Source organism: Natator depressus, chromosome 7, assembly GCF_965152275.1.
Source record: "Natator depressus isolate rNatDep1 chromosome 7, rNatDep2.hap1, whole genome shotgun sequence".
Lineage (NCBI taxonomy): Eukaryota > Metazoa > Chordata > Testudines > Cheloniidae > Natator > Natator depressus.
The window spans coordinates 74733027-75021384 of NC_134240.1; the positions used below are offsets into that span (position 1 = coordinate 74733027).

General features: G+C 40.7%; 1 protein-coding gene across 2 annotated transcripts; it reads left to right on the forward strand.

Annotated features, from left to right (window-relative positions):
- The first annotated feature begins 13997 nt into the window (after positions 1-13997).
- Positions 13998-234586, forward strand: BICC1 (BicC family RNA binding protein 1). Of its 2 annotated transcripts, XM_074958792.1 has the most exons (21): positions 13998-14249; positions 86960-87006; positions 130450-130519; positions 188542-188621; positions 191798-191956; positions 195293-195346; positions 196564-196758; positions 197943-198194; positions 206527-206658; positions 208347-208533; positions 210282-210440; positions 210832-211028; positions 211296-211437; positions 213243-213399; positions 216725-216890; positions 219095-219134; positions 219771-219925; positions 222821-222977; positions 226723-226883; positions 227799-227898; positions 230648-234586. In XM_074958792.1, exons 1-21 carry the CDS (start codon positions 14051-14053, stop codon positions 230776-230778), a joined length of 2940 nt encoding a protein of 979 aa, XP_074814893.1. In that variant the 5' UTR covers positions 13998-14050; the 3' UTR covers positions 230779-234586. The 2 variants fall into 2 exon arrangements, with proteins under 2 accessions (XP_074814893.1, XP_074814894.1); XM_074958793.1 differs by lacking the exons at positions 13998-14249; positions 86960-87006 and having other exon boundaries at positions 130449-130518; positions 188540-188621.
- Positions 234587-288358: the final 53772 nt, after the last annotated feature.

The window sequence follows — 288358 nt, forward strand, 5'->3', positions numbered from 1 at the left end:
GTCCATTTGCCAGTTCTTCATAGGACTAATGTCTCTAAAGAGCAGTTTTATCCAAGATAATACATTATTGCACCATAATGTATTGAGATGTAGGAAAACAATGACATATTATGATTGCTACACAGTCTGTAAAGGACTAATTCCTTAGCTCTGTGTTGTTTGTATTAGAAAGGATAGCTGGGGAAAAACTGATCCACAGCTTCATATTGTTAAAATTGATGCAATTCCCTACTAAACACCACCTCTATCTATATCTCCCAACTTCTCTCTTTTTTTTTTCTTTTTTTGCACTTTAATAGTAACTTTTCTTTTACCATTTGGGATAAGGATCAAGTCCTGACAACTTTGTGGAGGTGACAAGATATTTGACTATATTTCTGTATTTAGATTTAAAATAATAGATGCCCATCATAATTAATGATACAATAAAATCCTAGCAGCATTTAAGTAATCGTTTCAACAGAAACTCCTTTCCAACCCTTTATCACTATGGGAAGCATATCCTCAACCCTGCTCCACAGAGCCTATCAAACAGATATCCTTGCAACGTCCATGGAAGGTCATCAAGTTCCAGCTATTTCAGAGCAAGGAGGGGAACAAGTTCCAGAGTCTTGACAAAGATTGCCCCTCTCTGGTCTGATGAGGGGTTCTAGCTCAGGCACCCCTGGAACTATGGTAGGAAGGGAGATTTGGCTGAAGGTAATGCTACGGATTCAGAAGCTGAATCATTATTAACTTCTATTGTTAATGACTCTGAATAAATGCTAAATAACTGTTGTACCTAATACGCTCTCTTTTTCAAATGGATTCCATGCCAAGGTGCAATATTTTAAATTATAATATAAGTCTGGGTTAGCTACATGTTTAACTTTACTGCCTGTTGTTTTGTTTATTAATACATCAGTATGAAGTTCGTAGGCCTTTGCAAAGTAAGCTGGGTCAGAGTAATATGGATTTTTTCCTCTTCTCTGGTCAATAAATATGTATTTATTGATATTAAGTGTGATTTTTTTTAAAAAAGGCACAATTGATACACAACACTTAAGCACTTGAAATCTTCAAAGGCACAACTGGGAGATAGGCACATAATGGATAAGCTGGACACCATGTGTCACAATACTAATCATTGTCAAAAAACAGTCAAAGAATACGTGTGACTGTGAGATCATTGGGACAAATTCTGCTATCTTACATGTGTTCAAACCCATTCACTCAATGGGGCTGCGTGCACATAACTGAGAGCAACACTTTTCTCTTCAAAACTATCAAAGTTCTTGGCCATTTATAGTCCATAACCTGATGATAACAATATTGCAGGCTCGTGTCAGGAATGTAGTTCAGTCATTTTCAGTGCTTCCTATCTCTGTCTCTGAGGACTAGTAACATTTACTTCAACAGTATGGCTACATTATCCTAGTTTTTCTTGCCATTACAAGGCTGTTTTTCTTTCTTTTGAGCACTATGAGTCATTTCCTTAGGTTTTTGCTGTTTTGGCTGCAGCATTTTAGGAAAGCAGGTAATTGCCAATGATCCTCTTCTCCACTTTGGTTTTAATTCTTTTGGGTACTAGAACCATTTTTGTATCCTGTTATATCCAAGGGAGTTCATGTAATAAACACTTGGGACCAAATCGTCAACAGACGTAAATCATCCTAGCTCCACTGACAGCATAACTTTGTTGATTTTAATGAAGTTTATACTAGCTGAGGGTCAAGTTTGATCAGAGTACTGTACAGACAAAGTCTTTGCTGACTACTAGGGCTGTTTTCCTTGGCTTTAAAAAATAAAAAACAAGGTTGCACAACTAAACTGTAAGGAAAAAATGTTAAATATTGTCTCCTTGAGATGCACTTTGACTGCTCAATGATCCTTTGAGCATCTTTTACATCCCCCTCCTGAAAACAGATGGTTTCCTGAATCAGGGACTACAAAATGGATTCCCATTACTGTTGTTATACTGATCCACAAGGAGAGGAAGCATGACTTGAACACTGAATACATTGCAAACTAATTTTTACATATAAATTTAAGGAAAAGGAAAAATTCTTGGTTCACTTTTGAAAAAAAAATCATTACAATCTACTCATCAATATTTGGTGTGCTCACTAGATACCACTTCATAATGAATCTGGGGATTTCCAATTATCTTTAAGAGAATACTATTGTACAGACCCTGATCACTCAGAAAAAGACATAGAATTTACCAAACAAAATTCCCAAATGTATAACTTTCTGCTTAGTGTAACTCCATATTATGGCAAAGATGAATATGACCCATTGAATAGTATCTCATTAGCACAGATTTTGCTTAAGCATAAACCTTATGATTTGCATAAAAATGATGTCCTTTGCCTATTTCTTAGCAAACATAACAGCAGACTGTGGTAGTGAGATCTCACATTACCCACAATATAATTTTTCCAAGAAGTACATTTTAGTTGAATATTCTGAAATAATTTCAAGGAATTAAAACTAAATTTTCTGCAGTTGCCAAAATAAATGAACCAAGTGTAGCTTCTAATACATTGCCCTTTGTAAAATTTCTTATTTATTTACAAAGTTAACAAATTCAGTAAGTTGTACACAGTCTCCCAATTACTGGTATCAGCATATATCAAAATTACTAAGGATAGTTAAGACCCAGGCAGACTGTGAACAGCTACAAAAGGATCTCTCAAAACTGGGTGACTGGGCAACAAAATGGCAGATGAAATTTAATGTTGATAAATGCAAAGTAATGCACATTGGAAAGCATAATCCCAACTATCCATATAAAATGATGGGGTCTAAATTTGCTGTTACCACTCAAGAAAGAGATCTTAGAGTTATTGTGGATAGTTCTCTGAAAACATCCACTCAGTGTGCAGCAGTCAAAAAAGTGAACAGAATGCTGGGAATAATTAAGAAAGGGATAGATAATAGGACAGAAAATATCATGTTGCCTTTATATAAATCGGGAAAACCGAGAAGTCTGCTGCTTGCCAGGAGCTAAGATTCCCGATGTGACGGAGAGACTGCCGAGATTCATCAAGCCCTCAGATCACTACCCCTTCCTGCTTCTTCACGTGGGCACCAATGATACTGCCAAGAATGACCTTGAGCGGATCACTGCGGACTACGTGGCTCTGGGAAGAAGGATAAAGGAGTTTGAGGTGCAAGTGGTGTTCTCGTCCATCCTCCCCGTGGAAGGAAAAGGCCTGGGTAGAGACCGTCGAATTGTGGAAGTCAACGAATGGCTACGCAGGTGGTGTCGGAGAGAAGGCTTTGGATTCTTTGACCATGGGATTGTGTTCCAAGAAGGAGTGCTAGGCAGAGACGGGCTCCACCTAACGAAGAGAGGGAAGAGCATCTTCGCAAGCAGGCTGGCTTTAAACTAGGTTCACCGGGGGAAGGAGACCAAAGCCCTGAGGTAAGTGGGGAAGTGGGATACCGGGAGGAGGCACGAGCAGGAGCACATGAGAGGGGAGGGCTTCTGTCTCATACTGAGAAAGAGGGGCGATCAGCAGGTTACCTCAAGTGCCTATATACAAATGCACGAAGCCTGGGAAACTAGTAGGGAGAACTGGAAGTCCTGGCACAGTCAAGGAATTATGATGTGATTGGAGTAACAGAGACTTGGTGGGATAGGAAGGACAGGAAGGGCAGAAAAGGTGGGGGAGTTGCACTGTATGTAAGGGAGCAGTATGACTGCTCAGAGCTCAAGTATGAAACTGCAGAAAAACCTGAGAGTCTCTGGATTAAGTTTAGAAGTGTGAGCAACAAGGGTGATGTCGTGGTGGGAGTCTACTATAGACCACCAGACCAGGGGGATGAGGTGGACGAGGCTTTCTTCCAGCAACTTGCAGAAGTTACTAGAACGCAGGCCCTGGTTCTCATGGGAGGCTTCAATCACCCTGATATCTGCTGGGAGAGCAATACAGCGGTGCACAGACAATCCAGGAAGTTTTTGGAAAATGTAGGGGACAATTTCCTGGTGCAAGTGCTGGAGGAATCAACTAGGGGCAGAGCTCTTCTTGACCTGCTGCTCACAAACCGGGAAGAATTAGTAGGGGAAGCAAAAGTGGATGGGAACCTGGGAGGCAGTGACCATGAAATGGTCGAGTTCAGGATCCTAACACAAGGAAGAAAGGAGAGCAGCAGAATACAGACCCTGGACTTCAGAAAAGCAGACTTTGACCCCCTCAGGGAACTGATGGGCAAGATCCCCTGGGAGAATAACATGAGGGGGAAAGGAGTCCAGGAGAGCTGGCTGTATTTTAAAGAATCCTTATTGAGGTTACAGGGGCAAACCATCCCGATGTGTAGAAAGAATAGTAAATATGGCAGGCGACCAGCTTGGCTTAACAGTGAAATCCTTGCTGCTCTTAAATACAAAAAAGAAGCTTACAAGAAGTGGAAGATTGGACAAATGACCAGGGATGAGTATAAAAATATTGCTCGGGCTTGCAGGAGTGAAATCAGAAAGGCAAATCACACCTGGAGTTGCAGCTAGCAAGAGCTGTTAAGAGTAACAAGAAGGGTTTCTTCAGATATGTTAACAACAAGAAGAAAGTCAAGGAAAGTGTGGGCCCCTTACTGAATGAGGGAGGCAACCTCGTGACAGAGGATGTGGAAAAAGCTAATGTACTCAATACTGTTTTTGCCTCTGTCTTCACGAACAAGGTCAGCTCCCAGACTACTGCACTGGGCAGCACAGCATGGGGAGGAGGTGACCAGCTCTCTGTGGAGAAAGAAGTGGTTTGGGTATTTAGAAGTGGTATTTAGAAAATCTGGACGAGCACAAGTCCATGGGGCCGGATGCGTTGCATCTGAGAGTGCTAAAGGAGTTGGCGGATGTGATTGCAGAGCCATTGGCCATTATCTTTGAAAACTCAGGGCGATCGGGGGAGCTCCCAGATGACTGGAAAAAGGCTAATGTAGTGCCCATCTTTAAAAAAGGGAAGAAGGAGGATCCTGGGAACTACAGGCCAGTCAGCCTCACCTCAGTCTCTGGAAAAATCATGGAGCAGGTCCTCAAGGAATCAATTCTGAAGCACTTAGAGGAGAGAAAAGTGATCAGGAACAGACAGCATGGATTCACCAAGGGCAAGTCATGCCTGACTAATCTAATTGCCTTCTATGATTAGATAACTGGTTCTGTGGATGAAGGAAAAGCAGTGGACGTGTTGTTCCTTGACTTTAGCAAAGCTTTTGACACGGTCTCCCACAGTATTCTTGCCAGCAAGTTAAAGAAGTATGGGCTGGATGAATGGACTATAAGGTGGATAGAAAGCTGGCTAGATTGTCAGGCTCAACGGGTAGTGATCAATGGCTCCATGTCTAGTTGGCAGCCGGTATCGAGTGGAGTGCCCCAGGGGTCGGTCCTGGGGCCGGTTTTGTTCAATATCTTCATAAATGATCTGGAGGATGGTGTGGATTGCACCCTCAGCAAGTTTGCAGATGACACTAAACTGGGAGGAGTGGTAGATACGCTGGAGGGTAGGGATAGGATACAGAGGGACCTAGACAAATTGGAGGATTGGGCCAAAAGAAACCTGATGAGGTTCAACAAGGACAAGTGCAGAGTCCTGCACTTAGGACGGAAGAATCCAATGCACCGCTACAGACTAGGGACCGAATGGCTCGGCAGCAGTTCTGCAGAAAAGGACCTAGGGGTTACAGTGGACGAGAAGCTGGATATGAGTCAACAGTGTGCCCTTGTTGCCAAGAAGGCCAATGGCATTTTGGGTTGTATAAGTAGGGGCATTGCCAGCAGATCGAGGGACGTGATCGTTCCCCTCTATTCGACATTGGTGAGGCCTCATCTGGAGTACTGTGTCCAGTTTTGGGCCCCACACTACAAGAAGGATGTGGAAAAATTGGAAAGAGTCCAGCGGAGGGCAACAAAAATTATTAGGGGACTGGAACACATGACTTATGAGGAGAGGCTGAGGGAACTGGGGATGTTTAGTCTACGGAAGAGAAGAATGAGGGGGGATTTGATAGCTGCTTTCAACTACCTGAAAGGGGGTTCCAAAGAAGATGGCTCTAGACTGTTCTCAGTGGTAGCAGATGACAGAACAAGGAGTAATGGTCTCAAGTTGCAGTGGGGGAGATTTAGGCTGGATATTAGGAAAAACTTTTTCACTATGAGGGTGGTGAAACACTGGAATGCGTTACCTAGGGAGGTGGTGGAATCTCCTTCCCTAGAAGTTTTTAAGGTCAGGCTTGACAAAGCCCTGGCTGGGATGATTTAGTCGGGGATCGGTCCTGCTTTGAGCAGGGGGTTGGACTAGATGACCTCCTGAGGTCCGTTCCAACCCTGATATTCTATGATTCTATGAAATCCATGGTACACCCACATCTTGAATACTGTGTGCAGATGTGGTCTTCCCATCTCAAAAAAGATATATTGGAATTGAAAAAGGTTCAGAAAAGAGCAACAAAAATTATTAGAGGTATGGAACGGCATCTGTATGAGGAGAGATTAATAAGACTGGGACTTTTCAGCTTGAAAAAGAGATGGCTAAGAGGAGGTATGATTGAGGTCTATAAAATCATGACTGGTGTATAGAAAGTAGATAAGGAAGTGTTGTTTACTACTTCTTATAACACAAGAACTAGGGGTAACTACATGAAATTAATAGGCAGCAGGTTTAAAACAAATAAAAGGAAGTATTTCTTCACATAACACACAGTCAACCTGTGGAACTCCTTGCCAGAGTATGTTGTGAATTACAAATTACAAAAGAATCACAGCCCACTATTACTGAAAAATTGCTTACTTTCTAATTTTTACCATATAATTATAAAATAAATCTATTGGAATATAAATATTGTACTTACATTTCAGTGTATAGTATATAGAGCTGTATAAACAAGTCACTGTCTGTATGAAATTTTAGTTTGTACTGACTTTGCTAGTGCTTTTTACATAGCCTGTTGTAAAACGAGGCAAATATCTAGATGAGTTATTGTACTCCCTGCAAGACCTCTGAGTAACCCCTGAGGATACGTGTACCCCTAATTAAGAACCACTGCCCTAAAGCAATGGGTCTGATCTCTTTTGCCTGGCAGCCAAACATGGTTCTTCAAACAGGTCAAGAGGACACAATCAGTATCTCGGGGCAGACACTCTGTCCTGTTCCACTCCCTTTGCTCCAATCAGAGGATGTAAAAGGAAACTACCTGCAAGGCCCCTGTGGTGATTCCCCTGACATCAGAGTCCACAGAGGGTCTACAGTTGGTACAGGCACCTTCTAAGCTTCCCTCCCCACAGCACAAGGAGTGTGTCAGAGGTGGGAAGTAGCCAGAATGTGCTGAATTCCAGCTGGCACCAGCTTGAGCATAGTCCTGGGTTACTGTAATTTGGGCTGGGGATAGAATCAGGGAGCTGCAAGTTGATGTTGTTTCTCAGCTTCTCCTTTCCCCCATCCCCTTGCCCGGGTTGCCCAGTGTAACCATGTGTGGAAGAGAATCCATCCTTTGCTAGGCACTCCCCTAGACTCTGACAGAGATGTTTGAACTCCTAACTCACCTTAGAGGTGAGGCTTTCAGGGGAGTTTGTGGGAAAAGCAATGCATCCTACCTCTTCCCCTTAGCAATAGGGAATCACAAGACATGATTCAGAGAACACACATCCAGCTTATAAACAAATACACATCTTCTTCCAAACAGTTACCCTCAAATCCACAGTTTAGAGTTTTGAGGGACACAACTATCCTCTGGGCCACAGATTGGGCAAACCTACCTTAAGTGGTTTGGTACCAGGTGACCTAAAAGATCATCCCTTGGGCATTACTGTCTCAGCTGAGATGAGCAGCTGAAAAAGGGAGGAGGCCACCAGGAGGGCATTCCCCATGAGAGGGACTGGGGTCTGGAATTTACTCCCTTGTGGTTTGCCAGAGTCTAGGTTTGTTCACATTCAGAACACATGGAAAGGCCCATCTTTTCTCCCAGGAATCTGAGGGCTGGGTGGGTTTTACATCTGTTCGGGAGGGCTTTTATTTGCTGGTATCTTAGCTAGGTGTAGAAGAGCATTCCCTTAAATTGGGCTAGACTGTGATCCCCTTAGACACTGAAATGAATGGCAGCTACAAGTGAAATAAGGTGAGTAAAAGTCCAGCCCATTTTCACCTGTTACTTTTGCAGAGCTTGTATGGGTGTTAATTTATGTTTTAAAAATCCAAATAAATAAATACAATAAGGTGGGCCAAAGAGCCATAACATATGTATACAACCAGCACCAACAAACACTTTTACCTAAAATAAGCAAAAACTAGCATTTATTTCCCCCCATAAAAATATTCATATATATATATATATATTTTTTTAATTCAATATTCCCCCTTTTCTTCTTCCATCCCATATCTCAGAACCCTGGGGCTATTTTCTGTGCCTCTTGGCTGGTTGTAGTCCTCCTATGATTGGCTGAAGCATCCTGGGTTTGTAGAATGTGGAAATGGCAGGCATAGACAGCCCTTGCAAATGCTGCAAGTGCCTGATGCACCTCGCTGAGTTACATGCAGACTGGATTGGCTGCTGCCTGGTGAACGCTATGTACCCTACCTGACTCCTGATAGCATGACATGAACTTGACCCCTAAATGTAATCTGAGTGGGTCTTCAACCATAATCTCAGGCTAGTAGGTTATCCTCTTCAAGCCATAAATGGCCAAATCAAAGTGAACAGGAGACTAGGTTTAGTAGGGGGAAGGGAAGGAAAAAGGAAAGGAGGGGAGCACAATTGTTCCCCCTTTTGTGTGCAGCCAGTATTTAGCTTCACAGTGCAGCTGCTGCCATGAGACAGGCCATAAATCCACTATTTAGTAGTTCTCACTGCCCTGCCAATCCTTCCTCAGGCCTAGTACTGGACCCAAACACTCTCTAGCAGTGATCCTCTATGGATCCAAATTTTGTGGCTCCATGAGATTCAGATCATATCTCAGGATTCATGGATCCTGCTTAATTTTTCCTTCATGGTATCCATTTCACCCCCATTTGTGTATCATGCAATAGACTTTCAATATAGGTTAGGTCAAATTAAAGCTATGTCAAAGGTCCCTTTTATTTATCTATATAGCTATGCTTTTCTGAGATGTGTAGCTATTATGTATATAAGTGGTAAGGAAAAGAGTCTAGAATGAAAAAAGGGAGGAAAGAATGTAGGAAAATAGGAGCAATATGCCAAAATGAGAAAGATCCTGTTATTCTTTTCTTTGATCAAGCTACTAGCCACACAAAAATGGCCAGCATAAGTTGTGTGCCAAAGTCAACTTCAACTGATGTTCTCTCTAGCCATCAGATCCAATATCTGCCAACTTCCCCCCATTCTCCCCAGTTGTATCCACATCTAATATTGTTTTAACCATTAAGAATGTGGTTTTCTACTTAGATTAAGTTCTCTCTGTAACTTACATTTTATCTCTCTGTAGAAATATATGGGAGAAATAGAATATTTTATACAGTACATGACACTATGCTGTATATATAATCAGTACAAATTGTAATAACCAAAACTGGGTGGGTTTTGGGTTTTTTGCCAATTTACATGGCCTTAAATAAAGAAGCAAAGGGTCGTCTTTGTATTTTTAGTAGAAAACCACATCATGAAGGGGGTTTATTTCCAATTTAAGGGAAATGGTTAGGAACTAAATTGGATAAATCATTTTCAAAAAGACCCATAATCTCTTTTATTGTTTATATGGCTGATGAAAAAAATACTGCTGTACAATATGCTGCGTGATATGTACCATAGCCAGATATGTGGAAAAGTAGGAGTGCTCCTTGACTCTAGATGAAAGATTTGAGAAAATGCAAGGGTGGTGAACTCCTACATTGAGAATCTAGGACTATACATTTCACCAGCTTATGGATGAATTCCGTGGAGCAGGGGCAGACAGGGTCAAAATACCTATATGCCTAACTTTCAGAGGTGCTAAGCAACCGTAACTGCCATTCACTTCAAGAGGAATTACAGACACATTTCACTCTGAAAATCAGGCCCATATTGCCTACCTGTACGTCTAGGCATATCCCGGCCTCTATAGCAGCTAAAAATTGAGTCTACTTTGGCTGCTGATGACCTGGGATAGAATAGCAGAGTCCTTTCAACTTCAAGCTGATTTGATGTGAGCACTGACCCCTTCCCCATGTGTGGTACAGAGTGGGATTTGGGTAACATCAGAACTACACTGATCACTTCCCTTTATTTATACTAATTTATAAAATATGCCTTGTGCCTTTTTTTACCTCTCTGAATGCATACTGAATACAACCATAAAATGTACGACTCTTAACCATGAAGTAAAATAATATTTCCCTCTCCAATGAATATTCTTCCAAACTATCCTACAAGCAAATTCTTGGTAAGAGATATGGGTATCACACTGTGTCCTGATGGGTTTCAGATGCTGTCAAATCACTGGGACTTAAGTGCTAGAGTTGATGTTTTGCTACCTGGATGTTTAATAAATGTTAAATCTTAAGTGCTCCAAAAGACATACTGCCAGGATGGCGCGTGGGGAAACAAGTAGTGTCCCAAGTAGCCAGAATCCCCATGTGGAGCTTTATAAATCAAAGTCAACACCTTGAATCACACCTGGAGACAACTAGAACACAAGTGCAGCTCCTGAAGAAGTGACTTTCCACATTTATTACAGCTAACAGTGGATAACAGGTGAGCAATCACTTTCTAAATCAGTTGTAACTTCTGAGCTTGCCTTCAAGACTATTGTAAAGTGCATTACAGTAATTCAATGTAGAAGTCACAAAGGTCTGGACTGCAATGATGAGGTCCGAAACTGAAAGGAAGGATTGCAAACATTGCAGAGTTCAAGATAAAATATGGTACTCTTTGGCATTGACAGCACCTAAGATTCCAGCAAGAGATAGGGGTCAAGAAGAGCCCCTAAACTGTACACTCCTTGAGAAAAGGCAAACCACCATTAACTGAAGCGGAACTATCCCTGCCAAAAGCTCAAAATCTTTCTCCCCAGGCCCCAGCAACGATCATCTTTCAGTTCACTTTTATGTCAGTCCAAATCTTGGCCTGGCAGTGATGTAAGCATACGCACTGCACTATCCAGATATGATGGAAATGACTTGAGCTATGTTTCATCTGCATACTGAAGACACTATAGCCCCAATTGCCTTACTATCTCCATTAATGCTTCCTCAGACTTGTAGCAAAACCGAGGCTTGAGGAACTCCATACCAGAGATACCTAAGAGCAGTTATGAATTACTGTTAGCATTATTGTTTATTTTTATTGTAATTATATATTATTTATTATATGCAAGCATCTATGAAGCCAATTTAAGGATCAGGGCCCTATTATATCCTGTACAAACAAGTAAAAGAAAACAGTCCTGCCCCAGACAGAATACACTCTGTGTCAGAGCTTGTCTATAAGTGGAGTTATTCCAGAATAGCTATTTCACATTAATTTCACTCTCTACTTTTTTCTGGAATAACTTTTACATGTAGACAAGCCTTCAGACAGGATGCAACAAGGGCATAAATGCCCAGAACCACACTATGGGATGCTTCAGATAAGAAAGAAAGGGACCACTCTAGAACAGTATTAGTGTCTTCTAGACCATCCAAGGACAACAATCAATATATCAAAACTTCACACTCGGTGGTTTCAAAAGTTACTGTCAGATCTTAAAGCATCAGCATCTACAACTGATGATTGCCAATTACCACAGTGATGATCTCCCATCATATCATTGAATCATAGATGTAAAAGACAGAAAAGTATTTTAAGTCATCCATTCTCTCCTCCTGCTGGCATATAATGAATTGAGTCCACAATACACATTGTGGGAGGGCAGATACATCAGCTGAAGGCCTGTCAACATGGGAAATGTTTCCAGTTATACTACTCTAATTATACCAATATAGTTAAATCTCTGTAGTTATACCAGTATAACTCCCTGTGTGGACACTTTTATTCTGGAATAAGAATGGCTTTTTTCCCATTTTGGTTAAACTGCTTCCAAAAAGACATAAACTAAATCAGTTTACCTATTACTGTTCTAACTTTTCCATGTAGATGAGCCCTGAGTATATTATTGTATAGCTTTTTTCCTTGATCTAGATGGCAATCAGTTGTGCCTTGAAATCTGAGGATTGATAACCCTTATTTTTTTTAATCCTAACTAGTGTAACCACAGATACATTCTTATTCATATAAATGCATCTTATTTTAATGAACTTTGATAAGTTATTCTCTTAAAGAGATATGTTGAATTTAAAAATCCTGGGCCAGTTTCTTAGCTGGAGTTATGCTAATTTGCATCACCTGCTATGTCCCCATGTGTTGTAAACAAACACTTTTCTTAACTTATATTACTACAAGTTAGAGTATCAAAAGTGAAAGGCATTTAAAAATTTAGTTTATGTCCCACTACTACTATTTTTTATTTACTTTTTGCACTTCTCTCAGTTTCAACAATGAAAAATCAGTGAAGACAATTTCAGGGTGTTTGTTTGTTTGTTACACCTTCTGCATTGTTTGGGTTTTCAAAACTGCAAATGTAATGTAAGAACATTTTTTATGGAGCTTAGGTTTTAAAAGTTTAGATTGGGGGCCAATTTTAAAGTGACATCCCTTTAATTATGTTATTACTTAATTTTTGTATTTTGGAGCAGATTAATTGAGATCAGGCAGTTGACCTTTTCACGGTTTATAATTTTATATCATCTTATTATATCTGCTCTTTTTCTTCTCTTTCCTAAAAGATATAGTCATATAAGCCCTGATCCTACAAACATTTTAAGTGTGTGCTTACTGTTTGAGAAGACTATGGCCCCAATCCTGCAATCACTGTATTGACATATAGTCCCCACACCCTGTGCTTCTAATCCTATTCACTGACTTCTCTGGAGATATCCTATTTTTGCTTGCCCCTATGATAAGGCATCTCAGCAGGTGGGGATATAGATCTCCTCTTTCCTAATAATGGGGTGTCTCCACTTTTGCTGGGATCCTCCTGCCCCGCCTCCTCAGATCAAGATCCCTTTGCCCCCCTGCCACAGGTGGCTCCCTCCAGGATGGGGATCCCTGTGCCCTTCTGATGGGGTATCTCCCCACTGAGATGGGAACATCCATACTCTCATTATGGGTTCTTTTCTCCCCCAACAGGGATCCCTCTATGTCCATTGTGGAGTGTCCACCTTAAGATAAGGATCCCCATGATGGAGTGCACCCAGGGTTGGGGATCTATCTGCCTTATGAGGGGGTGTCCTCCCTCGGGTTGGGGGTCCCCCTGCCCCAGGATGAAGTGTCTTCCCCTGGGGGGGAGGCTCACTCTACTCTCCATGGTAGACTACCCACTCCAAGAGAATGGGGATCCCTCTGCCTCATGATGGGGTGTGTCTCCCATGCAGGATAAGGATCCCCCTGCTCTAATGATGGGGTTCTCCCTCTGGGATGGTGATCCCCCTGACCGGGATCCCCCACCCCATGAAGGGTGCCCCCCAGGATAAGGATCTCTCTGCCTCAACGATGCGGTGACTTCCCTGGGGTTGAAGATCCCGTGCTCCCATTATAGCGTGTTCCCCACGCCCCCCATGGTAATGGCGTCTCTCTGGGATGGGGATCTCCTGCCCCCGATGATGGGGTGACCCCCGCGCTCCCAGGAGGCGCTGGGGCTCCCAGTGGCCAGTGCTGGGTGCGCCTCACCGCGATCCCGGCCCCGCGCCGCCAGGCTCACTCCACCCCCATGCCGGGGGGGTCTCCCTCCCCCGGGATCCCCTGCCCCCTCCCTCGGCACGGGGATATCCCCTGCCCCTCCCGGCGGGCCGCGGGCTGCCCAATGGAGGCGGAGGTGCTGTGCGGACTGCGGGCGGGGTGGGGGCGCCGCAGAGTCGCGGCCGGCCCGGGGACTGGCGCACTCGGCGGGGAGCCGGAGGCAGAGGCGGGCGCAGGCAGCGGCGCCGGGGCCGGGACTCTGGCAGGCAGCGGCTGGGATGAGGCGGGGGGGCGGCTGTGGGGGCAGATAGCGTCCCGCGGGGAAGCGGCCGAGTGGGGCTCGGAGCAGAGGCGGGGGCCGCCCGGCAGCGCCATGGCGGCGCAGTGCGACCCGCTGAGCGGCTACCTGCCGCAGCCGCTCTCCGACCCGGGCTCCAACAGCGAGCGGAGCGCCGACTCCCCGCTGCCCGGCTCCGAGGAGGACTCGGCCGGCCCGCGGCCCCTGCGCAGCCCCGAGTGGGGCGAGGAGCGATTCCGGGTGGACAGGAAGAAACTGGAGGCCATGCTGCAAGGTGAGCGGGGTGCGCGGGGGAGCCCCGGGGCCGGGGCCGGCGCTGGGGCCGCGGGGGGAGCGCTGCCTCCCGCTGCCGGGCTCGCGGGGCGAAGGGGCGGGGGCTGGCGGTGCTTGTGGCGCTGGGGGAGCCGCGTCCCCGCAGTGGGCTCCAGCGGGTCCCCCTGGCGAGCGGCGGCTGCTCTCTCCCCTGGCGGGGGGTGCCCAGCCGCTGTCCCGGGGCCTGCCCCTCTTGCTGGGAAGGGCTGACTCCAGCTGTGGACTCGCCTCTGCCTCCGCAGGGCCCCCCAGGAGCCGGGGCACTTGCTGTTTGACCCCGGGGTGGGGGGCGTAGCATGGCTGCTCCTGCTGGGGTGTTCCAGGTTCTGCGCTTCTCCTCAAAGCGGCCCCTCAGAGACCGCGTCAGGAACGGTCCCCAGAGAGAACACTTGAAATATCCTGGCTCTGACTCTTACTCCCCACCCCCTCCCCGTTCCTGTTCCCTAGCCCTTCCAATCCCAGATGTGGATCAACTCGCTGCTGTCTGCAGATGTCAGGGCTTGCAAACCGAGCTCCTCTTGGGGTGGGAAGGGATTCTTTCATAAAGCGGTGGAGACTGAGCTCTAGTGTTTTCATCCGACCCTCTTGCAAAATTAATCTTGAGTTACCCTCAGTTCGTAAAAATCTCAGTTACTGTTAATACAGGTGTCAACTTCTGCCCCTAACATCACTTCGCAGCTCTGTGGTTTCACCAGCAGCATCCTAACTGTAAACGCTATTAGCATTACTGGTATTGAAATAAAGCCTTGCTCTACGGTGAAAACTGTAAAAGAGGTTGTAATAGGTTTCAAGATAATCTTGAATGTCCTGGGCTACTGGAAATACTTTAAAAAAACAAAAACAAGCTTTAAGCTCATCTAAAGCATTTCAGATTTTTCAGGAATAGGACAGTGTTTTGCTACTTAGCAAAGTGAGCTTTCAAAAAATGGAAGGGTTCAGAATTGCAAGAAAACATTCCATTTCTGGAGTTTTTTTGAATATCAGAGTCCTTTAAATAATGACTATATTCTAAGTTGATCTATATATTTTTCTAATATTTTTCTATTTTAGTAGGAGTATTGCAGTGTAGTTTTTTGAACTGTTATCCATACCATATCACTAAAATAATACATCTAATAGTAAAAAGAAAAGGAGTACTTGTGGCACCTTAGAGACTAACCAATTTATTTGAGCATAAGCTTCCGTGAGCTACAGCTCGCTTCATCGGATGCAGTGAGCTGTAGCTTATGCTCAAATAAATTGGCTAGTCTCTAAGGTGCCACAAGTACTCCTTTTCTTTTTGCAAATACAGATTAACACAGCTGTTACTCTGAAACCTGTCATTATGCAAGGCACATCTAATAGTGTAGTGCTCTTAAGGCAAATGATTTAGAGTTATTTTAGGTGAAAAAATCTTAATAACTTATTAGATACACATGAGTAGTAATGGTTGATAATGTGTGTTTTTGGGTTAGGATTTGTTATACATTTGTCTGTATTGTTTCTTGTGATGAAATCTCTTGCATTTTGTTCCACAATGTTTTGAATTGTCACTCTCTGTGAAAGTTAAGTAAAAAGGTTTTGAAAAAGTATTAACATAAATAGAAAATATTGTTTTAAAGGTGGATGTAACACTAGGTGGGGTATCCTTCACAGTTGTGTAATTTATTTAGCTTTTCTAATACCTTTTGCTCTATTCCAGTGAGAATGGAGCTGAGTTGCAAACTGTTACCTTTAAAATTTCAGTGAGGATAAAGCATATTTGAATTGAATGAGAGCGATTATGGAACTTTTTAAAAGTGCCATTTTATTTTCTTAAATGTTTAGAATGACACATGATAGTTGATCTGGCTTTTTTTTTTTTTTTTTTTTTTATGGAGAGGAGGAACTGGAGTACATTATTAGCATGCATTTAGTATGGCCTCTACAAGCCACATAATTTTATGGCCACTTATAATTGTGTGATGTATAAATACTGTGTACTTGACTGCTAAGGCTGCATTTTTCAAAAATCATAACAGGAGGCTGATAGCTGTTCATCATTTATGTATTATTTCACAAATGAAAATATTTGCTTTTGTGCATGAGAGCAGTCATTCTAAATCTGTAAACATAGTGCTTTTTATTACCTTCTGAATTACTTGGAAGTGCACTCAGTAACTTAAAGCAATGTTAGAAATTGTAATCTGACAACAGGAAAACAAAACGGAAGAACAAAATCTGGTCCCATAATTCATATTCCCTGAATATGATAGTTTATAATCAATGTAATTGGAACTTTGTAATTTCAAATAATTGAAGTTGGAAAAATGGTAGAGATTGAGGATGAGATAAGGAAGAAATGAATTCCAAGTAAATGCACAATTTTTTTGGATATGTTTTGGAGAAAACATTTTATTTTAGCTAGAGTTATGCCAGTAGTGAACCAAGTCCTAAAAATAAAAGCTGTGGGTTTTTTTGTTTTTGCTTTTTAAAGAATCTGTCAGCTAAAATTGTTCAGTTAATTTCCTGAAAATGTTTTACTCATCATGACTGTCATGGAACTTCTGTTTAAATTTTTTAAGACCAGTGGTGGTGGTCCGAAGCGGGGGGAGAGCATGCTGGATGAAGTAACTAGGTAAACTGGATTGTCTGCCCAAAAACTGTGGTATGACTTGCTGATTGTAATGTTTGGAATTCGTTTCAAATGAGATTCTCTCTCTTGGGGGTAGGTTAATCTTTAACCAGTTAATATTTTGTTACTAGTAGAGAAATCTCATTATGTAATAAAGAGTGCAGAGAAGCATACAGTTTTTGTTGTAACTAAATGCATTAATTCTAAACTAACGCTCATCAAAGATGTCTTAAAACTAAATTTTCTAAATTGCACATAGACACTCAAAAGAGGAGGTATTCGTGAAGAAAGGTCACAAGTTAAAAGTGCTATTGGAAAATTGAAGGTTTTCTTCACTTTTCCTCCACCAGTAAAATAAACTTCCATTACCTCATCCCACAGCCTGTGTCTTTCTACTGCCTGAGGTTGTAAGTGTGGGAGGGTAAAACAAACCTCATAGACAGACTCCAGACTGACTATATAGCTGTGTCATCCAGTGGTTAATGCATATGTATAACTTAAGAGAAAAAATTGTGATATTGTATGTTATTTCAGCCTAGGATGCACGTGCCATAGAGTGTTTAAATTGTATCCCCCACACAGCAGCGTATTGAACAATAGTATTTTGAATTCACAGGAACAAGATTTTTTTTAATGTAAAAACTCTGACTTCCATCATATTGAATTAATTTCCAGTAAATTGGTATTGTTGCAGGAAAAAAATAGATGACTTAGGAAATGGAATAAAGAGACAAGAATAATAAATTAGTCTTTTTCCATCAGAGATGGAAGATTGGTAAAATTAAGTTTGTTGGAAAAATTCTGAAAAGATGCTATGGAATAAAGTTACATCTTAAATTGACAGTTTATACTCACAGCACTTCCACCGAAGTATCTCAAAGAGCTTTACAGACAGGAACAAAATCTCTTGACCCTGCTGGATGCTGCTATGCTCCTTCTATAGATGATTAAGTTAAACACAGACAGTGACTTTGCCATAGTGCCCCAGCAAGTCAACGGTAGAGCTTGGAATAATACCTAGAAATCTATATTCACATGACTATGATCCAGCTTCTAGACAATATTGAATTGCCTTTATTTTTTTTTATTTTATTTTTTTTTGTATTGGAGATGACCATCCAGTGAAAGTATAAACTTTAACTTACCAGGGTTCCTAATGGTCTTTGGAACAGAACTACTCTAATGCCTTAGAAATACACCAATAGGAACATATTAAATAGCTCATATGGTCAGATTTCCTTTTTGTTAGGTCCAGTGTTATTGCTTGGGACTCCTAATGATGATATACATTTAGTGAAACTCTATTTTGTATGCATACTTTACTATATACTCTATATAGCATAGTGTACAGATTTTTTTATGTTGAAAATTTTTCAGTGTAGATCTGTGAACAAATCTCATTAGACAGATTATTTTTGCAGAAAGGAAGCAGGAGTCAAACAGTATATCAATGATTCTTTCAGCAGTGACATATTGGAAGAAAATCTTTCATAATACATTTGATGTTGCTGTTGTAAACTAAATTTTAGTGAACACTCAATTAAGTTAATGTTTTGGAATGATTTTCATAATAATTTTTGTGTGCCTATCATCATAACAGCTGGGCACTACAAAAGATTAAATTTATAGAAAGCTGTCCAAAAAGTGTAGTCTGAATAAGGCAGCAGCTATGAATAGATCTACAGACAAGATGGCCTTAATATTAAACAAATAAATAAAAACAAAACTCAAACAAACCCCAACATACATTAATAGATTAGGTGTCTTACTAATTTTTTAATACGATGACCGGTATAATGTGCTTTCTATGTCATACCTCAAAATAGGTTTTGAATGTTGTACACCTGTGCATGGTATATAGCAATGGTTCTTAACCTTTCCAGTCTACTGTACCTCTTTCAGGAGTCTAATATGTCTTGTGTTACCCCCAAGTTTCATCTTGCTTAAAAACTACTTGCTTACAAAATTAGACATAAAAATACAAAAGCGTCACAGCACACTATTACTGAAAAATTGCTTACTTTCTCATTTTTACCATATAATTATAAAAAAAATCAATTGGAATATAAATATTATACTTACATTTCAGTGTATAGTATCTAGAGCAGTATAAACAAGTCATTGTCTGTATGAAATGTAGTTTGTACTGGCTTCGCTAGTGCTTTTTATGTAGTCTGGCATAAAACGAGGCAAATATCTAGATGAGTTATTGTACCCCCTGCAAGACCTCTAAGTACCCCCAGGGGTACACATACCCCTGGTTGAGAACCATTGGTATATAGTATATACATATTTTGTATATTTATGATGTCTGACACTGTAGTATTACAGTAGTAAAACTTTACGTTTTTAGAGAAGTATAGTAGGAAAATTCTGTAGATATCATAATGCTACTTATTTTTCCTTATCCTCTCTTGCAGTGTGGGAAAATATTAGAATGTGTCTCTGTCAAGACATCCCATTTACCACCTTCTTTAAAAAACAAAACACAAGCAAGCAAAAATACCTAAACACACCAAAAACTAGACCCTCTCATGTTTAAGGTCTCACCTTTGTGCCACAGTCCTACTTGACGGAACTCCTCTTTGATCCAATAGATACTCACTTTTTAATATGCACCTTGTTGTCAACAGTGTTGTTGAAACAGTTCAGAAGTACTTTACGTCTGGATAGGCCACTGTTTGGTGCATTGCCTTGTACTCATGTACAGAAAAGGCAGAATACTGTAGCTTTGAACCCTGAAGCCCCGAGAAATTTGCCATTGGTCCCCTTGGGTTTGCGTGCAATAGAACACTGTGTTGAGGTATAACGTGACTTGAGGTAGTTGAGGTTCTTTGAGTTGGTCCTCATGGCCAGTTAGTATAATGTTGAACATGACTTGTCCCTGTCTATGCTGATGATTCCCCAAGACTGTGGTCTATCTTGATTAATTTTCAAAAGGGCAATCCTTATTTGACTGTATTCAGACTTTGTAAAAAGTAATTGATAAGGCATTATTGACTGACTGATTTTTAGGCATCGATGATAACATGTCATTCAGAATTAATATGAAATGTCTTTTCAAATCTCTCAAATAATTGTTGGTAATTTTGCATAGCTTTTTTTTCATTCTCCTCTTTCCAAACTCCCAGTGGGCACAGTTTTTCTTCTTAGATCCTCTCATCTGATTACTTATCCGCTGGCTGATTGGCAGAGTGTGTGTTGCCTGCAAGAATGAATGCTCACAAACTGGGGATATCTTTCTCCAGAGTAAATATCAGTCTTTTCTGACTGGGGTAAGGCAAAAACTTTAATAGTGATGTAGCTCTAATATTTTCAACAGTTCCTCTTAATAATGTTGCTTCTAAGTTAGTGTCTAATGATCATATTTCTTTTGCATTTTGAATTAATATTTTACTGAAAATAAAATGCCGGAGACTGCTTTGTTCAGAATTTATGCTGGTGGATGATTGTGTCTGATATACTTCTGCAATAATTCAAACAAGGCCTGGTTATTCTGTATTTGATCATTTCCATATTTGTTTTTGATTCTCAAATTATCTTTCATGCAAAGCTTTCAGTAATTGGATAAGGAAAATACACTCTTTTCAGTAATTATACAAACAGGTATGAAAGTTTTCTTCTCATACTACCCACAGTCTTATAACAGAGTCTGGTTCTGATGCCAGGGTAATACTGAATTCTCTGTTAATAAATTTTCCCTTTACCATTTTGATTTTATTTATTTTTTATGTGATACTTTAAGTTTGGCTGTCTGGAATATTGAATGCCCAAGAGAACGAAGACTAGGACTACAAAAATCCCAGCAAAACTGTGTTGATGCTCAGCCCTTATGCTTTAATACAGTGGTTCTCGAACTTTTTTTTTCACAGACCACTTGAAAATTGCTGAGGGTCTCGGCGGACCACTTAATGATCTTTCCAAATGCTGTTTGTACCATTAGCTAACTATTGTAAAGTGCTATATAAAAAAACCCTTAATAATAATAAACGTTTTTTTTGTTCTACAAATAAAAGCACACAACTCATATTTTAATATCAGTAGTCTTACCTGTCTAATGCGATGGATGTGCCCTCTCTCCCCCACCGCAGCAGCCTCTGAGCTGGGGCTGGGAAGGAGGGGGGGTCTCTACCCTGCCACAGCAGCCGCAGAGCTGAGGCTGGGAAGGAGGGCCATCTCCCCGGCAGCCGCAGCCCTGGAGCTGGGGAAAGTTGCCTCTTTCTCTGGCTGCTGCAGCCCTGCACACCCCAAATTCCCACCACCCCCTTTTCTCACCCCACTATCCCCTCCCATTACCTTCTATTTCCCCCAAGGCCACCACCTCACCTTATATGTGCGTCTTCTCCAAGGTCCAAACACCTTGTTAGTGGAGCCACGCCTGCGCAACCACATGAATGGAGCTTGTGGACCACTGGTGGTCCATGGACCACAGTTTGAGAACCTCTGCTTTAATACAATCATGGTTTACAGCAGAAGAGTATTCATCCAAGACGTGAGTTTAGTAGTTCGTGTGCTAGGTAGGTGCTTTGTTGGACAATCAAACTCGAATAGTGGGTGCCAGATTTTATAGGTCATAGTACTTGTAGAGCTGGCAAATTGTATAGTATCTATAAAGGTATATGGTAAAAGCTGGATTTAAATTGTGCAATAAAAATGATTATTAAAAATTTCTTTTTAGTATTTTTCATTTGGAAATGAACTGTTTTAAGGTAAGGTGCAAAGATGCTTCAGTGATTGGCAAAGACAGAAATTTATCACATAAACCAATGAGAATCTTAAGAAAAATGAATAATAATGATAGGTTTCTGCTACCTAGAATATGCTGTATAAAGGAACATTTTTGCCATCCTTTGATATAAAGAAAGGTGTACTATGTTAGTAATTTCAGTCATGGGCAGTTAGAATTTGACTGACTTAATGTTGTGACATTTGAAATGTCAAATATACAAGTGTTGAGGGCAGTGGTGCAGAGCAGAAGGCTCAATCTTCCCTGTAATAGTCTTTGCTAGTGAGAACCTCACACTGACTCATTAAGAAGAATAAAATTCAAGATACTATCTCTTTGTAGAGGCTTAAAAAGTTCTTCTACTAAAACCTCTCACTCTTGTAGTTTTTACTTTCCAACGCATAAAAAGTATTCTGGATAAAGACATAGTAGTGTGATAACTGGAACCTTTCTAAAAGCATTTACTTTTGGTGTTAACATACATGTGGCCAAAAAGGTTTTAAATATTTTTCTAGCTTTCAAATCCCAAATGGGCTGACTAGACTTTTCTATAATATAAAATAAAATAAAATAAATTTTATATATATGAAACAATTTTTGGTGACTTGTAGTTTAAAAAGTTCTTGCATTCCGTTAACAATTGTAATAATATCACTTTCTCTAGTTTCTCTGTTTTTTAAGTAGTACAACAGGCTATCATGGTTTGGCATGAACTGCTGAGTTAAGTATTGCTGGCTTGCACATTCCTTTTGGTTATATTATAATCTTTACCTCCATTGGAAAATATGCCCTGTTTTGAGTACTTATTTCAGGCTCTTTGGCTTTGTGCCTGTCTGCTGTTTAGCAATGAAGCATACTTGTTCCTTATTTTCAGATCTTTGTGTAGTAGAATTATTTGTGAAGTGAGTCTTAACTGTAGTGAAACATCTACTTTAAATGCTTGACCATAGAAAATAGTGATGGGCATGCTCTGTACCTCTAAATATCATATCTGAAATATTTTAATTTATTAAAAATAGTTTCTAGCTCTCAATATGTGAGAGTCATAATTAATATGCTGTCTAAAGTCTGAGTGCGTCGCATTCAGTTATTGATGTAGTATCAGGAATGTGATTATATGTGTGATTAAATGTGCAAACTTAAAGGGTGGCTTCTTTGAGAAGTAGCCTTCCTTTTCAAAGTTTCCCACCTCCTGTGTGTAAGCCATGGAGTTATGAACATTTGTAGTGGACAAAACTACTAGATTGTGTTGAAACAGCTGAATGAGTTGAAAGGGGAGATGTATATTTATAAGTTTCATAGAATGAGCTAGAATGCAGTAATTACTTTCATTTTGATCCCTATGTACAATTATTTTAGTGGGATAATGAACTTCTTACATGCAGTGTGACATCTGGATCAGGGCCCTTACAGGCCCTGGACTGAAAGTCCATTGAAATCAGCAGCAATCTTTACATTGACTTCAATGGGTTTTGGATCAGGCCCTTAAACACTTGGCTAGTTTCTTGAAGTCTGAAATATATTATATAAAAGTAGCATTCCTTCCATGTTAGGTCTGATAGTAATGCCCAGGTGTTAATTTTTCTAGTTTAGATCAAGATGACCATTTTACATGGGGTTAATAAAATGACGAGATACAGTGCTGCATTGATTTGCATAACTGATTTATATGAAGCGGGTCTGATTTACCAATGATCTTGTTTTCATTTGAAAAGAATGTCAGTATAGAATGTTTTCCCCAATAATGTGTTCTAAAAACCCTTCTGTTTGGGTTTTATATTGAGGCTTCGTTGGAATTGCAGGAGGTATTTTGTAAAGGCAGAAGTAAGTAATCAAAAGCAGTACCTTCTTTTCTTTTATTTTAAACGTAACATGCTTATTCACTTGGCAATGGAATATAGTGGAACTTCGGCCTTAGACACCACTGTTCAACTTAAAACAACAACAACAGGGGAATCTCTAAAAAGTGACTGTCATCATCACAGCTCTAGTGTGATAACACCTGCTTGCTGATGTGATCTTAATAGATCCCTAAATGCACAGGGAACTGGCCATGATGGTAGCAGTAGTGCTGTGACTGTCACCTTTTTCATCCTTCCTGTGAAGGATCTGAGTATTCAGCCAGCATTGTGGTGCCAGATTGACCAATAATGCTTATGTTAGGGTTGTCAACTTTTAAAAATAATCCTGGTGTGTGTGTCCATGTGTATGTAGAAAGAGTCAGGCCTGGTGAGTAGGACGCAAGGGAATGTAGAGGTGTCTATCTCTTAGTCAGTGTGGGAGGCTGGAGGTGGGTGAGTGGGATTGGATGTTCAAGTGAGGAATGGGATGTTGGGCTGGAAAAGAGAATCAGCTATGCGCTTTCGTGGCCCAATAGCAACACTGCACACTCATGACCATGGTGCTCTTGGTCTCTGTGATGATAGCAGCAGAGAACAGCTATTCCTACAGAAGATTTGTGAAAATAGATTGTGTATGTATAATATATATTATCCAGTTTTCTATATGCTGAGTTGGTTCTCAAGTGGTACATACAATGTAAAATACATGAAGTTGTTGGTTACATGTTTTAGAAATTGGTATGTGTACACATTAGATTTTTTTTGGTTCTTGGACTTTTGCACACCAGGGCTCCTGGTTCCTGAGAATCTTGAAATACAGGTGCTTACATAATAGTTCCCCATGTCACTTCTGACTTGGGAAGTGGAGTGGATGAGCCTCTCACATCAGGTTTTTGGTCTCTTTTGTCCCATTGGATGGTCAGGAATTACTCCTTACCTGACGATGGAAGTGCCAGTGCAGATCATGGGAAAAATCCCACTAATGCCTCTTAAGTGTGCACTTGGAGTGCAGGTGTATAATTGGCGCAGCTGAGGAGCGCACACTTCATGGAGGAACTGGTGCAATACTTAAAACAAAAATACCTCTTAAAATAAACTAAGTCATAACACTGAACTTGCTTAAGTTTGTGAATGTAAAAGGGGGTACATTTAAAATCATAAACTCAGGGTTTGCCAACTTTTAACATGGAAAAATGTTTTATTAATTTAACATTTTAAAAGTTCCTATATTAAACATAACTTTGCAATGCATGTGCAACCTGACATTCTCTAGTCCTGTACATTTTATTTTTGTAGCTTGAGGTTTTAGAGTTAAGCAAGAAAAATGTTATGCATGTAGAGACTGTGCGGTGTTGCTGGGTTTAGCGTTGATTTGGGATCGCTACCTTTTGTGTTTTCTAACTTTGATTTTAACCATGTTCAGTGGCCTAAGTTAGGTCAAAAATACTTGATGAGCTTGTAGGCAGCAAGAATATAGTGCAAGTAAAAATTTCACTTCATAGCCTGAACCAATACTATAGGGTTGTCATATTACAGTACAGTATGAGAGTTGGTGCCTGTCCCCAGAGCAATTTGAAACATCTGCTAGGATCTTGCTGAAGACTTGGTTTGTTTCTCCTACCTTAAAAATGCTGGTAAAATATAAACAGTTAACTTCTTGCATTCTTTAAACATCAGTGTTGATATTTTTTGTGTCATTTCAAAGAGCAGCTTTTTAGCTTTGAAGTGATGTGTATCAACCTTGCAGTGAAATTTGGGAATATGGGATACTGATTTTTATTGGAAATGCAGTCTAGCAAGGATAGGTTAGTGGCCTGGGAGTCAGAGCCAGCCAGGAAACCCAGGCATGCCACTGACTTGATACGATATGATCTTGAGCAGGTCACTTCGTCTCCCACCCTTTGTCTGTCTTGCGTGTTCAGGATGTCAGCTCTTCTGGGTGAGGTTTCTCTTACCATGTGTCTGTATTGTGCGTGGCACAATGTAGCCCTGATCTCTAGGTGCTGCTGTAATACAAGTAAAAAGTTGAATGTATGATTACTGAAAAATGATTGGATTTGGTTGAAGATCTTTCTTTTGAAAAATAACCACTCAGCTGTGGATAGTAGGTTTGCATGCAAGATTCTCATACATTTAAGAGAAAACCCTCTGTTCATTTAAGCAAATACCAAGCCTCAATTTCTCTCTTAGCTTTTTGCCTGCTGGGAACACGTGTAGACATAAGCTAACCATGAGCCTTCCATTTTCCCTTTGCTAAGCTTCTTTACAGATGAGGCCTTGGAGTCTTCATGAAGTCTCATTTCACTTTCCAATTAAGAGGATATGATAGAATGTCTATAAGAATTGTGTTCTATGAAAAGTACGTAATAATCAGCACACTTTCATTCGTCAGTAGGGCCCTACCAAATTCATGGCCGTGAAAAAAACATCATGGACCACGAAATCTGGTCTCCCCCTGTGAAATCTGGTCTTTTGTGTGCTTTTACCCTATGCTATACAGATTTTACGGGGGAGACCAGTGTTTCTCGAATTGGGGGTCCTGACCTAAAAGGGAGTTGCAGGGGGGTCGCAAGGTTATTTTAGGGGGGTCACAGTATTGCCATCCTTACTACTATGCTGCTTTCAGAGCTGGGTGGCTGGAGAGCGGCAGCTGTTGGCCGGGCACCCAGCTCTGAAGTCAGCGCCCCACCAGCAGCAGTGCAGAAGTAATGGTGGCAATACCATATAATGCCACCCTTACTTCTGCGCTGCTGCTGCCTTCAGAGCTGGGCGGCCGGAGAGTGGTGGCTGCTGCCTGCGGGCCCAGCTCCGCAGGCAACAGTACAGAACTAAGGGTGGCAATACTATACCATGCCATCCTTACTTCTGTGCTGCTGCTGGTGGCGGCTCTGCCTTCAGAGCTGGGCTCCTAGCCAGCAGCTGCCACTCTCCAATTGCCCAGCTCTGAAGGCTGACAGCTGCAGCGCAGAAGTAAGGGTAGTCACTGTTCCCTCTAAGCTGTGCGCGTGTGCGCGTGCACAGAGATCCGAAACACCGCACGCACAAAAATTTGCACAGAAGAAATTTTTTGCACGCACGGCCTGTCAAAAATTAGAGGGAACATTGGCTGCAGTACCCCCTACGATAACCTTGTGACCCCATCCCCACAACTTCTTTTTGGTTCAGGACTCCTACAGTTACAACACAGTGAAATTTCAGATTTAAATAACTGAAATCACAATTTATGATTTTTTAAAAATCCTATGACTGTGAAATTGACCAAAATGGGCCATGAATTTGGTAGGGCCCTATTCATCAGATTACAATGTGTAGATATTGAAGGTTCTGTTCCTAGTTCTGTTGATTTTTTTTTTTTTACAGTATTTTTCATCACAAATAGATGTGGTGTGTGTGTGTGCTTCAAATTTTTTTCTAAGAAGTTAGTGGGTATCTGTTGAAGTATGCCTTTAGTTGTACTGTAAAATGTATCATCCTGTGAAGCTAACCCTAATTTTTCCTTCATGACCATTATAAAGTTGTCGGGGGCGGGGGGGTATTGTAAGTGCCAAAATGGAGTGGAGCTTTTTAAAAATAACTTCTTGGCTTTTTTTAAAATGATAGTGAAATGACTGGACTGATGGTATTAGGAAAAGTTCTTTTCCATTTTTAAAACATTTAAGTAAGTATTAATTTGAGTAAACATGTAAGCATAACAGCTAATTCTTTTACCATCCCTTAATTCCCCTGTATAAAAAATTGATCTATACAATATTAAGTGGCAGGTTGAACTATCTGCTCTTCATAGCAACAAGGTGACTGGCAAAAGATGGCAAAAGGTACCCTTTTATGCAGATTTATGTTGCAGATTCTCTGTGCTGCCTGCTTGGTGGAGCAGGGAATCAGGGAACTGGATTCACCCTGGATTCAGCTGGTTAAATTTTGTCGTTGGAAGGTAGTGATGATTTTTACCTTTTTTTAAGGAGGGCTTCAATTAACACTTGAACAAACAAGGATTGTTTAAACATGTCATCTGAGATTAAAGGTGATTCTAGTACCTCTGGAATTGAGAAGTGTGCCAGATAGATCTGGGCTGAATTAGATAGCATTTGAGTAGGTAGGTACAGAGCACAAAATGAAATCAGTAAATAGAACTGATTCTGAAACTCCTCTTTTGGTTTAAAATACCCTGTTTAGATGGACTGTAACAGAGTCCAGTAAAATCTTTCCGAAATAATGAAACTGTCAAAGATCCAGGTTGGGCTACTTAATTTTTTGTCATGTTAGCTTTCTACTGTATAGAGATTTAGGGTTTATCTTTATTGTATACTGTATCTGTAGTGAAGTTTAAGATTGTTACTCCAAAGTTAATATTGATACATATTTCCATAGTTTATTTTAAAAAAGACTTAATTGTCATATTCTTCTTCATAATTTAAAGTAGTGTTGCTTCAATATTGCTAAATATTTACATTTTTTAAATTGTGTTAACCAAGTGTCTTTATGATTGTCTGCTGTGAACCACAGTTGATGGCATAATCTAACCTGTGTTCCCTCACTCTCTAATAACATTATGTGAATGGGAGGCTTTGATTATATCTGTTTTTACTGGCTGTATTCTGTTTACAGTGTGTGTGTATATATTTGTGGCAGTTGAACATAGGAAATTTGGAAAGTTAAGGCCAACAGTCTTAAGAAATGTAAAAAGTGAAATCCTTAGTTTCTAAATAAAACTAATATTAGGTCAATTAAGTGGTTCATTGAAGCATTTTAATGTTATGGAAAACTTTAGTAGACTGAGATTTATTCTGAAGATACTGCTCCTGACCTGTACGCTAAGGTAATTGAGATGCTTGATGGAGCATAAACTGGTACTCTGCAAAACTGTTTGCAAAATAGATGTCATAAGCCATTTCAGATCTACAGTGTGAATAGAATATTTGCATTCTAATACAAAACTATAATAAATAAATTAAAATTAATGGTTTTACAAAAACCTAGTCTTCTGAGAGAGTGCATATGTCCTCTTTTTGGCTGCTGTTTCCTCACCCCTCCACACCATTGAGCTTTCAGGAAAACCATGTGATTGCTCCTTTCTAATGCCAAATGAGTGCCTTTAGGTTGGCAGTTCATAGCCCCGGCACCTCTGGGCTTGCTGCATCAGGTCTGAATGTAAAAAAAATTGCTTGAGTCGGACACCTGATTGCTTGAGCCCGGACACCTCTTTCATTACAAATTAAGCACTGCTCCAAATGTTTGGAAAGCTGAGGTTATAATAAAGCCATGTGGCTGCAACGCCTTCTGTTCCTTTCAGCCACTTTAAAACATGTAAACATTATTTATATTAATTATGTTCTAGGACAAAGAAAACTTGTTCATATTTCATCTGTAAAGCTTACAGTTGTAATGTTATGGGGTGTAGTGTGGTCTAATGGTTATAACATTGGATGCTAATCAATTCAGTTAGATGCTTGTCTAAAAAATCTGCTCTAGGCATTAGTTTGGGGAAGTTCTGTGGCCTGTGTTATACAGGAGGTCAGGCTAGATGATCACAGGGTTCCCTTCTGGCCTTGGAATCTATGAATGAACGAACTGGAAATCAAGTTGTTGTTTTTCCAACTTGCTGTCTAATCATGGAGGAAAAATGCTCTAAGGATAAAATATTTGTTGTTTTTGTTAAATATTTTGTGGGTGTGTATGTTTGTAATTAGTGCTGTTTAAAGTGTCTGGCTATAGGAATTTTGGATATAGAGCAAACATTTGTAAACACTTTTATGTGGCAGAGAGAATCCCAATAAATAGCTTTTCTGGTAAACTGTAAATACAATACGTGTGGGTACACTTTTTTTTTCTTGGAAAAATTTTCTTTAGCAATATATGTAAATAATAGATAAGAGAAAATCTGTTCTTAATCAGGTCCATGTGCAGAAACATTGAGTGAACTTTACAAAATCTTTATGGCTTGGTAAACAAACCTCTGAAATATGAATATACACATGCAGAACTTTTTTTTGGAATTTTTGTTGTGAACACTGAAATATAACAACTGTAGAGCCTATAGAGAGTGAGTGTGTGTGTGTGTGTGTGTGCGCGCGCATGTATATCTGGGTAACTGAAATTTTGGAATGTCATAAACAGTTTAACATATGAGGGTTTATTTCTAGGTCCCTTAGCAACAGCCAGCAAATGCTATTTTTTGGACTAAGGTGTTTAATTTAACACACACACACTTTGGTGGCATCCCTAGATAATTGAACGATTTCTTGGCAGAAATGGGAAGTTATTCCAGTGTTTGAAACATAAGGGATCATTTAAGTTTAAAACTATGAAAAGTGAGGTCAGCTTATTGTAAATGTTTAAATATAATCAGAATACTTTATTAAACAATACTTTTAACATACCTTTACAATTATTCTCTGTTCTTGAAAATGTGTCGAAGCACTTAAAGCCATACATCTATCCTGTCAAATATTATAGTGAGTATTGCTTTCTTGTGAGAGATTTAACACCAGAAAGATCCACGTAAAGTGGCGATGGCAATTCGAGTACACCTATTCGATGAGTTCCTCTTTAGAGATGTGTTTAAATATTGGTATATATGCCCAAGGTGAAACTTATTCTAATTGACCTTGTCTACACTAAAAAAATGTACTGTGCTAAAATTGTTCCTCTCAGTTGATGCATGTCCATCTTGGGTCCACACACAAGCATGGCAGAATGTGAACTCTTCGGGGTCTGGTCTTTTCATTTTTATTTTGTGGGTGCAAAGCATAGCACAATAGGATCCAGATCAACAGTCTGGGCCTTCTGATACTACTGTATTAGAAATAACAATTTGTTTGAGGAGAAGCTGAGTAATGTGTCTAAAAAGAAATGTAGACAAGTGAGACATTTTGACGTTTTGAGTTGACAGAATGACTGTTTTGTTAGCAGAACAACCATACAAAAACAGAAACGCCACACAAATATAAACGCTTGCTAAACTTTAAAACATAATTGGAAGCTGCTTTTCCTGTAAAGTGGTTAGACTTGGCTCTACTTTCCAGCCAGGCTTGTATATCCAGTGGAGAGTTCCTATGAGCTTTGTGCTTAGACCAGGGGTCTCAAACTCAAATGACCACGAGGTCCACATGAGGACTAGTGCATTGGCCTGAGGGCTACATCACTGACAACCCCCCCTTGCTGCTCCCGGCCCCGCCTCAACTCCACCCCTTCCATGAGGCCCCACCCCTGCCCCCATTCCAACCCTTTCCCCGAAGTCTAGTAAAGACCCACCAAATCGACTGCAGATGGCTCTTCAGTTGACCCCTGTACTCTACACCCGACGAGAAGCATAAGGTAAGTCGGTGGGAGATTTTCTCCCGTTGACCCCCCGCGGTAACTCGAGCTAAGGTACGGCGACTCCAGCAACATAGCTGGAGTTGCATAGTGTAGATCGACTTACCGCAATAGTGTAGACATAACCAGAGACCCAGAAGGACCTTCCGCTGAGTATGCAGTTGTATGAGGACATGAACCTTTCTAGTCACATCCCCAGTGTGTAAAGTAGTGGAGCCCTAATATTCTGTTGCTGGTATGCAAAATGAGCCATCTGAGAAATGGTTCCTTCCTGCCTTCTTCCTGTTCCTGAAATAAACTTCAGGAGGTTCTTGCCTTCTGTACAAAGTGAGGGGCTGTGTGTTCCACACTACCCTGCCCTGTGAGGGAAATATCCTGAGTCACAGGTCTGCCAATTCACCATTTTTGTGAATGGGTGGCATCTGCATCCTCCCCACCCATGGGCATCCTTTGATTTCTCATTCTGGCAGGGTAGGCAGGGAGGGGGGAAATGTAACGTGGTAAGCACTACACTAGCCCAATGCAGCAGAACTTCTTCCTCTTCTGTATCAGCATTGGACTAGGAATTCTTGAGATGGGAGAGCTTTCTTTTCTCCCAGCCTCTAGTCGTCTTTCTCTGCACAGGCCAGAGAGTTGAGGAACAGGGAGAGAAGACTAAGGTTTTGGAGATGGAGAGGAAAGACTGAAAGGGGAGAGGAGGTAAGGGCAAGAGAACAGACCCATGGGTAAACTGAGTAGGGAGACCCAGCCTGGAGGCTGAACATATTATTTCAGAAAGGAGCCCCAACCAGGATTTTGGGGCTGATTCATAGTTCTCTTCCACTCCTTTTGCACCATTCAGAGGAGTAAAGGGGCAAAAACCACTGGCAATTCTCCAGTGGGTGTAGAGCTGGCATAGCTGCTCCTATATCTCCTTCCCCACAGTCCGAATGCAGGGGGTGGGGACTTGGCGGGAGCACATGGTATTCCAGCTGGCATACAGTCTCTATGTCAGGGGTCTCAAACTCCCGGCCTGCGGGCCATCTGCCGCCCGCTAACCTCCCCAATGTAGCCCGTGGAGCTCCAGCAGTTTTGGGGCTGGGTCTCTACCTTGGCCCCACCTGCCGCCCCCGGGCACTCCTCCCCCCCCCACCACCCACCAGAGGCCCCGGAAGTGCAGCAGAGCTAAGCAGCATCTGCCTGCTCGCTCCAGTGGCTGCTGGCCCCTCCCTGCGGCCCCAAGGCGGGGCTGTGCCTCCGTGCTGCCCCGGCCCCAAGCACCCTGGGGCCAATGGGAAGGTGTGGAGGCAGTGCCTGGGGGCAGCAGCATGCGGAGGCCCCCCACCCAAGTTGGGAGCCTCAGGTAGGCGCCACACCTCCGACCCCCCTCCCAGAGCTAAGCACTGAGCTAGGCTCAGGTAAAACTAGTTGAATTCCTATTCTGTTCTCTGTGGGGCTCCCACAGTCTGCCAAGGAAGCAGGTGTGGAGCAGCCAGAATTACTTTTTGCTCTCTCCTCTCATACAGCAGGTGGCCAGCGGGGAGCTATTGAGTGGGGGGCGGGGAGGGGTAGCAGGGAAGGGACCATCGCTGATTAGAACTGATGCAGGGGAAGCAGTGGGAGGGCAGCTGAGGTGGGGGTGCTCCTCTCTTCCTCTCATAGTGATGGAGCTGATGGTGGCACTTCGGTCCTGGCTCCAGTAATGCATTCCCAATTCCTAATCCAATGCAAATTTTCTTCTTAAGACATCTGCCCTGGAGATCTGCAGTTTACAGCCCCTCAGCTGTGGGTTGCACATGACTGATTTACATCTTTGCAACTGCTCATGTATGGCTTGGAAATGCTTTTCTGCAAGGCTTGGAGAGAATCATCACATCTGAAAACCAACAGAAGAGAGTAACAAAAAGATAGACCCTTTATTTGCATCTTTTGGAGAATTCCATAACATTTCAATTTGAGGACATAGTTTAAGCACAATTATTTTAGCTCCTGTGAAAGTGGGAGTGGATATCCAACAGAATATATGGCATTGTTGCCATCCTAACCTTACCATTAAAAGGCAGGGCTGTGAGAATTCATCTGCTTGTGCACTGAAAGCTATTTTGATCATAGGAAGACTGTTGGAAGGGGAATTGATTTTAAGGAGAGTCTATCTGATCTTAGCAATAATAATAATATGGTAGTAATACCAAACTCTAGTGCTTTTAGTCAGTAGATCTCACATCACTTCACAAACGTCAGTAGTATTATCCCCCTTTTAATTTAAGTTCATTTTAGTACATTTTCATTTTAATAAGCAAAGGCTCCCTGGTTAACTTTTTGACATGCTAGATCATCTAAACTTACACTGTATCAAGAGTTTATAGACCATTAACTAAAGCTAAAGTAAAACATGTTAGTAATTAGAGCCTTCATACTAGAACAAGCTTTCATTAAAGTTGGTGAGAACTTTCAATGTAACATTCCATTTTCAAATGCAGTTAGCATGTGGAAGAATTCTCCTTTGGGGTGAATCTTTTTGTGATAGGACTTGGTCAAGAACTTTGGGGGGAAATCTCTTCAAACTGTTTGTAGGTATGACTGAGTTAAAGGATACTAAGTACAGTGTAACTGACTATATCATGCCTTGAAGCTCCATCTTTGTAACTCCTGCAATATCTTTATGGCGACTCCTGTATAGTACCCAAAACACAGGCCTACCCCACTTAATGGTGTTTCTGGGTTATGGAGTGCTTGGCTTAAATTTTTCTGCTAGCTGTCTGCATAACGCAAAAACACTGTACTTTAAAAACTGTAAAACCTACCCAGAAGGGGGATTTCTGGCCATTAAAACAGAACAGAAAACTGTGTTCACCCATCCTCATCACATCTGTGCCAACAAATCAGGAGGCTTATCAACCCCAAGAACTCAATATCCAGGGTTTAATAAGCAGTTGTGTCTGTACTTTGCATTATTCTTATCCTTCCCCAATATTATAATGGAGAAGGAAGAGATGCTCTTAGAATGCTATCTCAGAAAATAGCACTGAATTAGATCACATCTAATACATGGTCCTCCAAGGATTCCAAGAGCTAGTTCTTGTAGAACAAGTATCTTTTGTGTCTAAGAAGTGGTATACCTATTCTCATCATAGTATGTGTATAATAAAAGTACTAGCTTATCTTTAAAAAATGCTTAAGTATTGACGTTTCTGGTTGTCTCCTGACTCCCGTGCTAGTCAATGTATAGTTTTCTACACCCTAGAATATTTTCCTCTCCAAATATTGTACGTGCTTAAAACAACATTCTGTAACTGAACACCTTTGAAACATAAGCTTTAGAAACAGGTATTTGTGGTGTAAGATGACAAAACTGTATCAAGACTATCATAGGGGATTCCTTAGAACAGCAACTTCAATTGGAGGCTCTTTAATTCAGTTTGTCTACACAGAATTTCATGGATATGTTCAGTTTTTGTTTACACACAGTCTACCCTTTTTCAATTACAGTTGTTTGCACCACAAAAATCCATAGTTCATGTTATGTGGGACATTTTGAAGTCCATTAAGCTGTAATTGAAATGGAAGGTTAGGAACCTTTTCTGAAAAGCTTATTTTTGCTTCAGTGCTTTGTATATCCTTGCTTTGGATGGCTACAAGTAAAGATGGTCAGAATGTGTTTAGTTTATTTCTGTTACATTAATACTTTGCTGAGTAAATGTTGTCAACGTGACATCAGAACCATTTTTAAAGGTTCAATCAGAACTCGTTAGTGTGTTCCACTTCTGAATTCGTAGCAGATCTTTCGACCCACCTTTGTGAATACTGAACGAGTCTTTGCCGTCTCTGCTAAGAAGGCTACTGTTCTGAAATCTTGCATGCTGTGGGCTGGAGCTTTATTGTCTTCTGCTCTTGGGGGATTCTTGGAGCATGTAGGATTTGAAGACACTGGCTGATACAGCAAAGTAGTTGGACCTGTTCAGAACCTATGATCAGAGACGGCATTTGGGCCCTGTGAAACTAGCAGTCAAGAGGACCACTCCCAATTTGTGGGACAATCCTAGATTTAACATAACTGTGAGGCCTACTGGTATCTGAGGGTATTAATCATCATTAGGCTAGCCTTTGCCTGTGTTAGACAAAGGTAACAGAGGACTGATCAATTTCCATTGGCTGGCCCTCTTCTTTCTCCTGTCCTTGAGTGTGGGAATGCAATTGTGGGGTTGGGAGGCGGGGTAGAAAGAATTTGTGCAGGACAACAGTCGAGGAGAGGAACTTAGATTGTAAAGAGAAGAGTTTGAGAGGGTAGGGTCCTCCTGCAGAGAATACTAGAATCCTAAAGCTGGCCCAGCTTGTGATGACCTTGGTTTCGGGGGACTTGGTGGAAGCCTGAGAGGAAGTGTCAGGGAGATTTTTTTTTTTTTTAAATTTACAAAAATTGAATAATGACACCCACCTTGGATGTTCTGGTTGGCTAGTTGTGCTGGGAATGGAGTTACTACTGTTACAGAGCTAGTTTAGGCTTTCACTCTATACAAAGCAGAAGTTTTAAGTCTGGGTGGGGGGCGGGGGGTGGTTAAGAACTCCCCTGTATGGATTTCAGACTAACAAGAAAAGTAGTACAGAATGGCAATGTAATTTGAAAAGAAGGGTAGCATGAAGATGCAGTATATCTACTTTTCCTGAAATAAGCCTCATCCTTTTTAGGGATTTTTTTTTTTTTTTTTTTTATAATACCACTGCTTTGAAAAGGGAACAAACATGAAATGATGAAACAGGAAGGTTTGATAGAGAGTGAAAACAAAAGGCAAATCATACCCAGATCTGAGAAACAAATACTCAAGGAAGTTCAGAGGAAAAAAAACTTAAAAATGCAGTAACAAATCCAACAACTAAATAATATTTAGGGAGACAGTAATCAAACCCAAACAAATAAGATATGAATGGATATGAATATAAAGTCTAATTCAAACCCTAGTCTGTCAGGTGAAATATAAAAGTGTTCCTTACCATCTGTAGCCAGTAAAGATCCCATGAGACTTCCGCGTCAAAAATTCTGACATTCTAACTACATACACTTTACCTTTTTATTGGTTTGGATATGGTATCTTTTTTCTTTTTGGCCAAAGATATTTAATGATGCTATGTGGTTGAATAATTGCTGTGTTCCAGTGTGGATCTGGCTACTTTCCAGTGATGGATGAAGTAATTCCTGCATTTAGGCCCCAATCCAGCACACATGTACGCATGTAAATAGTACTCCTGGGGGAATTCTGCGCCACTGCACATGCACGGAATTTATGTCCCCCACAGATTTCTCTGCTTCCCCCCAGAAGAATGATTTTCTGACAGGGCAGCAAAGGGAAACCACGAACGGTCATGTGACCCTCCCCAGCAGTATGTTTCAGGTGCCCAGGGCAGCCAGCAGAGAGGTAAATCACTGTGGGACAGGGTCGGGACTGGGGAAAACCCAGCTGGTGGCTCCTTCCCTGCGCCGGGCTCAGCTGCTAGTCCCGGCTGGGCTGCGGGGGACAGGCCTTCCTCTTCCTCTGCATGGCATCCAGGGCCATGGCAGACCCACCCCCAGATTTTTCCCCTGGCTGTAGGAAGCTCTGCAAACTCTGCATTGGCACAAGGGTCTATTAATGAGGAGAGCTCCATGCAGGACATGAGGGTCTTACCCCATATGTGTGCCTACATGGTGATTTTATATGTATGCAAAAATGCACATATTTTAAAATTTTAACTCTGTAGTATTATAGGTTATTGTATTACTCATATCTGATTGGAACTTGGTTGTAATTAAGCAACTGGTAAACTACTGTAAATATTGTCTAATATTAGATGTGGTTCTGCTTCTGGGGTTTTCTATGTACTAAATATCAATACGATTATTCTGAATAGGTTACATATTTGATATGGTCCTCCAGCAAAAGTACATAATTTATAAACAAAAAGGTAAAAACCTGAGGTGTCTATAATGAAGTGTCTCAGCAGAAGGTTTTTTTGAGGTAGTGTGACTGACTTCAGTTAACCTTTTAAAGTGAGAGAACTTCCAGAAGTGATAATTTTGTATTTAAAAAGCTGATTTGAGCCAGTGACATATTTTCAATAAGTACTGCACCCTTAGGATATTTACAGAAACTTGCACATTATTTTCCAGATACTCTCATTGCCCCTTCAGTCTCCTCTTCTCTTGTATTGTGAGTGATCACAGATGAGGCAACACTGCCAAGCAGATTCTGTGTTATTCTTAAATTAGTGAAGACACAGTTGGTTAACACTTTGTAACTGTAATGAACCGTGTGTCATTTTTTCTGTTTACCTGCATTTTCTTGTGATTTTTGTTTTCAGAGGTGAAGTGGTGTGGACATTAGGCATTTTAAACTCCCAGACCAATGTGATCTGCCTTTTAAGGTGACACAGGGATGGAAGAGAAAATGTCATTCTGATTCTTGCATTGTCTCAGTGTTAGCAGAGCTAATCTCTCACAAGGCTGCAGTTTTTGGCCTTGTACCTGAACAACACCTCATTCTTTGGCTCTGGACATACTGGTTTCCAAGACCAGATATGAACATAAAAATGGTCACACTTGATCAGACCTCATGTCCATCTAGTCAAGCATCCTGTCTCTGGCAGTGGCCAGTACCAAGTACTTCAGAGGAAAGAGCTAAAATAATCCTGTAGTTGGTAAATGTGGGATAATGTCGCCCCAGATTAAGTCTCATCCTCATAGCTAATAGCAAATGGTTTAAGTCCTGAAGCATGAAGATGCCTTCCAAAATTTTTGTCATTATGGTAACTTTCAAACCTGAGTTCTTTTCTCTCCTTGTATTTGAGATATTGTCTGCCTAGATGGGTATGTTTTTACAATAGTTTTGGGAAATTAGGTTCACTTTTCAAAGACTGATGACATAAATCAAATAGGTGTTCCCTCACTCTCACAGATCTTGGGAGACAGGCCAGTCCTTGCTTACAAACAGCCCCCCAACCTGAAGCAAATACTCACCAGCAACCACACAACACAAACAGTAACCCAGGAACCTATCCTTGCAACAAAGCCCGTTGCCAACTCTGTGCACATATCTATTCAGAGGACACCATCATAGGACCTAATCACATCAGCCACATTTTCAGAGGCTTGTTCACCTGCACATCTGCCAATGTGATATATGCCATCATGTGCCAGCAATACCCCTCTGCCATGTACATTGGCCAGACCGGACAGTCTCTATGTAAAAGAATAAATGGACACAAATCAGACGTCAAGAATTATAACATTCAAAAACCAGTTGGAGAACACTTCAATCTCCCCGGTCACTCGATTACAGACCTAAAAGTTGCAATATTACAACAAAAAAAAACTTCAGAAGCAGACTCCAACAAGAGACTGCTGAATTGGAATTAATTTGCAAACTGGACACCATTAAATTAGGCTTGACTAAAGACTGTGAGTGGATGTGTCATTACACAAAGTAAAACTATTTCCCTAGGCTTATTCCCCCCACCCGCCCCCCACCGTTACTCTCACCTTCTTGTCAGCTGTTGGAGATGGGCCATCCTGATTATCACTACAAAAGATTTTTTTCTCCTGCTGATAATAGCTCACCTTAATTGATCACTCTTGTTATAGTGTGTATGGCAACACCCATTTTTTCATGTTCTCTGTGTATATATGTATCTTCCTACTGTATTTTCCACTGCATGCATCCGATGAAGTGGGTTTTAGCCAACGAAAGCTTATACTCACATAAATGTGTTAGTTTCTAAGGTGCCATAAGTACTCCTCGTTCTAGACTTGTAATTTCCTTGCCCATTTTCAGAGACTGTTGTTGATTCTTGTGTACCTGGTCAATGAAAACATGGTTTCCAGCTGTTGGTAGTCAACTGATGCCAAGCTTTTTCTGCTGGAACCGCACTTCTGCCTTTGCAACCTTCTGGAAAACAGTTTATTGTGAATATTTTTCTCTTTCTTCCCTCTTTCCCCAAAGATTAGATGTGGTCTTACTCTCTGTAAGTTACTTATAATGGTAGTATCTCCTCCTCGATTATATATAAATATATATTTTAAAATGGCCATGGCAGAAATCTTAAGAGCTGGCAGTGAGTCAATGAGAGTTACAATTAACTAAAACAGCTCTGTCCATGTATGTGAAATTAACTGATTTTTCTGAAGAATGTAAATTGGGAGCAACGTTGTATGGCAAACTCCATAGCGGTAAAAAGCAGTTTTTGGCTTGTGTCATTGGGTCACTGACATTCCTTCCAAATTAATATACTGTAATTTCTATGTCTCTTGGAGAAAGCAGGCTTTTTTGACAGTGGGATTGTGCAGGCATGAAACATATGGAGGATATTTACCAGGGCATGATATTTTGCAGGAAATTTAACATATACTGCATGTCAGGTCACATGTTCTACACTGTCTAAAGTTCTGAAACATGATTTAAAATTCTCTCTAATTGGTCGTCAGCTTTTCTATTGGAGTGCCTTCTTGTGATGATTAATATTTGCATTAATATTAATAAATAATTAATGCATTCTATCTTTAAGTTGTATTAGTACTATATAACCCTTGATGGCATGCAACCCTTACACTGAGTAGTGCATCACTTTGCAAGTGTCCTGTTGATATCAATGAACTTTGAGGAGTAAGGTAATACTCATCATGAGTAAGGGTGGCAGAATGTGATTCTTAGTGACTTGAGTTGGAGTTTTCTGCTTTAGCACAGTGTTTTTGTTTTACTGTGTGTCTTTAACTATACCTTTAGCACACAGCTTTATAGATTTTCGTCTATAGTGGGAAATTACATAAAACATGTCAACATGTTTTTAACATAAGACATGACAGTCCTTGTCTACTCTGCATGTTTAACATGTCAACTAGTCATCATTAATTCTAGGACCCATTCTATGGTTCACGTTGTCATTGACCAGCTGACATGATGTTAAACATAAACATCTTTGTCTGAGGAATGATGTGTTTAAAATTGGTGTTATAAATTCATGCTCTAATGCGATAAAATTTTCTAATGTGGACAAGCCCTTAATATAGCTTAGAGTTTGATTCAGTTTCTTAATTATCCTGAGTTCATGTTGTTTTAGTACTGTATAAACGCTGAAAAAAGCAATCAGGATGATCAATGTTGCCAAAACATGTAGGAAAAATGCATGTTCTAGTGAACACCTTTAAAAGATTCTCGGAGCTGCTAGTAATAATTTGGTACCATGTTTGTTTGACAGTAAAGCAAATTATTTTTAAACCAAAACTTTATTAAAACATCCACATTAATTTTACATCTTGCCGTTCAATGTTTTTGTGTGAAGAAATATATAATGTTCTTTGGCTTAGAGCTCCCACACAGGAACTGGGTGCAGAAGTAAGCCAAAAATTAATTCCTTACTTTTTTATCAGTTGTTTTTCCAGATTTTGGCAGAAATCAAACATTCTTTGTTTTAGTTTTTCACTTGACGTTTTATATCCGTTAAGTTTACAATGCTCATTCTAGCTTATTTGGTATGAACTTAATGTTTTTGATATTGTAGCAGCATTTTTAGAGGGTTTTTTCCCCTTGAAGCTTAAAAATGAAAATAAGGAACTAGAATATAAAAATGTTTAACACTAAGGCATCAAGATAAATCAGTTGATTAACTAAGATTGATTAGCTTCAATACTATGTCTTCTTGTTTGCTCACAATCATTAATTGGAGAAAGAAGTGAATTTTCATTAAAGTTTGCTATCCTGGTTTGCATCACAACTTTAGTATAAACAGAATTTTACGGTATTTTTGACTTAATTGTTTTCATGTGATGTCTGAAACACAATTTATTTGATAGATGAATCTCTATGGTTTTTCATTCAACAAAGTTTACTATGTTTGTTGAGGGGAAAGGGAAGTAGGACAGTTGGGAAGAAGTGGAGACTGTTGATGACATGGTCTTGCCTGTGTAGAAAGGGCTAAACTATATTATGAGGTTGTTACAGCCCTGGTCTTTATAGGCAAGAAAACAGTTCACTTGTCCTGGTTTAGAGTCTAGAATCTGGAAGATGGTATTACTTCAGTTTTTTTTTCAAAAGCTTGACTACTTATAATGTTTTGTGGACTTAAAATTATTACTACACAAGCATATAGGATATAGTTTTATTACACTAAAGATTCTATCATATTCCAGAAGTATTTAAATCTAGAGCTGACATCTGATGATTTAATGAGAACTTTCATTCTATAATTCTAAGTTTGCGTTAGTTGTATATAAATCACACAAAAGGCTTTATTCTCAAATTTTGCTATGCATTTTAAGAAATAAAATGCTTAACATGGTTGATTTGCACCTAATGTAATAATATAACAGAATAATTAGCAGTCTGAGCACTGGTAACTCTCTTTAGACCTACAAATTTAGGATGAGAGGTTTCTGGTGGTTATCCCTGTCTTCAGAAACCAATTAATAGACAAAGAATCAAATTAATTCAAATGTCCATATACCAAACCTTCTAGCCCTCCCTTGGGGTCAGTTTTAAATAAACATTGACAAATTCTCTTACCTCCCGCCACCCATCCCTCAATAACTTGAGTTAAAAGATATGCATCCAAATAGCAAAAAATACTGTACTTGTGTACAAAACCCTCTGTTATGTATGTGACACCTGGGGAGTATCATGCCACCTCTTTCAGATCATTGTCTTTGAAATACATTGCATGCTTGTACAATCCGAAATAATTCCCCTCCCTGTAGTATTGACACCTTCAAGAATTGGTTGGTAGATGTAGCCTTACTCTCTTAATCATCATGTAGCAAAGCAAAATAAGAGACAATAGACATAAGTTTGTGACTCTTGTCCTTAAACACTTTCTTCGTTCACTGTCCAACCTATACGTTAAAGAAATGACCAGGTTCTTTATGCTCACAAGTATATGAGTAAAGAAGACACTGGGAAAACTGGGTTGGAGAGCACAGACAATGGAAGAACAATGGCTCTGCAAAACACTGCTCCCCTGCCTTCAATTCCATAGAACCTCCTGTGCCACAAGTTAACCTTTTATGCACGTATCAGAGCAGGAGTTAATGGTGCTCCATGAAGTACTAACTCCAGTTCCACTACTTCACCCAGCTCTTTGTAGAGGTGAAGTGGGGATGGGTGGGAAAGGAGTTGTCTGGACAGAGAGGCCAAAGGTAGCATGGCTCTAGAGGAAGCTCTGTTGCTGTGGGAGGGGAAGGAGACAGCACATTGCAGTACTGTATGCTTTCCCTACAGATCACAAAGTTTGAAGGCTTTGGCTTCTCAAATTCTTTTTCCTAGAGGGGAATAATCAAAGGAAATTCTTTCAAGTAAAACCTATGGAGTTTTCTGGATTTTTTTTTTTTTGGTCCCTCTCCAATGAGTTTTTCCTGAAATAAACTCTGTGTATGTGTGTGGGGTCGGGGGGTGGGATGGGGATATGGATATGGTGCAGGTTCCGATCGTCTATTTGCATCCATTTTTCCCCTTTTAAAAAAATATTCCTCAAAGACTTACAACAACATACACTTACAGTGAGGGCATATTTGATAAAGTCTACATTATTGCCCTGTACAACCTGAGCAGCTAGTCAAAATTGTGAGCCTTGAGAATGTTCTAGTTTAAAGTAGAAATTGATGAAATTTAGTGGGTTTTTTTTTTGATGCAATCTTGTTTATTTACAAGCAATGTACAAAGTTCTGTGCCTCTAAATGCAGAAGAAACCAAGAACAAAAGGAAGAATTTCTTAGTTTACAGCCCCCAAACCTCTTTAGCCAACACCAGACCCAGAAGCGCTCACTCTAGTTTTCTCCAGGGTCACCTTGTGCTTACAGGTTCCTGCTTGGCTTTCTTGCCTTTCCCTCTCTCTCTTTTCTTACCTGTTCTCTGTTTCTGTGATCTCTCTTCCCACACCGACCTACTCATCCAGAAGCCCGGGGACAGGTTCTCACATACCTTTCATCTTTGGTGGGGGGTTTATGCTTACATTTATGTTAACTGAATGGAATTATTAGAAGATTTCCATTTGGCTGATAATTTTAAATACATTTTAGATAGGTCCTATGGGTACATACGTGGCTTTTGAAGCTGATCTTAAAACAGGCCCCTTTTGCACTGGCCAGCTGCACTATATTTGAAACCTGTTTAGAAAGAATTGTGTTTAAATAGAATTCATACTTGTTTTCAAACATGATTCAAATCCCAGTGGTAGACAGAGCCTTAGTGTCTTACATTCTGGAAAAGTCATGTAGCAGATGGACTTGAAATCAGATTGTTTTTGGCTGTCGAAAGTTTACCCTCTACTGCCTCTAAGCCAGCTGTCTGCTTCCTTAAACACAGCCTTACGAAAAATTCATTCTTGTTTTGATAGCTAGAGGAATGTGCTGTGTGTACATCTAATTCTTCATATATTTAGTATTTCTACCAGGTTTTTTGTCTCGATATTTTTCTAATAGAAAGGACTGTTTGGTTCTTTCACGTTTTAGTCCCTTAAGAATTTTTTTAAAAATTTTAGAATTTTAAATTCTACCTCAGTACAAAAGTAAACATTTGAGGCCAAGTGGCTTTTTTGAGTCAAGAAGGATTAGGAGCCAAGACTTAAATAGTTCCTTCTCATAAAATGTCAGAGTGTAATTGAATCACTTATGTGACTACTCTTTCTATGTTTTGCTTGTTGGTTTTAATGACATTCCAACAAGATGACTTGTGACTCAAATACCCATCAAGATGTAAGGTGGGTTTCTTGGAGACATCCACATCCTTCCTATATGCAATAAAGTGGATGTACCATTTTCTTACTGTTGAGTTATTTGGGCTGCTGTATGGGGCAAAGAGTTTACATTTCTAAGTACAATTTGTCACTTTTCCTACAGCGACCATCCTGGATTGGTAAACAAGACAAATGTGGAAAAATGCAGTTACCATTATTGATCTGTTCTAATAATTGCCAACCAAGTTGTAAATTTTTATAGAAATGTCTACAACTTGCATAGACCATTGGCACCCAGCCACTTGTGCTGATGGGCACATACCTAAGGGGTTGTCTACGCATGAAAACTAATCCAAAACAATATAGGGTATAAATTTTAAAGCAGAATAACTATTCCTGATTAACTTATGTATGGATGCTCTTATTCCGGAGTGTTTCAGTAGTCTACTACAGGTCATGATTTAATGATTGATTCTGCTAGCTAGTTTATTTGAAGTATTTTGAGAACTAAGTTTTGAATAATAACTCTTTAAATTACAAAAAGGATTTGTGCAGAACAAGATACTATGTTTTTTCAGTAGTTGCTGTTGAAGGGTGGTATAAACACACAGAAAAAGATGTTCCTTGAACATTCACATGAAATTCACAGAGATGTGCTGGTGCCATGGGACTTTGTTGTGCTTGCATAAGTAGAGAAAGATGACCAAGGCTTCTTATGGGCAAGACTTTAATAAAAATAATAAAAGACAACCTACTAAGAATTCGATGCTGAACTTTTGCAAGTAGAACTTGTCTGCAGTATACTTAGTATTCTGTGTTTCTGTTTTCAATTTAGAATATATGCATATCTTGATAAGGTAGCTAGAAAGGACACTTATACTTCTCCAGTACTGTAAGTGACTTTCTAGCATTGTGTGAAAAGAGGTATGGAATTTCTGAAACAGTAATGATTGAATTTGAGAAGTAAGATTAATGGAGCTGTTTCACTCAACATTCACTTTAACTTTTAAGATTTGGAACGCTTTTGATAGAAGAGAGATTGAAAAAACTATCCTCAGCAGTTGCATCCTGACATTTAATGTGCAAAACAATCTGAAGCACTGGAATGAAAATACTAGCAATACACTTTAAAGGTTAGCACTGTGTATTTCTCTGTACAGTCATCTGACCTTAAAAAATGGACACTTAGCATGGGGTCACTACTTACTTTTGCCATTACAATTTAAACAATGCAAACTTTATTTTGCATTAAATCATATCTAGAAATCCTAACTATACAACTTGGCATCTTACTTTAATGTTTATAAAAGAAAAACAAAGTTGTTGGTGGTTCTATTTAATTCTGAATCAAGGAGCTGTACACTGTTTTTTTTATCTCCTCTTTTTAAGTATGGAAGCTGGTAATAAGAAAAGATGGATGTAGATTTTGAAAACATTTAGATATAAACAGCTGTGAAAATATAACTCCTTCACCTTTACCAGAATGCTCTGTTTCTGGTGTGCTTTGATCTTCTTACCTAAACAATGACTTCATTTCCTCAGTCTCTTGAAAGCATTAAGATCTTGATAACGATGAATAAACTTTAAAAAGTAGCTTGATAATGTTATGATTTTGTAGTAATAGGTAGTTTGAATAATTATTTGGATTACTTGTTTACAATATATGTGGTAATGGCTGGGGAATTAACACTGATTTCAGTTGCAGTGTGCTACATCGCTAAATTTATGATACCTTGGACATCAAGATTACAAAAGTTCTGTATTAAAAATGAGGTGGACTAAGTAATGATGTACTTTGGCACAGCACCTTTTCAAGTACTACTTTGATGCTCCCCCATCCCATTCTTTATACAATTGTTTTACAGTTTGTAAGTTTGCATGAAATTGGTTCAGGCATTTGAACTCAGTCTGCTTCACAAAACATCCTTTCATATTCAGAACTAAAATTTTGTGAATTCTTTACTTATTTAGCTGATTTTTGTTCAATCCTGGTTAGATTCTTTAATCTCAGTGAGATCCAGGAATTAGCCAATTTGGAACAAAATACTTCCTATATTTTTAAAATCACGAACATTACAAATTAAGAAGTTTTACGCTGTTCCATTGGTCAGTTTATACCTTGAAGTGTAAGGATTTGTATAATCCCTTCCATTTTTTAATTTATAATAATGTAACCCTGGATGTTTTCATTATCCTTATGTATGTCCTTTGTTCAGTGGGACTACTCATACTCAACTTCAACCTTGTAAGTATTTGCGGGATTGGGGTCTTTATGTTTACATTTTTGTTGTTGTAAATTTTACTCACCACTTGCCCTCTGATATTTTGTAGCAGTGAGTTTCACAGTTTGAGTTTGTCTGCTCTGCCCTGCAGTTTAGATAAGGATGTGTGTGAATATCAGTGCGCCAAAGCATGTTAGCAGCTCTTACATAGAGGAGTTTCAGTGCAGCACTTTGGTGCACATTGCTATTCACACCCCTGTAGTCTGAACTGTTGGGCAGTATAGACATAGGCCTAGTTATGTTTTGTATAAAAGATTTCCTTTAGTCAGTTCAAAATCTTTTGCTTTTCAATTTAATGACAATTTCCTCATTCTTATTTAATAAAAGGACATATTGGAGCACCCCATTTACTTTCTCTGTCACTTATTTTGCGTATCTGCTAGAGGGGTCTTTGTTTCAGTAAGAATTTCAGTTGTCTGATGCACTATAAATGCAATCTAGACTGAGTGTTGCACTCTACTCAGAAACTAAAATTCCAGTTAATTAATTTATTAAAGAATGTTACAAATGCATGATCAGACACCTCAGCAGCTACAGATTTTGGGAGTACCACATAAGTACATCAAAATGGGAAAAGATATGCTTACCATTTAGAGCATTAATTGAAAGAGATGAGGGGTGTATGCATATATATTTAAATTTTGTATATTTGTGTGACTATATTTAGAATTACTTTGTATATCAAAAATTATAGTAGATATAGAACATTGAAACTGGACAAATAGCAGAAAATAGACTGTAAGGAATCCTGCATTTGAAGTGGGATGGAGACTAGATGACCAAAAATGTTCTTTTTAATCTTTAATTTCTGTGTTTCACCATGTATTTGAACAATCTCTAGGAAAGTTAATTTGTCTGAGATGATCCTTCTGTTTTCAATCCAGCTGATTAGGACTAAATATGAGGTCACTGTCCAAAGTTCTCAAGTTAAAAATTTGACATCTAAACTACTCATACATTCCCTCCTACTAAGGATCAGGGGGAACCTATATGCCTGCCAAAATGAGTTGCAAACAGTGTTAATACTCCATCTTTTCAGAGGGGAGTCTCTAATCTGGAAACCGCAGGCTGTGGGGTTTTGTTTTGGGGTGTGTGTGAGAGAAATGAATATGTTGCATAAGCAAGTACTTTCTGGATTGCTTGGACAGTAGGAGACTTGTCAGTGTCACTCCCCTGATTACTTATCAAAGAGCAGTGTGAATATATCTAACTCCATAACCCCAACAAGCTCTCTCTCAATCTGTGTTTGTGTTTTTGTTTTGTGTTGTTGCTCCCATTTTATTTGGGATTTTAAGATTGTAGCTCTAGTTTTTGGGGGCAGACGTTTTTTTTAAAAAATTCTCCCCTCAGAGATCAAGGCGCACATGAAATCAGCAAGACAGTTTTGTCAGTTTGACAGTTGTTCATTCTGACAGTGTCTCAATGTTGGGACAGAAAAATTTTCTTTGTAACATAAAGCATGTAAACTGCAGAGAAACAGACTTAAACTGGTTGCTGTGTAACACATTGTCTTTGACCTGAACTTGGCTCCTATCCTTTAACTTCACATCTGTGAATGACTCATAACAAGCAGGGCTATCTGAAAAGAAGAGTATGTTTTTAGCTGAAGCTGTAGAGTTTTTGTTTTATTTTTATTAGAGCCTTGCTACATTTTCTCCTATTAACGTACCATACAGTATCTATTGGTATGCTTATACAAGAAAAAAGCGTGGTTAGACGTTGGAAGAGGGTTGAACGCTAAACAAATGGAAAGAATGCCCTCGGTCCTCATTCTATTGCAAATAGAGCTTTGGTGTGTTTGGCAGTTATCAATGTCAAAATTCTTTCTCTCCTCCTCTCTGCTTTGAACACTTATGAATAGGGCCCTATCAAATTCATGGCCACGAAAAACACACCATGGACTGTGAAATCAAGTCTTTTCTGAGCTTTTACCCTATACTATACAGATTTCACGGTGGAGACCAGCGTTTCTCAGATTGGGGATCCTGACCCAAAAGGGAGGGGTGTGTGTGTGTGTGTCAGAATGCAAGGTTATTTTAAGTGTGTCGTAGCATTTCCACCCTTACTTCTGCACTGTCTTCAGAGCTGGGTGGCCGGAGAGCAGTGGCTGTTGGCTAGGTGCCCAGCCAGCAGCAATGCAGAAGTAAGGGTGGCCATACCATACCATACCATACCATGCCATCCTTACTTCAGCACTACTGCTGGTGGCAGCTCTGCTTTCAGAATTGGGCTCCTAGCCAGCAGCTGCCGCTCTCCGGCTATCCAGTTCTGACGACAGTGCCGCCTCCAGAAGCAATGCAAAAGTAAGGGTAGCAGTATCACAGTACCCCCTATAATAACCTTGTATCCCCCCACAACTCTGTTTTGAGTCAGGACCCCTACAATTACAACACTGTGAAATTTCAGATTTAAATATCTGAAATCATGAAATGTGTGATTTTAAAAATCCTATGACCATGAAATTGACTACAATGGACCGTGCATGGGCCCTACTTATGAAATAATACATATTCCCTTGTATCTAGCAAGGTGTGCCTTCATTATGCTAAGGGACACAGAGCCATTACAATGGGTACTTCAGCCTGCTTGCAGCTTGTGGGCAGAACCAGACTTGTCACTCGCAGCAGGGAAAGGTCTTGCCTCCTGAAGTTCCCGTCAGTTTTGTCTGCCTCCAGAGTGTCCAGAGGCTCTACCAGACCTCCCTGTTGCAGAGCTTTTCTGAGGAAAACTCCAAACATTTTAGTTCAGATTTCTAACAGTGTGGCTCAATAATTCATCTGTTTGATTCCAAGCTGTGTCCCACGTATATATATTTGCTTTTTGTGGAGATTGTACCCTCAGCTTTGCTTCGCTTTCTGAGACACTTGCGGTGATGTGTATTACATGCATAGGAGTATGTACGGCTGTGTACTTTCTGCCTGTGGGTGCGTGCTGGGGCCTGGGTGTGGAGGTTTGTCGATGTGTCTCTCTGCATGCGTTCATCAATGTCCATGCAAGTTTCACAGGGAGAGCTACATCAAGCAAAGCCAGAGGTAAAAGGGGAAGGGTCTGTGTCTTCTACCTCTCCCCCTCATTGAGTGCCTTGTTAAGGAGCTCAGCCTGCTTTCTTTCCACCTCACAGCCCATTCTGGCCTAGGTTACTTCTGCCCATCTCCTGTGGGAAGAAAGAAGTCAGGCAGAATCAGAAAGGCCAGCTCTGCTGGGCAAAATGCATGTACAGTCTGAGCAGCCTAGTCCAGGTGGCTTGCCCTGGCCTCTCTCCCTATGCAGGAAAGGAAGTAGGCAGGGTTGGAAAAACTGATTGCAGGAGCAAATGGTTCCTTCTCTCCCATATCCATGTAAGGAACAACGGCAGAAGGGCTATGTGCCAGTTGGAAGATATCACCTAAGTCCCTAGAGCTTGCACCAGCAGCCACTCTCTTGATTGCAGAGCTCAGCTGCCTCCTCCTCATCATCTTCTCCTCGGGACAGCGGACACAGCATCAATGCTGCCAATATAAGAGAGTGCACTTGGGCCTTCAGGCCTAGTACTCTCCCCTGCTATCACCTCAATAACAGCCTGCCGTGGATTTCCCCTACTGATATTCCAGACTGGGGCCTCCAAGGAAAACTCAGACCCATGTGGTCCAGGTGAATCCCATGCAGAAGAGGAGCAGATCTTCTTATGAGTCCAGAGACGCAGAATGGGCATCTATGGGGGAGAAGGCACAATAAATCCAGCCTCTTTGAAATCAGGGAGATTGCTAGCCACTTGGGAAAATCTTTGAGCTCAGTTTCACTCCCTTTCCAAAGCAGGATTATTGGGACTAACTCCCCAAAGGAGGCAAACTACAAAGTTCCAATCTGAATTGAATTCATCATCAGAAGGGTCTTGTCCCTGAGAGCATGGATCAAGAAGGTAGGCAGCAGCATTATGCGATCACTTGATTATTTTCCTTGATATTATTTTGTCTATTATCATTTTCTCTTCAGCATTTGTAAGTGGTCTGTGTTCAGTATTCTCACAAATGTTTAACATTCAGGAATTTGTTCTTGTCATTAGACAATGTAGAACTATTATTTTCCATATTCTGAATGGATTGAGCTAAAGGTTCAAGCAGTAAAATTAATTTTTAGTTTCTCATCCAAAAGACATCATCAAGCATGTCAGTGCTGATTACTCGGTGGGCAACATCTGGCCACCTTGGCTTCAACAACAGATGACTGAAGAGCCTTATTGCATATTTGAATAACTGAGACATTGAATAGGGGCTGTCTGTACATTATGTAATGCATGATAGAGTGGGTGGGATCTTAATTTTGTGTGTTTGTGTTATAAGAGGGTGAGTGGACCTTGAAAATCTAAAAAAACCTTATGATTTAAGGATAGCTCCATGTAAGATACTCAATGAGTATCTCACAAGACTTATTCTGAGTGTGTGAAATTGAGCGTCACCAATGAAATTAATTGTATAGGCAGCACATCCAGGTGTGGGTGCTAATTTATTAACAAAGCTCAAGCAGGTTTCATATTAGCTGTGTTGGTGAGTCACAACTAAAATAACCTGTGGTGGACCCACATGTTTGATTGTAATTTTAAACCACTCAGCAATATATTGGGTTGTGTGGTGATGCTCAGTTGTACATTGGAGTGAATAAAACACTGTTTATGGAGTTGTTTCCATGAAACATATGACACCCTCCTTGTGCATGTTGCTTCATCCATCAGGCACTAGAAGCGCTTCTGCAATAAGAACAATTCTTTTTCACACTGTCTGCTTCTGAAAGCCATTTCTAACTTGGTACTTTGTAAATTGGACACAGTGTATGAAAAATATCTAGCATATAAGGATTTTCGACTGCATGAAATATATTGCTGGCATAAATACCGCTAGCAAATGTATGGTTACCTTGGTTTTCCTTACTATGGGACATTCTATCCCAAAACCTCTTAATACCAATTTGATGAGCATGTGAAGACTTTCCAGGAGAGCAGAAGTTTTCAAAGCTGAAGCGGATGGAGTAGCAAAATCTTTTAGTAGATGAAGAAAGGGAATTAGCTTCATTTTCATTGTCACTCATGTTACTCATCAAAAGACTCAGTGCTTCATGATGCTGTTGCTGAAGATGAGTAGGAAAATGCACAGAAGAAAAGAAGTTTTGATGCAGACCGATTATCCCCTTCATGCTATTGGACTGCAGCAATCTGTATTTGATAGTAGCTGGACACATCACAAAAATTCAACAAATATTTCTCCATCCTGTCTATATGTGTCGCATATACAGAAGAACAGAACTTGCACTTAGCTTTAACAGTTTTTCCATATTCATGAATAAATTTTTCCATACAAATGTTTTGGCTTTCCGTGACTCTGCATCATTACTGTTATTAATGACTCACTACTTCTGCAATGCTCTTTCAGTATGAAGGATCTCTTGTATTTCAATATACTAATAGCCATTCAGTGCTGTTTCTGATAGTCATTGTTCCAGAAAATTTCAGACAATCGAAATGATTTTGGGGTATGTTGCCCCCCTCCCTTCTAGGAAGGACCTTTTATAGACTCCCAGATCACATGGAAGGGGTGGGGGCCTGAAGTGCAAACATTTGATTCATAAGTAGTGGGAGGAGGAAAAGAGCAGGAAGTAAAGTGCCTCTGCAAACATGTCACCCTCTCCCTCATTAGCATAGAATTTTTGAAGTCATCAGCAAGATTTGGCTCTGTGTGTGTGTTTGGGGGGGGGGGAGGGGTTATGAAGGGGACTCTTGTTGAGAGAGAAGAAATGGGGGGTGGGAGTATTTATGTGGGCATGTCATGTGGGTTGTTAGCTTTGTTAAGGGTGGGGGAGGTGTTAAGGGAGTCTAATAGCTGTGATACTTTTGTTGTTAGGGGAGAGTCTTAGTGGCTGTGCATCTTTTCTCTATGTGTTGGGGGAGGAGGATTAATGACTGAACCTTCCTTTTCCTCCCTGGTTCCCTTCTGAGTTAATTTGTGTGTTTGACTCATCAGTTTATATTGTCAGCTCTTGGGAGAAGAGACCATGTCTTTTAACTTGTTTAATTTGTTGTTTAAGCTGCCATGTATGTTGATGGCCTGGTATACGAATAAATGTATGTATAAAGTTTGTTCTAGGTGATTCCAGCTGATCAAGATGCTCAGCTTTTAGTTATTTTACCTTTTTCCCATCAGGTGGCATTAACATGTAGTAAAGTGAGTGATCAAGACATTTAAGTAGACATGCTAACAGATTGCACTATGATGCAATTGAAAAGGTAGGCTGCTGCCTACAGCAGGACATACTTTCTTGAATATTGGACAATATTTGACCAGGGTCAAATAAGAAGTGGTCAAACTACCAGCTTGCCAAACCTCAAGTGTACACTGGGACTCTTTATCTTGGAGCCACTAGGCCCCACTGGCAGCCTCTTACACTGTCTTGGTAGAGGTGGAACTTTTAAAAACCTTAGATTATAGCTGATCAGAGGAGGACAATTTACAGCACCTCTGGAGGTTTCAAATTTTATATTTGCTCTGCATTGAAACGAAAACAAAACTTTTTTGAATGTTTTTGTGAAAATGGAATTATGTCAAAATGTCTATTTTCAGACTAAATTCTGAGCTTTTTGACTTACTGCTGTTACTAGTTCAGTTTCAGATTCCACTGTTTGCAGGCCTCCTTTAATCAAGGCCAGTTGTTTGTTCATTTAATTGAAATAGTTGGTATAGAAGGTTTAGCCTCCGAGAGGCTCATATTTTGCTAGAGAAATACAACTGGTTTAATTTCAGAGCTTTCTTTTTATCTTCTACATTGCATATATTTTATGAAGTATCTTATTTTATGAGCTATATAATCTGTGAATAAAAATTCCTCAAAGGCCTGGAAAATAGTACAGTTGGAAACTAAAACCATAGGCCGTTGTTAAACCTGAGTACCTGACATTACTCACTTATGCCCATATTTATGCACATAATAAAATGGAGCATGGGAGAGACATTATAATTAGGGCTGTCGATTAATCACAGTTAACTCACGTGATTAACTCAAAAAAATTATTTTTTGAGTTAATTAATCGCACTGTTAAACAGTAGAATACCAATTGAAATTTATTAAATATTTTGGTGGTTTTTCTACATTTTCATATATGTTGTATTCTGTGTTGTAACTGAAATCAAAGTGTGTATTTTTTATTACAAATATTTGCACTCTAAAAATGATAAACAAAATAAATAGTATTTTTCAATTCACCTCATACAAGTACTATAGTGCAATCTGTCATGAAAGTGCAACTTACAAATGTAGATTTGATTTTTTTTTTTGTTACATAACTGCACTCAAAACCAAAACAATGTAAAACTTCAGCGCCTACAAGTCCGCTCAGTGCTGCTACTTCAGACAATCACTAAGACAAACAAGTTTGTTTACATTTACAGGAGATAATGCTGCCCTCTTATTTACAATGGCACCTGAAAGTGAGAACAGGCATTTGCATGGCGCTTTTGTAGCTGACACTGCAAGGTATTTATGTTGCAGATATGCTAAACATTCGTATGCCCCTTCATGCTTTGGCCACCATTCGAGGGACATGCTTCCATGCTGATGACACTTGTTAAAAAAATAGTGGTATTGTTTCATGGTCTCTGTGTGTATATAATGTCTTCTGCAGCTTCCACAGTATGCATCCGATGAAGTGAGCTGTAGCTCACGAAAGCTCATGCTCAAATAAATTGGTTAGTCTCTAAGGTGCCACAAGTACTCCTTTTCTTTCTGAAACCTGTAATTAACTTTGTGACTGAACTTCTTGGAGGAGAATTGCACGTCTCCTGCCCTGTTTTACCCGCATTCTGCCATATATTTCATGTTATAGTAGTCTTGGGGGGTGTTCATTTTAAGAACACTCTCACTGCAGATTTGACAAAACGCAAAGAAGGTACCAATGTGAGATTTCTAAAGATAACTACAGCACTCGACCCAAAGTTTAAGCATCTGAAGTGCCTTCCAAAATCTGAGAGGGACAAGGTGTGGAGCATGGTTTCAGAAGTCTTAAAAGAGCAACACTACAGAACCCAAACCACCAAAAAAGAAAATCAGCCTCCTGCTGGTGGCATCCGACTCAGATAATGAAAATGAACATGAGTTGATCCTCACTGCTTGGATTGTTACCAAGCAGAATCTGTCATCAGCATGGACGCATGTTCCCTGGAACGGTGGTTGAAGCAGGAGGGGACATATGAATCTTTAGCGCATCTGGCATGTAAATATCTTGCAACACTGGCTACAACAGTGCCATGAGAATGCCTGTTCTCACTTTCAGGTGACATTGTAAACAAGCAGTGCGCAGCATTATCTTCTGCAAATTGTAAACAAACTTGTTTGTCTGAGCAATTGGCTGAACAAGAAGTGGGTCTGAGTGGACTTGCAGCCTATACAATTTTGCATTTGTTTTATTTTTGAAAGCAATTTTTTTTACATAATTCTACATTTGTAAGTTCAACTTTCATGATAAAGAAATTGCACTACAGTAGTTGTATTAGGAGAATTGAAAAATACTATTTCTTGTTTTTTTACAGTGGAAATACTTGTAATAAAAATAAATATAAAGTGAGCGCTGTACACTTTGTATTCTGTGTTGTAATTGAAATCAATATTTGAAAATGTAGAATATATCAAAAATATTTAAATAAATGGTATTCTATTGTTTAACAGTGTGATTAAGCGATTAATCACAATTAATTTATTTAATCTCTTGACAGTGCTAGTTATAATACAATCAATAAACTTAAACACGGACACTACAGACAGAGTGAAAGAAGTAGCCACAGATAAATAGGCAGTCTGTTCATATTTCAGGGGAAGACTTCAACAATCTCATAATAAAGTAAGAGTTATTTGTCAAGTGTCTTGGTTGTTTTTGAAATATTCTCCTTCCCCCTCCCACAGATTCTAGGAAGGAAGCATAATTATATAGAAGTCACTAGAACGAACACACACACACACACACACACACACACACACACACACACACACACACACACACACACACACACACACACACACACACACACACACACACACACACACACTTTCTTATATAAACTTTGTGATGGTAAACACATTCCAGATCTCTTAGGCAAAGTTATTTTGTGTGAGGGATGTTATAAAGCATCTCATGGCTATCAAAAGATGAGAAATAAACTTGCAGTTATTCCAAAATGTAGCCATCTTTTCTTTTTCGCCATCTTTCCTCCTTTTATAGGAAGGCCTAGAAGTACCAGTTAGCGGTCCAAGGGTTTATGGGTTCCAGTTACTTTCAAAAACTGATTCCAAGGTACATAATCAAAATATGGCTGCCTTTGGATATCCATCAAATGTCCAGATGAGGTACAATGGGCACATACAAGAAGTTTGTTGTGGTTCTAGCATTATTCTCCATTTTAAGATGAGAGAATACTCTGGAACTAGGAATACTGCTAAAATTTGGAATGAACTTAAGTGTCTCCTAGATATTCTCCAGCAATCCCAGAATTACAGTTAAACATATACCTATTTGAGAGGTATTGAGATACACTGAAGTGTTAGCTCTTAGTGATTTTTATAAGAGGCACATACAGAGAAAGGTAGCAGCTCCCTGACAATTTGGGACCGCTACTCAGAAGAGATTTCTTTTCCTTCAAGTTTTTCCCATTTTAATATTCACATTTACCTACCATATCACTTATATGAGTTTGATGTAAAATGAGAAATTGAACTTTTGGAGCATGAAAATTGGGATATTACCTTTTCCACTTCTGTGAGAGATTTCTTGAAATCTTATGCATTGCAAGTGTTAAGATCATAGGCCAAAATTTTCTGTCTTGGATACTGAGCACCTGCAACTTTTAGTTGAGAACCACAGCTTTCATTGACTTAACACATGAAAACTAGACTGCTTTGGTCTAGGTGTCTAAATTTATGCTCCCAAGTTTTAAAATGTTTGCCATAATGTTTCTCTTTCGATATCTGGTTTAGCTAACTAGATGTTAGACAAATGTATTGTTTGAGATTTCATTCAGAAATGACTTTCTTGGAGCTTCCTTAACTTTTTTTCCTGAGAGAAGGTTAAGACTAAAAAATAATTAGAGCTTAAACAAAATCTTTAAGAAGTATTCTATTAGAGGTTTCCCAAAATAGTTGTGTAAACAGAGTTTGTAACTTACCGGTCTGTTTACCTTAAAACATCTAGAATCAGTGTATTTAATAATGAGAAGGCTCTGTGTAAGATGAAGTTGTTTTTTTTTGTAGTGTGCAAGAAAACCCGGGAGTTGGTTTTGTACAGGAAATCTGCAAAACAGCTGTTCAGCTTTCTGCATACATTGAGAAAATCTTTTAAGCTGGATATCACGGCTACCACAAGAGACAGCTTTAGGTGAAAGGGTGATGCAGGCTTTGCTTGGTTACTTTCTGCTGACTTATTTGTTGTTTTTGTTTTTTGGTGCCCTACGCCTTCCAGGTTGCATGAAAAATTGATAATCTTGTGGATTTAAGTTTCTGAATGTTTTAAAGCTTATTTTTTCTTTGCTACTTGCAAATAATTACTCAGTCTTGTCCAGGCAACATCAAATACCAAATATTTTAAATACTGTATGTTGTAATTGGGGATTTGGGTAGCAGACTATTTTAACTTGATAAACATCAACTGCATTATTCAAGTACCTTTTTTACAAAAATTTGTAATGGTCTTACCTCGCTAGGACACCATCCTGCAGAGACTTAATGCAGAATTGTATACTCCTAGCCCTGGTACGCTACCAACTTATTTCATTATTATTATGTCTATCGGGGATGTGGAAAATCCGTAACTCCTGGTTTAGGCAGTGCTAGGTTGAAGGGAGGGCTTCTCCTACCGCCTCTTGGAGAGGTGGAGTACCTATGCTGACAGGAAAAGCTTTCTTGTCAGCATCAATAGTCAGCATCTTGTCAACTGCGCCAGTTCAGCATCGCTGTAAGTGTAGACAAGCTCTTAGTAGTCTCACTGAAGTTGTGTGTGTGTGTGTAAACCTTTGAAGGTTCAGGATCTATGTCTGCAATTATGTGAGGCTGGAGTGGACTATTGTGCCATATCAAATGCCTCCAAAGCCTAACTGGATATGAATTTCCATTTCATCTGCATAAGGTATAACATAATGTACCTACCTTCCATTTTCAGTATTTCAGTCCTTTACGCTTAACAAGGAAAAAATGAGTTAGAGCCATTCAAAGTAAATACAGTGCAAATAGCAGCTGAGAAAATAGAACTGTTTAAGAAAATAAAAATATAAAAGAAGCACATTAATTAAAGTTGAGTATCAAATGTATCTTAAACAAGAAAATTACATTATCACAAATGGAAGTCTGGTAATCAGTTTGTAAATATGAGGAAGTGTGATGAATATATTTGTCTTATTGATATGTAAGAACTTAAGAATGTCCATACTGGGTCAATCCAGTGGTCCTGCTAGCCCTGTATCCTGTCTTCTGACAGTGGCCAGTGTCAGATGCTTCAGAGGGAATGAACAGAACAGGGCAAATATGAAGTGATCCATCTCCTGCTGCCCAGTGTCAGCTTGCGGCAGTCAGAGGTTTAGGGACATGCAGAACATGGTGTTGCGTCCCTGATCATCTTGGCTAATAGCCCTTGATGGACCCATCCTTCATGAACTTACCTAATTCTTTTTTGAACCCATGTAGTAAAATTTTATTCAAATAAACTAGAAACAATCTGTGCTATATTTCCTATGATGCACCAAAGTGTATTACCTAAAATCCCTCTTTATGCATTGCCTGGTGTTGAAAAAAGCACTTACATGTTTTTGTTTGTGGATGAAAAGGGCTTTCATGTTAGCAAATCAGGAACCTGTCTGAGTGAAAAATTATAAACAAGTATTAGATTTATATTGGTTCTTAACAAAAAAAAAAAAAAAAAGGCATCTCTACCAAGGACGTAAACTGATGCGCTTGATTTGTCCACACAGAATATTCTAACAAGCACTATACACGTTACAACTTTTTAAAAAGAAAACTGATCTACAGAAATTGGTCCAATAAAAGATAATACCTTACCGACCATATCTCTCTCTCTTTATTGAAGGTATAGATTTATAATCAGAAATTTAACAGCTCTCTAAACACCATATGTTGCTGAAAATTGAAAGTGATATTTTGCGTAGTAGTCACTTCTTGTAACCTCTGATATTTGTATATCTGCATATGTATATAAGTGTGCCAGTCTCACATTTTAGCATCAGATAACCATGCAAGTATCTAAAATGTTTGACACACATCAACCCTGGTGTCTATTCTGCCTGCTTCCTACCACAATCCATGTCCAGGTCCTAGTATATGTAGTCCTTTGGGAAGATTGTCAGCTTGTTTCTGCTTATGGATGTGTGTCCTCTATCTTGAGGCAGTGTCCAGACATTTTGTGGGGCCCAGTAAGCCATTCTCTGGGTCCAATTGGTTTGCCATTTTAAGGTGTAACTAGCCTCATTGAATGCACTTCGGAAAATATTGAGCCACAGAATTATAGAGAGAACTTGATCTGTTTAAAAGATTGTATGTTTCTACTTGACTTGTTGTTCTTTTGAGTCTTCATCTAATTTTGTCCTGTTCTTGCTGGCTCTAAAAAGAATAAAATAAGCAGGAGTGTCAGCAAGAACTGACAACACTTATGCAGACAGGTGATGCTTGAACTACCAACAGCCCAGATCTGCACTCGTAGGTCTTTCATCCTGCCTTACTTCCATCACCACAGCTCTGGATCCGCTACTGGGGCAACGTTGACTCCTGCCCAGGCGAGGCAGTTGAGTCCAGGTCCCCCATGGTCACCAGTCCCTACACAGTAGCTACAGCTCCCTTCGATGCCGGAGGCTTTAGAAGCTGCTCAGGACCTACTGCACCTTACGACACTATTCTCACCCCCGAGGAGGGAAGAACCTCAACTGCTGGTGGATCCACTCCCCCTCCCTCCCATGCAGTCAAGAGGGAAGCAGGCTGTGGTGTCCAGGTGTTCCCCCTCTCCATGTCCCTTGGTACCAGCCCACTCGGACAGAAAGCCTACCTGTTCCCCGAGCCCTCAAGGCACCGAGGCTCGACTCCTCCGTGTTCTTCAATCTTGGAGACCTCAGAGTCAGAGTCTGACTCCTATCAATGTAGGAGAAGTAGGAGCTGAAGATCAAGGTCCGGGAGAGACAGGAGTGAGGCCCAAGCACGGCCACAGCAGTGGCGGAATCCACCACAGTGGCCATTCTGGACCCCCTGGGCCTTTCACCAAGGCCGGGGAGGGACCCAAGGACACCGCTCCGCTGCGTCTTCTGTGGCCTCAGCCACCTTCATCCTGCCATTGGCTACGCAGCTTCCCTTGGCACCTACCCATACACCAATGCCTCTGGCAGCGGTACCGTTGCTGACACCAGCCTTGGCTGACGCACCCGACTTCAACGCATGCACCATTATCGATGCTGAGTAAGGTGCAAGCACCGATGATGCTGGCGACAGGCCCACCATCTTAGTCAGCGCCGACAAGGGGATCGGCACCGGTTCAATGGACTGTTCCTCCGGTCATTCTGGTGACGGTGCCAACACTGGGTTCGGAGTTTACAGCCCCAGCGCCAAGTGCCCCATCGGCACCAATGCTGCTCCAAGAGTCGAGGGTCCGCTTGGGGGCGGATGGCAGGGACATCCGCTCCTTATAAGCACTTCCTCTTCATCGTCACCAGACGAAGCATTGATGGGTACAGCCGTAGTAGGGTGCTGCAGCAGTTGCTGCGCAGGGCTTCTCAGGGTCTGGGCATTAAGGCCGAGGAAGTAGTCAAGGAGGCTGATCCCATGGTGGACATCCTCGCCCCCTCAGAACCTTCCCGTATTGCCCTACCACTGATTAAAACTATTGAGGACAGTACCAACACCCTGTGGCAGACCCCAGCTTCCTTGCCACCCACTGCCAAGCGCAATGAGAGGCATTATTTCGTGTCCTCCAGAGGGTTTTAACATTTATACTCCCACCCACCCCCGCCTCTCTTGTTGTTGTAGGTGCTGCTAACCAGCCTGAGAGACGGTTTCCAGGGAGGCTAAGAGACTAGACCTTGTCGGGAGAAAGGTCTATTCTACAGGGGGTCTGCAGCCACTATGGTCATGGCACCTGGGGCGGCCCTGAGAAGGGACTCCTGGCTCCAACTCTTGCGGCTCCCATATGAGATCCAACAGGCTATTCAGGACCTCCCATTTGAGGGTATGACTCTCTTCTCTGAAAAGACAGACGAGGCTACACAGCCTGAAAGATTCTCGAGCCATCCTCAAGTCTTTGGGCCTGCACACTCCCACCACACATCAGAGACATTTCGGACCACAGCTTCCTCCGAGATTCCATCAGCAGAACCGCCATGACGATTCTCGGAGGAGGAACAGGAGTGGCAGGAGGAGGCAACATCCGTCTTCAGGCCAGGGCTGTGGCCGGCCCAAGCTGCCTTCTGGCCCTAAATTGGCCTTTTGAAGGTGTGGTTGAGGACGGCACACCAGATCAGAGACTGGATCTACCCCACCATACCTTTTCCTCCTGGCTATCCCCTTTCTACCATGCATGGTACCATATCACTTCGGACTGCTGGCTGTTCTGCATGGTAGAGAGGGGATACTCCATCCAATTCTGTGCCCTCCCACCCTTCAACCCCCATTCCTCTTCAGGGACCCTTCTCACAAGCAGCTCCTTATCCCTGAGGTGCAATCACTCCTATTGCTAGGGGCAGGGGAGGAGGTTCCTCAGGAACACAGGGGTGAGGGCTTCTATTCTTGGTATTTCCTAATACCGAAAGCCAAAGGGGGCCTCAGGCCTATCCTGGACCTGCGAGAACTCAACAAGTTCATAAAGAAACTCAGGTTCCACATGGTCTCCTTGGCCTCCATCATTGCCTCACTAGATCCAGCCGACTGGTATGCCACCCTTCACTTGAAGGACACCTATTTTCATATCGCAATCACTCAGCCCAACAGGAAGTACCTCAGGTTTGTGGTCAACAGTACCCACTTCCAATTCACAGTCCTCCTGTTCAGGCTGTCAGCAGCACCTTGAGTCTTCACGAAGTGCATGGCAGTCGTCACCGCGTTCTCGCGAAGGCAACATGTACAGGTATTTCTGTACCTCGACGACTGCCTGATCAAATGCCGCTCCAGGACCCAAGTGGAAGCTCAGGTCAGATTCAACAGAGCCACCTTCGACAGCCTGGGTCTACTCCTAAACAAAGCGAAATCAACTCTGTCTCCTGTCCAGAGGATAGAGTTCATAGGGACGGTGTTGAACTCGACCCAAGTCAAGGCAGATCTGCCGCCGGTGAGGTTTCAGGCCCTCAACGATATAATCCGAGGCCTCAGGCAGTTCCCCACCACTACAGCGAGAAACTGCCTGAAACTTCTTGGACACATGGCTGCCTCTGCCTAGGTGGTGCAGCACGCCAGACTCAGGCTTCGACCACTTCAGTCGTGGCTTGTGTCAGTGTATCGCCCAGCCCAGGACAGCTTGGATAGGATCGTGACCCTGCCTCTCCCGGTGCTCGACTCTCTCCGGTTGTGGATCAACGCTCAGGAGGTGTGCTCAGGGGTTCCCTTTGCCAGCCCACAGCAGTTTCTGTCATTGGTGACAGACGCGTCAGACTTGGGTTGGAGAGCTCATCTGGGAGATCGCAGAACTCAAGGCCTCTGTTCTCAAGCAGATCTGGGTCTCCACGTCAATGTCAGAGAGCTGAGATCAGCGCGCCTAGCATTTCAGACACTCTGTCCTTACCTAACTGGACAATGTGTATCAGTCATGACGGACAGTACAATAGCAATGTTTGATATCAACAAATGGGGAGTGCACGCTTCTCTCCCCTGTGCCAGGAAGCACTCATGCTGTGGGACTTCTGTGTAGAACATTTAATACACCTGCAGGCATCGTACCTCCCCGGGGTACAGAACAATCTGGTGGGCTACCTTAGCAGGTCGTTGCACAGACATGAGTGGTCCCTTTGCCTGGATGTCGCAATTTCAATCTTCCAGAGGTGGGGTTTTCCCCAGATAGACCTCTTGCCACGCGACGCAACAGGAAATGCCAACTGTTCTGCTCCTTCCAGAATCACAGCCCGGGCTCCAGCACAGATGCATTTCTACTCCATTGGGGAGGTTCTCTTCTATATGCCTTTCTACCCATTCCGCTCATTCACAAGGTATTCCTCAAGATCCGCAGAGATCGAGCTCAGGTCAGACTGTCAGCACCGGCCTGGCCCCATCAGCACTGGTACACATCTCTCCTAGACATGTCCGTGGGAGCCCCAATTACCTTGCTGCTCTTCCCGGACCTTCTGATGCAAGATCATGGACATCTCCAACACCCAAACCTCCAGTCGCTTCATCTCAAGACATGGAAGCTCCATGGTTAAATCCGTTGGAGCTTTCCTGCTCAGACCCAGTTAGACAGGTCCTCCTTGGTGGTAGGAAACCCTCTACAAAAGCCACGTACCTTGCCAAGTGGAAGAGATTTTCAGTCTGGTTGGTGCAGCACCATTTGCCCCCGATGCTTGCTTCAGTGCACTCATTCTGGACTACCTCCTCCATCTGAAGCAGGAGGGGGTCTCGTTGCCTTCAATAAGGGTGGGTCGGCAGGGCTCTATTTTGAGCACCATGAAGGCACAACTGCAGGGGGGGCCCAGGCCGACCCGACGGATACTCCTATGGAAAAAATTTTCTGGTCACCATGCATGTGCACGCACACACACACACCTGATTGGAATGGACATGAACAACACATCTCGAAGAACAACATGTACGAGAAAGTGAGTAACGTTTTTGGGGTTTTGTTTTTTTTTGGAGCAGTAGCAATCTGTGTAGGTGCTGCTGCTGCTCCTCCTCCTCCTGAGTATATTGCTTGCCTTACCGCTGGTGGAGTGCATAGAAAATCTAGAACCAGATTTGACCTTAAAAGGGGTTAAAATTAAGATGCTAAATATACATACATTTTAAAATTTAGCAACCTTACTTCATTCTGACACTTTATTTGGTGAGGTGAATACTCTCTCTTGTTTGACGTATAAAATGTCCTCAGAGTTTACACCTAAGAGTGTACTGATATTGTGAAATCCAGTGTTGTGCAAGAGTCCGTATGTTGCCCATTCCCATGAGACAAACAGTTCAGAAGAAGAGGGAATCTTGCATGCTCTGGGAGTTCCACAAATATCCTTGTGCACTCTTGGGTGTTAACTCCAGAGAGAACATAAGCATGGCCATACTGGGTCAGACCAATGGCCCATCTAGCCCTGTCTCCCAACAGTGGCCAATGCCATGTGCTTCAGAGGGAGTGAAGAGAACAGGCAATCACCCAGGGAGCTATCCCATGTTGTCCACTCAGAGCTTCTGGCAATCATAGGCTAGGGACACCCAGAGCATGGGGTTGCATCCCTTTCCATCTTGGTCAGTAGCCACTGATGGACCCTATCTTCCATGAATATCGGGTTCAAAAAAGAACTAAAGTACAGTTTTGGCCTTCACAGCATCCTCTGGAATCAAGTTCCACAAGGTGACTCTTCTTTGGGTGAAGAAATAGTTTCTTTTGTTTGTTTTAAATCTGCTGCCTATTAATTTCATTGGGTGACCCCTGGTTCTTGCGTTATGTGAAGGTGTAAATAACATTTCCTTATTCACTTTGTCCACACCATTCATGATTTTATAGACTTATATCATGTCCCACCTTAGTCATCTGATTTCCAAGCTGAAAAGTCCCAGTCTCTATAATCTCTTCTCATATGGAAGCTGTCCAATACCCTTAATAATTCTTGTTGCCCTTTTCTGTACCTTTTCCAATTCTAATACTTTTTTTTGAGATGGGGAGACCAGAACTGCATGAAGTATTCAAGGTGTGGGCATACCTTGAATTTATATAGTGGCATTATAATATTTTTAGGGCTGTCAAGCGATTTAAAAAATTAATCACGATTAGTCGTGCGATTAAAAAATTGGTTTGAGTGCTGCAGCTATCTTTAGAAATTTCACCTTGATATCTTCTTTGCATTTTGTCAGATTTGCACTGAAAGTGTTCTTAAAATGAACAACATGTGCTGGGTCATCATTCGAGACTTCTGTAACATGAAATATATGGCAGAATGCAGGTAAAACAGAGCAGGAGACATACAGGTCTCTCCCAAGGCGTTCAGTGTCAAATTTAATTAACGCATTATTTTTTTAACAAGCGTCATAAGCATGGACTGGTGGCTGAAATATGAAGAGGCATATGAATCTTTATTACATCTGGCACATAAAGAATCTTGCAATGCCACCTACAAACAGTGCCATTTAATTGCCTGTTCTCACTTTTGGGTGACATTGTAATTAATAAGTGGGTAGCATTATCTCCCGTAAATGTAAACACACTTATTTCTCTTAGCAATTGGCTGAATGAGAAGTAGGAGTGAGTGGACTTGTAGGCTCTAAAGTATTACATAGGTTTTGTTTTGGGTTTTGTTGAGTGCAGTTATGTAACAAAAAACCTACATTTGTAAGTTGCACTTTTGTGATAAAGAGTTTGCACTTCAGTACTTGTATGAGGTGAATTGAAAAATACTATTTCTTTTGTTTATCATTTTTACAGTGCAAATATTTGTAATAAAAATAATATAAAGTGAGCGCTGTACACTTTGTATTCTGTGTTGTAATTGAAATATATATATTTGAAAATGTAGACAAACATCTAAAATATTTAATAAATTTCAGTTGGTATTCTATTGTTTAACAGTGCAATTAATTGTGATTAATTTTTTTAGTTAATAGCATGAGTTAGCTGCAATTAATCAACAGCCCTAAATATTTTCTGACTTTTATCTATCCCTTTCCTTGTAGTTCCTAACATAGTTAGTTTTTTTCACTGCTGCTGCACATTGAACAGAAGTTTTCAGAGAACTATCCCCAATGACTCCAAGATTTTTCTTGAGTGGTAACAGCTAATTTAGACCCCATCATTTTGTATGTAAACTTGGGATCATGTTTTCCAATGTGCATTACTTTGCACTTATCAACATTGAATTTTATCTACCATTTTCTTGCCCAGTCACGTAGTTTTGTAGATTCCTTTGTAATTTTTCACACTCTGCTTTGAGCTTTATTATCTTGAGTAATTTTTTATTATTTGCAAATTTTACCTCCTTATTGTTTTACCCCCTTTTCCAGATCTTTTATGAATATGTTGGAAAGCAAAGATCTCAGAACCGATCCCTGGGGGCTCCACTATTTACCGCCCTCCATTTTGAAAATTGATCATTTATTCCTACCCTTTGTTTCCTATCTTTTAAACAGTGACTGATCCATGAGAGGACCTTCCCATAGCTCCTTACGTTGCTTAGGATCCTTTGGTGAGGGATTTTTTTCAAAGGCTTTCTGAAAATCCAAGTGCACTATATCCATTAAATCACCATTGTCCACTTTTTTGTTGATCCTCTCAATGAATTCTAACAGATTGGTAAGGCATGATTTCCTTTTTCAAAAGCCATGTTTGTCTATGCTCATCTAAAAGAGGGCCTTTTAAAGTTGTCAGATCAGCTGGGAACAGTAAAAAAGGTCAAGATGCTCTGTACCTTGAATCTTATAAAGGTACCTCTATACCTTCTGAGTCCCAAAAATGATGGGTCACCATCCGGAAGACACACTTCTGTGTTGGAGGGAGATGTTTGAGAGAACTGTCCAGCCATTATTCTTCCTCCCCGCCCCCCATGCTTGTTATATCATCTGCTGTTCTGTTGCCACCCCTGAGTGTTTAAAAATCATGAGCCATACAAAAAAAATTGATTTATCTCCCCCTCTTCCCCCCCCCTACAAAAAAAAAGTTGTCTGTTTTTTTGCCTTCTGGGCCTTTAAATGATGCTTGGATCATTCTCTGCATGAGGGTTAGAAACATTTTTTTAAAATGTGAGAGCTGAGAATCTCATTTAATCACTTGATTCCAGTAGCTGGGGCTTTAAGAAAAATACCATGTATCAAATAAAATGGCAGGATTTGACATCACTGTTATGGTCTGTCTTCTGCATCATAACGGTTAACTTGTCCGTCTTGTCATGGCTTTAAGTTGTGCTAATTAGTGGAAGTACTTGTAAATTCTCAGAACTCTCATCCTCAGAGTAAGTGCTCTCATCTTGGGGAGGATACACTATACTTTTTCATACATAGGAGGATAAATTCCTACTTCAAAGTGTAAAATTGAATGCCACCTTAACTGGAGTCATAACTGGCTCCTCCATACTGAATAGTTTTAAACACTTTTTTTACCCTTTCTATTTGATCTTTTGAAACACCAACATTCACCTAGAGAGGTGACGGACTATTTCTACTCTGAGTGCTGTCTTTCATTGTTTTCATCTTGTCACATTTTCTTCTGCTGTTTCACTGTTTAAAAAAAAAAAGAGAGTAAATCCTGTGTCCTTTAAAAAGTCTGAAATATGCAGTTCTTGCATCATGAAATTCTTGCTTGATATGTTTGAGTAATAGCTCTTTAAATAAAAATCCTTATAAAGTCGCAAACCATGTGCTATTGATTGATTTCGATACTTAGACCACCTCCAAATGTGTAGTGGGCAGTCACAACATGTGCAGCTGCAGCATGTTCAGTAAATGCAAGTATTCCATGCTGCCTGCAGTTATTTATGAATGGCTTAACATTTTAAAATCACATTAATCAGCTGATAGACCTTTATTTGATGTGATGATTATTTTTTAATGAGCTGTTAAGCTAAATTTTCAGTGGATTTGGCAAGGAAAAACATGATCTGTCATGGAGATACAGTACACACACTAATTCGGCAGAGAGAGGTTCATACATATCCCTTGTACATGTTTGCTTGTATACAACTGTAAACAATTTGTTAAAATGTGCAACTTACCATGTATGTATGTATGTTGTTCCCATTACCAGGTAAGGATTGGAAAATTAAATTTAAATTGGAAATATTGGAGAACTTCAACAAAATGAATCAAAAACAAATTAATGTTACTAAGGAGAGACCAGACATAAAATGTGTACTGTCATAATTAAGAACTATGTTGATACTGACAGTCCACAGGCTCTTTCACACAGTAGTGTCTTTCTTGTGTCTTAAATTAGAAAAGGCAGACTTAAACTTCGTGAGTGTTGTCAAGGGACTAAATAAAAATTTTAGGCCAAATTATTCTTTGCAAGAATGTCTGAACAAATACCCCCTTCCCCCCCCCCCCCCCCAAAATGCAGTCACCCAGATAAATGAGCCTGCGTATATCAGCCAGGTGCCATCTGATTAGGCATGCTAAAAATCCTACCTTACTTTACAGGGAATACAAAACCACTGCAAAATTTGAATAGTCAGAATTCCTCATAGAGGGAAATCAACTATACAACAATGTAAAGTGAGATTTGAGCAATTCCCAATGCTTGGCCCTGTGCAGGGTGGGCCAAGACCTCATTTTACAGTCTAGGTGCCACTTTCCTACAGAAATAGTCTCCCTCACATTGGTGTCTTGTAGCTTACCTTTATAACTTTTATGTAAATAATGACTTGATTCCAGTAACTGGAATTTAAACAAAAGCCTTTTGAGTCTATGGGAATAGAAAATAAAGAACTAATAGTAAAACTTAAATAAAAATCCTTATAAGATTGATATGAAGTCCCAAACCATGTGCTACTGATCGATTTCAATACTTAAGTCACCTCCCCATGTGTAGTGTGCAGCTGCAACACAGGACAGCACTGCTCACAGTTAAAAAAGGAGACCTTTCAATGGCCCAAGACTCTTAGTGTTTCACAAGAATTTGGTTTAGCTTTCCCTTTAGGTGTTCTTTGGATTTTTTGTGGTTAAGCTAATTTCCAGTAATCTCCAAGACCATCACCATGAGATGAGCAATTCATTCCTCCTCCAGACCTTACCCTTACCTAGCGCTGTGTCAGACTTAAGCACATCCGGCTCTCATTTCCAATTTAATCACACAAGCTCTTAGAATATCACTTAGTGGCAAAGACAGTTTAGACTGTAGAAATTAGTACATTAATTTATTTTAAAAAATCCCAACAGCTATTTTTTTTCTTTTTTTTTTTTAAAGGAATCAATTACAATAATTTAAATATTTCAACTTTTATACAAAAGTTTTGAGGTTTTGAATGAGAACAATTTGTGCCTTAGTATAGCTTGATTCTCCTGTCCATGTGTGTGTTCTAAGATTTGTAACAACTTTACCTAAACTTAAAAAAACCCTCTTCAACTGCACTTTCACAGTAACCTTTCAACACACATGGAAATGCAGTAACTTTCTTCACAGTGAATTATGAATGTGTGTTGATGTATAGATGTAAATGTTTCTGGAGCTCTTCAACTGAAATCAGTTTTAAGGAAATATAAATCAGCAATAATGTTAGTCCAAATATAATGCAAAGTAGATAGATTTGGGTGTGGTCATTCTAAAACCATTCTCCATTGAATCTAGATCTTTCTTCCCGATTTGTCTCTTGTTTATCTCAAGATGTCTTAAAGGACATAAACAACAACAACAAAAAGGGATTAAAAGGAAGAGGGAGGGAAACAGCAACCAGTCTATTACTCATAGCCTGGAGTGTCTGGTATGGTGCTTGTGGCTCCAGTTGAAACAGTTCCCATCTGTCCAATTCTTCATTCACAGCCAAAAATTGTCTGATGAAGAGCAGTTTGTTTACCTGAAAAAAAATTTCTGATATCACTCACCTGAGCCTCCCAACTACTGCTCTTCCTAATTTACAAAAAAAGCATACACATTCAAGCTCCTTCCCCTGGGTCCCAAAACCTATTATGCTGCAACCTTAAATACTATGTAGATATGTGAATCTTTGAGAAATTTTCTAATTGGCATGAAACTAAACACTTTAGAAAGATAAAGCTTCTGGAGAGACTGTAGTACATGGGTGAGGTGAAAACATTTACATGATCACATTGGTGGGAAAGGAAGTTTACACTAGCTTTTGAATGTTGGATAGATTGAGAACTGCAGATTTGAGGGCCAAAGGCTATGTCTACTACGCAGCTTTTAGCAACACAGCTGTGTCGCTACAGCTGTGCTGCTAAAAGGCGTGCAGTGAAGCTACTGTTTGACGGTGGGAGAGAGCTCTCCTGACGACAAAAAACTTACACCCGCAAGAGGGGCGTTAGCATTGTCAGCAGGAGAGCACTCCTGTTGACAAAGCACTGTTCACACCAGTGCTTGTCGACAAAACTTGTCTTTCGGGGTGGTGTGCGCTTTTTTTAATGCCTCTAAATGACAAAAGTTTTGGTTTTCACTTGCCAGTGTAGACAAAACCTAAAAGACTGGAGAAGAGATTACATTGTTCCAGTCAGAGAGAACCATGGTGTCAACCAGTGTTTTGGAAGAGGCAAGGGCAGATTTTAGAAATTTATCAGAAAACGGAAAGAATTAGTGAGGGTGTAGGGAAGAGGAGAGGAGTAATCAACAATACCTCTAAGGTTGTAAGCCTGAGTGACATGAAGGATAGTGGAAATCTCAAGTGTAATGGAGAAAGATTTTGTACCTGTAGATTTTCCCATATCCCATAAGGTCTGTGTCTGATGGGTTTGGTCAAAGAAACTCCCTCAAGACTGTCACTAGATGTGCTGGGATACCATTGAGAGCAAACCCCCCTGTCAGAGAAGGCTTCCCTCCACTCCCATCTTGCTGAGTTACACACTCCAGTCAGCTATAGCACAGACCAAGAGGTTGGGCCACGCCCCCCTGCAGTGCACAGAAACTAAGATTCACTTAGCCCAGGGGCTTCACAGTTAACAGGGACTTTCCCAGCACCCAGTATTCAGTCTTTCTGGGAGCCTAAACCCCCAAATAAATCGGTTTTACTCTGTATAAACCTTATACAGGGTAAAGTCATAAATTGTCCGCCATCTGTATCACTGATGCACAGCTGTTTGCTCCCCCAGATATTACTTACTCTGGGTTAATTGATAAGCAAAAGTGATTTTATTAAGTATAAAAAGTAGGATTTAAGTGGTTCCAAGTAATAACAGATAGAAAAAAGTAAGTTACCAAGCAAAATAAAACAAAACACGCAAGTCTAAGCCTAATATAGTAGGAAACTGAATACAGCTAAATCTCATCCTCAGAGATGTTCCAATAAGCTTCTTTCACAGACTAGACTCCTTCCTAGTCTGGGCCCAATCCCTTTCAGATCAATGTTGTGGTTTATGGCCTGGGTCCAGCAATCACTCACTCCCCCCGTAGTTCCAGTCCTTTGTTCCAGTTTCTTTCAGACATCCCTTTGGGGTGGAGAGGCCATCTCTTGAGCCCGCTGAAGACAAAATGGAGCAGCTTCCAGGGCCTTTTATATTCTCTCTCTTGTGGATGGAAACCCCTTTGTTCTTCTGTGCAGAATCACAGCAACAAGATGGAGTTTGTAGCCACTTGGGCAAGTCACATATCCATAAATGATTCAGCTTTTTGCAGGCCAACGCCATTGTTTACATGTTAGTTTGAACATTCCCAGGAAAGCTGAGGTGTGTATTGGCATCTCCCAAAGTCCATTGTCAGTTAAGTGTTTCTTGATTGGGCACTTAGTCAGAATAGTTCTTTCTCAAGAAGCTGACCAAATGCTGCTTTGCTGATGCTCCTTAGAATCAAACACGTTGAGATACAAGTACATAGCCAATATTCATAACTTCAAATACAAAAATGATACACACATATAGACAGAATAATGATAACCAGCAAATTACAACCTTTCCATGCATCCGACGAACTGGGTATTCACCCACGGAAGCTTATGCTCCAATATGTCTGTCAGTCTATAAGGTGCCACAGGATTCTTTTCTGCTTTTACAGATCCAGACTAACAAGGCTACCTCTCTGATACTTAACTTTTCCATAGACACCTTACTTGACCTCCTTTGTACAGGATTTATGCTATAGGACTTTGGTTGCAACAATGATTTATATGGTCACAGTTCATGTCAATAACGTCACACCGTGTTTCCCCATAGTAGTGGTGAGGTATACATCTTCAATATTCCATTAAAATGATGCTCCTTGTGAAATTTCAGATCCTTTTTACATATCACCTAGGATCTTTTCAGATACGTTTTTAGCACATCACTCAGCTTTTCTTGTGAATTGATCCAGCCAACCGGACTTCCATTGAGAAGAAAATCGCGTGGTCTAATACCTCTTTTACCCACACTTTAATTTTGTTAGTGTGCATAGGGAAACTGCCTATTTGAGGAAGCATAATTTTAATTGGCCAGAACCTCTCCAGGCATTACATCTGCAAAGGATGTTCCAGCTGGAAATTTCCTTCAGAAGTGATCTGTCACAGATAATTGAAATCCTTCAAAATACCTGAATGACTATGTAGGAGACAGACAGAGAGAGCTGAAATTGTTTAATAGCATAGATTTAATAGGACAGAGTAATTGCCTTGCACACATTTGGGATAAGCTACCCAAATCTTCATGCCTGATGTATTCACTTACCTCTTCCTAATCTATGCTTTTTAATACCTTCATAAATGATTTATTACCTTTGCTACATTGGATGGGGGCATGTCTCTTTAGTATGATTGCTTAAAGATGCTACCTTAGGAGGGCCTTTTGTAATCAGGGTTTGGCTACACGGGGAAATTGGAAGCCAAGTCATTGTTCCAGAATAGGGTCACTTTTATTCCAGAATGGTTTCCACACAGGGAGTTATTTTGGTATAGCTGTGCCTAGATAATTATTGCATAGCTATTTTGACATAACTATAGGTGGAGTCCATCCCATGTTTTTCACAAATGAGAAATAATACAAAATAAAATGACACAAAATGAAAAACTCACCCTGCAGCAGCAGCTCCTGTGGCTCCTGTCTTTCGGGGCTGGGCCCCTACTCCAGCCATTGTGACTTAGCATAACGAGTCATAGTGCCACTCACTCAAATTTGGCCTGGCCGCCCCTCCATCATGATAGGAGGACATCCAGGCCAAACCTGGGAGTGGCGCTACGACTCTGTGTGCTGAGGTGCAATGCCCAGCCCGGGAAACCAGGCCCAGCCCTGCAGGACAAGGGCTGCTGCTGTGAGGTGAGTGTAGGATGACCTTTCTCTGTAATCTCCCCATCTCCCAGGGCCTTCATCCCCCTCGGAGGCAGGAGGAAATACAATTATTACGAAATTCCATAAAAATAGAGGAGAGGAAAAAAAATTTTTAAAGGAAGAAGAATTTCATGGGACTCTAATTATACTGGTCTATTTCCCCATGCAGACATGCACTGAGTATTATACACATGGTCTGAGCTGTCAGGAAATAAAGCATTCACTTCCTTACCCTCACCTGGTGTCCCTAATCTCTAGCTATGCTGCACCCCAGATCAGCCACAACCCCAAGTCCGTAGCCTCAAGAATGAGTTATTCCTGTATAGGCTCTTTAAAGGAGAGAAGGCACCCCCAATCCCACAGCCTGTTTTCAATCTGTAATTTGGCTGTAAATATTTGCTCCATGCTGAAATTTGGCAGAAAGCTTCTTTGCTAGAGGTGGATTTGTTTTACAAAATGAGAAAAATATTAGAATATGTTTACATAGTACAAGTGGTGTCTGTTAAATTATTGGTTCTGGGTGTATTTTACAGTTACACAACTCTAAAATAATTGACTTTTAAAATATTCTACAAGGCAATAGCCCGTAATATGGCTTTACTGTATTGGTTATTTTTGGTCATGGTGGTTGATTGTAGCTGCCAAATTATGAAGTCTTGAAAGAGATCAAAGGTAATTCAGTGTGGAAATTTTGTTTACAAATGAATTTCTCTCTGTGCTTGGGAAGCACACACTGTAAGGATTGTATTGGCCCTTGTCTCTTGTTTTGTTTTTCCTCCTGTTGCTCCAAATCTGCTTTCAGCATTGCTTTAGACTTTGGTGATTTCTCCCATGCTGGGTTCTAGTCTCCTGGGGAATCTGTCATTGGTCTCTTCTCTTTTCACTCCCCTTTTTATCCCTTTGTGACTGCTGAATCCATGCACACTAATAATCTCTATGCTAATGATTCTCACATCGAACTTGTCACACCTGACCCTGTGTCCATTCCCTCATCTCTGTCTCCTGTATGTCATCCGGTATTACTTGCTGCCAGCTCAAGCTCCTTATTTGTTCTCTCAACATTTTCAAGTACTGTGGACTCTCATCAGGTCCTCTTTTAATTCCCCTCTTCTCCCACTGAGTTGAAGCTGTTAAGACTTACTACTGCTTCTGGCACCATACGCTGAAAGTTAAGCTTATCCAGGCTCTGGTCACCTCCAGACTATAATTACTGCAGTTTTCTTCTGTTCTCTTGGTCTTAACATTATTTCTTTCCACACGCTCAAAAATGCAGCAGCTAAAATTATTTTCCTCACCTGTCAATCTGAGTATGTCTGTCTTCTCTTTGGATAGATCTTCCTCTTTCCTGCCTACCATTATCAAGTTTAAATTTCTCTTCCTTACTTTCAAAGTTGTACATATCACTACCTACCCTGCATCTTAAAACTTGTTTCTTATCATATCCATTCTTCCTAATGTATTCTGTCAACAGCGCAAGCTTCACTGAGCCCTTTCTTTCCTTTTCCCAGTCATGTTTTTGCTTCATTTTCTTATGTAACTTCCCAGTTCTACTGCACCAAGTTCCCTCCCTTTCCTTAGTATTTATCTTAGACCTTTTTTGTCCAGGAGATCCACAGACACTAACACACAACACTGCCAATCACCGCCCTTACTCTACGCCTAATTTCAGTGGTTGTCTGAGGGATACTACAGAGGTGGTGAATTACTTGGCCGAACTGCCATAGCTCTTCAAAAGCACCCACACAACAACACAACTAGCACACACAATAATGAAGCACAGATCTAGCCTCTGATAGCAGCACATCTAACAGACACAAATCAACATAACGTATCCAACAACCAGCATATACAATAACCCCAAATATACAGCCTCACACCACAGACCCCTAATTGGCTATCTGTGCAAATCCACACAACCATCACACCAGTACACAGGATAACCCCAAACATCATTCTAAAGCTTAAAACATATGTTGAGTCAGTCTGAAGCAATGGAAACAGCTAGAAACCTGACTGAGAGGTGTGGGGGGGTTTCTTGGTGGTGTTTTTGTTGGTTTGTTTTGTTTTGAAGAATGTCACCAGGTTAAATTATTATTGGGATTTATGGCCTGTTACCGTCTAATTTTTAAGTTCTCAACCATTTTTTGGCTTTTTCTCACACATGACTTTATACCGGTGTGCTTTGTCATTCCATTTGCTTGGGTGGCCAAGTGTTCTGCTTTGGATACTCATTGTTACTTTATTTTAGTCCTTTGGTTTAAGGTTGAAGAAGTGTGTTGCATGTTATATTTGGTCTCTTGTGTTAATTGCACATACAGCCATTTTGTCTCTAGGTCTCTGGTTTTATTTCAGCCCAGGTGCCTAATAAAAAGTTGTTACCATCTGGTATCTGTTTTGTGAAATATGCCTGCGTTTTTCTTTTCCTTATGGACGAGTGTACACATCACAAAAACCACCACATAGTTGGCACCTTCTTGCAGTTTTAGAAGAAAGGTCAGGGATCTCATTATGAGGAGTGTAACAATATGGCTATAGCATGGGGGTTGTGTGTTGCAGAATCATTTCATTCAGTGAGGAAAGGAAGGGTAAAAATAAGTCAGTCCATTACATATCTACAAATAGTTTATTTCAAACCCCATAAAATTGATCAGTTTGTCTTGATATGTTGATAGCATCCAGTTAGATTATTACCACTTCTATGGATACAGTTTTGTTGAAGAGTTGTGTCTTAATTTGAGCCACTAGCCATCACCTTCAGCTCCCAACTAAAATCTCTCCAAAGCATCATCAAGGATCTACAACCTATCAGATCTTGGGAGACAGGCCAGTCCTTGCTTACAGACAATCCCCCAACCTGAAGCAAATACTCACCAGCAACCACACAACAGAACCACTAACCCAGGAACCTATCCTTGCAACAAAGCCTGTTGCCAACTGTGTCCACATATCTATTCAGAGGACACCATCATAGGACCTAATCACATCAGCCACGCTATCAGAGGCTCGTTCACCTGCACATCTACCAGTGTGATATATGCCATCATGTGCCAGCAGTGCCCCTCTGCCATGTACATTGGTCAAACTGGACAGTCTCTACGTAAAAGAATAAATGAACACAAATCAGACGTCAAGAATTATAACATTCAAAAACCAACCAGTCGGAGAACACTTCAGTCTCTTTGGTCACTCGATTACTGACCTAAAAGTGTCAATTCTTCAACAAAAGAACTTCAAAAACAGACTCCAACGAGAGACTGCTGAATTGGAATTAATTTGCAAACTGGATACAATTAACTTAGGATTGAATAGAGACTGGGAGTGGATGGGTCATTACACAAAGTAAAACTATTTCTCCATGTTTATTTCCCCCCCTCCCCCGTTCCTCAGATGTTCTTGTCAACTGCTGGAAATGGCCCACCTTGATTATCACTACAAAAGGTTCCCGTCCCCCCCCCCCCCCCCGCTGCTCTCCTGCTGGTAATAGCTCACCTTACCTGATACTCTTGTTATAGTGTGTATGGTAACACCCATTGTTTCATGTCCTCTGTGTATATAAAATCTCCCCACTGTATTTTCCACTGAATGCATCTGGTGAAGTGAGCTGTAGCTCATGAAAGCTTATGCTCAAATACATTTGTTAGTCTCTAAGGTGCCACAAGTACTCCTTTTCTTTTTGCTTGCACTAAATTCTTGCCTCCAAGTGACATAGATAAGTTATCATATACTTTTTGTTCCCATAAGAGTGCAGAAAAAGGAAAAATAATTAAATGAAATTTAACTCGTGGTTACTGATAAATTCAGAAGTTTTACTATCAATGCATATTACATTAAGTGCTGTGGGCTGGAAATTCCAACTCCTGATATCCAAGGGTTAAAAATGATGAAGACATGAGCTGCTGAAATAGACCGAAAATCTATGGTAACTCTACATTTAAACAAAACTAAAATTTAATCTGTGTATCTTGGTTTTTATTCCTTTAAAACATGTCTATAATGTAACAGAGAACTCTTCAGAATTAAAATAACATTTAAAGTAGACATTCAAATTCATTTTTCCATATGATATAGGGAGAATTTACAATTGTGTTTTTTCAAGATTTAGTAATTAAATAGACAAAACTCTGTAGGTCATGTCTACCGTAATAGTTAACACCTGGTTCAACTTCTTGCTGTTTTTATTGGAGGGAAAATTTATGATCCTGTATTTCTTGAAAAGGGAAAATATGATCTAAAATATTGCATGGTATAGGGAAATTATAATAAACATAGTAGTACTGCTCAAAGTATGAAATGCTTACTATGCACATTTAAATAGTCATGTTTCAGTAGTTTGGTAATTATTACTGGCATTTTATGTTATATGAAAACTGCTTTTCATATAACACAATAACACTCACAGGCGGGAAGCGGAGCGCCACGGCTGGGATCTGGCATAGTGGAGTGGGCTGGGGCCGCGTTGCTTTGCTTCCCGCCGCTGCCAGTGAGTGCCTGTCAGGAGGCGGGGTGTGTGGATAGGGGTCAGGGGACAGGGAGCAGGGGGTTGGGTAGGGGGTGGGGTCCTGGGGGTGATTAGGGACGGGGGTCTCTGGAGGGGGCGGTCAGGGAACAAGGAACAGAGGGGCCAAAGCAAGTTCGATACAATGCGGTCTCACCTATAACGCGGTGAAATTTTTTTCCTCTCTCGAGGACCAGATTACATCGGGGTACAAGTGTATATGTAAGTTAAATAATTTATCAATCAAAAGTAGTTCACTGCGTGGAAGCCTTCATGTTTATTATTAAAAACATGGGCTGTTCATGTAGTTACACCATAAGGCTAGGTTAGGCCAGTGTGTTACTACTGACCTGGTAAAACTTTGGTTCTAGATAGAGTAGTATCTTGTCATTGGAGTTGCAGAAAGATAGAACTGTTTTCCTTTTCCACAGGAATAATGTTCATGATGATTAGCTCCACCCCAACAGGGAAACTCATGGCTCTAAAGCAGCGGGGGTGGTGGGGCATACTTGTTTTGTTTTTGTTCTTGTTTCCTTGGCTTAAGTCTTCTACAGTAACTCACTCTTTGGATTCCTGGGTCTGGAATTCAAGAATATTCTGAATGAAAATGGGGTTGACAGTGTTTTTGATTGACATTAGAAAGTGTTTACTGTGGGAAGAACATTTGTGGGAAGTAAATTCTAAAGCATTTTTTAGTGACAAGGTAGGTGAGGTAATATCTTTTATTGAACCAACTTTTGTTGGCGGAAAGTACAATCTTTTAAGCTACATTAAGCTCTTCTTCAGGTCTAGCAAAGGAAATCAGAGTGGCTGAGCTAAATACAAGTTGGGAGAGATTGTTAAATATAACAGGTAATGCATGTTGTAGGAGGCCACTTGAAAAGAAGTGGGCAGTGAGAGATTAACACTGCAGTATTTAAAGTTGAATTTTATTTCTCAAAAGTCAGGACATATAAGGGTTAAAATTATTTTAGAATTTGTGTAGATTAGAACAAGAGGGTAAGATTAGGTTGCAGTGAGCTAACTACTTTCCCCCTATAGACACTAATTAACGCTTGTTTGACCATAGGGGTCACTTGGCTGAAACAGTTACAGTTAAGATTCCAAAAAGTTTCCATTTTACTGGCTTGTTTTAAGAAATTTGTATTTTTATGGAATACTTTCCTTGCTTGCTTCCTTATAAAGGGTGGGAGGCTCTTTTGAGAGAGAAAGTGGGTTCGAACAGAATCACTTTGTGATTTGTGTAAGTGAACTCTAGTAGCTTTACAGAGTTCATAAACCCTCCAGTGAAGTTTGTGATATCTGTAAGATGGATAGGGTCAGGGTTTTTTCTTTCCTTTTCCTTTTTCTTAAAATCCTCCCTCTCCACAAAACCAAACAAGGAACCTCTAGGAAATTAAATAGAAAAATAAAGTAACATCTGTAGGGAAGGAAAGGTTAGTACTTCAAGAAAGTAATCAGATTGGGGATATCAAATATGGACAAGAAATTATCATAACATCCTGTCTCAGCTAGTCCTTGTGATTCTGCACCTTGATTATCTTCAGGGATTTTGTTCTCTTCTACCTGTAAGAATAGTTTCAACCATTCAAGCTCTGTCTTTGAACTACTGAGTTAGAATAATGTTTTGAGCCACAGTTGTGCATATCTTCTATGTGTGATAACACAGCAGGGAGAATCATGACCAGATCTCCTGATACACAGCAGGCTATTTATCAGAAAAAAATTAAAATGTTGTTTTATATATGTGATATACACTTGGGGCGCCAGAAATGTAAGCGACCGTGTTACCCTTCTGCCTCAGCAAGAGAGCTTTGCTGGAGCTTTTACTGCCACATCAGTCTGTCTGCCTCACCAGCAAAGTCATCGAGACTCTGTCAGTTTAAATCTTGCCTTGTAGGTAACATTCAGAGAACCCCACTTCCCCAGAGATGTCTCTTTGCAGTGTCCAGCCCTTTTTCATTGACCACTCACAGAAATTACCAAAGAGACTGCACGCACCAGCCTGTCAGTTTAGCTGAGGGCCCATGTTTTACTTTAATACACAGCCCTGAATTGGTTATAGTAAAACTAGGCACAAGGTTATTAATGAAGAACATGGATTTAAGTGATACTAAGCAAGAGAAAAAGAGACGGGTATGGTTGCAAACAAAACAAAAGCCACGCGCTTTCTAGTGTGGAAAGTTTAATTTTATCAGACTATATTTTTTTGGCTTAGCAGCTTTCTTTCTTACTTTGAACTATCAGCATCTCCAGCTCCTCAGGCAGGAGGATCCACTATTCACAGAATCAGGGGGTGCTGACCCTGTGTTCCCTCAGTGATGGATAACACAGGCGTCCCCTTTCTTCCATTTTTTAAGCCCAGAAAACCTTTGAAATGTATTCTTTGAAAAGTTAACCCAGACAAAATTCCTCTTCCATGCTCTTGTTCTTCCAGGTGCAGGCATCAAGCCCCTTCTTCATTCTCTGCTCAACTTGCTTTCTGGATTGGCTTGATCCCTTTGTTTGCATAAGATGCAAATGTGCTCTCATTGTGCTTTGCTTGAAATTAAGTCATGCTGTTTTCTCTCTGCCTGTTAGCTTGATCACTACAGAAAGGGAGAGCCACATTCCTTTCTCAAGTAGTTTACTAACTATTTCCACAATATGCTTTAAGAACATATATTTCCAGCACTCATACCCAACTTTTTATCTGCATCCCTTATGTACATCGCACAATGATATTCTTGACCTGTGTATGTCCAGTTTACATATGCCTACCTTGCAAGACATTGAGTAAATATTCTGACAGTTAGTTGGGTGCGCCCTTTGCCAGTTGGCATAAAGGGGCTCTTAGGGTCACAATATATCACCTTCCAAACATATTATAAATAAATGTATGTGTTGCTTATTGGTAGGGTATTAACTTACATAGAAAATGTTGTAACACTTTAATAAACTCAACAATATCTTGCAAAGACTGAGAAGACAGGAGGGTCATCCATTTCTCCTTCAAAAAATGTCTTGCAATCTTCAGCTTCTTCCTCTGTCTGGATGTCACAGAATCATAGACTTTAAGGTCAGAAGTGACTATTATGATCGTCTAGTCTGACCTCCTGCACAACGCAAGCCACGGAATCTCACCCACCAACTCCTGTAACAAACCCCTAACTTTATGTCTGAGCTATTGAAGTCCTCAAATCGTGGTTTAAAGATGTCAAGGTGCAGAGAATCCTCCAGCAAGTGACCCGTGCCCCATGCTACAGAGGAAGGCGGAAAACCCCCAGGGCCTCTTCCAATCTGCCCCGGAGGAAAATTCCTTCCCGACCCCAAATATGGCAATTAGCTGAACCCTGAGCATGTGGGCAAGATTCACCAGCCAGATACACAGAAAAGTAATAACTCAGATCCCACCCCATCTAACATCCCATCACAGGCCATTGGGCCTATTTACCATGAATATTTAAAGACCAATTAATTGCCAAAATCATGTTATCCCGTCATACCATCTCCTCCATAAACTTATCGAGTTTAATCTTGAAGCCAGATAGGTCTTTTGGCCTCACTGCTTCCCTTGAAAGGCTATTCCAGAACTTCAGTTCTCTGATGGTTAGAAACCTTTGTCTAATTTCAAGTTTAACTTCCCGATGGCCAGTTTATATACATTTGTTCTTGTGTCCACATTGGTAATGAGCTTAAATAATTCCTCTCCCTCTCCGGTATTTACCCCTCTGATATATTTATAGAGAGCAATCATATCTCCCCTCAACCTTCTTTTAGTTAGGCTAAACAAGCCAAGCTCTTTGAGTCTCCTTTCATAAGATGGCTTTCCATTCCTCGGATCATCCTAGTAGCCCTTCTCTGTACCTGTTCCAGTTTGAATTCATCCTTCTTAAACATGGGAGACCAGAACTGCACACAGTACTCCAGGTGAGGTCTCACCAGTGCCTTGTATAATGGTACTAACACCTCCTTATCTCTACTGGAAATACCTCGCCTGATGCATCCCAAGGCCGCATTAGCTTTTTTCACGGCCATATCACATTGGCGGCTCATAGTCATCCTGTGGTCAACCAGTACTCCAAGGTCCTTCTCCTCCTCCGTTACTTCTAATTGATGCGTTCCCAGGTAATAACTAAAATTCTTGTTAAATAAAACGCATGACCTTACACTTCTCACTATTAAATGTCATCCTATTACTATTACTCCAGTTTACAAGGTCATCCAGATTCTCCTGTATGATATCCCTGTCCTTCTCTAAATTGGCAGTACCTCCCAGCTATGTATCATCCGCAAACTTTATTAGCACACTCCCACTTTTTGTGCCAAGGTCAGTAATAAAAAGATTAAATAAGATTGGTCCCAAAACCTATCCCTGAGGAACTCCACTGGTAACCTCCCTCCAGTCTGACAGTTCACCTTTCAGTATGGCCCGCTGTAGTCTCCCTTTAACCAATTCCTTATCCACCTTTCAATTTTCATATTGATCCCTATCTTTTCCAATTTAACTAATAATTCCCCATGTGGCACTGTATCAAACGCCTTTTTGAAATCTAGGCAAATTTATATCCACTGCATTTCCTTTGTCTTAAAAATCTGTTACCTTCTCAAAGAAGGAGATCAAGTTGGTTTGGCACGATCTACCTTTTGTAAAACCATGTTGTATTTTGTCCCATTTACCATTGACCTCAATGTCCTTAACTACTTTACTTTCTCCTTCAAAATTTTTTCCAAGATCTTGCATGCTACAGATTTCAAACTAACAGGCCTGTAGTTACCTGGATCACTTTTTTTTTCCCTTTCTTAAAAATAGGAACTATGTTAGCAATTCTCCAGTCATATGGTACAGCCCCTGAGTTTACAGAGTCATTAAAGATTCTTGCTAATGGGCTTACAATTTCATGTGCCAATTCCTTTAATAATCTTGGACGAAGATTATCTGGGCCCCCTGATTTAGTCCCATTAAACTGTTCGAGTTTGGCTTCTACCTCAGATATGGTAATATCTATCTCCATAACCTCATTCCCATTTGTCATGCTACCATTATCCCTAAGATCCTCTTTAGCCTTATTAAAGACTGAGGCAAAGTATTTGTTTAGATATTGGGCCATGCCTAGATTATCCTTGACCTCTACTCTATCCTCAGTGTTTAGCAGTCCCACTTCTTCTTTCTTTGCTTTCTTCTTCTTTATATGGCTATAGAACCTTTTACTATTGGTTTTAATTCCCTTTGCGAGGTCCAATTCTACTTGACTTTTAGCCTGTCTCACTTTATCCCTACATGTTCTGACCTCAATGAGGTAGCTTTCCTTGCTGATGCCTCCCATCTTCCACCCCTGTATGCTTTCTGCTTTTTCTTAATCACCTCTCTGAGATGCTTGCTCATCCAGCTTGGTCTACAACTCCTGCCTGTGCATTTTTTCCCCCTTTCTTGGGATGCAGGCTTCAGATAGCTTCTGCAGCTTTGACTTGAAGTAATCCCAGGCCTCCTCTGCCTTTAGATCCATAAATTCTTCAGTCTAATCCACTTCCCTAACTAATTTCCTTAATTTTTGAAAGTCAGCCTTTTTGAAATCGAAAACTCTAGTTGCAGATTTATTTTTGTTTATCCTTCCATTCAGTTTGAACTGAATTAGCTCATGATCACTTGAACCAAGTGTCACGGAGTGTGGGGGAGCCCTGGCCCTGCACCCCTCTTCCTGGGATTCACTGTGACTCTCAGCCACCCAGTAAAACGGAAGGTTTATTGGACAATAGGAACATAGTCTAAAACAGAGCTTGTGGGTACAACCACGACCCCTCAGTCAAGTCCTTCTGGGGGGCAGGGAGCTCAGGCCCCAGCCCTGGGGTTCCCTGTGTTCCACCACCCAGCACCAAACTGAAACCAAAACCTCCCCAGCAGGCTCTCTCCTGCAGCCTTTGTCCAGTTTCCTGGGTAGAGGTGCTACCTACCCCTCCCCCTCCTGGCTCAGGTTACAGGCTCTTGGGTATCCCATCCCCAGTGAAACTCCCCTGCCACATTCCCAGGTCAACACTCGCCCCTCCCTGCTGCGTCACACCAAGGTTGTCCCCTACAACCATTTCTTCTATGAGGTCCTCACTACTCACCAAAATCAAATCTAAAATGGCATCCCCTCTAGTCGGTTCAGCAACTATTTGATGAAGGAATCCATCAGCTGTCACATCCAGGAAAATCTGAGCCCTATTATTACGAGCACTCGTCCTCCAGTCTATACCTGGGAAGTCAGTCTCCCAAGATCACGCAATTTCCATTAGTATTTACTTCATTAAAAAATTAAAGAGGGCTCTATTCATACCCAAATTGGATCCCGACGGTCTATAGCACACCCCAAGTACTATCACAGGGGAGGATCTAGTAGTTTTCTTCCCCAATGTGATTTTTGCACAGACAGACTCTGTCTTATCCATTCCATCACTTCTTATTTCTTTACAGTCTACCTCATCACTGATATAGAATGCTACTCCACTACCTTTGCCTTTTATTTCTGTCTTTCCTAAACAGAGCATACCCTTCAATAGCTGAAGTCCAGTCATGACTACTATTCCACCATGTTTCTGTTATCCCTGTAATATCTGGTTTCACTTCCTGCAGCAGTAGCTCTAGTTCCTCCATTTTGTTACCGAGGCTCCTCTCATTGGTGTACAAACATCTTAATTTTTGCTGTTTGGCCTCGTTCACATTCTTTACCTGATTAGGCACGGACATTCTATAGCCATGATCTATTAGACTGGTATCCACACTACCCTTCCTCCTTATTGCCATTCTCCTACCCACGGCTGTATCCTTTCTTACTTAGTTTTCTTCCCTCTCAATGCTAAAATCCGGCGTGGAGATTACCTGGACATCTCCCCCAAATTCCTAGTTTAAAGCTCTCTTAATCAGTTGTGCCAGTATCCTAGAAGTCTATTTCCTTCCCTACTCAGATGCAGTCCATCCCAAGAGAACTGTCCTCTGTCCATGAATGCCTCCCAGTGGCCATACATCCCAAAGCCCTCCTTATAGCACCACTTGCAGAGCTATCTGTTGAACATCATAATCTTGTCACACCTTTGTTTCCCTTCTCTAGGAACGGGCAGAATCCCACTGAAGATCACCTGAGCCCGATTTCCTTAAGCATCTTCCCCAGCCTGGCATAGTCTCCCTTGATACGTTCCAGTGAGAATCTATCCGTATCATTTGTTCCCACATGAAAGACAATCAATGAATTCTTCCCACTCCCGTTAGGTTCCTCCTCAGCCTCAGGTCCACATCCCGTATCTTAGCACCCTGTAGACAGCACACCCTTCTGTTCTCCGGATCATCTCTGGTTACAGGCCTGTCTAGTCTTCTCAGTAATGAGTCCCTAATCATGTAGACCTGCCTTTTCCTGGCAATGGTGCGATTCTCCAGTCTATCCCCTGTTCCATCTGGCTGCAAGTCCTCTTGATTCCTATTGTTCCTGGCGATCCTCTGCAACCCATCCCGTATCCTCCTGGGGCTCATATTTGGTGGTGTTATCTCTTATTGACTCTTGCCCTCTTCCTATAGGACTAGCTGCTCTTCTCTTCTCTTCTTGCCCTCTCACCTTCAGTGACCACTTGCTGTGCCCCTTCTTCATTTTCCATCTCCGCAAACCTGTTCCTGAGCTCTATTTCTCCTTCACTAACCTGTCTTTTCCTCTGCCTGGTTCTCTTAGTCACATGCTTCCACTGTCCATTTTCTTCACCCAGCAGTCTCCCCTCAGAATTCTTCAGTCCTCCTTCCATCTGCAAGTCTGAGCTTTTGCCTTCAGCTGCCTCATGTCTTTGCTCTATAATCTGCTCGAACCCCCTGCTCCGCTCCAACCAACCACCTGCATCTCCAATCCTCTGCTCTTCTCTTCCATCAGCTCTATCAGGCGGCACTTCGTGCAGACAAAACTCTTTCCAGGTACCCCCTCCAGGATCATGTACGTGTCGCAGCTTCCACATCCAGCCATCTTCATTGTGTCTTCCACTACTTGGGTCACTCCCACTGCTGCCTCTGTATCTGTCATAGCCTTCCCACCTAAATCCTGTTAGTCTTCTCCTCCAACAGAACTCCCACTCAAACTCCCCCGTTTACAGCTCTGTTTGCTGGTTCCTGTGCTGCTGCAGCTGTCTGTCAAGGTACTTTACAATGTCAAGGTACTGTACAGTGAGCTGTGGTTGAAGATCTTATACCACACCCACTCTTAATTTTGCACTCTGTATCAGCACATGAGCATTTCTCATGTGCCTAAGCTTTTAGTACTAGGTGCTGATGTTAGGTGTGTTACAATACATTGAGAAACTTTTCACATCCTTAATCACAAATGAAAATGAAATAGATTTCAATAGAGTTCAGTTTGTTAGTCTGTGGGAAGTAGTGAGGCTTAATTCTCTTGTTGTTTTGAGACCTGCAACCTGAATTTTTAAAGACGGGTCTGGTTTATGTCTGCAGAGTTGTGTCCTTCTCAACTTGAGATGATGAAAGAAATATATATAATCAATATGTATTAATTTTGTAGATTGGGTTCTCTGTCATATAGTGGGAGAGTGTTCTCCGAATACTGAAGAGATGAAAAATGTTGTAATTTCTCTTCCATAGTCGAAGGGCAGGCTGTGGGAGTATTGGATCTCCATTCTCTATGTGAACAGTACTCATACGAAAAGCAGAATGACCATTTAGAGTTTTTGCTGTAACACTGTAATGAAGTTTAAAGAGCAAGTAGTTCCAGTGGGAATTCCATCTTAACTAAGTGTTTGTCTGGGAATAATTAACTTTGTTCTGGAATATCCAGTGTGTTTTAAATTGTGTGACGTTGTAGCATAAATAAATCACAAATAATATAAAAACTCTTTATATATCTGTAGCTTGAAGTCTGTTAGTGTTAAATAAAAATACTTAATTAAATTTTTTACCTTGGAAATTCACTGTATAAATATAGCTGTTTCATCATTTATTCACAGCACAAATACCATGAATTATGCATGGGATTCAAAAAGGCTTCTGGTATTTGTGGTGATACATTGACAGTTAAATGAGCCAGGAAGTACCAAGAGGATTACATAAAGGATAAAAATATTTAAGATAAAAGCTTTTAAGGTTAGCATTTAAAAATAGTTAATTTAAAACCAGTTAGTAGTATTGTTGAACATGTTACAGGGTTTACCTTAATGGTCACTGTTGCTTTGCAGTTCACTACTAATCTTGATTTGTAAATCCTGTGTCTTTCTGGTTCTAGACTACTTTTGAGCAGAGATGACCAATTAATCAATCACTGTTGTTTGCATGATATGAATGAATGATTAGACTGAGGCTACAAAATAAATCTTCACTTTTAAATTAAGAGCCTGAACCCATTCTTATTAGTTTCAATAGGAACTAAATACAGCCCTCTGCCAGAACTTAAATCTCAGGCTAGGTCTACAGTACAGCCGGGATTGACGCTCTGAGATTGGTCCACTGGCGGTCGATTTAGCGGGTCTAGTGAAGACCCACCAAATTGACAGCAGGTCACTCTCCAGTCAACTCCTGTACTCTACCCCACACGAGAAGAGTAAGGTAAGTCGACGGGAGAGTTTCTTTCGTCGACCCCCGTGGTGTAGACCCCACGGTAACTTGACTTAAGGTACGTCGACTTACCATCAATAGATCTCATGTAGCGTAGGTCGACTTACCATGGGTAGTGTAGACATAGCCTAAGTTTCCAAAGACAATGGATTGCGTGAACTCATTGTCCTAGATCAGGGGTGGGCAAACTACAGGCCGGATCCAGCCTGCTGGATTGCCACTGCTGCAGGCTCCACGCCACTCCGGGAAGTGGCCACATCACGTCCCTGCAGCTCGTGGGGGTGGGGCGGCAGAGAGCTCCACATGCTGCTCTTGCCTGTCGGTACCTTCCCTAAAGCTCCCATTGGCCAGGAACAGGTTACTGCAGCCAATGGGAGTTTTGAGGGAGGTACTCACAGGCGAGGGAAACACGCGGAGCCCTGTACTCCACCCCAGGGGCCGCGCAGGGACGTGGTGCCAGCCGCTTCCCGGAGTGGCGCGGGGCTGGGAAGGCAGGCAGAGAGCCTGCCCTGGCCCCGGTGTGCGCCGCTACCACCCTGGAGCCCCTCTAGGTAAGCCTCGCTGGGGCAGAGCCTGAACCCCTCCTGCACCCCAACTCCCTGCCCTAAGCCCCCGGCCGCATCCTGCACCCCTCCTGCACCCCAACTCCCTGCTCTGAGCCCCCTCCTGCACCCTCCATCCCCCTGCCCGAGCCCCTTCCTGCACCATGCACCCCTCCTGCACCTCAACCCCCTGGCCTGAGCCCCCTCATACACCCCTCCCCTGCCCCAACGCCTTGCCCTGAGCCCCTTCCTGCACACCGCACCCCCCCCCCTCGCACCCCAACCTCCTGCCCCGGCCCTGCAAGCAATTTCCCCACCCAAATGTGGCCCTCGGGCCAAAAAGTTTGCCCACCCCTGTTCTAGATACTAGTCCCTCTTTATAAAGCTATTTGCATACTAAATAAGAAAAATGAGTAGTTGAACAATGATTGGTTATGATTTCACAATAGTGCAAAACGTTAAAGTGAAATAAATTGGCATGTGTGTGAATTTACCTTTCAGTAGTACTCTGGTCAAATAGTTTTACAGCAGCAAACTTTTAATACTATTTCTTAGATTTATTTTGTTAACAAATGTCATTTTATTCACAGCTGCTGCTGAGGGCAAAGGCAAAAGTGGGGAAGATTTTTTTCAGAAGGTAAGAAACCTCTTTGTTACAATCCTACATTTGATAAGTACAGTAATTGGATACATTATTGTGGGAAGAATTATACTTCAAATTATGGTGAAATTGATATTTAGTTTAGCGCTCTCTCTAATGAATATTTTGATGTAACTTCCACAATATTCCTTAATTTCCTAACCATGGTGATTATTAACCCTTTTTTTATTGTTACCATAGTTTTTTAGTAGAATGTATATTTGGTATCATATGTATAACATATAATAGATTTAATCTGTTTATTACAGGGTATGTATCACAAAGTAAACAGTATAGTAAGTTTGATTGTAAATATGTTCTTTCAGAGCCCATTGTTAGATAGATGTACATACATAGTGAGGGGAAGATGAAATTACATGAAGGCCAACGAACAGCTGCAATACAGAAGACATTGTCAAGTTGTCTTGAACAGAAGTCTGTTTTTTTTATCCTCTTCAATTGAGTTGCATCACCCTAAGAGAAGACTACCTAAGTAACTGAACATGATTGCCCCTTTCCTCCCAAATATGCTGTAGAATGTATATTCTCAGATAGTCATGAGGAGTCCTCTTCTGGAAGTAATATTTTTCTTCCTTAAATCTTTCAAAATGTTCTTGAATTCCAAAACTTTTTATGTCTTATAGTTCATTTTTATCAGCTGATTTGTTTTTGGGAGGCTTCTGCTTCCCATGAAATTAGAGAAACTTCCCAGAGGATGAGACAGCGTGATCTAGAGGTGTGAAACTGGCCTTTGTATTTCATGGGTGAGGACAGGAGAAGATTGTACGCTTTCCTTTTAGGGTCAACAATCTTTAGTTAGGTGAATTTGGTCACGTCTTGAACTGGCAGCATGACCCCCTGAGTGACAATCATGTGAGATAACTTCAAAGAAACAAAATTACAGATATTTTTCCTTGTTACTGTCAGTCTCAGTGCAGCTCTTTGAGTGTCACGAACAAAAGGCATAACTGAACATCCACGAAATGGCAACAATTATTCTGAATATTCAAAGGATGAAATCTTGGCCCATCTGAGGCCAGTGGGAGTTTTGCCACTGACTTCTTCAGTGCGGCCAGGATTTGTTAGACCAGGGGTCAGCAACCTTTCAGAATTGGTGTGTCCAGTCTTCATTTATTCACTCTAATTTAAGGTTTCGCCAGTAGTACATTTTCACGTTTTTAGAAGGTCTCTTTCTATAAGTCTATAATATATAACTAAACTATTGTTGGTTTCAGAGTAACAGCCGTGTTAGTCTGTATTCGTAAAAAGAAAAAAGAAAAGGAGTACTTGTGGCACCTTAGAGACTAACGAGTTTATTTGAGCATGAGCTTTCGTGAGCTACAGCTCACTTCATCCGATTCATTCATGCATCCGATGAAGTGAGCTGTAGCTCACGAAAGCTCATGCTCAAATAAACTGGTTAGTCTCTAAGGTGCCACAAGTACTCCTTTTCTTTTTTCTTTAAACTATTGTTGTATGTAAAGTAAATAAGGTTTTTAAAATGTTTAAGAAATTTCATTTAAATTAAATTAAATTAAAATGCAGAGCCCCCGGGACCGGTGGCCAGGACCCGGGCAGTGTGAGTGCCACTGAAAATCAGCTCGCGTGCCACATTCGGCACGCATGCCATTAGTTGCCTACCCCTGTGTTAAACCTTTTAGTTGCCTTCGGTTTCTGTATTATCGCATGAAACAGGAACGGTCCATCAAACTACTGAACGAAATAGGTGACTGGAGTCCTGCATAGCAGACTTTTTTCTTTATTGTCACTTGAATGGTTGAGTGTTTGATCATTTGTATCAACATGTCCTCTCCAGCTCCTCCAGATTTAAATGATTCTATCCAGATTTAACAATGTTCTGGCTTGTTATACAAAACATACTATACATTATTGCCATAATCTATTTTATAATTCTAGAGTTTTATTAGATGATGTTGTGAAGTCTAACGTGTGTTTAAAAAAAAACAACAAAAAAATAAAAAAACCCAAAACCACCTTTAAGTTGCATTAGTAGTGTTAGACTAGTATAATGCTTCATTGCAGTTTCAAACATTGACAAGACTTGGAACTTAGATTCTAGGATGATTAGGAACAAGTTTTCTTATAAAATACGTTGAGCGTCTCTAAGAGGGAAATTTGCGTGTCTCACAGTGAAGGCGTGTGGTTAGACAGTTGCAGAGACAACACAGAAGATTAAAAAAACTGTCTGATAGCATTTGAACCACAAAGAGAAGAAAAATTGGTAGCAAATGAATGTTAAAGTGAGTTATGCAAATACTTTTTCAAGACCAGTTGTAAATAGTTCTATGAAGGTTATTTTAATTGAGGTCTATATGTCCTGATGCTTTTAGGTTTAGTTGGCTGTGTACTCTGTACTGTAGAGAAAAAGTAGTGTCAAACAGTCTTTGATTTGGAAATTGCTTGGAGCTTGTTTAGTCCATGATGTTTTTTATACAACCAGCTGATATACAAATATTCTATGATTTCTTGGTTCTACCTGATTAAAAAATTATACCAGAATTTGAAGCTCTTGCTGAGAAGTTACTGAACGATAGATTCAGAAAATTGGTTTATTTGTTTTAGGAGTGAAAATTAATGGACAGCAACAAAAGATTAATGGTAGCCTTAGCTTTTATTTACAAATTCCATGCATACACAAGCTTTGATCAGAAATGGGTTTTAACCTTATTGCTAGTACAGTCCAGACTTATCCTCTCATGCCTACTTTTTATTCATAGATTGGAAGATGAAAACAAGCTTTCCTGTATTTTTAACAACTAGTTGCTTCCTTAACTTTGTATGAACTAGCTTGAATGAATAGTCATTGAACTGAACTAGTTAAATAAACCAAAATAAAGAAAATATCCTCCCTGCACATGCAGAAAAGACTACTGTTCTCAAAAGCTGTTTTAGGATTTCAACAATCTCTGGTTCCAAGAAGAGATGACCTGTGCGTGCTGATAGTTGGGGGCGGAGGTACAGAGTGAGGGCAGCCGGCTTCAGCAGTGTTACTGGGCATACTCAGTCCATGTGAGCATGCTCAGTAAAAGCCAAGGGGCATGTGACCCTGTGAGCCTCCTCTCCTCCCCACGCATCACCTCTGGTTCCAGTCATTTCCAACATTTTGGTGGTTTGACTCTATAACTTCAGCAGCAAACATGTACTGCTTAATATTGCTCTTTAAATTTAATGTAAATGATTTTAATATATTAATATTATATAGTTTAATTTATAGTAAATTTAGGCCTTAATATAGCTTGTCACCATTTCACATTTTAATTTTAAATAGGTTCATTTTTAAATATAAACTTGTATTTATATTAAAAAATCTGTTTTTATTAAATACAATTATCAATTTTTATCCACACTGAGCAGTAGCTTTTGCAGAATCCTTTTGCAGTGTGCCGATTGATTCCACAAAGCTTCTATCTAGAATTCATTTCTTACCTTTACAAAAGTATTCTTTTGAGTCCAGATTAGACTGGATTTTCCATGCAGGGGAGCAGTACATTTGTTCACTTTTCAATTAGTAGTAATCCACCCAGACCTCCTTGTCATTGCTAGCTAGTTTCTTTTGTGGGAGTCTGTAAAGACCGTATCATAAAGGTGAAAAGAGGTTACTTACTGAAGTAAGTTTTGTTCTCTGCGTGTATTACCACCTTTATGGATACCTATTGACGTGATCTTTTGCCCTGGAGATGTAAAGGCTGTGTCACGGTTATACAGGATCCAAGGGACAGTTGGCGAAGAAGGACATCTATTCATGTTGTTTTCGAATGCTGGAATGGAGGGCCTCGCCATGCTCTCAGAATGGCTGCTTTGAAATCATTCCATGGTAGGGCATGTGATCTTAGTATGGATCTGTGAAGGTAATACATTTGGAGAAAGCAAGTTACTTCAGTGACTCTCTTCCCTCCCCCCCCCCCATTATATTCCATTTGCAGATATATATTTTGTTTTATTTGAATGGCACATTTTCCATGAGAGACAAGGTGGATGAGGTAATATCTTTTTTTGGACCAACATCTGTTGGTGAGAGAGTGATTTGAGGAACAGCTCTGTGTAAGATCAAAAGCTTGCGTCTCTCACCAACAGAAGTTGGTCCAGTAAAAGATATTACCACACTCAGCTCGTCTCTTCAATATCCTGGAACCAACACCACATTTTCCATGTTCTGTTTCTACTTCTATCACAAAGAGGAACAAGGAATTTGTAAGGAATGTTTTCCTTTAGATGTGGAAGAATGGGATGTAAATTGAGTAAAGATTCTTTGGGGCTAAGTATAGTTTGAGCTATATAACTTCCTTTTGAAATTCTGTAGCAATTGGATTAAAAATATACACACGGTTACCTTAGTGATTTGAGGTGCATATTTTGCCAGAAAGAACAGATTTTCATGATTGTCACTGAAATAATATAAATTACACTCTGTGACATTTTAAGGATCAATGGGTGCTGTCACCAGTGCCCTGTAACCTTAGGGGCTTTTATGCTGTTAAGCTATGGTTCAATTCCCTGACACCAGTAGCCTGCTCACAAGCACAAAGTCTCATCTTGGCACCAGCATAGTTTCTCCTAGCAAGGTGACACCAACAGCCCCTCCCATCCAGCCTCCTCCCCGAGCTCTGTAGTACCAGATACTTGAACTGTCTGTCTCCCTCTGTTTCATCAACTTAGAAGGAGTGAAATTAGCCCTCCAGCTTACTTTGGTGCACACACTTGATATGGTTTACACACCAGAGACCAGCTTGGGGTAAAAATAAACAAAGTTTATTTAACAGAAAAACCACACGTTCAGAGATGAAATAGTAATGGAAAGCAAACATACACAAGTGACACAGAAAATAAACATGAAGAAGCAATCTCAGGCTTTACACTTTCATATTAGATGAAATCGCTTTTTTAATAAAAGTTTTACCTATTGTCTTTGAACAGTTTAATTGCATATCCCCAGATAGGGTGACCAGACAACCCTTTTTAAAGGGACAGTCCTGAATTTAAGTCCCAACTTCTTCTTACAAATGGGCAACTTGTCCCATATTTTCTGTCTCCCCCTTCCCTACCCATCAGTACTGATGGGTTCTGCTGCTGGCCGGATCCCTGCTCACCAGTTGCCCGCCCACCAGCAGTGAGTGGGAGGGTCCAGTGACTTACGATGGGGGTGGGTGTGCAAGGCTGGTGACGGGGCTGGCTGCTCCCCCGCCTGGTCTGTCAGCTCAGCCCCAGCTGCATGCTGGGTCTCGGCCAGCAGGGCCTTGCCCCCATCTTGTTTTTGGCCGGTGGTGGCTGCATGCTGTGGCAGCTGGTGAGTGCAGGCAGTGGCGGGTTACGTGTCGCCTCTGCTGCCCACCCCTTTATGTGCTCCCCCTCTTGCTGTCCTCTCCCTGCTTTGCCCCATCCCACCTCTCAGCTTTGCTGTTCCTCCAGATCCCCCCTGGCGGGGCACTGAGCGGAGTTCTCCCATCACTGAGCGGAGAACCAGCCTCTGGTTGGTGCGCTCAGCTCATCAACAGCCTGTTTGGCAGGCTCCTTCCTTCCTCCACTGTCTCTGGCTGGGCTGGCGCCTTGGGAAAGCCCAAGACCCTCGGGCCTGGTATGCTGGCCAGGAGGAGCCAAACCCTGCATGTGTCAAAGTCCCGCATAGTGCTGGCACGGGGAAGCCTCTCTACCCCTCAACTTAGCTCTGGAGTGGCGGTGGGGGGAGCGATTTCCAGCCTGTTAACGCACCAACACTGCAGGCTCCACAGCAGCCCCGCAGGCAGGGGCTAGACACACTCTTCCCCCCCCCCCCACCCAAGATCCTGCCCCCAGGGAGCGTGTGGCTGCTCTGTCCCCTAGGCACCCTCTGCTACTGAGCCACCTGTCTCCCTGGGTTTGCTGAAGCCTCTGCAGCAGGGTGGATTTGATTTAAATCAAATTGATTTAAATCACTAATCACGAAAACTTGATTTAATCATAGTTTTCTACATAAAAGTGCATTCTTGTTGGTTGTTATAACCTTAATACATATTCTTCACAACTCAGAGATAGATATAGGTTTCATTTTTAGAAGGTACATACTATACGTTTTTAAACAGTGATTTATTTTGAAAACGTTTCAGATTAGTTTTACAGCTATATCAGGAAATGAATGAATGATTGGTTATTTCATTTACCAAAGGCAATTGAAGCAGATAGTTCACCTCCCAATGACTTCATAGAAGATTTTCTTGCCATGCTGTATTAGGAGGAGAACATCACCAGACAGACATTTAAATTGTTTTATTTAACTAAAACAACAACGTTAAGTATTCTGGATTTTTTTCTTCAAGAGCAAACATATAATATTTTAACAAAACAAGCACATGTCCCTCATTTCTCACATTTATCTCCAGATGACTTCTCCTTTTCCAGATCTATTCTGCCCCCCACAATCTTCTATTCATTCAACTTTTTGAAACTTTGCCCTTTGAGAGAGGTAAGGGAGTGACTCTGTGTACACAAACTTGCAGAGGGACAGTAGAGTTGATGTCTGTTTCTCACCTCTATATATTTATTTATTTATTTATTTATTTATAACAAGCATGTTTCCTCTGGAGACACAAATCCACACTTTGAGAACTGCAAAACTAAGCATCTCTGATGGTATCTTCTAGACTGAGCACTGAGTCCCATTGGGTAGATACAAAGATTAACCTTAATAATCTGTACAGAAGCCTGGGGAACCCCATAAGATTGGGTTCCCTAATCCATGAACTGTTGTAACTCATTTACAAAACTTTTCTTAAATACTACATGAATATAGTGTCCCATACTGTAGAATTAGAATTTATAATCCCTATTCCATGATGAGATATCTTTGAACTATAATGTGTCTTAATTAAAACTATCTTTAGGTCAGATTTTTGAGGAAAAAACCTATTTAAATAAAAATCCAATTTTTTTAAAGTCATTGATTTTTATCCGTCCTGCCCTGCAGTCAGGTTCCCTGGGCCCTGGTGCACAATGCATCCTCAGGGCTTAATCCCTTCATGCTTGCAATGTCGCCAGGGGACAGGAGGCAGCTGGGTTATGTCAGTGGCCAGCAGCAGCCTGGAGGTGTTAGCTGCCTTTCAACACTATGTGAGCAGGAAGGGACAAGCTGCTTCCAGCCATGGAGGGGTGGGAGGGAAAGAGATGAACTCTTCAAACACAGGGTCAGGTCATCCCTTCCCCTCCCTTGCCATGGCTGGAAGCAGGTCCCGTCCCTTCCCTCCCACACAGTACCAAAAGGCTGCGGCTGGGACCCATATTCTGGTGTGAACCCTGGCAGAAATCTGGGGCATGGGAGTCATGTGACCCTCTTGCCTCGGGAAGACATGGCACCTGGTTCCAGGAGAGGCGCGTCCATCCTGGGGGCTCAACCAGGCATAGAGGGTGGAGAGCACCATGCAGGGAGGGTCAGGTCCGTCATCGTGTCTTTCCCCTTCCTACCCCTTTCCTCCCTCCCCATGTGAGAGAGGTGTAGAGAGTTCGTGTGTGTCACCTCTCCTGTGTGAACCCTAAAGCTTTAAAGATAGGTAAATAAAAATAACCCAACTATGCAGTATGTCTTTTCAACAGGGGCCCAGTTCCTTGATGTTAATTTGAACATTTGTACTGCATAGTTCTGATTGATTGATGTTGAACTTGCTTAAATATCAGTAATTTTACCAGGTGTCCCATATTCAGCATAGGGAAGTATGGTCACGCTGCCCCCAAATGTGGTGGGGATTTAGTGTTCATGGACAGCCTCCCACATAGAGACTGTTCCTCAGGCCATGTCTACACTACGAAAGTACTCCGATTTTACAGAAGTCGATTTTTGGGAACAAATTGTATAAAGTAGAGTGCATGCGTCCATGCTAAGCATATTAATTCGGCAGTGTGCATCCACAGTACCGTGGCAAGCATTGACATTCTGAGCGGTGCACTGTGGCTAGCTATCCCGCAGTCCCCGCTGCCCATTGGAATTCTGGGCTGAGCTCCCGATGCCTGATGGGGCCAAAAATTTGTCGTGGGTGGTTATGGGTAAATGTAGTCAGTCAACCCTCCCTCCCTCCATGAAAGCAACAGCGGACAATCATTTCGCGTCCTTTTCCCTGGATTGCCTGAGCAGACACCATAGCACAGCAAGCATGGAGCCTGTTCAGCTCACAGCAGCAGTTATGACCATTGTAAACACCTCGCACGTTATCGTGCAGTTTATGTAGAACCAGCATCTGAAAAACCAGGCGAGGAGGTGACTGCAGCACGGTGATGGGGACACGAGCACACTTTTCTCTAAAACCGTGGTCCCCAGCAATTTGGAGATCATGGTGTTACTGAGGCAGACTCATGCTGTGGAACGCCGATTCTGGGCCTGGGAAACAATCACAGAGTGGGGGACCGCATAGTGTTGCAGGTCTTGGATGATTCCCAGTGGCTGCGAAACTTTCGCATGCGTAAGGGCACGTTCATGGAACTTTGTGACTTGCTTTCCCCTGCCCTGAAGCGCAAGAATACCAAGATGAGAGCAGCCCTCACAGTTCACAAGTGAGTGGCAATAGCCCTGTGGAAGCTTGCAATGCCAGACAGCTACCGGTCAGTCGGTAATCAATTTGGAGTGGGCAAATCTACTGTGGGAGTTGCTGTGATGCAAGTAGCCAGTGCAATCATTGAGCTGCTGCTATCAAAGGTAGTGACTCTGGGAAATGTGCAGGTCATAGTGGATGGCTGTGCTGCAATGGGATTCCCTAACTGTGGTGGGGTGATAGACGGAACACATATCCCTATCTTGGGACCAGACCACCAGGGCAGTCAGTACATAAACCGCAAGGGGTACTTTTCAATGGTGCTGCAAGCACTGGTGGATCACAAGGGACGTTTCACCAACATCAATGTGGGATAGCTGGGAAAGGTTCATGATGCTCGCATCTTCAGGAACTCTGGTCTCTTTAAACAGCAGCAGGAAGGGATTTACTTCCCAGACCAGAAAATAACTGTTGGGCATGTTGAAATGCCTATAGTTATCCTTGGGGACCCAGCCTACCCCTTAATGCCCTGGCTCATGAAGCCATACACAGGCACCCTGGACAGTAGTAAGGAGCTGTTCAACTATCGGCTCAGCAACTGCAGAAAGGTGGTAGAATGTGCATTTGGACGTTTAAAGGGTCGCTGGCGCAGTTTACTTACTCAGACCTCAGTGAAACCAATATTCCCATTGTTATTGCTGCTTGCTGTGTGCGCCACAATATCTGTGAGAGTAAGGGGGAGACGTTTATGGCGGAGTGGGAGATTGATGCAAATCTCTTGGCCGCTGAATACACACAACCAGATACCAGGGCGATTAGGAGAGCATGGCAGGAAGCACCGCACATCAGAGAAGCTTTGAAAACCAGTTTCGTGACTGGCCAGGGTACTGTGTGACACTTCTGTTTGTTTCACCTTGATGAAAACCCGCCCCCTTGGTTGCCTCTAAATTCCCTGTAAGCCACCCGCCGTCCCCGCTTCAATCACAGCTTTGCAAAGGAAATAAAGTCACTATCGTTTAAAAAATATGTATTCTTTATTAATTGATTATAAAAACAGGGAGATAACTCACAAGGTAGCCTGGGTGGGGTGTGGGAGGAGGGAAGGAAAAGGCCACTTTAAAACTTCTTGAATGACAGCCTTCTGTTGCTTGGGCTGTCCACTGGGGTGGAGCTGTTGGCTGCCCGGAGCCGCCTTCCCGCCCCCCTCCCCTGCGTTCTTGGGCGTCTGGGTGAGGAGGCTGTGGAAATTGGGGAGGAGGGAGGGCGGTTAAACAGGGGCTGCAGCGGCAGTCTGTGATCCTGCTGCCATTCATGAACCTCCACCAGGCGTTGGAACATGTCAGTTTGATCCTGCAGTAGCCCCAGCGTTGCCTCATGCCTCCTCTGATCCTCCTGCCGCCACCTCTCCTCACGTTCATCGGCCACTTTCCTGTACTTTGCTATTGTGTCCCTCCACACATTTTGCTGAACCCTGTCAGTGCCGGACGACTGCATGAGCTCAGAGAACATTTCATCGCGTGTGCGTTTTTTTCACCGCCTTAACTGAGAGAGCCTTTGGGACGGAGGCGGGAGGCTTGAAACATTTGCAGCTGCTGGAAGAAAAAGAAGGGAGTGAAGTATTTAAAAAGATACATTTTACAGAACAATGGATATACTTTCACGGTGAACAACACTATTCATATTACATAGCACATGTGATTTTGGTACAAGGTCGCATTTTGCATCTTATATTGAGTGCCTGTGGCTTTGGTGTTAGAGATCACACATGCAGTGCCGGGCAACAGAATTCGGCTTGCAGGCGGCCATGGTAAGCCACAGTCTTTCGGCTTCTGCAGCCTTCATAACAGTAGCGCCCTCCTCTCCCATACCAAACAAAACCCGTTGAATTGGCCATTTGGTGCTGAGGTTTTCCTGTTTAACGTGCAGCAGCAGAAACCAAACTAACCCCCACCCCATCCAGTTCTCTGGGATGATTGCTTTACCTCTCACCCCACCACGTGGCTGGTATCAGGGACGATCCCTCATAGCCAAACGCGAACAGCTCAGCACCAATGGCCCCCCACCTCCCACCACGTGGCTAACTGCGGGGAGGGTTTCTTTTCAGCCACAGGCAAACAGCCCAGTAGGAATGGCCACCTCTGAATGTCCCCTTAATTAAATTCCCCTATTTCAACCAGGTTACCATGAATGATATCACTCTCCTGAGGATAACACAGAGAGATAAAGAATGGATGTTGCTTGAATGCCAGCAAACACCAGGACCATACGCTGCCAGGCTTTGTCATGCAATGATACCAGATTACTTGCTACTAGCATGGCGTGGTAAAGTGTCCTACCATGGAGGAGAGAATAAGGCTGCTCTTCCCAGAAACCTTCTGCAAAGGCTTTGAGTACCTCCAGGAGAGCTTCATAGAGATGTCCCTGGAGGATTTCCGCTCCATCCCTAGACACGTTAACAGAGTTTTCCAGTAGCTGTACTGGCCACAAATGCATCCCAAGTCCTCAGGGCTACTTAATCATTAAAAAACGCTTGCTTTTATAACATGTATTGTATTTAAAAAGGTACACTCACCAGAGGTCCCTTCTCCAGCTTTGTTGGGTTGGGAGGGTATTTCAGTCAGGGTGAGAAAAAGATCCTGGCTGTCGGGGAGAATGGTGTGTTGTGTGCTCTCCTCAAGCTCGTTGTCCCCCTCTTCATCTTCCCTGTACGCAAAATCCTCAGGCCTGGCGGAGAGTACCCCATCATCGGAGTCCACGGACGGGGTGAGGTAGTGGTGGCAGCCCCCCCCCTAGAATTGCATGCAGCTCAGCGTAGAAGCGGCATGTCTGGGGCTCTGTCCCGGAGCATCCGTTTGATTCTTTGGTTTTCTGGTACGCTTGTCTGAGCTTCTTAAGTTTCACGCGGCACTGTGTTGCGTCCCTGCTGTAGCCTCTGTCCCTCATGGCCTCGGAGATTTTTTGAAATGTTTTGGCATTTCATCTTTTGGAATGTATTTCTGATAGCACGGATTCCTCTCCCCATACAGTGATCTGATCCAGTACCTCCTGTTTGGTCCATGCTGGAGCTCTTTTTCGATTCTGGGACTGCATGGTCACCTGTGCTGATGAGCTCGCCTGGCCAAACAGGAAATGAGATTCAGAAGTTCCTGGGGCTTTTCCTGTACACCTGGCCAGTGCATCAGAGTTCAGAGCACTGTCCAGAGCGGTCACAATGGTGCACTCTGGGATAGCTTCCAGAGACCAATACCTTTGAATTGCGTCCACACGAACCCTAATTCGAAACGGCGATGTTGATTTCAGTGCTAATCCCCTCAGGGAAGAGTACAAAAATAATTTTTAAGAGCCCTTTATGTCAAAAAAAAAAATGGTTTCTTTGTGTGGACGGGTGCAGGGTTAATTCGATTTAATGCTGCTAAATCCGACATAAACTCGTTGTGTAGACCAGGCTTCACTGTCTGGATTCGCACTTTCTGTCCGAAGCCTGCTTTTAAAAGGCATTTTCCTTTTTTCTCTGTCCATGAAGACTCATAACTATTCAGAGTAGGGAAATTTCCTCTTGGTTTGATAGCTGGATGTCTTAATCTCTCCCCATTAAATCTAATGGCCCGTCATTGTCTTTTCCTGGGCTGAACAATGGATAGTTACTTTGAGCTGGTTTCCTGGGCCTGGAGGTTTTCGCCTTCCTCTGTAGCATGGGGCACAGGTCACTTGCTGGAGGGTTCTCTGCTCCTTGAAGTCTTTAAACTACGATTTGAGGACTTCAATAGCACAGATATAGGTGTGAGGTTTTTTGCAGGAGTGGTGGGTGAAATTCTGTGGCCTGCGTTGTGCAGGAGGTCAGACTAGATGATCATGATGGTCCCTTCTGACCTAAATATCTATGAATCTATGAATCTCTCTGTGAGGTGTGGTTGGGTTATGAGCACAGTTTTATATATACATACATAGGTTCATAACTACAGTTTGCATACATATCTCATAAAGACCATCTAGTACAGAACATTAAAGACTTTACTTGGGGTACTTTTCTAGTACGATAATACAATATGCAATCAGTTGGTTCACCTGCTCATTTTGGGGGTTTTAACCTTCTGCTCTCCCTTTGGGATCTCTGGACCATGATTGTCACCTTGTCTCCAAGTTTCACTTCAAAATATTAGTGTGTATGAAGGACAATTATGTGTCAGCAATGAATATTATTCCTTGAGTAACCTACCTCTTTTTATTTTAAGCTCGGCAAACAAAGCTAAGCTGCAGTAATGCACACTTCATCTTACACTTCATTAAGTTTACAGCACTACTTTTTTTCCCACACTTGTTTTTGCTTGTACAAAATAGCTTACGGCCTCTGAAGCCATACATAGACTATTTCCTGGGGGTGGGGGGGTTGATTGGATTACACATTTGACTTTTGTATTTGGATACTTTCCATATGGTAGTCACAGTCTTAAAATAAATAAATAAAGCATGCTTACGGGTACCGTAATTGTAATGAACCTCATGGTGATTGTACAGTAGTCGGTGCCATTGGTTGTTATGTTTGATTTGTTTCTAAGACATTACCAAGATTGTTAATCTAGTAGGAAGTGTGTCCTGATTTATCTCTGTGTGTACATAATATGTAGGATCTGCATGTAAGGATATTAATAAATCATCCTATAAAATGTGGGTATTATTCATATAGCAGGATGAGACTACTTTGATAATATGCTTATTCAGTCTATCTTCTGTGGCTTATAGAAAAGTTTAACTAAAAAAAATTACACATTATGTGTATTTCCTTGCACACAATACTGTATCTAATCAAAACACATGGAAACTATCTTCAGAGTTAGTGGTTTTTTTTTTTTTTTTTTTTTTTTACAATTCTTTGGGCAGTTGTTCATGGTTTACTAACTGTCTGTACAGTTTCCTTTCATTAGTCTTCACATTTTTCCTTTCTCTCATGTGACATCAATAAAGCCAAGTTTGTGGAGGGATACGTAAAGTATCTCATATGTACTTCAAGTTATATGGGTCGAGAAGGAAAGTGATCAGTGGCATTTCAACATGTTTCAATACAAAGGCTTCAAGATACTTTGAGAATTATTTAATATAAATTTAAAACTGTAATATCATAGAATCATAGAATATCAGGGTTGAAGGGACCTCAGGAGGTCATCTAGTCCAACCCCCTGCTCAAAGCAGGACCGATCCCCGACTAACTCATCCCAACCAGGGCTTTGTCAAGCCTGACCTTAAAAACTTCTAGGGAAAGAGATTCCACCACCTCCCTAGGTAACGCATTCCAGTGTTTCACCACCCTCCTAGTGAAAAAGTTTTTCCTAATATCCAACCTAAATCTCCCCCACTGCAACTTGAGACCTTACTCCTTGTTCTGTCATCTGCTACCACTGAGAACAGTCTAGAGCCATCCTCTTTGGAACCCCCTTTCAGGTAGTTGAAAGCAGCTATCAAATCCCCCCTCATTCTTCTCTTCTGAAGACTACACATCCCCAGTTCCCTCAGCCTCTCCTCATAGGTCATGTGTTCCAGTCCCCTAATAATTTTTGTTGCCCTCCGCTGGACTCTTCCCAATTTTTCCACATCCTTCTTGTAGTGTGGGGCCCAAAACTGGACACAGTATTCCAGATGAGGCCTCACCAATGTCGAATAGAGGGGAACGATCATGTCCCTCGATCTGCTGGCAATGCCCCTACTTATACATCCCAAAATGCCATTGGCCTTCTTGGCAACAAGGGCACACTGTTGACTCATATCCAGCTTCTCGTCCACTGTCACCCCTAGGTCCTTCTCTGCAGAACTGCTGCCGAGCCATTCGGTCCCTAGTCTGTAGCGGTGCATTGGATTCTTCCGTCCTAAGTGCAGGACTCTGCACTTATCCTTGTTGAACCTCATCAGATTTCTTTTGGCCCAGTCCTCCAATTTGTCTAGGTCCCTCTGTATCCTATCCCTACCCTCCAGCGTATCTACCACTCCTCCCAGTTTAGGGTCATCTGCAAACTTGCTGAGGGTGCCATCCACACCATCCTCCAGATCATTTATGAAGATATTGAACAAAACCGGCCCCAGGACTGACCCCTGGGGCACTCCACTTGATACCGGCTGCCAACTAGACATGGAGCCATTGATCACTACCCGTTGAGCCTGACAATCTAGCCAGCTTTCTATCCACCTTATAGTCCATTCATCCAGCCCATACTTCTTTAACTTGCTGGCAAGAATACTGTGGGAGACCATGTCAAAAGCTTTGCTAAAGTCAAGGAACAGCACGTCCACTGCTTTTCCCTTCATCCACAGAGCCAGTTATCTCATCATACAAGGCAATTAGATTAGTCAGGCATGACTTGCCCTTGGTGAATCCATGCTGACTGTTCCTGATCACTTTCCTCTCCTCTAAGTGCTTCAGAATTGATTCCTTGAGGACCTACTACATGATTTTTCCAGGGACTGAGGTGAGGCTGACTGGCCTGTAGTTCCCATGTAATGCATTTTTAAAAATGCATTACAATAAGAACTTTCTCAGAGGGCATATTGGCATAGGCCTTGTGAAGAGTGGAGGAGGGAAGTGCCTGTGTCTGCAGCTTAGAGTAGTAACGTTAGGGTCAGATGGGTATATCATGTGTACAATACAATGCAACTTTGTTTTTTACGATTTTTTTTCATGTAAACTGTACTCTCCAAAACACAGATAAGAAGGGTGGGAAGGGGAGAGAAAGTGAGGTAATAAGCAAGGGAGAAAGATATTTCAGCTGAGTGCTGAAATGACTGAGACAATGAGGGAGAGACACAGAAGGGCTGTTGCAGATGTCAGGAGCTTCAGATATGGAGGATTGCATGTAGGGGAAGAGAAGAGATCAGTGGTGGAGGGATTGAGACACCCTTTATTTTTTTGCAGATGGCCCAACAAACAGCTAATGGATTGTTGCTTGGAGGTTTTAGCTGAACCCCTACCAAATCTCTTTTCTATAGCTGGCCGGGTTTTAGGAGACCCATGAGCTCCTGTGACAGGGCTCAACAGCATGGGCGGTGGGTATCAGAGGGGGCGGGCTGGTGTTTGGGCCGGCTGGGGCTTGGGGCAACTGGCCAACAGCTTGGGGCAGCTGGGGTGGGGCGGCCGGCAGCCTGGGATTTGGACTGGGACTTGGGGCAGCTGGGGCGGGGCTCCTCAGGCTGGTGGTGGTGGGGGGAAGAAGGGGAGGGGCTTCGGGTGGAAGGGACAGGGCTGGGGGCTAGCCGCCATGAACGGGGAGCTCACTTGCCACCCGTACTCAACAGGCAGGGATTGAACTGAGTCAGCTGAAGATGTTATGTTTTATATAATGTGTGGCCTGATGGGCCCATCATTTTCTGCAGAATTTACTCTTTCAATTTAACTGAAGTTTCTAGTGAGATTATGAGGGTAATCTATCAAATGTGAGCTGGTTCAACACTGACCTCCTCCATCTTCCTACTGAAACAGTAGCTCTTAGAAGTGTGAACTGCACCATTCAACTGTAACTTGAAGGTTGAACACTGGGGCTTAATGAAGGCAATTTAAAAATCACCAGGAATTATTTCACTGTTGAGCAATTTAGCAGAAATATCATAGTATTGGTAATGGACCTTGTGTTTCTAGAATAAGCTACCATTCTCTCTCCACCATCGTGCACTCGGCTACAAAGAGCAAGCTAAGTTGCCATCCACTATCATGTTACTAGCAGGCGTGTTACAGCCTGTGTTTAAATTCAATTTCCTCCTATCCTTAATTAGATATGAGAGGATGTAAAATAAACAATCTTTGTACATTACAGCTATTAATTTTTCTGTAAATAAGCCACTTATAAAAACAATGTGTTCTGGTATATTAGTGGTATTTGTTCTTGTGGCCATGCAAATAGCTTTGTTGGATACATTTTGGGATGATACCCCAGATGCCTTCCATTGAGCTTTGTTCTGTACTATGTCTGTGGGCTGTTAAAACTGCAAAATAAGTCAGTCAATCCATTAATCCTCTGTTCCTTTATGTTCAAGAACTTCTGAAAAATTCTATTTGTGAGTGACATTTGCTGAGCTTTTTCCATCAAAACATTACTTTGTAAGAAAAGAAGTAAAGAATGCACCTTCAATCATTTTCAAGTTACCATAGTGTTGGCAATAATTCTTAATCTGCATAGTTTGATTAGACCTTGTTCAGAGGCATTCAACGTTGATAATGATGTGAAGAGAGCTAGGTAGATGGTGGATGCAATTGAGTAAAGTAACAGATTTCCCTCATGATCTGAGCACCCTCTTGCTGCAACTACTACTATGCTTGTTGATGTGCAGCTCAGTGACAACCATGAAGTCCTAGATAGGCATAAATTGGTTGGTTTCACTATATACTTCTCATGTAAATGATGTTTATGGAACTTGGTATACACAGTATTACGTATTTATTCCACACCTTGAGCCTGATCCAGATGTCACTGAAATCAGTAGGAGTCTGTTTATTGTTGACTTCAGTGGCATCTGGATCAGGCCTTATAAAACATGAATGGTCAGAAAAAGTCCAGTCTCTGTTTCAAGAAGCTGCTTATTTATGTAGTACTAGAGAGATGCAGGACACTTCATATGGAGTGAAGAAGGTGATGTTTCCGATTTCACAATCCAAGAGCTTACAATCCAAAATGAGAGCATCCAGACAGGAGTTGGTTTTGTGGGGGCAAAGCAATAGAGCAATTGGAGACAGGGTAGTATTTAGTGAAACCGTTGACATCTAGTTACTTTTTTCTTTGAGTTCCAGGCAGACCATCAAATGTTTCAGGATCCCACATGCTCCTCACTGCAAGGGTCCAACTTGCATATGGTGTTTCAGACATTCAAAAAAATTTTAGAGCCTCTGTATGTAGCAGTGGGTCAAATTCTCTTGGGGTATTATGACTGTTTCATTCCATCCTGGTTCAAGGCAGGTGTGTTCTGTATGGCTTGTTTTTTCTTTCTGGGTTCACCATCCATTATAATTGTGAAAGAAAGATGCTTAATCCATTTTCTTGTGCCAGATATTTACTTCACAATTACTGGAAAATTTGAAATCCCATCTGAGTAAGAAAACAGCTAACTCAGCTTTTTTAAATGTTTACCCATTTAATTGTCCCATTAGTATTCTGCATGATGTTGCTGGTTTGTATGCATTATATATAGATGCTCTATTCAAAACCATAGAGGAAAAATCTGCTTATAGTGGCTTAGACCTTGGGATGCCAAGGTGTGGTTTTTTTCCTTTGCTGTTCACACTTATCACAGTAGAGTGTTAATGAAACTAAAGAAAAATTCTTCAGTGTTTTTTACATGATTTGTGATTTTCTTTTTCTGAAACTACCCAGACCCAAGCAAAGAGCTGTTGTTGGCAAAGGTTGCACTCATAATTTTGAGAATGCTGCAAAGTGGTTGCTTAAGACAGGATATTGTCCACTGTGTTAATGTAATATATAACAATATAATTAAAAGGACATCAGAGGGCTTACCTATGACTTTCTCTTTTAGAAGCAGTATTTTCCAAGAAGTATTTTCCATAAACCAGTTTGTAATCAAATGTTGGAAAAACAGTAGCAGTTCAACAGAAAATGTAGTGATTGAAATGTTACTTGAGTGAATAGTAAATAAGTATTCCTAATCTCATCTTTCATCACATTGTCCCTAGCTCAGTATGTTTTCCATAAACAGTAATTTAGGGCAAAAATACTATTTTATGTGTGTTGCCTTTGGTAATTATGTACAGAGGGCAGTAGCAAAAGGATTATGGAAGCTGACACTCATTAATTAACACTGTAAAAGAGAGTGCTGTAACTTTCCAAAACTTTGATCTTTGGGACTGATTTTCTATTTTGGAGGTAACTCTTTTTAAATAAGTTTGGGCAAATTCCCTTTATCTGTTCTTGAGTTATGGTAAGATGGAAAAATGCAGTTACTATGTGCATATGCAAATACACTTGTTTGATATGTGTGTGTATAAATATATTAACTGCAGTATGTTATGCTGTCTGTATACACACAATAGATCAACCTCAAAGTTGACCTTTTTTGCTTTTAGGGTAGCTTATAAAAATTTCTGAAACTTCACAAACTAAAAATCAACAAAAAGAAAAGGAGTACTTGTGGCACCTTAGAGACTAACAAATTTATCTGAGCATAAGCTTTCATGAGCTACAGATCACTTTATCGGACGCATTCAGTGGAAAATACAGTGGGGAGATTTATATACACAGAGAACATGAAACAATGGGTGTTACCATACACTCTGTAAGGAGAGTGATCAGGTAAGGTGAGCTGTTACCAGCAGGAGAGCAGCGGGGGGGGCGGGAACACCTTTTGTAGTGATACAAGGTGGGCCATTTCCAGCAGTTGACAAGAACATCTGAGGAACAGGGGAGGGGGGGAAATAAACATGGGGTAATAGTTTTACTTTGTGTAATGACTCATCCACTCCCAGTCTCTATTCAACCCTAAGTTAATTGTATCCAGTTTGCAAATTAATTCCAATTCAGCGTCTCGTTGGAGTCTGTTTTTGAAGTTTCTTTGTTGAAGAATTGACACGTTTAGGTCTGTAATCCAGTGACCAAAGAGATTGAAGTGTTCTCAGACTGGTTTTTGAATGTTATAATTCTTGATGTCTGATTTGTGTCCATTTATTCTTTCACATAGAGACTGTCCAGTTTGGCCAATGTACATGGCAGAGGGGCATTGGTGGCACATGATGGCATACATCACATTGGTAGATGTGCAGGTGAACGAACCTCTGATAGTGTGGCTGATGTGATTAGGCTCTATGATGGTGTCTCCTGAATAGATATGTGGACAGAGTTGGCAATGGGCTTTGTTGCAAGGATAGGTTCCTGGGTTAGTGGTTCTGTTGTGTGGTGTGTGGTTGCTGGTGAGTATTTGCTTCAGGTTGGGGGATTGTCTGTAAGCAAGGACTGGCCTGTCTCCCAAGATCTGTGAGAGTGATGGGTCGTCCTTCAGGATAGGTTGTAGATCCTTGATGACGTGTTAGATAGGTTTTAGTTGGGGGCTGAAGGTGATGGCTAGTGGCGTTCTGTTATTTTCTGTTCTGTTCCCCAACCCCCCACCCGCTGTTCCTCAGACGTTCTTGTCAACTGCTGGAAATGGCCCACCATGATTATCACTGCAGAAGGTTCCCCCCCCGCTCTCCTGCTGGTAATAGCTCACCTTAAGTGATCACTCTCTTGTTACAGTGTGTATGGTAACACCCATTGTTTCATGTTCTCTGTGTATATAAATCTCCCCACTGTATTTTCCACTGAATGCATCCGATGAAGTGAGCTGTAGTCCTCCTTTTCTTTTTATCTTGAATATAGCAGCTACACTGTTCTAGAATCACAGAAATCATAGAAATGTAGGTCTGGAAGTGACCATAATAGGTATGTAGTACAACCCCCTGTGCCTGACGCAGGACTAAGTATTATCCAGACCATCTCTGACTGACAGGTTTTTGTCTAACCTGTTCTTAAAACCCACTGGTAGAAATTTTCTGACTTCCTTAGGTAATTTGCCCCAGTAGCTTAACTACCCTCACAGTTACCTTTTCCTAATGTCTAACCTAAATCTCTCTTGCTGCAATTTAAGCCAATTACTTCTTGTCCTGCCCTCAGTGGTTAAAAAGAACACATTATCACCCTCCTCTTTATAACAACCTTTTATGTACTTGAAGACTGTTATCATGTTCTCCCTCAGTCTGCTCTTCTCCAGACTAAACAAGACCATTTTTTTAATCTTTCCTTTTAGGTCTTGTTTTTTAGACCTTTACTCATTTTTGTTGCTCTCCTTTGGACTTTCTCCAATTTGTCCACGTCTTTCCTGAAGTGTGATGCCCAGAAGTGGATGCAGTACTCCAGCTGAGGCCTTACCAGTGCTGAATAGAGTGGAAGAATTATTTCTCATTTCTTGCTTACAGCTCTCCTGCTAATACAGCCCAGAATGAGATTTGCTTTTATTTATTTATTTTTACAACCGTATTACATTGGTGACTCATATTTAGTTTGTGACCAGATCTTTTTCTATCACTATTCTTTCTTAGGCAGTTATTTTCCATTTTATATTTGTGCAATTGATTATTGCTTCCTAAGTGTAGTACTTTGCGTTTGTCCTTACTAAATATCATCCTATTTATTTCAGACCATATCTCCAGTTTGTCAAGATAATTTTGAAGTCTAATCATTGAGTGCTTACAACCTCTCCCAGAACGAAATAGTACGAGTTTTTTTTTTTTTTTTTGTGATCTTTGTGTTTGATACCGTGGCGTTCCCCTCTGGTGTTATCTGGACCGGTGATCTGCTAGGCCACTCCAATCCTTGACTCTGGGAGCCAGCCTTCCCCTGCTCTGCTGTGAGAACCCCCTCCTGGGCTATTCATGCACAGCCTCTGGCATGTAAGCTGCTCCCAGCTACTTCCAAATGAATGACAATAGCCAGTATCTCTGGTCCCAGACACAACCCTAGGAACCTCTGTCTTGCAGTGTCCAGTTATGCATGCTGGACGCTGCAAGCTTATATAAGTTCGTCAGTTTAACAAAGAAATTGATATGTACCAGGCTTGTTACCCCAAAGGGAGTCTCTGACACACTGCCAACCAAACACACTGCTTCAGGTAAAATAAACAGATTTATTAACTTAGATAGATTTTAAGTGATTATAAGGCAAAGCATAACAAGTCAGATTTGGTCAAATGAAATGAAAGCAAAACTCATTCTAAGCTGATCTTAACACTTTCAGTGTCCTTAAAAACTTAGATGCTTCTCACCACAGGCTGGCTGGTTATTTTTCAGTCAGACTCTCTCCTTTGATCAGCGTTTCAGTCGCGTGGTGGTGGTGTCTGTAGATGTAGGTGGAAGAGAGAGCATGGCAAAATCATTTTATAAAGATGAACATGGGAGTGTAGGGTGTTCCCCCGAGGTACAGAGCATCACAGATACCCAATATGATACATGATCACAAGATTGCTCAAACCTTATTAGACATAATGAATGTTGAGAATAAATATAAGATGATTTAATTTAAGTTCTTGATGGTTATATTCAGTTTTTAGTGCCTAAACCCTTTAAAGGGAATATTTTTTCATAAAGGTTCTACTAAAGTATTAAATTTACAGGAACACCCCACTCAGGATTGGGGCCCTGTTGTGGTAAGCATTATACAAACACGTATTTAAATATGGCCCCTGCTCTAACGATCCTACCTTAAATAGAGATTGTGCTTGAGGTTTTTTTTGCTGTGCATTTGATGCAGCAAAAAACACTCAGTCCAAGGAAAGTGTTTAGGTCGCTTAAGATAACTTTGTGCCCTCCAAATGTTTGGGCTTTATGGCCACTGGCATTACACAGACAGTCGTGGAGCATTGCCTCAAAGCCTCCCAGGGTTGTCTTGTGGGCCACATCATAGAGTGTTACACGAGGGATGGAGCTGTCTCTTCTGTGCCAGGACTTCAGGGGGTCCTTAGGAGGCAGCCTAACCAGCTCCCTTTGCAAGGTCTGTGCTGTGAGAATCCTGTCCCAGCAAGAGCCAGGGCCACTTTGTGAAGCAGGAGGCTGAGATTTGCACTCTGTAGGTTTTCTTTCCCCATAGAAAAAACGGGAAGGGGGTGGATAGGAATATGGTAGAGGAGTAAGGTCCAAAAAAACCTTTCCATAGATGATTTGGGCCTCAACAGAAGATACGGAAATTAATATAATGGTTTTTGGTTTTTGTCTTGTAAAATAGTACTGTTACTCGTATAATGGTCTTATAAAAATTAGTGTGTATTTAGTTCATGTGTAAAACATTTTTTCAAATGTGATCATCTGTTTTGAACATACCAGTTCACACTGAAGGAGTCATCTTATTAACTTTATCTTATGATTTTTAAAAATGTATTTAATTAGGAAACAGAATGTGGAAAGAACTAGCTTTCTTTAGAGATAATATCTATAAGCCATAGTGGAAAGGGCAGAAAAAATTTAAACCTAAGTGTTAAAAAGCAATGTTAATGTGGATAGTAACATATATTTTTTAAAAAAGAAAAGCTGCAAATCCATTGGAGAAGTGGATACAAAGTTGTTTCACTGTACAATAGGGTAGGTTCTAGGACAGGGGTGGGCAAACTTTTTGGCCTGGGTTTCCATTGGGTTTCCAAAATTATATGGAGGGCTGGTTAGGGGAGGCTGTGCCTCTCCAAACAGCCAGGTGTGGCCTGGTCCCCGACCCCTATCCAACCCCCCCTGCTTCTTGCCCCCTGATGCCCCTCCTGCCCCATCCAGCCACCCATTCTCCCTGTCCCCTGACAGCCTCTGGAACCCCTGCCCTTGACTGCCCCCCGCCACCCCATCCAACTCCCCCTCGCCTTCCTGACTGCCCCCCAGGACCTCTGCCCCCATTCAACCCCCCTGTTCCCCGCCCTCTGACTGCCCCGACCCCTATCCACACCCCTGCCCTCTATCCAACACGTCCTGCCCCCTTACCGTGCTGCCTGGAGCACCGGTGGCTGGCGGTGCTACAGCCGCGCTGCCCGGCTGGAGCCAGCCACGCCACCGCGCAGCACAGAGCACTGTGTCAGGTCAGGCTGCACTGTCCCAGGAGATCACAGCCCCGCTGCCCAGAGCGTTGGGCGGTGGCCCAGTGAGCTGAGGTTGCGGAGGATGGGGGCTAGCCTCCCGGGCCAGGAACTCAGAAGCTGGGCAGGAATGTCCCATGGGCCGTAGTTTGCACACCTCTGTTCTAGGAGCTACCAGGATCTCTGAACCTGGTGCTGAAATTGTATTTTGAAGCATTGTACAACAGGTGTATCACAAAATTTTTCCTCATACAGCAACAGTTCACTAGAGAGGGCACTCTTTTTTTCACACTAGTACAACTACATTGAAGACTGCCCTTTATTACACTTGATAGAAAAATAGTCTGTGTTTAATGCAAATTTAAAACAAGGAGGGATCTGACCGAAGCAAATGGGCCTCTTAAGTAAACTCTCCCTCGGAAGTTTTTGTACTCTTCCTTCCTTCCTTCCTTATCTGATATATTAAAAATTGGATACAAATTAACATCTACCTTTGGGTACCTACTCCCCTAAAATATGATGTCTGTATTGCCCAGGATTTGGGAGCATTCCTCTGCATACACTTCAGATAATGTGAAGCCTAACAATAAGGGAGTGTGCTACTAAGCAAATGTAGTATCAGAGAAACTTTCTTCATTTCTCTTTGCTGTGCTGTTACATAATTTTATAAATCCGTAATTGGGATGAACATTTTGTAATCTGAAAGTTTGTATTCAAGTTGTGTAAGCAACCTGTTTGATATCTTTTTGATTTTAATATAGAAGGTAAGTTAACTTTGTGACACATGATCAGTCCAATAATTGTTGATGATTCCAATTATTGCCCAGTATTTAATCAGTTTCCCTATCTAGTTTAGACTAATATAATCTCTTCTTAATCCCTGGTAATATAACTGAGCTCTGAATGAATGCTACAGTTTTGAGAAAATTTGACATAGCAAAGATTCTGGTTTTCTTTGTGTTGTGTGTGACTATCACACTATATTTCTCTTTGCCTATATACCCTGATCTTGTTAGTAGACATTTTTAAGGATTATGGTGATTGATGCCCTTAAAAAATAAGTACTATATAAAACACCTGCTTTGGTTAATTTTATGATCTGCCTATTTTTATTCTTGCAACTCATGAGTCTGTCTAATATTTTTAATTAAAAGCCATGGATATAGGTTCACTTTCTTTGCTGCATTTCCCATTTTTTACTCTATTTTTAAATCAGAACTATAACCAGTTTAAACAATGTAGTGAAACTTGGCTGTCTTTCATTATCATTTCCGTAAGTACTGAAATATCACATTGTAACTACTCCCATAAAACAAATGGCAGATATCCCAAATTACATAGAAAAAAATTACCCCCCTTCACCATATTGACACTTTTTGCTTCAATAGTAGAATAAAGCCACTTTCATCAAGTCTCTTACATCAGTGCACTTTAAAATCCCTGGACTAAAAGTTCAGATTTTCAAAATGATAGTTTTTTATTTGTGGTGAGAAGTTTAGGGGAAAACATTCTCAGTATTTGCTTTGAATTCAATTAGAAATAGTATAGAAGTGCTCATTCTGAAAATGTTACACATTTTTAAATAATGGTTAACTTAAATACGTGGATATGGATGAGCCAGGCATCTGAAAACTGTCAGTTTAACATGCCATGGGCATTGTGTTTGTAGAATTTAAAATGGATAAGTAACTTATTTTAGTATGCACACAAGCCAAATAGTCTGATTGAAGAAAATCTGTGTCTGGCTTCTACAATACTGAAGCAAACGCTTTGCCTCAAAAGTATTCAAAAAGCATTATTTTAAAGCTATGCTAATATTCATTCTTGTTCATATCAAAGGCCATATCGAGTAGCCTGTAGCTTATTTAAATATTGTCCTTCGCATAGACTGAGATTTAAAAAAAAAAAATCCTAGATACCGTAGAACCTCAGAGTTACAAACACCTCAGGAGTCGAGGTTGTTCATAACTCTGAAGTGTTTGTGACCCTGAACAAAATGTTATGGTTGTTCTTTCAAAAGTTTACAACGGTACATAGACTTAGTCCAGCTTTGAAACATTACTATACAAAAACAAAATGTTGCTTTTAACCATCTTAATTTAAATGAAACCAGCACAGAGTGAGTGTTCTTATCTTGTCAAATCTTAGTTTTTAAACTTTCCCTTTATTTTTTTGTAGTTTACATTTAACACAGTACTGTGTTGTACTTGCTTTTTTCTTTTTGGTTTCTGCTCCTGCCTGATTGTGTACTTCAATTCCAAATGAGGTGTGTGGTTGACTGGTCAGTTAGTAAATGTGGTGTTTGTAACTCTGAGCTTCTACTGTATTCGTGTATAAATTCCTCACAAACCAGTAGTTTCATAGTTACATACAGTTAAAGGCCAGAAGGGACCATTAGGTTATCTCGTCTGCCCTGTATATACAGGCCACTAAATTGCATCCTGATACCCTTATATTGAGCCCAAAGGCTTTAGTTAGACTAAAACATTGCAGCCCTCAGAAGGCCGAATTCAGTGCCACAGGTTGAGGGCAAGGGAGACCAAGGTGTATTAACTCCTTAAGCCCCTGCAGTGGCAAGGAATTGATTAGGGGAGATGTGCCCTGATTCCAGCCAGTGAACCACACGCCTTGCTACAGAGGAATTCACAAAACCCCAAAGGCCCCTGCAATTCTGTCCTGGGGGGGGGGGGGGGGATTTCTTCTTGACCTAATTGAAGGTCAGTGTGACCCTGAGCACGTGAACAAGACACACCAACCAGGAATTAAGAAAGAGGATTATCTGTAATACTGTGTCCAACTGTTGCCAGTCTGATGCTTCAGGGAAAGGGGTTGAGGGGAAAGCACTCTAGACAACATTAAGAAAATTGTACCTCAGGGCAAAAATTCCTTTCTGACTCCTGCAGGCTAAAGCCCTTAAGCATGAGGTTTGATTATAGTCATTATCTTAATTCAGCGCTGCTACTGTTACGAACATGTTGAGGACAGTGCAGGCAATCTTGTTCTCCCTATGGCCCATGAAGGAAGGGAATGAACAGAGGGATTCATAGTTTGGTATGTGTCACAATTAAGTATAACTTGGGAAATAAGACCTCAACCCTGCAAGACATGCATTCAAACGGCCCTTGCACCTGAGTGAAACCCCATCTTCATTAGTGCCCTATATGTGATGCAGGGGTCTTCCTGCAGAGGCATTTGCAGAATTGGGAGCTAAATCTTTTCTCTTGTGTTTAAGGCTTTGTAGAGTGTCTCAAGAATTTTCATAGAACTTCAAGTGATACAGCAGCTTATTTGCTAATCCAATGGAGCCTGAATAAAGATTGGACAATATTTATCTAAGATGATTTCCTGGATTATGTTGGGGTATGTGGGGGGCATCTGGGAAAAGCTGGATCTTTGTCATAAAGTTAACTCTTTCTGTGGGTCGTTGCTTTAAAAATTTTATCAGAGGATTATTGGATCCACACTTTTATATTTTATAGTGTAACACTTAACTTATGCTTTGTCACTCTGCCTTTTCACCATTTGGGAGATTGTATGTTTCTTCTACACAAAAGCATTAATTTGTAAATTTGATTCAGCTTTGCAAAGTTTGGGGATGCTTTGGGACCACCTAGTATAACTGATGCTTAGAACTCTGCATTTTCTTTCCCTAGAGAGACAAAATAATACTTAAAATGTGGAGGCAAACACTTCATGCTGCAGATAAAACACCTCTAATATGGGTTTATAATGTAACTATAAAATGGTGATTTGATTATGGTGATTATACATGGCCACAATAACATCACGTTTCCTATATCAAATGGAGGTATTCAGCACTTTCACTGATTAAAAATGGCTTTCTTCTGTTTTAGGAGTTCCAGATCATCTGTATTTCCTCTGGTGAGGGTCATGGAGAGATGGTGTGTGTAAAAGATAAAATAACAGAGCTTTTCTCTTTAGAATTAGCTTGTTTGTGATCTTTGCAGAATAAATATAACACACATTGCCCCCAAATGACTTGCTGAAATGTGTAGAATTATCACAGTAAAACTAAATGGGTATTTGGTTGCTTGTGAAAATAATCTTCCTTGTAAAGTTATTTAAAGCACCTTTTAAGCAAAGAAAAATATAAAACGATATTCATGTGGAGGGCTGTAAGAAGAGCTGTGCAAAACATTACTAAAGAAACTCAGGTCAACTTAGGTTTGAGATGGGAGTTCACTTACTGACCCTAAAACTCAGGCCAGTTTTACAAAAAGAACACAGATTTGGGCTGAGTTCTGGACTGAGTTTTACTGGCTCCTCTGTAATTCTTACATTTATATTTCCCCACCAGATCTCAGAATCTTTGTTCCCATACCACTGATGTGGCTTCTCAAACACCAGGTCTCTTCAGATGGCACTGAGTGGTTGTCCCTCCTTCCCATGTACTGTATTTAAAGTGGTTGCTGCCCTGTCTCCAATGTAGGTAAAAAGGTTTGGGGGTGAGTTGAAGATCCTCTTCCCCTGATACTTTAGCACTGAGGAGAGGACACTTGTGCTCCTATTACCCAGGCCTGACTATACTGATCGTATGTCCCATGACGATCTTGGTTTGTAGGTTGGGAACTCACATTCTTTGGAATGTCTGTCGTGTGCTTTTTAGGGTGGTGGATGATAGTGGGAACAGGAGGAGTTGTTCTTTCTGCTTTACAATAGGAGCAGGTTATGCCCCCTTGCAGATCCAAAGCATAAAACTTTCCTTCATTTTGGATGGAGCCTTAGCTATTACAGGTAGATATCCATCCTCAAAATTAAATATGTGGAGCGTAGGTTACTAAAGACCCCTTGAGAAAGGAAGGAAAATGTGTGCTTCTATATTTTTGATGACTGACTAATTTGGAGGAAAAACCCTGAAGGAGGCTTGATAGTGTCTGGTTTGCTGATTTAAAGACCCCAGGGCCTTTGAATCACCCTCGGAGCTACCAGCTGCAGAGGTGGCTGGGAGCCTTGGGGCTCAGGGGCAATTTAAAGGGCCCAGGGCTCCAGCCGCTGGTTTTAGATTTGGAATTGCCAGATACCCATTTTCCCCACCTCCAATCCATCCAAAATTCCTCTGAAAAATAATTTCTTACCTAGCACTGTGACTGTATTCAGCCTGCCCTACAATCTCTCCATTGCCTCTTCTGTCTCTAGCATAAAAACTCAAGCTCCTGATTTTGTCCTTTAAAATTTGTCCACAACTTGACTCGCTCCTGGCTCTCTGCCTTTGTCTCCTTTTATTCCCCTCTCTTCCCAAGATCTTTCTTCAAACCAATCTGTCTGTTTGCCCCTTCTGCATCCTTTCCTCACATTGGTCTAGTATTTCCTTCTTTATCTTCCACCATAACATCTCCCAATCCTCCTTACATCCTTTCTCAAAACCTACTACCTCTAATTTAGAAGATGGAAACCGAGGAGGGAGCCTAGCCTACAACATGGCCAGCTAACATGGCTTCAAGCATGTTTGCTTCCATCTTGCCAGGGCTTTTCAGTCATTCAGCGGTATTAAGCTGATGGCAGTAACGTGATAGACAAACAAGAAACCCTTTCACCCACGAAGACAAGACTTACCCATACCGCTCTGGATAGAAGGGTTTGGTGGTCTTCAAGGGTATGTCTATAAGGCAATTAGGCACCTGCAGCTGGCCTGTGCCAGCTGACTCAGGCTCATGGGGCTCAGGATAAGAGGCTGTTTAATTGAGGGGCAGATGTTTAGGTTTGAGCTGGAGCCTGGGCTCTAGGACCCTCCCCTCTCACAGGATTTTAGAGCTGCAGCCCAAGCCCGAATGTCTATGCTGCCATTAAACAGCCCCTGAGCCCTAGTCAGCTGGCATGGGCCTGCTGGGGGTTTTTAATTGCAGTGTAGACATATCTCAAAATAAAATACAGGTTAAATCAGTTCAGCTCATTTGGGCTAAACATTTTTATACAGCAGTGTAAAGACATAACATTGCAGCCAAGTCTTGAGGGCTTTAAGGGAAAATAATAGAATTATTTTTAATTATTGATTTTTAGAGATGTGAAATATGCAGATACTGTAGGAGCGGTACTGCAGTTACACACAGATATGTATAAAGAGAGAATACAAAAATGCATTGTATTCAAAAAGCATTTAATTTATATGTAGACCCATTTATTGGGGTGTAAAGAAAACAAATGGGTTCATTTTAACAGTAGAGAGGGGTAAATAAAAATGGTACAAGAATAAAGTAAGGTGGTTGATAGCTTACTATAAACATAAAAAGTTACTTTACAATCAAAATCATATTGGCAAGTTGGCAGACAACTGAATATATAAATGTCCTTTCAAAATTGCCAATAGTTGCTAGGTGAACTAAACAAATATTTCTTTACTGAAATAACGTAACCTTTAGTAACTGCTTTCTTAGTTTAAATTTAATGATTCTGCCATGAAATTGGATCAGCTCTAGTGTTTGAACTGAATGTTTAATATATTGTTGGATAAAATAGTTTTAATAAGCAGAATTTGTGTTCTGCTCCACAAAGTTCTATGCTACGTATTTTTATTTTGTCACTAATGGATTGTTAAAAACTGAAACACAACTAAAAGCAAAACCCAAATCCCTCGTCTTTAAAGGTGATTAAGACTAAGTGCTATAAAATCCACAGGCAGCTGAATGCCCTAACATTCTATTTAGATGCTACACCAAATTCTTAATTTGCATGATTTACCTTTTGATTCTTACTGTGACCTCCTGTCAACATTCTACAATAGACAGCCGGTGATATCAGAAGCATTGCCAATCAGTGCTGGTATGAAGGATCTGCCTATGTGGAAACAGTTAAGTCAAATTTGGCTGATCTCTTAAGATAGTTTAATAGTGTGTACACAATGTTAGGTGCACTCAGTATTGAATAAAATTTAATTGACTGTGAGGTTGGAGTGTTTGTAGTCATCATTTTAATCACTTGGGTATTTTTACCATTGATTTTAAATCAGGTTGAGGTTTTGTAAAATGACTTTTTGCAATGTGTGATATTGTAATTTTAGATCATAAATGGATAATGAACTAAATTATAAATGTTGCTTTTTTAAAATTGCCACTCCAGGTAAGGTGTCTTGCTAGAATTTTACAAAACTGTTATAGGCAAAAAACCAAACCAAAAAAAAACAAAAACAAACCCCACCACACAGCATTTCAGAAATAGGGTCTTTAATTTTCAAACAATTAAACAGGGATGCAACTTTACTCAGATGAATAGTCCTGTTGGGCTTAGAGTAGTGCTTAAATTAATTGTGTGCATTTTTTGCAGCATAAGAAAAGCATGAGTATTTTTATTAAATATTTCTATGGTGTCATCTTTGTCATTTTGAAGCAAATTGCTTCAGTGTTAACAATGAAAAGTTATTTAAATTTTCAGTACTTTAATGGATTCATGTGAATTTTTTACGCACATAGGTGAAAGTTTTGTTATGAGTTCCTAAGTCCATATTTAGGCACCTATGATTAATATTGTTAAAAGTACCACAGTGATTTAGGGGCACAAGTCACATTGGCTTCAGACTACAAATTCTGATCAAGTATTGCTTGATGAAAGCATTTCAGCTTTCTTTTGTTTATTTCACTGTGTTGGAAGGTAGTGTTGGTTGCCAGTGTATTGTGGGCTATTTTGTGGCTATACTACAATAAGGCCATGTCTACACTACAAAATTATGTCAAACTAACTTATGTCAGTGTGCAGCCATTGCAGTTATTAAATTGCTTGTGTGTACACATTTGGCTCCTTGTGTTGGCAGTGTGCATCCTAACTAGGAGTGCTTGAATTGATTGTATTGTCAGTGTGGGGCATTGTGGGACAACTCCTGAAAGCCACTAACAGTTGACATAAGCAACATCGTGTTGGTGCTGACATTGCGTCGACCTAATTTAATCAGCTGTGACTCTATGCCACTCGGGGGGAGGGGGGGGTTGTGTTATTAAATATGCATAGCATGGCACTTACGTTGGGGGGAGCCAAATTTAAGTGAAGACATTTCCGCAGCTAGGTCGAGACGATGGAGGTTGCATCGACCTAATCCTATAGTGTAGACCAGGCCTAAGGAAGTTAATGAGGACCTGATCTTACCTTTTTCACCACAGATGAGCATTTGAAGTGTGAAACTTTGTGCTAATTGGCCATGCTACAGCCATCACAGACATTGAAATAGTATTATATCACAGATTTCTCACCTGAGCTGTGGTGGTTGCCAGGAACATCCACCCTGCATCCATTTCTGTTGATGTTGCTTTAGAATCACAGGTTATGACCATCCCCACATGAGTGGCATAAAAACCAATCAGCAGGGATATGAAGTATTTTATATGCAGGTATTATATGTTCTGTTCAATTCTCCTCCTGTTGTTACAGTTAGAAAGTTTTTTCTAAGATTTAATCTAAATCTGCTATGCTGTAGTTCGAACCCATTGGCAAGAGAACAACTTTTCTCCATTTTTGATAGCAGCCTTTCAAGTATTTGAAGACTACTATCCTGTCTCCCCTTAATCTCCTCTTTTCCAAACTAAATATACCCAGTTCCTTCAGTCTTTGTTCCTATGGCTTGCGTTCCATCCCTTGGATCATTGTTGTCACTCATCTCTGGAGCCTTTCCAGTTCCTCTACATCCTTTGTATACATTGTTGATCAAAATTGGTCACTGTGCTTCAGAAGAGGCCTAACCAGCACCTACTAGGAATGCTTTGTTCATAACAAGTTTTAAATGTACCTTTTGAAAGGTAAAAGATATAACTAATGAATCTTTGGAGGTTTAACATGTCTACAGGGAATTACAAATGTTAATAGTAAGAACCTTTGTTTTATTATACATATTGTGCCAAGCTATCTAAATAAAGCAGATTATTTGGTTGTATTTCTTCACCTGCAAATGTTAATATGCACCTGTTTGATGACAGTGTTTCAGACTTGCATACAAAGACCTAATGTTTAGGATAACAGTAAAATAACCCTTCCAGTAAAAGTATTTATTTATGAAAAAGCATAGTTACCTAGTTTTTAAAGGCCATAAAGATGTCACTTATTTCTCTTTCCTATGCTGTTTTGCTGTTACTGGACTTTGGCTCTGCTGCTGATTTGCTAGGTAATCTTATGCAAGTCTCTTAACTTCCTGTGTCTTAATAATTATATCAGTTGTACAAAGGGGTATGTTGGAATTATTGTGAAGCACTTGAATGAAAACTCTACGTAAATGGTGGTATTATGAGCAGATATGGACTTTATGAATGTAAAAATGGATTACCCTGAGAATAAATATTGACTATGCTAAAAAAATGTTAATATTTGTTTGAAAACACTACTGTTGGGAAGATACATGGGGGCCTCTTACCCACTTTGAAATGTCTCCCCTCTTCCTCCTCAAAACTGAAAAAGGCATTCTCTTTGGAGCCATGCTTCCATTGACCAGACCAGCAATTACATGGTGTGTAGATGCCAGTGTCCTTCCAGGAAGGGCCGGACAAAATAATCTTGGTGGTCAGTTGAACATGTAGACAATAGATGTATGGCTACATGCCCTGCAGATGTTTTAATAAAAAAAAATCTTTCCATTGAGGCCATGAATTTCAACAGATTGATACATTTATATTTTTCTTTTAAAATAAAATCATAAAGGGAAGATGAAGTTGAGGAATGGGGAAACCACTACAGTATTTATTTCAGAGCCACGGAGCAGATATCTGGGAATCAGAAAGCACAGACTTGGATATTCTATCATAGGCTTATCAGGGATGAAGTTAGCTGCTTCCACCGAGGTTGCAATATATGGTTAAAATTGTTTCAGATCTTAAAGTTTGGACAGAGAGAGTGACAGAAACAGTGATTCATTACACAACTGGCTTTGATCAGTCTTGACGCAGGATTTTTCTGTTTTATGTTGTTTGGCCGAATGATTTGAGGTTTTTTTAAAAAAAACCCTTTATTATTGAATTTTCCATAGTTAAAATACATATAATTGAAAGCATGAGAACTTTAGAGAAGATACATTTTCTCTGAATCCTTAATATCAGGAAACGGTGCAAGCCTATACTTGACAAAGGAATATTGAGCAACACATAATCCTGAAAAAAGAAAAGGAGTACTTGTGGCACTTTAGAGACTAACCCCTTTTCTTTTTGCGAATACAGACTAACACGGCTGTTACTCTGAAACCTGACATAATCCTGAATCAGTGAACAAAGGATGAATGGAGATTAGGTTTAGCTACTGGAAACTCAGTAAAATACAGTTGGACTACTACACAAACCCCTATATTTTTTTCTCTTTCTGATTTGAACTTTTATACAGTTAATGTCCCAAGTAAGGGTATACCAAAATAAGTGATTGCCTTTCTTCAAACAACTGTGTATAGGATGTCTAGCTTGGTATGGTCTTACCTACCTAAACTTAAGAAACTGTGGGTTGTCCACCAAGAGTTCTAATAGGAATATTTTAGTGTCTAGTGATGATTCGTGTTTAGTAATCTTATTGAGACCCTGAACATGTGTCTAATATAGTTTATATATGTACTAGATGTATATAATCATCTATGCCCACTCCAAATGTGTGCGAGATTCTTTGTTGTAAAGCAGACATCCTCTCCTTTTTTCACTTTTTTGCATTTTCCTTTCTTTATAGAGATTTCTATAAAGAGATTTCTAAGGTGCTTAATCACCACTGTTTGAGGCAATGTTAAGATGACAGTAGTAATTCAGGGAGAGACCAGGTTATTTGAAAGGAAACAGTGGAAGTTGTATAGAAAATATTTAGCAAATCAAATACTGTAATTCCAGTGAAACTGCAATGTACTATTCTGATGGCTTTGTAGATTTTTCAATTCTGTCTTTTGCTTGTTTAGTAATATATTTTATTTTACTGTGTTTTTCTATATACTAAAGGGTTTTTTTTGTTTTATGGATGAGATTTTAAAAAGTATTTAGTGTTTGAGGACCACATTTCTTGGGCTCCCAACTTAATATCTTTAAGGGGTCTGAGTTTTAGGTGTCTCAAGATGACTAGTCACTTTTGTACATCTTGGCCTACAACTTTTTATTTCATCATTAAGCGCTGTCTAAATTTCTGCCAAGAATTTATTTAAATTTTCTTGAATTCTGCTTATTGCAACTAAAATTATAGGGCTATTAAGTAAAACTTCTTCTATTCTTTCTCAAAGTACTAGACTCTGTTATCCATCTGAACAAATCTGTGTTTTTGTTTTCTGAGCGGAAGATTTAAAAGCTCATGAGATTACAGTTAACTTTTCTAGCTTTTTGTGATCAGTTCAGCTTTCTTAGCTTTCTTACTGATTCTGCTCACAGGAATGGAGTACAGTGTGGGAAATCCTCATGCTTGCAAAGAAATCAATGCTCTGTGATTAGGGTTTGCACTGGTGTCAGTCAAGTTTAGGAACCAAATATAATAGTTTTTCTTCAATGAGAAATGCAGTGAGTTACTTTCAATATATTTTTGGACCATCAACCTTGAGTTTTCCTTTAAGTAGTGGATGCTTTGCAGTAGCAGTTGAGTAGAGTGGAGTCTTGCAATGGTGGATTCTGCTTGTCAGTGTCCTATAATTCCCAACCTTTAAAAGAGAAAATGATCCTGGGACAATTCTAAGGAAGCTGGGTCTCTGAGGCCTTCTTTGGGATGATGGGAAGGAAGAGGAAATCTTAGGGTTCAAATTTAGGAACATAGGAATTTCCATAACAGACCTGTGGTCCTTCTTATCCAGTAACCTGTCTTTGACAGTGGCCACCACCTGATACTCCAAAGGCAATGTGCAACAAACTCTGATGTGGGCAGTTATGGAATAACCTGCCCATAATGAAAATTTCTTTCTAACCCCATTCCAATGCTGTCTTATATTCTGACAGATATGAGGGTTTATATCTCTTCCAAACTTCCAGGGTAGGGGTTTTTTTTTTCTTCATTCCTACTACTGTAACTCTAGATGTTGTTTTTAGCCTCATAAATGCAAAATACTGTTTTGAATCCTGCTGAGTTCCCAGTCTCAGTGACATATTGTTGCAATAACTTCCAAGGGCTGTCTGCTGTGGCTTTTTTGTTTTTGTGTTTTTTTGAAAAACCCTTCTTTTATCAGTTTTAAATTTGTGGCCTTTCAGTTTCATGAAATGTTCCCTTATTTCTTATGTTCGCAGGAAGGATAAGATTTTGTCATGCAGATCACGGATTCTGTGACTTTCAGAAACCTCCATGGCACCCTGGGGTGGTGGGGGCCCCACAGCTCTCAGCTGCCAGGGTTGTCGTCAGACTCACAGGATCCATGCTCTCTCTGCTCCACTTGGTCCCTGGGAGTTAGCCCCCTTTGATGTGATAGCCCTCCCCGATGGTTGCTCTAGCTCTTTGGAGTTATGCCCTTTGGCCCCTCCACCTTCTGGGGCTGCACCTCTGAGCCTGCAGCATGCCTGTCTCTCTCCGTAAGCCCCCTCAGGGAGTCTACTTGCTCTGGACTCCCAGGGCCTCAACACGCAGAGGGAGCAATGAGACCCCTGACACTCAGCCAGTGTAAAATGTAAGGTCTTATTGTATGTTTGAACACAGCACAGGAAGTTCTCAGGGCCTCAAGCATAGAAAGTCCAGAACCCTCCATCTGGGTCTGTCCAGCATCCAGGTGGGCTCAGGCACCTCTTTGTCATCAGTCCAGAGGCATCCTCCTTACAGCCGACCAGGTTTTCTATTATCTGTTCCATCCCCTGGTGAAGCCCCATCCAATCAATCAATTCTTCCACTGACCTGAAGAAAACCACTTTCCTGGTTTATTTGGCATAATAATTGATCATCTGACAGGCAAGAAACCTAAGCAGAGCTGTAGCCCTGCAACCAAATTGCCTGCAGCCTGCACGATTACCCTGCTTGGGACCCAGACAGTTTTCCAATTTACATAATTCAGATAAGCAGGAATCCTTTTCCCCTACCCACACCTTTCCAAAACAATTCATCTTTGTAGTAAGTGAGTGAAACACCCATTGACCTCTCTAGAGTTGCACTTGCTTACACAAGTATTGAATTTGACCCTATATGTTTAGTAATTTAAATACTTGTGTAATTAAAATGCAAGTAAATACCCATATTATTTATTTCTTGCCAGTGTTTGGCTGATCTGGTTAAATTAGAAATCTACTCCTGCTTCTCTCTTGCTTGTTTTCAGCGTAGTGTGCAGCTCTATATTGATCCCTGCCTAATAAAAGCCTTCCATTGCCACATCCATCAGCCTCTCCCGAGGACAGTCCTGCACCAGCATCAACTTCCTGGACACAACAATCAGCTTCAGCAGTGAAACCATACAGACAACTATATAGATAAAATCCACGGATCACCACACCAACATTCTCAGATCCAGTAACCACTCCAGACACACCAACAAATCTGTTGTCTACAGCCAGGCACTCAGATACCAACAGCGTATGCTCTCAGGAGAAAGCTTGGGATACACACCTTAACACATCTAAACCTGCTTTCACCAAACAAAGACACTCCACCAGAGTAGAAGATTGCATCGTGAAATGGGCCACCCAAATACCCTGAGAGAACCTACTTCAATACAGCAATAAAATCCCACTGACTGCACCCCCATAGTTGTCACCTAGCCCCCCACTCTGGAACCCGTATGAGGTGTCATTAAACAATTACAACCATACTCGATGGGACCACATCATAAAGTAAATCTTTTGCAACCCCCCTTTCTGGCCTTCAAACAACTCAGCAGCTCATCATCAGAATAAGTTCCCTACAGACTGGGACTCACCAACTGAAATCGGCACCAGACCTGCCAGAACAACAGATGCAAAATCTGCAGACATATTTCCAGTGCTGTGATGATCAATACCACCTGTGGCACAACTTTTCAAGATCCATGGGTTGTTCTCATGCCTAAGAGCTCCAATAACAACTATGTGGGTGAAACCTGACAATCACTGTGCTCTCAAATGAACTCTCACAGAAAAATAAAACAAATACAATATCACCCAGCGACAAACACTTTTTACAAAGTGGTCACTCCATATTTGACCTCTCAATCCTTATCCTCACAGGGAACCTGCACAACACCTTCCAAAGATGAGTCTGATACCTTAGATTCATAACTTTGCATAATAAACAGTAAAAATCATGGTCTTAATAAAGACACTGGATCTATGGTTTATTAGAACAATCTATAACCTACTAACCCCTCTTTTTTTGGTCCTGTGACTGCAGAGGTGTTAACTGGCCACTTAACTTTGAATGATCCCTTAAAACGTGTTAAATATTTATGCTAAATAATCTGTTCCACCTTGTTTTAGCTGTGACTTTCCAAGACCAGAAGAAAAACTGTGCCACTCAAAAGCTTGTCTCCTTCACTGGTAGAATCGGTCCAATAAAAGATATTACCTCAACCACCTTGTCTCTTGATTGCCACATGCGACTGAGCTTTTGTGGATTGCTTCTCAATTTGTTTCAGGAAAAAAAGTATCACTAGATGGCTAGCATTTTAGCTTCTAAAATGTGAGACAACCATGAAACCAAAATAAAAGACTGTAATGTAAGAGGCAGAATCTCACTATGGCATAATTCTAGGATCAGTCTGAATTTAACTACTTTATGCTTGATAAATAGTAAATCTTCATCTTTCCTTTTTCTAAAATTCTGTAAGGCTCTTGCAGTTCTACTATAGAATTCAGTTAAAAGAAATTAAAGCAAATGAACATAAAATATGTAATGTTCATAATTTGTTTTTATGCAACCTCAGTTTATCTCTCCAGATTGTAAGAACTAAACTGTACTAAAGTAGGTGACTGTCTGGTGTATGTGTTTGAAGTTTACTTTTGATTACAGGATGATTACATCAAGAAATGTAATTTAAATTCCTTTAAAGCTGATTGTTAGGAGTAACCCACGGTCATTTCTGGAAAGAAACGAATGAAAACAGGAAGCTTTTTAGGTAGTAAAAATAGTTCACAAGACTAAAACAAATGTGAAACTGAACGAGTGTATTGCTGCAAAAATGAAGAAAGAGATAAAACTGTGCAATGAAGAAGCATGTTCCTTGGTGTGTAGTTGGGGCCTTCGCTGCCCCCAGTAGTAGGGTGTGGTCTGAGGGTGTCCCTTCTGGTATCCGCTCCAGCTGTGACCAGCGTTGTTTCTCTCTCCTCCCTCCACCCGTTTTTGTTCCGGTTTGCCCTGCCTCTCTGGCCGGTCTGGGACTGCTCATATTGATCAGCATAAGAAGCAAGACTTTCTGCTGAGTCCATTTTTTATCCCATAAACACTGTTCTGTTTCTTCCCTGTACATATTCAGAAATTGCACCTGAGCCATCAAATCACACATTCCCTCAAAGCTAGTTACACCCCTTCCTTTGACCCATTTATCTAACAGATCCTTCATCTGGTTTAGATAAGCCACATTACTTAGTCCAGGTCCTCTCTTAAGGGCTCTAAATTTTGCTCTGTAAGTTTCAGGTGAAGTTTCTGAAATTGCTTTAAAACCAAATCCTTGAATTTATTATAGTCAGAAGCCTCATCAATAGGCATCTTATTGAATAAGTTCAGAGCTCTTCCAGTCAATTTTGCTACCAATGTGGTCATCTTGTGAGCTTCAGGAATTTTATGGATTGTGCACAGTCTCTCAAAGGTGAGAAAATATTCAGCAATATCACTGGATTCATCATACTGTGGACATAGTCACTCCCATTTGTAGATTGTTGGGTAAGGATTGTTAGGGTTAGCCGATATATTCTGCTGAGCCTTTGCTTTCTTCATCACCAGTGCATGCTTCCACTCTTTTTTTCCTTTGCCTCCATAGCTCTCCTGTGGGCAGCCTCTTTGGCTTTTTCTGCCTCTTTCGCTGCCTCCATTTCTTTGTCCTTTGCCTCCATAGCTCTCCTGTGGGCAGCCTCTTTGGCTTTTTCTGCCTCTTTTGCTGCCTCCAGTCTGGTTAACTCCAGTTTGTGTTGTGCCTTGGTTTCTGTCATCTTAGCCTCTCTGTTTTTAACTAACTTTACACCTGAGAATTAGAAAGAAAACCACGAAACAAACAAACAAAAAACCTGGCCTGTAAAATTTTGCTGTGCTGTAATCTGATACCTATGTTCTCTGATAGCTATTCTCAGCCTACAGAAAAATCCTTTTAAAAAACCTCTGTCTCCAGGCAAATAGACAGAAAAAGCATCCAGCTGCTCTTAGCTTAAAAAAACAAACAAAAACCTTTTCAGGTCTATGAAAAACTTGAAAAACTGCAGGAGGTTAACTACCCTGCCTTTAGGTAGAGAAAACTCCAGCTCAAAAAAGAAAGATCCCTTTTGTTATGCCTGCTGCTCTGTACCCCCAGGCAGAGACATAGAATTTACAAAACCTTTTAAAATCCTGCTGTGCTTCCAGTTCAAAATAAATCTCAAAATGATCTCAAAATGATCCCACCGCTCTGCCACCATGTGAAGGTTCCTTCCCCACTCTGAACTCTAGGGTACAGACGTGGGGACCTGCATGAAAGACCCCCTATGCTTTTTCCTACCGGCTTAAGTTAAAAACTTCCCCAAGGTACAAACTTTGCCTTGTCCTTGGACTCTATGCTGCACCACCAAGTGTGTTAAACAAAGAACAGGGAAAGAGCCCACTTGGAGACATCTTCCCCCCAAACCCTACACCCCCTCTCTTGCGGAAGGCTTGATAAAAATCCTCAGCAATTTGTACAGGTGAACACAAACCCAAACCCTTGGATCTTAAGGAGAATGAAAAAGCAATCAGGTTCTTAAAAGAGGAATTTTAATTAAAGAAAAGGTAAAAGAATCACCTCTGTAAAATCAGGATGGTAAATACCTTACAGGGTAATCAGATTCAAAACATAAAGATTTTGCCTAGAGGGATCCTCTAAGTTACAAAAAGACACAAAAACAAGAATATACATTCCATTCAGCACAGCCTATTTTACCAGACATTAAACAAAAGAAAATCTAATTAATTTCTAGCTAGATTACTTACTAACCTTTTACAGGAGTTCTGAGCTGCATTCCTGATCTGTTCCCGGCAAAAGCATCACACAGACAGACAGACACACCCTTTGCTGCGCGTGCCCCCCCACCGCCAGCTTTGAAAGTATCTTGTCTCCTTGTTGGTCATTTTGGTCAGGTGCCAGCGAGGTTATCTGAGCTTCTTAACCCTTTACAGGTGAAAGGGTTTTGCCTCTGGCCAGGAGGGATTTAAAGGTGGTTACCCTTCCCTTTATATTTATGACAGTCTGACATAAAGATATACAGGGATTTTCTTCCTGATATTGTTCCAAACACAGGATTCCAAATTTTTATTGAGAAGACAAGGGAATAGTGATGTGTAGTGTTTATTCCAATGAGTTTTTTTCTCCCACTGGCAGCCACTTGTAGAGCTGATCTTTCTCTTTAGCATCCCACTCTCCTTGTTTTAGTGTCTTTTTAACTCTTTCCTTCCAGCTAATCATATATAGTGAAAACAAGAATAAACTTATCAAAGAGAGATTCAAGAGATAGTGAGTAACAGTATTGGAAACAAATGGTTACATTATATAATAAAATCATAACAGGCTTGCTAGAGACTAAACTAAAGAAGTTTCTCACCCAAAGCTGTTTCCAGTGTTTTCGACCAAGCCTGGTTGAGATCCCACTTTCATGAAGCAAATGTGATGTCCATTCACTTCCTAAGTGAGGGATGCCCATGTCATCTTTGCCTCCCAAATATAATCGAAGAAATTTTTGAAGTGAACCTCTTCCCTCCTCCCCCCCCCCGTGTTTTTCTTCTTGTTAAATTCTTTCTGAACTATTTTTTTTGTAATCTTTCATTTGCTTTCAGTTCAGACCATTGATAGAACCATTGTGAATGAGAACACTCAATTTACATGTAAACGAATAGATGGATAAACATCCTGTGTCTGACAGAAAACCTATTTTTGCTGGTGACCAACCTCCCGATACAGATTTAAAAAACATATACTGACTCCTTACATACATTTCACAGTGATATTGGATGACCGATGTGATGCCAGCTTTTGTTTGAGACCTCACATAACATTCTTAGGTGAACCAGAATGTACATACCAGATTAAGGAAATTCCTATAACCACTCTACACCCCCTTGCCAGTTGGCATTATGAGGTTCTTGCATCACAGTGGTCATGGGCTCCAGTTTTCTGAAATAACCCACCTAAGGGACTGAAAAATGAATTTATTAAGCAACTTTTCTGATTTTTTTTGTTGTGATGAGTAAAGTTCTCCTTCCTCCTTGCCCCCCAGAAGCACAGGGCTTGGCCATCACTGTCTGTATGGAGGCCTTTTGTCTCTACATTGACTCCGAGTTAAGCGGCTTTAACACTGTCTGCAGTGGAGCTGTGCTGTCAGAGGCTCCCGTGATGGTCGCTCTCTGCAGAGCCCTCCGTTGGTAGACAGGGACACTGAACAGAACTCATATAAGTTAGTGCTGATTTGCCTTTGAAGAGAAGGTGGCAGAATGTGGTTGGCCTTTCTAGGCTCTCTTCGGCTTCAGATCCCGAATTTTATCATCTGGCTAGAGAATGGCTTCCACTAAATCGGGAGGGACTGGAAGAGCATAGCACAGTATCATTGTTTCCCCTTCTGTACTTGAGTAGACTTGCCTATGTTTTTAAACGGTCTGCTAGTTCATTTTTTTTTAAACTTGTACGTTCTTTGGTAGTTCCAAAAGTGATGACCACTTCAAATAATGAGTGAGATTTCAAACTGAAATTTCAAACGGCTATGTGCTCCAGTCTTTCCTTTGTGGAGTGAAATGCATACACATGAAGTCAATGTGAGTGAGAGTTTTGGTTGATCTATAACTCAGATTTTTTACCAGTGGATTTCTTCACATCTGGACTGGAGTCTGCTCAGAAATATGTATATATTCCTGATAGAATTTCACTCTGTTGGAAATGTCGTCCTCCAGCTGAATTTTATTATCTCATAGTTGCTGAAACACATACAAAGTGTAGTACAGTGAGTCCTGGCTAACATCTTCACTTTTTCCACATGGTGTGCTAATCTAGAAATTGTGACTGTAGAGGAATTCTATTATTGATTTGGGCAGCAGAGAGTATACACTTAGGAATTCTTAAATTAGTGTGTCTGTCCTGGACGTGACTACTATTCGGAACCAATGAATGTTGGAATGTTTTCTGGTTCTCTTAATATATTAGTTTTCCTTTTTGCAGTGGTCTGGTTATTTATTTTGGGAATTTAATTTTTATATATATATATAAAATTCATTGTGGACAGTGCCAAGATTGATTCAGTTGTACTGTTTGGCATTTTTTTTTCCAATTGCTGATTGGAATTTTTTCTTGTCAAAACATCTTGCTCAATAAATACGTACTTTAAAAAATTCTTTTTGTATAAAAAAGTATTCAAACCACTTACTGTAAAGTTGCATTGTTTGAGTTATAAAAATATTGCTATTAGTATAATTGAAAAGGAAGCCATTAAAACCATATGAAATAGTACATATTATTAAATAGTAAGGCATGAGAGCACAATAGCAAATCACTTACTGAACAGTACATAGCCTAATCCTCTACTGGAGTAAATTGATGTTGTTCCTTTGAAGTGAGTGCAGTCACATCAGATGAGGATGTGGCCCAAAGAATTGGAATTTTTTTGCACGATAACGTGTGTATTTTTCTGTTAATGTTCAGAGTGTGAACATTTTATAGGCAAGTTGCATGCCACATCAGCTGACTTCAGAAAAATAGGAGTTCTAGCACTTTAAAAGGATGCATGAGCTACTAAATCCAATACGCAAAAGATTTTTTTGGACTATAAACTGTTCTAGGGATAAAATTTCTTCTTCAAATTTAAAATAGCTTTTAAATAGCTTTTTCTAGCATTTAAAATTAAAATGAATAGTGAAACATAAACTTAGGCAGTATATTCTGAATTCAAGCAGAAGTAATTTAGTCTTTAAGCATTCAAAATGAGCCTGTTAAAATGTAAAAATATGTTTATACTTGAATGAAGAAAATAGATTTTTTTCATATAGTTTTAAAGCCAAGAAATTGTCACTATGGGCCTGATCAAACTCCCACTGAAGTCAGTGGGGTCATTCTTTTCACTCCCAGTGGCAGCTGGATGAGGCCACTGAAGTGTGACTTCCTTGATTCCTACTTCCAACCTTTTAGGCTGTCTTGAATCATGAGACATCCACCTCCTGTCCTCACAAACACGCAAACCCTCCTCAAAAACCCCTTATCATTAACTGTACTTTTCAAATGTATTTACTAGGGCAAGTGTAAAAAAGATGAATATGATCTAACTAAAAAAGGAACAGTAGAAGATACATACAGAATGATGGGGGGAAAGTTGCATTTTAAATTAACTTTTTTTTTTTTTTCTTCTTTTAACAGATTATGGAAGAAACAAACACACAGATTGCTTGGCCATCCAAGCTGAAGATTGGCGCAAAGTCAAAAAAAGGTATATTTGCTTGTTTTACTTCCTTATTTTAAAAAGATTGAAATTTTTTTTTGTGAAAGACAACACTGAAGTGACAGCATTTAATTTAATCACAGATGAGGTGATTTCTTATAATATTAGACCCTAAAGCTTTGTTTAATCTTCTTTTATTTTTCTTGGATACGTGTTGATTCTCTACTCATTTGAATTGTCTTGTAAGCTTTAGAAGTTTAGCTGACATTGTGTAGCAAGCTATTTTAAATTACAAAGTAGTCTAGAACTCTAAATGTGTTCAAAGCTTTTGACTGGCTGTCAATGTAATCATGGCTATGTCTACAAATTTAGACAAAATTGTAAAGTCCAAATTAATACAATATAAGCAGTGTGACTTTTTTTATGGAACTGGACACTGATTGTGTTTAAGATCAGTAGTTCAAGGAATCAAACTGTTGTTGGAATGATGAATGTGTGTGTCACCTGATTTCTTATTGAAGCAATACTTGAATTAAAACTCTTTCACAGTGCTGAGGGTATTTTGGTTGACGCCGGTGCACAGATGAAGGTAAACATGAGAAAGCCAAGATGGATTGTCCGTAAATCTATTTGAAATGTAAAGGAAATATTTGTCAAAAGGGAAGAATATTGATAGATGGACTTTTTCAGTGTTGCAAACAATTAGTTAAACATAAAATAACCACAAAAAGCAGTTGATGGTGGCAAAGTAGAAGATATCAGAAAATGGAGTTAGGCACGCACGCTTGCAAACTTCTTAAAATCTCTGATACATGGTAGACTCTTAAACTTTCATTTCATAAACCAAAATGGTCATATTACCTTAACCTTTTAAACAGGGAAGAACTCATGAGAGGACGAAAAGGTCTGTTCATAATTGTGCAGGCTCTATTTTTTTACGAGCCAGAGAGACCCAGCCTAAGAGAGTTTTTCCCCTTTCCCCATATGCTGCATGGAGACACAAAGCACATGGGGAAAGGGGAAAAACTCTGTGTGTTTAGAAATGCATACTGCTTGAGGAAAGAATAGCTAGATAGAAAGCATAAGGGAGAAATTTATTTAGTGGTAGTCAACAGGTGAGGATCACATAGGTAGGAAAGGAATGCTTACAATCAGTGGTAAAAAGCAAAGTCTCCATGAAGACCTGTTCTCCACCTGGATCCTGCTATAGCCTGAGCTGTAAATAAGAAGGGGAGAGGGAGTTCTTATAACAGAATTAAAAAAAAAAAAAAGTAAAGGGAAAACAGTACATGTAATACTGTTTGGATTTTAATAAAATATTTGATATTGGGTCATATCTTATGAAGTCTTTCATGCAAAATTAATTCATATCTGCTTGGATAGCCACACCGTTATGTGGAAATCTGGCTGAAAGCCATGAACAAAGGATAGAGCAATAGCAGTGTATTGAGTTCTGGGTTGTGTTTGGGGTTGTCATGGTTACCAAGCTAACTGCACTGCTGTCCCTTCTTGGGGTGAAGCCCTACAGGTATTATGTATCAGGCCCTTTTCCTGTCTGGGTGGAATTCTGCAATTCACCCATTTTCAAACTAGGACCTGGGTACAGTCTCCTGGCTACCAACTGTGACAATTCCATAAGTGTAACGGGTTAGACCCTGCAAGCGTTTCTCTTCAGGAGCCTGTAATAGCATACATCTGCAGTGAGACGGAAACAGTTTCTTCAAAACAAAGCCTGATTTATTTTGCCCAACAGGTAGGTTCACAGTGCTTTGAGGAGTTGATTCTAAAATAAGCACACATGCTTCCTTACCTAAGCGTAACCTCTCCATCCACAGACATCTCAGGCATATCAGGCTTATTCTCCATCTCTGAGTTGGGAGGAACATCCTAAGATGCTTCCGCCTTGTCCCTAATCTCTGAATGTTTGACTCTCAGCCTTTTCACTCTCGCCTCCTGGCCAGGAACTCTCAGCTTACCCCAAATTCTCCTTTTTCTAAGGTCTGTGAGCTTTTTGAGTTCTTTTTCATCCCAGGCTTAGTAAAGAGCAAAACGTCCTTGCTGCCTTGATGGGAGCCAGGTGGGTATATTCTCTCACCAGTTGATGGTCCAGTTATCTTAACTCCTTTGAAGCTGGGTACCTGAGAGGCTGTCATATCTGTGTCATTGCGCCTTTCCTGCATGGCTGCTCAACAACCCCTTTACAGCTTTGATTTAGCTCTCTTCATTCATATAGGGTAATATCACACAATCGAACAGGGAAACAGTCACAGATAATAGCCATACGAAATAATAACATGGGGAACAGTGCTAAGTGTAGGTGACTTGAACATCTTGATTAATGAACTAGGAGAAGAAATAAAATGTACATTAATGAAGTTTGCTTATGACATTAAATTTGAAGTAAGGGTGAATGCCATTGAGAGAAGAGAAATACAAAGGGTCATAGAGATTAGAAACATGAGCAGAAAATAACAATGAAATCTAGCTTGGAAAAAATGCAAACTAATACAACTGAGGAAATATAGTCCAAAGCATGCACACAAAATGAGAATGAGAAACTTGGAAAATCTTAATGCCAAAAGAAACGTAGGGTGGTGGTAGATTGCAAATGAGACATTTTTGCAATGTGATACACCATTAAAAATGGTTAGTGTGGGTTTTGGGCTACAGGTTGTGAGCAGCATCAGGGCTAAAGACTTGCATCCTCTGATCAGTCATTGTATACGTGGGAGGTTGTGTACATACACACAAGATAGTACATTACAACAATATGTAGGGAGAGAGCCTATCCCTTGTGTTCCTAAATTTTAGATAGGATGGACCACATTTTAATAGTCCACACTGTTTCCCATCCCATTTACATTTGAATAAATTGCCCATTTGCAGCCACAGCAATTGTTTATGCGGAAAATAATACTGGCAAAGTATTTGATGTATCTTGACTTCATTTCATAAAATTTAGCAGCTGCAACAGAGAAGGAGAGTCAGCACAGTGTAACCAGCCAACTGTCTGTGAACGGACTCAATGTTCTGAGACCTGACTGTAGCCCATCTTCTTGACTGGGAAATGAGTACCTAATTAGCAGTCACTTTGTTGGGGAGGAACAGAAGTAAGCTTATAGAAAAGAATTGTTGATCCACAGACTGACAGGCAGAAAACTTAGTACTTTGAATGGAGTTAAATGTGGTTCAGGGCATCTTATGCTCTAAATCCTAGGATGATGTTTCGCCATCACCAAATTAGTAACTTTTACTAGTAAAGATGGCCTGAAATTTTGGTAGGCTAGTACTTGGTAGATGTATTTTGTGGCCTTTTGTTAGTGATCTAAAAAAAAAACCCTATAATCAGGAAAACATTCTAATTCCTCATTGTATGTTCATATATTGTGTTCTTTTCAATCTAGCATGAAAACAATTTATGGTTTACGACAGTATTTTTTCACTAATGTTGTATCATCTGGCTTTTATGATCAGCAGTTATTAATACTATTCCAGGAATGACTGGTTGTATATTGTCTTGTTAATATTATTAGACATGAGCATTAAAACTTGTCATGCAAAGTGTACATAATAGGATGCATCGTGGTTCAGTAGATAGGGCATGGCAGTAGGAGTCAGGAGACCCAGTTATATTTTCTGGTACTGCAGGAAAGTTGTGATGTGGGATAAACCAATGCCCAAAGGTTAAGTGATCTGAAAAAGGGTAAGTCACTTAACCTCTTTCTTCTTAGGCTGTGAAAGATGATAAAGCTTTGCGATCCATGGTCAGAAAGTGCTACATATGAGATGATTATTACTAAGGATAGTAATTTAATAATACATGACAGCAAACTTGATATACACCCCCATAAATAGTTGATTCACAGAATATTTTACTTTTGGACCTTCCATCTGTTTAGAATGTAAGGAACTACTGAAGATCCTGTTTTTAGCAATTTTGTTAAAATATCCTGTATGACTTCACAAAAGCCAGAATTCACAAGTTAATTACTGACTCTCAACTGTTCTATAAAGATCAAAACAGAGGAATTTCCTGCTCTAACAAGTAACAGATGCTTTAGTGTGTGTTTGTTATGAAGAGGAGCTGAGGATAAAACATTTTGAAATACATGTGTTTGTTTATTTTCCAAACAAATATAAATTTTCCAAACATTAAAATAAGTTTTGAGGGAAACCATGTGTTCAGATTTTGTCACTTAGAAGTAGTTATTTGTAAATTTTTAAGAGAGAATGAGAAATGAGTGACAGACGTTCGTAATGATAGGATGCTGCATAGTCCCTCACTACTAGGGGATATAATGGGCAGAATTTTTTCTTGTTTATTCATGTGTTTTATTTGCACATTTTTGGGGATAGTGAAAGATAGAGGTAGAATCTGATGTATTCTTGAACATTGTTTTGTCTAAGTCAAGGAAGCTAAAATGTGCTCTTGTACTTAAGACCAAGTTACTTTTCTTGAAGCAGGTATTTCACACGTTTCAGGTTTTTATTAATTGGGTGATTAAAGATCTGTGAAGGTATTACTGCTTTCCCTGCCTTCGTTAATGCGGTGGTATTCTGTAGAGGTGCCCCCCCCCCTTTTTTTTTTTAAAGACATCCGTTCTTGGATTCAGCAGTGCCACTCAGGCTGGGACTCTAAATTCTGAGTGGTAATAACTTAATTTATATACATAATATGGGATTTCCCCCACGCTGTTAATGCTTCTCTTTACTTTTTCATTCCCCTGATTTTTTTGTGACTTTATTTGTATCTGAACAAATCCTGCGCTCATAAAGAAACAGTAATGTGATTGGTGGGTTTTTTTTGTTTGTTTGTTTGTTTTTAAAAGTCTAAGCACTTATGGGACAATTTAATCATTCCAAGTCTCATGACTTTTTCAAGACTGGCAGTTTCACCCGAGCTTTGTGGTCCTTTGTGACACAGGAACACCAAAGCTTCTTTTCTGAGTGTGACTTTTGCGAGAGCCTTGAAGAAGAGTACATGCAGTAGGGCTTGGGCATCTAAAGCTCTGACCTGGTGAGACTAGTCAATCAGCAGGGAGAGATGAGGGTGGAGGAAGATGCCCCTTACTAAGGAGTCAAGGGTCAGGTAAGAGTGAGCCAGTGGGAAAAAGTAATGAGAGAAAGTGGGGGAGTATGGGGAGAGTCAGGGTGCAGGGAGGGCTCTGAGTACTCCTCACTCCCCTAACTGCTATGCCAACTGATCAGTTACTCTCTCCCACTGACCATATTACTGCCAGCTCCCTCTCTCCATTCTTGCCCTGCCCCAGCTCATCCCACTGCCCAGAGCTCTTGCTGATCACCAAAGACCCTACTTTCAGTTCAGCCTTCTAACCTTGCTCCCCTACCCTAGTGGTTACTTAAGAGAGGAAAGTGGATTTCTAAACCTTCTATCCAGTAGGGAGACCAGCCTCCATTTTTGTGTTTACATTGTGTGAATATAAATTTTCAAAGTTGAAGTCTCTCCCAAGTTGAGGCAAGAACTTCCCATAATGGCCCCAAAAGATTATTTAATTATATGCCACAATTATTAATCTAATACCATGATTTTTGCCAGAGGATATCACCATGATTTTGAATTGTTGGAGTTGGCACGCTTACTGATGTGCACACAAACTTCCATTAATGTTAGAGGGAGTTGCCTGTGTGTCAGCAGCAGAATATAGACTTTTTGAGTTTCCACTTTTTTATGGTCATTTAAATTCCTTTGTTCAAAATCCGTGAAGTAAGCAAATTGTGATTTTAGTTGGATTCTTGTAATTCGAGCACACTACTGTTTCATCAGTGCTGCCAAATTTGCAAAAGAATTTGAAATTGTGTAAAGTTCTTCTCCTCATTATGAGATTCATAATTAAGAGCACACTTCCATAACTTCAAAATAATGAAAAAGTAATTTTATACATCCTTAAGAATGCTTTGTGAATGTAATTGTGAAGAGTGATATGAGTTGTTGATTTATATTTAATTCTAGGATAAGGTTTTTCAAAAGCACCCATATCCTATTTTCAAAAGTGACTGAGGCACTTTGGAGCCTAAGTTCCAAGACTTTCAATGACACTTGGGATTCTAAGTGCCCAAATCACTTTTGAAAATTAGACTTAGGTATTGTCTGCATGGTATGGGTATGAATTTACAGTGCACCAACTCGCCATGCGGTAACGTCCTGTGTGGACACTGCTGCAGTGTACTGAAATTCCCAGAGTTCAGCTTTAGCTCACAACTATTTGAAAGCGTAGTACATCAAGCTGCACACTAGGATTTTTAGCATGCTGTAGCAGTATTCATGGGATATGTTGCTGTGTGGCAGACTGGTGTGGTATAAATTCAAACCTGGCTTGCCACTAAGTAACTATCCATATAGATGAACCCTTAGGCTCCTAAATCGCTGAAGTGGGTTTGAAAATGTTACTCCTAGTCTTTTTTTTTCCTCCCTTATTTGGTGAATATTTTCTTACCATTTCCCCCTTGCCCCCCTACACTTTTCTTTCACACAGTGGTGGTGGTTGTTCCCTGGTAGCTCCTACCACTGGCATCTCCCGTACGCGATGTGTGAGGTCATGCTGTGTGGAGGACGTTGTTTTCAGTGTTGAGCAGGATGGAGCAGCTGATGCTTGGCAGGCTGGATCTGGCTTTCAAGGGGGCCCTTGCTGCCTCAGGGCCCCCTGCGATTGCAAGAGTTGCATGTGCCTAACACTTCCACTTTTTCTACAGATCTCAGTGTCTAGTTTTTCTTTAGCTTCAGATTATACACACATTGATCTTTCTTCTGTTTAGCTTGCCGTGGCTTCTTTTCTCAGTCTGTATCTGCCTTGTCGCCGCCTCCTGTTTCATTCCCCTTCATCCTTTAATTTGAGATCTTCCCCATTTTTCCAAACCTTTTATGCTGCCATTTATTTTTTTAAAAAAAAACTTGACAAATGTTTCTGGTCCTCTTTCTGTGTCTTATTTCCCCTACCTGTTCTCATTTCTGCCTATTCCCCCACTTATTTTCTCTACTGAAGACTTCATTCTCTAGAAGTGAGTGAGTCCCAAACTCCACCACTTCCATTAGCATTCTAAGCAGGGAGACAAAGTACTAAATACATCTTGTGATTGAACTTCCCTCCAAGCACAAGTGTAGTTCAGGAAAGCTTGCACTATTACAGCTTGAGCTGTGTATGTTTAATGGATAAACAAGTAATTTGTTAACCCGGGCACAGTTGTCAATCCAGCAGTTCATGTAAAAAGAAGTAAAGTAAAACAAAAATGCCCTCTCTTCTCACCACCACCAGTGTTGTTCTCTTTTCCGAACAGGAAAAGAATTAGGGAAGACTCATATGACCCTAAATCCAATGTACTTAAAGAACTGCTGCTGCCATGTTTCTGTGAAGAAAGGGGCAGGCCTTGGGTAGTTATTTGTGGAGGGATATAGTAAATATAACATGGATTTCTACCCTAAGAATATTAGAAGGTTTCTGCGAACTTGTATACCCTAGTGCAGCGGTTCTCAACCTTTTTATTTCTGAGCCCCACTGAACAGGCTATAAAAACTCCATGGCCCAGCTGGGCCACAACTGTTTTTCTGCATATAAAAGTCAGGGCCAGCATTAAGGGGTAGCAAGCAGGGCAATTGCCTGGGCCCCCACACCACAGGGGGCCCCACAAAGCTAATTTGCTTCAGGCTTCGACATCAGCCCTGGATGGTCGTGCTCAGGGGCTCGGGCTGCAGTCCTGCACAGTGGGGCTTCAGCTTTCTTCCCTGGGCTGTAGTTAGTCTAACACCAGGCATGCCTAGAGTAGCACCTGAAACCTGCTCGGCTCTGGTTGAGACCCATTGCCCTAGTGCACAGGCAGAGGAGATGTCAGGAAAGAAGCACTCACAAGAAGTAGTATGTCTGATGAAGTAAAGTATTGGAGGAGTGCATGAGGAGGAAGAGAGAGGACCTAAAATACAATTGCACTGATGGTATAAGTGAGGGAAATGAATCACTGTGGGTTAACAATGCTGGCATTCCTATCCCTGCAGTTGTTTGAGTTTTAGTAGATTTTTTTTCTTCATTCAGGGCCTAAATCTTAGATACTGTAGAGAGAGCTCTTAGACAGCTGACTAGCCTGATGATTTCATTCTGTGGTTATATTGATTAAAGGTCACATAGGGAAGACCCAGACCAAATATAGTATGGCCATTTTTGTTGCTGACTTGATTTTGATCTGTTAAGAGGTATAGTAGCAACTCTAGCCAAGTTCAGAAAAATACTACTGCCATTATTAGCTGTACAGAACAGGATTCGATTGGTTATTGCCGTGACAATAGCAAGCATAGACATTTCTTCTTCTTGCTTATGCACAGAACAGATTAATTCAACATCATTTATGCCCTGATGTCCCCAAAAAGTCAGGTGAGCAGGCCCTTGGCTTTTCAAGGAAAAATTCATATTAAAATGCAGGAAAGTTCTTTCATCATTGAAGAAGCAATACACTGTAAAATTAAAGTCTGATTTGCATGAAACTTGATAAGTTTGAATTTAGAATGAATGTAGGGAAGAGGGTTTGTTTGAATTCTTTTCAGAGTAACAGCCGTGTTAGTCTGTATTCGTAAAAAGAAAAAGGAAAAGGAGTACTTGTGGCACCTTAGAGACTAACCAGTTTATTTGAGCATGAGCTTTCGTGAGCTACAGCTCACTTCATCGGATGCATAGCATATCGTGGAAACTGCAGAAGACATTATATACACACAGAGACCATGAAACAAAACTTCCTCCCACCCCACTGTCCTGCTGCTAACAGCTTATCTAAAGTGATCATCAAGTGATCATCAAGGAAGGCCATTTCCAGCACAAATCAAGGTTTTCTCACTCTTCCCCCCCCCCACACACACACACACAGACACACATACAAACTCACTCTCCTGCTGGTAATAGCCCATCCCTCTTTGAAACCTCTCTTTATAATGCGCATGATAATCAAGGTGGGTCATTTCCAGCACTAATCCAGGTTTTCTCACCCCCCCCACCCACACACACACACACCCCCTCCAAAAACCACACACACAAACTCACTCTCCTGCTTCTGCAGTTTCCACGATATGCTATGCATCCGATGAAGTGAGCTGTAGCTCACGAAAGCTCATGCTCAAATAAACTGGTTAGTCTCTAAGGTGCCACAAGTACTCCTTTTCCTTTGTTTGAATTCTGTAACCCTTAAATTCAAATATTGAACGAGAGCTTCTCATCTGAGTTATTCCAAAGAGATTTTTTTATACATATGCAAACATCTGAATGTATATGAGTGAATTGACCATCTGCTGTTGTGATATAATTTTCAAATATAGCTGAACTCTAATTTAATGTAGTTCAGAAAAGTTCTCTTCGGTATTTTTTCCTAATAAGTACTTAATCATTTTTTCAATCACTGTATGTAAAAAGAGAGACTGTAAACAACAAGGAATTTTCAATTATATCAAACTGGTGATTTTTAATATTTGTGATATTCTGTTTGTAATGAAGTTTCATATATAAAAGCCTGGCTTCCATAACAGCAGTTCAGCATGATAGCTTGGCCAGTTTTTAAATGTCACATGTACAAACACCTCTTAACTTACTCACGTGTTCCACTAACAGATTACATCGTTTCTTAAAAGAAAAAAATGCATCCCTTCTCATTATGCAATATAGGGTTTTTTTAGTGAGTAACTGGAGTGAATCTCAACTTCCCTCAGAACTGACTCGGAAAAGAGCCAACAACTGATTCACCAACTCTACTTTCTGCTGCATGTTCCTTGGTTCCTCTTTCAAAGTACGGACCAGCCAAACTCTGCTGAGACCTAATAGGTTCACAACAAAAGATGTCTGGCGATAGTTCTATTTTTAAAAAATTAGATAAACAGGACTGTGAGGTGGCAACAGATGTGTAGGAAAGTTTTGCCACAATGAGAAATGTCTCTAGGGAATATTTAAGTAGTCTGGGACCCTAACGTTATACAAACATCTGTGTCAAGTTTGTAACACTGCAGATCTCGTGGTATCAATGAGATTTACTGTTTATAATAAGAATGATTCTGATAAATACAAATCACAGAGAAAATAACTTTTTTCTGTGGTCATTGGGAAAACTTTTATTTAAAAAGAAGGTACCTCAGTACTCAGTGGTTAATTTTGAAAGTTCCATGCCTGCCTTGATCAGATCACTAGGCTATTTATTGCTTTAAAGAGAAGGCAAATTGCCTCAGTTTGCTGTTCCTCTCCTTCTCTCCCCAATAATTTTCTGTTTCACATCCCTGGAGATTCTCATCTGTTGGGGAAACCCAGTTACAACACAATAGTTCCCTGGCAATTAAACATGAGTTGATCCTCTTTTGTGTAGGGGACTGAACTACATTTCAGTCATGTGAGGGCATTATCATTTTATAGCTGGGAGCCCCAACGTGGTGGTGGTTTGAAGAGTATAATAGTAGAAAAAAGATACAAGGAAAATATACTAAATTGAAGATTATTTTCCAATTAAAGACTCAGTTGTATTATGTAATTGGAAACTGGGTGAAAATATTTGTAAAACAACTTTCCAATTTTTATGCTGTTCTAAGATTAAAAGTTTACTATTTTTTTCAAAAGGGGGTGAAAAGGAGTTAGCATGGTCTATTTATAGCTAAATTTAACACTGATTACTTGCAGATCACTTCTTCGTGCATTGTACAGAACATACAATAGGCACTGCACTTATAGGTTTCAGAGTAGCAGCCGTGTTAGTCTGTATTCGCAAAAAGAAAAGGAGTACTTGTGGCACCTTAGAGACTAACAAACTTATTTGAGCATAAGCTTTCGTGAGCTACAGCTCACTTCATCGGATGCATGCAGTGGAAAATACAGTGGGGAGATTTATATACATAGAGAACATGAAACAATGGGTGTTACCATACACACTGTAACCAGAGTGATCACTTAAGGTGAGCTATTACCAGCAGGAGAGCGGGGGGAGGACTTTTTGTAGTGATAATCAAGGTGGGCCCCTCGGGAAGTAGTCTGAATGTTGAACTGGGATACACCCCTGTCAAGGTTCCTTCCCCACCCTGAACTCTAGGGTACAGATGTGGGTACCTGCATGAAAACCCCCCAAGCTTACTTTTTACCAGCTTAGGTTAAAACTTCCCCAAGGTACAAACTATTTTACCCTTTGCCCTTGGACTTCCACTGCCACCACCAAACGTTTATCTGGGTTTATTGGGAAAACGTTGTTTGGAAACGTCTTTCCCCCCAAAATCCTCCCAACCCTTGCACCCCACTCCTGGGGAAGGTTTGGTAAAAATCCTCACCAATTTGCATAGGTGACCACAGACCCAAACCCTTGGATCTTAGAACAATGAAAAAAGCATTCAGTTCTTGAAAAGAAACATTTTAATAGAAGAAACAGTAAAAAGGATCACCTCTGTAAAATCAGGATGGTAAATACCTTACAGGGTAATTAGATTCAAAACATGGAGAATCCCTCTAGGCAAAACCTTAAGTTACAAAAAAGACACACAGACAGGAATAGTCATTCTATTCAGCACAACTTAATTTCTCAGCCATTTAAAGAAATCATCATCTAACGCATATCTAGCTAGATTACTTACTACGTTCTAAGACTCCATTCCTGTTCTGTCCCCGGCAAAAGCATCACACAGACAGACCCAGACCCTTTGTTTTTCTCCCTCCTCCCAGCTTTTGAAAGTATCTTGTCTCCTCATTGGTCATTTTGGTCAGGTGCCAGCGAGGTTATCCCAGCTTCTTAACCCTTTACAGGTGAAAGGATTTTTCCTCTGGCCTGGAGGGATTTTAAAGGTGATTTACCCTTCCCTTTATATTTATGACAACCCCTGGAAGGGGAGTGGAGCTGTTAACTGGCCCAGCTGGAGAGCTGGGGCCAGAAAGGGTGAAGAGTCTCCACGGAGGAAGCCCTGGGAACCCAGCCCCATATCGGGGTCGAGGAACTATTTGAAGGCTAACCCAGAAGGGGTTGTGGGACTCTCTAGAGACCAAGTCTGGGGAGGGCTGCAAAGATACCAGTGAAGGGGTACTGGGATAGGCCCCTGTTAGACTGTGTACCTCTGTAGTGTTCTGTTTGTTTCACATGAACTGTATGTGGCTTGGCAGAGGTGTTGAAAACTTGCCTGAGAAACCATGACAGAAGTTACAGAAACACTTAATTATTTGATAGCAATTCTGTAAATGGAATTTTTTATTTACGTTGATTTCTCAATAGCATGAGCACGAGTGATAACATGGTTACCATGTTAGAAATTTGCTAATTACACTTCCATGCAGGAACCAGTTTGATGAGAGATTCCAAAGAATGGGGTTCTCTGGATCACTGAAGTTTAGCACATCACAAATGTGATACACTTGATCTATGGAGCAGGACATGAGATGTGCAACAATTAATTCAGTGTAGGATACGGACGCTCCCATCATCATTTATAGGGTTGTCAAGTATATTTAAAAATAGAAATCCAAGTGAGAGAACTGAAAACCTTCTATAGGCAGCCCCCTCTCTCTTATACCAAGTGGGGGTCCCGATCAGGTGCCTCCATGGATTTCATCTGTGGAATTGTGGCAGTGGGGAGATGCAGTTTCTGAAGGTCCCAGGCAATTTAGGAATTTGTAGGTCAATACTAACATCTAAAACTCCACTCAGCCACAGCCAGCCGGTACAGATCACTGTACACTGGTTGAATATGTTTAGAACATAAGAACGGCCGTACCGGGTCAGACCAATGGCCAGTCTAGACCAGTATCCTGTCTTCCAAGAGTGGCCAATGCCAGGTGCTTCAGAGGGAACGAACAGAACAGGTAATCATCAAGTGATCTATCCCCTGTCGCCCATTCCCAGCTTCTGGCAAACAGAAGCTAGGGACACTTCAGAGCATGGTTTTGCATCCCTTCCCATCCTGTCTAATAGCCATTGATGGACCTATCCTCCATGAACATTTCTAGTTCTTTTTTGAACCCTGTTATCGTCTTGGCCTTCACAATATCCTCTGGCAAAGAGTTCCACAGGTCAACTCTGCATTTTGTGAAGAAATACTTCCTTTTGTTTGTTTTAAACCTGCTGCCTATTAATTTCATTTGGTGACCTCTAGTCCTATGTGTTATGAGAAGGAGTAAATAACAGTTCCTTATTTCCTTTCTCCACACCAGGCTAGATACTCTGCTTAACATATATGTTGTCAGTGGTTTAGTTTTTAAAAGACTTCAGGTGCAGCCTCAACTGAATGGTGTTTAATCTTGAAGTAATAAAAGCATTAACTGTAGCAAAAAGAAAAGGCCACAACCTCCTAGCAAGAAGTAGATGAAAACAGCTATCTTGCACAGTACAGAAAGATGTCCATCCAGCAATAATAGAGAATGCAATTTACTTCTGTATGAGGTCTTTCATGCAAATTTGGGCATCCATAATTTGCTTGACTTATAAATGCCAGGCAGACATCTAGTCTGCCTGTGAAGATTAGATGATGATATTGTAGAGCAAGAATACTAGAATTTCAATTTATTGTCACCAAGGAAGGAGCCTATATGGAAACATTCCAGACACTCTATCCATGTGGAAACTGCCTAGCAAAGTCTCTGCTGTTTTCCTTGGAAATATCAATAATGCTGAAGTTAGGATATTTGTCACATCATTTCAGTTTACATAGCCAGACATATATGACGGTGGCATAACACAAGATTTACCTCTTGATTGATTAACTTGTTAATGATAACAAACTGACTTGTTTGGCTGAAGTGCTGTAATTCTTTCTAACTGCCAATTTATGTTTAAAAAAAAAATGTACTGGAACAGTGTTTGATTAGTCTAGTATTGCCAGCCTCAAGCATTCAAAAATCATGAGACTGGATTAATGAGATTTTTAAAACAGTATGTTTGAGCTTTTTATTTGTCTTCTGGGATGTGCACTTTTAGGGTTCATACCTTCAACCATGAGGTCTAGAAATTAATTTTTTTAATGAAAGCTGAGATTCTTCTGAATTCATGTAGCAAAAGGTCTAGAGCTTTAAGAAGAACATCAACTATTGCAAGACTTGTGATATTCAGCAGTGCTGGACTACATAGCCATGCAAGCTAAAAGGCTTGTTGTGCTTTCTGGTTGCAATACATCATCAGGTATGTTTGAGTTAAGGTGGGGGTAATATGAGCATTCCTGAACTGCATCTTGCAGTCTTTTTTTTGTTTTTGTTTTGTTTTAGTATGTGTGTGTGACATACAAGCTACTGTTACAGAGAACACATCTCTAGAGCCCTGCATGGTTACAAAATTTGTGTCCACATCCAATCCGTAAAAATGGTCAGAGGATATCCTCATCTGCAGATATAAAGCAGATATCCACAGATTTGCAGGCCTCTAGAAACAAAATTTGTATCCGCATCCAGTCCACAAAAATGATCCACAAATATCTGTAGATAGACACTTTGGAAAATGTTGGCAACTCTCTTTAGAATGTCTTCCATTCCTTTTGGACTGGAAGTTAACTGAATATAGGACTACTTTTCCAACTTCTTTCACTTCGTATTTTGCCACATGGTTTCAACTTTTACAATCACGTAAGCTGTTGCATCATATAAATCTCTAGTTAAAGACAATATAGTTACTGTGGGGGGGAAAACCTCTGGTACTGTTTAATACTAGGAAGCCTTAAATGCCTTGCAAAAGTGTATTCAATATTTTGCACTTTTTCGTTAGCAAACTTTATACTCAAATAATAATGCTCAAATAAATTAGTTAGTCTCTAAGGTGCCACTAGTACTCCTTTTCTTTTTATACAAATATATGATGAAGTTTTAATCGTCAGTGCTGTTTCCTGGTAGATTTTTGGGTAAGGCTGAATGGAACTACTAATCACACTACCAAAGTTTAAAGCTAGTTCCAATAAAAGACCAACATTTTTTTTATACATATGACTGTCAGCTGATCAGTGAATAATATCCCTGAAAAATACATTTTCTAAACCCTAGATACCAAATTTTTTCTTATCTTTGGATATTTATAAGTGGTGATTAAATCCAGAGTAGGCTTATCATTTGTTCCACCACTGGGTTTGAAAAGGTTTATGATTTAAAGTAACAACAAACATCAACAGTCCAGTCTGAGTGTAGGAGAAAACTAAGTGGTGTTTGCCAGTTAGGATTTGTGCTGGTTCCACTTAATTTAGCAGGTCATGGAACAAGAGAGACTATTGAGAACTTTTGAAAAACTGCTTTACTGATCTCTTTTTAAATATAAAAGCCTTTTTGGTTAAAAGCATGGGACAAGAAATGCATAAATGAAGTCACTTGTTAAATCAATTGTTTCTTTTATCCTTACAAGCTGATATGGTTTGTATACTTTTTAGCACAGGTAGCTACTAGGCACTTATTATCAAGGAATGTGTTTTATCTTGTAGAATCAAAATCAGGAAATATGGGACATATAGCTCACTAAATTTAGATAAAATAGCCAGATCTTAAATTCAGCTGAGATTGGAGCATTCCAGTGTATGCCAGCCAAACCAGTATGTGATTTTATATTGTCCATGATATTTCTATGGTGTTGACGAGATGTTCATGTGTGTGATATAAGTGAAGCTTACAAGAAATGCACTGACTAATATTCAAGGTTTTTTAAAATTACTAATTTAAGGTTATAAGTATGGAGGCTTGTTTGTGTAATCTCCTCCTATCTTCTCTGTCCCCCATTTTTTAATCTCCCTCGTCTCATTGAATCATCTCTACATCGTACATCAGTTTCTTCTGGGATGGGAAGGTATTCTTGGTTACTATTATGTGAAACATCCAACAAGCTGTTGTATCCAGTACAAATATTTAATCGTTGCTTAGCTGTGGTGGTGATAGCCATGTGATAAACTGCATTTACAATTCAACTTTGACTAGGACTCTGCTTACTAACCCTTATTCTAACCTCCCAAGTTGCAACTTTAAAAAAAAAAAAAAAAAAAAAACCTCAGGTCAAAAAATGTTTCCTCCCCAAATGTGGAATTTGATAACAAAATTACATTGACCTGGTGCTAGGGTGAGCAATATTCAGTCCTGCACTAGTTTGGTGTCCACTTCAGTATCTCATGATCCGTCAAAACTAGGAAAGAGGAGCTTGATACCACAGGAAAGGACAGCACCCCTGCTTTATGATGGGGGTACACAGTACTTGTATCTAAGCCCTTGAACATCCTTCATTTTTGTACTTTGCAGTTAATGTTTGCATTACATATTTTAGGTATTTTTAACAGTGATTTGCTTTTATAATTTTACTTTTAATTTGTCTTTTCATAGGGTTAGAACAGTTGGTCATAAGTAACTAATACACTAGCTTTACAGATAGAAGGTTACAAAACTAGTCAAAATGAAAATTTTAAGAACGTGCAAATATTTCTAAAAATTTTAGATAATGTAGCGTGTTCAAAACACACAAAGGAATAATATGGCATAATTTTTTTCTTTCTGAGTTTGGGATAGCAGAATTATTCATGCATTACTCAAACAGTACCAGTAAAACTTTCAGCTGCACGACCCCATTATGTTTTTATTTGACACACTTCTTACAGAAAAAAGTGTTTTAGAAATGTTTTAATTGTATTTTTTTTTATCACTAGTGTTTCATTTCAGATTCCTGAAACTTCTCCAGGATGGAATATTGATCATCCTGCATCTTAATAATTTACTTTTTTGGTAGAGGAAAATTGCGTATTTGGAAAACCAGGAGGGAAGGTGTTTATACTTTTTCCAAAAATAAAACCTCAAAGGTGTTTGAAGCTGCTCAAAAGTTGGCATTGTTACACGTAGTTCTAGCAGAGAGGAATAAGGTGGTGATGAAAGGTATTCAGAAGTGTATGATAACATGTGATAAATAATTGCATTTATCTTCATCACGTCTTGGGTTTATATGTAATCAGCTACCTGGCATTTTCCCTGGGATGGACTTAGAGCCAGTTTACCCAGCTCCTAGGGCAAGGGGTGTGGCCAGGATGAAGGGGGCATTGTCAGACAGCTTGTGTAGTTGCTGTCGAGCATTCTGGTCCCTTTGGGCTCTAGACATTGAGTGTACTGTCCTCGAATGCGGGAGAGGGGATTCCTATGCAGAAATGCTGCCAAGATTGGCTTCTTTGTGGCTCCCTGCTTCGTCTGGGCTCGTTGCTTATTGAGGAACTGGATATTATGTCTTTAACTCTGATTTCAGTCCTTTCCCAGCTAATCTATAACAATTGAATGACTTGCTGGATGTGAACACAAACATAATCTTAGCACTATGTAGATTTTTCAGCTTTTCAAAATCTGGTGGTTTTGTGTAATGCTCACTCTGGTTGATGTGGCTAGACTACTTTTAGCTCTTCTAGATGGCTGTAAAGAATAAAAATAGATTTATTCTGTTATGCACATGTGACTGCCCTCTTTGGGATGGAAAATCACATAATTTCATGATCTTAAATTTTGCAAGACATGGCATTCCAATACAGTTTTGTCGCTATGCAAGACCACAGGATGGCAAATTGTCTAACAGAATATTTGTACATTACATAGTCTCAAAAGTGCTTTTAAGTATTTTTGATATTGCACAATTAACTAACTTTTTTGGAGACAAAACAATGAGTTATGAATCAAGTTGCCATGTCCAAAGAAGAAACTATGGTCCAAGTCAACTCTTGCCTTGACTTCTACATTCTGGTAAGGGAATTATGCATGAAACTCTCCACACTCCACGTTGATCATTTTACTGATTACTATAAGTGGGGCTGGAAGCATGGGCTACAATTAAAGTAACCTGAGGTATTCCATTTTAAAATCCGAATTTCAGTTTCTTAGAACTTTGCCAAACGTTAACCATTTGGGCTGAAATTTTCTATGCTGGGCATCTATCTCAGGCTGAATTTCTTTTTGGAAAATTTAGTCACAATGGTTTGGCTGTCTTTCTAGGACAAGGTTAAGGAAAAATCCATTTTGCTGGTTGTGTAAAAATTAAATAAATTTGAGACTTTCTTTGAAATGCGTTAGCACTTAGGGTTGCGAATTTGGGTTGGATGTATTCCTGGAGATTTCATCATATGACACACTCTTTAATACCGGGAGACTCCAGGCCAATCCTGGAGGGTTGGCAACCCTACAGTTCATGCTTTGGAGCAGAGGCTTAATGTCAGAGATGTGCCTCTTCCTGTTCTTGTGAAAATCCATCCAAATTTTGACGAAGTATAAGTGAAAAATCACAGTTCACGCTTGCTCAGGAGAGACCAAACAGTTAAAATCTCAGAAGATTCAGTTGTCACCGGGCATAATCAATCACCTCACAACTTGTGCGACCTTAGTTCTTCCCTTAATTTTTTCCAGAGAGCCCCCGCCTCATTCTGTGTACAAAATGGATAGTACTCAATAAATGTGCACCTGTAGGGTATTTTTTTCCCCATTGTTCAATGTGTTGTCCTATGTTATATTTACTGCACACTATTCAAACCCAGTTACAAGAATAGAATTATTAATTTCCTCCTGGGCTTTTCTGTGGCACTCATCACTAGAATATCTGGTTTTCACAAATATTAATTTATCGAGATCTCTGTTGATGTAGGGGGTGGCTTCATCCCCATTTTAGGGACACAATTAATGACCGTCTCTGGAAAAGTTTGTTTTAAGCGACTTACTTTGCATCATATAAGAACTCTGTGACAGAGGCAGCGATAGAATCCAATTCTCAAGAACATCATTTAGCAATCTTAACCATGAGATCGTCCTTTCTCTTCCTGCAGTTTTGCCCCTGCTTCATTCACTTCCCGCTTCTGCAACAAATGAGACAGAGGTCTTATAGACCACAGCCTCCTTTTCTACATAATTCTGATTCTTCCACAGGGCAGGTCCTTCTTGTGCACTAAATGGGGCAAGAGTCCTGTGGAGAAAATCTACTTAAAGAGCGTATTACAATATACATACACAAGGGGGCCAAATTAATGTTGCACAGGCTTAATTCTGGATTTTCCTAACTTCTGAGTACTTGACTTTGCACCCCTCGTGTTCTTTTAACATAGTTTTTTGTGTTTTGTTACACAAAAATTATAAGCAAATAGTGGTTGTGAGAACTGATAAAACTAGAGACGGAAGTCCTCTATCTGCTGAACAGATTAATTCAAACATCATTTTAAGCTTCTCCAGATCACCCCAATAACATATCTTCTCTTTTCTGCAGGGACCATCTTTAGGATAAAAAAGTTGTCAGTCTCCACACTCATTCAGTCCTTTTGAATGAGGCTGCCATTAAGGATTCCAATTAGTATTAATTTGAGTGTTGTTTTAGGGCAGTAGGCATCTGTCTGATATAACAGAGCCCACCAACTAATTACATGTAAGCCTGCAAACAGCTGTTGTAGGGTACTTTTAAACTAACTCCACATGTTCCTCCAATCGCTATGTGAAATTGGATCACAGAACGTTAAAAATGAGACCACTTCATATGAGATTGGTATGTCCCATGATTTTTGATTTCCATATGTCTAAGATCTTATTCCATAATTTATTAATGTTGACATTTTTGTGCTCCAGTTGTACAATTTCCAAACATACCTAAAGGGAAGGATGTTGTTAACTACTTTTAACGTAAGTGAAATAAAACAAGGAGTCAGCAGCTGTGAAAACAGTCTAAACTGCACGGTTGTGGTCTTATCTCTCTTGCTTTACTGCATACTTAACGTGTGTCTCTTAGTCTCCATGGCTACCTGCTAGGCAGCTGAATCCTCTAGCTTGGCATGCCCTGGTGTCAGAACTCGCTAATGGAAGGGGAATTCAAGACTACTGGTTTATTGAGGCCTGTGTTCTTTTGTCAGCAGAATTTTTTAAAGCTGTTTAGTTTTGGTTCCCAAGGTATAAAGTGTAGATCTGACTTTATAGCAGTTCAGCAAGGGTTTTTTAAAATCCTGGCATTTAAATGGTTTTTCCTTATTCGTCCCCATGACAACAGAACTGTTGCTGTAGGTATTCTGTGTCAGTTTTGCTGTGGATTATGCATGAAACAAAATTCCTTTACAGCTCTCTTTTGGGTCCTCCCTTCACAAAAGCCAAAAAAAGGATTCATTCTGATTTTAAGGTGTCTTATGGTCTGATAATATTGTATTTAATTATCATTAAAATTATGTAAACATTAAACTTTTTATTAAATCAGTAATATTTTTGTGTGTATACGAATAGACAAAAACAGGCACAGCCTATGGCGTCTCTTGAAAGAATCTAAGACCACATGAAGAAAAAAATCTTGCCAGTTAGGCATAAAACCGAAAACTCAGAAGAGCTGGTGCAGACTTCTGTGGGTTTCTTAAAATAATTGTTCATGTTCTTTAGTGTGTAAATTCAACTTACAATTTTAAGTGTTGGGTTTTCTTTACTGGTATAATTATAATTTCTTGGGTTTCCACACTGATAAAAAGGTAACAAATTTAAAAAGCCAACCATTTTCCAAAAACGTCAATCACTGAGTGGTAAATGCTGGTATAGAATGGCTTTTTGAAACATTCATTTTATAAGATGTGTGCATTGTTTTGGGACTCAATCCTGCAAGGTGCTGAGCACTCTGCTCCTAATCCAGCAAAGCACTTAAGCACATTGTTTAACTTGAAGCAAGTCTATATTCCATTGATATAAATGGGACTTATTTAAGCATGTGCTTAAGTATTTTTCTTTATTTGTTATAGTGGTTGTCTTTTTAGATTGTGAAAAGGGACCATCTTCTCTAGTGCTGTTTGGAACAATTCTGAAAACATTTTTTGTCAATTTTCTGATTTGTTAAAATCAAAATGTTTTGCATAAATGGTTTGTTCCTGGTCTCCTGCCAGCTTACTGCCCAGCTCCTCAGCAGCCTGCTGAGCCAGGAGCCTGGGAGGTTGGGAGTCAACATTCCCAGGGCTAGTGGCCTCCCTGCAACCTACCAGGCTCCCTGGCTGCCTGTCATGGAGTCAGGGACACTGGAAGTCCTAGTAGCTGTGGACTGAACTTGACATAGTTCTTGTCAGTTTCAATGCTGCTCATCTCTGAACAGCAATGGTAAAACTGGCCATCATTTTATTGTCAAGTTAACAAGAGTCTGGTCAGTTTCACACTGCTGTGCAGTGATGGGCAGCAGTGAAAATGACAAGAATTATATCAAGTTCAGTGTCCTGCTTCCAAGGTCCCAGCTCTACTGCGACTTACCCGGTGGGCTGCCGGGGATCCCAGAGAGCATTTTTCATTTTGGAAACACTATGTTTTGATGTTTCTGAAATAAATATTGTGGAATTTCAGTTCCACAAAAATGTTCAAGTTTGTATATTATCCAGATTTGAGATGAAAATATTTCTGAAAAAGCTGGAAATTTTCCCAGAACTAAAATTAGGTTTCCTGGCCAGCTCTAGTTTCCAGTCTTGTATGCACAATGCCCAGCACAATGGGCTGCTGATCCTAGTTGTAGCCTTTAGCTACTACCAGAATAAAAATAATAAATAAGTGCTTTGCTGGATTTAGAGTTTGACTACTCAGCAGCTTCTAGGTAAACAGACATTGGTATTGTATTTTTGTTTTACAGTTAACAATTTTTGTTTGGTGTAAATCTAACTCACAGTACTATCAACTTTAATCGATTTTGATTTTTTTAGTGAATATATGAGTTAGAAATTTGAAGTTAAGTTGTTACTATCATCTGAGCTTTATTGGTCCTTTATTGTTGCAGATGCTTATGTATACAGAACAAATTTTTGCTTAGTTTTTCACATGGCCAATAATTTTTCAGGTTAATTCAACTAAGCACTATGGACACATGACCCCTGCAATTAATGCAGTACATAGCTTGTAAAAAATGGTGGTATAATATATTTTGTGTTTTACACTTGGTCACATCTTGAACATGGTGTAACATAAGTCACAAACTTCATTTTATTTGCTGTAATTTTTGAAGAAAAATGAATAAAAATATCTCACTAGTTTTATGCTTTTTAACAGAAATACTTGTCAATTTATAATTTAATATGAAGTGAGTTGGCCTACTAAAATTATGAAGCAGCAGTTAAGTTTTATGTATTACCATCTGTGGGCAATGTCCTGTTTTCACACTGTCCATTTTCACACTGAATGTATTTGAGTACATTTCCACATGTCCAGATCAAAGAAGGTAAGGCTAGGTTTGAACTCTCAATCTGGATTTTGAAGTTCAGAAACTCTGCCACAAATCTCATCATATTTTTCATGTGAACATTTGTTTTAAAACTGTAATTTCACGCAAACTCAAATGCATGAGTGTTCACAGGAAGTAAGTTTTAAACAAACCATTGTTTGAGTCATACCGCTGGTCATCTGCTTCGTTACTGACTATAGTTAGTGATGATAAATTTCCAGGTTAGTAAATATAATATGCTTGTTATATTTTGTATTGGAGGGGACACTGCTTGACACAGCTGGAGAACAGAGGTCCCATAATAGATTACTAGAGCTATGGTAGCGATTTGGTTAAACAAGCCAGGCATATATATTTCATCACATTCTTCACAAATAAGACAAAGTGCACGTGCACACAATTACTACTTGTGAATCTAAAAAGACAGTATTTAACTTCTGCACTTTATAGGAATGAGGGCAAGGCCTACATGGCCCATAAATGAAAAGGTCTATAGTATTCTAAAATTCTGTACTCCTGCTTTTCTACTATCACTGTCAAAATATCTACCTCCCACAGAGAGACTCAAAGCCTCAGTGGTTTCCTCAAATTTTTCTATTGATTATAGGTGTTAAACTCATCTAATAGGGAACAGAAGCAATACCATGTGACTTGTGATCTGTGGCAACTAATCAAAACAGATCCTATTTCAATTATAGAGTAATAAATACTCAAACTGTTTGGAATTGGAATACAATTAAAATATGTAAAATAATGTAAAATATTTAAAATGCGAGTAACTTCAACAAAAAAGATCGGAGATTTTTTTTTCCCTATAGGAGTTCCCGGTTGGCCCAAGCATGCGTTCTGTGCCAACTTGGGCCGGACACCAAGGCTATATAGGGATGCACGGATGAATAGCCCTCTGTTCCCTCTCTCTGCCTTTGCCTGACATGGAGCTCTAGTGTGCCCACCTCAGCTATTTTGTATTCTTCTTATAGTTAGTGTAGTTAATTGTAAGCTCTAGTAGTGAGAGGATAGGGGTTTTTTTCTTTTCTTTTTCTCCCTGGGGAGCCTTGTCTTCCTGGCAGAGCATGCCTGGCTTGCCAGGCTTCAGACATTGCCTCTCCTGCCAAGAAACTCTGCCTGTGAGCAATGGCCACTCTGAGTGAGTGTGTCCATTGTCTGGGGGAGTCACGCATCTGCCTAGTCCTCAAGTCAAGGGCTTGGAAGACAAGGGAGATTGAGCTTAGACTGTTAATGGTGGAGCGCTTGCTTGACCAGTGTCTGAGTCAGGTCAGGAGCCTCCTCCTGCCATATATCTGACTCTGGGCACATTCAGGGCTCCTTACACCTTGTCACAGGCTTCCCCTAAGAAGAGGAGGTCGTTGGAGGCTTCTGAGAGGGCTCCCAAAAAGAGGAGTATGGACTCGCATCTGAAGGAGCCTGCTCTGAAAAAGCCCACATCCCCGCAAGATCTTTGGTCTCTAAAGCCTTGACCTCTTGGCTTGGTACTGTTTGAGTTGAAGGACTCCTCCTCCGGTACCAGCAGAGCTGGAAAGTTCCAGAGCTCACGGGAGAGACATGGCTCCAACAGAGCTTTGGAAGTCTCTACCAGGGATAAGGATGGCAAGCGTAAGCACCCTGGTTTGGTGCTGTCCGGCTCGATCCCGCTATTGGCACCTACCCATTCAGCACCCTCAGTACCAAGCAAGCAATGGCGCTAGATTACATTGACGCCTGTGTCAGTATGCCTGCCATTGATGGTACTGTCAGCTTCAGTTACTGCATTGGTAGCGATGGTCCCTACTCAGTACCACCAGAGTTTAGCTGCATGAGGGACCTGTCCATAACAGATGAGCTGGAATCCCCACTCCTCATGGATATCAAGCGTCTTTTGGTATTGAAACCTGTTTCCAGGCTGCTGCTGTCCTCTGATACTTCAGGACTCTCCATCTTTTTCTGTGGGGGCTCCTCCATTTAATGATGTTGAGGAGGATGAAGGGGACTTCCAGTCAGTCTCTTCTATTCCAGTCCAGGGTTCCCCAACATATCCTGTGAGGAACTCCATTCTTTGACAGTCACAGGGAAGATCACGACCATCATCAAGGGTGGTGGAAGCAACCCTGCATGCCAAACCCATTTCCATATGGGCCCCCACAATGACTACACTGGGATTCTTGGGCTGCTTACCGACAGCAATACTCCAGGCTACTGGTACTGTCTCAAAGGGAGACTAGGGTTATTCAGTCCTTTCCTCCCCAATCAGCTCCTTGCCTCCCTCTCCTACCCCACTCCCCCCACAAGAGGAGACGTTTGAGGATAAGGAAGCCAGGGAAGATGAAGATGCCACCCCCAAACACCCATTTCATCCTCATCTCTAGATGAAGCAGTTATGTCTCCATCACCTTCCATTGCTGACGATTTTTGGCAATTTTAAGACCTCATAAAGAAAGGGTAGCTTATACTCTACAAATTCCACTCAGAGAGGTCAGGGATTCACAGCACAAGCTGTTGGATATCCTCCATCAGCATCATTCTCCAGGATGGCGTTACACATCAACGAGGTGCTCCCAGATCCCACTAAAACTGTGTCACAGACACCCACTACATAGGTTTCAGCACATACATTTTCGAAGCACTACACTTTAATCCATTCTATCAGATCCAGTGTGTCTCTGGATACTACAGCATATCTTCAGTTCTGGACCCAGTCTCTGAAGCTCCCTCCTCTCTTTGGATAAACTTCTTGGAAGTCACCTGAAGTGGAGCACTTATAGGGACAGTACTCAAAGAAGGATGAAACGTTATTCACCTTGTGCAGTAACTGCAGTTCCTAGAGATGTGTTCCCCTTATGGTGATCCACTATCTGTCCTTCGTTCTCCTCTGCTTCAGACTGTTCTCTGTGGAGACCTTTGGCTGAAGAAGGAACTCAGGGTGGTTTGCCCACACATCCCTCTATATTCTCAGTGTCCAACATGAGGAGGCATAGGGCACATGCTCGGGCTGAACGGGCACTGCCAGTGGAAAAATCTTGGATCAAGAGGTGCATGTGCACCTGAAGTAGTGCACCCATAGGGGGACACATCTCGAAAAACTGCAGTTACTGCCCAAGGTGAGTAACCTCTTCTGTCCATTCTGTGCACTCTGGGCATGCTGTCAGTTGCAGAATTGTAAAAGCAGACTTAACTATTGAGAAATATGGATGTGGCCACTTCACAAAGAAATATAAACTTTTAAAATGTAATTTATTCATACTGAAAAACTCTGCTCAGAAGCAGCATCTGCTGTTCAGTGAACACTTGCTTTTTGCCGAGTTTTTGAGCAAGGTTGAATGAAGCCCAGAAAAGTTAAGTTACTTTGCATAATCAAAAATGACTGACCTAGATTCGAAGTTGGAAACCAGGACGTTCACTTTCTTTTGTTTGTTCTGACCAGTAGATTATATGAGCTCCTGTAAAAGACATTAGGCTGAATATTTGAACTTAAGAATGCTTAGGTTTCAGAAAGCCTTTCTTTTGACATGATACCTACAGCAAATTTACATTGGTGAAAGAAACTACATCCATAACTTCAAAGTACAGCACTGCTCCTGCTGTCTAAAGCATTGGCTTTAGAAAGTTAGAGAAGCTGCTTCAGATGTAGTCAAGTTGCCTTGATCATGAAATATTAGAAACTGTTTTTGAAACAGTAGATCAAAGAATGGAGTCTATACAGGAGATCAAAGCAGCCTCCCTGGTTTGCCTTCCTTTGGTCTTGAAGATAGGTTTCCTCAGTTTACATGAGCTAAGACCAAACAGTGTAGGTAAGAAAAATTGTAGCTGAAAATGGCATAATACTTCCAGAAAACAGCTATGTAGTCCTTCTCAGTCAGGGGCTGCATTACTGGCATAATGGGCTGTGGCTCCCGACCAGGGTAGTGTTGGCACTCCCACAAACCACTGTGGTATACTGTTGGAAGACCGGAGTACAATATGTGTGCTAAGCAGTTGTTGACAGGCTGTCTATCAACAGAAGGAATTATCCCACAGATAAGTTATGGCAGACTGGGAAGCCCAATCACTGAAGCAGTATTTTTCTTCTTTGGAAAGAAATTTCATGTGATGTGTGATGTCATGACATTAACTCCCTTTATCTTAGGAGCTGTAAGGAGAAAAGTCTCTCTCTCTCTCTCTCTCTCTCTCTCTCTCTCTCTCTCTCTCGGTGTTGTGATGTCTTGAGGGAAGATACCATAACCCCCTCTTAAAAATTACATTTAAAAAATTATAACTTTTGAAATCCAGTTTTATTCTAATTACAGCAAGATTTTCCTTGACCATGTTTAGGAAGCACAATGAATGCTAGAATAGCCATTTTAACAATTCTGCTGATCTGCTGAGAAATTGGTGGTTGCCTACATTGCTTCCCATTTTCTAGAATCTTTCAGCTTGTTATGCTGACCCCTGAATTTACCAGGAGCCTTGAAGACCCTTTCACTGTTTTTAACTTGTATTTAACCAGTATTTGCCTTCAGTTTTTACTTTTGTAAATGATTGTACGTAACAGCTGAGTTAGACATTTGTTTCCTTGGACATATTAGAACATAGCGCTCTGCACACTGAGAGCTTGTCTTCATGCAAGTTACTGAACAGCAATCCAGAGCATAAATCTATAGTGCCCAATCTTGCCACTCAGTAATGTCCCGTGTGGTCACTGCTACACTGAAGTGAAAAGTCCTGAGTATGGCATCATGTACTGCCCTTCGAACCAGTAGTACATTAAGCTGTACTCAGGGACTTTCAATGTGCTATAGCAATGATCACAGGTGTTTCTGCTTGGCAAACTGGTGCACTATAGATTTATACCAAGGATTGCCATGTAATAATTAGTTTGTTTTTGTTTAAGGGTGAAGATAGGAAACATAAGATGCTAAGAATAAAGAGGAAATTATAACTGAATTCTACTTTCAGTGATTACCTAAAAAATAAATTGAGAAATATCCGTCAAATGAAATTTTTTGTAACCCAGGTAGAATAGAGATTGGAGGAAAGGGAAATAAATTATAAATATATCTACAGGGACAGAGAGGGAGAACAAGAGCACTTGTGCTCTGGAAGGGAGAACAGTAGTCTTGATCTTTCCCAATAAGACTTTTTTTGGCTCGTTCCAAAGGAGAACAAATGAGATTTTAAAAAGTAACTACAAAAGGTATTGTAGGAAGGGTTAAAAAGTAAAATGAGTTATAGGGTAAGAATAACAACATGTTAATTAAGCATTTAAGCAAAAAACAGAATAGGTAATTCCAGTGGATGAAGTTATGAATAGGTTAAGAAAAATTACAAGTAAGAAAGTAAAGGCGGGATAACAGTAGGTTTGAAGAAAGATGATACTTCTGTTCAGCTGATGTATTTAAAAAAAATACTTTAGTGTCTGCAGTGGTGGTTTAAATAGGATATCAGTAAAGGGAAGACATTCTCAAGTGATCAGTCTCTGCAGTTAACCCTTCAGTTGTCGACTCTGCAAGAATCCCAGACCATTCTTCAATAACTTCTGCTGACATGGCCTATCACAAGTACAGCTGCTGTTGACTTCAGTGGAAGCTGCAATTGCTCAGCACGTTTGGGTGAGCAGGCCACTTCTATTTAGGAGCCTAAAGTTATTCAGCCATGTTTGAAACTGTTGGCCTTAGTGTTCTGTTGCCATCTGCTGGCTGGGAGTAACGATGACACAAGTGTCTGGACTGTCATAGAAAAAATTAACAGGTTGGGAATCCTTTTCTTGATGCTGTTTTTGTTTCTTTATCCCTCCCCCCCTTCTCAAACAGCTCAAACCATATATATCAGTACTACTTCACAGTTCTACTGTCAGCTATCTCACAAACAGTGCTCAGATATTTGTAAGCAAGTGATAGGAATTTTACTCAGACTGTGTGACTAGTCCTGGTCCTGCCAGGTTCCTCACTACAGTAAAGCAGTGCCCACAAATCCTTGTTCACTCTCCTACAGAGCACATGTGCAACTGCCTTTGTGAGTCAGGAGCACTTTGAGCAGCTGTTCAGCAGTGCTCCCATTGGCTGCTTGCTGCCTTGCAAGGAAAAGAGGTGCAGGAGCAGAGAGAGATGGAGATTTTGACTGTTGCACTGGGTGCTTCTCTGCTGTGCTGTGAGTGCAAAAGGAAGCTTGCAGAGTGGATGAGGATAGGTGTATTCCACTGAGCTAAAGCAGGACCAATATACACACTGTCCTCGCCCTAGAAAAGGCCCTGCAATGCACATTATGAATTTGCTGAGCCAAGGAGTGGGGAGGCATTCATCGACTTATTTCGGGGAGAACTGTAGTACCTATTTGTTGAGGTGGGGCAGAACTGTGCAGGATTATTTGTTTGGGAGGATTTAGAGGAGGCATGGGGTTAACTCTCTGAACGGGGATGGACAGAGGCACAGGATCAGTGGCTAAGAGGGAGACAGATGGTTTGAGTGTGGCTGGGGATGTAGAGAATGCAGAGTTTGAAAATTTATATATGAAAGTTAGGAGAGTCTCAAGGGCAAAGAAAGAGCAAGGGAGAAAGATTAGAGAGAGAACAGAATATGTGGAGGGTGGGTGCAGTAATGAAGAAAAGGGATTAAAAAAGGGAGATTGGGGAATGACTTTTCATGTCTTGCGCCTTGTGTAGTCATTCTGCCAACAATGAGTGAATGACGAATTCTGATTTAGAATCATTTTACTCTTACATTGCATTCACTGGGCTCAGGTGCAAATGACTGCCTAAGGTGCCTAAGGGGACATAAAAAAAAATTGACATGGGTGATGTGGGGAAAGAGCTGGGAAAGAAGGCCAGGAATGAAAACTTGGAGAATGTGGGTGTGGAAATGAGTGAAATGAAAAGGGGACAGAAAATTAGGGAGGAAAAGATTGAGAGAAGAAATATAGGAAGGGAAGTCATTTGCAGGAAAACAGAAGTCATGCAGACAATGCAAGAGTTGTGTAAACCGCAAAATAAAAAGGGACACTATTTTTAAAAAAAAATTTAAAGTTATGTAGCAGTGAGTGGTGGAGAAATATCAAATACATTATTTGTGGTTGGTATATCTTTGCATGGAATGGAAGAGGGACAAGTGGAAGAAATGGAGGCATGATGTTTTGTTTGTACAAAGCATATAAAAATAACTGGCATGGTTAAATGTTTTTTCTGTCTGACAGGCAATATGCAAATATGTTTGCAGCAGGTTCAGTGTTTTAAAAGAAAGCCATCATCTTGAAATCTGGTCAGTGTCACAAAGTGAGTTAAAAGTAGAATTTCCCTCAGAGAACCCATGCCCCCGAGTCCTCTTCCCAGTGTTGTGTTTTTTACAGTCACTGGTTCCTATTTTTAAATGTTTTTCTTCTATATCTTTTTACTGTGTGCCACACACAGGGGAAGTAGACCTGACAATATTGTGGAAACAGTGGAACTGTAAAAATTGAGAGAAAATAGAGATTTTTTTCCCCTGTCATTTTACGGTCACAGTGATTTAGGAGTTACTTATCACAAGAAAAAATGGTGAGCTTTTGGCTTAAATATTTAGTGACAAGTCTTTACATTTAACTTCAGAAGGTTTTTACTTCTAAGTATTGGTGTAGAACTTAAAAGAAGAAAGCCTAGTTATGCTTTAGTCTCTTAGGATCTCTTTAGTAAAGCAGAAAAGTCTTTTTAAAGTGGATGTATTCTCTGTCTGAAGGAAGTCCAAAATCTTCTACAGTTTACTATATTTTACTCATAATTTGCCAAAGGTTGACAACTTCTGCAGTGTACATGCCCCAAACTGCAGGGAGCAAAAAGAATATCTCATCTCTGTCTGGAGTGGGTGGTCCTTCATGTCAGAGCTGAGGCATAATGCTGGAAAAATTCTACTGCGGTGTGTGTGCACGTTTTTGGGGATAAACAAAGATTCTGTCCCTCTACTTTAACTTCAATTATCATTGCTCCAAATGTTCACTTTCCATTTCATCTAAAAAAAATAAGTTTTGAGGTGACCTACAAACTACTACATATTATATAGTATTTTCTATCTTAACTTCTGTTTTCTGTAATAGCCGTTTGAAAACCCTAAATATTTTCCTTGACGCGTCACTAAGGCCATCAGTACTTACTCTAGTGCAGATCAAAATTTAAAGCAAGTCTCCCGCTGACATCATGTTTATTGTTTGGAATGCCAGATTAATTACAGTATGTATTGCAGCCTTTGTATTATAAGCTACATCTGCTTTTTGTTAAGTCTCTCTCTAAATAAGAAACTATCAGAGCAGTGTTTTAGTCTGCAAAAAAGCCTAATATGTTTTAAAAATTAAACAGTAGTTGTGTTGCCATCACAAGTTTTTGTTGCTTTGTTTTTTGGAAGAGTTGCCACAGGCATAGGTGACCCCCTCTCTATTTTGCAAAGCATAAATGAAAAGAAATGAACAGGAAAGATGAGCCCAAGATTTAAGACTTGGCCCCTCCAATCCATGCTGATTTACTTCTGTCCTGAGCAGCCAGATGTGCATCCATCCACAAAATGTATTTGTGCTGGGAGCAGGCAACGTATGTTAAATGAATCTTCGGTGGGCCTGCTGCCTGAGCCTCTACATAGGTGACCCTTGGCTGGTATTTGAAAGGATAGCATTTAATTCCCTTACACATAACGGTGCAGTGGGAAGGAGACAATTAAGTGACTACTTTCAGAAATGAACAGTCCTATATCTTCTGATTTGTTTCATTCACTCGTTGCATCTTGTCTCCTGTTAAACCGCAAACTGTGTTACAAGGCACTGTTTGTGTACACACAACACCTAGCACCATGGGCCCTTATTTTTCTGTCATACATTATGATTATTTGTAAGTAATCAGGGAAGATGTAGTTATAAGAAAATAGTATACAGCAGTGTGGTTCTAAATGACCTGTAGAGATGAAATCCAGGGAAATAATGCAGATGAACCAAGTTATAGTTAAGAAGGTGGCAGAGAAACCAGAATGTTTGAAAAGGAGTACTTGTGGCACCTTATCTCTAAGGTGCCATAAGTACTCCTTTTCTTTTTGCGAATACAGACTAACATGGCTGTTACTCTGAAACCAGAATGTTTGAGAATTTATACGAGCTATAGCTGATCATTGCTCTATTTAAGCAGCATGACCAGATGTCCCAATTTTATAGGGACAGTCCCGATATTTGGGGCTTTGTCTTATATAGGTGCCTATTACCCCCCACCTCCTGTTCTGATTTTTCACACTTGTTGTCTGGTCACCCTGTATTTAAGCGGGAAAGGGGGACTGGACAGCTTTCCTTGTATTCTGTGGGGCAGAGCTAACTTCGCTTTTGAAAGAATAGCACTGAATTATTAGTTTGTTCTCAGGCCAGGAGATTGGGGCGGGAGGGGGAATCTGGGGAGAGCTGAAATGCAAACTTAGACTTTCTGTAACAGAAATGAACGAGGCGCTTAACACCCAGAGAGAGTTTGGCAGTAAAAATAGTAGAAACTAAAACTTTGAGTGACGCACAAACACCGTTTTGGTTAAGATACTTGGGAAACAGGGTCCGGTGAAAGAAGCATGAAGGATGGCTGCAACCTGGCCAAGTCAAGGCTGGGCTCAACTGTCCAGTGTTAATTCTGTTAGCAACTGGGGCTTTCAGCAGCTGCAGGATCTCTTACTATACAGTTGTAAGCACATGCTTTCCCCAAACTGACTTAGGGCTTGTCTACTCTGGCACTTTACAGGGCTGCAACTTTCTCACTCAGGGGTGTGAAAAAACACCCCCCTGAGCACAGCTAGTTTCAGCGCTGTAAAGCGCCAGTGTAAATAGTGCCCCAGTGCTGGGAGCCACACCCCTCATGGAGGTGGTTATTTAGAGCGCTGGGCGAGCTCTCTCCTAGCACTATGCCGCAACTACACAAGCCACGTTAAAGCGCTGCTGCACCAGAGCTTTAATGTTGCTAGTGTAGACTATCCCTAAGTCTCTCACCATCTGCAATTGGATTCTTCCACATACACAGCCAGGAATTGGTCTTACCCATTCTCCCCCATTAAAATTCTCTTGAACTGAAGACATGTCTACACTGCAAGTGCTACAGCAGCATGGCTGCTGCTACACCGCTGTTGTGAAGATACGTACTACAGTGATGGAAGGGGTTTTCCATTGTGGTAGTAAATCCACCTCCTTGAGAGACAGTAGCTTGATAGGCAGAACTGCAGTGCACTGGCCATGAAATTTTTAAGTAGGTAGACCTAAGTTTTAGTAGGAAGACCAGACTTAATTCTGAGACTCTCAAGCATACACTACAGCAATTTAAGAAAATGGTATTGCTGAAGCTGATTGGTTACTGTGAATCAGTTTCTCTGAGATGAGCTAAATTATAAAATGTGCTGTTCCAGAAGTGCAAAAGGGAGGAAAAAAAGTGCTGGTGGAAATAATTCATTTTGAGAAGGACACTTATGTCAGGTTTAGTCTGTCTACATTTAATGTGTCTCGTGGACAGGATTCACATTTAGAAGACACACGTTTGCTGTGGCACTTGAGGCTCTGGCTCCAGTTGAGTTCAGAACAATTCATGTTGATGATCATGCAGATAATCACTTGACTCTGCTCCAAGCCCTTGCAAGCACAGCACAGAGCACAAATGAAGTAATGAAAATAGCACATTGTGCATTAGAGAGACTAATAGTGAAACCCCAAAAATGTAAAGTTTAAGGTGGAAATAATGTTCTAGTGGCTAGGCCATTGGGGTGCAGGAGACCTGATTTCTTTCCTGATGAGCCACAGATTCTGCATGACCTTGGGCAAATCACTTAATCTACCCTGTGCTTCTGTTAATGGGGATGATGATGATCTGCTACTGAGCACCTTACACTCATTAATAGTGATGATGAGGCCATATAAGAAACTACATAGACTAGACAATACAGCACTTAAGGCACATAATTCCTCTCCTATACAAACTCTCCAAACTCCTAGGTGCACACAAATGCCTTCTAAGCTTTCACAGCAGTACCAGTACCATTTAACTTAACACGAAGTGATTGTAGTTCTGAGACTCTATGCCCTGAGTTTAAATTTTAAAATGTCCAAAGTTAAGTTATGGGAATTACTGTCAAAGAGAGACCGTCAACTTGAAATCTAGACAGTCTCAATAAATGTGTTTAAAGCATTTTCAGGTACCATACATGCTGTGGTCCCCTTCCAAATTTTGTGATTTTTTACAACTGCATTTCCTTTAATAAAAAAAAAAAAGTATACGCTATTAACCAGGGGTCTCAAAGTACCAGCCCGCGGGCCATCTTCGGCCCAAGAACCTCCCCACTGCGGCCCGCGGAGGAGAGATGCAGGCAGAGACACTACTGGGAGAGAGGGACAGAGACACCATCATTAGTTCCCAGGCAGAGTCAGCCATGGAGGCAGCATCACTTTTTTTCCACAATGAATATAAACAAGTCAAAATACTGAACACAACTATCTGATGCACACCTTGCTGCAATCCTGAAGGTTTCAACTGCTCAGTCACCAAACATCAACAGACTGACAGAACTGAAGCGTTGCCAGGTGCCGGGCAAACACTAAAAACTCTCTGGCAGGCGAAGAATTATATAAAGTTGTATGACAGTCTTATTAGTTCTAAGAAATTCAAAATAAAAAATACAATATAAACATTTTCTTTTCTGAATGCCATCTTCAGTGACATTATTGGCCCGTTGGGCGGATTTGAGGACTGGCACTGGCCCTAAGGTAAATTGAGTTTGAGACCCCTGCTATTAACTGTGCAAAGTAAGCAAACTGAAACAATAGAGAAATATTTTCCACTTTTATTATAGTAATTTAAGGTATTGCTAATAACAATAGTAAATAAACCACTTTCATACAGAAGCATAATTTTTAAGTTTGTGTCTTCTAAATAGATTTTCCTATATTTTCCTCTGTGTAAATTGTAGTTTCTTAACCTTCTGAACTAACAGTAATTTAAAAACCATCTATAACTGGTAATATTTTGAAATGCTCATTGTAGTTCAAAATACATTTTTCAAAGTTGATTCTCCAAAATCAGAAGTAAAGGTGATTTGGAAAAAACATGGCACCCTGCAAACAGATTTGGTCATCATAACCCTTGCTGAGCTCTAGCCAATGGATAAACGTGCAGGTAACCAGAAAGCTGACGTGTTAGTTTGCTGTACTTCTAATATGTACAGGGAGTAGAACTGCTACTGAGAGAATCCAGATGAATCCAGACTTGGAGATGAATGTCTGCTATACAGTAAGACCTAGGAAACCATGTTCTCTTTTCTTTTACCAGGAATTATTGTATTGTATTATTGTTTTTCAATGCTCCTACATGGCTGTAGCAGCCCACAGGTTTCTTTTAGTGCCATATTATAGTAGTACTCCTCAGTGCCATTGTATTCTCATATGGCACAATGTGCAGAATCAGCGGACAAGCCGAAGTTGTAAGAGGTTTTTAAAATTTGCAAATTACGTTAAGCTTTGATTCCCCCCCCCAGCCCCGAATGCTGTTGACCCACTCTTGATGGTTTTTGGTTTTGGTTTTAACCGAAAGGTGCAGTTGGTCACAGCAAAAATTCTGGCTGAATATAAACAGACAAGATGCAAGGGCTGTAAAATTCAGGATGGAAGGAAATCACTGTGTAATTAATGAACAGGGATCAAGATGATTTATCTAACTTTAGGCAAAAGTTCAAGTACGTTTAGGAAATATAGGAGTAGGTAATTGAGTACTGATATAGCTGAGTGAAACAAAAACATCTAAATCATATATTGTCTCTGCCAAATACAAGGTCCAAAAAGTTTTAAATTATACATAATATAGTATATGCTGGCCAACAGTGTAGCCTAACGAAAAGCTTTAATGGTTGGGGTTTTTTTGTTTTTATGCGGTGTATAAAGGGAAGAAAGTAGAGTGTAGAATTTTTGGTACTAAATTTAAATTCTGCTCTCCAAAATATATATATATAAATATATATTATCTCTTGTGAAATCAGTTGACTTTTACATCGTGATGTCAAATCTGCATACTGGTATGCTGAAGCAAATCCTCAAAGCATAAGTAAATTTAGCATGTGCGTATGTATAATATATACACATATATATATACTCTATTCCTAGTTTTGTTCTTTATTCATGTTAAAGTTTGACATAATACTTATTAGACTGAAATTGCAGTACTTGGCCAAATCTACAAGTATACTTGGGAAACTGTTTTAATGTATCAAAATCACTTACCAAGTCAATTGCCATATATGCTGTACATGCACATATGCTTTACTTTATATATATGCTTAAAAAAAGTGGTTGTGTTGAAAATGCATTTCCGATTGGTAAAACACATGGGCAAATCCAGGAATGAGAGTATATTACAGGAGAGCACCCTGCTTGGAGCAAAATGGCAGGGATTGGGACAGACTTAGCTGCCAAGACTTCCCCTACCTTAGTAGCTGACCTTCTGAGCCTCCCACCAGGCTACTCACCTGTACCTTGCTAGGGTCCTCCATTTTTGGTATTGGCCTTGTCTAAATAACTATTTGAAAGAAACAGACATGTGTGCCTATCTATTGTCAAACATTTAAGGACTATTTTTCTGCAGGGCTGAGGTCCAGAACTTTTCATGTATATAACACTATATAGTAGCCAGTATTACACATACCTAGCAAGTCATTTTTGATGGGGATAAGCAGACAGTTATGAAATTTAAGTGAGATGATGATTTTTTGGGAATTATTTAATGAAAAATTAGCTCTATGGCTATTAATGATAGACACTATATATGTAGTGCAAAAGCATGGTACTGATGAACACAACTGATAATTAACTATATACACATTGAAAAACAGCTTATGAGCACGTACTAAAAATTGAAATTAATTTCAGTAATTTTATCTCTTGGCTGCTTTACTATACAGTATTATCTTTTAAACTCTTCATTGTGTAGTCTCTGTAAATTGTTAATTTTTTCTCACTACATCAGTCAAAGCATGGCTAAGTATCTCTTCTGCATTAATGTATTCCAGGCGAAAACCTACTTGAAAGGAATGTTAAGGTTGTAAAGCAAAATAAGTAAAACTTTATGGATCTTATTTCAGTCCCCTCAAGCTGGGGTTGGAAGTCAAGGTGGGATCTTCACTCCCCTCGCACCTGCCAGGCAGAACTGGGAACTGTAGCTCTGATCTGGGCTTTCCACCCTCTCCTTGTAAGGGAGAATGAGGTCAGAGTTTCTGTTCTTCAGCTGAACTGTTCAACAGACTCTGCAGGGCAAAATTCACTGAGCAGTGTACCCAGCTAACAAGGTATTCCAGCATGCACTTTACTGGGACCCCTGATACACAACATTTGCACTTCATATTAAAAGAAGGTAGGACTTCTTCAGGGCTCTGCTTCCTAGTATATGCCATTGCTCATAGTGGGGAATGAGGCAGAATCCATTGAATTTTCCTAAACTGTGCTCACGCATTCAACCAGTGTGACACTGGCAAACCATTGAGAATACAATGCACACATCAGTGTGCATGTGCAGGTTTCCTTTGAATAGCCTTTATGGCCTTCAAGAATCATGAACAAGGCTCCCCAAGGCTTTGCCTGGGCAAGGCTTTAAAGTCACATTGTATCTAAGAGTTTGGTAAAGGAAAGGCAGTGTCTATTGTTCCGAGTTGGTCAAATTAAAGCTTAGGCTCCAGTTAACAAACACGTTAGCTAACACACCTTTAAATTCTAGTCCAGACAAAGCCTGAGAAACGCATCTGTAGCCTGTGGACTATCTTCTTACCAGATTTCAAGTTTCTGCCTCCAACCAGGAGAGGCTACACCTATTCAATAAGCAGATTGTAAAATGCTTTTTATATCAGTAAAACGTACATTTCCCTTCCACTCCTTTTATTCTCGAAAATGCCTCCTTAAATACTTACTCATGCATAAACCTCACTTCTGGACTGAGCACAGAACAGTCAAATTTCAGCCCAAATGATTAAACATGATAAACAACTAAACATGACCTACAAAAAGGAAAATGCTTGTGCAACCTTAATTGTAGTTGTTGCAACACTCTCTGCCAATAACCAGCTCCAGATGCTTGGGACTTGGTATCAAATATTATCCATCTCCTGCACTCCAGAAAATGTATTTGTGACATATGTGGAAAATATAAGCTAATGAGTTGAATTTAGTTCTTTGTATTACATTGTAGATTATTTTTGTGATGGTGCAATCATATGAACGTAGTTTATTTCCACATCTCTCTGTCTATTGGGCTTGTCTGGAAGGCAGTGCTCTTATTCAACTTTTTAATTTTGAGGAAACAGGTTATTCTGTTTTTTCTCAAGGCTGATCTTACAGTTTGGCCTCTCTAGTGGAGGTGAAGGAGACAGTCAGCAGCCTCTGACATAAAAGGTAGTACTGCTCCGTGAAGTAGCAGATACACATGACAGTAATTATTTATTTTAGTTTATTTCTTTGTATCAAAGTGACTATTCAAAAAGTTTAGACACTTAACTTTAGAATACATAATTCATATAGAATTCTTAAAATAGTAAACCCAAGATAAAGCAACCTACGTAACAAAACAAACCCAGGAATTCAATTTTTTTTTTTTTAAATTGGCTTTTTATGTGGAACCAATGCCAATCATCTGTGATGTAATTCCAAAAAGAAAAGGAGGACTTGTGGCACCTTAGAGACTAACAAATTTATTTTTTAGTCTCTAAGGTGCCACAAGTCCTCCTTTTCTTTTTGCGGATACAGACTAACATGGCTGCTACTCTGAAACCTGTGATGTAATTGGTTTCTGTTAGGTTCAGAAGCAAAAGATTTAGTCAATTCCTGAACACGTGTTCCCTGTATTGAAGCATGTTGATTGGTTTTTTTTCCAGACAGTAATCCAAACAGTCTTCCAAAAAGGCTGGTATTACATTACTGATTATTGGTTTTGGCTCATCTGCTGTTAGCAGTTATGATACCATAACGGACTCCACTGCAGGGTGCTTCTGCAAGTTGTGTGGTACATCAGTTCCTTCTAGATGTCTGATAGTATTCTGTGTGTACCAGGAGTTCAGAGGCAAACAATGTAGGCATTCCACGCACTAGGATCCATGACTCTAGGCCTTGGTGAGGCCCCATTAACACTTTCAAGGATACTTTATTAGGACTGTCATGGGGTGAATACTCGGGCATGGTAGGGAAGCTCAGCTAACACTTGCTAACTGCCCCTAAGAGCAGTCCAGTACAATGTCTAAGGATAACCATGTCTCATGGGACCCCTCAGACTCCTAAAGCCTGGAATATTAGCTCCACTCTCTCCTTCTGGAAGTAATGAGTCTCTGGGCTGCAGGACTTCTAGACAGATCTCCATTCTTCTGTCCATGGACTCCTCTTTGCTGCTGTTCATACATGCAGTTGTCCCACATCTCCTGCTTGCTGCCCTGTATTTTTCTGCTGCTACTAGCCCCTGGCAGCAAGAGGCAACAAGCTGCTTCTTGACCCAGCTGTTGAGCTGTCTGCTACTCAGCTTACTGCTCACACAAAGCCTTTGGTTCTCTGCTGAGTCTCCTGACTTCAGGGTGTTGCATCCTTTTCCTGTACTCTTGGCATTTATGAAGCTCTCTACTTGCTAGATATTGAAGTGGTGGATAATGTAGTGCCTTATGCTGACTAGATTATTTCTCTTCAGCTCATTTGAGTTGGGATAGGTATCTGTAATGAGCCAAGAGGTTTACTGCAGTACAATGTTACACAGAAACAGGAGCACGTGTTATAACTTTCCTTGCCCTAAAGATGGCAAAAATAGCTTAAAAATGGGGTTTTGCCTAGTTTTCTCACTGGACTTTTGAGGAAGTCTCTTTTGTAAAAGATGATACTCTTGAGCATTACAGCAGAGAAAATCAAGTTTGAGCTTTTCTTAGAATCATAGAGATAGAAAGGACCGGAAGGGTCACGTAGTCTAACCCCTGCCAAGATGCAGGATTACCTTCTGCTCTACATACCAATCACTTAGATTTTTTTTTAAATCTAGTGATAAGTAACATTGCAATTGTCATGATCATAGTCCTTGCACATAAGGGGACAAAATCAAGTCTTCTTTTTATTGAAAAGCACACTATAATACTGGTATTTAGATGTATGCTTTGTTAGGTATGTGAGGTAATATAGTTTATTGAACCAATTTCTGTTAGTGAGAGATGCAAGCTTTTGAGCTTACACAGAACTTTTCTTCAGGTCTGGGAAATGTACTCAGAGGGTATGTCTATACAGCAAAGAAAAACACGTGGTTGGCCTGTGCCAGCAGGCTTGCGGGGCTCAGGCTGTGGGGCTTTTCATTTCACTCTGGGGTGGAAGGGTCCCAGAGCTTGGGCTCCAGCCCAAGCCCAGAAATTTACACAACAGTGAAACAGTTCTGCAGCCCCTGAGTCAGCTGGCACTGGACAGCTGCAGGTTTTTCTTTGCTGTGTAGACATCCCAGAGTGTCACAGCTAAATACAAGGTGGAGCAGATTGTTTAACGTAAGTAGTTAACACGTGTTTCAAGGTGAAGAGGACTGTTAACATCTCTCCGCTTATGGGGGGGAAAGGAGAGAAAAAAAGATGCGGAGGTTAGTGGGTATTCAGTCCATGATTTTTAGTATCTAGCAGAGTAATAAATGTGAGCTCCCACCCAGGCTCATCTTTTGAAGATATTGCAGATGAGGACTCAGAGATAAGATATAGCGTGATTGCTTTTGTAGTGGTTTTGGCTTTTACCATGTTTTCTGTGTGAGTTCAATGAACAGCGTAGTGGTCTCATTTCACCCATATAGTTGTTACTGGGGGCATTTAGTGTATTGGATGAGGTATAGCACATATTGTGATAGGCATGGATCTTGAAAGGTATGTTGAGGGGGGAGGTTGATCATTGTGGCAGCGGAGATATTTTCTACAGATTTTGAGGCGTCTGGTGCCTCTTTGACTTAGTGTGGCTTGGTCTTCAGGGAGCCTGCTTCTCATGATGAGTTTGGAGAGGCTGGGGGGTTGTTTAAAAGACAGAAGACCGGGTTCTGGAATGATACTTTTTCAGGATGTGTTTCCCATTGAGTATGGGTTGTAATTGTTTGTTAATACTCCATATGAGTTCCAGTATTGGATGCAAGGTGATAACCAGGGATGTGCAGTTTTAATTCTGTACTGAAACAGGTTTTCTTGGGTTATTTGGGTGGTCTGTTCCATATTGTGATTTACTTCTCTGGTGGAGTGACCTCCTTTTTGTGAAAGCGGTTTTAAGTGAGTTAAGGTACGTATCATGGACTTTCTCCCCGGAGCATATTCTGTGGTATCTAAGGGTATGTCTACCCTACAGTTAAAAACCCACAGCTGGTCCGGGGCTCAGACAAAGGGGTTGTTTAATTGCGGTGTAGACGTTCCGGCTCAGGCTGCAGCCCAAGCTCTGGGACCCTCCTACCTCGCAGGGTCCTAGAACATGGGCCCCAGTCCAAGCCCGAAAGTCTTCACCTCAATTAAACAACCCCTTAGCTCCAGCCACATGAGGCTGAGTCAGCTGGCAGGGGCCAGCTGTGGGTTTTTAATTGTAGTGTAGACATACCCTGAGTGCCTGACTGTAGATACCATGTTTCTAGAACAAGTTATCTAGATCCTCATTTTCCACCAGTACGGAAGATAGTATATCTTCTGCCTGTCAAATAATTTTTGTTGTTGTTTAACCAATGAATAATAAATATGTGCTTAACAGGATTCATATATTGGAGATGAAACAAAAACCACTGGCGATACTTTGCTGTGGCTTGCTGTGAGGATTGAATTTTAAGGCCTTTTCTACTTGACTAGATCTAGAATAGAATTTTGCTTTCAGCTTTTTTTATCCAAGATTGTGCTACTTAAGGAAATTGCTTTTTTGGGCTGCATAGGTAAAAGCAGGCTCCAAAAAAAAATTACTATCCAACTTTTTTTTTTAACCAGATAATTCAAGGATAATAAAATTGAAAAAACAGATCTCCAGGAAGGGAAAATAAAACTTTGAAAAAATATCTGTCCCAAGCCCAGTGGAAGCCTATTAGGGCAAAGAAAATTGTTTGTTTGTTTGTTTTTTTCAAATAAAACCAAAAAATTGTCCGTCTGTAGCATTAACCACCCAACTGCCTAATGAAGACCCAAGAATCTCCCACTTTAATATTTTTCATGTTCTGTCTGGTTTTGTTACAGCTTAAGTTGCATTGGTCTCAATATTCTCTGCTTCATGATTTCTCCCAAAGCCTGTTTTTTTGTACACTAACACAGGGTTAATTGTAATCATTCAGTCAGCAAAGCTCAGCTGTATTGGTCATGTCTTGCAGTGAAGAAACACTGGAATGCAGTTAGCTGGAGTAATAAGACAGTAGGAAGCATAGCAACAGAGTCAGAAGCATAAAGATTCAAACTAAATGCTCTTGGGATGGATAATGGGAGCAGCTATGAAGCCGATTGGGTCTAAGTCACTTAGACCAGGGGTGGCCAACCGGTGGCTCCGGAGCCGCATGCCGCTCTTCAGAGGTTAATACGCGGCTCCTTGCATAGGCACCAACTCCAGGGCTGGAGCTACAGGCGCCAACTTTCCAAAGTGTTACAGGGTGCTCACTGCTCAACCCCTGGTTCTGCCCCAGGCCACTCTGTTTCCCAAGGCCCCCGCCCCTTCCCCAAGTCTGTTGCGCCTCCTGCACACCACAAAACAGCTGATCGTGGAGGGCAGGAGGCGCAGGGATGGAGGGTTAGGTGCTGATTGGCGGTGCTGCTGGTGGGTGGGAGACACTGGGGGCGGGTGGGGTTGCTGACGGGAGCTGCTGACATGTTACTGTGGCTCCTTGGCAGTGCATATTGGTAAATTCTGACTCCTTCTCAGGCTCAGGTTGGCCACCCCTGGCTTAGATTCATGTCATAGGAGGTGCCGTAACTTTTAGTGATTTTTTTTTTAAACAAGATACAGCTACACGGATTTTTTGCAAATGCAAACATAAAATTTAAAATTAAAATAATTTGCAGGCTTAAACCTCAAAATCTTGAGTTCAAAAAATAATCCACCCAGAAAAAGGCTGTAATGGAAAATGACAACCATTATGAGTTGCATAAGGGACATTCTCCATTATTTAAAAAAACCAGCATTTTTAAGTATGTTGTTTTCTATTAAATTTATCCCATAGCAATGTTATGTTTTTTTCACATTTTCTCTTCCCTGCATTGAAGTCCTGTGTTTTGAGGTATATGGTGACAACTGACCCTTAAGTAAAGAATTTGGAATTCATTGTTCCCATTCTTAGATAACAAGACATGACAGGGTTTTTATCGTACTAAGATATCGCCTCACTTTGCGTGGTTTGTCAGGCACAAGGCAAAGGAGTAATCATCCAAGAAGTGGGAGTATTTCAGCATGGCATATGCCCTCAAGGGTCTTAATGCAATTATAAAGTATCCCCGTCAATATTATTTGTGGAAAAACATTGTAATAAATAATTTGAGCTTTTTAAACATTATGCTAAAAAACGGTTCTGAATTGAAAATTATATAAGCTAAAGAAATTGAAATTAAAAATCTAACCCTTTAATGATTGCAATTAATTGATTGATTCTTCTTTCTTCTTTTCAGGTTTTCTCCTTCTCCACCTTGGCCGCATTCTTCTCCCTTCAAATCTGGCCATTTTGACTGTCTTTTTATATTACTTTCCTTTGTCTTAGGTTCTGTTAACTATTTCTTGTCTTACCTCTACCTGTGTTTTAAGAGAAGTCTTTTCAACTTCATTTTCCTTGTCACTGGATCCAGAAATCCAGTCATCAATAGTTTTCTCTCCAAAAATACTAAAATATACAGGTAATCAGTTTAAGCTTGCTTAATATTTCTGGCTGTCTTTTTGATTCTTTTTTGGAATTCTAAACTTTTCTCTAATTTGTTGCTGTGCCTTGATATTTCCATGCCTATTGACAGGTCTGAACGTAGGATTTGCTAATATATTTTATAATAAAATTATTACTCTTTTTACAGGGGCTGATTATGCAGTTACTGTTTTCAGTAATGTGATCACATTAAACAGCCACATTACTTAGTGTGCTCTTTGGATATTCATTTAAAAAAAAAATCTAACGTGACTTCGATGTTGAAAGTTTTGACAAACACCAAATCATTGTTTGACAACTGGCTACCCAAATCTAAATGCCACAATGCATTTCGTCCAGTATTTAGCAATTTCTCCTGTTGTTCTAGTCAGTCTCCTTTGCAAGAATCTGAATGATACTCTGATCAGTGTATAGTGTAATGGGGGAAACAGCAGACTTCAGTGGGTGCAGGATTGTTGTAATGTAATGTTTTCCAGAGTTTAATGTTCTTAGGGTGTTCAAATGACTAAGCAAGGAAATCCTTTATTGAGGGGTTGCACCTACACTGTTTTCCATGAAATGCTGGCAGAAGCAAATGGAAAAGGATTTATTTTTCCTTCCCAGCTTCATTGTGATGCTCCCTGCAGGAGCAGCACAAATATTCTTCTGAGGATGTTCTGTCGGGAGAGACAAGTAAGAGGGAAAGCAGGGAGAAAGCAAAGACATGAGGGGAGAGAGAGAGTAGGATGCAGCCCTTCAAAATTTAATTTTTCTTATCCACTCAGTCACCTGCTTGGAGTTTAGACTTCTTCACGTAGTACGTTTCATAATCTTCAGTCACAATAAATGGACCTTTTTCTATCCGAATGCTGTGAGCCTTACTTTTAATTTAACTGTGTAACTCAAAAAATTGTAATCACATTTGTCTAGAGACTTGCAAATCCTCCGTCACCATAGATTGAGTGCTTCACAGACATTAATGAATTTTTCCTCACAATATCCCTGAGGTAGGCCTGTGTTGTTCTATTTTGGGCGGGGGTGGGGCGGAAGGGGGTTAAACAGATTGTGATCGAAGACACCATGCGATTAAGCAATTTGTCAGAGATCACACAGGAAATCTGTGTCAGAGGCAGATCCCCCAAGTCACATTTCAGTGTCTTAACCACAAGACCAGCCTTCTCTTCTAAGATTTTATATTGTTTATTCTGTTTTAAAAAGTCAGGGCCTTATTGCCATTTACACTAAGGCTACTTTACAGTGCAGAGTGGGATAAAGGAGCTTTAGTGTAAATGAGAATAAGTCCTCAGTTTGAATAATAGAACTGTTTTAAAAATAGAAAAAAATGTGCTATAGTGTTTGGGAAAAGTAGAACACTAACACAGAAAGGTCCTGAGGCACCTGTTTCTCAGCTTGGGAAGGCACCAGACCAATTTGGGGGACTGGAATAGTGAGGAGAAGAGAGAAAATGAAGGCGGCTTGTTGTCCGACATCTCTGGCTAGTGGAATTCCACATTGCAAATATTAACATAGAAACTAGTGAATCAGACCAGTGGCGCATAGACTCGGATATCAGGGCCAACAACAGTGGCCAGTACCAAATGCTTTAGAGGAAGGGTCAAGAAATCCCATAATGAATAAGTATGGACTAAGCTGCCCAAAAGGGATGCTTTTTCCTAAGGCCTATCAGTTATTTGGTGACCTTTGCTGTGAATCATGAGTGTTCTTTACACTCTATATACATTTTATGTAACCATGGATGTTCTCATCCATATAAATGTCTAATCCTGTTGAGAACCACTGTATTAAGCACTTGGCACCAATAAGTCACGTCTTGTGGCAGTGAGATCCGGGGATAACTATATATTGTATTCAGGTTTATTTTTTTTAACTTTTAAAGACTTTTCCTTTGAAATGTCTTGCCTTTCAATTTCATTGATGTTCCTTTTTTCTTATATTTATATTTTCTTATATTATTTGTATCCCATTTCTGGTATGCTCTTATGAGATGGGATGATTCTGTGGGATAGAGACATCCATCTTCTTGTGTTTGTACAGTGCCTAACACAGAACAACTTCAGTTTTGTCTGTGGCCTTTGGGTGCTACGGCAGATTAAATGTTTAAATAATAACTGAGTAGCATTCCTGGTGAGGGCATACCTTCCATTTACATAGTGGTGTTTGTTTTCAGTATGGTCTTGTTCTTCATACTCCTTAATATACTGTTTGGTTTGGACCACTGTTGATCGCTGAGCAGATGTTTTCATTGGAAAGATGTTTTCATCCTCGAGAATGCCTAAGTCTTTCTTCCTAAATAGCTACATGTCCATAGGTAGTTCAAATTGTATGTAAACAATGAAAACTACTTTGAATTTCTCAATACTGAATTTCATCTACCATTTGCAGCTCAATTGTCTAACTTTTCAGGACCTTCCGGAGTTCCTCCAAGTCTCGTATAGTCATGACTAAGCTACCTGTTATTTTTAAAGCATTCAGTGTTTCGTCTCTAAACAAATGATACATAATCCTTGCTCTGAAGAGCTTGCAATCTACATGTAAATCTATGTTAGAAACTTTAGTCAGTTAGGGGTGTGATTATTTGTGATGTTTCTATATTGGCAAAAGCTGTGGTTTGCTGGCATAAAAATGCTTTTGCTGGAATAGCTTATTCACTTGCTGAACTGGCATAAGATATACTGCCCAAAGCACTTTTTTGACAATGGAATCTGCATCTGTACTAGGAGGGTTTGCTAGTATAGCTATACCTGTGTAGCTACACCAGTGCAAAGCTTTCTGGTGTAGACCAGGCCTAAGATAGGATACAAAAAGGGGAGAGTACAAAGGTTACAAAAAGGCTTAGGGAGTTAAGTCTGTCATGTGTGAGCCTTTAATATTAGCAAGAGAGAGATTTTACTTTAATTTAAATTAATTTTAAATGTATTTTTTAAAGGGAGAATATAGATGAGGTAAGAAGGGTGATGGAGGAGGAGTAATGTCAAAGCAGGAGAGGATGGAAGGAAAGAGGAGATGTATGGGAAAAAGGAGAAACATTGTGGATGGAGAAGACAACAGGAGGCAGAGTGGTGCAATACAGACATGAGGATTCAGATAAGATCATTACCTTGTTGTTAATGGGTACTGGAGTCCTGGAAGGTCCATTATTCTGCTAAAAGCATATAGATTCTGGTATCTGTAAAGCAGGAGAAACAGTATGATATTTTTTGCTGGTACTGCACCCCTGAGGGAGCCGAGGGCTTTGGAGTGCTGCCCTGAAAGAATCTTTGTAGTGATAGGTGCTACTGGAACTGGTTGCCCTTCAGCTGGAGGGATGTGGGATGTGCATGCAGGCTATTCTGTTTATATATTGAAACTTAGTCTTAGGGGTGAAGCGTTTTGTTTGAGTTCTTTTGTTGGATTGGGCTCTTGCTGGGGCTGAATTGGGGAGAGGATTGGTGAGAAGGAGTCTAGGGATTGTGGGAATGAGCAAAGAAAGAAGTAAACTGAGGAAGTCGGAGTAGAAGGGGATGAAGAGGAAGAACAAGCACAATAGATAGTATTAATGTATTGGACAATTAAAGGCTTCTTAATGGTCGGAGAGGTGGGAAACAGAAACCCCATGTCAAATGAAGCAAATAAAAAAACAGTACCCAAAGTGCAAGTTTCAGAGCTGAGTACAAGTGTCAGGAGGCTACAATGGTCTACAAATGGAATAAAGGGCAGCAGGAAGGCCCTGACTTATACCTTATTCCTTGTCTGTGACTGTTGCTGACTGCTTGAGGAAAAGTTCTGAAGGGGCTGGGGCTTTCCAAATTCCACCTGCTTGAAGTAGATTAAGGGGAGATGAAGGTAGCTGGGTCCAGTTCCCAGCACTGGTCTCTGAGCCCTGAGGGAGCCTGGGGCAGTTGGAATGCCTTGACTTGCCTTGTACACTCTTGACTGTGCTTGTGTAGCACTGTAAATTGTGCCCACTTTGCTAGTCTCCCTGTTGTGTGCTCATTACTGAACAATCTGTGGGCAAATCCTTTCAACGTTGTTCCCACATATGCCCCAGTACAGCCAGCCATGGCAGTGGCTCATAAATACAAGGCTGGAGGGCCAGGCAGAAGAGTGCTAGCCCAGACGTCACATTCTCCTGGACTCAGCTCAACTACAAGAGCACATGAACCGCCCCCCATCCCCATAGAGCTGCAAGGGGGGAGGGGGAGAGAATGGTGGGTGGGAGCAACAGCAACCCACTTCAAATAGGGAATGCAACAAACTGAAGAATGTTGTGAACAACTTCCTGAGGTGATCCTTAAATTCATGTTACTGGAGCTTCCTACTATTTCATGTGATAAATTTGACTGCTCACTGAATAATATATGCAGTTCTGTTAGACGTAAACCCCCCATTCTTCAGGAGGGAAAACTGCTGCTGACGTTAGATTAACCCTTTAACTACTTTTGACAGAAAGAAAAATAGCCCCCACTAAAATAGTTCATATTGAAAGCCCCATTTTACTTTATTTTGGAAAGGGTGGAAGTATTACTACAATTATCAAACACTTCATAAGAAAAATCTTTCCCAGCTTTGTAACGTGTATCTTATGTTTAAGATTATCTCCATGCAGCTGGTAAGCTTTTCTCATAAAATGATCAAGTGTTTGAACCATAACACTGGGTTGCTTAACTCCAATGTGGTTAAAAGCTTTATACTCAAAAACATTCAACGTATTCTCTAAACTGAGATCCTTTTCAATAAGAATGTAGGATCCCCACAATTGATGTTCCTTGTGATAGAAATTCTTTTGAATAATTGTGAAACACTGTATCTCAAAATAGCACCCTGTAGCCCGCATATTCATCTATCTTTCTGTAGTAATAAATCTGTTTTATATTTTACATAAGAGCATGTTTTGGTTGTAGTGCTTGGGAAATCTCAACTCAGCCCTGATCTACATTAAGACTTTAGGTCGAATTTAGCAGCGTTAAATCGATGTAAACCTGCACCCGTCCACACGATGAAGCCCTTTATTTCGACTTAAAGGGCTCTTAAAATCGATTTCCTTACTCCACCCCTGACAAGTGGATTAGCGCTTAAATTGCCGGGTCGAATTTGGGGTACTGTGGACACAATTCGACAGTATTGGCCTCCGGGAGCTATCCCAGAGTGCTCCATTGTGACTGCTCTGGACAGCATTCTCAACTCAGATGCACGATTGTTTGCCGTTGCTCTGACGCAGGGAGAGGCGACTGACGACACGGCTTACAGGGTTGGCTTACAGGGAGTTAAAATCAACAAAGGGGGGTGGCTTTACATCAAGGAGTATTTCAGCCAGGACTTCACGGAGGGTTCCAATAAGAAATGGTGCACCTAAGTTATTGTTCTTATTGGAACAAGGAGGTTAGTCTGGCCTCTGATTGATACATGGCTAGATTTACCTTGCTGCACCTTCTCTGTGAGTGACTGCAGTGTGACCTAGAGAAATGAGTCCCCTAGACGGGGGGGGGGGGGGTTTGCAAATGAGTACAAAACAAATCTGGTCTATTTCTTGTTTGGATACACTCCATCTATCTTTTACATCTTTGGCTGGCAGCAGACAGTGCACAAGGACTGCATGCCATCCACATCTCTTGCCTGCCCGACAGAAGATGGTGCAATAGGACTGCTAGCAATCCGTATCACCTGCCTGCTCACCATAAGATGGTTCAATAGGACTGACTGCAGGACTAAAGAGAATGACCTGATCAAGTCATTCCAAATTTAGTCCCTGCGCCCATGTCTGCCCAGGCGCTCCAGATCAACCTCACAGAGGCGACCAGGAGCACCTCGGACATGCCGATGACGGCTACCAGTACTGTTGCACCGTCTGCTGCCACAAGGCAATGGTTTGCTGCTGCTGTGTAGCAATGCCGTACCGCGTCTGCCAGCACCCAGGAGACATACGGCGACAGTGAGCTGAGCGGGCTCCATGCTTGCCGTAGTATGGCGTCTGCACAGATAACTCAGGAAAAAAGGCGCAAAACGATTGTCTGCCCTTGCTTTCACGGACGGAGGGAGGGAACGGGGGCCTGATGATATGTACCCAGAACCACCCGCGACAATGTTTTAGCCCCATCAGGCATTGGGATCTCAACCCAGAATTCCAATGGGCAGCGGAGACTGCGGGAACTGTGGGATAGCTACCCACAGTGCGACGCTCTGGAAGTTGACTCTAGCCTCGGTACTGTGGAAGCACTCCGCCGAGTTAATGCACTTAATGCTCTTAGAGCAATTTCTGTGGAGACACACACACTCGAATATATAAAACCGATTTCTAAAAAACCGACTTCTATAAATTCGACCTAATTTCGTAGTGTAGACATTACCCTCAGTTTACAAAGGCTGGTGTATGTCCTCTCTGCATTGAGAGAGGGGCAGACTGGGTAATAAATGTACACTGATCAGGCTTCTGACGAGGGCAAGACGGTACAGCTCTGGGGTAGAAGACTGGGGAGCTGGGGGAAATTGGCTGGTGCCTTTCTCTGTGAGATTCATGAGTGGCTCTGGGAGGATTCAGGCAATCTAGCTGGGTGTGGTGCTCCACATACTGTTGCGCTGAGTGATAACAGTGCCTGGAGGGGTTTGCTGCTTGTCACTAGCAAAGCATTGTGAGAGACAGCCCAGGCTGGAGAGTTAAGGGGACACAGCAGTACCCCAGTTCCAGGTTGTACCCTGGGGATCCCGTCACAATCATATCTTCCTGTAGGGCACCAATCCATTTCTCAGGACACACCAGCATCATTGGTATAGCCCTGATCCAACTTTGCATAAGTGCTTTGATGGATCAGGATCTGTTGAATCTACAGATATCCAGTGAAGGCTTTATTATGCCTGTGCACGTTGTATACCATTACAAATATACTAATTCCATCTGTTGTACACTTACGCCTGACAGAAAAGTTACTCTCTCTCTGTGTGTGTGTGTGTTTATAATTCAGAGCTTTGTCCAATGAATTAAGATTTTTTTCTAAGGTTAAGATTGTTTTTTTGATATACATTTAAATCTGGGCTTTATAGCCATTGGATGAATAAAGGAATCACAGTTCGTGAATTATTGTATGAAAATGAGTTTATATTCAGCAGTCTGTATCTGACATAATTTCTACAACAAATGGGCATCCCTTGTCATCTGTAATTGATGGACAATCTTATATTTATAGTGCCAAAAAGTAACAACTCCTTTGGAACAAGGATTTTAAAGGAATTGGCTCCTAGTTGATGGCAGCAGTTGCCAAAGCATTTAGAAAGGCAGAGCATCTGAATTTGTAATTAATACTTTGTACAAAGTGTGTAGTAAACCATGTATTCATTGGTAACAATTTGAAGGCTACGGAGTGGGTGGGTGTGTGTGTGTGTGTGTGTGAGAGAGAGAGAGAGAGAGAGAGAGTGTGAAGTAATCATTTAACATACCTGTTAGCATATGCTATTTTTTGTTCAGGAAAAAATGCTTCTTTTTCACTCCCATCCAGTGATAGAGCAGTTCTGAAAGCAGTCCCAATGGGCAAATGGTCCAGTTTTGGGAGTTTTCTATAAAATGTGCACAGCCACATGGAAGGATGAAATTGGGGGTGAAATCCGGACTCCACTGAAGTCTATTGGAATATTTTTCCACTTGCTAGACTGACAGTTACAGTAACATATTCAAAAAAGTTACTTTTCTGTTGGGGATATAATTTTAATCCATATTTTTAAAATAGCCCCTGTAGCTAGCATATCTAATGTGATTGGATTTGTAGTTTGGTTGTGTTTTTTACATGGTTGGTATGGTAATGATATTGTAGCAAACCTCTGTTGTGCATTTTAATTTTGGGATATAGGAATTTTATTATTATGGTGAAAGGGGCAAAGATGCGGTACTCTTAGACATGTTATTGTTATATCTGAGAGTGTCTATACTTAAACCACTACAGCAGCCCAGCTGCAGCTCTTTAGTGCAGACGCTACTGATGATGATGGGAGGTGTTCTCCCATTGACGTAGTTATTCCATGTCTCTGAGGGACAGTAGCTAGGCTGATGGAAGAATTCTTCCATCAACCTAGCGCTGTCTACACTGTGGATTAGGTTGTCATAGCTATGTGTCTCAGGAGTGTGGATTGCATGCTGTGAAGTGACTGTGCAAGAACAGTATATTCTTATTCAGCAGCTCCGCTTCTTCTACTTGTTCATATCTGTTGGCTGTATTTAGTAAAATAAGCTTTTTGTTAGCAATGCAGAGCAAAAAATAGCAGTAGACATGTGAACTGAATTCTGTTCTGCCTTGTACATAATCAAGAGCATTCTTTCCCAGGTTTCAATAGCTGTGCCAGTCTCTTTCAGTAGCTTTGTACAGGTGTAACTAATGAGATTACACAGGTGTCACTGAGAGAATAATTGGAAGACACTGGAATTGCAGAGATATGATGAGGGAAGAATTTCATCAACACAATAGTAGTGATGAAGAATGAGAAGCAAAGAATCCAGCTTGATTTTAGTTCACAATTTGAGTTTGGGACTAGCATGGAGAGAGACAATTTTTTAAATTAATTTTTAAACTGAGCACATTAGATCTGGAAATCATTGATGCCTCTAAAGCTCCCATTGGCTGGGAACTGCAGCCAGTGGGAGCTGCAGGGGTGACACCTGTGAATGGGGCAGAGCCCAGAGCCACCTGGCCGTGCCTCTGCGTAGGAGCTGGAGGGGGGGACATGCCACTGCTTCCGGGAGCTGCTTGAAGTAAGCACTGCCCAGAGCCTGCACCACTGATCACCTCCTGCGCCCCAACCCCCTGCCCTGATCCCCCTCCTGCCCTCCAGACCACTCAGTCCCAGTCTGGAATCCCCTCCTCATCACCCCAAACACCTCATCCCCATCCCCACCCCAGAGCCTGCTCTTCCAGCCGGAGCCCTGATCTCCCCCTCCCACCCTCCGAACCCCTCTATCCCAGCCCAGAGCACCTCCTGCACCCCCAGTCAGAGCCCTCACCTCCCCCCCAACCCCTGTCCCAGCCTGGAGTGCCCTCCCGCACCTCAACTCCTCATTTCTGGCCCCACTCCAGAGCCTTCAACCCGTCCTGCACCCCAGTCCCAATTTCATGAGCATTCATGGCCTGCCATACCATTTCCATACACAGATGTGACCCTCGGGCCAAAAAGTTTGCCTACCCCAGAGCTAGGTTGACAGAAGAATTCTTCCATCAGTCTGTCTGTGTGAGGACTTAGGTCTGCTTAACTATGCCACTCAGGAGTGTGGATTTTTCATGGCACTGAGCAACACAGATATGCTGACCTAATTTTCTAGTGTAGAATAGGCCTTAATCAGAAGAATTTTTCCCGTTCTTCATGACTCTCTTAAAAGAAAAATAATTCAGTAGTGGGTAGACTTGTGAGCTGAATTCCATTAACACCACAGAATGCATGCTGTCAGGACTTGTTTGCAGTGCTGCTGTAGCCATGTTGGTCCCTGGAGATGAGAGACAAAGTGGGCGAGGTAATATCTTTTATTGGACCAACTTCTGTTGGTGGATGAGACAGGCTTTTGAGGTTCACAGAGCTCTTCAGGTCTGAAAAAGGTAACTAGAACGTCTCACCTAAATATTAGGTGTGACAGATGTTGGAAGAAACCACTTAAAATGAAGTGAGCAATTAACACCCTGTAGTCAGAGGAAAAAGGAGGGCTAGTAGGTTACAAATTGTTGTAATGAGCCATAAAACCAGCGTCTCTATTGAGACCCTGGGTTTTAGTGTCTAGCAGAGTTATGAAATTTAAATTCCCATGTTTGTCTTTTCAAGGTATAGTACAGGTTTATTTTGAGAATGAAGACTGAGAGGGCAGATATAGAGTGTTTTCACCCAATGATGATAAGGTGTTTTTGTCTTCTATCATTTTTCTGTATGAGTTCATTTGAGAGCGTAATGATTGTCTGATTTCAGCGGCATAGTTGTTAGAGTATTTGATACGCTGGGTGGGGTACAGCACACTCTGTGATAGGCATGGATCGTCATAGCAGTGGAGATATGTCTGCAGGATTTGCATCTGTTTTGGCAGAGTCTGGTGCCATTTTGAGTTGGTGAGTCTTAGTCTGTAGGGACCTTGCTTCTGACGATAAGCTTGGTGAGGTGGTGGGGAGGGAGCAATGAAGGCCACAAGAGGGGGTTTGTGAAAGATTTCTTTCAGGATGTGGTTGTTATGGGTGAGAATGAAATGGATAGTTTAAGGTAAATATGTGAGTGTTGTCCATTATTTTGTAGGTATTTGAGGCATGCAGTGATGCTGTTATGTTGAGGGAAATTGGTGTATTGGAACATGACCTCCATGGTAGCAAGGATAATGTTCTGAGGGAGAACCTTAATATTGTTGAGTTTCTGGAGGAAGTTGGTTGTGTCCTGGAGGAAACTGACCCTTTGTTTAGTGAGTGGTTTGAGGATTGTTTCTCTGAGTCCTGATATTCCTTCATGAAGAATGCCATGGTCGGATATGGTGTTTGCCTGGGTTCTCTTGTTTGTATATCTTGGGAAGTATATAGAAGATATGTGGGGTGAGTACATGGGAGATGAGAGTTTCTCTTGGAGTTGTTTGGGGAACGATTTCATGATATCCTTAAATTCTTATGTGAATTGTTATGGGGGTGCGGGGACGTCTTCTTTGAGTTCTTTATAGTAGATGTTGTCAGAGAGTTGTTGGTTGGCTTTGTTAATGTAGTCATCATGATTGAGAACTGTGATGGCACCCCATTCGTCTGCTGGTTTGATCAGTATCTAGTGGTTGGATTTCAGGGCTTGTATAGTTGTCCTCTCAGTGGTGGAGAGATTGTGGTGGATGTGCTGTTTAAGGATTTCACTGGCGATTGTTTTCAGGAGGTAATTGATGTCATAATCAAGTGTGTGGTTTTGTCCACTGGGAAGTGGCCAGTCAGATGATTCTTTTTTCTTATGACTCTTGGTGGGGATGTGGTAGATGTGGGTGATGGACTCTATTACTCGTCCTTTGTCCTATGACTGTAGAGGTATTATTTGCCCACTTCATTTTAAGTGGTTTCTTTCTATGTGTTAACCCTTTATGTTTAACAATCTGTCACACCTTGTATTTAGCTGTGACACTCTAGTTACCTTTTCCACGCTTGAGGAGATCTGTGAAGCTCAAAAGCTTATATCTTCCACCAACATAATTGGTTCAATTAAAGACATTACCTCATCCAGCTTGTTGTTAGGACTATCTGATATATATATTTTCAAAATATCCAAGTTTTCCCTCACCTGCTCTTCAGCAATGACAATTCAAACTTCATTTCTATTGTTGAAGACACTTTTGGAGTCATTAGTTTCATTCTCCCTCCTCCTTCACTAATGGGCTTATTTCCTCTTTAGTTCTTGTTTCCTCAAAGGCGTTGCAAAAGCGATTCTTAGGCCTTTACTCCTTTTCCTACCATTAACTAACTCACTGTTGTGTACTTGTTTATTGCCCTCTGCCTGCCTCCCCTCATTCCCCCAAAAGCAATAACTCATTCAGTATTTTTGTGTGGTGTCACCACTGTTTCATTTTCAGTGTGTGTAAACTTCATAACTAGGCTTCACACTACTCAATATTTTTGCCAACAATCTGGAAGAAATCACTGTTGATTAAAATTTACAAATGAAACAGACTATCAGAGCAGTAAAAATGATGGTGATAGGGCAGTCAGAGAGTGTGATCCGGATCGCTTGGTAAGCTGGGTCTCTTCAAACATCAGTTTTACTACAGTAATATGCAAAGTTATACATCTAGGGACAAGGAATGCACACCGGATCTACAGAATGGGGAACTGTACCCTAGAAAGCAGTGACTCAAAATGATTTTGGGGTCATAGTGGATAAACAACTGAACATGAACTCCAAATGCAGTGCTGTTGCAAATAGGGCTGCTAAGATCCTTGGGTGTGTATACAGGAGAGTAGTAAGGTGATTTTACCTCTATTTACAGCATTGGTGATGGTGCTGGAATACTACATCCAGTTCTGATGACCACATTTTAAAAAGGATGTTGAACATTTAGGTAGGGTACAGAAAAGATAAATACTATTCAGGGGCTGGATGCCTCATAGTGAGAGACTTAGAGCTCAATCTGTTTATTTTATCAAAAAGATTGGCAGGAAATTTGATTAGTAAGTACATTCATGGGAAGAAAATACCAGGTATTGCAGCGCTTTAATCAAACAGAGAGAGGAATAACAAGAACCAGTGACTGAAAGCTGAAGACCGACAAATTCAAATTAGAAAATAGGCACACATTTTTAATATTGAGATTCACCATTAGATTAGACAAACTACCAAGGGAATTTATAGATTCTCCATTTCTTGTTGTCTTCAGATCAAGACTTGGATGTCTTTGTGGAAGATATCCAGTAATCAATAGAAATTACTGAGCTCAATACAGGAGTAACTGGGTGAAATTTAATCACCTGTGATATACAGGGGGCTAGACTAGGTGAAGATCTAATGATCTTCTCTGTTCTGAGTTTAAACTCTCGGAATCTATGAATGAATTACCTGAGCAGTTCCTGGATAATTCAGCTTGCCACTTTTCAGTATTCAATGATTCAATGTCACAGGGCAGATATTGGTTTTCACTGAACTTCTTAGTTTCAGTACCTGTACAACTGTCTCAGGAATGATAATTACAAGAATTAGAATTATAACAGTCAGGTGCAAGACATTCCCATAAATTGCCCTTCCCTGATGGAAAGAAAGAGAGGGCTGAGTCTAAAAGGGTGAATTCTATAGACTAGCAACATATGCACATTCTTAATCTTATATTGTCATTGTGGGAAAATCTTGTAAAGGAGATTAAGACTGTAATCTTGACAGATTTTATAGACTGTGAAAATGGTATTGAGTTTCAAAATCTCTAACGGTGTCTTAGTTGAGTTTTCTTGTTTTTTGGATTACATTCTGTAACATACTTTGTACCCTAAAAAGAATAAAAACAAAAATAAAGGCTGAAAGTATAATAAACTTGAGAAATTTGTGAGTCTGAGAACACCAACAAAATCTAAAAAGCCAAAGGAAATGAAAAATGGAGATCCCCGCTCCCCCAATCTATCCTCACCTAATTTTTCGCATGTTAGTACTGTGTCTGCCTGTCTCTGTTTACTGTCAGTTGAACAGTACTAGCTCATTTGGGTTTCACAAGGTTTCAGGAGATACCAAGATGGTGACCTCAGGTACCTTCTGTCATTGATCAGAAGTGTGTTGAAATACATTGTTAAAAATTATTTATCCACTTTTCAGTAAAATACAAGTATCCTTTTATGTCATCTCTAAGCGGATACTTGTAGCATTCATAATGTGCTGGGATCTCTGCTTCTAAGAATCATTGCTTGTAGCAGCTTTTTCAAACATTTTGAGCTAAAATATATTTGAACCACTTTGGTTATGCCGAACATAAAACAAGAGAAAAAAATAAAGAAAATGCCCTTTAAAAAATTGGTGAGGTGCTCAGTACCACCGTTGTGGAAAGTTTAGAACAGCAGGATTTCTGAGCTTCTGTAAATGCCACGAGTGCACACCACATTTTTGTGACTGTTTTCCATTAAAAAACAAAACTATGCCTGTTTAGGTCTGATTAGAACTCAAAATGTTGCATTTTTGTGATTTCTGTGCAATTTGGCAGCAAATTATCTATGCCTCCAGCGTTCCTTTCTCCTCAGTTGAACTTTTTCAAAACTTGTTGAGATAAAACCTGCTCTCTCTTGTTTTGGAACATAACAGTATCCAAGCATTGCAAATTCTCTCTTTTGAGTTGTAAACCTTTTGTACTCAGTTGAAAATAAAGGATGTTATGATTGACTGTTTTAAATGTCTGGTGATAGAAGAAAGGTAGGTTTATTCTGTTTGTTTCCCCTCTTCCACTGAAAATTTGAATGCCCATACATATTACAAAATGTTGGATGGCTTTTGTTAAAATGCAGTACCAGGTGTAATCACATTCGTATGCATTGTGCAACAGTGGATTTAGAAGTTCCTTGAGCAAGTGCAAATTCCACTGTGGGGGAAAGGGCCACACTACACTGTGAATAGGCATAGTCTCATTTTTAGGAGAAAAGAGACAAGACCGGATCCAAACTACAAAATCCAGATCCAACACCTGAAAATTCAGGGTGGTTTGGTTTGGGCCCATTTCTGTTAGGGAATATTGGATTATGGTAGTTCACATTTCCAGACACCAGATGGTGCTGCTCTTCTACTTAAGGTGTCCTTTTCAGTTAATGGACACTGGGGTTAGTTCCAAGTCCTGTTTAACTTCCATGAGCCAGATTCTCCAATGACCATTTTGACTGATTAAGAGTTTCAGAATTTAACCCCCTGGTTTTGTTTGTCATTGTACTCTGCTTGATAACTCTTTGGGGATACATCATCATCTCATATTTCATTGATGATTTAAAAACTCTTATGGTCAATACCTAAGTTTTTACATCCAGTACTTTAGGTCTGATTAAGCAAAAACTTCAGTAAGGTGATGCTCAGTATTGAATGCCTCCTAAATGTGTAAAATATATTTTGTTCATGCATGAATTGTTACTAATGGTCCAAGGGAAGGAGCTTTTTATGTCCATTCCAATGCTTTGCGATTAGGTGTAATGACTGACAACAACAGAATAGAGATCTAATAACTACGTTAATTGCATAATTAAGAGTTGGTAAGCATCCACAGATTAGGTTCTGTGTGGAAGAAGCATAAACTGGCGTATTAAAAAAAACACTGTGACATCAAATGGCTATGGGTTGCCCATTACTATCATTCAGCAAGAGAAGTTTTTGGTACAGTTTTGTTACATGTCTACACTGCAGTAGATTGCTTTGTAATATCACAGTAGTAATATGTAATTTTGCATTTTTTTAAAACCGAGTTTGTTACTATGATATTACGGAGCACAATAAAACATGTGGGAAGAGTGAATGAATTGATTATTAACATGCTGGAGTAATTTAGCCAATGCCAAAAGAGTGTGGTACTCTAGTTCACCTCTAAAGTTTAACATATCTAAAGTAGCTGTTCCTTTTTAAAAGGAACAATGAAAAGCTTTTTTTAAATTTAAAAGTAGGTTATTTGTTTAATGCTTGATTGTGAAAGAGTAAGTATTTGGATAGATTTTTCCCCATGTCCCTTGTTTGTTGATCTTTTTTTCTCTTTATTTAGATCCCCATATTAAAGTCTCTGGAAAAAAAGAAAATGTTAAAGAAGCTAAGGAGAAGATCATGTCTGTCTTGGACACAAAAGTAAGAAGAAAATTAGTTTAAAAATTGAGTCCTGGGCCGAAATCCTGTGCGCAGGCCCCTATTTCCATGCCATAGTGACGCTGAATTCTGCAGCAACTTACAGTAAATTTAAAAGCAGATGCTTTTATTAAAATTGTACATTAAAATGAATAATATGATTAGTAAAGTGTCCCTTGGGCAGGGGGGGTGGGTGTGTGTGTGTGTGTGTGTGTGTGTGTGTATGTATTGATACTGAATTCAATACACTTCTGTTTGAAACTGTTTTTCAGTTTTGTGCAGACTTAAGAAGACTACACTGTTTCTGGTTCCATTCCATTCACATTTGGGGGGAGATTTTCCTTATCATATTGGCTAAAAACTTGAACTGAGTTTTCTCTTTTAAAAAAATGCAGTCAAACTCCACTTCAAGTAGTAGATTGTGTGGCCAATTTTGTAGTAGAGAATTGTGGAACGCATGGTGTGTTTTCCTAATGTTATATTTCAGAAATGAAATGTTGAGTGTCAGAAATTTGACTACAATGAGGCTTACTAAATAAGTGGCTGGGGGAGTCTCTTATGTTCACAGATCAAGTGTTTGACAAAATTATAAATTGACAAGTCATTCTCTCTGCACTTAGATGTTCTGGTGATCTAAGCATTCTATATGTAAATGCTTAGGTGTAGGACAAACACTAATATAACAGAAAAACAAACTGAGAACTAAAATGTTATTTCGAAAGTGGAATTGATATTAAAAATGCAAGGTAATGCTCAAAAGAAAAAGCTAAACTAATCTCACTGAGTCCAAAAAGAAGAGTCAGTTTATTATTCAGGTTCAAAATGCACAGATTCAGCAAGACAGTTTTGACATCTTTGTCTAAATCCCCTCTTTCTCCCTTATCCTCAGTGCTGCTGCTAGCGTTTCAAACCTAGTAGTGGGACATAGGCTGTTGAGTTAAGCCTTGACCTCAAACTGATTGAGAACTTTTCATTTCGTAGGGTAATTTTTAATTTTATGGAGATAATCTTATCCGCAAATCTTTTCAAAGACTTTTCTGTACTGAAAACATGCTGTAGGGCTTAAGATTCCATGATGGTCCAGGAAATAGATAGGTATTTGGGGACTTTTAGGCCCAAGTCTGTGACCACAAGTATACTGGAGAGAATTGTGTATCCTGTTTAAAATTACAAGTCCAATGGAGATCATTATCTTACCTCTGTCCATTTTAAAGCGAGTCCAAACAGGTTTATGAAAGCTAAATATAAAGGCTGGATGCTCATCATAGAGTTGAAAATTTCGTTATATTGTACCTATTAGAATTGGCACTCATTTTGAGCCATGGTGACTTTTAAGTGGGTCACCTTCTTCTTGAGTCTCAACACCAATGGCATGAAGCAAATATGAAGATGTACTTGGGAGAAGTGAGGGTTCAAAGCATGAGGTGATCTCATTATTTGAACACTTTCCTACCTTTTTATGTTTGTCTGTCATAACTCTCAAATGACTTGACTCAGAAACTCCATTTTTAGTATAGTTTGATGGTCTCATCAGCACCTGGTGCCTTTGATTAGTTTTGGGTAAGGCCTTGTGTTGAAATTATTTCAATTATTAAAAGTGGTTTCCATGAGATATGGGCTCGAGTGTTGAACTGTGTATGGTCATGATGGGAGACAAGCAGGGAACCACATGCCAAGGTCAGGAGAAAGATTCACGTTAGCTGGTCAGAGTGTGGGATAGAAGGCCAGGGTCTGGTGGGAGTATGAGAAAGACATACACATAGTAGCTTGAGAGAGACTGCTGATCTCAAGACCACACCTCAAATCCATTAACTCAGCTTTACATGCTCGCACACACTCATTCTTCCATATAGCAGGGAAGCAGGAGGTGGGGACCCACCTGGAAGACAAGGAGTTCCCCATTTTGCCTGGGGAGGGAGAATTGTGTGTGTGTAAGTTACAATTTCCAACCAGTTGCATCAGAAATAGCTGTTCTGATATTTTGAGCAAAAAAAGAAGTTGGGAAATACTCCCTTTGAGAATTGGCCAATAAGAGTGTGTCTAGCTGTTTCACATAGGTAATTTGTTAGCACATACCACCTTTCTATAGCACAGTATACTGCATGTGAGTTTGTGGCAAAGGATTGATTTTAGTTCACTGAACACCTAGTAGACTTTAAACTGCTGTGGAATGAACCTTGTACTCCTCAGATTTCCCCCTACCTCCAGTTTGTCTTCCTCTTTTATGCTTCCCAGGCCAAATGGATAACCCTGATACCCCCCAATATATACGTTTTACAGTGGTCCAGCTGCACAGAAAGTGCCAGAAAACAATTCTTGTTTTAAACACTTTTTAAAAACCATGAATTTATTATTGTGTTATATTCTATTTTTAAAATGTTAGTTTTAATAGTCTGAGCCACATGAACTGGAGCTAGATACTGTATGAGGCCAGCTACTTCTTAAATCTCCCCTCCCCCACCACCAGACTTGTACTGTTCTAATTATGGGCTTCTCCTGTGCGGTGGCAGTCATTTCTGTCTAGATGTCTGGTGACCTAGAGTTCACCAGAGGTCTTCAGAGTAAAACATACTATTTCATTAAACCACTTTGCTTACTTGAGAATGAGAGCTGTCTTTGCATTTAGACTTTAAAAAATTATTTGCATCAGACTACTTTATGCCTTATTTTAAATGGCAGAATTATAGACTCAACCAAAAAAGAACCATATAATAAGAATCCTGAAATCTGAAAGCTAGATTTTAATTTAAGAGAATTAAAACACCATTTTTCTAACTCTTAATCTGGAAGTTTGAAAACTAAAAAGTACATCTTACCTTGAGTAAACTGACACGCATCAATACTTCTGTTGATGTTTCTTAGTCTAGTGCAACTCTCATCCACCTTTCTTTAAAAGTGTTTTGCCATTTGTGAAACAGGTATTATAGGAGTCTAATGTATTTGGGTCCACACTAATTTCCTTATCAGGAAGAAAAGAAAATATTAATGGTTTAGCAATTAACTATAAAGTTCCAGTATTAAACAAGTCTTAATTCAGTCGACAATAAGCCATTGTCAAAATATTCTGGTGACCTAACTGTCTATAATATAGTTGTATACATGTAATTTCCTGCAAAATAGTGATGTTAAACTATTCCACACTGAAAAATCCAATAATAAATAGATGTTTTGGCCTCTAGAGTAATCGAGTCACCCTGAAGATGGATGTTTCACATACAGAACATTCTCATGTGATTGGCAAAGGCGGCAATAACATTAAAAAAGTGATGGAAGAAACAGGATGTCACATCCATTTTCCAGACTCAAATAGGAATAACCAAGCAGAAAAGAGCAACCAAGTAAGTATTTCATATTTTATTTATATTTTTACAGTATATATTTCTAGAGAATTGTTATGGTGGTGCCTGCAGTCAGACAATCTGTTGGAGACGCATCTTCAGACTATCATGGACAGGTATGAGGGTAGCAGAACAGCAGTGAGAAGCAACTGTGGTTACAGTGAGTCATTCTCTGGGAGAGTAGGTCTACATCAAGGATTACTATTCATGTTTGTGATTAGAATTGGCACCTTAATGTAGGAGATTAGGAGAGAGGCTCCACGAAGCCTGCTTTTTGCTGATAGCATGTTGTCCCATGAAGATAACACACTGGAAAGAGGTTTAGAAGGAGGCCCCTGAAGGGCTGCATTAGACGAAAATGGCTTACGAATCAGCCAACAAAAGACAGAATATGTGATGCTTCATTTGAGAGGGACAATGAGAAGCCAGTAAAATTAGGTGGTATAGAGTTAATCTGTTCAACAGTTTAGATGCCTCAGTTCGTTGTTGAGCCATGATGGGAATGTGCATGCAGAGATTAGGAGCTTGTAATGAGGCATAGATTCTTCCTCATCCTTGGTCACCACAGAAACCACTCAGACTCTCTTCTTGTGTGTCCTCTTTGTATAATTTATTCAGGTCCCCTTCAGCAACTCCTGTACAGTGCAATAAAACAGATCTAATACTTATGACCTAATTTCCTTCAGCTTTGTTCATCAGTGCCATGGGAGGAAAAGAGATCTCCCTTCCTTCGGATCTCCTTCAGACTGGGCACAGCCAGCTAGCCCTGTTCTCCCTCCCTGCCCCTTACTTCCCAACACTTCCTTCCTGCCTTTTATCAAGCTAGTCATCTGATGAGCCAATTAGTTCCTTAACTCATCCAGCCTTCCTATCTGATTAACTAATTACTTCCTATTTCCTCAGTCAGCCGTAACCGGAGGGAACTAATTGAGGCCACAGTGATCAGAGTGCTGTCCCATCTGTTAGGCTTCAGCGCTCTGTTACAGAGCCACGTGAAGAGCATGTGGTGTAAATGAAGGGAGTAGACAGGAATTTTCTGCTATAAGAATATGCCAAATAAACTAAAGACCAAAGTGTGTAAGATCATGATTAGGCCCTCTGTGACATTTGAGTCAAAATGCTAGCCAATCAGGAAGAGAAGAACAACCTCTTCCACTGCCAAAATGAGAATGTTCAGATGGATTCAGGGTAAGACAAGAGCTGATAGACTATGCAATGAAGTGGTACAAGCTATGATACGAGAAGCCCTCATCACAGGAAAGCTGAGGGAGTATCTACTGAGATGGCTGGATGGTGTGAGATAAGGGATAAGTTGAACAGAAAGTACAATAGCTAGTCGTCACAGTACAAAGACCATGAGAGAGACACGGAAAAGGATGGTTTGGGATGATGAAGAAGGTCGATGTCAGCTTGGAAGATGCGCTTGACAAGAATGCTTGGAGACTGTGATCGGGTGCTGATTAGAAAGACTGCAGAATCAGCCCCCTGCCATGCCAGCCCCATTTAGGTGAATAAAGAGGAGCTGGCTGGTAAGAACCTGCCCTAATTGGGGAATGAGGGCCAGCTGCCAGCCCAATTTAGCCCAGGGCTATATAAGAGGCTGGAAAGAAGGAAGCTGGGTGGTGGGATGGAGGAGAGCGAGGGAGTGCTGGCAGGGAGAAAGCCCTTCCCTCCTGGGTTCAGACAAGGAACCCAGAGATGTATAGTGAGAAGGTGGTAGGAGACAAACTTGTAAATAAAAGCACCAGTGGTTTCAGAACCCAAGGGTCTCAGAGTGACTTTATCTGGGCCTAGCAGAGGCAGGAGCCAGGAGGGCAGCTGCACTCTGTTACAGAGATGAAGAACAAGAGTCACTGACTCTGATTGAGGGGACAAGGCAAAGTAGTAGATGATCATGATGGTCCCATTCTGGCCTTAAAGTCTGAGTATATATGCTTATTAATATAAGCTGCTTATTCCATTTTAAGGTATTATATAATTATTTTTGTTTTAATTATTTTTTGCCTGGCTTGCATACATTGATGGTTATGGAAATTAACTCTTCATATCTAAATCGGATGTGGAAATCAGTGGATTATTCTAGGTGGACTGAAAGAAAATCTGTTTTTGCAAAAGGTTCTCCTTTATGAATAGATAGGGACAATTAGTATGTGTTTATCAAATTCTTTCAAATATTCAGAGGACAATCATTCAGTATAAGAAAGTGGTAGAGAAGCAGGGCATCTGGATTACTAATGTTTGTTTATTTTTAAAATTTCTAGGTGTTTTTGGCATGTTAAAAGTTATTTAGAAACTAAAGTTCGTAGATGTCTAACAAAAATGAAAACACCTGATGAAAGCAGTTCAACTTTATAGTGGTTATTAGAGTGAAGGTTGATTGTTGAATTATAATACATCAAAAAGAATCTTGCTGTTCTATAATACCAAATTTAAAGATCATTTTTACTTTTCAGTCTGTCACTGTAGCATACTAATAATTTATTCTGGCTTTTTTTTAAGTGGCATGTTCAATAAAACTCCCAGTGGCAACTTAGGATGTCATTTAAAAAAAATATATATTACATGTTCAGTATCAACCTTAAGGACTAATATACAGTTGCAGAACGAGAAGTACTTGTGGCACCTTAGAGACTAACAAATTTATTTGAGCATAAGCTTTCGTGGGCTAAAACCCACTTCATCGGAGGCATGCAGTGGAAAATATAGTACAAACACAAACACACACACAGAGAACATGAAACAATGGGTGTTACCATACACACTATAACAAGAGTGATCAGTTAAGGTGAGCTACTACCGGTGGGGGGGCGGGGAAGAACCCTTTTGTAGTGATGATCAAGATGGGCCATTTCCAGCAGTTGACAAGAACATGTGAGGAACAGTAGGGGGGAAAAATAAACATGGGGAAATAGTTTTACTTTGTGTAATGACCCATATACTCCCAGTCTTTATTCAAGCCTAATTTAATGGTGTCCAGTTTGCAAATTAATTCCAATTCAGCAGTCTCTCATTGGAGTCTGTTTTTGAAGTTTTTTTGTTGTAATATTGCGACTTTTAGGTCTTTTAAAAGTCTATGGCTATGTTGAATTTTGATTATAGTTTCTTCCAGTATTTGTTCGAAGTTTTCAGTATGTTGTAAGAGTTTTGTAGCATAAAAATCAGTATACAAAAGTAACCCTTTACTGGAGGGATTCAGTTTTCAACTACTGTTTTAAAAAATGCCTTAGACACCAACAGAAGTACAATACATATCAAAAATAACAAATATTTGGAGAATTTTTCAGATACTTTATATGAAAACTTGATGCTGTGTTGTCTGTGTTCTGACTTTTTCAGGTGTCTATTGCAGGACAGCCAGCTGGAGTGGAGTCTGCCAGAGTTAGAATACGGGTAACTTTGTATTTCCGTAACTCGCATCTCAAAGACACTGGAGATAGAAGAAGTTGAGGGATAGGAGTGGGAAATGATAGTTCAGTTCTGAGTATTCTAGGATTGACTGGCTCTGTGTTGTGATCCCTATGCAGATCATATCATAAAACCCAAAATTGCAAGAAAATGTCAGCAATATTCACGATGAACATTCGTTTGTTTGGTTTTTTTAATTAGCAGTTCTTAAATAATAAAACAAAATAAGCATAAAGGGCTCATGAGTTGTGTGTACACATGTGTTACAAATATATTAAGAATGTTAGCATTCATGTGGACAAACTACAAAACACTGAAGTGACTCTCATTTAGTCACCTTATGTTACCTAAACTGATTTAAAGCCTGAATTTAGTGTCAGCTATATAAACCAGATTTGATCTTGCAGTCCTTTTACTAAGAATTATGTAGTAAATTCTCCCTCTGCAGAGGTAATTTAGTTGCCTTTGATTGAATTTTAACTGTTATATGCAATAGAAAAAGCTAATGTGATGGACTGTAGCAAAATAAATCCATCCCCACCAATCGCATTCTGCACTCATTTCCCCCATCATAACACTCAATCTCTTTTGATTTTATATGTATCTCACACAACTGTATTTTGAACCATATGACACATTATGGACATTTTAATGTTCTATACTTATACATACATTAAGGCTGTATGTTTGATGGCTATGATGGTTGTGACAGAAACCACAACTTATAGGACTTTTCCATAAAAAGTCATTGTTTTTCTAACCCCAGCCATCCCACTATGGAGCAAGATCCCTGCATGAATTTTCACAAATGTAGCTCAATATATGTATGTAAGTATAGAATAGTGTGGGAATGCCATGGGGTTTTTTTGTTTTTGTTTTTTTTTAACTTTCTTTCGTTGCAAAAAAAAAAAAACTGTGGCTTTTTTGCAATTTTTCTAACAAAGTATGACATTCACACTTTTTCCCCAACAAGGTAATGAATTTTTTCTATTTGTTTCTGATAGCAAACAACTTGCCTTGGATGATGTCACCAAACTTAGGTTTCTGTAAAGAAAGCTCAGGGAGATTGTAGATATTCTAAATGTTATCACAGCGGAGTGACAGAAAATTCTAAATTTTTATTAAAGTTGTGGTAGGCTGAGTAAATGTGATTGTGCTTCGAATACATGCTGTGGTTTTTTTTTCCCTCAATCTCACTCTAGGAGCTGCTTCCTTTGGTACTTATGTTTGAATTACCCATAGCTGGAATTCTCCAACCCATCCCAGATCCTAATTCTCCCACAATTCAGCATATATCACAGACTTATAACATTTCAGTTTCCTTTAAACAACGTTCTCGAATGTACGGTGCTACTGTCATTGTCAGAGGATCACAGAATAATACTAGTGCTGTGAAGGTAATACATTTCACGAAAGTTATTCCAGATATCCTAAATATGTAAAAACTTAGTTGCTTAAATGGTGCCTTGTTGCAATACCCTGGTTGATCAGGAAGGCATTTATTATTATAGCTTTTAACAATTTGGATGCACTGATCTTAAATGTTTTAGGGTGTTGGTTTTTTTTATAAAATAGGATTTGTGTATGTACAGAAGAACATTTTCACTTTGAAACCTAATTTTATATGTTTACTTCAGTTTAAATTTTAAATATATCAGAGACCTTACTCAGGCTTTAGGCACTCTGAGAAATGATTAATATCACAAGCCAAAATTAAAAACTGCTATACCAGAGCAGGGGCCAATCTCACCTACCATCAGAAACAGCAAGTAAGCAAAAAATGTAAACCAATGAACAAACCAAATCCTAACCCCCACATACCTGAGCCCTCCCCAAATGCCTGGTTAAATAGGTGGCCTTGCAATATACCTTAAAGGCCAACAAATTTGGGCTATTTCAGACAAAGGGGGAAACAGTGAATTCAAAAGACATGGAAGGGGCCAATCACTCAGGACATGTTGTTAACAGACTTTTAAGCTAAAAGCAAGGGAGCTCCAGCTTGAGTACTTCTGTGGATGACAGCTGTGGCAGTATGGCACAGAGAGAGAAGGTGGTGTCAAGTAGGTAGGTTTCAAGTCAATTAGGGCTTCATAGACCTAAACAAGGGTCAAATCTTGCAACTAGATTTGTTCAGATATACCCCTATTGACTTCAGTATGACTGCATGTGGGCACAGGTTCCTCCTTTGTGGAACCAGGGGCAGGACTTGAGGCCAAGACATTAAAGGCCAGATTTTTAAAGGTATTTAGGTGCCTAAAGATCCAGATAGGAACCCAATGGGATTTTCCAAAGCACCTAACTTCCTTTGAGTTCAGTGGAGTTCAGATGCAGTTCAAGATAAGTTAGGTACAGTCCAACTCTTTCTGAATTACAGGTTAACTTGATTTCAAACAGAATAGTAAATTGCTTTTTTTTTTTTTTAACATTAGTAAATCCTTTGTATGTTGCTGCTTACTTATTCTGGAATGTGAAATGTGTGGTGTCTAAATCAAGTGTAATCTGATGAAATTCTTATTTTGTATCCACCGCTGTGCAGTTTTGGTTGTTTCTCTATAAGGTATTTTCTCCTATTTGTCTGTAGGAAGGAACAGCCATGCTTCTGGAACACCTGGCTGGTAGTCTGGCGTCTGCAATCCCTGTGAGCACGCAGCTAGATATTGCAGCACAGCATCATCTCTTTATGATGGGTCGAAATGGCAGTAACATCAAACATATCATGCAGAGAACTGGTGCTCAGATCCACTTCCCTGACCCCAGTAACCCACAAAAGAAATCTACTGTCTACCTCCAGGGCACTATTGAGTCAGTCTGTCTTGCCAGACAATATCTCATGGTAAATATTTCAGTGACATCTGTATGAAAAATGTCAAATAACTAAAAGAAAATACCACCAGTTCTTGTGTATTTATGATTCAAATGCAAATGACTTTCTGTACTGGAGCAGAAGAAATAATATTTATTTACATAACAGAATACTGATTGAGATGAGCACTCATCTTCTGACAGTGTGTCTTATGAAATGGTTTCTATGAATTGTAGTTGTCTTCTATCTGATTTTCTTAATAAATGTGTTATACACTATCATGATAAAAGATGCGTTGCCAATAGGAATGACATAATTAAAATTGGTTATGATGGTGATGTTACCGATTAGAAGGCAGAAATTGAGATAAGCAGTTCTTTTCTTCCATTAATGTCCAACCACCTCTTTTTTTTCCCATCGTTTTGTTAGTGTGATAAGTGAGCAGCTTTTCTGGAGCCAGTGAGAGAGGTTGCTCGGCATATGGGTGGACCAAATGATCTTTTTAGGGCAGGTTTCCTTGGAAGTAGGAGATGATCAGATACCTTGGAGACACTTGCTTACGTCCTAGCAGGTTCTACATTCTTTAGTTTTGTGGACTACATTAGCAGTAGAACTGTCAGAAATTTTCCAGTGAAACAGTTTCTTTGGAAAATGCCAATTTGCTGGACCAAAATGTTTTGTTCTGAATCCATTACACATCAAGAAATAGACAGGCTTCCCTTGCAGCTCAGGGGGATGGCAAGCTCCCGTCACTGAGGCATGGAGCCTACCACCCCCTGGAGCCAGGAGTCTGCAGGTGGCAGACTTTCTACTCCACAACAGGAGCCCTGGTTACTGCAAGGATTCTTGGGGCTGCTAAGCTCCATAGCAGCATCCTTGGGAGAGCCCTGTCTGGAGCTGGAACTCTCAGGGCTAGCAACCCTGAGAACCCAGTCAGGCTCACTGTTATGGAGCAGCTAAGTGAAATTGACAGGAATGTTAATTTCCTATTTTGTTTCAGGAACAACATATTTCAGTGTTCTTTAAACAAAATTATTGGGGATCTCTGGTTCACCAGAAATTTGCCTTTTTTTTTTTCCAAATCAGAACAAAAGCAATATTGTGAATAACAATATCCCTTGCAAACCAAATCTCCCTGAGCTTTGGCCAGTTCTAATTAGCAGTACTATTTCTTTAACAAGGCTAACCATATTGGGGGGGATATTTGTTTTGTTTTTACAGGTACAAAGTTAATGAGCCGCTAGTGCGGCTGACTGCGGCCTGTAGGTGGTCTTGTAATACTAAGAACAACAATATTAGTCTCATAACAGTGACAATTGGGGCTTAGGACCGATACAGAACTCTGATACGGTGACACAAGAGGATTTCAAGTAATTAATAGACATTTGGTTAAGGTGTTTAGTAACTGATCATTATTTCTGCAAGTGGCATATTTGTGTTAAACCTCACTGAGAATAAAATGGGTTAGGTTTTTTTAAAAGAAATAACTGATTCAACTAGCCACATCATAACAATCTCTTTAGCCACTTTTTGCGTAATGTTTTCAAGTTTTACAATTAGTTATAGCTATCACTAGTGAGTTTGTTTTAAGGCTTGAATGTTAAGCTTTTCATAGTAAACATAATCTGTAGTATAGTATTCTTTATCTTTACGTTAGTCACAGTTTCTGAGTTTAATAGAGACTTCTAGGAGAGGTATGGGGTATGATCTAGAGCTGTGACTGCCAAGACTGGGTGCATTATGATTGGAGTTTGTTTGTTATCTCATGTGACAAAGAAAATTACCATATCATAGAATATCAGGGTTGGAAGGGACCTCAGGAGGTCATCTAGTCCAACCCCCTGCTCAAAGCAGGACCAATCCCCAATTAAATCATCCCAGCCAGGGCTTTGTCAAGCCTGACCTTAAAAACTTCTAAGGAAGGAGATTCTGCCACCTCCCTAGGTAACGCATTCCAGTGTTTCACCACCCTCCTAGTGAAAAAGTTTTTCCTAATATCCAACCTAAACCTCCCCCACTGCAACTTGAGACGATTACTCCTTGTCCTGTCATCTTCTACCACTGAGAATAGTCTAGAACCATCCTCTTTGGAACCACTTCTCAGGTAGTTGAAAGCAGCTATCAAATCCCCCCTCATTCTTCTCTTCTGCAGACTAAACAATCCCAGTTCCCTCAGCCTCTCCTCATAAGTCATGTGTTCCAGACCCCTAATCATTTTTGTTGCCCTCCGCTGGACTCTTTCCAATTTTTCCACATCCTTCTTGTAGTGTGGGGCCCAAAACTGGACACAGTACTCCAGATGAGGCCTCACCAATGTCGAATAGAGGGGAACAATCATGTCCCTCAGTCTGCTGGCTATGCCCCTACTCATACATCCCAAAATGCCATTGGCCTTCTTGGCAACAAGGGCACACTGTTGACTCATATCCAGCTTCTTGTCCACTGTCACCCCTAGGTCCTTTTCCGCAGAACTGCTGCCTAGCCATTCGGTCCCTAGTCTGTAGCGGTGCATTGGATTCTTCCGTCCTAAGTGCAGGACCCTGCACTTATCCTTGTTGAACCTCATCAGATTTCTTTTGGCCCAATCCTCCAATTTGTCTAGGTCCCTCTGTATCCTATCCCTACCTGCCACCGTATCTACCACTCCTCCCAGTTTAGTATCATCCGCAAATTTGCTGCGAGTGTAATCCACACCATCCTCCAGATCATTTATGAAGATATTGAACAAAACCGGCCCCAGGACCGACCCTTGGGGCACTCCATCTAGACATGGAGCCATTGATCACTACCCTTTGAGCCAGACAATCTAGCCAACTTTCTACCCACCTTATAGTGCATTCATCCAGCCCATACTTCTTTAACTTGCTGACAAGAATACTGTGGGAGACCGTGTCAAAAGCTTTGCTAAAGTCAAGAAACAATACATCCACTGCTTTCCCTTCATCCACAGAACCAGTAATCTCATCATAGAAGGCGATTAGATTAGTCAGGCATGACCTTCCCTTGGTGAATCCATGCTGACTGTTCCTGATCACTTTCCTCTCGTGTAAGTGCTTCAGGATTGATTCCTTGAGGACCTGCTCCATGATTTTTCCGGGGACTGAGGTGAGGCTGACTGGCCTGTAGTTCCCAGGATCCTCCTTCTTTCCTTTTTTAAAGATGGGCACTACATTAGCCTTTTTCCAGTCGTCCGGGACTTCCCCCGATCTCCATGAGTTTTCAAAGATAATGGCCAATGGCTCTGCAATCACAGCCACCAACTCCTTTAGCACTGTCGGGTGCAACGCATCCGGCCCCATGGACTTGTGCACGTCCAGATTTTCTAAATAGTCCCTAACCACCTCTTTCTCCACAGAGGGCTGGCCACCTCCTCCCCATGCTGTGTTGCCCAGCGCAGCAGTCTGGGAGCTGACCTTGTTCGTGAACACAGAGGCAAAAAAAGCATTGAGTACATTAGCTTTTTCCACATCCTCTGTCACTAGGTTGCCTCCCTCATTCAGTAAGGGGCCCACGCTTTCCTTGGCTTTCTTCTTGTTGCCAACATACCTGAAGAAACCCTTCTTTTTATTCTTAACATCTCTTGCTAGCTGCAGCTCCAGGTGCGATTTGGCCCTCCTGATTTCATTCCTACATGCCCGAGCAACATTTTTATACTCTTCCCTGGTCATTTGTCCAATGATCAAGATCAACATATGATCAAGACTAACATACAGAAAACGTAGGAATATCACTTGTAGATGTAACCTCATTGCACTAGATAAATATATACAATTAATGAATACAAATAAAAAATGAAGTTTGTATTAGAGACATAAGTATTGCAAGCCCTTATATTACTGACTTCTAAAACCCCATGTCTGTACTGTTTTGAGCTATTCGTCCTTCATTTACCACCCCAACATACATACTCCATCTGAACTGAAAGAGAGCCTCTAGAGGGAGAGTGTGTGTATGTGTGTACATGGTTATCTGTATTATAAATAATATAATCAAATAGTGTATTGATTCCTGAACAGACATGCTTATAAATATTGGGAGACAGCTATTCTATGTATATCATCAGTGAGCTTCAAAGTATGCTACTCCCATTGTCATTCAAGCTGAAGAAGATAGGGGAGACAGTAGTGCCCCAAAACATAAATAAGAATAACATATAAATTTTCAAATACCCTTTGTTGCATGGAGGAAAGAAACATCAGAAACTATTGAAATGTTTTTAGAATATTGCAAAATTCAACTTTCTGGTGGTAAAACACCGCTAATTTCTGTGTGCTCAAAGCTACAGGAAATCTATAGCCCTTAAGAAGTATACTGACCTAAACTGAGGAACAAATTGAGATTTAGTTTGTCCAACCTGGCATTGTTCCATATGTTTTGAAATATTTACTCATATTTCCAATTTTGTAGCTATAACATGTTTTTAAAAGCAAGCGTTACAAAAAATAAATGGACATTTTTAATGTATGCTAGAGTCCCTATATTTGCTAGGTGATATGACAAAACTGAACATATTTTTAAAAGGAGAAGCTAACGAAATATATGTACGTGTGTGTGTGTGTGTGTGTATATATATATATATATATATATATATATAAAAATACACACACACATATATATATATATATAGAGAGAGAGAGAGAGAGAGATTAAAAATTAGGAGCCAGAGATATTTACTAACTTAAAAGTTTTTAACTACTTTATTTAACCTGGTCAGCTGCATGGCATAAATAGCTGCATTCATTCCTTGGATCTTCTAAAATAAATTTCAACAGTGTTTTTTGGCTCCATTCAGTGGACTCAAATTTCTATATTTTTGAGACTTCTGTGGTACCAGAAGCTGTCTAGCTATAGTCAGATTTAATATTGGCTGCTTCCATCTTTCCTGGAAGCAGGCCAAATAGGTGCTGATGTTGTCTCTGAGCTAGACAATGAAACTAGCTCATGATTTTTGTAATAATGGATTTGATGGCAAAATATACAACAGTGTGAACTGTTTTCCCATGTAGCCATTTCTCTGAGCTTGACAATTTCTATAAGCAAACTTTACATGGCTCCCTAAAATCAACAAAGACAAAATAGGTAGCCTAAGCAAGCTTCCTGTGAACTACTGAAATGCATGATACTGTAAGGGATCGGCAACCTTTGACATGCCAAGGTAAGCCCCCTGGCGGGCCAGGCCAGTTTGTTTACCTGCCGCATCCACAGGTTTGGCCGATCACAGCTCCCACAGGCTACGGTTCGCCAATGCAGACCAATGGGGGCTGCGGGAAGCGGTGCGGGCCGATGGATGAGCTTCCAAAAGCCACAAAGAGATCCATATGCTCAACCCTTTGGGGTAGGTGATATGTATGTTTCTTTTAGGCTATAAAGATTGGATAAACTACACAGTAATATTGATAACTTTTAAAAGCAATTCACCACTCGCAAAATGAAATTGAGAAACTAATATTGTGGATGTAAACTAATTATTTCTATTGATTCCCATATGTGTCCAATGTACTAATTATTTAATGTGACACAAACATGGCAAACAAGATTTTAATAACATGTATTACATTCCTTTTTATAAGATGCATACATTTTGTGTATTAAAAGTTAATTTGCATTATTCTTAAATGTAAATGTTAATATAAACCTGACATTAACACAAGTTGTACACAAGTTTACTCACCGAAAAGGCCATGATTTATATTGATATATAAATTGCAGGTACCCTTAAATTCTGACTTGGAAAACCTTCCACATTCCAGATGTGTGCTAATCAGAGAACTACATCACTTTGCCACTAGCTTACACATTTTGATCTTTATGAACCTCTAGTGTCCAAATATGGCCGTTAAGATAATGTCCATATGAGAAACTGGTAAATGGCAAACCATAAAAGAAAAGCAAGTGTATATTGTGACTCGAAATAAAAACTTATTGCTATCTTGAGTTGACAGAGTTGTTTTGTTTTTTTTTTTTAAAGAAGTCAACAGTTAAAAGCTCAGCATGTTGTCTTCTGGGGGGTTTGTTTGGTTTTTCCTATTCATCTGTCTTTTTCTCAGTATTTAGTATCACTAATCAGTAGATCAAGAAACTTAATTTCAATGACTGCATAAAATAATTTTATTTATGATCCATTTGCTCATAACATTAGAGTATTAATTTATTTTTCATATTGAAAAGTTAGTTTTGTTTCTTTAATCTCCCTCAAAGAACACTCTCTGGTCCATGAAAAAACCTGCTTTTTTTTGTGGGGAAGCCTTCCCATTTAGCATTGGCTTCCTTCTGGTTGGGCATATTTGCTTTCTTTCCTTTTTTCCAATACCATCCCCCAGGTGTTATAAACATAACAAAACTACAGTCCAGCCACCAAATCATGTTGCACGCTTATTAAAACTTACTTCCAGATTGTAAAATTTCAATTTTGGGCTGTTTTGTTTTCTTGACTTTTAGTTGAATTTGTTTATTCAAATGCTTATTGAATAATTACATTTTTGGCTTTACAAAAGCTGTTGGAAAATCCAAGTATGACATGTGCTCAGCATTTTTCTTACCACAACAAAATGGGTTATAGTGGGGATTATTGATTTGAATGTGTTATTCATGACTATGGCTTCTTCAGCCAAGTTGACTTTCTGAAGTCAATCTGTTTTTCATAGTCTTCCCAAAGTTGGTCCCCTAAAATAGTGTGGTTTTCTGTTTGCTTAAGCTTCAATTAGTTATATGGACCAACCTGTAAGTTTAGACCATCTTGGATTATTATTTTGAAGCACTCTTATCTGCTTTTCATTTCTCCCGATATCCCTTTTGAACTTTGGTGAACTTGGAAGGTATTTTCTTTTATACATTGTTAGTTATCTGAATATAATCTCTTTAAAAAAATTAAACATATGCCAGGGTTTTTTTTAAAAAAATAGGTGCCTAAATTCAGGGCTGCAAAGTCCATATTCAAGTACCTATGTGAGTAGTCAGATGTTTCAAAAGTGCTGGGCACCTACCAGCTACCAAAATAATATTTTCATAAATGAAGGGCTAGGTTTTAAGGAAATGAAGGGAATGGAGTATAAGTAGTTTGGTAGGGAAGTGCAAAGGTTGTAAAGCAAAAGAGTCAAATATGACAAAATACTATGGCAGAGATTTTCAGAAAGAGCTCTCCGTATTTATACACCTAAATAAGTGGCTTGGCTTCCTGCTTCTGCCTTCACTTTCTGCTCTAAACTGCTGAATAGTGTAATTTTACTATATTGAACTGCTGCTGTTTTCCTGGTTGTATTGCTTGGTGGATGAAGTGATTCTTGTACAGTCTATGGAGACTTTGAAACCCTTTGGAACGAAAATATAAATGTGTGATTATGCAGAACTGATATTGTTGGGGTGACTAATCATGTTTTCTTTCCTTTTTTGCACAGTATGCAGCACGCATTTGCTACTTTCTACATGATAATTGTTTTCTTCTCAGTGTTGTCGTATTTTAAAACCTCTTGAATTGCAAAATTGTTGCAGCTTAATCTCTGAAAATACAGATTTAGCTACTCAGTGGTGAGGCAAAGGGAAATTTTATTAAAGATTTTACAATCCAGAGGGATTTTCTTTTTCACAGTTATAACATTCTTTTTCCCGTCACCCCAGCTATGATTTTAAGGTTAACAATATGACCAAATAATGGTACTGCTAACTATTCTCTTGACAATAGTTTGTGGCAATTAGACAGTACATACTTTCAAAAGTCGATCCTTCCAACATCCTATAATTTTGGATAGTGAATGTATATAACCCATGAGTTAATCTTTGTTCACTATGAGGTGAGATTCTTACTCAACAAACCATCACATCCTCAAAATGTCAAACTGTCAAACTCTCTGAGGAACAAGAAAAGGAGTACTTGTGGCACCTTAGAGACTAACAAATTTATTTGAGCATAAGCTTTCGTGGGCTACAGCCCACTTCATCGGATGCATAGAATGGAACATATAGTAAGAAGATGATAGATACAGAGAACATGAAAAGGTGGAAGTAGCCATACCAACTATAAGGGGATAATTAAATATCTTCTTACTATATGTTCCATTCTATGCATCTGATGAAGTGGGCTGTAGCCCACGAAAGCTTATGCTCAAATAAATTGGTTAGTCTCTAAGGTGCCACAACTACACCTGTTCTTTTTGCGGATACAGACTAACACGGCTGCTACTCTGAAAGCTCTCTGAGCGTTGGTGTTGTAGGAGGTAATACTGATCTTGTAGAATTTCATTCTTACTGTTCCAGTCAGATCTGCTAAGATCTTGAGCTACATAGGACAGGAAATGTTGACCGTTGTGTTTTAGCCGATGTTGTATTTGGTACAAGGGTACTTTATCATTTGAATTTAACTTTCCAGGGTTGCCTTCCTCTTGTGCTGATGTTTGATATGAAGGAAGAAATTGAAATAGAACCACAGATTATAACTCAGCTAATGGAACAATTAGATGTCTTCATCAGCATTAAACCAAAGCCAAAACAACCAAGCAAGGTTGGTGAAAACCTAACCTATTTTTTGTAAACTATTAAGTATGTTCTCTGTACACAAAACCCCCATAACACTATATGAAATATTGAACACTTCATTCCTGGATATTGCATTTAAAGGAGCCATTCACTGTTTTGTCTTTTCTTCACTTTGGTACTTCACTGGTGACACGACCAAATTCTGTTCTGTTCAAAGAGGTGCCATCCTTTGATTTCAGTGAAGCTGTACACATTAAGAGCAGAATTTGGCTCATTAGATTTAAGCTGAGTATTTTCTAATCAAAATGCCTTTTTTCAGTGAATTACAAAAATGTCTTCAGGTTGAGTGTTCCATACTATACTAGCTCTGTTCTACAGCAGGTTTTTTTTGTATTAAATATTTGACAAAATTTGGATCATCTGATTTGTGAGCTGTAGCTCACGAAAGCTTATGCTCAAATAAATTTGTTCGTCCCTAAAGTGCCACAAGTACTCCTTTTTCTTTTTGATTTGTCTAAGTGACTGATCCTGCAAACCCTTCATAGAAGATAACGGAAGTAGTCACAACTAAAATTGCTCTTGAGTTGGTTTACAGGATTAAATCTTAAGTCAAACAACTCCCTGTTATTTTTAACAATCTCTAGGCCTATTCTGATTGGCAAAAGAGAAGTCTTAGTTCATATCATTTTTTACAGCGTGTAATGGTTGAATTAAGGACACCTGTCCTTTTAAACTGAGGACACCTGTCCTTAAACCTACCCAGTTCATCACTTTCAGATCCTTGTCCAATCAATCCATTATGTATAAATGCTTGAAAACAAACTGTAAAATGTCAGGTGAATGTTCCATTGTATCAGCAGCTTTCATTCTAAATGTAGGAACATTTCAAGTCAATAAAAGGGAATAATCATTTTCATTTCGTACTCCTAGGCTCCTATATTGACTTCAATAGATAGCATTTAGTGCAAATAGAAGAGAGACATGTTTTTTGTTTATTGCATGAAGCATGTTTCTTGTAAATGTAATGGGAAGCAAACATGAGACTCCTATATCTAACAACCATCTCTCTTGGCTACCCTCTATAGAGCTTGGACGCTTACAGTAGCTGTTAGAAAGAGCCATTCCATCATCCTAGTCAGGCCATAATTATCCTTCCTAACTTTATTAGCTTCATTTAATTAAAAAAATGAACAATATTCCTGAGAGAGACTGTTTTCACTTTTAAAGATGAACAAAAACATTAAGAAAAATGTTCTAACCTTGCCACAAACTGCTGAATGCCTGAAAAAGCACTAATGGATATTGTGTTTCTGCTATTTTAAGTTGTGTTATGACTTTATTGGGGGGGGGTGTCTACACTGTTTGTAGATTATACTGGCATAATTGTTCTGGCATAGCCCCATAGTGTAGAAGCAGCCAGCACTGACAGAGAAGGGGTTTATCTATCGGTGTAGGAACAGCCACCTCCCCAAACAAAGTTAGCTATGTCGACAGAAGCCCTCTTCCATTGACATACCGGCACCTACACTGGGGGTTATGTCAGCAAAGCTACGTCGGGTCACTGTTGTGGCTTTTCATATCTCTGACCAGCATAGATCTGCTGACATAACTTTTCAGAGTAGACCAAGCCTGTGGCTCTGAAGCATTATTGTAAGATTGTGTTTTCTTGAAATTATATTACACCTTCATATCAGTTTCATTTCTTTTTTGCAGTCTGTGATTGTAAAAAGTGTCGAACGAAATGCCTTAAATATGTATGAGGCAAGGAAACGTCTCCTGGGACTTGAAAGTAATGGAGTCACTATAGCAACAAATCCATCTACAATCTCATGCCCTGTTGGCCTCTCGTGTCCTGGTTTGGACATCTTGCCCTCAGCAGGGTTAGGACTCACTGGACTTGGTATATACTTTACTCTTGCTTTATAATGTTTGAAACACAGTTCACACATATTGGGAAGTACAGGACCAGCTATACTTTTGAATTATGAGTAGCATTAGATGTTGGGAAATTCAAGGCACACCCCTGACATTTCAGAAGTATTTGTCATTACAAACAACCTCCAATATTTTAGTAATGGATAGAGGGAATAATTTCAGTGTATCCTCTGAAAGATGGAGAAGTTTAGACATTTGAAAACTAAACTCTTTATACTTTAAGTTGAATGGGTAAAGGGAGGTACTCCTTTTCAGGTAGGGTAATACCTGAGAGAGATTATAAGTCAAGTGTGGCACCCCATTTATGGCTTTCAGAGAAACCCTTATCCAAATGAACCCCCTTATTCCTGGAGGTATTATGACTTGTCAAATAGAAACTTAAGCGGTGAACAGGGAAAAGACTCCTTGACTACATGTAGGTAGTCTGCCATTTAACATTACTTAAAGATTAGCCTTAGGTAGCAGTAATATTTGTTTCTGACTGTAGTAACTAAATATTGAATGACACTGTTTCTTCAGAGATAAGGTGGATGAGGTAATATCTTTTATGTTACCAACTTCACTTGGTCCAATACAAGATATTACCTCACCCACCGTATGTCTCTAATATGCTGGGACTGACACGGCTACAACAACACTGCAAACAACTATTTCTTCACTCGTATGTTGTTGGCACTTGTCTGTCAGTATAAAACCTAAGCCAGGAGTGTTTATATTTTCCATCTCTTTCTAGAAGAGAATTATTGTGCCATAAATAATCCAGGAAAATTAGCTTTTTGTGTTTAAAAGCTATAACTGCTTGATCTCTTTGTTCACCAAAAATATGTATAAGCTTATGTATTATGTTTTTTTTCCACCATACTTGGGTTCTCAAACCTTCTCCATGCATGACCATCACTGACAGGAAAGGGGTCAAACAAGTCTTATTTTCTTTTGACTCACAATCCAGCAATCCTTTATGGTTGCATCCTAGAATCCATGCTTGTGTCTTGGAGTCTTGGCTTGTGCCATCTGTTTACATTTTGATACCATGCTCCTCATTCATGATACCAGCCTTTTACAAATTTACAAAATGTGGGGACTTTTGTGGATAAATTGTGGATGTTGGATGGGGTTATGTTTTTTTAGGGGTGATGAGGTTTGCTGATGGAGGGAGGCAGCATGGATATGCCCCTTCCTCTCTCCTTCCTCCTCCACGTTTGCACCACCCTGTGTTCCAAGGAAGGCACAGCTTAAAGAAAGTGAAGAGCTGGCTGTGAGGAGGGCTGTAAAGTAGCTGTTACCTCCTCATCACCCTTACCTCCTCATCACCCTTAAGCAATGCTTCCCAGAAACAGTGGAGAGACATGAAAGGAAAGAGTGAGAAGCTGCTTTTGGTGGCTGTATGAGCAGCAGCAGCAGGCAGAGGCACTTAAGTACTGTAGTGGTGGGAGCCAAATTGATAGAAGGAGCAGACATTTGCCTTCCTTTTGTTTAGATTACTCCTGCAGGTCCTAGCAGCCACTGGATTTTGGTGATTCCCCTTGCCCTATTTGCATGTGCGCACTTCAAAAATCCCTGTCCTAATTGGTGTGATGCTCTCTCAGCAGAAATAGCACTGTAATCTTTTTAAGTATTTTAAAAATCAACACCAACACTTAATATAACCTTTAAAAAATGTTCTTTACAATTCCTATATAAACAAATGCATAATGGATATAATTGTTTTGACAGGTCTTTTAGGTCCTACTGCCTTATCTGTCAACACCTCTACTGCTCCAAACTCTCTCTTGAATGCCCTTAATAGTTCTGTTAGTCCTCTACAGAGCCCAAGTTCGGGCACACCCAGCCCTACGTTATGGGCAACATCTCTTGCCAACACAAGTGCCACAGGTCAGTAGAAGTTAAATAGAAATGAAATTAGTTCTTAGTCACTAGAAAGAAAACCGAAAAAGACACACCCATTCATTCTTTAAAGTCTCTTACACTGAATAATTCTTGTCTTCTATTTTCTTATAAATGCATGAATATCCAAATACTATGAAGATTTTTAAACTAACATAATTGTGTTTTTATAATGTCACATGCAACTTTGTAGGTTTTTAAAAAAAAAATGGGGAAAACGTCTTATCCAAAGTGTTGGATCATGCATTACGTAATTGGGTTTGGTTGGTCATTTTCAACATAATTGTAATTCAAAGGTTTTATATAAAATTCAGCTTTTATTCAGCCTGATGTACTCAATTTGTCAGTGAACCAGAATATGGCTTCATTTTTGTTACAGGTTTTTCTGCTATACCACATCTGATGATACCATCTACTGCCCAAGCCGCTTTAACTAGTATTCTACTATCTGGAGTGCCTAATTATAGTCAGAACACTCCATCTCCCCCCCCTGGCTTGACTCCCGTTGACATTCATGTCAATGGCATGCAATCTGAGAACAAAAAGGGTTCAACTTCTTTAAACGGTCATGTAAAGGTAAGTGGCGTGATGTTCGGTCTGGACAAGATGATCTCAGTTTGCAATGAGCTTCCTCTGAAAAAACTCTAGGAAAAAAACTTTGCTTTCAGCCATTGTGACTCTTTAAGATCATTTATTTCAAATTGTAATTAAAATGCTCATAAAATGTAACTTGAAAAACATTAAGCCAAATTATCCCACCTAGATCCAAATAAGAATCTTCCGCCTGCCTTAAATAAATCAGAAACCAAGATTTATTTAAACGTGTTCTTCTCATAATTTCAGACATCAAATATCAAGTATGCTGCACTATCTGCCTCAACACTAGGAGAAAATGTGTTGAGCACAAACCACAGTGATTCATCAAGGCAGACAAATAGTCATAGCACCTCAGAACAAGTGACCACCAAGTCAAATACAGCGGAAGGTAAGTTTTGGCATTTGACCTGTGTTCTTCTGGCTGGTAATGGTATTAGTTTGACAGTGTTTGTGCATTTTACAGACAAATTGTGAAAGGTAAGATTAATTTTTGAGCCAGCATTTTATTCTCAGCGACATTGGAGGAAAGCATGCCCCCTCCCCAAATACATGTTGTCCAATGGATTACGTATTGTCTGCACATAATAGTTGCACAACTTTAACTATACTGGTAGTTAAAGCTAGTGTGGATGCAGCTAGACTGGTATAAATTGGCTTACACCATATATAGTTTATTCCCATGTGGGAAGGGGAGTAAGCTCTGTCAGTGTAAGCACATTTGTAGTAGTATAAGTGCATCCATGCACAGATATAACCATAGCAGTTAAAAACTCACCCCCTTAACCTACATAGTTCTACCGTTACTAAAACTGTTCTGTAGATTAGGCCTAACAGTCATTGAATCATGGAACTTTTTGTGTGTGAGGGTCTGGTGAAACCTCATTTGAAATGCTGCATACAATTCCAGTCAAGCCTGTTCAAGAAGGATAAGTTCAGACTGGAACACGTGCAGGGCTACTGGGATGATCGGGGAGTGGAGAGCCTACCTTAAGAGAGGAGAGTAAAAGAGCTTGTCTTGTTTAGCCTAGCAAAACAAAGGCTGGCAGGGGATATGACTTCCCTTTCAAATACTTCAAGAGGGCAACATTAGGAAGGGAGAATAACTATTTCAGCTAATGGAAAATATTGGCACAAGAATAAATATGTATAAACTGGCCATAAATAAATTTAGGCTAGAAATTAAGAAGTTTCTAACCATCAGTGGAGTGAGGTTCTGGAACAGAATTCCAATAGTAGTAGGGGGGTGAACAACCTAATTAGTGTTAAGGTGGAGTTTGATAAATTCATGACAAGGATTATAGGGCAGGGTTACTTGTGATAGTGGTGGGGGACTGAGACTGGACTTGATGACCCAAGAGATCCTGGCCAGTTGGCTGTTTCTGTTTCAATGATTTAATTGATTAATTTAGTTGTTTAGTTCTTACTAAATTAATTTAGTAACTTTCCATTTTTTAAAAAAAATCCGCTCTTTAAAAAAAAGCTATTAAACAATATTGTGGCGACAGGCTACATTTCTCTCCAGTGAATACTGAGGTCACTCAAAGCTAGTCTGTTCTCTTTTGTTAGGTTCATGGTCATCCTAATGACTTGACTTAAAATGTATATACACCAGTAAAAAAGAAAAATATTTGAGTAGTGAGAATTTAAACCCAAGATATTTGTGTGTTGTTCATTGCAAAAGCAGTACTAGTTTCCAGTGGAGAAATTTTCAACTTGACATTTGGGCTAAGATTTTAAATAGTAACTGGTGATTTTTGGGTGCCTCAGTTTTTGATTGCCCAGCTCAAAATACCTTAAAAGCTTCTGGATTTTTAGAAAGTGGTGAGTATCCAGCTTCTGAAAATCATTCCCCTTAAGGTGTTTCAGACTGGTCCCAGAAACTGAAGTCATCCAAAACCACTAGTGACTTGCAACCTTAGGTAACTTGAAAAGATATCCCTTAGTTTTATAGTACACATACTATGTGAATGTATGCTCCTAATTCTTTATGCATATATGAAGTATAGTTGTGTGCTTTCTAACTTTGAGAACATTAGTACATCTTTAAATGCTAACCCTTTATATGCCTTTACATGTGAAATAGTTTTAGTTCTATGCAAATTATTGCTACTGATTTTCTAAATATACTGTACAGCAATGATATTGGTATATGAAAGGGTTTTATTTTACAGCTCTTTTTTCTTGGTCTTGTAGGCTGCAATGATGCTTTTGTAGAAGTGGGCATGCCAAGAAGTCCATCACATTCAGCAAATGCCAGTGATCTGAAGCAAATGATGAGTTCTTCCAAACAGTCCTGTACTAAGAGGCAAACAGTAGAATTACTGCAAGGAACCAAAAACTCTCACTTACAGTATGTTACATTCACGAGTATAGAATCATAGAATTTAGAGATGGACTATAATATTTAGCATGTTCTTTGGGGTGAGATGGGTGGTTCCTTCATTGATGAATATTGGAGAATAATTTTTTAACCATATTTAATTTAATAAACTATTTGTTTTATAACAGTCCCTTTAAGTTGTTAATATTGTAAACATTTTTGACATCTAAGAATTCCTCCCTCTCCATCTGCCTACCAGAAGTCCTTGCTTTCTCCAAGGCTGGCTTCTCTGAGGAGCTTTTTGTACATTTAGTTCTGTAATATTTTGTGTGTGTTTTGTAATACCAATAGATTTTCATAGCTGACTTTAATTTGCTGTGACAAATACAGTGCTTGAGATTTGTTTTCTTAGTGAAAAATAATCCTCTGGAAATACTTACATTTTCAAAGCTTGAATAAAGACAAAGTTTAAAAACAGAAAATTAGCAATGGAAAAAGCCTTTTGAATAATTTTTCCAATGCAGGAATATTCCTTAGTACCCATATATTGTTTAGTGTTTTCTCCAATGTATTTTTAAATTACTTAAATGGGTTTTCAACCACTTCTCTTTAGAATCTAGTCATAATAGACTTCACTGTTAGGAAATAATTAGGGCTGCCGATTAATCGCAGTTAACTCACGCGATTGACTCAAAAAAATTAATCGCGATTAATCGCACTGTTAAACAATAGAATACCAATAGAAATTTATTAAATATTTTTGGATGTTTTTCTGCTTTTCAAATTATATTGATTTCAATTACAACACAGAACAGAAAGTATACAGTGCTCATTTTGTATTATTTTTATTACAAATATTTGCACTGTAAAAATGATAAACAAAAGAAACAGTATTTTTCAATTCACCTCATATAAGTACTGTTGTGCAATCTCTTTATCGTGAAAGTGCAACTTACAAATGTAGGTGGGTATTTTTTTTGTTACATCACTGCGCTCAAAAACAAAGCAATGTAAAACTTTTTTGCAGTGCTACTCAAAGTGGTGGTCCGCGGACTGGTGCCAGTCCGCGAGCCATCGGCTGCCGGTCTGCCCGCCCATTGGGGAAAAAAAATTGCTGGTCCCCCACATCAGATAGCTTGAGAAGCACTGCTTTAGAGCCTACAAGTCCACTCAGTCCTACTTCTTTTTCAACCACTCAGAAAGAGAAACAAGTTTGTTTAAATTTATGGGAGATAATGCTGCCCACTTCTTAATTACAATGTCACCTGAAAGTGAGAACAATGTCACCTGAAAGTGTTCACATGGACATGTTGTAGCTGGCATTGCAAGATGTTTACATGTCCAATGCATTAAAGATTTTTTGCCTCTTCATGCTTCAGCCATTGTTCCAGAGGACATGCTTCCATTCTGATGACGCTCGTTAAAAAAATAATGCATTAATAAAATTTGTGACTGAACTCCTCAGGGGAGAATTGTAAGTCTCCTGCTGTGTTTTACATGCATTCTGCCATATATTTCCTGTTATAACAGTCTCGGATGATGACCCAGCACATGTTGTTCATTTTAAGAACACTTTCACTGTAAATTTGACAAAATGCAAAAAAGATATCAATGTGAAATTTCTAAAGATAGCTAGAGCACTCAACCCAAGATTTAAGAATCTGAAGTGCTTTTCAAAATCTGAGATGGGTGAGGTGTGGAGCATGCTTTCAGAAGTCTTAAAAGAGCAACACTCTGGTGCGGAAACTACAAAACCCAAACCACCGAAAAAGAAAAGCAACCTTCTGCTGGTGGCATCTGATTCAGATGATGAAAATGAACATGCGTCAGTCCACACTGCTTTGGATCGTTATCGAGCAGAACCTGTCATCAGCATGGACGCATGTCTTCTGGAATGGTGGTTGAAGCATCAAGGGATATATGAATCTTTAGCACATCTGGCATGTAAATATCTTGCGATACCGGCTACAACAGTGCCATGCAAGTGCCCTTTCTCCCTTTTAGGTGACATTGTAAACAAGAAGCGGGCAGCATTATCTCCTGCTAATTGTAACCAAAGTTGTTAGTTTGTGAGATTGGCTGAGCAAGAAGTAGGACTGATTGGACTTGTATGCTCTAAAGTTTTACATTGTTTTATTTTTTTAATGCAGGGTTTTTTGTACATAATTCTACATTTGTAAGTTCAACTTTCATGATAGAGATTGCACTACAGTACTTGTATAAGGTGAATTGAAAAATACTATTTTGTTTTTTACAGTGCAAATATTGTAATAAAAATAAATATGAAGTGAGCACCGTACACTTTGTATTCTGTATTGTAATTGAAATCAATATATTTTGACAATGTAGAAAACATCCAAAAATATTTAAGTAAATGATATCTATTATTGTTTAACAGTGCGATTCACTGCGATAAATTTTTTAAATCACTTGACAGCCCTCGAAATAACTCCCTCATTCAGCCTAAATTTTAATTTTCTCAGCTTATTTATTTTGATTTATAATGATAGTTGCCTCCACCCAGTAGTCTCAGTATATATATCTCATTCTAGTTACACAGCTTTGGAACTTCCTGGACAATTCCTGCTGATCAAATTCAAGTATCTAGACTTACTAATTTTAAATATAAATGTTTGTTTGTTTTAGTATTCAGAATCCAGGCAGTCTATCTGGGGTACTTTTCTTACTAGGCATTCTTTAGAAATCTAAAGTACAATTGCTTTTCTGTTCCTCAAAGTAAGCGGAAGACTATAGCTGCAGTTTGTAGAGAAAAGTTGATAATACCAGATGCTTTTGTAAGTAAGTGGGACTGAAGTTATAAAGAGGTGGTTTTCCCTTGCCTTGCTTCCGATCACAATTCACTTTATTGACCATAAGCTACAAGGCGTTTCGGTTTTCTAGGGAGAAGGGGGAACTTGGAGCATTTTCGAAGGCTTCACTTGAAACTCTCTCTTTTTGGCAATTCAGGGAATTTCAAGTTTAATTTTGATTCTACTGAGGGTAAACTAGATCAACAAAAATATCTGAATTGGAGAAAAAATGGAATCTGCTGGGGAAACTATTAATGAAATCCCAGAAAAACATGTAGCCATGGAAAATAAAGAAGTGAGCATGAAGACACACAATCTTTAGTTAACACAGCAACACGTGTGTCTGAAAAGAACAGTTGATGCCTTAGAAAATGTTTCTTAAAAATGTAATGTTTGTGTACTGGTTTTTCTTCAGATTTACTATCAACTTTCTGGCGAGAGTAGTTCATTTATTCATTGCACTGAATGCTCATTGTTTAAAACAAAGAGTAGTGATTGAAACCATTACAGATAATTCTGAGGAACAACTGCCTTTACTTTTCCAGCACCACAGAGAGATTGCTTTCTGATTCTGAGCTGAGTGCTTCTGAAAGTCCCGTTGCTGATAAAAAGGCTCCTGGTAGTGAACGAGCAGCGGAGAGGGCAGCAGCTGCCCAACAGAATTCTGAAAGAGTGCGCCTTGTTCCACAGTCGTCATATGTAAATATGCAGGTACCTATTGATACACCCAAATCTAGTGCATTGTTACCATTGATAAATGTCCAATGTAATGAAGTGACTGGCTTGGCTGGCTACATGACTTTGTCAATGTTTGGATTGTAGACAAAAGCATTGAACAGTGTTACCCCCTTCAATTTCCTCCCACAGCATGGTGCATTTTCAAACTGATAATGTAAAGCATAAATATGAGCTTACATCTAATGTTAGATAAAGACAAATTAAACTGTATCTAGGAATATGAGAAGATGCAGAAGTTGAAGTTATCTTTCTTCTCTCCAACCCTTCTCTCAGTTCTTTTAGGCTGAATCCAGTTACCAGTTCATTATAAGAGGCATTGCCTGCTAATAGCAAAAAACCATATGTGTATAAAATGTTCTTTAAACTTTCTTCGTGGAGGTTTCTAGGCTTTTTTGGCTGTGTGTGGATTTTAGATATTTTGTGACATGATTTGATGGAGAGAATTATTCAGCCTTCTCAAGTAGGCAATCAAATACATTTGTGACTTTTATAGAACTTTCCTATCTAATTGGATTTATCCAATCACATTCTTGTATATGCACTCCAAAGGAAGTATTAGAGAGCAACAAAACCTGCTATTCAAACACAAAAATCTCCTGAATATTCTTCTCAAAATTCTGATGAAAGAAAAGAATAAATGTAATACAAATATAAGCAGGGAATAAACTTAATTTCATAGAAATGTAGGTCTGGAAGAGACATGAAGAGGAGGTCATCTAGTACATATCCCTGGCTGAGTAAGAATTAAGTATATGTAGACCATCTCTACAGATGTTTGTCTAACCTGTTCTTTAAAACGTCCAGTTACAGGGATTGTACAACCTCACAAGATAATCTGTTCCAATAATTAACTATCTTGACAGTTAGAAAGATTTTCCTAATATCTAAGCTAAATCTCTCATGTTCGCTGTATGTGTGTGGACACACACGTAAAAATGTTATGGCTTTGAGAAGAGACATGTTGTTCATAGAAATGCTACTTGAGACTTTTCATAAGACATGTCAACATGCATTTGTTTCTTTATGTCTGTTAGTGAAGTCCTGCCTCTGGCTTTTGTCTACACAGGGTCATTGTACGTGTGTTTTGTCTACACAGGGTCACCAGCAGAGCTATATTGGTATAATTATACTGTTATAGTTATGCTCGTGTAACTCCCTGTGTGGACACCCTTATTCCAGAATAAGAGTGCCTTTTTCCAGTTTAGTTTATTTCACTTTGAAAGTGGTATAAGGCAAAATGGAAAAAAGCTCTCTTATACCAGAATAATTGTGTCCGCACAGGGGTTATACTGGCATAAAGTTAGCAGTATCGTCATACCAGTATAGTTCTTCTGGTAAATTTCTCTCTATAGATGAGCCCTTTACATAGGCCTCTGTGGCAAATAGATAGTCAATCACTGGTTGAGATTCAAAGCGTTCACCTTTACCATGACCAAAGTTCTAGTCTTCCAAGGGGAAAAAATATCTTTGGATCATTCCAAAGCCCTGCACAACATCAGATATCCCTTTACTAATCAGACTCTGCAAAATAATGCCTTTTGTAATGCATATTTGTGTGAACAGATTTACTGCTCTGTAATGGAAAGAACAAATGTAATTTACTAAAGAATTAGCATCCAAAAATTAGAAACATTTTTATTCCTCTCATTATAATGAGCAGTATAATGACATGTTTTCCTGTACTACATCAAGATATTTATCTGAATAAGGGAATTTAAAATGAAGATGGAAAAGAATCTAATCTGCAAAAGGTATAGTCCAGAGAACTTTGTGCAGAAAATTACTACTTAGTGTACTTGTTTAATTATTGTTTTCCTATTATAATTCTGACTTGTTTCCTCTAGAGTTTTAAACACTTCATCAACAGACAATTCAAAAAAAAGATCTCAAGTAATGCCTTGTAAAAACACTACCTATGCAGACTTCACATACTGCTACAACTCACATGAAAGTGGGAGAGAATAATTTACAGTACTAATTAGCTAGTTTTGAATGAATGTTTTATGTATGTCAGGCTTTCATTGGACTACTGTTACATTGTTGTGCGGTGCTTAACGTTCTTCCTAGATGAATTCATGGACCGTGATCAGAATCTTTGTTTTTAGAAAGAGCTGTGCACAGGAATGACATTTACTTAGAGCAGCAATTAAGACATTTTGTGTCTGTTTAATTTTTAGGCATTTGACTATGAACAGAAGAAGCTATTAGCAACCAAAGGTATGCGAAGAAACGGTGACTTCTAACATGCATCTATTTGTCAGTACACTGGTCAAATGATTTTTCTAAGGTTCAGTTTTGCAGTTTTTATATGTTTTTAGCTACAATGAAAAGTTCATAAGTACAATGAACTCAGTGTATTTCTGTCAAATGTATTTTGTGGATATTTTGATACTAGTTTATAGACTATTATTAGTACAAATTCAGAAGTTATATGGTAGTTACATTATTAGAGTATATAGACTGCTAGTAACACTATAGATCTGAAACCTTCTGGTATTTGTAAGAACTTTGGGGATAAATTAGTATCAGACTAATTTTAACAAGCACATTGCAACTCATTTGGAAAATGGTTGCTTTTTTCTTTAAACATCATGGACCTGATTCTCTTCACTTCCTTCCGCACAGTGTTTACTACTCTCTAGCTTCAATAGACTTACTGCTGTCTTACAGTGGTTTAAGAAAGGGTGGGAATCAGGCCCCACTGGGGATCTGAGATGCTGAGAATGTACTGTTCTGTGGGCTAATGTGATCCATTTGTGTCCAGAATGTCAGTATTTGGCCTGAAAGATGCATTTATCTGTCAATGCACTGAGCTTAATGCTTATAAATGTCTTTTTCTTTGTATTTTTTAAGCTATGTTAAAGAAGCCTGTTGTAACAGAAGTGAGAACTCCAACAAATACATGGAGTGGCCTAGGATTCTCCAAATCTATGCCTGCAGAAACAATCAAGGAACTAAGAAGAGCTAATCATGTATCATACAAGCCGTCTATGACCACTACGTATGAAGTATGTAAAATTACAGAACATTTTAAATGTTTTCAGTAAATTGCATAGGCATTTCTTAAACTTCAATGTTTATATGGTTGTAAAAGGCAATCTTGTAAATAAGATTCTTAACAGCATTAGTGCTTGAAGATACTGCATAATCTCTTCCAGCAAAAAGCTCCTTGTATCTGGGAATAATGGGAATAGAATAGAATAATGGGAATTCCATTGTTAATCTTCAGTTTTTAAAAAATCTGTTCCCAACAATTGCTCTTGTGGAACAAATTAAGAACAACACAGGAGTGGGATGATTTGGTTCAATGCATCAGTAAAGGGAAGCAGTATCTTACACCACTCATTGAAATCTAGCCTAGTTGGTTGCTATGTTTCATGAGGAAAAAAACAAAACATTCCTTTAGTATGAAAGTAAACTGTAATATAGCTTGCTGCGGATCAGTAGAGTGACGTTTGTGAGTACAGGGGTACGTTTGTGAGTACAAACTTCCTTTGTCCCTGGGAGTTGCTGCACTGGGATTCACTCCTGTGCAAGGAGAGTGGCACCTCATCCCTTAGGGACTCTGCTGGGAAAGAGCAGCTGTAAACTTCACAGAGGGCTTACTAGAAGGCCTAAAGTCAGAGAAGGCCCTGTCCTCTGCTTAAACTCCATTATTTGTAGTAATTCTGACATTGTTTTCCATTGCATTATGCTGGTGTAACCCTGTCCAGCCCTACCAAAGCCTACCTCTTCTTTATTTCCACCCTCATTCATGTTGTCTAAATTCTAGGTAGGTGGGCTCCTTGGGCAGGGACCTTGACTGACCTGGGAGGCACCTTCCCATACTACTTTGGGTGCAGTACACATATTAAACCACAATAAAGGTGTGGCATGGAGCTTCCCCTTTGGCATGCATAAAGTTAACATATGTCTTTCAGATATATGTGGTAGGTTTGCAGTATTGAATGTGTAAGCCAGAAACACGGAAGAAGAAAAATGTAAAGCAAAACTCAATGCCAATTTTCTGATAAAATATACTGCTAACGTTACTTCTCAGCTATCCGACTGATTTGTCTTTGTATATTTGTTAAGCTGTTTCCCATTTTCTCCAAACCATTATACGCTCACTGTTTCTACAAGTTTATTAGCAGAGACATTATTCCAGAAGAAAAAGGTTTTGGGCCTTAGTCATTTGGAGTCTGACCAGGCACAAACCACATCCTCAGCTCTTTCAACTGCTAAACTCTTATTTTTACAATGACTCCAGTTCCCATTTTGGTATGTGCTGTTATGCAAACATCTGGGGAAAATAAAAATCCTACATCTCTTGTAATATATTCCCTGCTTCCCTTTGGCAGTTTTCAAGACTTTGTTATTCATATCAGAAAGCACTACTGGTCACTTTACCCCTTACATTTTCATTCTTGATGTGGCCCAGAAGGGATATGCTGAAGAACTGCTCTTCAGTAAATAGCAATTGTCTTGATATCCAGTGCTAACGTTTGGGAAATCCATTTGCAAACTAAGCTCACTGGACACATTTGTTTCTCCCTGTGATATTTTACTTTGTGTTTTATTTCCCAGCATTGCTAGCTCACATTTTATTGTATCACAATTTGTAATCACCACCTTGGTCAGACATATTGTAGATAGTCCTTTATTTTCTTTTAAAACAGACTTGGATTCTGTCCCTTCTTTCACTCCATATTCACCACACTGTCCACCAACCTAATTTGTCCACCTGGAAAATAGTTCTTCTTTTCTTTCCAGTGATGGCAGTTATCCTCTGTCATTTTAAATGTATTAAGGAACAGCTCTATTAAACTCCTGTGATCCTTCCTGCTGTTTGTTAGAAAGGGTTGGTGAAGCTGGTGGGAATAAGCAAAATAGTGCTAGTTTGGAAGGCTTACAGGAGTGAGACTGTACAGTAGTAACTTGTCACTTGTACTCTTTGCTTTGGTCTTGTTCTCATCTACAGTTCCAATTAACTCATTCACTCATCACACTCTTTATTGTCTGAGAAGCTCTATAACAGATAAACTCAAGAGAGAAGGTTTCATCTGGAGCTTTGTGGAAATGTATCCTTTTCCCCAGTCAGGCTTCACCCCATGCATAGTCCATGTATACTCTGGCTGCTGTAAAACAAAACAAACACAAAAACGTCAACCTTTACCAGCCCTTATACCATCCAATTCCAGATACTGAAACAGGAATTAACTGCAGCATCTCAGATTCTACTGTCTGGTTAATGTTGGTTTCAGAGTAGCAGCCGTGTTAGTCTGTATCCGCAAAAAGAACAGGAGGACTTATGGCACCTTAGAGACTAACATTTATTTGAGCATAAGCTTTCGTGACCTGCAGCTCACTTCATCGGATGCAATCTCCCCACTGTATTTTCCACTGAATGCATCCGATGAAGAGAGCTGTAGCTCACGAAAGCTTATGCTCAAATAAATGTGTTAGTCTCTAAGGTGCCACAAGTCTTCCTTTTCTTTTTGTGGTTAATGTTGGTAATTTCTGACTTATTAATGTAAACAATCAAATTTAATGTATAGACTGCAATTAGTACTGAGGTAATGTGGGCTACTTGTATGTTACTTCGAGATGCTAGGTAGATAGCTGTGTGAGAGGAAGAGACCATAGAAAAATTTTTGTGACAAAAGGTTAAGAATTTAGAGCATTTTGATATGAAGCTAGTGTTTTTTAAAAAGTAACTTCTGCTTAAACTTATTACAAAAACAGCAGTTCTGTCTAAATGCATAAATTGTAATAATTAGTTGGTTCATATTTAACTGCAGGCAGCATATTTAAAATTGTTGAAAAGCTGTTGTGTTTAACTGGGCTGCTTCAGAGAAACATACTACAATTTGACAGTTAAACACTTCTGTTTCTGCAGTAATTTTCCTTGTGGTCTCTTGCAGGGTTCATCAATGTCTCTCTCACGTTCCAGCAGTCGGGAACATTTGGGAAGTGGTAGTGAATCTGATAACTGGAGAGATCGTAATGGTATCGGTCCCTCAGCTCATAGTGAATTTGTCTCGTCAATTGGCAGCCCCAAGCGGAAACAAAACAAATCAAGTAAGTAATATCTTGTCAATGCATTTCATCAGGGAATATAATCATGGGATTTGGGAGATTAAATTTTGATTTAATTCTGGGGTCCTGAATTTTTAAAACTGTTAAGTATTTACCTTAAGGAATTGAAAATACTTAATTGTGTTAAAAAAATTTTTATGTTTGAAAAAGTACAAAGTAAATAAAAATCTGTATAATACCACACAAAATGTAAAAAAAAAAAAAGGCAATTCAGATGTAAAACGTTGAAGGTAAATAATACAGTATAGCCACTTTTTTTTTAAGCGCCTTGCTATCTTCTTTTCTGTGAAAGTTTCTGTGAAAACAGAGTTTAAAAGAGCTCATCCTTGGACGCTTATGATTCTGCTGTGTTATCCAGATACTGCAAAATACTAGCTGAATCTGATGGAGGCTTCCTGACAAAAGTTATGACTTCTTCCAGCTGCCCTACTTAAAATTCATCCTTTGATGAATTTTAAGACATAATTATACTGATTTTTAAGTAGGGCCACCAATACATTTGGCAGGGCCTGGCAGGTTCCACTGGCCACCTGTTTCCTTGGATCCAGCCTGCAAATCTTAAAGATTTTTTTTAAACAGATTTTAAACCAGTTTTCTATGAAAATTGTTTTACGCCCAAAAGCAGTTTGCAACTAGTCTCAGTCTTTTATGAATAGATTGATCTTATTGTTTTTTGCCGGGAGAGAGGAAGGGGTGGAGCAAGAAAGTGAAGAATGGGAGATTTAGATTTATAATAAGTTTCATTAATGTTTCGGGGTGGGGTTGATGAGGACAGAAATATTCTGCTATTCTTTGTTTTAATTATTTTTGTATTATGGTTTTTCTTAATCCGTGCTAAAAAGCCTAAATCCCAGATACATTCAGTAAGAATTGCACGTTTTTAGAAAAAATAGTTTAACTTAAAGAAGGAAATGTTGTTGCTCTTTCCTAGCATTTTTAATCATTGACATGGTATTAACGCAGTGATGAATTACTGCATGTGGTATTTCTACGGTGAACATAATAAAAATGAGCTTAATAGCTTATCTTCAATATCAAGCTCCCATAGTGTCTTGAAGTCAGTTGTTTACACAGGGAGGTCCTAGTGTAATCAAAATTATAAAATAAATGCATTTTAATCCTTTCTTAAACTTTAATAAGACAGTAGCCTTTAAATTCTAAAAGCTGCTCAGTCCATAGAAGCAGTAGCTTCTTTCTCAGAGCCTAAAACATCTGCAAAAATGTACTTTTTTGTTTTGATTAAAAAAAATAACCTTTCTTCCCCACACTTGGCTGATAAGCCTTTTATGGTCAATATGTGACAAAAAGGGTACAATAACTGTGTGTCCTGGATTGTGCTGTTTGAGATCTACAAACTTGAAATGTAATTTTAATCCTTCACTTTTACTAATAGAATTGAAGAATTTTGACACATTGTACAAATCTTCTTCAAAAACTTGGGCCTATCCAGTAAAATTATCTAAGGTTCCAACTTTACGTTATCTACTGAACTGTTAATGTATTTTAGAAAAGAGAACAAAGAATCACTGAGCGCTAAAGTGTTCTACTTTTTATAGCCAGGTAAGTCCTCAGGAGGCAGCAGCCAGTCTAGCTGAGGGAATCATTTAATCTCGCTCTCCTCACTCTGACATCAGTCCTGGGGGCAGGGCCTGTGGCCTCCGGAGATAACAGCTCAGTGAAATTAATGGCATATAAAAATAACTATGGTAATGCAAGGGGATGTGATTGCACACTTTGCTTGTGAGCTATACTACTATGTGCTACAGTGTGCACCATGTGACTCCAGCTCCTTTGTTACAGGCAACACTGGTACTAATGGACCTTGTTTTCAATTGTTTATAACTTTGCCAAATTTAAATTGTTCAGGCTGAAATTCTGCAGGCCAGGTGTTTGCCTCAGGAGCTGTGGGAAGTGAGAGACTAAAAGAGGTAGGAGCATAGGGGATGAATAGAGGCAGGAGCCAAGTTGGTGCAGAGAAGGGGATAGAACCTGTAAGCAGAGACAGGATAGTGGGGGCCATGGACACAAGCAGTAGGTTAGGTGGAAGTAGCAATAGCTAAGGGTGTAAGAGCAGAAGAGAACCAGGAAGGTACTGCAGGGCCTGGGCAGAAGGATCTATAATTAGTAACATATTCCCTACAGAACTTACAACTGAACACAGGATTCTTGAGTCTTATCATTCCTCTGCTATCTAGCAAATAGCTGTGAAAGCCACTGGCAATGTGTCTCATTGCCCTCTAGTAGAAGGCCCACATAGAAGATAACAGCCTTCTACTGCTTCCTGTTACTCATATCAGCTCAAGTGGCAGAGGACTATGCTGTGGATCTCCCTGCTCATGACCCATATGGGGGTCAATACAGTTCCACGTGATGGAATTTTCATAACACGTTATGTTCAGAACTCAGGTCCAATCCCCTTTAGTTGCAGTTTCGAGTGCTCAGCATGTCTGCAAATCAGATCTCAGGTGTCTGAAATTGGATAGCCAGAAAATGAGAGCAACAAAGTGGCAATGTGAAAATTCTGGTTTACATGACTTGCCCAATTTTCTGCATGTGGCCATTTTGTCTTTCTCATTTTCTGGGTATCCAGTTTGAGACACCTGAGGCTCTGATTTGCAGAAGTGCTGAGCACTCACAGGAGCAGCTAAAGTTGAGAAGAGCTGTGTTTTGAACATTTAAAGTACTAAAAATTGTGCTGAAAAAGCAGGAATTAGGCTTCTCAAATTGGGCACGCAAAATTAGTTCACACTTCGGGTCTTCATCGCCTGTTTCTTGTGCGTAAAATGAGGATAATATAACCACTTCATCTCATGGGGTAATGTCTGTAAAGCACTAAGATGGTACAATGAAACCATCATAGAAAAGCCCAGGTAGAAATTAATAATTCCGCATTCAATGTAGGATTTGGATGGGACACCATGGACCGCATGCTGAATAATGAGAGCAAAAAGAAATATTAAAAAGCTGACCAGTCTGTGCACTGAATGAGGCAGGAGTAGAAAAAATGGCATGTTAGCATGTAAAGACTGTATCATAATTCATGTACACAAAGGGAACCACATTAAGTTTGTACAACTGTAATTGTGGTATTTACTAAGTTTTGAGTGCTTGACTTAGCAACCTTCATGGATTTTTAATGTAGTTTTGAGGGATGTGATATTTATTCAGGTAGTCCAAATATTCCCAAAACTACTATTTTAACAAACAAACAAACAAACAAAAGTGGAGTAGTTGCTCAATCACATGGCTCTCTTTAGCAGAAGAAGCCACAGGATTCCATCCCCAGTCAAACCTAAAGGAGCTGCCTGCATTTGTATAGGGGGCCGTGGAGGCAGGGAGGAGGCGCGTGTGCAGTTGCCTTCTCCAGCATTTGATAGACTGGGGGGGAAATAGAGACCTGATTCTCCCTCCGTCTTTATGTATATTAAGCTCTGAGCCCCATCCCCATTAAAGTTAATTACAGTGAAGCCTGTGTCCTTTTTCATTCTCCTACATGCCCTAATCAATAATAATAAGGTATATTCTGAAAACAGCCACTAGAGTTTCATTAACAAAAAGTTCATTTGAAATTCAACTGGTTTCTACAGATTGCTGTTCTATTCAACAACTGAATGGAATATTCCACTAAACAATAGAATTTGAGGTAATTTGGCGGTTAAAACATTTAACTAAAACATGCTGTTTCAAGTGATTGAAACGTCAAGTGTACATCCTTTTTGCCTTTCAGCTGAACATTATCTCAGCAGCAGTAATTACATGGATTGCATTTCCTCGCTGACCGGAAGCAATGGCTGTAACCTGAACAGTTTGTTTAAGGGGTCTGATCTGCCTGAGCTGTTCAGTAAACTCGGTTTGGGCAAATACACTGATGTATTCCAACAACAAGAGGTCAGTCTTTTAAAGAGGCATCTTAGTTTTTGCTGTATATTTCACAACCCTTTGTGTATCTCCTGAGTGAAATCGCTGTCTCTCCTAGCTGCAGTATTTTCACTGACAATTCTATCAAAGCTGTTCAGTCCTTGAATTTAGAAATGACCATTCTCAGTCCTTCGTAACTAAGTAACCATAACTCAGTCCTAACTAAACAGGTTTCCACTGAATTATCTTGACATATTAATAACATATTAAGCATGGTGTTTGTTAATAAGGATATTTGTGCACACACCAGGTGTGTTGTGAAAGGCCATGTCCTTGAATTCACTTAAAGGGGGCACTCACCAACGGTCTGCTAGCACACATTCTGTTTTGGTTACTGCTGTTAATATTAATAATTATGTTTGAAATAAACTTTCCTTCCATAGAGATCGATGATTAGATCTAAGATTGCCATTTACATTTACAGTAATTTGGGAAAATAGACTCTTAATGTGCAATTAAGTATCATTAACCAACATAATCTTACATGTTTCTGTAAAAATGATACCTTTACTTTTTAGTCTCTTTATTTGTCTTAAATAAAAGTACTAAAACAAGAAGGTATCTGTGTAGTCAAGGGTTGCTATATATATGACGCTTCTGATGCCTATTTTCCTCATTTTTCTGCCATTTTAATTTTAACTAACTGTCATTGATTGGAATTTGGTAATTGTTGGTGTTATAGGCATAATAAAATGAGTTTGTAGAATAAATGTAAAAAAAAAAAGTTAAAGGAAACGTTGTTTTTAGAGGCTACTGGCACCACACTTATGGCTAATATTTTGTGGGGAGTAATTCTCAATACAGGAAAAAAATGGTTGCCTATAGATTGTGGGTTTGTGTGTTGTGTGAATTACCCATTTTAATTTTCTTTGTTTTTGTTCATAGATTGATCTTCAGACCTTCCTTACCCTCACAGATCAAGATTTGAAAGAGCTAGGAATTACTACTTTTGGTGCCAGACGGAAAATGCTGCTTGCAATCTCAGGTGAATAAAAAGCATTTAACATATACATGATGATAAATGTCATGATTTAAATACTGTACTAAAAATATACTGTACTTTTTCCCTTTGGTCAGTTGAATTGTTTTGGTTTGAATAGTCATTAGAGCAGCTCAAAGGAACTGTATCAGACAGAGAATCTGACCCACAGAAAGCACATCTTACCAGCCACTCCTCGTAATAAAAAGGCAGTTTTTAAATTTTGAGAGACTGTAAGGACTGTATAACTTCCACACATCAAATGGGATTCCAGCTGCATAGTGTTGTATTGTTCTATTTAATACTATTTTACTATTTAAATACTATTACTATTGTACTATTAAACTTAGAGCTGGGCAGACAAAGGCAATTCCATTTTGCAAAGGAGTTCAAAGAAAATTTTCAAAATTCCCTGCAAAAGGGAATAGAGCTTGGGGACACTGACTCCAAGACAGTCCATCTGGCACACTGTCCTGAACCTGGGGATCCTGGGAACTCTGCCTACCAAGCAACAGTAAGATTGAGAGCCAAGACTTCCACGCTCTCATTCCCTATCAGCTCACCAGGCTGGCTGCTGAGGAGCCAGGAAAGTGAGCTGGTAGGTAAACAGGCAGGTATGCGATGGAAACCTGCCTGACAGGCCTGTCCTAATGTCTGTTGGAACTTCAGCTGAGTTGAACAATCTGTGCGACACATTTCCATTTCAACAAATGGACAAATTCTGGTGGAAAAAATGGTTTGCTGGATTTTTTTCCAGCCAGCTGTAATTCAAATTTCTTTTATATCTTACTACAATAAAGGAAAATCAAAGTACCACTTTTGAAGATACACAATAGGATAGCAATGACAAACTTGAACTTGTTCAAGGAACTGGAATGGCATAAAATTTCATTTCATATATTGCATAGAATTATGTTTGAGATTCCTGTTTTCCCTTACAGTGAATCTTTTTAAATCCAAGATTGTAAGTTTTATTCTGATATTTTGTGGAGCATGACAGATTTTTTTTTCGTAATTTGCTGATGTCATTCATGAATGCATTTCAAATTATGGCTTAAAGAAGGTAAATGAGTAATGTATTCAGATGAACAGTAGAACTCATCAAAAGTCTGTCTGAATCACTGGCAGCGAAGATTATACCTGTAATGGAGAAAATTGTTCACTATAACAAGGGACTGGGAAAAGTGCTTTCTATGAGTGATGACTCTACTGCAGGGGCAAGCAAACTTTTTGGCCTGAGGGCCGCATCGGGTTTTGGAAATTGTATGGAGGGCTGGTTAGGGGAGGCTGTGCCTCACCAAACAGACAGGCGTGTCCCGGCCCCTGTGCCGGATCTCCCCGTCCCATGCTGCTTGCCTCCTGACGCCCCCCCCACACACACACACCAGACCCCTTCCCCATCCAAACCCCCCGTTCCCTGATGGCCCCTCCCCAGACTCCTGCCCCTGACTGCCCCCACCACCACCCCATCCAACCCCTCCTCTCCTTCCTGACTGCCCCCCCCGGACCCCTGCCCCCATTCAACCCCCCCTTCTCCCTGTCCCTTGACTGCCCTGGGAACCCCTGTCGCTGACTGCCCCCCCCCGCCGCCCCATCCAAACCCCCTTCCTTCCTGACCCACCCCCCCCCCCCGGGACTGTTCCCCACCTTTGACCGCCCTGACCCCTGTCCACGTCTCCCCCCCTCCCCCCCGAACTCCCTGCCCTCTATCCAACCCCCACCGCTCCCTGCCCCCTTACCGCGCTGCCTGGAGCACCAGTGGCTGGAGCCAGCCACGCACCGTGCAGCACAGAGCACCGGATCAGGCCAGGCTCTGCAGGTGTGCTGCCCCAGGAGCTTGCTGCCCCGAGCATTGCATCGGTGGCACAGAGTGGTGAGGCTGTGGGGGAGGGGAGACAGCAGGGGAGGGGCCGGGGACTAGTCTCCTAGTCTGGGCCAGGAGCTCAGGGGCCAGGCAAGAGGGTCCCGCGGGCCGTAGTTTGCCCATCTCTGCTCTACTGAGAGGTTTACACATAGATCTGAATAACAGCCCCTACGCCTATGTTTTATTGGAGGTGGCAGGTCCTTATTATAAAAACATTAGTAATGTGTTAAAAAATGACCAATGTGCTCTGGGGAAATAATTATGTCCAATTTCAGTTATTTATAGTTAGTATACATCATGGTCTGTCACATCAGATTATATAATGTTGTGCACAATGCTGCTCAGTTTGTGATGTGCACATAATGCATTCCTTTTTGTGAAGAATTTGCAGGCTTTGAACAGGATTTTTTCAAGCACTCCAGCTGGGATCATTTCATCATTTTTAGGATGGTTTTGCCTTTTTGTTTAGAATTTGTATACAAAAGATTTTGGCAAAACATTATCTTTTCAGGCATTATGCTTAATCCTAGAAACCCCTCAAATAAGAGGATTAATTTCAAACTTAACTTGCCTGGAAATAAATATGGCCCTCCTCTGCATCAAAGCACTAGCATGGCACCATCATTGAATTCAGAATTGCAGAAAATTATGACAATTAGTACCCTGTGTTTAGCCTGAACAATAATTATTGATAGAATTTCATGGCATTCTTAGTGTCCTGACCAAATACCAACTTGGGTAATGTCTGCTTCTCTAAACTCCCTTTGCAGTTTTCAATTGGAGCTATGGTTCCCCTCTTCTAATGTAATAATGAAATTGCATTATTCAGAGTAGTTTTTCTCCTGAATCATCTCCAAATATTAAAATCCGAATCTGCTGTTTTCCATCTAGAACTGAATAAAAACCGAAGAAAGCTATTTGATCCATCAAATGTACGTGCCTCATTCCTGGAAGGTGGAGCTAGTGGAAGACTGCCACGTCAGTATCACTCGGACATTGCTAGTGTCAGTGGTCGCTGGTAGCACTAAATTGTGGCTCACAAAGTGAATTGTAAAGATGGACTTGCCAATCCTGTGGACAGCTTTCACTGCACACCACCCTCTGCACTTTGGGAGTTTCGGTATCAAGGACCAAAGCATTTTTTCTGCACAAGTACTTGTGCCAAAAAAAAAAAAAAGAGAGAGAAGACACTTTCAGAACACCAAATGTGGATTATGTTTTACTCTTGTAGATTGGACAGCATTTGCAATAATAATAATAATATAGGGTTCTTTGTTTAGTATTTTATTACCTATAACTATAATGTATGCACTGAATTTTTACTTTGTTGAATGAAGGAAAAATGAAGAGCTGGGATGCCAGAGAGCATAACTTTTGGTTTTATCAAGATGGAATTTTCTGGTACCGCTTAAAATAATTATTGAGGTCTTTCTGCACTTTACATGTTCTGTTTTCTTATCCTGTGGGAATTTATTTTCTCTTTCATTTCCATATAAAATATTGTGTTGGCACTTATCAAATTTTGTCAGGTGATCCTGCAATAGTCAAATCTCCTCACTATAATGGTACTAGGATTCAGTCTTTATGTAGATTTTTTTTCTATAGATATCTGAGGAAATGTTCTAAAATCAAACCACTTGCAAGTGGACCAGTCCTATTATCTCCTTATGAAGCAGCCTAGATCTGCTTACAATGAAACGAGTTCACTGTAACAGATGCAATGAAAGACCAAAATGGACCTTGCAATATTAACCCTTTGCAGTCGTCATATTTAACTGCTGCCTGTAATGCTGAAACTGATTTTAATGGTTCTTTCAAAGCAAAGGGCTATTTTTAGTATACTGCCACTAAAGGACATTTATTTATATAAAACTTTTCTTTTTAGATTCTATACACCTACAATATGCATCAGTTTAAACTGAGATCGACTAAAGATTTATGGTAGAAAATGAAAGGCATTCATCAAACTAGAGCTCTGGGCCACCAGTTTGATTAAACGGACAACTAATCTAATTTGACAAGACAGCACTGTTGCCATTTATTATGTGAAGCATATTACTTACATGACTATGCATGCAGCAATTAAGCAACATTCATGAAATAGCTGTAATAGCATCTCTTTTGTTTAATTTAGATTTGTGATGGTCAGCTATGGAAGTATTTAAAACTCCAAGATGAACTATTTCTGAAAGAAGTTATATTCAACAAAGAGTCCATGTTATAAATGGCTAGAGCTAACTATTGCGTTCTCATACTGTGAAAGTCCAAAAAATCTGGCAATACTATTTCTGTGTCTTTTCAGATGTCTTGTTATGGATTGATGAAGGGATCTCGTATAATGAAGGAAATCATAAAGTGCCTCTTTTTCTGCAATGAAATATGAAGTTTCCAAACGTTAATTTGTTGAAAAGCATTCCCCTAGGAAATATTGTGACTTACTTGTACTGTAATGTCTTATTTATGTTCAGTGTACAAGCCTTTTAAGATGGACATAAACCAGTGTCAAGTGCTCTTAACAGAAGGCATCAGAATAACCATTTACAGTAGTTGGTTTTTATGCAAAAATGGGGTGAGAAATAGTTTTGACACTTTCTGTGTATACATCTTCTGAGGTGAGGAAAAAAATCAGTTTTATGAGAAATTTGCACACAAAGGGAATTTTTAAGAGGTAATTGCTTTGAAGACTTAGATGATGAAGCAGTAATAAAACGACCTGTTGCAATTAGCAAAAATTAACTGCTCAGTATGGGGTTCAGCCATATCCACTTAATGGTGTATAGTGGAATAACTTTCACTGCAAATAAAATAGCAACTAACTCTTTCAGTGTTTAATATTGCAGGACAATGCAGTTTGCAAACGCAGAGCTGTAAGCAACAAAGTTGTGCCCAAAGTCTATGAACATATTGGATACTTGTGTGTATAACTCAGGCACGCTCAACTTTATCAAACAAATATGGAAGCATAAAGTGCTGATCCTGGTAATAATCACTCTTCTGCTTATTTTTATACTTGTGAGTCGTCCCATTGACATGAGATTACTTACTTGTTTAAAGTTGAGCACTCGTGGGCTTGCAAGACCTAGGTTTGAAAATCAAGTCTTATATGAACTTGTGTGCTTAGTTTTACATAATATTTTAAAAGTAGATTTAACCTTTAGCAAATCCACTTAGACATTTGCCTACTTAGTTTGTGTAATTTTTTAAGTTCAAACACTTTACTTCCGCAAAAACTCCACGTCGCATTCTTTCATTTTTTTCATAAATACGTAACATGCAGTTTGACAGTATTACATCTGAAAGCTGAAATTCTTACAATATTAAGTTGATGTGGTCTTTTGCTGAGCAGTGCTTATATCATCTATTACCAAAGTGAAGAAAAATTTCCCAGTAAGAACATTATTTTCAGTAGGGCTGCACACAAAACACACACACTGGAAAACATTTTTCTCACTTCTTTTAATTCCATGAAGGGAATATGACAATGCAATATACAGTGTTGTCAGTGTTGTATTATGCACAAAATATTTGACTTGCTAGATTAAAATGTTAGTTTTAAAGCTGTGCCTTAGTAGTGACCAGTTATCTGTAAATATAGAGCAGATACAGATTGTATTTTTGTGGGTTGTCCTTTTAGTGATTTTTTTAAAATGAAAGGTGGAATTAAAAATATTAAAAATGGGAATTTTTTCAAAACTAATCAATTGTTATATGGAAAAAAATAAATGTATGTAACCCCTTGGTATTCTGTTTGGTAAGTTCAATAATTTTTATTTTGACCCAGGTCCAGATGTGGCTGCGTGTTAATGAAACACCAAAACTATTCTCCCCATATTCTGCAGTGTGTTAGTACACCAGGGTGCATCTAAGCCCTGGCTCAGATTAGACAAGCGTGGAACAGATTACTGGCTGCACCGCAGTCCTGACTAGGGTTGCTCTTGTCTTTTGAATTGTTTAATTATATTAAGATAAATTAGCCATGAGGCACATACTAATAGCATTATTATAATATGTAATATTATTTTAGATGTGTTTTAATAACCTATGTATAAATCCCAACAACACCCTCTGCAGGATGCACAGGCCCCCAGTGCCCAGACATGATGCAACCCTACTGTGGGTTGCTAGTAGTACAGAATCTTCTGCACACCTTACACATCGGAGTTAATTTAACCTTCTATTCCTCATCTAATTTCTTTGAATCCTTGACCCCTGGATATGGTTTTAGTACAGTAAAGTCAACACCTTTCAGATATTATATTAATACTCCTCAGTGGTATTTTCTAAAATAGGTGTAAGAGGTCACATATATTTGTGTGTAGAGATACATAAATTGTGTGTATATGTGCATATATATGCTTAATATTCTCAATGAGTAAAACTTTTGTAAAGGTGCCTACATAATAGAACTTGGGATTCCCTTGTGGAGGTGCTTCCAGTGCTCTCTGCTCAAGAAATAATCCAGGACATGGGCCATAATATATTAAATATGTAAAACCTTCCTGCTGTGATGAATATTTTTATCATCAGTTTCTATAATGTAAATACAAAACAGTTATCATGAAAAATATGTATGAATTCCTTATTGGATCTATTTCAAAACTAGCTCATGCATAAGATGCTGTGAACATCTATAAATATGTTCCTTCAGCTTTCTCACTTTCTCCATGGTGGAGCTGGGGGAATTTGGACAAAAGTCGGACAGCCCTCGGAAAATTCGGACAGCCCTTGGAAAATTTTCAAAAGGGGTTCTCTTGGAATGCTTTGAACTCCAAAAATGTGAAATGAATTAATTCCATACTGTTCAGATAGTCAAATCCATACCCCAAGAGTAAATGATATAAATTCAGTGATGAACATTTTTGTCTTTATCAAAAACGAAAGTGGTGGTTAAAGCCATTTAATTTCAAAACTCAGTTCAATCTTAACCATGCTGCTGCTATTGGGATCTCCTCAACACAGATCAATCTCATTTGGTTTTTTTAATGTTTTTTTTAAAACTGTCTCTTTAGAGAGAACCAGCCTTCTGTTGAACAAACTATTGCATTAGAAATACCTGTCACTACGATGTATTTTAAAAAAAACAAAACTTACCATTGCAGAAATTATGCAAGTCATGCCTTGTCCATGAGGTGGCAAAATTTGCAGCTGATATAAAAAAACTACTCAAGATAGCTAAGTCCAAAGCAAATTGTGAAGAGTTACAAAAGGATCTTAGAAAACTGGGTGACTGGGCAACAAAATGGTGGATGAAATTTAATGTTGATAAATACAAAGTAATGCACATTGGAAAACATAATCCTAACTATACATATACAATGATGGGGTCTAAATTAGTTGTTACCACTCAAGAAAGAGATCTTGGAGTCATTGTGGATAGTTCTATGAAAATATCCTCTCAATTTGCCATGGCAATCAAAAAAGCTAACAGAATGTTGTGAATCATTAAGAAAGGGATAAATCGGGGTGAGCAAACTTTTTGGCCCGAGGGCCACAGCTGGGTGGGGAAATTGCATGCAGGCCCATGAATATAGGGCAGGTGGTTGGGGTGTGCGAGGGAGTGTGGGGTGTGCAGGAAGGGGCTTAGGGCAGGGGGTTGGGGCACAGGAGGGGTGCAGGGTGTACAAGGGGGCTCAGGGCAGGGGGTTGGGGTGCAGGAGGGGATGTGGAGTGCAGCAGGGGGCTCAGGGCAGGGGGTTGGGCTGCGGGGGCAGGAGGGGTTGGGGTGTGGGCTCCAGCCCAGGGCTGCTTATCTGGAGTGGCTCCAGGGTGGCAGCAGGTCTAAGACAGGCTCCCTGCCTGCCCTGGCCCCACGGCACAGCTGGCACCACATCCCTGTGGCCCCTGGTGGGGGGGGGGGAGCAGAGGGCTCCGCAGGTACCTCCCCGAAGGTCCCATTGGTCACTGTTCCCCATTCCCGGCCAATGAGAGCTGCGGGGGCAGTGCCTGGAGGCGAGGGCAGTGCACAGAGCCCTCTGCCCCACCCCCAAGGGTCGCAGAGATGTGGTGCTGGCCTCTTCCAGCAGCGGCGCGGGGCCGGCAATCCCATGGTCCGGATCCAAAGCCCTGACGGGCTGGATCCAACCCACAGGCCATAGTTTGCCCACTCCTGGGATAGATAATAAGACAGAAAATATCATAATGTCTCTATATAAAGCCATGGTACGCCCAAACCTTGAATACTGCATGCGGATCTGGTTGCCCCAATCTCAAAAAAGATATATTGGAATTGGAAAAGATACAAAGAAGGGCAACAAAAATGATTAGCTTCCATATGAGGAGAAATTAATAAGACTGGGACTTTTAATCATGGAAAAGAGATGACTAAAGAGGGATATTATAGAGGTCTATAAAATCATGACTTGTGTGGAGAAAGTGATTAAGGAAGTGTTATTTATTCCTTCACATAACACAAGAACTAGGGGTCACCCAATGAAATTAATAGGCAGCAGGTTTAAAACAAACAAAAGGAAGTATTTCTTCACACAGTGCACAGTCAACCTGTGGAACTCCTTGCCAGAGGATGTTGTGAAGGCCATGACTATAACAAGGTTGAAAAAGAACTAGATAAATGAATGGAGGATGGGTCCATCAATGGCAATTAGCCAGAATGGGCAGAGATGCAAAACCATGCTCTGAAGTGTCCCCAGCTTCTGATTGCCAGGATGGGCAATGGGTAGATCACTTGATGTTCATTTCCTCTGAAGCACCTGGCATTGGCCACTGTTCTGAGACAGGACACTGGGTTTAGATGGACCATCGATCTGACCAAGTTTGGCCATTCTCATGTTTTCTTAGGTATGCACCTATTGGCATAGTGCTATTGTATTTTTAAGGTACAAAATTTTCACCCATCATTCATGGATTTAATAATTAGGTGTAAGTAGTCACAGTAATCCTGCATTGATGCACAATAAATGTGTTTATATAAGGGGAAGTGAATTATCTAATGGCTTGTCTTCATGGGGACACTGGAAAATTAATCCAAATTAACTAAATGTGTGCATTTTAAAGTGAATTCAAAATTAAAGTGAATTTAATTCAAGTTAGCCAATTAAGGTTAAATCAAATTAAGGCCACTTCACTTCTGAATAAGTGTGTCCCACATGGATTTACTGCAGTTAAACTTATTCACTTTAAAGTCACACCTTTTAGATAATTTGGATTAATTTTCTTGAGTGTCCCTGTATAGGCAAAACTTTAATTTCTTTACATGTACTTTAGACCTTTCACACATGCATTTTGGATGAAATCTTTTCCCCTCTGAAGTTTTTGTGAGTTTTGCCACAGACTTCAGTAGGAACAGGATTTGTCCCATAGTGTACTTTTCATCTGATACATTTTCTTGCCAAGCTTGTAGTCACTAAGTTCTGAACAGCTGTATAGATGCTTAATGTACCAAGTTCTATGTGCACAAGGACCTCAAACTCTATACATTTCATTTATTTATGCTTTTCCACAACTGGAAAATATAATTGTAAGATTTTGTGCCTCACTTTTATTTTATGTATAGTGCCTCTGATAATTGGCGCATGTGTAGTCGGGATTTTTTACAAGCAGAAAATTTTCTTTGCCATCAAGATGGCGGACTACAGAGTGTTATGGCAGGAAAATTTTGTACAACAAATTAATTTTGCAAAGCCCTGGACAAATTCCCACTGCAGTTTTCACCACTGCAAGGTTAATCCATGCCATTTCCATTGGATATTCTCTTTTATGAGGGGTTTATAATGTAGCTATTTGAATTTGCTTAGGGCTGAAACTATTTTTATTCTTTATTGTAGCACTTTGTTAATAATGAAATCATGCTCCGGTACCAATACAAAAGAGAAGAAATAATTTTATAGTAGCAACACAACCAGCCTGTCACTTGGATCCAAAGGCAATGAGAGGAAGTTTACAGCTATAACAAGGATACACAGAAAGACAGATTTGCTAGTGTGGATCAAATATAAGAACACTATTAAATTGCTGTAACTAAGCTTCAAAAGCTGCTAGAGACGGTAAGATTATCCAAATAATCAGAGAAGTGAAGCTAAGTAAAACTCTTGCAGATAGTGTCCAGTGCGGGTAAGGGATTTTTAAAGCAGCTGTTTTCCGAGGTAACCATGAGCATGGGACCTGGGAGGTTTCTGGCACTGACTCTGCTGGCTTGCCGAGCAGGGCAAGTCCTAAGTCTATCCCAGGCTGAGGCACCCCTTGTCTGTATCCTCTTTCATCCTCACAGTGGGAGGGTGGTTACATTCAATTGGATCCTGTAGGCCAGATTTATGGGTTTAGGCTAAGGGCAGCCAACCTCCTTTCCCATTGCTAGTTTGACTTGCGTCTGGTTTTCCCTGCAGTAGGCTCATAATGCCTGGCAGTTTTGGAGCGGGAGTTGCTGCCATTTCTTGATATAAAGTGGCAGCCTGTGGCTTATATCCATCCTCTTTTGAGTGTTTCAATCTCCTATACAATGAAGAGGGGATCAGTTATAGCACAGGATTCCGTAAATCAATTTATCCAGTTACCTCCCAACTTTAAATTAAAATAAAAATCCTCTCTAACCAGGGCATACAAATGAGCGGTCTGGTGTAGAAAAAGTTTGAGAGCTTGGTTGTAAGAATCAGATGAATAATAGAAACTTTTAAAACCTCAACTAAGCAGTCACTATCTACTGAGGTTCTTCATCACGAGTATCTGAACATCTCCCAGGCATTAATGGATTTTATCCTCACAACAACCCTCTGAGGTAGGGAAATACTATTATCCCTATTTTGTAGATTAGGACTTGAAGCACAGTATAGATTGACTTGCCTGAGATCACACAGGAAATCCATGTCTCAGCCAGTCCCAGGCCACTGTTCTAGTCATTAGTCCTTCCTGTCATCTCTTCATAAAATATGCTAAGACTGTGTATTGCTGTTAGCTCCTGGGTTGGGTCCTGAGTGCCTCTGTTCTGTCATCTTGGGAGAGCAGCTGGGAAACTTCAGCTACTAATTCCCAGATTTGATATATATGGGGTAAAACAGCAAAGGATCAGTGGAGAATCCTCATCTCGGGCATATGCTTCCTCAGTTAGACTTAGGAAGAACTGCTTTTTTTCTCTCTCACTCTTTGTGTTTGGGATGTGTTGTAGGATCTATTTATTTGCTGAAGCTTTTTCTGAATATGTGGTGTGAGCTAGGGGGTTGGGATTTTTTTTTTCATGTGGGGAGTTCTGCTTTTCAGTTGACTTCTTGTTCTTGTTTTTAATATTGTAAATGATCCCAGAGGATGTCAATGAAAGCATATATTAAAAATCTAAATAAAAAAGCAGGACAATCATTTGTCACTGTTTGTTTCCACTGTGATATGCCAATCATAAGAGGACTCAACTGTTCTTAATTAGAAGAGATTTTTCCTCCCCCTTTGAAGAGAGAAAAAGTATTGAAAGGCAGACTCTAAAGTTAGAAAGTAAGCTTCACTTGCTGTTCTTATTTCATGATAGTTCATTTTATTATAAATGTTTACCATCAGCAGCAAACGTACAATAATGGGGAAGAAATTAATCATAGCTTTCAGGCAAATAGAGCTTTCTAAAAAGATGACCCCAGAGCAAATGTAATATCCTATTAATTAAGCAGCTTGGAGTCCTTGTGGGCCTGTGTGTGCAACTTAAAGGCAAATTTTTAGCTGGCCTTACTTCATTTGTTCTGATTTTGTGAAGTGCTTTGGGAAGAGGCTGCTACTATAAAAAGTCTAAATACAATCATTTTATTAAATTTTTCACATCTTTTCACATTGTCCTTTCAAATTAGTCTTAGAGAAAATGTTCTGAAACCTCCTTGGAATTACTGAAATTCCACTTAAGGAAATACAGAGTGAATATGTCTGTACCTAGGATTTGAGTCATTGTAGGCCATAGCCATTAAAAAACAAAAAGAAATATCTCAGAATCTTCAATACTAAATAGAGTCAAAGTAGAGAAGAGTTACCCTCAACAGCAAATTTTGAACTGAACACTGTTGCTTGTGACAATGTAGTAGAATATTATGTTAGTTAAAAATCATTCCTATGTCAACAGTTCTCCCACTCTACTCAAGTCTGTAAGAATGGGACTATTCACTCTGTGGAGACGTACATAACAATCCCAGATGTTTAAGCAAAACATCAAGAAAGATAAATAGCTTGTGATGGAAATTACCCACTTTCTGCCAAGAACTGTTGAAACCTCATGAAAACTAACAGACAGAAAAGACAGAACATAATAAAAAAGCAGTTATATAAAAGCTGAAAACTTGTTGTTTGTAACAATACATGATGAATGTTGAGGAAAACACTGTTACCGCTAATGTAATAATCCAAGAATCATATGAATTAATAAGGATTATTATTAAACATTTATGCTATTATAAAAGGCAGAAAAATTAGTGGCCTGTGAAAGAGGGAAGGTTTGGAGGGGGCTGCAACTTGACTTTTTTGGTGGGCTAAGGGAAAATGCTAAAATGGAAACTAGCTAGGAGAATGGAAGCTGACACATGCCTGGGCAGTGTAGAACCTATAGGGAAAGGGGAGTTTACTACCTATTACATGAGAGCTAATTGCTGTACTTACTGTTAAATAGTAGAGATATTTTAGCAACTAAGTATTAAATAGGAAATTGTACAGATTTTGAAAAATCTCTCTGGGGGTATGTAACGAGGCAGTGTGGTTCCCTGGCACCCCGGAGAGGGACGAGCCCCTCCGGATGCCAAAGTGGGCGGAGCCAGTGGAGCCTGCACCCGCCCCCCAGAGGTCAAGGTGCAGGACAGGAAGTACAAAAGCCCCACCCCAGAGCTCACTAGAGCGCAGCTGCTGGAGAAGCCAGATGCCTGTGGCCTAGATCCCGGCTGGGAGACTCCTGCAGCTAGCGACCGACCCGAGGCCTGATGCCCACCAGACCCCGGAGAAGTGGTTAAGCCTGCCCGTGGCAAGTTACCCAGAGGAGCTGCCAAGCCTACTGCTCGCCGGGTACCCTGAGGAGCCCATGGTGCTTGATTCCTTGGAGGACACCGTCCCGATGCAGGTATCTCTAGAGGGGGAGGTAGGAAGTAGCCGGGGGGCAGCTGACCCTAGTCTGGCTGCAGCACATCCAGAGCCTAGGTCAGCGTGTTGCGGCCAAGAACCCCACTGACAAAGCAGCGGGCCTTCTTCCGCTGCTAGGGCCCCGGGCTGGGATGCAGTGGAGTGGGAGGGCCTGCGTCCCCCCTGCCACCCCAACGTGTGGGTGGCAATCTCCCCCTCTCCCAGGCCCTTCGGAGCCAGGGCCTGGGCTTGTTGAACTTAACTGTTTGCTCAGCCCCTGCCTGAGGGCCTGAGCCATAGACTCTGTACTGCCCCGCCCTGACCCAGGACCTAGGCCTTTCGAACTTACTTGTTTGCTCGGCCCCGCCTGAGGGCCTGAGCCACGGACTCTTTGCGGCCCGCCCTAGCCCAGGGCCTCGGCTTACTGCTTTACGGTTTGCTTCGTCCCTGTCCAAGGACCGGAGCGTGGGGCTCACTACTGCGCGCCAACCGGGTGTGCGTAGCCCTTGTTTTGCCTCTACCACTGCCATGGTGCAAGAGCCCGCAGCCAGACCAGTTCCCCGACAGAACCAGACCCACGTAACGAGGCGTTGTGGTTCCCCACCGCCCCGGAGAGGGACGAGCTCCGGCCGAACCCTTTTACAGGGTATAATTGATGGGAGCAGAATCAAGACTAATTTTGATTATATTCTGCTTAATCTCCATATGAATGCTAAAACCTACCACAAATAGCACATGAATGTAAGAAGGCAAAATAAGATGGAAACAGGGCAAGTAAAAGTGTGAGAACATTAAATTGTGACTGCCTTGAGTACACCTTTCTAACTCTATCCAGTAATACATTTTAGGATGTCAGGAGTAAAGTCACATTTACCTCTGTTCAGTAATGACAAAGTCGCTCCTGACACTGTCCAGTTAGGACCCCTATTCTGAAATATAACTTGGATGCAATATTGTACCCCTGGAAATGAAAGTTCAGTGCTACAAATGCTGATTTTTCAGGTGCTATAAAGTAATTTCTGTTCCAACATCCAGAACATACTGACCAAACTCACAACTTAGGGTAAATGTTATGAGGTTACTGACTGTTAAACTTTGTTTGTGGGATGGAGGGAGACGGGTTGCTGCATATTCATCTTGTGTGGGCCAGTAGATATCTTCACATACAAATAATTTCTGCAGTTCCTGCAATATCTGTTTCCAGCAGAACAGCAACAGTTGCCAACTAAGTAGAACTCAAGATATCTGCCATGTATACAGGCTGCTCTTGTATATAGTCTCTAGCAAAGGGTCACATTCTATCTTTACTGAAACTGGTTGCAGACTCTCCCATGTTGTATCAGCCTTTTTCTTGCATCATATGTACATCCTGCCTCTAATCTTTGAATGTTAAGGACACAGCTGTCATCGCAACCACACACAGCTTCATGAGCTTTTTGCTTGTACAAACACAACATTGCCTACTTTTTGTTTGAAATGATTAATGAGGACAATGTCAAAAGCAGTTAGCAACATGGATGAAAACTTTACAGGATGCTTTTTTTTAACATGATTAAAAATAATGACGGTAGATGAAATAATGCTTCTGGCAATACTAGTTTTCTTGGCTGCTGGTGTTGTCTGCTCACCTCTCGTGGATCTTGGCTTTCCCGTTATTGGCTCCGACTTTCTGCTTTCTCTTGGTTCACAGTCAAGTTTCAGACAGATGCTGGTGGGAAATTTTAGAGCCCTTTAAATTTTCAAGTCAAGATTAAGAAAGCAGAGATTAGTATCAAGGTGCCTGATGCATGTCTTGGAGCACTCCAAAAGTATCAGCAGCCAAGGTACTGATGGTGGCTGGTTGCCAGTGTGCCAAATGAAACCCATGTCTGTGTAAGGGCCACATAAACAATGCCCCCTCTGGTTGTAAGCACAGTTCTGGTAGGTATAGTTGTCTTTAAGTATCCACAAAAACAACAAGGAGTCCCGTGGCACCTTAAAGACTAACAGATTTATTTGAGCATAAGCTTTGTGGGTAAAAACCTTACTTCTTCAGATGCATGGAGTGAAAGTTACAGATGCAGACATAAATATACTGACACATGAAGAGAAGGGAGTTACCTCACAAGTGGAGAACCAGTGCTGAAAGGGCCAATTCGATCAGGGTGGATGTACATTGCGCTACATTGATGACATCTTCATCACATGGATCCACGGGAAGGAGGCCCTTGAAGAATTCCACCTGGATTTCAACAATTTCCACCCCACCATCAACCTCAGCATGGACCGATCCACACAAGAGATCCACTTCCTGGACCCTACAGTGCAAATAAGTGATGGTCACATAAATACCACCCTATACCGGAAACCTACTGACTGCTATACTTACCTACATGCCTCCAGCTTCCATCCAGGACACATCACACGATCCATTGTCTACAGCCAAGCCCTAAGATACAATCGAATTTGCTCCAATCCCTCAGACAGAGACAAACACCTACAAGATCTTTATCAAGCATTCTTAAAACTACAATACCCACCTGGGGAAGTGAGGAAACACACTGACAGAGCGAGACGGGTACCCAGAAATCACCTACTACAGGACAGGCCCCACAAGAAAAATAACAGAACACAACTGGCCATCACGTACAGCCCCCAACTAAAACCTCTCCAGCACATTATCAACGATCTACAACCTATCCTGGAAAACGATCCCTCACTCTCACAGATGTTGGGAGACAGGCCAGTCCTCGCTTATAGACAGCCCCCCAACCTGAAGCAAATACTCACCAGCAACTACACACCACACCACAGAAACACTAACCCAGGAACCAATCCCAGTAGCAAATCTCATTGCCTACTCTGTCCCCATATCTACTCTAGTGACACCATCAGAGGACCCAACCACATCAGCCATACCATCAGAGGCTTATTCACCTGCATGTCTACTAATGTTATATATGCCATCATGTGCCAGTAATGCGCCTCTGCCATGTACATTGGCCAAACCGGACAGTCCCTACGTAAAAGAATAAATGGCCACAAATCAGACATCAGGAATGGGAACACACAAAAGCCAGTGGGAGAACACTTCAATCTTCCTGTACATTCTATAACAGATTTGAAAGTAGCTATACTTGAACAAAAAAACTTCAAAACAGACTTCAAAGAGAAACAGCAGAACTAAAATTCATTTGCAAATTTAACACCATTAATTTGGGCTTGAATAGGGACTGGGAGTGGCTGGCTCATTATAGAAGCAGCTTTGCCTTTCCTAGAATTGACACCTCCTCATCTATTGTTGGGAGTGGACTACATCCACCCTGATTTGGCCCTGTCAACACTGATTCTCCACTTGTGAGGTAACTCCCTTCTCTTCATGTGTCAGTATATTTATGTCTGTAACTAACTTTCACTCCATGCATCTGAAGAAGTAAGGTTTTTACCCACGAAGCTTGTGCTCAAATAAATCTGTTAGTCTTTAAGGTGCCACGGGACTCCTTGTTGTTTTTGTGGTACAGACTAACACGGCTACCCCCGGATATTTAAGTATCCAGTTATTCTTAGCTGAAAGTTCATTAATGAGAGGGCATGTTGAGAAGGGTATGTTTGTTTTTTCATAATAAGTAGCATCTGTCCTTTGCTCTGGGCACCCCTTGACCCAATTTAAAAATAAAGTTACATAGACAGACTCCTGCAAGGAGACATTCCCCCTCTTTGACCAAACAATCGTTTATTCATAGTGAGCATGATTCCCTAATGGCTGGCCACCAGGTTTTGAATATACGCTAGGGGGTTTATGCTTACTACGAATAAAGGTGCCGAGTCTTTGCACTGAGGTGTTAAGAAAATTAGTAACAACATGGTTGCCAATAAACAGGGTTTGTAACCTGTTACCATGTTACCATAAATTCCCCAGTTTTTCATGTAGTTTTAATGGGAAGCAATTGTGGTATCTTAGATAGCAGTGTGTAATTATTGTTGTTAAACAATCCCTTTTGAATGCCAGCTACTAAAATGCAAAGGTAGCTTGCTTGCTTGCTTCCTGAATGGCTGCAATGTTTATACTGAGGCATAATTCTGAAAACTACTATAGCCATCTTTGCATTTGTGCACTTCCATAGTATCCTGCCACTATCCTCTGGAACTGCTGCAGTTCACCACACTCCAGAGCTGCCGAAGTGAGATAAAAGAACAATGAGAACAAGATCATTTGATAATCTAATTCATAGTATAATTTCCTGCTATGTAAGCATGCCAGAGGAAGAAAGAGAGAGGGCGATTCTGGCTTGAACAGTATTGCAAATCAAATTACATTTTAGAAATCAAATTTATGATTTATTACAACAATCTGTAATCCTCTAACCCCCACTTTTATTACCTATGACTGCAGAGGTGTTAACTGGCAACTTCACCTTGAATGGTCTCTTAAATATGTGTTAGCTAGTAGTGCTAAATAATCTGTTCCACCTTGTATTTAGCTATGATGCTCGGAATACCTTTCCCAGACCTGAAGAAGAGCCCAGTGTAGCTCAAAAGCTTGTCTCTCCCACCAGCAGAAGTTGGTCCAATAAAAGATACTGTCTCACCCAGCTTGTCTCTCACTATTCTAATAGTGGTCTTGCCAATGCTGCATACAGAGGCAAGATCACTTCTTTACTTCTGCTTGATATTCTTCCTTTTATACATCCAAGGATCTTATTAGCACTTTTTTCCACTGCAGTGCACTGAGAGCTCATGTTGAGGGGTTCATTGGTGATGAACCCGTAAGTTGTTTTCTGAGTCATTGCTTTCCAAGCCACTGTCTCCCACATTCTAGTTATAACCTGCATTCTTTGTTCACAGATGTATTATCTTGAATAAGATTGTGTTAAAAACACCTTTTGTTAGATGGTGAGCACTTTGCCAGACGATTCAGATCACTTTGTAAAAATAACCTGTCCTCCGTAGTGACTACTCTATAAATATTTGTACCATCTGCAAACTTTACCAGCAGTGATTTTATATCATCTAGATTGTTGATTTTATAAGCCTCATGATGTTTAATCATTACATTATGAATCCTTAAGCTTGAAGACATGTTATCTTTTGGTCTGGTCTGAAAGCCCTTTTATAGGTGCATTTTTACATTACGAAGTTTGAGATACAGTATGAAACTAATTCAATACTATGTAAAAATGTCTTCTCCTTTAGGAAGTTAGGCAGAAGTAGAGTCTTGAGATTATTTTTTAAGACTGGACTAGTTGTTTTAACTGAATATTTTGTGTATACTGGATAGTGTATACTGTAGTTGCAACCCACAACAAAAAATAATCCATGCTCATTGTTTCTCCTTGGAGATTTTTTGATTGAGTCTAAGATTTTCTGAACTTCCCAAGACTTGGCAGGAGCCAAATGAAGTCTTCCACAGCTACTGAAGGGAGGCTGTTTTTCTGTAAACATTATAATTTTTTCCATATCTCTGTACTACCGGTGTTGCATAGAAGAGTCAAAGAGGTGAAAAGTTTTCTCGGTTGACCTCTTTTATAGCTATTCACCAGGGCAGTTTTTCTGTAACTGGATTCTGTAGTGAAAGGGATGGCCCATCCGCTTGCTAGTAAAGTGTGTTTAGAAACATGTTTTGATTTATAGTGACCCCCAAGCCAAAGCTAATAGTGGCAAAGTTACTGTAATTATGTGTTCTTCTTTTGAAGCTTTTCTTCATCACTTGCTATTTTTAAATCCAGATTAGATTTCAAACAGGAATTAATTCAGGGAAGTTTTGTGGCCTGTGTTACGCAGGAAGGCACACTAAGTGACCACAGTGGTGCTTTCTGGCCTTACAATCTATTAATATACTTTTTAATAAGGAACGCTTCTGGCACATTTCTTTCTTCTCTGTAATTACATTGAATATTATACTGTATAATGATCCAAATAAAAAGCAGGATAGCACAAAGATTAAAATGAAGAGTTGGTGAAAAAACAAGTGGAAGAGGGTCAGTGTTTGAGTACTGCAAGAGCTACCATGATATGTCTTATATAGAGCCAGAGCAAACATCACAATACTTTGCTTTCACCTTTAGTGGTAGGTGTAATGACCAATCAGTCGGTGTCAGAGCCAAGCTCTACGGTACAACCGCATTTGCTCCAACCCCTCAGAGAGAGACAAACACCTACAAGATCTCTATCAAGCATTCTTACAAGTACAATACCTACCTGCTGAAGTGAAGAAACAGATTGACAGAGCCAGAAGAGTACCCAGAAGTCACCTACTACAGGACAGGCCCGAAAAAGAAAATAACAGAATGCCACTAGCCATCACCCTCAGCCCCCAACTAAAACCTCTCCAACGCATCATCAAGGATCGACAACCTATCCTGAAGGACGACCCATCACTCTCACAAATCTTGGGAGACAGACCAGTCCTTGCCTACAGACAGCCCCCCAACCTGAAGCAAATACTCACCAGCAACTACACACCACACCACAGAAACACTAACCCAGGAACCAATCCCAGTAGCAAATCTCATTGCCTACTCTGTCCCCATATCTACTCTAGTGACACCATCAGAGGACCCAACCACATCAGCCATACCATCAGAGGCTCGTTCACCTGCACATCTACCAATGTGATATATGCCATCATGTGCCAGCAATGCCCCTCTGCCATGTACATTAGTCAAACTGGACAGTCTCTACGTAAAAGAATAAATGGACACAAATCAGATGTCAAGAATTATAACATTCATAAACCAGTCGAAGAACACTTCAGTCTCTCTGATCGCTCGATCTCTGACCTAAAAGTCGCAATATTACAACAAAAAAACTTCAAAAACAGACTCCAACGAGAGACTGCTGAATTGGAATTAATTTGCAAACTGGATACAATTAACTCAGGCTTGAATAGAGACTGGGAGTGGATGAGTCATTACACAAAGTAAAACTATTTCCCCATGTTTATTCACCCCTCCCCCCACACTGTTCCTCAGACATTCTTGTTAACTGCTGGAAATGGCCCACCTTGATTATCACTACCAAAGGTTCCCCCACCCCACCCCCTGCTCTCCTGTGGTAATAGCTCATCTTAAGTGATCACTTTCCTTACAGTGTGTGTGATAACACACATTTTTTCATGTTCTGTGTGTATATAAATCTCCTCACTGTATTTTCCACTGAATGCATCCGATGAAGTGAGCTGTAGCTCACGAAAGCTTATGCTCAAATAAATTGGCTAGTCTCTAAGGTGCCACTAGTACTCCTTTTCTTTTTGCATATATTGTATATCTTAGAATCTCTTGTCCAAGTGAAAAAGGGAAAGAATTGAGAGTCTCTCTATCTCTGTGGGTATGTCTCTACAGCAGCTGGGTAGCTGCTTCCCAGCACAAGTAGACAGACAGGCTAGCTCTGATTAAGTTAGCGCACTAAAAATAGCAGTGTGATCACACTGGAATGGGTGGTGGCTAGGGTTTGCCACCAGATTACAAGCCCGCCTGATCCCCTGGGTATGTACTCAAGCAGCTAGCCTGAGCTGCCACTTGTGCTCTCAAGGCCACACTGCTGTTTTTAGAGTGCCAGCAAGCAGAGCTAGAGTATGTCTGACTACCTGCACTGGGAAGCATGCTCCCAGCTGCTGTGTAGAAGTACCTTTTGGGAGCCCAAAGCAAGTTTTATAAAATATCACCAAGTCAGTGACTTCAGGAGGTAGAGAACCTTTCATGACGGCTACATCAACTTTGTGTCACTTATAAAGAACTGGGGTGAAATCCCAACCCCAATGAAGTCAAAGGGGAAACTCTCCTAGACTGCAGTGGCCAGAATTTCACCCCTGGTATTTAATAAAGAAGCACTCCTAAATGTTTCCTATCCCTAATAGGGTTATAGTTAATAAGCGAAATCTGCATGTGGCATGTGTATAAAAACCTCCATCTGAAGATCTCGACACACTTTACCAACATTAATTTAGCCTCATGGTAACCCCTCAGGTATACAGTTCCCCCATTTTACAGGTGAGGAATTTCAGAGGCCATGAGATTTAGTAACTTGTTCTAAGATCTGCACTCAGGTATTTTCAGGAGATGGGTGAGGTATCCCACTCTATTAGGGGCCATTCCTCCACTGGTGCGAATTGTCATAGCTCCATTGAAGTCAATGGACTTCAGTATGTATCAGTCTGGATATGCATCTGCCTCGGTAGCTCTTCTCAAATCCCAGTGGTAGCATTGGCAAATTCTAATGAAATAGCTGTGTATTTTGGAATGAGAATATCTCTGTCATTGTCTACATTCTAAAGAATGCATTTTAATTACTGCTAGATTCCAGTGTGTGTGTGTATGTGTGTTGGATGTGGGAAGTTAGATGGACTGTGTACCAGTCCCCAACACTGAGCATACTTTTAGAAACCCATTTATTAATGATATTCTTCTTCATTATTTGTGGTGTTGTAATGCCTAGGATCCCCAGTCATGGAGCAGGACTCCTGTGGTAGGCACTGTACAAACACAGAACGAAAAGACAGTCCCTGCCCCAAAGATCTTACAGTCTGAGGGTTAGACAAAAGATAACAGATGGATACAGACAGATGGGGAAGTACGAGGAAACAATATTGCCTAAAAAGACCAGTCAGACTCAGGGTGGGGGAAGCATAGTGAACAATGCTATGACAGCAAAATTCATGTTAGTTCCATGGTGGCTTTTTTTGTTTTTGTTTTTTCAGTGGGTTTACTTACGAGGGGATCAAGTAGATGGAAGGAAAGGGAAGAGGAACTCGAGGAGACGGATGAGGGAAGAAGTGACACGGCACAAATACTACAGTGATGAGTGTGGTATAAAAACCTACACAGAATAGAATAGGTGTGAAATAAAGCTCCAGTGAAGAGACACTGAGGGAGAGGGTGGGAGAAGGAGGAGGGTTGGAGCAAACGGTCAATCAGCATATGGCACAGAGAGAGAACGTTCTACAGTTTTCGCAGGAATGTCCAGAGGTCCCAGCTGGAGTCTCTGGTGGGCTGCTTTCTGCAGTTTTTCCCAAAGGCCACTGGAGAAGGGGAAGTGAGGCAGCATGTGGATCCTAGTGTCCCCAGATTGTAGGTGTGGGATTCTGGGTCCATGGGGAGCTGGGGGAGAAGGACCCCAGCTGGGCCATATTTTACCCTGTCACCCCAAGGGCAAAAGTCCCTGCTTTGGCTGCTTCTGGTCTTACTGGCTGGATTCTCTGACATGGGAGGACAGATTTATTTTTTTTTTACCTTTCACTGTTCTCACCACAATGCTGTTAGTCTTAATAGATAATCCTGGACATGCCGTGTGTGTGTGTATTCTATAGAACTTTCTGCAAATTCTGCCCCTTGCCACAGAATTATGCTCTAGAATCTAAGCTCTCATTTAAAAAAGAAAAAACATTATGTTTTTAGCCTTCTTGGCTATGAGGTCAACTTTAAAAATGCAGACTGAGTGTAAATGGAGCAGTGTTTCCTCAGTGCCTGCAGATAGCCTGAAACAATAATCCCAAGAGGGTGTGAGCTGACCCTTTCACCTCAAATGGGTGTTAATTTAAAATCCTAAAGATGACTCATATATATATGATAGATATAGATAGTCATGATTTTCTAGATTTGAAGGTCAAAAGGACCATTTTGATATTCTAGTCCGACCTCCTGCATAACACAAGCCATGGGACTTCACTGAATTGATTTCTGCTTCAAATCCTACAGCTCTGATTCAACTACAACATTTCTTTAGAAAAATATCCAATCTTGATTTTAAAATTTGCAGTGATGAAGAATCTATCACGCCCCTGGTAAGTTGTTCCCATGGTTAATTATCCTCACTGTTAAAAATTTGCACTGGGTTTCTAGTCTGTCTGTCTAGCTTCAGCTGCCAGCCATTGGATTTTGTTATACCTTTGTCTGCTAGATTGAAGAGCTCCCAGTTATCAAATTTCTGTTCCTCATATGAGTACTTATAGACTGTAATTGTCACTCCTTAACCTTCTCTTAGAAAAGCTAAATAGACTGAGGTCCTTAGACTTTCACGATAAGGAATGTTTTCTAATCCTTTAATCATTCTTGTGGCTCTTCTCTGAACCCTCTCCATTTTATCAACATCCTTCTTGAACCAGAACTGGATGCAGTAGCATTTGAACCAGTGCCAAATACAGACATAATATAACCTCCCTACTCCTACTTGAGATCCCTCTGTTTATATATCCAAGGACCACGTTAAACTTTTTGGCCACAGCATTAAACTGTGAGTTCATGTCCAGCTGATTATACCCATTGATCTCCAAGTCTTTTTCACATGACTGATTCCCAGGATAGAGTTCCTCATTTCACTGCTGATTATTTTAGAAACATCCAACTAGTCTGTTTATCCCACTATTTAAAGTTGACTACATCCTCTCTCTGGCCCATACACACTTTTTGTACTTATTTAATTGGTACAAAAATTATATGTAGACAAGCTCTAAATTCCAAAAGCCCCCACTCTGCCCCCTAGCCACCTGCCAGTCCTCTAATTTCCCTGACAATATCTACAATGCATGTGTGACTGAATTCTCAATACAAAAATCTGTGGCCTACTGAAAACTCAAATGGAGCAGAGTATAAAAGTTTTAATAGCAACATAAAGAACACCGGAGTTTCTACACTGATTGTATTCTTGTATGGATTTTTAAAACTTTATGTAAATGAAGCTGCTGCAGAATTTCTCTTCTAACTCGCCTCGGTGCTGCAGAAACCAGGAAGATTGCTGCAGAGTTTAGATTGTTTACTGTGGCTGGGAGTATGACAGTAAAAATGGTTGGAGTTTACTTAGTTCTAGACTTACTTTTGAAAGTGAAGGTCTTGCTGCGGGGGGGAACCCATTTCAGCACAATAGGGCTTTTAAAATAATGTAATTGTTCTGTTGATACAGTGCTCTGAATTTTTAAGAAAAGATTTAGGTTTTGTCTGTAACTCAAATAGCCCATTTGCAGGAGACGTGTGCTTACCACAAAACCACTTGTATGTTACTGTCTTTTCATGAGCAGTACATTGGTGAACACGTGCAATGAAACCATATAATTATTATTATACTTTGTATTACTGTCAGGGCTGGGAGCCCCAGGCATGGACCAAGAGCCAATTGTGCTAGGCGCTGTGCACACACAGAACAAACAGATAATCCACTCCCCAGAGAGCTTAGTCTAACTGTGCAGACAGGTATGGGGTCACATGTGTCCATATTTGGGCCACAACTAGGATGCTAATAAGGAGCCCTTTTCCTGCTAATATAATTATTTGAAAAAATAGCATGTTATTGTGAATTTTATTTAATAACAAACACAACAACACTACCCTATTCCAGGGCTAGGTTTGTCAACTGTGTTTAAAAGTACATGACTCTAAAACAAGTATTAGCAAAACGGGGGGAGGAGGAAATGAAATCCCTCCATTCCAACATATTGTTCTGGATTCTGCACAAACTGAGAAAGTGACTGCTTCATGCACATGTGGTGTAACAGTTCCATATGTTTTTAAAGTTCAGAAGCATTCTACATTGATGAGGTTGCTGTGATATAATCAGACCTCAGCGCTGTGGGAGAAGTCAGGCATTATTCACATGCATCATGCAAATCAATAGTAAAAATGGTCACAAGTAATCTTTATTCCCCAATCTGTGCTTATTTGCTACATTTTTGTGCAAACACAACAGCAAACATTTACATTTTAAAAATAATCATTTTAAACATCCGATAGAAGGATTGTCATATGTTTAAAGTCACCAGTACTACTGCAAGAGAGAGAGTTAGAGGTAATAGAGGGCAGAGAGTTTCCAGCAACAGGGCTGGAGCTAGGCAGAGCTTTCTCAACTCCCCTACTGTGGCAGCAGATGGAAAGGTTGGCAAGAAGGAAAGATAGTGCTTTGATAGTATGCCATACTTCAGAGGGCTGGCTGCATCGGATGAGTTGCTAATTAGCTAAATTCAGGTAAGTGCATTAACTAGGAAGAGAGGAACAACAACACACACTGTCAGGATGAGGGGAATGCCAGAGATATGCCAAAGTGGCCACAAAAATGTAACCAAACAGTTAATGGTGTTTTGAGGGTTTTCCCTGCTTTTGACCCTCTGTAACTTTTTCCCAGGCCAGAAAATCAGAATTATGGGTTTCCATTAACTGAATAAACAAAAAACTTCCATTTCAGCTTTCTGTAAACTTCTGCAAAACATGTTGAAGTTTCAGAACTTTGCTGTGTCCTGAAGCTCTGACAAACTGAATGTAAAAGAAATAGCAAAGTGTATCCCTAAGGAAATGACTTATTCATTGCATTTAACTTTAATTGTCTGAGGCTCCTGCTGAAGGCATTATTCTGTAATTTGAGTAGTAAACAAAGTCAGTATTAGAGAGAGAGAATCCATTTCCCTTTCTGTTATAGAAAACTGTCAAAAGCAGGAGAAATATTTTGTGAAACATTTCAAAATATCTAACTTTAAATTTTGCAGCATTGTTTTGTTTTGTAAAACATTCATATTGTCAACTGAAATTTTCTCAGCATTGCTATCTCTCATGATGTTATCAATAGTCATAACGTTCAGTGTTTTTTAAAGCCTAAGCTCCTGAAATCAGGTGATTCATGACAGTCTCAGCTTAAGAGTAATTTTACAGCCCACATGGTTGAGGAGAAAAGCTTTACAACATGATCCCTAAAGGGTTAAAATAAGAAGGCAAATAAAAAGACCCACACTCTATTGTTTTAAATTAGGGCTATCAAGTGATTAAAAAAATTAATCTCATTTAATCGTGCTGCTAAACAATAATAGAATACAATTTATTTAAATTTTGTTAATGTTTTCTACATTTTCAAATATATTGATTTCAATTACAACACAGAATACAAAGTGTACAGTGTTCACTTTATATTTATTTTTGATTACAAGTATTTGCACTGTAAAAAACAAAAGAAATATTTTTTCAATTCAATCTTTTTCATGAAAGTTGAACTTACAAAGGTAGAATTATTTACCAAAAAACCCTGCATTCAAAAATAAAACCATGTAAAACTTTAGAGCCTACAAGTCCAGTCAGTTCTTCTTGTTCAGCCAATCGCTCAAATAATTTTGTTTACATTTGCAGGAGATAATGCTGCCTGCTTCTTGTTTACAATGTCACCTGAAAGTGAGAACAGGCATTTGCGAGGCATCGTTGTAGCCGGTGTCACAAGATATTTACATGCCAGATGCGCTAAAGATTCATATGTCCCTTGATGCTTCAACCACCATTCCACAGGACATGCTTCCATGCTGATGACGGTTCTGCTCGATAACGATCCAAAGAGGTGCAGACCGACGCATGTTCATTTTCATTATTTGAGTCAGATGCCACCAGCAGAAGGTTGATTTTCTTTTTCGGTGGTTTGGGTTCTGTAGTTTCCGCATCAGAGGGTTGCTCTTTTAAGACTTCTGAAAGCATGCTCCACACCTCATCCCTCTCAGATTTTGGAAGACACTTCACATTCTCTGGGTCGAGTGCTGTAGCTATCTTTAGAAATTTCACACTATCTTCTTTGCATTTTGTCAAATTTGCACTGAAAGTGTTCTTAAAATGAACAACGTGCTGAGTCATCATCTGAGACTGCTATAACATGAAATATATGGCAGAATGTGGATAAAACAGAGCAGGAGACATACAATTCTCCCACAAGGAGTTCAGTCACAAATTTAATTAACGCATTATTTTTTTAACAAGCGTCATCAGCATGGAAGCATGTCCCCTGGAACGATGGCTGAAGCATGAAGAGGCATATGAATCTTTAGCGCATCTGGCACATAAATATCTTGCAACACCAGCTACAACAGTGCCATGTTAATGCCTGTTCTCACGATCAGGTGACATTGTAATTAAGAAGTGGTTGGCGTTATCTCCCATAAATGTAAACAAACTTGTTTATCTTAGCAATTGGCTGAACAGGAAGTAGGACTGACTGGACTTGTAGGCTCTAAAGTTTTACACTGTTTTGTTTTTGAGTGCAGTTATGTAACAAAAAAAACCCCTACATTTGTAAGTTGCACTTTCATGATAAAGAGTTTGCACTACAGTACTTGTACAAGGTAAATTGAAAAATACTATTTTTGTTTATAATTTTTACAGTGCAAATATTAGTAATCAAAAATAATATAAAGTGAACACTGTACACTTTGTATTCTGTGTTGTAATTGAAATTGTTATATTTGGAAATGGAGAAAAAATCCAAAAATATTTAATAAATTTCAATTGGTATTCTATTGTTTAACTGTGCGATTAATCACGATAAATTTTTTTAAGTTAATCGCATGAGTTAACTGTGATTAATCGACAGCCCTATTTTAAATATGTCATTATTGTGGAGGGCCTTGACTCATGATTTTGAATTTGGGGGGGGTTGTCGATACTGCTACCACAAAAGCCTATCTGAATATTAACAGTGCCCTGTTTGAAAAGACACCATGGAAGATTTGCTGTTGTCCACTTCTAAAGCTTTATCATCAGTTTGGAAAGGTATTTTCAAGTTTCCTTTTGAAATAGAAAATAAAGTTTTTAAAGGGATCATAGGAATGGCATATGTGAAGGAGCAGATCCAAGATGGTGTGTTAGTATTCCACAGCTGCTTTGGTATGGAGTCAAATAGGAGGTATGTGCCCATCACATCTTTAACGTAGTACGGAGGTTTAAAAAACTTCTAATGTCTGTAAAGTAGCACTGTAGGCCAAATTTGGGTCATACGAACAATTAAAAGCTCCCTATAAATGTCACTCTTTTAATTATTAAAGAGACAGATTTATCCTACTTCATCAAACTGTCGTAGTTGAAGCTGCTGTGTGTCAGTTATTAGCACAATATACTTACATCTGAATTAAGTCACATCTGAGGATAGTGAGCTGTGAATTGTATTTTAAAATCCCTCACTGAGCTGTGAGATGACAATTCTGCCCGGAGGCATCCATCTGGAATCTTAGAAAATCATGAACCAGATGTATTTCATAAGAGTCTGGAAACATGCCCTGTAATAACTTTACAAAACACAATTCTGGCTGAACTAATACCCTTCATTAGGTCAATATAAAAATGGTAGATATTTAGCAATTCAAAGCTTCTCTTTAAAAGATCGATCACATTAAAAAAATACCCACATATTTTAAAGGCCTGTCTTTTCCTTACAAGTATGGTTTAAGAAAATTGCCTACTGCTTATTGAATCTTATATCTTTCTTGAATTTCTCTGATAATTAAGTGGAGAAATACTTTCAATGTTACCATACTATTTTAAAAAGCGGGTGTCTTACAGAACAGAAAATTAGATGTAAGTTAAACATATTTATGGTGAATATGTATAATTGATAAATTCCCTTGAGTATATGGTTCATATATTATAGTCAATTATTTCTATTTTCCCCATCTGGATCAGGTGACTTCTACCAGTTCAGAAAGCGATGTAGAAGGGTACAGGTGGATTTAGGATAACCAGCGTCTTGTAGTTTATTTCTGTGGATGACATTGCAATACTGTAAAGTGCTGAATCGTTAGACCTAAGGAGCTCTTCTGAGAAACGGTAGATATTTTTGGTCTCACCATTGTCCTCATGGGTACACCTGCTTATTGCCAATTCTCTCTATGGTAACATGAAAGCAAAATACAGTGCTGGATACTGAAGATTTAGTGTAAACTCCTGTTGATCCCCCTGCTGCTTGTACTAAGCCTTAAGGAGGATTAAGAGAAGTAATATCCTGACATCAGCTTATTTTTCTTAAATAGTATAGTCTCTCTTTATTTAGTGTTGGTTTTTTTTCTGAAAATACAGTGGGCTGCTTTGGCTGTAAATCTAGGGTTTTAATAAAGGTTTTCATCATATGCTGCTGCTACTTTTTATTGGAAGTTGCAGAGAGGTTTGTGAGTTCATTGATGTGAAGAGGAGGCTCCCCCTGAAAATAAATCAAGTGTAGCCTTTGTGATTCCGGGACGCCAGGGGAGGAAGAAATTTCTTGTGACCATAATACTCAGATAGTTTCCAGAAGATTGTTACACAGTGTTACCATCTCTCACAATTTTATCAACCGTCTTATAGTATTTAGTGTTTTTCCTACAACCCCATCCCCTGGAGTCAAGTAATTACATGAGAATCTCAGCTTTTTTTTTTTTTCCTTTAAAGGAAGTTTCTATCCCTCATGGCTGTGAATAAACGTTTGAATACATGACACAGTGCACCCTAGAGGCTCAGAAGGCAAAGGAAAAGAACCCAAAATTTATTATAATTTTTTTTTAATTTCATGAATTTAAAATCAGTCGCAGGAGTTTTGAGGCCTGACTTGTGATTTTTGAATGATTAGGGTTGGAAGTATTGCAGGGGTTCTCAAACTTCATTGCACCGCCACCCACTTCTGACAAAAAAAAAATGACTATATGACCCCAGAAGTGGGGACTGAAGATTGAGCCTGCCCGAGTCCCACTACCCTGGGTGGGGGTGCCAAAGCTGAAGCCCAAGGGCTTCAGCCCCAGGCAGGGGGCCTGTAATCTGAGCCCCACCCCCCCAGTGCTGAAGCTCTCGGGCTTCAGATTCAGCCCCAGGCAGGGGGCCTGTAACCTGAGCCCTACCCTCCAGTGCTGAAGCCCTCGGGCTTCCAGGTGGTGGGGCTCAGGCTTCAGGCCTGGGCCCCAGCAAGTCTAAGCCAGCCCTGGCGACCCCATTAAAATGGGGTCATGACCCACAGTTTGAGAACTGCTGCTGTAGAGAACTAGGAGTTTAATGGCAATATAACATTAGGTCAAAGACTTGTGTATCAAAGCAAGTGATGGTACAGTGGTAACAGAACTGCTACCTGAATCCATCAGTCATTATAGGCTAGATCCACAAAGGGACTTCGGCGTTGCAACACTTAGCATTGCAACACCTAACTTCTAGGCACCTTGTCACCCACTGGAATCCCACAGCCATGAGTTAGGCACCTAGGCTCCTTATACCGTGCATGAGGAGAGTTAGGTGGCTAGGAATGGGATTCACAGAAATCAGCATACTGAGCAGGGAGCTACCTAAGCTAGCCAATAAGAAATGCTGAGGAGAGGGTGTGGCCTAAACCCTGCCCCTCAAGAGGACCTAAATGCTTAAGTCTGGCCCAGAGGGAGGCACCTACCTCTGCTTGGGATTCTCAAACACAAAACCTCTCCTGCAGTTAGGCGCCTGAAGAAATTTTTTGTAAGAAACACTAGTGGGCGGGGAGTGGGTGCCCCCTTATAATTTTCAGCCCATTGGTTAGAGCACTTCCCTGGGATGTGAGAGCGCTAGTTTCAATTCTCCCCTTGGCTTGATCAGGAGAAGGGAGTGGGTGCCCCCTTATAATTTTCAGCCCATTGGTTAGAGCACTTCCCTGGGGTGTGAGAGCGCTAGTTTCAATTCTCCCCTTGGCTTGATCAGGAGAAGGGATTGGAACTTGGGTCTCCTACATCCCCGGTGAGTGCCCTAACCACTAGGACATTGGGTATTATGCACCAGGGTTCTCAATCTATCCTGCTGAAGCTGTTCCATTGTGTATCAATATTCAAGTAGTCCCTGGAGGCCTGGACTGGAACCTGGGTCACCCACCTCCCAGGTGAGTGCACTACCCACTGGGCTCTAGAGAAGTTTTCACACTCTGTCTTTGGTCCAATGAATATTTAAGAATCAGTGGAACAGCTTCAAGAGCAGAGCTCTGCCCTAGAATACCCTTCAGTCCAGTGTCTAGAGTACTTGCCTCAGAGGAAGGGAGACCCAAGTTCACATTCCTTCTCTGCATTAGGCAGAAGGGAAGTGGAACTGAACTCAGGTTCCCTGCATTCTAGGGCAGTGCACTAACCACTGGTCTGAAAAAGTTAGAAGGGTCGGGGTCAATGTTCCCTCTAATTTTTGACAAGCTGTGTGCGCAAAAAATTTCTTCTGTGCAAATTGTTGGGCTTCTGTGCAAATTTTTGTGCGCGCGGTGTTTCACCGTGTGCGCGGGGTTTAGGATCTGTGTGCGTGCGCACAGCTTAGAGGGTACAGTGGTCGGGGTACCATCATGTTGTTCCCACCATCCGCAGCTGATTTATGTGGGGTTAGGCATGCTCAGAGCAGACAAGATAGGCTGGGGATACCTAGTTTGAGGATCCTGCTGTGGCATAGGCATGAGATAAGCACCTAGACTTGTACAAACTTAGGTGTCTACTAGACTTTAGTTTTCTACAGAGTTAAGTGGTAGCTGAGTGGGGTTTTTGAGAAACTCAGTGGTGCTTAAATGTTGGATTTAGGGGCCTAAGGCATCTAGATGCCATTAGGAATCTCTGTCCTTTTGTGGATGTGGTCCTATGGCCCTGTCTACTAAACACTGGTCAGGAAAGTTATGTGACAACGTCACTACTTCAGTCATGCTTAAATACAGGTGCTGCCAGGGTTTCCCTTGTCAGGAAGGCCTCACCTTGCTATCAACTCGTATGTAAAATAGTTCATATCTAGCAAAAGGAGGGCTGAGGGTTATCAACTCTGACTCCTTCTCCTGCCCTAAACACAGTTTACAAAGCCTTTTTCTTTTATGTGCTTAGTCTGGCATAGAGAATGTGTCCCTTGAAACCACTCCCCCTTGGTGTGGTATCCAATCAGAACCAATGTCCAACTGGAGTCGCCCTGTCTGGGATTCCTTGGCCAGACAAAGGGATTGCTCGCTCCCATCCACCATGTCTTTGAAACAAAACACAGCAATATGGCAATGAAGTAGTACCCCACCCAAGTACTAGGGTTGTTGCAGCAGTTCTAGCTAAGCCCCTCAGACCCCAATGTTAATCTCCCCCCGACCCCGTGTGGAGCTATTAACTTAATTCTCCATGCATCTGAATAAGTGGTTTTTTTGTCAAGGAAAGCTTATGCCCAAATAAATCTGTTAGTCTTTAAGGTGCAACCAGACTTGTGTTTGTGGATACAGACTAACATGGCTACCCCTCTGATACTTAATTTCTTTAACATTTTTTACCTCCTAAATGAATTCTGAGTACAATTCTGACCAACAGAGTTAGTGTTATCTTTTTTATTTTTACAATCTGCACCAAGGATACATCTAAGCAAATTGTATTGTCTGACTGGAATATTAAAGACAGGCCCAGTACATCCTCCGTCCCTGTTAATTTGAAGAATGATAGGGACACTTCACTCTTCAGAACTGGAACTTGGGCAAAATTCTTCTGAAGAAGAAGAATTGTAAAGAACAGTTGTTTAGGTTAAACTATTAAACTCTGAACATTTAAAATATAAAATCTTAAGAGTTTCCTATTCTCCTCCCATGGGGTGATTACAGCTGTCCGAAGTGGGATGAAGTCAACAGAAGAAAGCTTTTGTCTTCCTGTGATTGTATGCTGTCTAGCTGTAGTAATTTCACAAGAGTAGGAATGTGTTTTGAGTCTTATGGCTCCTATTACATTAGGAAAATCCTCCCACAGCATGGGCCTTTCTAAATATCCCTCCTGAGTTACTGGAATGCGAGCCATTCAGCTGATTCCTTGTGGCCTTCAGAAATGGGCTGCAGTCACATGGCCTGACCAGTGGGACTGATTATTGCTGCTTTCTCTAAAGGAGACAGAATTAAAAAATAACAATGAAATAGTTATCTCTGGAAGTGACTCTCTTCCATGCTAAAACGTGGGACAGGATGGCTTTTAAGAGGCAGCACTTTTCATAAATAGAAAGTGAGGACAAGCAAAAGAGATGGGAGAGTGTTTCACACAAACTTTTGGGAGGTAGGTGAAATATTCCCATCTTTTTGACCCGATTCTTTCACACAGACCGTGAAAGGTCCAATTAAGAAAAGACATGCCAGAAAAGATTAAAAAACAAACAAACCCATAAACGGAGGGGAAAAAGTATTCAGCCTTTTTCTGAGGACTTTAATAACCCTAAATATGGTTTAAAAGCATTTCACAATCACACCCTGGCAAAGTGCGTTATGATCATGGCCAATTTCCCTCCCACACATGTGCAGTCTCAAAGGTAATAGGGCTCTGAATGCTGGACAGTTAATGCATTGTAGGAAAATCTGTTGGAGACTGTTGCTCTTTGTTGTGCGGTGCTTGTAGTTCAGAGTCATCATTTCAGAAAAATTCTTGGGGGGAGGGCAAAGTTGTGTCAGTGCTCCCTGCTGAGACTGTGGCTACTTGTGGGGGGGGGGGCTGAGGAGGGGGGGTTAGCCGAGGTGGGCAGGGAGGTGGCGAGCTGGTCCTGTCCCAGGAACAGGGTGGGAGAGGGGGGTCACATCTTACCAATGGCTGACCGAGACAGGGATTGAGGCCCAGCTCTCTCTATGCATAGCTGTAGCCCAGATGCAGCTGCTTCTGCTTTCTGGCTGGCTGGAGGGGAGATGGAGCTGGTGATGACAACGTGGCACTTAGGAGCCCCACCCCACCCCACGGTAGCCTCCACTGGCCCAGGCGAGATAATGCAGCACCAGCTGGTGAAACTCTATGAAAGGCTGGGGGCAAACAAAGATCTGGAGGGGGGGAGGCTGGGCTCTCCTCCCACCCCACCTTACCTCACCTCATGTAGCCCTGTGGTAGTTTATTAATATTTAACACGCTGTCGTGAATAGTAGATTTAATAGACAACCCGCTGGCTGCCTCTTCTGTTGGCTTTTGTTATTGCCTGAGATTTGGCAATTCGTCAAAGCTGAATTTCTCTTTTCTGTTGCCATTTCTGTGGTGGGGATGGGAAAGTCTTGTACAGCGCAAGGGGATGGCCGTCAACTCTGGACCTTGCTGCATGGCATTCTTTCCATTATAACATGATCTCAAGAGGAGCTCTTGGAGAATGAAGTGCAATTTGTTCCTCTCAGTAGCTGGTTGCAGTTAAAGAAACACTGTCAGCTCAGAAATTGCATTTAAAAAAAATCATTGTGTGCTTTTAGGCTGGGGTTTTATTCAGGTTTGAGGCATTTTTCTTTATGCAAATTTTAATGCATATAAAAGATTTTGAAGCCCACACATCCTAGTACTTGTTGCTCATATGCAGAAATCCACCAGGCCTAAGCACTATAGAATCCATGTACATTCTGTACTGTCGTGGTATTGATTCTTTCTCCTCTCCCCCTGAGAGTCCACTGCTTCAAGGAGGCTGATTCCTCCCTCCTCCAGGACAGACCCCCCCCACACACACACACCTGAAGACAGGGAGCAGTTGTCCAGAGAGGGGAAGACCCCAGCCTGCCCCAAAAGGATGCCCCATAGCAAATGGCTCTTGGGAGAGTGGCTCTTTTCACTGCCACCCCACATAAGGGCAAATTTGCAGTGCAAGAGGGTGGGTCCATGGGGTGTGTCTGTGCACACCTTGGGTCCTAGATTGCATTAATTCAGCTGTGGTCTGGGACTTGGGCCCATGCCAGTTACCCTGTTGGTATCTGGGCTGAACAATGCAGCAGAGAATCTAAACCATCCTGAGCCTCCACCCCTTAAAAAAAAAAAAAGTCTTGATAATATGATTTTAAAAATGAAATAAAAAGGGAGAAGAGGGTGTGAAACATCATACAGTACACACTAGGATTTTTTACACAAAACTGTTGTTACCAAATCCTTTCAATGAGACAGATTTGGAGATTAGGACTCTCAGCAGTGGAGTAAGCATATAATATATTGGCTACATGTGCATATGTAACCCACTGGTGAGTCTGAGTCCCTCTCTGTCCACTCTTTCTGATCTATAGGCCATGATTCCTTCACAGACACCAGCTACAGAGCTTTAGCTCAAGCAGGTCCTTAGTCTGCATCTTGGCTGACACATCAGAGATTAAACTATCTATTATAGATAGCTGATATAATTTCTTGATTTCACTGTAATGATGGCTATTTTTATAATTTAAAAGTGTAAGCCCCTGAAATACACACATCAAAAGAAATTCGAATAGCCCAGTGAAATTCTCCAGTAACATACTGACCACATAGAACTCTCTCAAAAAGTATACACCATATAGATTACAAAGCAGAGAGGTTTTTTAATACGCTGACCTTGCTCAGTTATAAATCTCCGAGAAACAGGATGCAGTACTTCAAACTTTTCAAAGTGGTTTAATTGATATGATTTTTCCTCTATATTTTCCAGGGGTCTCTGAGGCCTGAACAGTATTCACTCTGGTTAATTTTGCTTACTGATTTACAATTTCTACCAGTGTTTTGGCATTCCTCCTTGCTTTGAGTGTAAATTTATCCCCAGTGGAATGTCAATGAAAGTTACATTTATAATCACATGGATTTCCACCGGGGATGAATTTGTCCTCATCTGTGTGTTTGTTTTGTTTTTTTGAATGTTTGGAATATTTTGCAAACCTTTAGTAGAAGCATTTTTGGATCTGGGATAGGCTCCATGTAGACTGTTACTCAGTTACTAACTCCTTGCTGCCCAAAGGGACGACCTTAGAGCATTCCTGATATATAAAATCACCATTTACCCTTCTTCAGTACCTTGGGGAAATAAGTAGCAACTGCAGACTCCTACCACCTAAAATGATTAATAATATTATAAATATGTTTTATTAAATGTTGGAAATGTCACCAAGTTAGTTCCAGGGGTGGCTCTGGAGAGGGTACTGTGTCTTTAAATGGAATGGAATGCACTTTGGAAGCTGAGTTTAGAGACAGGAAAAGGAAGTAAGAGCTGAGCTGAGAAGAAGCAAGCATGTGGCTGCAAAGGCACTCTAAGACCTGCCCAGAAATAGTCAAAGGAAGCTTTGAGGAAACTCTTATAAGGGTGATACCCCTGAAGACACACACACACAGGGTGAGTAGCCAAAAGCAGAGAAGGAGGGGCAAGGGGGGAAATATTTTATACTGCCCCACCCCACCAATCTGGGGAGGAGGAAAATACTACCTCAGTGTTTCAGAATAAATAAGTCACTTTGGGTCAAGAAGGAAAAATAAAGTTGTTCCATGGGCAGTAGAGCTTGCCCATTAACTTCAGTGTACTTTCATAAAGTGTACTGTATTTGCTAAGTATTATTCTCCAAGCTTCTTTGCAAAAGCTAGGAGAAGAAATTTGCTCTCATGATTTTGGCTTCCTAGTTGTGCAGGAAGGAGCCCTCATGCCACACATGCAAGGCTGCTTGATATCCAACCACCATGGAGCACTGTCAGCTTCTTGACCCTGAGCCACAAGACCATTTGTGTTTCAAGATAAAACCTGCATGAGATAATGGTAGGCTAGAGAGGCTGAATCCTGTCTCTCTGACGCATTAATAGTAAATCTTTCTAAAGTCATCTCAAGCATGGGCGGCGGGTATCATAGGCTGGGGTAGGCTGTGCCTCCCCAAACAGTCAGATGTGGCCCCGCCCATGCTCTGCCTCCAGGCCCCTCACTCCTGCTTCCTGCTCAGCATGGCTCCACTCTCCCTGTGGGGTGGCCCCGCTCAGGCCACCGTGCCACCTGCCCTTCCGGGGCTGGGGAGAGCTAGCCTAGCCAGCTGTGGGAGAGGGTGCTCTGGCCTCCAGCCTCGGGCGTGGAGGGGGTGGGGCCTTGGGCAGAAGGGGTGGGGCTTGGTGCTAGCCTCCTCCAGCCAGCGGTTCACGTGCCTCCCATGATCTCAAGGTGTTTCTGTGGTTAAGGAACAAACTAAAATGTCAGTTTGGGGAGAATATTTTTCGGGTGGTAACCTTTCCACATAAATGTAAATGGTCCCAGCATTCCACGGCTGCTGTTGTGGCAGTCAAAATAGAGTCCCCATTTAATTTACCATGACTCTTTATAGTATTAGGTACTTTCATAACTTACTATCTCTGGTAGTTGCCTGTTTAAAGTCCCAGTCAGTATAATAGGAATTATTGTGCCCAGCAGAGATATGCAGGATCTCAGCGTTAACTCCATTTATTCTGTATGACGATTAGTTGGTCTGGCAAAATTTCTAATGTAAGGCCTGATTCTTAGAAGTGCTAAACGTTTGCAACTTCCCTTGAAACCAAAGGGATTTGTAGGTGCTCAGCACTTCTCAGGATGAAGGAAATCCAGTGCTCTGCTTAATACAATACAATGACTTTATACCCTCTCCTTGCTTGATACCTATCATGCTATCCAGTTACAATTGTTGGTGGCTCCAATGCTATATTAATCAGCAGTGGAGATAACTGACAGTTTAATAGGGCTCCATTAGGATTTTTCTGTACAGGGCTGCAGTGTCAGGGCTGTGGCTGGCATTGCTTTTATTTAACATCCAAATGGTTGGATTAGAAATTGTGCAATTTTTTTTGATTCAGCCTTTCTCGAAGATATAAAACAGGAGAACTGGGCTGCAGTGCAGGGGAAGCACTTTTCAGAGCCATGTGTATGTGCTTAAAGGTAAACAAAAAGGCAGCCCTACAATCAGAAGGGGCCCCTAAAGCTGTGCAGCATCTGACTCAACTGTTTAGATGCTCGATCAAAGCAAACGACCTTACACACCACAAAGGAAAGAGCAGCTGTGGTGGCACTGAAATGGCAGGCACAAAAGAAAAGTGTGTGTGATATAAAAACAATTTATGTTCCATTTGGAATTATTTTTGATGTAGTATTAATGTAAAAAATATTCAAAACCTTGGGCGCTATTAGGTTTTGACCTGTACGGCAACAGCGTGAATATCTTGGCCTGTGCAGAGGATCTGGTCCTGATCATAGACGACCCCGAGTGTCTCCAACAAATGTTTGACATCACCAACCAGGCTGCCAACTGGGTGGGACTCTGCTTCATGCTAGGAAGGCGCATCCCTGCATATCGATGGCAGTAGTTGGGACTCAGTCCAGGCGACATCTTTTCAGATCCAGGGTGAACCGATGATCTTCGTCGAGGACGGGCAAGCGTACCAACATCTTGGCAGGCCCACGAGTTCCCGCATCCAGCGGACACCTGAGGATACCATCGCGGAGATCCTGCGAGATGTGGCCAGGATTGACTCCTCCCTACTGGCAGCATGGCACAAGATCAACGCCTTGAACACCTTCCTGATCCCCCATATCTCCTTTGTCCTGAGGGGATCTTCTGTGGTGAAGGTTCCTCTAAACGAGACAGACAACACCATCAGACAGCTAGTAAAGAAGTTGATGATTTTTCCCTGGAGAGCCAGCAATAAGCTGGTGTACATCTCGCACAGGCAGGGTGGTGCCAACGTCCCTCTATGGGTGATCTGTGCGATGTTGCAGTGATCACTCATGCCTTCCACCTTCTGATGTGCCCAGATGCCCTGGTGAGGAACATCACAGAAAGTGCCATGCGGGATGTCATCAGGAAGTGAATAACCAGGACCCCCTCCAACCAAGATGTTGCCAGCTACCTGAGCGGCTCTCTGGAAGGCGAATTTGGAAGAGACGGGGGAGACTTTACTTTGCTCTGGACTCGTGCCCACACTGCTACATGATGACTGGAGAAGCGTATTGGCTGCCACTGGACATGGTGCAAGGAACGCCAGGAGCTAGGAGTCCTGGTGCCACAGGTGAAGAACACAGACCATACAATCCTCACTCCAAAATCTACAACCACGCTGGAAAGGACCCTGAAGGATGCCATCTGCTGCCAGTATGTGGAAAACCTGAAGCGGAAGCCAGACCAGGGCAAGGCATTCGAGGTGACATGCAAATGGGACGCCAGCAACCACTTCCTCTCTGGGGGCAGCTTCACCCGATTTGCCAACTGGAGATTCATCCACAGGGCCTGGCTCAACTGCATTCCGCTGAACAGAGCTGTCCACCATGGAAATCGGGACAAGCAATGTAGGAAGTGCGGCTATGCCAATGAGACACTACCCCACATTCTGTGTAGCTGCAAGCCCCGTTCCAGAGCCTGGCTGCTGCGACACAATGTGATTGCCTGGTCAGAGCCATCCCACCACCCATAGGGAAGGTTGACGTGAACTCCACCATCCCCGGAGCGGACAGCCAACTGCAACCGGACATCATCATCAGCAACGAGGACTGGAAGAAAATCATCATGGTGGATGTCACAGTGCCTTTTGAAAACAGGACCCCAGCCCTCCACGATGCCTGAGCTTGAAAGGTGGAAAATACGCCTTTCTGGCCAAAATCTTGAGAGCTAAGGGTTACCAGGTTCAGACACATGCTCTGATTGTCAGAGCCTTGGACCCCAGTAACGAGCAAGTTGCGGGAATGCGGAATCGGTCAATGCTACGCTCGTCTGATGTGGCAACCCATGGTGTCAGACGCCATCAGCTGGTTGAGGGACATCTACATAGAACACATCACTGGACATCGGCAATACCAGGAGGGATGAGCTGGACAGTGGATGAGAAGCACAGTAAAGAAAGTAACTGAAAGACTTCCCTGATAGATTATATTTCCTAAATGGACAACCTACCCTAATTCTCAATTACTGATGGACAATCTCCACTCATTGATACATATTTTGCTTTCCACAACCAAATTTCTGTACAACTTCTCATGAGTGATGTACCCAGATACTTGGATGCTCATATCTAAACTCTGTTCTTAAATTTATTCACCTAAATTTGGGTTATTGCTGATTAAGTACTCTATGCATCATGTGACTTTTAAAAACAAACTCTGTATTTGTGGATAATCTAAGCATTATACACAGATATACAGACAATCTTTTCTCAACCTATGTATTACATAATTTTTTTTACATTAGCTTTAATAAAAATTTTAACTTAAAAATATTCAAAACCTTGGGCACTATTAGCATTGTCTAGAGCGATGAATGGTACAAGCCAGTGACTCTCAACCTTTCCAGACAATTGTACCCCTTTCAGGAGTCTGATTTGTCTTACATACCCCCAGGTTTCACCTCACTTAAAAACTACTTGCTTAGAAAATCACACATAATAATACAAATGTGTCACAGCACACTGTTACTGAAAAATTGCTTATGTTCTCACTTTTACCATATAATTATAAACTTAGTCAATTGGAATATAAATATTGTACTTACATTTCAGTGTATGGTACATAGAGCACAGAACATAAGGACATAAGAATGGCCATACTGGGTCAGACCAAAGGTCCATCTATCCCCATATCCTGTCTTCTGACAGTGGCCAATGCCAGGTGCTCCAGAGGGAATGAACAGAACAGGTAATTATCAAATCTATAAACAAGTCATTGCCTGTATGAAATTTTAATTTGTACTGACTTTGCTAGTGCTTTTTATGTAGCCTGTTGTAAAACTAGACAAATATCTAGATGAGTTGATGTACCCCCTGGAAGACCTTTGCGAACCTCTAGGGGTATGCATTTCCCTGGTTGAGAACTACTGGTATAAACCACGTAGCACTGCCAATAGACCTCAATCCTGAACTGCATCCACACTTACTATATACCAAACTGCGTGCTGATTTGGTGCTATATGCCAGTAGAGAGGACGAGACCACATAACTAACTTTTATTGATGACCGCTACAGAATTTGAACCCAGATATAATTGAGTATACACCACGAAACCTTACATTTATCTACATAAAATCAAGATGCAAAAGGCTGAACTCGGTAGTGTTGGTTCAGTGACCAGAAACATCAGTAATAAAACACAACTGCTCTGACTTTCAAAAGTGCTGAGCACCTGGGTTGAAGGTCTAGTGCTTTAGGGACTGGACTGGGACTCAGGAGATATAGCTTCGATTCCTGGCTGTACTCCACGTGTGACCTTGGGCAAGCCACTTCACCTCTATAGGCCTCAGTTCTTCCTCCGTAAAACACTAGTTTTCTTCCATTCTTTGTCTGGTCTATTTAGACTGAAAGCACAGACTGTCCTTTACTATATGTTTATACAGAGCACTAGCACATCAGTGCCTTGATCTGGGCTGGGGACCTCTGGAGGATACTGTAATAATAATAATAGAGCTAGTAGATTTTTCTTGAATGGTAAATGACTTTTTTTCAAAAATGAAAATCTGGGTGACATTCTACTTCATGTTCTCTGCTAGATCTAGATTAGAGATAGGTCTGCGCTGCAAAGTACTGATCCAGATTTGGATCTGAATTTTCCCCAAAGATTAGATGTAGGGTTTTTGTTTGGCTCCTCATAGGCATAGAGGCCAGCTTCAGTGTATGGATCTGGATCTCAGCTTGTCCAAGATTCAGGAGTATTCAAATCTGTTCAAATCAGGCAACTCCTGGATGGAGTTCCCTGTCATCTACAGCCCTGAGTTGCACTTTTGTCTGTTGTTCTGTGCCAGCTTCCTTTGAACTGCTGTGTAATTCTAAGAAGTCTGAATGGTAGCATCATTTGATCTTGCATATTGTGGCAAGGCGACCCAGCGGGAAGGATAGGGTTTTGTTTTCATGACTAACTGGAACAACTGCTGTATAGTTCATTATATCATCTAGTAAGGATACCATATTTTCAGATCCTCAATTAGCTGTTAAGTTAACCTGGCCCACTTTCCTCACTGTACTTAGGGTGTGTATTTGGCACCAGTTTAATCTTTCTAGGTGCTCCAAATTGCTGCATACCTAATAATTTCAGAAATGTTTTATCTAGAACCAAAATTCTCAACAGAGACAATTTTCTCTGGACACATATTGAGCTGTAACTTAACACATAGCTGTCTAGAAGCTTGGGGCTTGTAAAAATTCTCTGAAGTTCTTAAAATTACATTGTAAAATATGGCCACTTCCAGCATTTACAATTTGAGCAAAAGAAAAACAGGGACTATGCAAGCATTAGTAACTTTTCCCAGCAATAGTCAAATGCACTATACATTTCCTTCTTACACATGAATTAGAAAGGTCCAGATTCATATGAAAATACAATAAAGGGCAAATTAGTTCACTAAATACAATAAAACATTCACATAACAAAGTCCTATTTTTAAATATTTCCCAAATATCACTTACCAAAGTCTATTTTCTTAACCTCAGTGATAGTCCTCTTAAAGGTACATTAAGGGACCAATCCTGCAATGAAGTGGATAAGATTAATGTCGTGACTAAAGGCTTCGAGACTGGGCCACCCTGTTTTTCTCCCAGAAAAGAACCTGCTCTCAGTTCATTTGCTGAAAAGTAAAAACACACCATACATTTTCAAAGAGTTGGTGCTTAACAATTTTCAGCAGGACATCTGCTTGTCTCTACAAAAGTAGACTGGTTTTCAGAGGGTTAACTGTCCCCTTTTTTTATAGCACAAAAAAAAATGCTTGCTTATACAGTTATAGATTATCATCACTCCACTATGACCATCTTTGCTGTAAAGTAATCCATTCTGTAACTGATAAATCTTATTTTTAAAGATGATTCCAAGATCTGTGTGGAAAATTCCTCCCTTATCAAATCACCTCTCATTTCTAGGTATATATTCTAACAGCAATTTAATCAGTTAGTACATGTACTGATAACAACTGACTCAATCAACCATTGTGATAGGAAATGTCAACAGCAGGTTAGGTAATCTCTGTTTACAGGATGATTTTGAAATAACAGGCATTTCAGAGTCATGACTCAATTTGGTTTAAATAGCCAACTTCTTAAATTGGCAAGTCAGAACAAATTATATGTTGACTAATAAATCTATAAAAGCAGTAAGAAATTATAAAATGAACTCCTAATGCTGTACAATTTCTGATCACTCAGCAAAGCTTAACACTCACTGGAATACACAGTTTTCTAGGAATATAGGCCCTGGTCTGAAGACTTACACATGTGCTTATCTTTATGTACTAAAATGCTCACACACAAGTCTTTGCAAGATTGGGACCATAGTTAGGATCCTATTTTCTCGTAATGTTGAGTTGCATACAGTTTTCTCTTTTGCTTTGGGGGCTGACATAAGTTTTGCAAGTGATGTATGTCTACATCCCTAGATATAGAATTGTGGTTTGTATGTGCCCATGTTTTGTAATGTTCCTACACTAATTACTTTGAATCCTGTTAATGTTTGTAATCCCTGAGTTTGCATACACTTTGTATTTCAGTTTACATATACTGTTCTTAGTGTTTGCCTTAGTCGTTTGTAACCATACTTTGGAGTAGAGATGAACCTGAACAAAAACCTTGAGTCCAAACACCCTCAAACTTCGGTTTGTTCAAAATCTAAATGAGAATTTACCTGCCTTTCACCATCTCTACTGTAGTAGAGTTGTTGTGAACTTTCACGGTTGATTTTGTCTGTGGCGGAGCAGCTCTTGGAAGCAGCATAGCCCAAATGTTCACAGTTGGTTACCCAAGGTTAAACACCTACCCCCCACTTTAGGCAGCTATATAAGTGGAGTGATTGACTGTCAGAGGTGGTGTTTACCTACAGCTCCTATTAAGTCACTGGGAGCTGCGGGTGCTCAACATCTCTGAAAATCGGGCCACGCTTATCTAAGTGTCTAACCTTAGTTACCCAAGTTTGAAAGTTCTGGTTCTTCTTCGAGTGATTGCTCGTGTGCATTCCACTAGGTGTGTGTGCACGCACTGCGTACATGATCGTCGGAAGGTTTTTTCCCCAGAAGAACTCGTTGGGTCGGCTGTGGAGCGCCCTGGAGTGGCACCTTCATGATGGTGTATATAGGTCCTTGCCAACCTACCAACTGCTCAGTTCCTTCTTACCGCCAGTGACCGTCATTGGAGCAGCTCAGTCTCTTGCATTTGCAAGTGCCAACCTAGTGGTTCCTTTTTCTTAGTTGTAAATAATTTCATAGAGTCGTAGTTATAGTAGATTGTAGTTTCATAGTTAGCTAAGCTTACTTTGGGGAGTCCCCCCTCCTAGTTTTCCCCAGACACCAGGGCATGCCTCGGTCGAAGGGGTTTAAGGTGTGCGAGAGGTGTGGGAAACCTGTGCCCAGAGGCGATCTGCATGGTTCTTGTCTTAAAAGCCTGGAAGAAGGTCATCAGATAGACAAGTGCTCAATTTGCTGGAGCTTTAGACACAGGATTAAGAGGGAGCAGGACTATCATTTGAAGCTCCTCCTAATGGAGTCGGCCCTCTGCCCTCAGCCGGTACTGGAAATGGCACCGGCGGCATTGATGTGCCTTGGTGGAGGACACCTCGGTATCGAGAAGGGACTCCTCCAAGGAGCATCGGCACCACTCCCCAGCTCGTAAACCCAGTTCTAGCAGGTGGCACTGTTCGTAGTCCCTGGTGCCGTATAAGAAGAAGGCGGCAGACAGGGGTCGTTCCCCCATCAAGAAGCCACAAGAGGATTCCAGCAGGGTGCGTCCCACATCGGGACACCCATGGCCTGGCCCTCAGGACCCGGCACCATTGACTCTGGCCCCGCCCGGAGGTCCTTCAAGTCAGGTAGCAGTGGACTCCCCGGCTCAGGAGAAATTGGAGAAAGAACTTGATCTCTCCTCCCCTCCACACCAGATACCTTTAAGGCAGCGCGGGACCTTATTGCCATGACAGCACAGTCCCTCGCCTTGCAGCCGTGAACACCAGCACCGATCCAGACATAGGCTCAAGTTCTGGCACCATCAGCAGCACCGATGATGGCACCTTCTGCAGCATCTATGGCGGCGCAGCATGTGGCACCGTCTCTGGCACCTTTTGCGGCACCACCCCCTGTTCACCGGGGCAAGCCCATAGTGTTACGGCGACGTTCTCCATTGCCCTGGTACCGCTCCCTGGCACCATCGGGCTCTGCCCCGCACCATGGTCAGCCTCAGAGTACTGTTCCGAATTGGAGGCTGAGTCTTCTGTCTTCTGACACAGCCGGTACAGCACCAGTTCCGGCAGCACAGAGTTGTGGACTCTTCGGCACCGATGGTATCCTGGCCACCCCAGTGGCAGGGCTGCATACAATGTCCCTTTTGGACTCCTTGGGCCTATCAGGCTCAGGGACAGGGCTGCAGGGCCGCATTGGTGGCATCCGCGCCCTGTGTTCCCACCTCAGTGACATCGGTGTCATGCCACACCCACAGGGCTCTGGAGGACCCCCCATGGGACAAGGATCCTGGGCTTTCACACCCAGGCACAGCATCTGAGCCAGCACCACCAGTGGTACTGGAGCCATGTCCAGTCACAGGGTGGACCAACACACCCAACCCAGCCTCTAGGGAGCCGTAAGGTCAGGAAGACCCAGTCCCATGGACCACCTCCTCCTCTTCACCGGACAAGGCGGTGGCAGGCACCACCACCACCCTCCTGGCGATGGACACCAGGGCGCACCAGGACCTTCTTAGGACGGTGGCCCAAAACCTAAACCTCCAGGAGAGGAGTCGGACCCGATGGTGGACATTCTTGCCCTGGAGGGTCCATTTAAGGTGGCCTTGCCCCTGATAAGAACTATCCAGAACACCACTAAGGTGCTCTGGCAGACCCCATCCTTGATACCACCCACTGCTAAAGGGGTGGAGAGAGGTACTTTGTCCCACAGAAGTGGTATGAACACCTATTCACCCACCCCCAACCGGGGACTCTAGTGGTTGATGTGGCAATCATAAGTAGCAGCAGGGACTGCCAGGTCCCACTCCAAAGTCACTGGACACTGAGAAACTGGACCTTTTTGGCCAGAAGGTCTACTCAGCCAGGGGGCTCCAGCTTTGAGTTGCCAACCAGCAAGCAGTACTCAGCCGATATGCTTTCAATTCCTGGAGCGCATTGGCAAAAGTTTCAAGAGTTGCTCCTGGCTGACTTGTGCCAGGAGTTTAATGCACTTCTAGGGGAGGACAGGGAGGTGTCAAGAACCTTCCTCGAGGCTGTGTTACACTCGGCAGCCTCGGCAGTTCGGACTATGGCCACTGCCATTACTATGAGACGTAGCATGTGGCTGCAGGTGTCGGGGATACTGGCGGAGGTCCAGAACACCATTCAGGACCTGCCCTTTCACTGTGCAGGCTTGTTTGCCAAAAATACGGACTCCCGCTTGCACAGTCGTAAGGACTCGCGGGCGACCCTGAAATCTTTGGGGATCCACACTCTTGCACCCCAGAGAAAGCCATTCAAGCCTCAGCCCCCTTCCCACTTCTACTCTGGGCCCCTGAGGTGGGACTCATCCAGGAGACGGGGCAGAAATAATAGGAGGTACCTGTCACAGCCCTCCTCAGGCCAAGGCCAGGGTTCTTCCAAACAGCCCCCTGGCCCAAAGCCAAACTTTTGAAGGTGCGCCCGAGGACAGAGCACCAGTATCGAGCTTGGATCCTTTGCCAAACCACATGCCAAGCTTTCCAGGCCCGTCTTCAGTGCACATGTGTGTCGATGCTGACGGACAACACCACAGCGATTTTCTATGTAAACAAACAGGGTGGTGCTTGCTCCTCTCCCCTGTGCCAGGAAGCCCTCGGGCTGTCGGACTTTTGCATCACCCACTCGATACACCTAGAGGCATCATATCTTCCGGGAGTGCAAAACGAGCTAGCCAATCGCCTTAGCCGCTCGTTTCATGGTCACAAATGGTCCCTCAGGGCGGACATCACTCTCGATTTTTTCAGCGATGGGGCATTCCCCACATAGATCTGTTCATGATGCGGAGCAACAGGAAGTGCGAGCGGTTCTGCTCCTTTCTGAACCACAGCCCAGGCTCCATTGTGGATGCCTTTCAACTTTCATGGACAGGTCACCTGCTGTATGCGTTTCCACCCTTCCCTCTCATACACAGATTCCTCCTCAAGACTCGCCAGGACAGGGCTTAGTTGATCCTCACAGCGCCGGCGTGGCCCCACCAGCACTGATTCACCATGCTGTTGAACCTCTCAGCGGATAGACCAGTAACCTTCCCATGTGCCTGGCCCTCATCACACAGGGCCACAGCCGTCTACAACACCCGAACTTGGAGTCCCTCCACCTCACGGTGTGGAAACTCCATGGTTGGACTCACTAGAGCTCCAGCATTCAGACTCAGTTAGGGAAGTTCTGATGGGAAAAAGGAAACCCTCCACATGCGCCATGTACCTGGCGAAGGGGAAGCAGTTTTCCATCTGGTCTCTGCAGAAGGGCAGCCCTTCGCAGCAAGCATCAATTCCTCTTGTTTTGGACTACCTACTGTATCTGAAGCAGCAAGGGTTGGCAATATCACCTGGTGGCCATTTCAGCCTTCCACCTGGGACAGCGGGTAGGTCAGTCTTTGGGAATCCCGTGGTGGGCCGGTTTCTCCAGGGCTTGGACAGGCTTTATCCTCAGGTGTGGCAACCCATCCCTCAGTGGGACCTCAATCTGGTCCTGTCCATGCTCATGAGGCTTCCTTTCGAGCCCATGACGACCTGCCCTCTGTCCTACCTTTCCTGGAAAGTGGCCTTTATGGTGGCCATAACCTTGGCCAGAAGGGTCTCCGAGCTCAGAGAACTGACTCCCGAGCCCTGCTATACCATCTTTTATAAAGACAAGGTGCAGCTATACCCTCACCTCACATTTCTGCCAAATGTAGTGTCCCAGTTTCATGTGAATCAGGACATATTTTTACTTGTGTTCTTCCCTAAGCCACATGCCGGTAACAGAGTGTGAATGCTCCATTCCCTGAACATCAGGTTTGCCCAAGCCTTCTACATTGAGTGCACAAAGCCATTTCATAAGTCACCACAGCTCTTTATTGCAATCGCCAAGAGAATGAAGGGGTTTCCCATCTCTTCCCAGGGCCTGTTGTCGTGGATCATGTCCTGCATCAGAACGTGGTAGGACCTGACTATGATTCCAGCCCCTCCTCTGATGGTACACTCCACAAGAGTGCAGGCTTCGTCCGCAGCATTCCTTGCGCAGGTCCCTATTCAGGACATATGCAAGGCAGCAATGTGGTCTTCCATCCACAACTTCACGTCGCGCTACGCCATCACCCAACAGGCGAGGGATGATGCAGCCTTTGGCAGGGCAGTCCTGCACTCAGCAACCAGGTGAACTCCAATCTCTCCCCTAGGGAAACTGCATGGGAGTCATCTACTGGAATACACATGAGCAATCACTCAAAGAAGAAAAAACGGTTACCTACCTCTCATGTTGGTCATGTCCATTCCAAGTCCCTCCCCTCTGTCAGCGTATTCTGGCAAGAAGGAACTGAGCAGGTGGTGGGTTGGCAGGGACCTATATACACCGCCAACCCGACGGGTACCGCTAGGGGAAAAACCTTCCAATGATTGTGCACTCGGCTCATGCACACACACCTATTGGAATGGACATGAGCAACACATCTCGAAGAACAACAGTTCTGAGAGGTAGTACTGTTTTTTATTTAGGGATACTGAAGTCTGTGACAGTCTCATTTTTCATCAGCCTGTTCCTTTCTGGCAAACGCTGTTATCATAAGCTTCTTGTGTCTTTCCAAGCTGTGCTCTAGAATGCATTTGGTCTAAAAGCAGCCCCATGTAGTCACAACATTTAGATCCATTGTTATTTCAGTCACAATGCAGCACAGGGAAGTAGTGAGCGTGGATGAGGGTGGGGGCAGATTTCTCTCTTTAAGACTATAATTTCAGTCATTCTTCATCAGACTACGTCTCCAGCCTCACCACCAGCCATAGTCATTGCCAGCTGTTGCCCACAGAGCTGCACCCTTTGCCCTTTCCCATTATTGTCCCCACAACATTTCCTTTTGTTATTCCCTACAGGCAGCTGAGAAATTGGAGCTTCAAAGCAGCAATTATGATCACTGTCCTTCTAAAGTATGGTTTCTCCCCAACCACATGGCCAGCTGTTGCCATTACCACTCACCAGCTGTTATTTAGATTTGTGCTGTCTGAATCACAACTGTTCTTTCTTCAGGCCTTGTAAACTACCAGCTATTTTGAAATGGAAGAGGATTATTCTCTCCTGTCTCATCTCCTATACAAGGCTGGTGGACTTGTGTAGTTCGTTAATTTACTCTGATTTAGAAGACAAGCATGGAAGATATATGGGCCCAAACTCTTCAGAGTAGGATCTCAGTTTTTAGGTATTGCTCCTCCACTGAGCTTCTGGTGCTTTTGAGGTCTCTCGATCACAAACTCACTGCCACATGGATACACAGTAGACTGCTCATATCTCAGCAGAAATTCCAAACTAGCAGCTGCTGTAATGTGCTACTTTGCGTTGTAAAGGCATCAAGTGTTTTCAGTCTAGCTCAGATATGAAAATTCAACTGCAGATCATGTATCAAATTACAAAGTGGTACCTACAGAAGTGTGGGTAGACTGAGTAATTTGCTACCAATTATGGTTTGTACTGTGTCTGGTGAAAAAAGATAATTGCTGAAATGTAGCCATCTCAACCCATGTCTCATGTATTCCTAGACATCAGATTTGTTGACCTGCCCACATTGACAGTATCACAGGTTTTGAGGAATGAAGCTTCCTTCCAGAATAGGGTGAAATCTGCATTTCATTGGCAATCTTTCTGCTGATTTTCAGAGAACAAGACAGCTATTTTGTTAGCATGTTTTTAATCAGTTTAAATTCACAAGCCTGTCAGATGGTCAGTAGCTGGAATTTACTTGCAACTGTTATCATCTGCTAGCTGTGAAAAGCAAACAAAACTTTAAGCTACTTAAGGAATGGAATATAAAATAATACTGGAAAAGCTTATGCTGTTACATAAATGATTGGTGTGCTTGTGGCTAGAATATTGCATTCAGTTCTGAGCACCTTATTGAGTGGGATGAGTGTCTTGTGATTAAGGTCCTAGGTTTGGATGCTGGAGATCTGAGTTCACTTCCTGATTCTGCTACAGAGTTCCTGTGTGACCTTTGCCAAGTCACTTAGGGCTAGTTTCACAAAGGAATTTAGGTGTGGTCATGCTGAGTGTTGCCACATCTAATTTTTAGGTGCCAAGAAAACTGGAGTTAGATGCCTATGCTCCCTAGACAATGAACGGAGGGAGACAGGTGCCTCAAAATGGGATTCACAAAGGTCAGCCTCCTAGGTGGCTCCTTGCCTGGGCTAGCCAATGGGAGATGCCAATCCAAGGCTACAGGGAGGCACCTCCCTCTAGTTGGGATTCTCATCTGCAAACCCTCTCTTAGTGTTAGGTGCCTCTGCCATTTTAACAAGAAGCTGGGGGGAGAAGTACCATCTCCCTCATAACTTGTAGCCCAGTGATTACGGTTCTCACTGAGATGTGTTAGAACCCCCCAGTTCAAGTCCCCCATCCACCTCAGAGGAGAAGGGATTTAAACTGGGATCTGCCACCTCCCAGGTCTGTGCCCTCACCACTGGGCTATAGGATATTCTGATGTGGGGACTCTCCCACTTTTCCCTTGAAGCTGGATCACTGTGGATACATTTTTTTAAAAGGTAATTGGAACCAGGGATGCTGGAACAACTTTTATAGCGGGGGTACTGAGAGCCATTGCACTGAACTGAAAACCCTGTATATAATGGAAACCACTTCAAGCCAGGGGGATGTGGCAGCTCCCCCTGTTCCAGCACCTGTGTTTGAAAGAGGATGACTGGATCCTGGGTCTTCCACCTCCCAGGTGGAAAGTCAGTGTTCTATCCACCAGACCACAAAGTCATTCTCATGCTCTCTCTTTGGCCCAATAATTCTTTTATTATTTGTCCAAACTGGAAGAGCTTCCACAGGACAGACTGAGAGAGCCCCATACGTCAGAATATCCTATCGTACCCTCGTACTGCTGCTGCTTTTTGTAAGCTCCCCTATATGGGGGCCTGATTCTGGGATTTAGGTTCCTAAAGCTGCAGTTGGGCACCTAAATCCTTTTGTGAATCTAACACTTAAACTCTCACATCTCCACATGGGGATAATAGTACTTCCTTTCTCCCAAATCTTGTCTGGGTTGTCTAGTTATATTGTAAGCTCTTGCAGGCAAAAACTGCCTCTTGCGAAGTGTTTGTGCTGTCTTGTTACAATGAGGCTCCAATATCAGAGAGGGCCTCTAGATGCTACTATAACAAAAATAATAATAGCTTTGTAAACCGTGGTTTTTTGGGGGGCGGGGTGGAATATTTGCTGTATTTCCACTAACAATGTAAAGGATGGAATGGATGAGGACAGGCAGAGGATTATTTTATTCTGTGTTTTTTCATATATAGTTGGGAGCACAATATGCCTCTTCCCCACCCCCACCCCCCCCCATGAACCATAAAACATAGCACAATGTCAGCTTTCCATGTCAGATTTTCCTTCCTGTATTATGTTGTGTGTATTGAGATTTTTAGTTAAAAAGAGTAAATAAAGCGTGAAAATGAAATTTTTGCTAGCGTGTAACTTGTGCACCCTTTTTTACCAAAAAAAAAAATATTTCTGGGATTTTTTTATTTTTGCATTGAGTTTTCATTGACAATGGGGAGCTTCTCATGGATCTGATCCTACATTCCTGTGCATTAACCAGGTCACAGTGTTTCTAGACCCAGGGAAAAGCAGTTTACCAAGCACTTATTTCCCATAAGAAGGTGAATTTATTTCTCTATGCCTGAATGTAGTCCATTAGAAAGATGTAAAAATGTCTTGAACATTTTTAATAATTCTGTTCAGAGAGTATTTAGGACCTTACATTGAGACAAATTAAAATGCATTGGGTGGAATTTACCTAATCCACATTGCTAAACCCTTATCCAGGGGTGTTTGCATATTGCAAAGGGCTTTGCACAGGGTCTCTGCACTAAGGTGAATCTCACCCCTTAACTCAAAAAAGTGTGAATATTTTTAAAGCAATATTTCCTCATCACATAAAAGGAAAGGTGCTTTCAGCGTGGGCTTCTTGGTGAGGGGCCCCTTTCCTTGGGAATAGTCTACTCTCAACCCTAAAACAACCTAAATCTGTTGACCTTCCAGGCATGCTCACCAACAGAAGTTGGTCCATTAAAAATAAGCCCATCTCTTTGACAGGCATTGGTGGCGGTCTGAGGCAGTTGAGAGTGGGAGGTTTGCCTGGTGAGAGTGGAGAGTCTAAGTCATTCAGAGATCCCAAGGCTAGAAGGGACCATTGGGAGCAGTCACTCTGACCGCCTGTATAACAGGCCAGAGAAATTCCCCAAATAATTTGTACAGCAGATCTTTTAGAAAAACATCCAGTTTTGACAATCGCACTGGTCTACTGACTGATAACTAGATGAGGTGCACTATGGTGGAAAGAAGTGGTGGTGGTGCTGCTGCTTTGGCGGATTAAAATGTTGTAAATCATATAGTAGTGCTGGTTTTAAATGAACTTCAAGAGCTCCCAGAGTTTCAGACAGGGGCCTTGTGGTGTAGGGTTTCTTTTAGTGTGAAATCCAAGAGTAAGATTTTATGAAGCTCCTACGTGAGTGAAGGAGCACAAACCCTACGGAAAGGCTTTTGAAAATTCTACATCAGATAAATACATTTGTTACGTTTCCCAGGGCAAACTAGTTCTGATGAAATATGAGCTGATTTGAGCATTTGCCAATGCTCAACGAACTAGGTTAAAAATAATAATCGTTTTCATTTCTCTGTGAATCCTGATTTTCATCAGGGTAAGAAGCAAAGTGCTAAACAGTTGAAAACAAATTTCTTCTTGAGATACTTCTACCATGACCAGATCCAGGAAGCAATGCAAATCTCACAAAAGAGTATGTTCTTGTGAAATTTCCAGCCAATTTCTGGTTAAGTTCAGCAGCCAAACGGAACCTCAAGACTGAGAATTTGTCTGTAGCTAAATCCTCCCATTTGTTCTCAAATTACCCTTTTGGGCTGTCATCAATGGTTTTTGAAAGACAGAAGAAAACTGGCAATTCAGCTATTTATTGTGCAGGTTGCTGAGAGACGCACAAAGTCAAACTCATAAATCAGTCTGCTCTTTGGAGATACATGCCTATACCAGAGCGCAAATTAGGTCTTGTGTGTATGCACCAGATTTTGTGTAAAGAGGCAGCGATATATCTGTAGTACTTGGGTTACTTTGCTGCAGAATTGCATCATGCATATGTGTGTAGTTTGCCATCTACTAACACACCATGGTTGTCTTTGGTGTTGCCTTTTTCAAAGCCTTTCCCTGTGGTTATATATTCACAATTAAGCTTTTTATTTCCCAAGTGTATTAATTTAATATATATAAATATGTGTAGAGTGGATAAATATCACCTTATTACTTCTAGCACCCCTAGGTGCCTTTGTATTTTTCATAACCTCTCAGGCATTTAGCATTACCTCTAGTTTAGTATCATTGTGAATGGAATGTGCTCTCTACTTAATTTTTCAGGTAATTTACATAATTTAAAATAGGATCCAAACTCACTCTTTGGGGACTCCATTAGATGCTTATCCCTATCCATGTAGACTCTTATTTATAATTATACTTTTTTATGGCCTTCTTTGTATCCATTTAATTGCATTTCAGTCAAAGTCAACTTAATTAATGGTTTCCCTTAGGATATCTTCCAGCACTATATCAGATTCCTTACAGAAATGCATAAAACATGACATTCTGTCCAATCCATTTGTTTTTTTCTACTTTTGCACTTGTGTTTAAAATTGCAATAATTTTCAGTACAGCCAGGTGCTTGTCCGGCAACATTTATCTTTAATATGAACTTATGGTGTTTGATCATTATGATACTTTTCACCTCGACCTGATTCTGGGTTAGCATTTCATGCTCTGTGTAACAAAGCAGCTATTTCCTTGCCCTGCCACCTGTTGAAAGTCCGCTTTTGACACACAGTTTTGGGAATTTTACTCTTCAAGGAAGACGCTACCAAAATTTCTAAACATCTCCCTGTGGGTGGGCAGGGAAATACCTGAGCAGGAAATGTCTATATAAGACTTTTTTCCCCTATAACTATTTGTTTGACTATTTTACAATGGTTGCAAGTTAACATCTCAAAAAGGAACTCCCTTAAATATCCTCTTCAGTTATTGGAACTGCAGCAATTGCCAGTCTCGCTGTCATCTTTTGTCAGTTTTTTATCTGCATGTTACCAAAATCTCTGGGGATCTGACCCTGCTTCCTTTTAAAACCATGGGAATTTTGCCATTGACTTCATTGGGAGTAGGATTGGAGCCTAATGCTTGCTTGGCCTGAGCCCTTTCATTATTTTATCAGATGAAAAAATCAATTCAAAATTAGTTTTTCATTAAGATTACAAATTACTGGCATTAACTATACAGTCATCCTCGCTGATGGCCAATGGAAATTTCTTATTACATATAAAAATAGCCCTACTCATCTTTACTACACTTAGTAAGTGATATTTCATTATGCTACTGTGGAGCTCCTGGACATTAATCTCTTACTTAGCAACCTACATTTGGCCTCTAGAATATCTCTTACCTTTCCCTATGTCACTAGTACCTACATGTACCACAACATCTTGCTTCTCTCCAGCACGTCCTCACCCTTATAGCACATACTAGTTCATTTTTCCCTTCCATGTTCATTATTTTGGTTTGCTCCTATATTGTTTTTTCGATGTATGCTGTTACTTCCTTCTTTTTTCACTTTTCTGTCTGGCTCAGTTTGAATCTGAGCAGCCAAGAAAGTAATTTTTGGAAGAAGAGAAAGTATTGCTCAGGTCTAACGGGGTGGAAACTAGGCAAGCATTTCTGGGCAAGCAACTCAAGATTTCACCAATCATGACAGCATTGTGCAGGTAATGTCTAATCTCTGATTAAACTAAAGAGACATTGTCAAGTTGTTTTTTCCCAAAATGTGCTAGGAAAATAGGAATTGCTAATCTGAACCAGATTAGTGGATCCACTGTTCCCGTATTCTGTCAGAGAGAGTAGAGACATCAAATGCTGCAGAAGAAGATGCAAGAATGTAAGATGCAAGACAATTATGATGCACTTTCAAATCCTTACAGCATATTCTAGTTGTGAAAGTTCCGCTTGTCCCTCATAACTTTGGAGAGTCTTTACTCCATCAGTGATTTTTTTTTTAAAGAGAGAGGCTGTTTTCTATAGGAGTTTTAAAAATATTTTCTCTCGTGTGCTAATTCTACTAGGTTACATAATCCACACATAAAATATATGGTAGGCAGCACACTCTATTTCTAGTACTTGCCACAGCATCATCCAATTCTTAGGAAACCTCATGGTATTTCAATCAGTGAACTGTGGCAAATGTCTTTCTCTTGGCAAGTTTGAAAGTTATTTGTGAATGTGGACTGCTCAGTAAGGCCCCAATTCTGTAATATGCTACATGGGGGTGGAGTCCTGGGGCTATGCAGAATATTGTGGGAACAGGGCCTTAATCAGCACATGCTGGGGGGGCTGGGTAGCTCTGGCATTTCATTCCTCGTTCTTCTACCACTTCTATTGGCTCAGCTCTCTCTAGATATTCCTAGGTTTGAATGCAGTTGGAGAAATATACTGCAAAGTTGTTAAATAAGAATGATAAAACCAGTTTCATAAAGCTTTAAGTCCTTGAGGATTAATTCTGTAAGCGCTTTAGTTGAAAGCTTGACTGCATGATGTTTACCCTTGAGTTTGTATTAAATATTTTAAAAAGGAGCTTTTGGTTGAAAAGTATTATTTAAAACCTTTTGTGACTTCCAAACCTGTTTTCTGTAACCCTTGATATTTGCAATGCCTTGCACTGAGCATGTTTAAGGTATGTTAGGTGATTAACCACCACAGAGGATACAGTAGATGAACACTAGCTTAAACCCAAAGGCATGAGCATCCAACAGGCAAATTGTGGCAAATCCTCCTTTTTTAGTCATCACATTCCAATTATGAAAATTTACTCCATTTGCACACAAGCTGAGTAATTGACTTTTACCATCCTTCGTCCCTCTGCTTCACCTGTGCATGTACACACATCCATGTGAATACACTGAAGAGCTGAACTGTGGAATTATTCTTGGAATAGCTCCCTCCTGAGTGTGTTTCTTCTGGGGATAATGTCCCAGCACCAGCCAGCCAATGTTTCTGAGAAATGCTGGTACCCCCTACACTATGGAAAGACCAGAGGTGGCAGAATGCGTGTCTCTTTTGCAACTAAGTGTTTGCAGGAACTGTAGCCACAATTTCTGTCAATCTATTGAGCCCATTTAGATGAAGGGTATGTCTGCATATAATACGCTTTGCTTATTATTTTGTAATGATGTTGAGGGTACAGCAAAATGTGTGTGTTTTTTCTTCTTGCTGCTGATTATGCTATCCATTCAACAGGTTTGGTTGCCTATAAGCTTTAGTTAATCGCTGGTGTAACTCCATTGACACCAGAGTTGCATTTAGCCATATGTACTCAAGTGACCAATGTTCCAAGACCCTCAAGCTCACTTTTCATTAATGTCTTGCTGATAATATATGCAGCTAGCTGAAAGGAAAAAAATGTCTCCCATTGTTTCATTTGAAGAAGTTAGTTAAGATTAATGAGATTATGCCTCTGTCATGGAAAGTGTAATAATTGAACATCAAAAGAATGGCTTTATCATTTTGATGATGAACAAATTATTAAAGTCAATTTCAGGATTTTTTTATCGCAGTAAGACTACTGGGCTTCAAATTCTAACTCTGGAAACACCATACGCAACAGATTTGTCACGTCACTGACAAGTAAAAAGTATAGTAAAAGAGGATTTTTTTATTTGCCTTTTTTAAGTTCTTTCCCTCAGAATGTCTGGTAATTTTGTTAATACATGTAGTAAAGAAGCTGGTAGCATTTCAGAAGCCAGCTTTTCTTGGTTATATTAAATCAAGCCAGATTTCAAAATATAGGTCACATAAACAACAGAACTGTATTTATGTATTAATTCCTTATTAGTTAGTCCCAATTCACAATGTAGTTTAAACTCTGGAAGCAACAATTGTTTAAAAATAATAGTACAATTTTAACATGAAGTTCGTACCTAACAGGGGTAAGTATTTTATCTGAGAATCAGGCTAGTCAAACTGGGCTATAGACAACTCCCTCTAGGTTTCAGATCAATGTCCTATAAGAAAATAATTTACTATCCTCTTTATAACAGCATCCTCTCATAGTGACCTGGGGGGAGTCCTCCATTGCTTGAGTGAGACCTGTTTAATAAGGGATTCAAAATTCACTTTCTCTCCTATACTTTCCTCTAAAGGTAGGGATAACAAGGGTTAACATAATGAGCTTTTTTTTAAAATACTGATGTCTAAACTAAGAAAATAACAAAAGGACCAAACCTAAACAGGATCAAGTACAGACTATTTATTTTTCCCATCAAAAGGCTACCTCCTCCATCTTGTGATCCCATTGTGCTCCTCTCCATCCCCCTATTCCTGCTCCATATTAAAGGACAGTGAAAGAGACCTTTAATATATAGGGTCTTATTTCACTCTCTCTGATGTGTCAGGACCTCCAACAGAAGGGTGGAACCTCTTTCAGTCCACAGGCCAGGGATCTACAATCCCCAACATTCCTTTGAAAAAGTGACGGACTCTCAGCTTCTCCTTGTTTCTAAGCTTTCCATATAAGAAGGAGCTCTCGCATTGCTCTTTCCCCCCTTTTTTTGTTTTGCGGGCACCCTGGAAGAAGGAGTGGAGTTTGAAAGTCCCGTAGGACCTGCATGTAGGAGGGTATTGTAAGAAGGAAGCCAGCAGGAGTGACTCCAGAAGCAAAGCCAGCAGTTAACAAAATGTCCTGGCAAGTCCAATAAATGTTTAAAATGGCAGAGGACAAGCATTTAAAAAGAAATAAAAAGTTGGCCAGGGTACAGCAAGACCCTCCCCTGCCATCCCACACATGAGTGGGATAGACTCAAATCCTGTGCTCCTATGAGACATTCCCCCAAGCAACCTTACTCTCTGTTTTGTCACTCGTTCTCAGACTGTGTGTTCTTCACAATGTTTCTCTCTCTACGCTAGTTGCAGTAATAGATTAAATTGATTTAAATCCAAGGGTCTGGTTTTCCCCCTCAGTGGTTTTAGATCAATGTAATTCCATTGGCTTAATGGAAGCTGTTCCTGATTTCGGACAGGGAGACAGAGGGCAGGTTTACACTACCGCTTACATCGATCTAACTTACATTGCTGAGGGATGTGAAAAAGACACTGCCCTGAGCAAGGCAAGTTACAGTGACCTAAGTACTGTCAACAGGATTGTACTTGGGACAGTTGCACCTTCCAGCTGCAGTGTAGACCAGCCTTTAGTGTACATACTCTTCAGGGCAAGGACTGTCTTCCTCTGTGTTTGGAAAGTGCATAACACAATTAGGATGTTACCACCACATAAGTAATATATTTATTTAGGGGACTAGCCAGTCCCTCCCATTTCAACCTCCTACCGATACTATTTTTTATTTGTTTTACCTGCTTGAAAGAAGAGACCTAACCCCTATCTGTCTGGTGCCACACCTGAAAGTTGGTTCTATTGGGCGGGTTTTAAGTTTTGGGTAAGCTAAAGCAATTGTGAGAACTTTTCAGTTATTTTTTTATTATTGCCATTGGCTTGCTTTGAAACCATTTGAAATGCAATCATGTTGGCTTATGCTCTATTAGAAGCAGAGGGGAAAGGAATTCGTGTTTGCCAAATGAAAAAGGATAAAACTGGTATAGTGATACGTTGCAATAATGCTGCAAAAACTACCACAGTAAATAACTGTGGTAACAATCTCCTTCTTGTTGTGCAAGTTCCAGCATAGACTTTCTTGTGCTCCTCAGCCTGACATCGCTGTTCTGAGGGACACTCATCTTTACAACCATTAAGAAATGTTTCTTCTTAAGATTCTAAGACAAGCAAAAATCATAGAATATCAGGGTTGGAAGGGACCTCAGGAGGTCATCTAGTCCAAGCCCCTGCTCAAAGCAGGACCAATCCCCATTTTTTGCCACAGAACCCTAAGTGGCCCCCTCAAGGATTGAACTCACAACGCAGGATTTAGCAGGCCAATGCTGAAACCACTTAGCTATCCCTCCCCCACCCACAATGGAACTATAGGAAACAAAAAAGCGTTCTGAACCAACATGACATTGCAGTAAGGTAGTTCTATTTGTCAATGGATGCTAAATATGTGCAATCTCTGCTTGCTGTACTGCCAACAGCTCTCTGCCATGCGTATGTCTGTCTTTTTGGCAGAGCTGCTTAGCTTACTTACCAGCCATTAGCGTCAGTATCTGTTAGTAACTTAAAGTTTTGCTTTGGGCTGTCTATGAAACCAAACCTTGGGGAACATCCAAGTGGAGCCTTTCACCTCTAGGTCAGTGGTTTGAATTTGGCCCACGTTGCTCGTGACTGGAAGTCATTACCATCTGAGGACTGTGTGACTGCTTATGAGTTGGAATTCCGAGTCTTGTCTGTAGTAGAAAAGTGTGCCTTCCACAAACACCACCACCGCATTTGGCACAGACGGGGGGTCTGTTAACAGTCTGAACTAAGAAGCTAAAAACTGAATGGACAAGGAGACTGAATTATTCTTTCATCACAGAAGTGGTCCCTCCAGACATGGGTACAAGGATATTACAGAGGGGTGTGAGGAAGCTTTCAGTGATGCTGTCTGTTCTGTTTATGTTCCTTGGGTAAAGTGGTTCAGAGTTTCAGGGCTGACGGCTGCATCTTCTACGAAGAATAATTCATTTAACATTCTGAAAAAAAGAAACATTCTTGAGATTGACAAGTAGTGGTATCCCTGCAGTTTCAGAGATGCATGGTGATTTTCATGCAGTGCTTTCTGGAGGAGTTTCACTTAATCTGTTTAGATGGCTAGAATTAACAAAAAAGGTTGGAGATAACATCTGATGCCTTCAGCCTTTGAAATCTGGAAAATTCAAGGGCCTCAGTACAGCCAAATCTCATGAGGACAATAACCAGTATTACTCCTCTTAAACCTGCTTAATTCTCATTCATTAAGGTGAATAGTTTATCATCAAGGAAATAGGACAGTACAGAATCAGGCAAAATCTAAAAGCTCTGCATGCTGTCTATTAAAAAAAGTTCCCTTTTCCTTTAGCACTTCCTAGACCAGTAAAACAGATTACTGTCACCTTTGGCTGAGCTCAGTATATTCATCAGGCACAGATGCTCTCAGGGTTCCTGCTGGGGTGAATGTCATCTTTCTTTCTTGTTTCTTTAGCAGGTACCCAGTTACTTTAAGTGAATATATTATGACATATCAGTTGCAGCTCATCTGTAAGGGAATGGCAGAATCTGATAAACCTGTCGCAGAAGGCTGAAGGAATGGGAAAATTAGAGAAAAAACAAATAGCCAGACTTTGAGATTTTCAGGGGATTCAGCCATACCACCTCGATGGAAATTAACTCGATCTGTGTGGCTGAATCTTTGAGTTGGTTTTGAAAATATCCACCGAGATGTTTATTGGCAGAAAAGGAAGCCTTGAGTGATCCAATGGACAGTTGTTTTAGTAATCCCTGATTGGCTCCTTGATCCTATATAAGGCCATCGTGCATGCCAGGAAATGTCCAGGCAACAATGTGGATCCCTCGCTAGCTGCCATGATCACCTTGCTTCTCTGCCTCTAACTCTCAATATTGACCAGAGCTTCCGACTTAGATCCTGACTCCCAGTTGACCCACAGAACTCCAACACTGACCCTGAGACCTGGTATTGACCCTCAGTCCAAATTCTGACTCCGGCTCTAATCCTTGGCTTGACTCCTGGCTCACTCAGGCTCTGGCTTTGACCCTCATGTTGACTCTTGTCTCAGACATCAGCTCTGACCCCTGGTTTTGGTTCCTTGCTCCCAAGCTCCTGCTACTACTTCTGTCCAGAATCCTGACAGTTTGTCTGGACCACCCCATAAGCTGTGGAGAAAGTTGGCCCTGTGGGGACATGGAGGCAAGGCGCCATCTTCTTGGCACGTCCAAAGGGCACCAGGCACATCTGAATGGAGTAACAGCCTCCAGGAAGAAATTTTCATGTTGGGAACACAAGTTATGCAGGTCTCATCTGAGAACTGGGCCCTGCAGGTGCA

What these genes read in the sequence shown, in the direction of transcription:
- BICC1 (XM_074958792.1), top strand. Translation starts at nt 14,051, where the DNA reads ATGGCGGCGCAGTGCGACCCGCTGAGCGGCTACCTGCCGCAGCCGCTC. An exon ending in TGGCGCAAAGTCAAAAAAAG is followed by an intron (nt 130,520 to 188,541) that starts GTATATTTGCTT and finishes CTCTTTATTTAG; the next exon opens with ATCCCCATATTAAAGTCTCT. An exon ending in CTTTAAACGGTCATGTAAAG is followed by an intron (nt 211,029 to 211,295) that starts GTAAGTGGCGTG and finishes TCATAATTTCAG; the next exon opens with ACATCAAATATCAAGTATGC.